At 36.1% G+C, this 255,227-nt stretch overlaps 2 protein-coding genes, 1 long non-coding RNA gene and 2 pseudogenes across 10 annotated transcripts; all 5 read left to right on the forward strand.

Moving 5' to 3' along the window:
- The first annotated feature begins 113,010 nt into the window (after positions 1–113,010).
- Positions 113,011–120,119, forward strand: LOC144376846 (uncharacterized). The gene is made up of 2 exons (XR_013437217.1): positions 113,011–113,248; positions 119,095–120,119. It is a non-coding gene; the product is annotated as an uncharacterized LOC144376846 (long non-coding RNA).
- A 12,842-nt stretch (positions 120,120–132,961) lies between these two features.
- Positions 132,962–133,394, forward strand: LOC101978574 (mitochondrial import receptor subunit TOM20 homolog pseudogene; annotated as a pseudogene).
- Positions 133,395–146,134: 12,740 nt separating this feature from the next.
- On the forward strand, positions 146,135–177,115 carry Eed (embryonic ectoderm development). 6 transcript variants are annotated; one of them, XM_021725160.3, is made up of 13 exons: positions 146,138–146,753; positions 151,573–151,725; positions 153,498–153,590; positions 156,916–156,981; positions 158,378–158,503; positions 159,349–159,430; positions 163,399–163,490; positions 164,604–164,737; positions 166,865–166,970; positions 168,699–168,773; positions 175,422–175,580; positions 176,325–176,398; positions 176,780–177,115. In XM_021725160.3, exons 1-13 carry the CDS (start codon positions 146,640–146,642, stop codon positions 176,904–176,906), a joined length of 1,401 nt encoding a protein of 466 aa, XP_021580835.1. In that variant the 5' UTR covers positions 146,138–146,639; the 3' UTR covers positions 176,907–177,115. The 6 variants fall into 6 exon arrangements, with proteins under 6 accessions (XP_040141004.1, XP_021580835.1, XP_077902945.1 ...); XM_078046819.1 differs by having other exon boundaries at positions 175,422–175,491; XM_040285070.2 differs by lacking the exon at positions 156,916–156,981 and having other exon boundaries at positions 146,135–146,753.
- Positions 177,116–178,650: 1,535 nt separating this feature from the next.
- LOC120890093 (U6 spliceosomal RNA) lies at positions 178,651–178,751 on the forward strand (annotated as a pseudogene).
- A 26,351-nt stretch (positions 178,752–205,102) lies between these two features.
- Positions 205,103–232,649, forward strand: Hikeshi (heat shock protein nuclear import factor hikeshi). Of its 3 annotated transcripts, XR_013437819.1 has the most exons (6): positions 205,103–205,335; positions 209,251–209,488; positions 225,108–225,259; positions 231,503–231,621; positions 232,092–232,196; positions 232,570–232,649. XR_013437819.1 is itself a non-coding variant. In XM_005323290.4 (5 exons), exons 1-5 carry the CDS (start codon positions 205,306–205,308, stop codon positions 232,622–232,624), a joined length of 594 nt encoding a protein of 197 aa, XP_005323347.1. In that variant the 5' UTR covers positions 205,103–205,305; the 3' UTR covers positions 232,625–232,649. The 3 variants fall into 3 exon arrangements, 2 of the variants coding, with proteins under 2 accessions (XP_005323347.1, XP_021580836.1); XM_005323290.4 differs by lacking the exon at positions 232,092–232,196; XM_021725161.3 differs by lacking the exons at positions 205,103–205,335; positions 232,092–232,196 and adding an exon at positions 218,005–218,141 and having other exon boundaries at positions 209,350–209,488.
- The last annotated feature ends 22,578 nt before the right edge of the window (positions 232,650–255,227 follow it).

Raw genomic sequence — 255,227 nt, forward strand, 5'->3', positions numbered from 1 at the left:
AACTGAATGACAGAAATTCCAGTAAATAGCCTTTAGTGAAAGGGTGATAAGGCTTGTGGAGGATGCAAAGCATTCTATATTTCCATGGTCAGATCTCAGTCTTTTGGTGCCTGTGCCCCTCAAATATGATCTTCATTAGTCCATCTTAGCTTTTCCTCTACATTAGCTGTGATAAGCAGCAGGAATTGGGTATTTCCCTTTCCCTGGGTAGGCCAGGTTCTGATAAAACACCAGCAGCCTAAGCTCTTATGGTATAATATAAAAATATATTTGTTTTTTGCCCATGTCTTCTAGCACAGAGCTATTAAAACTCTTGGAATTTTTGAATAATAGAATTGTCCTTTTTTTTTTAATTCAAAATGAGTCCCTTTCAACCAACTTTAGTTCATGCTAATGAAACAACTTAAGGTGGGGCCCCTAAATGGTCTTAGATGGGGCTGGTAACAAGAAGACCAAGGTTGGGGTTGCAGCTCAGTGGTAGAGTGCTTACTTAGAATGTGTGAGGCACTGGATTCGATTCTCATCACTGCATGTAAATAAATAAGTAAAATAAATGTCCATCAACAACTAAATATGAAAAATAAAAACAAAATAAAAGAAAGACCAAGTGACTAAAGGGTTGGAACTTAACCCACTAACCTCTAATTTCAGGGAATAGGGAACCTGGAGCTTGAGCTCTATAAAAACACTTGGAAGTAGGAATGTGACTCAGAGATAGAACATTTGCCAGTCATGTGTGAGGCCCTGTGTTCAATCCCTGATACCACAAAAATAGTTAAAAATTTTAAAAAATGTAAACATTGAAATTTATTAAGCTTCCAAATAGGTGAATGCATTTATGTGCCAGAGGGTGATTGGTGCATCCCAGCTTCATTGGGAAAGAAGCTCTTGAGCTCAGAATCTTCCCAGCCCTTGCCTTATGTACTTCCTCATCTAGTTGATCACTTATATATATTTTAACAAGTAAGCAAGTGAGTAAAATTCATTCTTAAAATCTGTGGGCTATTCTAGCAAAATTTTGAACCTGAAAGGGTTCATGAGAACTCAAAATTTATAATCAGTCAGTTAGAAGTATGAGCGGCCTGGAATTTATGTTTGGCATCTTAGAAGGGGCAGTCTTATGGGACTAACCCCTTAAGCCTGCTTAGTTTGATATATAATATATAAATATTCACATATTGTAATATAATATAAATATTCATATATTTTTATTATATGTATTTTATTGTATATATAAATGTATATTATTTTTAATTGACACATAGTAATGATACATATTTATGGGGTACAGTGGACATTTCAAAACTTGAATACATTGCATAATGATCAGATCGGGAGAACTGGCATATCTGTCACTTCAGATGTGTATCATTTCTTTGTGTTGGGAAAAATTTAAATATTCTAGATATTCTGAAATATTCAATTGATTGTTGACAACTCTAGTTATCCTAGTATTCCAGAGAACATTAGAACTTATTTCTCCTATCCAACTGCACCCCTATACCCATTATCTGTCCCTATAGACGTTTCTAATTATGGGTTTCTGCTCTGGCAAGTTGTGATTCTTCAACTTGGGGGCAGAGTTTTGCCCTGTGACCTCACTTTTGTTTAACCATCTAAGAAGTGTTGTTGAATTTTTTGTTTTTTTAAGTTTTTACATGTTAAGATGAAGTGGTGGGGCTGGGGATATGGCTCAAGCGGTAGCGCGCTCACCTGGCATGCGTGCGGCCCGGGTTCAATCCTCAGCACCACATACAAACAAAGTGTCCGCCGATAACTAAAAAAAATAAATAAATAAATATTAAAAGAAAAGATGAAGTGGTAACATTTAAGTTATTTACATGCTGCAGTGGAAATTGGAGGTCCTGGACATATTGATTTTGTGTTGCTCATAGACACCCAATTGGAGCTGTCCAAGACCACAGGGCATTAATGTGGCTTATAGTAAGCAGAAAATACAGATGCAAACAATATGAATGTACAAGTAGTTGATGAAATCATGGAACGTAAGAAGGTAATTGGAGACAGCTGAAGACATGAGTCCTAGGGAATTCTAACATTAAAGAAGCAACATATAATTCTGAACGAGTATTGATGATATAGTCACTCTCTGATAAAATTAAGTTTTTCCTGATACCTTGAAATTGCTCACATAAGTTTATCAAAGTTCATTACCTTTTACTCTTTTACACCTACACCTCCTACACCCAAATTAACTAAAGCAATTATATTACATAATCTGCTCATCCTGGAGCAATTTTTAGATGTAGACATTTTAATGGTAGAATAAAATATTTCAAACTACCTTTTAGATAAGATTCCACATATTGTTCAGTAAACCATTTGCTCAAACATATCACTTTAAACAAAGATATTGTATTCTAATTGGCAATCCAGAGAAAGTTTTGAGTACTAAATTCTAAACCTCCAAAAATAGAATTAAAATTTTAGACGCTGGAAGATTCCAGGAAACAGTAACATTTCTACATGCTACAGTAAAGTAAAGGCAGGAGAGAAACATCTGCCAAACTTTATAATTAAATCACTTTGTACTGACAAAGCTTTAGTTGAAAGGAGAATGTTTGTGGGGATTTTTAATCAGATAAAAATAGGGCTGCTGTTTTCTCTATAGCAATTAACATAGTTGACATTTAGCCAGATCTGCTCTGGACACAGCAGGGGATGTACAGTTTGTCCTGATTCTGTGGGAAATGAAAAATGCAGAACTTGGCACAAGGAAAAAATGTAAATCCAAAAAAATGTTGTCAAATATAGCAAGTCAAATTAAGTAAATTGATTTACTGAAGGGCAGTCTATGCTTTCTAGAGAACAAAGCAGGAAGGAAGTCTGGAGTACTAATAAACATTAGGGTCCCTGAGTTTAACTACTAATACTGTATGTTAATAAATTAACATATTTAGTTGAAGACATTTTGCTAGAACTCAATTAGATATTCTGATGATTGAACCTATGGCTATTACTGTTTATGGGAACACACATCTGTAATCTCAGTAACTAAGGAGGCTGAGGAGAGGATCACAAGTTCAAGTCCAGCATGTTCAATTTAGTAAGACACTGTCTCAAAAAAAAAAAAAAAAAAAAAGGACTGGGGATGTTGCTCAGCGGTAAATCACCCCTGAGTACAGTTCTCAGTACTACCACCACCACAACAAAATGAACCTAGAGGTGCTGTACTAAGCTATATTCTCAGTCCTTTTTATTTTGGGAGTCTCACTATGTTGCTTATGCTGGCCTTGAACTTGTGATATTCTTGCCTCAGCCTTCAGAGTAGCTAGGATTACAGGCTAATGCTACCATACCCAGCTTAGATATGAATGATTTATCATGATTTTTCTTTAAAAAGGAACTATAGTGGTTCATATACAAGATATAAAGACATATTAAATTTTCTTAGCATAGAAAAACCTCTTGATATCATCTTGTCTAATTATTTCATTTATAGATGAGGAAAGTTGGTCCCAGAGATTTAAAGTCACACTTTTATCAAGTCACACTGATACATTGCTCTCTCAGAACTCCTGTCACATCTCCTTTGGCCCATGAACCCAAACTTTACCAGAACATCAAAGCTATAGAAATATTTCAAATAACCATAGTGATTCTGGCTGACCAATATTTGGGGGAAAATGCATTTTTATATTTATAACTTCTTAAATATTTATCTAAGATGTTTTCATTTAGTCCCACTTTTATAGGTTGAGGACGTGAAATTGCTGATAGTAGATAATTTTTTTTTTTACTAACAAAGATACCAAATATTGTGTGGTTCAACCTAAAGTTATAAATGTAAACAGAATTGAATGTTTGAATAACTTTTAGTAGCATAAGTTTATCACTCCAAAGAGTTTAACATTGTAATTCCAGGTATAGATGATTTGGGGGACTATATAGAAAATATTCTGACTTCAGAATATCCTGAAAATGTTGAGACTTTTACTAGCCAGCCTCCAAGGTGGATCTCAGTGATCTTCACCTCTAGTATTTATGCCTTTATGTTCTCTTTCCATAATGAATAGGAGTGACCTGTGGAACCAACAGAATACTGAGGAATTGATGGTATGTGACTTCTAAGGCTAGCTTCCACATTGTTGTATCTATCTTAGCTTATTTAGTCTGAAAGAAATAAGCCACCATGTTATGAGAACCCTCCAACAGTTCTTTGGAAAGGTCCATGTGGCAAAGAACACAGGCCTCCTGCCAGCAGCCTGCATTAACTTGCCAACTTTGCAAATGAGCCATCTTGGAATTAGATCCTCAGCACCACAGTCAGGCCTTCAGAACCCTGACCAACATCATGATTGCTACCTCTTGAATCCCTGAGCCAGAACCATCCAGCCAAGTTGTTCCCCAATTCCTGACCTACAGAAATTATGTGATACATTGTTGTTTTAGGCAACTAACTTTGGGGATAATAGGTAACTAATGCAGAACTTTTTAAAAACTGAATCTGTCCTCTGTATTAGTTAACTTGGGATTCTGTAGTGAATTATGACAAATTTGGTGGCTTAAAACAATGGCAATTAATTCTCTTATAGTGATAGAAGCCAGAAGTTCAGATTCAAGGTGTTGGTAGGCTTTTGGGGAGAATCCCTCCTTACCTTTTCCAGTTTCTGGCAGGTCCAGGTATTTCTTGGACTGTGGCTATATTAACTCCAGCTGTTGCTTCTGTTTTCCATGAGCTATTTTCACTTTTTTAAAAAATAATTTTATTTTTTAAAAATAATTTTATTTATTTATTTATTTATTTTTATGTGGCATTAAGGATCGAACCCAGGGTCTTGCATGTGCAAGTCAAGCACTCTATTGCTGAGCCACAACCCCCGCCTCCACTTTTCCACTTTGATAACCCAGGATATTCTTATGTCCAGATCCTTAACATACATTTATTTATTTAGCTGTAGATCAAACCCATGATCTCATGCATGTTAGGCAAGTTCTCTACCACTGAACTACATCTTAGCTCTATAAATCCTTAATTAATCTGCAAAGATCCCTTTTCCAAATAAGGTCATATTTACACATACAGCCTAAATGAGTGAATGTCCATATGTGTGTGTATAATTTTCTAAGTCACTTAATATTTTCATGAAGGCAAAATAATAATAATGATAATAAAGATCTGATTAAGAATGATCTAGTGAGTTTAATTACCCCAAGATGCATCTTTTTCTTTTCTTTCTTGTTGTTTTATAGGTTGAACTCAGATGGACTTTACTACTGAGTTATATCCCAAGTTCTTTTTTTTAATTTTTAACTTTTTAAAAATATTTTTTAGTTGTCAATGGACCTTAATTTATTGATACGTGGTCCTGAGAATCAAACTCGGTGCCTCACACATGCTAGACAAGTGCTCTGCCACTGAGCCACAACCTTAGCTCCTTAGTTTTTAATTTTGAGACAGTGTCTCACTAGGTTGCTGAGGGTCTTACTAAGTTCCTTGAATTTGTGTTCCTCCTGCCTCAGTTTTCCAAGTGTTACTGGGATTACAAGTGTGCACTACCATGCCCAACTTTTTTTTTTTTTTTAGACTAGTTTTATTATGTTGCCCAGGTTGGCTTTGAACTCCTTTGTTCAATAGATCCCTCTGTCTCAATCTCACAAGTAGTTGGGACTGCAAGTGTATGCCACCAAGCCCAGCGGTATTATATCTTTTTTATGAATAGTAATCAGGAGTCCTGTCTTATATGATGTTGGCAAGAAACTTTGATCACTTCTGGTGAAAGACCCTTCCTTTTAGTCTCTTTCCACATGCAGAGACATCCAGTAGATTAACACCCCTGGCAGATGTCTCTTTGTTCTCATATTCATCCTCCCTAGGAGAGTTTACCTGATTGGTGAGTTCAGGAAAAAGAAATAGACTTGCTTGACCAGGTATAAGACTAATGTAAAACTGGTGAGGCACCTGGGCACAAAATTTGGGGAGACCCCCGACTGTTCAGGTCATAAGGCAGATACATTCACAAGCCTGAGAATAAGGATCTTCTTGAATTTTGCATCCTGGGTGCTTTACTTACCTTACTCTAATCCCAATCCTGTGTATAACCTAGTTGGATCTGCTTGCAGAGATTCTTATGCCCATCTGCTCTCTGCTGAGTTATGTTAAGGGCCTGTACCTGCCTAGGGAGGTCTGGTGGTGTCCAGGGAACTCATGTCTAGTTGACTTAATCTATCAAATTTTGGGGTAAAATGTGGTCACATATCAAAACCTTAACTTCCTATTTAGCTTTATACCATTAATAAATCTGCTATTTTAATCTCTGGTTATCTGACACTGATGTCTGACTCACAGCTGGTTCCAAAGTCAGGAAGAGGGAATAGGTGCTATTTAATGACATTTACATACACACTTCTCAAGTCACACTTCCTACATTGATGAAAACTAGGCCTAGATAACACTAGTGCATTTATAGCTCTACTATGAGAGAGGAAAGACTGAGGAGGCATTTTTAAAAAAATAGTTTATATTTCATGTGATTTCCTTAGATCTATAATGCCCTTCCTAACTCCATTCCAATTATTATTATTATTGGCCTCACTCCAGTGCTACTCTGTAAAGCTCTTCTGGCATGATGATTCAATATTATACCAATATTTCTCTGTTTTGATCTATAATTTCTTTCAAAATTTTTTTTGGAGTTTCATCTTTATATTTTCCATTCTTCAATTGACTCTCCTTCAGTGTCCTAAAAGAACACTCATTATCAGTGTCCTAAAAGGAAAATCAGCCAGGTGCAGTGGCACATGTCTATAATCCAAGTGGCTTGGGAGGCTAAGGCAGGAGGGTTGCAAGTTTGAGGCCAGCCTCCACAACTTAGTGAGGCACTTAGTAACTCAGTGAGACTCTGTCTCTAAATAAAATATTTTAAAAGGGCTGGGGATGTGGCTCAGTGGTTAACAACCCCTGGGTTCAATCCCTGGTTAAAAAAAAAAAACCCAAAATGTAATATATTAAAAGTGTCCAGTATTTTTCCATCAAAAAATGTAAAATAAATGTCAACAAATTGAAAGAATTATTTTATGTTCAAAAGTGATTTTTCTAAGGTGCTCAAAATTATCTCTCTTAAAATTAAGAGGGGGAAACTAATTGAATATCAACATTTTATATCAAAATTATTCAAAGAAAAAATTTGAAAGTTTATTTGCATATGTTAAATAGTTTAATAAAAATAAGACTATTCTCACTTCTCACATTCAGTGCCCATCCAGTGGCCAATGTAAGAACTTAAATCATACTTTGTGCATACTATATGCAGCCTACATATTTATACATTTAAGGGGAATATAAATAGTTTTATATTACAAAATATTTCTCAGCACCCAAATTCAGATATTGCAAACAAAATACTAGTTCATGAGTACACTCGGGAAACACAAATTGAAATATGAAGAAGAGCAAGAAAATCAATGCATTGTATACTGGAAGATGATACTGCTTTATGAAAAATCTCTTATACTCTTGCTCTCTTAGAGGTAGGATCTGAAAAGTTTGTGTTTTATCCTACCTAAGTGCTTCTCTTATTCAAGTTCTCCCCAATTTCTAGTGTTCATTTCAAAATTTGGCAGTGGTTCATCCACAAATCTCTACATTTAGACATAGTTGTTCTTCCTTTAAGTACATAGGACAAAAGATGTCAAGAAGTATTTCCCTAGGGAGGCAATGCTGTTAAGAAGAAGAGTGGATGCTTAAGAACACTCTTTGTCAATGCTGAAAGCCAGATCTCAAATGCCAGAGGTGCCTATGTATTATTTAGTAAGTTTTATTTTTTTATATTGTGATATATGGAGGCTCATAAGACTGGGTGACCCTACCCTAGGCAGCTGAGTTGTGCTCCTTTACCAAAAGCTAATTACAGAAATTCAGAAAGTTCATTTTATTTCTATGTATGATTCATGGATTAAATAATGAAGTGATTTGTAGGATGTGGTATAATAGGAAGAGTATCAGCTTTGGAGAATAGTACTTTGGTTCTCATCTCAACCTTGCTAATTGGTTGTATAACCTTGAGCAAATTACTTGACCTATTTTTGCCTCAGTGTGCTCACATGTAAAATGGGAATAATAATGATAACTTCCTTGGAGGCTGGTTGTGATACTTAAAAACACTCATGCTAAAAAAACAAAACAAAACAAAACAAAACAAAAAAAAACTGTACATGTATTTTTGCACGGATGGTGTGACTCTACATTGTGTATAACCAGAGAAATGAAAAGTTGTGCTCCATTTGCGTATAATGAATCAAAATGCATCCTGCTGTCATGTATAACTAATTAGAATAAATAAAAATAAAAATAATTAAAAATAAAGAATAAAAAATAAAACCCACCCATGTTACTGAGTAAAGAATAATGTACAGATCATAGCAAGTACATGTGTGTTACTCATGTGCACTCACCAAAACATTATATAAAACATAATCCACCTTTGGAAATAGTAGCATAATGAATAATAATTATAATAATTACAACTAGCTTTTGAAGGCCTTCTATATTTACATTATCTTATTTAATCCTCAGAACAGCCCTGAGAAGTAGGCATTATTCTCAGAGGAAGAAACTGAAATTAAGGAAGGTTAAGTATTCTACTCAAAGGCACAGGTAGTAAGTGACAGAGCTGAGCTTTGAATGGATTTTTTTTGGGTCCTGAGCTGTGTGCTTTTTTTACTTTATTATTGGTGAGCTAACGGCATCTCTCTCTTTTCTTTTCTTTTTTTTTTTTTTTTTGGTACCAGGAATTGAACTCAGGGGCACTCGCCAACTTGACCGCTGAGCCATATCCCTAGCCTTATTTTGAGTTTCATTTAGAAACAGGATCTCACTGAGTTTCTTAGTGCCTTGCCATTGTTGAGGCTGGTTTTGAACTCTCAATCCTCCTGTCTCAGCTCTCGAGCCACTAGGATTACAGGTGTGCACCGCTTCACCCAGCTCCAACCACAACTCTTAATCATATATTCGTAGGTATGGGATCACAGAGTATAATGGTAGTATTATTTGTAAGGATGAAACTTATTAGTAAATAGTAATCACCAAACTTTAGTCCTTGAGGGCAGATATTGCTTCATTCCTTTCTTCACACAATGCCTGAAATGGTGGATACTTAATAAATATTTGTCCAGTATTGATTAATCTAGAGCCAGTAACATGCTAGTGAAATTAACAAATAAATTTTGTGAGCTGATGCTTTAAAATAGATTCATTGAGATAGCTGCAATACTTTCTTTACTTCATCTAAAAACTTTATAGCAATTGATTGCATAGTTCAGTTGCATCCAACATTTTTGTTCTTGCTTTAATATTTTTAAACCATTGCATTTAGATTTGACTCTCCCATGAATCTTTTAAAAATATTTTTATTAGTTGTTAATGAAATGTTTAATTTAATTTATTTATTTGTATGTAGTGCTGAGAATCGAACCCAGTGCTAGGCAAACGCTCTACCACTAAGCCGCGATCCCAGCTCCTTCCATGAATCTTTCTGAAATGAAGACTCAAATTTGTTCATATTTTTCTGGCTTCAACTACAATTCTATGATCCTTGCTAGAAAACAAATTACAGGATGTTTGGAGATGTTTCTTTGTTTACATTTGAACTGCTTGGACAGTTTTATTCCCTCAGAAAAATCTCATGGTACACACAGGTTCATACTAGTTTTGAAATGCTTATTTGGCCAATTTGTCATTTTAAGAAACATTAACATTAAGGTTTATATATTTAGAGATACAGTGGTGATGCTATAGAATTTTAAAAGTTCTACAAGGAGCAATCTGCATACAGTACTGAATAACATCTTTTTTTAAAAAAATTATTCTTAAGTTTTAAGTGGACACAATATCTTTATTTTACATTTATGTGGTGCTGAGGATCGAACCCAGTGTCTCGTGCATGCTAGGTAAGCACTCTACCACTGAGCACAACTCCAGCCCCACTGAATAACATCTTAAAATGTATTTGCCAACAAGCTGTACAGGGAAAAAAATCACCTCTCTTTCACTAGATGGGAAGCAGTAGCTATTTGTTTACATTTGATTTCATACTGGGGAAGGGGATTCAAGCAAACTTGTGCAGTATAAGTTCAAGTGGTTAGTAACTGCTAACCAAAATGATGGTGAAAAAAGGTTGTGTCAGATACAATCTCAAAATATCCATTCCCCTGACTTTACTTAGCAATGGCACCTTAATTTTAGCTGAGCTTATGGCCACTCAAAAAGAAAGGGGGAAAAAAAAGTTCCCTTTCTGTAAGGTATGTCAGCACTAGGTATATGACTAAATTCTAGTCAATGAGAGAGTAACAAAATTGTTTTTTGGGATTTCCTGGAAGACTTCTTTTAGGGAGATAATGCTGCCTTCATCTCTGTCTCCTTCATTTGTGCTGGAAAGAGCCTAATCCTGATGAATTGGGATGAATAACTGATAGACTAAATTGGAGCTTAGCAGATAGCTGAAGCATGAACAATGATTCTGGGATATCAGGTAGAAGGTACTAAGGGTGGAAGAGCAATAGGGTAGAAAGTGTATGTCTTTAATGATTGCAGAACTCTCATCCGAATCCTGGACTGTTTACTTCCTGACTCCATTTTTGTGACAGAGAAATGAATCAGATCTTGTTTAGGGCATAATTATTTGTGGTTTGTCTTTCTCATGTGAACCTCATCCCAAAAGACAGAAGGAACCATTAGAATCTTAATATGTTGTTCTCTTGGGCAGAGTAAATAGAAGGTTATGAACTTATCTCCCTGATCATCTTCCTTTTCTGTTTTTTACCCTGAATATCTTAATTCCATCTAGCCTGTAGAAGCCAGTCATCTAGACAGCTTCTTCAAACTTGTTGATTAATCCTAGTTTACGAATACAGTACAGATTTCTCAAATGATATGTTTATATTCTCCCAAGATGGCCTAACCAGAGATTCTGGGTTTTGTTCTGGGAAGTTTAAATGATTTCTCTGTGTTTTATACAGTTCATTAATTGTATACCTTTAAGGAGCCTATGGCATTTTCTTAGAGTACCAAGAAAGGTCAACCATGTGACTTTCATCTTCAAGCTTTAAATTGGTTTATTCATTACATGGTAAAGTACCATAAAACTGTTCTCCCAGAAAGCCTAGTTTTCAAATATTTCCTCATTTTCATAATCTAATCTCTAATAAAATATTTCAATCTGTTATTGCATATTGAATCTTATGTTGTGAGGTTATAATTTAAAGTCTTTCTTTTCTTTTTTTTTTAGAGAGAGAGGGAGAAGAGAGAGAGAGAGAGAAAGAATATTTTTTAATATTTATTTTTCAGTTTTCGGTGGACAAAACATCTTTATTTTATTTTATGTGGTGCTGAGGATCAAACCCAGCACCCCGCACATGCCAAGCAAGCACATTACCACTTGAGCCACATCCCCAGCCCCAAGTCTTTCTTTTTTTAAAGTGGGGATTGAACCCAAGGGTACCCTACAATTGAGTTAAGTCCCTAGTCCTTTTTATTTTTTATTTTGATACAGGGTCTCACGAAATTGCCTAAGGCCTAACTAATTTGCTAAGGCTGGCCTTGAACTCTCAATTCTCCTGCCTCAGCTGCCTGAGTCACTGGGATTACAGGTTTATGTCATCATACCCAGATAAATCAATCTTTTTAAAGTTTGATTATTACCCTTAAAAGATATTTTATATTTTTAATAATTATTAGGGAGTAAATAAGTGTCAAGAGTGGGAGGACAGAAGAAAATGAAAAAAAAAAAAATAGGCTTTAATACAGTGCCGCAGTCTGGCTGGGCACAAAATCACGAGCCACTCAAGCAGGAACAAACTTTATTTTTGAAACTGCCGCCAGTACCCCGTACACTCCGGGGAGAAGCCGATCCACACACACAGCAGGAACCCCAGAACAAGTTCCTCCCCCGAAATCCCTCCTACTGTACTTCCCCAACCAATGGGAACTCTCCAGGAGTCCCATAGCAGGCTGAGGTGAACAGCAGGAGTCCAATATCCATATGAATGCAAATCTTAACATAATCATATCATCTCAATGGCTAGCTGGCGTCACCTTTCAACCAAAAATGCCATGCATCATATTACTTGGCTGTGGCTCTTAGCAATACAGGATAAAATTTATCTTCAAGCTTTCTTATACATTAAACATTTTGGCTAAGTAAATTCTTATAAGGAGTACCAAAAGATTTTTAACCAGCAGGAACAAAAGCCTGACAAAACCAAAAGGCAGGTTTCCTTATGATCTAATAAGATAATTTGGTCTGCACAATTAGCAAATTGATATTGCTAAAAATAGAAAATGGCAGAGTACAGTTCAAATGTTCTCCCAATGGGAACAATGTGCATGATTCAGACTGTGAGCAATATACAGCAGAAGATGACTTTAGGGAAATGTACATAGTTGCCAAATCATATCCTCAGGCTCCAGAATATGTGTGAATCTTCTACCCACTATCAACTCATGTCTCCAAGATATGTGAACACAGTTATTTGTCATATGTCTGTGGTCTGCACTGTGTTGTAACATAATAAGTATGGGTTCAAGGTCCGAAGATTTGAGTTCTAGTTTAGGCTGTGACAGCTTCAATGCTTAACCTTGCCCAGGGTCAGTTTCCTTGATTTTAATTGGAGTTAATGATATCTACATTGCTTACTTCACAAATCTATTGCGAAGATAAAATAATATGTATATACTAGTCCTTTGTAAATATAAAAAGGTAAGCATTCTATTACTGAAGGTTTTCCATGTAAACCTTAAGCTCTCTCTGTCTGTCCCATTTCTTTTCCTGAAAATCCTTTTTTGAAAATTAAGAGCCAAGCCAAGAGATTTTCCATAAACAAATCACTTAACTTCTTGAGCCTCTATACATGAGGACTTGGAGTATATTGGTTGGTCAAAATTTTATTTAGAAGAAGAAGATTTTTTATAGTAATTCAGAAGATTAGCATGTAAAATGGACAAAAGTAGATTTGCTCATCATTGAAATGGTTTAAGCTGTAATGAGAATTCAGGGTCCTATCTAAATGGAGTTTTTTTCCCACTATACCATTCCAGGCAGCCCCTGAGGCCTCCACAACAAATTTCTTTCCTGTTCTAACATTCTACAGTTGGTATTATAATTCCAGCCCTTATGTTTCTTTCTTTCTTTAAGCAAAACTATCTTTGTCATAAAGGGATAAAGAAAAGCTATCATATATTATAAATGGCCTCCAGATGACTTTAATACCAGGTAGGCCATTAGTCCATCATCTGAATCATAAAATTTGCTGAAATGTAACCAAGTCAGTCTGACTATCCAGATAGGTTCCAAATTCTTTGAGAAGGATATCTTTAAGAAGTTACATGAAATATCTCAGCCCTCATGGAGTAGAGAATTCCACAAGAAACTATAAAAGTAAATATTGAATGGGCAATTATCCAAATTGTTCCCCACTAAATATACAGCAATGCTGAAGGCTCTTTGAAAGTGTTTTCAGTAAGAATGACTCAGAGATGAAGAAACCACTTATAATAAAGCAAGCAATGCAATGCTGTTTCTCAATGGCCCAAATAAGAGAGATTGCTGAGGGAAGTTGACTTCAGGATACACAGATCATATAATCACAGAGTGTCAAAGCTGGAAATCATGTTGGGAAATAACCATTCTATTTTACAAGTTAAAAATATGAAGTCCAGAAAGACTGGGAACTTCCCCAAACTTGGGAAGCTGAGGCAGGAGGATTTCAAGTTCAAAGCCAGCAATTTAGGAAGATCCTGTCTGGAAATAAAAAAGGGCTGAGGATGTAGCTAGTGGTAGAGTACTCCTGGGTTCAATCTCCAGTACTGGGGGAAAAAAAAGCTTGAGGCTTTAGTAGTGGTGGGGAATCGTGGTAGATATATCCAGAGATAGGTTAATGTCAACTAAGTCTAGGTCTTTGGGTTACATGGAGGTACCCACATTTCTTGAGGTTGTATGAATAATAAGATGACTCTATTTTATATGACAGGAAATTCTGATGAAAATATTTCAACATTATTTATAAAGACTTCTTAGAACACTGAGGAAATCATGAATAGAGAAGTTCTATAAAGAAAAATAATCATAGCATAGTCCTTGCTCTAACTTTTAAAGAAGTCACCACCAAGGTCAAAGTCATGAAAAATTCCATTACTTGCTGACATACTTTTCAACCTACTTAAGTAAGAAAAAAAAAAGTTTAATTAGCTGTCTGCTTAGATTTATTTTTTTGTACATAAGATACTGAAGAAATGTACAAATATTTCAATATTTGTACCATCATTTAGAAATAAAAAAATGCAAAAGCTAAACAAAAACCTATGACCACCCCTATGAGAATCTCATTTCTTCATTATAGTCAAGATTATAACATGAATTCTTACCAATTCTTGCCAATTACAGTCCTTCCTAAACTACATTGTGGTTTAAATCTATAATGAAGTAAACCATACAAATGTAATTAACAAGAAACTTTGAGAATCAATAGTCCTTCATTTGACAAAAGTCTAACATTAATAGACCTGAGGTCACACTACTTTATAAGGAATTTATCCACTCACTCATCAAGTAAGCATTTATCAAGTGCCTTCTGCATAAAAACCATGACACCAGGAGCTATATAGAATACTAAAGACACAAAATTGTATTTCTTAAAGGACACACCTATATCAGAATCATTTGGAGAATTAGTGTAAAATGTGGTTTCTTAGACCCTCATGTAGGTCTACTGTATTGGTTATAGTTATGGATTTCAAGCAACATAAGCCAATTTGGGCTGTCTTAGGATTAAAAAGGAACCCACTGGAAGGACATCAAGGATTTACAGAATTAACAAGAGACTGGGTGAAGGAGTCTTTAAAGGGACCACAACAAAAATTATACTGCAGGAATGATATAATCTGCATGCGGGCATTGTCATCATCTAAGTTAAATCTTATCATCGCATCACTGCTTTAGACTGAAAGTTCAGAAAAAGAGCCTCCAAATAATGAAATGTAAGGCCTGACCTAGGTGAGTCTTCCTGGGACTGATTCCTCAAAAGTGAGATCTCATGGAAATGGGAAGTAGAGTTGAAATGAATGCTGATTAGTCAAGGCAAATGCCTGGTTACCTAGGAAATCCAAGTCTCTGAGGTTTAGGCTGGGGATTTTCTACATTTTTAACATAATTCTCAGATTAGAATCCTAAAGTCTGAGAAGTACCGATATATAGGATATTATCTATACTCTGGAGAAGATGTACACCAAAATGTAAAACAGAATCAACTTGCTCTGAAACTGAAGAATAATTCCAAGATCCTGATCAGAAGTTATTTCTTTTAAAACATTGCCCTCCAACTCTATACTTTGTCTTCATCAGCCATGCATGAAATCAAAAGTAACCATCTTTATAAGTTATTATGCTTATAAAGTCAATTACTAAAGAATATAAATGTGCATTCCCATTTTTATGGAAAAATGTATATGTGCTTAAAAGCAAGTTTGAAAGACTATATATCAAAATGTTAACATGAAATGGAAAAAGAATTCCAAGGAAAATAAATTCAAATGCATATCAATTATATAGAATGTATACACAATGAAAGTGTGTATATTCTATATATACACTTATTAATTAGAAAGAAATGCTCTATCACTCAGCTGTATCAGTGTTTCTGTTTTTTAATTTGAGACGAGTTCTTGCTAAATTGCTTAGGCTGGCTTTGAACTTGGGATAGTCCTGCCTCAATCCCTTGAGTTGCTGAGATGATAGGTGTATGCCACTGTGACTGGCCAAATTCTTTATTCCAAACTCTTGTATACTTTCTATGTTGTCTAATTTTTCTAGAATGAGAAAAAAAAACCAAGCAAATCTAAACCATTTGGAATATAATTAATTATTATTAGTGACCATGAATAGATTGTCACATGGCTAGGAGTTTAGAACTTCCAAAAAAACTACATGTCAAATTCTCAATTATAGAAATTTTTATCAGTGTCACACATGTCAAATGAAGGCAAATGGCCACCAACAAGGTCCTATAAGGCAGTAACAAATTTATTTATTCAATACAACCAACATCTGAATAATTTCCAGTTGTATAGTTTTATCTTAGGCACTATGTTATGGGAAAAATAATGTAGAAGTGTAGTGGATAAAGAAAAAAGATAATTTTAGTAGGAAACAAAAAATAATCTGAAAACATCATATAAACAAATACATGATGATACAATCTAGATTCAAGGTAGATTGTATAATATATATGGTTTAACAGCCCTATAACATATTCAATTCAGACTAACTCTAGTGGATGACAGCAAGATAAACAATCTGTTTTTTTGTCATTGTTGTTTTGGTTTTTAATTTGTTTTAGTTGTTGATGGACCTTTATTTTACTCATTTATTTATATGCAGTGCTGAGAATTGAATCCAATGCCTCACACATGTGAGATAAGCACTTTACCACTAAGTCACAACCCCAACCTCAACAACTAGTCTTTTGTGTGTGTTGCATTGATATGAGATAGGCATAAACACAGGAGAATCATGTGCAGTTCTGAAACAGCATCAACCACTGTGTGGTAGTTGTGGCCCAAGGCAACCCAGAACTGCCTGGCTCTTTTTAACAGAAAAGTGTGGACTAGTCACCAACAATTGTCATGTATCTCACTAATCATACAGCTCAGGAACAAAACCAAAACCACGTGAACCAAAAGAAGTTCACTATGTTCAGGACATTAGGACAGTAGATGGTTCCTAGGAGCACAGTAAATGTTCCTTGTTGAATAGTCATTCTTTAAAAAAAAAAAAAAGCCGTAGGTATTAACACTGATTTCTACAATCCTTTTCCTTTCCTTTCCCCTTCATTTTATCACTCCTCTGCACCTCTGCCATATACAACACACAAATAGAATAATCACCATTCACAGTATCATTTTCAAATTAAACATAATATGTCTATTGAATGTCAAATACTTAAAATTACAAAGGTATGTAAACAAACTGCAAAACATAATCTAAAGTGTGCATTTAGCTAGAGGTCCATCTTAAAAGGAAAGAATAGAGAACAATTTGTGTTCAATCAATAAGGGACTTTTGGGACTTTTTTGACATAATACTAAGCATTGTTTCCATAAAGGTTAGAAAGAGTCAGTGTATGAAAATGCAGCTAGCTGGTTAACTCACAACTCAAGTCTTGTAATTATAGACCATTATTATTATAATTATTATAGTTAATAATTATTATAATAAACATTTATGTAGCATGTATATTACCAAAGTGCTTTATAATATTCTTGGCTCTTATTCTTCTAATACTAAATCAGTTAAAGCCAAGAAAAATTCTTTTTTATTCACTGAGAATGAAGTTTGACTGTTTTGTATAATCTACAGGGAAAAAGACAAATGCACTAAAATTTTAAATATTTGGTGTAAATTTCAGTTAAGATATTTAACTGGATAATTTAACTGCGAGCATAACAAAGTTGTACACATTGAAGTTTAAATTATTAAAATAATCATTTTATTTTGAATTTTATTTATAACAAACCCTGATAGTATATATCAGTATTTCCACAATTTCTCTGATGATATGAATCATCAAGAGGTTTGTTAAAAATATAGTTCCTTAGTTCCCAAGTCTTGAACTTTTTTATTTATCAGGTCAGCCACATCTCCAAACCTATTTTATGTTTTATTTTGAGACTGGGTCTCACTGAGTTGCTTATGGCCTTCCTATATTGCTGAGGCTGGCTTTAAACTAGCTATCCTACTGCCTCAGCCTCCAGAGTCATTAAGATTACAGGTGTGTGCCCAGCTTAGATTTAAATTTTTAGTTTATTGTCTACTTAATAATCTTTTGGAAAGCTGCAATGTACTTTCTCAAATTCTCTTTTGTCTCCCCTCTCTCTCCTTTATCAATTGTTCTTTTCTCCTCCTTCTTTATATATATATTTTTACTTTTATCTATTCTCTCCTCTGCCCACCTCCACTCTCACCCCCATTCTCGAAACCAACCATAAAATAGAATTTAAACTCAGCATTTTGGATATTCATATGTACAGAAAATAATGTTTTGCTTGCAGTATTCTTAATTTCAAAAATCATATAATTATAGATTTCTATAAATCTGTCTTTTGTTTTGGAGATAGGGTCTCGCTAAATTGCTTAGAACCTCACTAAGTTGCTGAGGCTACCCTTAAACTTGCAATCCTACTGTGTCAGCTTCCTAAATCACTGGGATTACAGTTGTGCACCATTGCACCTGGCTTCTATAAATCTTTCTATAAAAGAAAATTTCCACAACAAAACAAGTTAAATTACTTTTACTTCAAATAAGATTTTAATTGTTTTCTTTAGGCCTTTTGGCTTTAATAGACAAAAATATTCCCCAACAAAGGCCTCATATAAGATACTCTGTGAATTTAAGGTTTTTAAAATAATAATTTTAAAATAAATTTTTAATATTTCCTTTATGAATAGACTTTCTTCTTTTTAAAAATATTTTTAGTTGCAGAAGGACACAATATCTTTATTATTATTTGGGGTATTGGGGATTGAACTCAGGTACACTCAATCAGTGAGCCACATCCCAGCCCTATTTTGTATTGTATTTGGAGACAGGGTCTCACTGAGTTGCTTAGCATCTCACTTTTTCTGAGGCTGGCTTTGAACATGTGGTCCTCATAAGACGCTGTGATTATAGGCGTGCACCACTGCACCCAGCCAATACCTTTATTTTGTTTATTTAATTTTTTTAATGTGGTGCTGGGGAGGGAACCCAGTGCCTTATGCATGCTAGGCAAGCTCTCTATCACTGAGCCACAACCCCAGCCCTAGACTTTCTTCTAAGTCCTGATATTTGGTGTTTTTGTTCTTTGCTTGCTTGCTTGTTTGTTTGTTTATTTGTTTGTTTGTTTGTTTATTTAATGGTACTGGGATTAAATCCAAGGCCCCATACATGCTAAGCAATCATTCTACCAGAGTTATAACCCCAGCCCTTGTTATTTTATTTTGAGACAAGATTTCACAAAGTTGCCTAGTCTGGCCTATAACTTGCAATTATTCTGCCACAGTCTTCTGAGTAGCTGGGATTACAGGTGTGTGCCACTGTATCCAGCTCCATTTGGTGTTTTGTTTTATAAATACACTGGTCATATTAACATAAATACAATTATCTAGATACATTATAAATTGTTGTAATAAGTTTTGTCTATTAAATTGATTTCATTTATACTTAATTTTTAGCTGAAAAGAGATTTTTGAGGAACCCGAATGCTTAAAGAATGTTTAGGAAAAGGCTAGTTCTCCAAGACCAAAAGCCCTATTAAATGAAAAAGCAGTGTGATTCTTCTAGGCCTTTGTTGCCTTACTGCTTTTTATATTTTGTGTACCTGAGATCAAGGACTAAACCAATTATTCTTTAAGTTACTCTCTATCTACAGTCTATAAATCTATGAACCAGATTCTGAAGTGGAAGGGTCTATATCTAGGAAATATTTCCACCTAGATTGTATTAGTTCTCTATACTGTGCTATATTCTGTCTGTATGTGAAGTAGAAAATGTAGTTGGGAATGTGTTTTGGCCAAATATATAACTCTGTTCATAGAAACTACTTCCATTATTAACCATTGGACAGTATTGATGTCCAAGGAGTGCCCATCATGATTCCATGAGTTCAAGAATCAGCTCCCAGGAAAAGCTGCAAGTAAGTTACAAAGGCACCTAGACTGGCATGCTTGTTTGCTCCTTTTTTTTTTTTTTTTGGTAGATCCTTAACCTACCCAACAAGTTAGACATATGGTATGAGAGAGGAAAATGGAAGTATTCCATAATAGCCAAGCAAGTTGGCCTTTGAGATATCCCACATGACTGTCCCTTAGGTCTACCATATTTAACATGTCCAAACCAAAACTCAACCCCCAAAATATGCTAATCCAGTCATTCCTATCTTCATAAATAGTACCACCATATCCACAGGAGTTCAAGTAAAGAATTAGGACTTATTCTAGATTCCTCTTTACCTTGCTCCCCACAATTCATCATCAAATCCTGGAAGCTGCTACTCCAAAATAAGTCTTGAATTTCATCATCTCCACTGTTTTCATATTACTTCAAGTCACCACTATCATTCACCTGGGCTTCTGTAAAAGACTCCTATTTTCACTGTTGCCCCTCCATGCTCCATTCCCTATCCAGTAATAAAGCCATCTTTTAAAAACATAAATAGTTCATATCTCTCCTTTGCCTAATGCAACCCCATCTATGGTCTCACCTATAACTTAAACATAACCAACAATTTTGCTAGATCCAGAAAGATCCTATATGATCTGTCTCTTACTATCTCTACAATCTCACCCCCTCTCTCTTCATCCTATTGTTAACTTACCTAGACCACATTGCATTTTCCTCCTATTCCAAGCTCCTCTGCACTCAGGGCCTGTGGATTGCAGTTCTCTCTATTTGATATGGTTTTCCCCAGGCCATCTCATATTTCTATCCTCATAATTTGGGTCTCAGCTCCGTAATTATCTTCTCAAATGAGCCTTTATCTATTCTCCTTATTTGCTTGAATTTTTTTAATTAGGTATGGTTTTTAAAATTATACGCATCTATTTTATTTTTACATTAAGGCAAAAATAAAAATACACTCTCTAGTTACTATTAACTAAAATAAGCAAAATACCCTTTCTAGTCACTATATCACTTTGTTTTGTTTTCTTTGATGAAGTCATCGTCTTAAATTACTTCCTTCTTTTTCTAAATTTTGTTTTGAGACAAGGTCTCACGAAGTTGTCTAGGGTGACCTCAAACTTTCAATCTTTTTGCCTCAGTCTCCCAAGTAGTTAGGATTACAGGAATGCATCACAATACCTAATTTAACTTATCTTCTTTATATGTTTACTTGTTTATTACATTTCTCACTGCAATATAAGCTACATAAAAAAGGGGATTTATTTCAATGATCCCATGTCTGCCATGTTAATTAGTGTATCCCAGTACCTACAAGGACTTTTGTACATTGTAGACTCTCAATAAGTATTTGTTAAATGAGTAGATTTCAGTCATCTAAGAAACAAGCAGTATCCTTTGACTGAGAATAATCATATACATTCACTTGTAGAGAGGAATTTAATTAAATGTTTTGCTTAAGTTGGGTTTTGTTTATATATTGATTATTGCCAGTACTCATACACATGATATGGTTGGGAAACTGTCAGCATTCACATAAAGCCTATAAAAATGGAAAAGAGGTTAGTATCTATATCTATTTCAGAATGTTAGTAGTGAAGTTCACAGCAAAGTAAAAATAGAAATACAAAATTAATGTTGATTTAAATATGAAAGCTAATACCTGAGTTCTGCTTTCTAGGCAGTGGGAAACTGGATACTATTTCTGCAAATGAAGCTAAAATATGAGACTCTATAGGTTAGTTTGCAGCATAGTAAGAATGGGAAATAAGAGGTAAGATATTTGCCTAGAAACTCCAGATAGGACACATGATTGTCAAAGAGTGATTAAGGCAAGTGGTTTAGAATTAGAGCTTTGAGAAATAATATCTCATTGATTGAATGCCTACTATGCACCACACCATTGTCTATAATCCTTATAGAAATACCTATGATAGGTATTATTTCCTGATTTTAAAAATTAGTAAACTGAATATTGGGATGTTAAATGACTTGCCAAACCTCTATAGCTATGTAAAAAGTACAGCAATGATTTAAACTAGATTTTTCAAATCCTAACGCTGACATGCCTTCTCCTGTATCAAATGTCTTCCCTTATAATGATGCATTCCATTTATTTCTGTGATTCCTGGCACCAACTTTAGGGTTTGGCACAGCATCCTCGTGAAATCATGCCTAGCTAGACAGCAAATGCCTTTGCTGCCGGTGGAGGGGCTACCTAAGAGAAATGTCCAAGCCAAATTGATTCCCAGGTTTGCTGACTAAGCAGGGTTCAAGCATCATGCTCACACCTCTTCCTCCTCACTACTCCAGTATCCCCCCACAGCTCACCTCTACCTCTGTCCTCTGTGGAAAGCATCTTCCAGATGCTAGTAAAAAAAGTTATATGGTCATGGTGTGAGGGGAAGAGGCGGCTCATCAAAATCACTGCTGAGAGCCTGGACAGGCTTAGGCAATGTGGTCTAAAGAGCTGAGGCATGTGGCCCACAAAGAGAAAGAATTGGATAAAATGCAAAACTAAAGAGGAGGATAAGCATAAGAGGAAAATCTTATTGATGGAGATGAATTAGTTATAGGACTCCCTCCACAAGGGAAGAGATTTGGCTTCATTTTCTGAGACTCTCTGAGTGGAAACCATGCTGTGGAAGACAAGCATGTGGAGGGTGTGTTGTGGTGGTGAGGGCATCTGTGATTAATAGGTACTTTCCACCTCTGAGTTTTATGAAGATGAATGAAGAATTTTTGAATGGAGGAAGAATTATTAAAGGGAGAGATGGGGCTAAGGCATTGCAAAGTAAAAGAGGAATGAGACTTTTTGTTCTCATACTGAGTGAGGAAAATAATTTCTTCCAACTTGTAAATGCAGAACTAATTAGTTCAGAGTTTTGAACTCAGAATTCAGGTTCTTTCATTTACCAACTGTATGCACTCAAATAATTAATACCTACACTTTCTAAGCTACAAAGTAGCACCAATATTCTATTTTATAGTTCATTTGTTACTATAAAATAGAGAAAACATCATTACAGAATGATCCTTGTTTAAATGACATGATTTGTATAAAAAAGTGTCTAGTAAGTTTAGTACTCAATATATAGCAGTAATTATTATTCAGACTTGGCTTTATGCAGAAGGAGAAATGTAGCTGGGTCATTATTATCAAGGTCACAGTTTGGGGACAATTTTTCCCTTTAAACTTAAGGAAGGTCTCTCCTTCGCTCAATTACTTGCTGTGTTAACAGTCTGAATCCTCTGTACTGACTTGACTTTCAGCTCACAGGAAAGATGAAGCCCAAATGTGATAGCTATCATCTCTACTCTTAGGCAAGCTTTCCAAAGAGCAGCTCAACCATATTGTTATTCTGAGTCATTCTAAGGATAAAGTCATCTCCCCACAGAGACGGTGTTTTGCACAGGAGATAATACTAATGACATTCATTGTACATTTATTTAATCTTTTGCAGTTTACAAGGCACTCTTACCTAAGAAGGATTACTACCATCTTTTGGTATATAAGAAAATAGAGTCTTAGAGAGGTGAAGCAACTCAGGGTGACATAAACAATTGATTGGTGGAGCAGGGGTCCACTGCTATCTCTTTTGACTTCAAGATTATGGCTCTTTAATGCTACAGGATACTGTAGAGGACATGAACAGGTAGAAGTCTAGAAAGTTAGTTGCTTCCAATCATAAAACTATTGAAGCTTTCAGATTATTTAATGCTTTGGTTTTTAGACTGTGTCCATGGAGCCCAATAGAAAGTGGAGGGAGCTAAGCAGGAGGTTAGAATTGTATGCAGCTCAGCTTTTATCAATTAAATTTATAATGTTAAGATGTTCTTTGAAGAAATGTGTAGAACATTACAATTTCCTTAAATAAGAAAAAGAAAGTTTGAAAAACCTGATTTAGATCGACAGCCTCATTTTTGCATAAAGGATATTGAGGGGGTTAAGTACCTTGTCTAAATCTAATAACTAGTTAGGGATAGAGTTAAGACCAGCACTCACCCCTTAATCACTTGCATATTTGATAAGCATGTCATAAATGTCCCAATTCTCCCATATATTTTCCTTTGGTTACCTCAAGCAAGGAACTTCCTGTGGTAATCAAACTGTGGAGAAGTGAACTCTTGTGTTAGTGTCTCTTAAAAACTCATTCTGTGATCTTGAATTGGCCAGTCAACTCTCTGAATTCTCAGCTTTTTCCATAGGTAAAATAGGGATGGTTATTCCTGTCTAGGCAATTCTCAGCAAGACTGTTGAGATGAATGTGAAAGAAAGGAATTTAAGAACGTTCTCCTCCGGGCTCTTCCAGGGAAGGAGACATGGCAAGTTCAATGCTTTATCATTTATAAGTATAAATAATAATGACACTCTTCTACCAAGAGTGTCATTGCTTCTAAACTGATCTTTGTAATTTACCATCTTCATTTATTCGTTATTCCTCACTTGGGAGGGCAATGAGGTTTGTAACCATGTCAAATATATGAAATATGAAAAAGTCTCAAAAACATCTTATCATATTGGCATTCTGATAAGACTCTGATTTCTTACTACCTGCATGTAGAAAGTTATCTTTTTAGGTTAAGTGCCTTCTGTTGTAGGTAAGTTATCACTCAGGAGTTCTGGCCAGCCTGGAGAGCTCAGAGACAGGTGAAACCTTGGGAGCTTGTGTTTGGAACTCTCCCACCTAACTAGCAATTTATCCTCCTTCAACATCAAATACTAAGAAAATATTATCACAAACCTACATGCTGATCTTGAAGGTAGACCAATTTCCTAGTGCCTTGGCCAACTTCTTAATCTCTCTGAGTTTCAGTTTTCTGTATTGCATTCCCTTTCTACTTCATGGGGCTGTCAAGGATCAGAAGGGAGAACACAGGGTGACATGTTTTTTAAATTGTGAAATTTTGGGTCAGGGGTACAGCTCATTGGTGGAGCACTTGCCTAGCATACTAGAGGCTATGTGTTTGATCCTCAGTAGCACATATATACAAAAAAATTAAGTGTCTTGTGACTAAAAGGATTTCATTTAAAAAATGTTTTGATTAGCATATTCTAGTTACACATAATATTGGGGAGGAGATTATCATTTTCAAGAATATGTCAGACACTATAATTATTTTCAATGAGCATTTCAATTGAATCTTTTCAATTTGTTAGAATATCCACTTGGAAAGATTAAATATTCAGGTGGAAGAGAGAAAGTATTTGTTTTGTTTCTTTTTTTGGTACTGGGGATTGAACCCAGGGGCATTTAGCCATTGAGCCACATCCCCAGCCCTTTTTTATTTTTCATATTTTTTGAGACAGGATCTCACTGAGTTGCTTAGGGCCTCACTAAGTTGCTAAGATGGCTTTGAACTTATTATCCTCCTGCCTAAGCCTCCTGAGTGGCTGGGTTTACAGGTGTGTGCCTCTGGGCCTGGCTGAGAGATAGTATTTTAATTCGTTCTGGTCTCTATGAAGAAAGTAAAATAACAATACTGAGCAAAGCAGAATTATAGGGAGCCAGTTACCTACTTGGCATTATTGTAGAACAATAAAAACTTATATTTTCAATTAAGGACATTTAAAATTTTCTGAGTAAGAAATTGAAAAGAACTTTACTAAAACTCCACTTTAGCTATCCCAAATTAATAACTATCTCCCTTGGACAACAGCATTTCTATGCTTGCCAATGATGATACTTTTAAAAATCTGGACCTGGTTTCCACTATGCAGACAACCCAGTCACAGAAGCCAACTAGTATTTTAAGACTGCAATGTTTACTAATGGATGTCTGGCTAGAAACAGTGTTGGCAGAAACCTGGCAGAGAGGGCTGGGGTTGTGGTTCAGTGGTAGAGTGCTTTCCTAGCATGCATGAGGCACTGGGTTTGATCCTTGGCACCACATAAAAAAATAAAATAGAGGTATTGTGTCCATCTACAACTTAAAAAAAGAAAAGAAACCTGGCAGAGGCATTTACTCTCACTAATGATGTAGAACAGATTGCATAATTATGTCCACTTATGTCCACTTGCCCAAGACTGTCATGTAGTAGAACTACAAACAAGTGCCCCCTGAAGTCCTGAGGTTTTCCTGCAAGAGGCATTACATCAGAGTTGGTTGAAATATTCCCAAAATCTTTGTTCCAGCTGTTCATTTCCTTTAGGACCTTCTTTACAAAAATTATTTCACAAAGCACAGTTGATATCAGTCTGTTTTACAGAACATTTGGAGACATAAAGACAATATTACCATACATAGACCATTTCAAGCCAGGAAAAAGCCTATCAAACATTTCCTTGGAAATAACACCAAATACTTTTCTTGTATACATATTAACATATCCCTAACTTAGGAGGATACTCAATCTAACCCCTTATCCTTCGCCCCAGAAAAGCTATAGCCAGTTATGCATTATCATTTTCTTTTTTACCTGTATCTGGGAACAGAGGCATCAATAAAGAAGAAGGACAATGGCATTCATTTTGGATTCCTGACATTGTTACAATATTATTATTTTAGAGAAGAGTAATGTCTATGTATTAAGAGATTCCAAACTTAGAATATGTGGGAAATCATTTGGTATTTAATAGAATTCAAGTCATGCACATAGCCCTAGAAAATGGTAATTAATAAGTCACTAAGCAAGGAAAATGAATAAAAGTAAGCCTTTAAAATGGAAATCCTCAGACTAAAGGAATAGTTACTATTATTTTATTAGTATTACTCGTTATTAAAGATATAAACATACTATCATCATATTTCTCTTCCTTCTACCTAGTTTCTGTACCTCCAAGGAGTCTTCATTACATTTTCTGAAATAGGATGTTAATTCAAAGATTTTAGAAGTAAACTATGAATAAGGACACTAAAGAAGCATTAATTTTTGTAGATTACTATTAAATAATATCTTTATCCCATCCTAATAATTTAACCACAATGTTTGGCAAATATTATAAATATTTATCTATTTTAGAAATAGCATTATCTAGAGCCAAATATCATGATTATTTCAAATGGATTGGAACTTGGATCTGGGGTAAGATAAGATCCCACCTCCCTCCTTTCCTCCTTTTCTTCTGTTTATCCTTCCTCTTTTCATTCTTATGACCATTTGGTACTTGTTATCTATATCTATAGCAACGTATCAATGGAAGGGGTTCAGGAAACAATCAGCTGACATGCCTGTATGGTGGCATTCAAACAGAGAGATATAAATGCCAGGCAAGATGCTATTGTTGCTGCTGCTCCCACACACACCCCTATCTAGATGTTTGTGCCTCAATTATTGATGCAGATGAAATCAAAGATTGTCTCTTTAATCTTTAACATATTCAAAGTTAATATATACCCTTTACTTTTCAACATTGTCGATGTTAGTATAAGTCTTTTAATTTTTAACATTTTAAAGTTAATATAAACCCCATTAATGCTTCTCAGCTGATCAAACACAGGAATGATCACTATGAACTAGCTGTATCAGTGGTTTTTCTAGTCAGTAACCAACACATTTTTAATTTAATTTTATTTTTTGGTATGATATTATCAACAGCCATAGTGACAACTACACTTAGTTAAAACAGTTTTTGGTATACAAAGTGGTATCACCCTCAGTACTTCGATTGAGACTCTTTAGATCACTACTCAGCATCCTAGACTTCTTCCCCAATTGCTTCTGCTATTTCATGATCTCTGCTCTGTGCTACTATTCCCTTTTCCCTAGGTTTCATTCCCTGGATGCACATTATATCCTTTCTTCATTCTTCCAAGTATGGTCAACATAGGCTATCAGATATAATAAACTTTACTAAGTGTATTAGTTTCCTAGGCCTGTTACAACAAAATACCATTATGAATGACATAAACAACAAAAATATATCATCTCACAGTGCTGGAGGCTATAAGTCCAAAATCAAGGTGTCAGCAGGGTTGTTTTCTTCTGAGGCTGAGAGAAGGATCTGTTCTAGACCGTTCTCTTTAACATATAGATGTCTATATTCTTCTGTGTCTCTTAATGCCATCTTTCTTCTTTTCATGTTTCTGTGTCTAAGTTGTCCGTTTCATAAGAATAGAGACTATCCTAATGACCTCATTTTAACTTAATTTTGTGAAGACCCTATCTCTAAATAAGGTCACATTCTGAAGGATTAGTTTAAGACTCTTAACATGTATTTTTTTAGGAAGATACAATCTAACTCATAACACTAAGGTTTAAAGATAACAGATGGGAAACACAATATAGAAAAGAACTTAATGAAATTTTAAGTGTCATTATCATGTAATCCAGTGGCCATGCCTAGTATAGGGCCTGACCCTCCTCTTTCTTATATCCAACCTGTTACCATGTTTTTGGGGCCAGTTCATTTCTCTGGATAGAAATCAAGTAGTTCACATCACTTTCTATCTGTGATGGTTAATTTTGTGTCAACTTGATTGGGTCATGGGGTGCCCAGATATTTGGTCAAACATTATTATGGGTATGTCTGTGAAGGTGTTTTTGATGAGATTAACATTTAAATCAATAGAGTACAGCAAATAATCTTCTATTATATGGTTAAGCTTTATCCAATCAACTACAGGCCTGAATGAAACAAAGGCTGACTGTCCCAGAATTATTGTGCCTGACAATTTTCAAATTGAAACATCAGTTCTTTCTGGTTTTATAGCTGCTTCCAGCTTCAGGACTCAAACTGGTATATCAGCTCTTCAGATTTTGGACTTGCCAGTCTTACTAATCACATGAGCCAATTCTTTAAAATCTCTCACTATCTCTCACCTTCCCTAACCCTCTCTCACTCTGGAGAACCCTAACTCTCTAAGACCAGGTTTCCCACCTAATGAAGAACAACCACAAATGTCTTAACAATCTTTCAGGATTAGAAGCTAGCAGCCTCAGAGCCAGCCCTTTACCAAACACTGTGTTCCACCCCCCTAATCTGAAGCCCCTATATCTGGGTTATGCAATCTGAGTTTCAGTTAACTTTATGACTAAAATACCCTCCCCAATAATCTCTCTGAGAATAAGACAAGAAACTTGGCCAAAGGTCAATAGCAGATGCCAAACTTAGTGCAATTATGAATTGAGAAACACTAAGATTCAAACTCAGAACATATTGCACATGCATAAAACTTCTTATACATTTCAAATCATTGAGGACTTTCTCAAATTCTCTTTATCTAATTTCATTTAGGGCTTTTCATGCAACTAGACAATTTCTTTACCAACTTGTTTTTTTATAGCTTAATAATGTGTATGTGTGTCTTTATAAAGAATTAGCTTTGACTGATTAAGACTCATTGTGAAATCCTCCCAAATTTTAACAGATCAGAGCTGAACTAAATAAGTCTTGAGAGTCTCCAAGTTAGAAGAGGCACCCCTATTCCCTCTGACTCTGACTTGTCTTTCATTTCTATCTTGGGCACTTTCCCAGATTCTCTATGTCACTAGTTACCTCTCCTCCAAGGCTGTGTTGTTCTCCTTTAAAATCTTTAGTGACAAAAATGTTTTCTGTTGGCAAACTTGGCATGACTGAGACAGGCTGGCATTTTCAAGAACAGCTTTACCAAATATGAGGGAAAATAGAATAGTTATGGAAAACACACGTAGTATAAAAATAGCCAACTTTCCAACTGCAGGTTTCTGTTTCTAAAAATTCCATTTGAAGCAGGAAAGCTTTACTGGGCACTAAGCTCATTTACCCTTAGTCAACCACATCCCCTAATTTTGTTATATCCTGTCTGGACTCCTCCTTCTCTCCCACCAACACTTCATGTATCAACACTCAGAGAGCCCTATGATTTTGAGTGACTATCTCAATTTTTGAACCCAGACTTTAAAGGAGAAACCATAGAAGAACTTACTTTTGAAATGAACACTCTTCCTAGTAAAATATTGTGGACTTAAAAAGAACAGTCCAAATGTTGGCTTACAAGAGATTTTCAAGTTTTGATGTTTAAAAACACTGGATTTCAAACATCAGCCCTTTAAAATACTAATGTTGGGTTGTGCATGTGACTTAGTGGTAGAGTGCTTGCCTGGCATGCTCATGGCCCTGAGTTTGATCCTCAGCATCACACACACACACACCACAAACAAAACAAACAAACAAACAACAACAAAAACAAAAAAAACTAATTCAGCATGAATCACAGTGTATACTGGGAAATGATTCCCAGGATAACAAAGATTGTTTACAATGGCATGTAGGAGTCTGTGATCAAATAAATTTGAGGAATGTTGAGTTAAACTAAATTTTATAGTTTTCTACACTGCATAATTTCTAAAGGCTTTTCATGAATTCAACAAATGTTTATTGGGCACCTATTATGTGTCAGGCACTACTCTAGGAACTAAGAAAATCACTGCAAAGAGTGAACAGAATAGATAAGATCCTTTTCCCGACCTCAGTAAATTCCTTTTCTAGGTGAGATTCACAAACAAACAAAAACAAAACCCTGAGCAAACAAGCAAGATCATTTCAAATAGTGAGTATGGACTGTGAATACCTTTATAAGTGATAAAAGGAGTAACTGGAAGTGGGAAATTCAGCAAACAGAAGGAATAATAAAAGACCTAGCAGGAAACAGCATGGCATTTTGGAGACAGAAAGGAACCTCAGTGACTAAAGCTGAGTAACTGAGGGGAAATATCCATGAAGAGGTTTGATCTTAGAGACTACAGTAAAGAATAAGATGTTATCATGGCATATTTGGGGGTGACGGAAAGACAGAGACAGAGAAAATCTGGAGCTTAGGAGAAAGGTTGAGATATAAGGTGGGAAAGGCATTAACATACAGATGGCATTTCAAGTCATGGAAGTGGAGATCACCTTGGGAGAGAGGAGAAAGGAGCTAAGGCCCAAAGTCAAGCACTGAGGCACTTCAAATTTTGAAATCTGATGCAGATGAGGAGCCAGCAAAGGAGACTTTTAGCATGCTTGTGTGCATTAGAACTCTGAGAAGCAGATACAGAAGGCAACATCTCCCAAACATATTTGATCTTGGAACCTTCTGTCACATAGCATCTCTCAGACTGTGTTTTCAAGGAAAGAATTTTTGGAAATACTTCTCATACCCTTTTAGCTATACTTCATTGTGACAAAATATGTTAACTTCTAAGATGACATAGACAAATCTTTTCTTCTCTAGATAGGGATTTTTCCAGAAGCCCATCTGTGGCTAACCAAAATGCTGCCCTGATGATTCAGGCCAAGAAATATACCTACAGGAAGCATAATAAACGCCAAATTCAGTGAAAGGGAAAGGAGGGCTGCCCCACCATGGCCTCACTGAGCACAACCTCAAATCTTGGCAGGATTTTGCCTTTTTCACATTCATAATAGTTATTTTGGTGGAAGAGTAAAATTGAAGTCTGGAAAGAGCCCTAGGGAGTAAATGTTCTTTTGTGTGTGGGTGTGGTGGTGGGGGGGGGCGCGGGTGCGGTGGCAGGGGATAAATATGTAACTTTGTTCAGGATACTAGTGTATGTGTGTTTCTATTATATACTATGACAGAACTTCATTTTTCTACTTTAGAAAGTTAATGTAGACGAAAATATTTTCATCATTTTTCTACTTATTTTGTTTATTGGCTTTTGTTTTGGTTATAAGGAACAAAAACTCAGAGGCCCACAAGTAAAATATATATATGAAGGAATTATTGACAGGGAGATAATCTGGTGTTAGGAAGTTATTGGGATCTGAGGCAGCCCTAGGGATAGGTTTCTCTATAGAATCCTCCCACCCCCATCCCTACACACACACACACACACACACACACACACACTCAGAGGCTGTGTGGTCTTTCTCTCAAAGTATCCCTGAGACCTTTCATAGTTTATAGTTATGCACTAAGAAATAATAAATTCTCTATATTTTCATACCACAGTCTAAATGAATAACAATTGTGTTATAGATCTGCTTTATAAATGAGGAGGCCGAGGCCCAGGAAAGAGAGAAGCCCTAGATGGGTTTGTTAAACCTGAATTCTGCTCCTATGTGACTATAGGCAGGGAGCTTCATTTGGGTCCCAAATTCTTTCCCCCCCCCACCCCTGGGTCCCAAATTCTTCTGTGAGGGAAAGAGATTGAGTAGGGATAGGTGATCTTTAAGAAGCATCTTATTTGTGTGATTCCGCTGTGGTCATATAACTAGGCATATCATGGCAGAGTAGGAACCTCATCTTGTATCACCTGGCTCTATGTTTTATTTCATTACACCACACTGCATGTGCATTTTAAATTTTTTTTAATCCCAGCCAGACTTTCTCAACTATTTGGATTGCTATGAAAACACCAAGAAGCAGCATGGCACACTGAAAAATGTATAAGCTTTGAAACCAAAAAGTACTGGGTTTGGATCTAGGTCTACTTTCAATTCTATGATCTTGAAGCAGTTAATGAACTCTTGGCCTCAGTTTTATCATCTGTAAGACAGGTGAATATAATATATAATAGGATTCTGTTCAGATCAAATGAGATTGCATTTATAAAACATCATGGACATAAGTAGATAAAAACTTCCATTTCCCCCCTTTTAATTATTTTGGGAGATAAAAAAATTACAGAAAAGCATTCATGAACCAGGATATAGTGAGGTGTGTGGTGCCTTCATTTTCTATACTGGTACTCTTTATTCAGGAAAACATCTTAGTTCACTCCTTCTAGTTGAAAACCTTTCCAAGTTCCCCCTTTGGAAAGCATGCACTCTGAATATAATTGAATCTTTCTTGATGATTGAAGACCTTGCTGTACCTCAGGCTTATTATTCTAAACTTGAATTCAAATTATTCATCTGCTTGGAAAAACATGCAGGAGGTGCAAAATTTAGTTAGAATGTGTAACACTCAGGAAATCTAGAAGTTTATTGTTGGTTTTGAATTAAAATCCTTGTTAGCAATTTCTTTGTGGTTCAGACTTCTAAACTGTATGTGTCAGGTCGGTGGTGGCGACTTAGAACAAAGCAGCCCACTCGGAAAAGAAACATCAATCAGGCTCCAACAGAAACGCCTGTCAATCAATGGGATTTCCTAACACCTGTCAATCAGCAGGACACCCTGGCCAATCCTGGAGTTCAGCCAACTCCCCTGACCAACTCCAACTGGACAAGGGACTCTAAAAACACCTTTTCCTGTCCCAAGCCCTTCCCTTCCTGCTGTTAAACCCCCTAAAAGTCCAGTCCAGTCAAGCTTCCACGCAGTTTCTCCTCAGACTCTTCTCCTGTCCACTCTGTTGTTCTGATGGAGTTCCGCCCTGGAGTGATCTCAGTAAAGCCTCGTTGGGCGGCCTTTTTAAATCTGCCTCCTTTGGTTGCTACCTGCCTTGCCTGATCTTACAGTATGAACATTCTGTTTATAGTGGAATTATTGAAAGGGAACTCATCTGGTGCTAAGAAATTTGAGTTAAACAAATTGTGAACAGACTTTTTTCTTTTCTTGAATGCCTATTTTGTGGAAGGACTTGAACCAGGCAGGCACCACTTTGGACATTAGTAATTCTAAAGATTAGTTTGCATCATTAAAAAAATTGTATACTATCTTTGATGAGTCAAAACATAAACTTGTAAAAGAGTAATTACAAGAGGCAGACAAATGAGAAAAGTCTTTATAAAGAAGCTACTACTTGAAATGGGCTTGAATGATGGATTTAGACCAGCAGTGCTTGAGAGCAGGAAGAATGTTTGGTGGGGAGAGGTCTTTGAAGCAGAGGGAACAATTGGAATAAATGCTTGGGGATGGGAAAGCTTGGAGTATATCAAATGGACTGTAAGTTGGTTGTTTCAGAGATAAGTAAGCATAACACAAGATATTTACTTGGTACATTCCTAGTTTTGGGTAATATGTACTGAATATCCAGCTATCTCAAAAAGTATTTCTTAGACCCCTGTAATTATGAGAACCTGTGATCCATTGTGCTTTCTTTATAAATTGGTTTATGTCCATAGGCTTATAATATTTAGGTTACAAGAAAAACCACAGGACTTCCAATTTGCCTACTGTTAGAAGCTTAAACCCATCTCCTGGACATCAGAAATGTGGGATACACCAGACAGTCCTACCAAGATCCAATCTCCTTAGAGCCATGGATAGGTCCTGGCTTTGGACAGCCATTGGTCCTCCTTAAATCTCTTGATCCAGAAGTATGGAGAAGGGAGAGAAACAATCTCCTCTCCACTTGCCTTACCTGCCCCTGTTTGTCAGCAAATCCTTATTCCCATTCCCATCCCACACAAGCTTCTTAAAAAAGCAAAGATTACTTTCCTCAGAAGGGAGGACAGCATTTTGCCTAATGGCCAACAATTATTCCCTCCTTTTGGTAGCGGAAAATGAAAGGGGGAAATCTACATAGGACCCTGGTGTTATGGGACATGCTCAGCCTGTTCTTCTGTGGCCAACACTCTCAGCAGAGGTAAAAAGGCACCACATAGCAATGTATGTTCCACATTGAAACATCTGAGCACTGGGATCCTTGTTAAAAATTGCTAGTAGATACTGGCCCAAACATTTTTAAGCATTGATTGATTCTGATAAAAATAGAAAGTTGATGAGATTCTCAAACTTGGCTTTCTAACAAATAAAGCAAATGTGGGCTGTGCCAAGGAATACAGCCTTCTTGGTTCTTAAAGAAGCAGACATTTCATCCAAGATGCCTAATGAGGAAGGCATTTGGTATTTCTCCCTGTCCAGAGCCTAAGTTCCCTTCCAGGTTTGCCCTCCCCCCCCCTCTCTCTCTCTCTCATTGCTGTACCACTCCTGACATCTTTATTCCTGCCCTTCACTTTCAACCATAATACAAAACTGCTCCCCATTTAGTGAAAAATCCCTTTCCTAACATGGCTCATGGTCAGAGTGCTAGAACCAGAAGGGAACTTAGAGGTCATTAAATTCACCTACTGGCCTTTGAGGTAAGGAAAATGAATGTCAGAGAGTTAAAATGGTCTTGCTTCTTGTGGGATGATAGAGATAGAAGTGAGCAATGGAAGTTATAGGATCATTTCTGTATGTATTGTGGCTTACAGAGTGCTAGTCCATATGTAATCTTACTTAAGCCCATGATGTAGGTGATATGTCCCTTTACAAGTGAGGAGACTGAGGCCCAGAGAATTCTGCTATAAGGGGAAAGCATATATACTTTTCTTCCCATGGCAAAGCCTTATAACTGAAATGCCAAACGCAATTTTGAAGAACAAGGCAAACAAAGAGTAATGAGATGCTGCCTAGGCACTCACATCTATTAGGAGAAGGTTGTCAGTCCCTCCCAAGACCACACACAAGGCACCCTAATGTTGTCATAAAACCACCTGAACCCTAGAGGGACTGAGTCCCATATAGCCATTGACTCCCTCTAAGCATGGGTATGTGGAAATTCGGGAAAGAACCAGCTCTTCTACAGAGAAACCTGTTTTAAATTTCACAAAATTGAGAGTGTCTAAATAGGAAAAGTGAATAAATTAAAGTTGGCTTAAAATTACAGAAGCATTTGGGGTTTGACTGAAAATGGAGGCAAAGTGCGGATGACCTTTCTTCAGACCTTTTCTTTTTCTTTTTTATTCTTTGTGAACAGTACTGTCCTCTGTGGTCCTACTTTTTCAAAGTGACACCGAAAAGCATGTACTCTTTTTCTTTTATTCTTTTATTTACCCTTTTTATTCTTGGCAAGAGAATCTGATCAATAAATAGATCATGCCTTCATGGATGGCAAAAAAATTATCTGGAACTTTTGTTTATCCTTAGACCAGGGTCAGCAAATCACTGCCTATGGGCCAAATCTGACCTACTACCTGTTTTTTTAGGTGCATGAGAGTTAAAATTAGTTTTTATATTTTTAAATTGTTGAAAAGAATAAAAAGAGGAATAAGAAAAAAAGAGGAATAATATTTCGGAGTGGGAATGATATTAAGTTAAAATTTCCAAAGCAATAAATAAAGTTGTATTGAATGCAGTTATGTGCACCATTTACATCTTGTTTTTTATATTCACACAAAAACAATGGAGTTGAGTAGTTGCATCAGACTATATGGCCCTCAGAGCCTAAAAATACTTGCTGTCCAGCCCTTTACAGAAAATCTTTGCAAACACCTCTATTGGAGCACTAACCATATTGTGTGAAAATTGGTTTTATTCATAACCATCTCCCCAGCTAACTCTTCTTAAATTGGAGAATTTGGTAAAATTTCTCAAACGGTTCCTTGTTTCATTCTTTTTATTGCTTCCTTTTTTTTTTCTTTTTTAGTACTTAAGATCAAACCCAGAACCTCATATATGCTATACAAGCCCTCTACCACTTAACTACATACATCTCATCCCTTTTTTATTTTACTTTGAGACAAGATTTCAAATATAAGTTGGTTCTCCATGTCTTTCAGTATCATGAAGGGGATGACCTTACTAATTAACCCTACTGGAACATTTACTGTTCATGTGTGTGGTGTGTGTGTATCATGTTGTGCATAACTTCATTCTAAATTACAAATTTCCTTACCTTTCTTTCTGTATTCTTTCTTTCTCTCTCCCTCCCTTCCTTCCTTCCTCCTTCCTTCCTTCCTTTCTCCCAGTTTTTGGGGAGCAAGTTATTGCTGAATTGTCCACGCTGGCCTTAAAATTCTGTCCTCTTGCTTCAGCCTCCCAAATAGCTAAGATTACAGGCCTGTGCTGCCATGTCCAGCTGATAATTTCTTTTCTTCATGTCTGCCTGTCTTGTGTGAATCTAATAACATGATCAGTTTTCTCAGGGCCCGGTCACTATTAAGAATCTGAGCATGTGCAGTCCAGAAATACTCTTTTATCTCCTTGCATCTACATGGTAGCCCCAGAAAACAGTCATCTGTCCTTACTTGAGAAATATTAATACTTAGAAGAACTTACTATTTGGCAAATCATGACATTTTCAAATCAAATGGAAATAAAAGTCCTTGTCTAAGCAAGTTCACAGAGTCATGCTCTTAGATGATATTCTGTGAACAACTTCATGATGCAAACTCGGGGGCCTAGTGTGATATCAGTATGATTTGCTTTATTATCCTGGGCTGAGGTTGTAGGGTGCTTGTCCAGTGATAGAGTGCTTGCCTAGCATGTGCCAGACTCTGGGTTTGATTTCAGCACTCAAAAGAAAAAAATTAAACCATTATCCTGCACTGTTTCTTCCCAGAAATATTATTGCTGCTCCCAAATTCCATCATTGTTAAAAAGTAAATAGAATCTTAGAATTGAGACATGGGTGACATAAGGAAATATGCTTCCTGCAACCATGGCCCTATGTTTTCCTGCTGAAGTTAAGACCAGCCCTCATACAATAAGGTAAAACCTTGTCTTCTGGACTTTCCTGTTCCTTTTAACCCCTATCCCTTGGGTTTCTAACATTGCCCACTGATTGTCCTGAGCCTCTGTTATGATGCACCATGTGTGGGAAACACCAAGCTTTCAGTTCAGTATCTCCTTTCCCTTCCCTTTTTAAATGAAATGTAGTAAGGTATAGTGGGAAAGGGTAAAGTACTTAGATCCAGCTCCTCCACTCATTGGTGGGGCCGCAGTTTCCATTATCTGCCAAATAGATAATATTTATCACCTAACTCTACTAATCATCCTCAAGTCCCTTACCAGCAAGGATCATGCATTATTTATTCCTCTTTTATCTTGCAGACATTTGACACATGACCCCAGAATGAAATTGCACCTACTTTACATATAATCTTTTATGTATTGTGACGTGGAATTTTCAGGCTGAAAGGAACCCAAAGACCTATTTAGTTCAGTGTCAGAAAACGTGAGGCAAATGGACCCACTTCCCACTTCTAGGCTAAGAGGACAGAAATGGCTAAATTGTCACTATATTCTCTCCAGTTGAGTGTCTTCCGTATCCTAAGTTTCCCAATGTTCAATAGAGCTCTCTAGGAAGCCAATACCATTAGACTGAAATGATCACTGAGGAAAACATTTAATGTACCATTCAGAACTGATTATAAGTTGCACTTCATAAATGAATAAAGCCAGACTCATAAAAGTGAGATGATTTGGGCAATGTCATACTACCAAGAAGTAAGCACTGGGGGGAAATTCTAGGACAAATGAATTTTATTTATTTATAAGGATAAATGAGTTTTATTTATTTATTTTTGTTGTTGTTTGTTTATTTTGGAGACAAGAGAGCCTTAAGGTGATGTTTCTGTCTCTGTGGCAACTGAGAAGGCAGGTCAGTGACTCAACATACTTTCTGTGATGTTTTCTTCCAGGCAAAGGCATGAGACTCAAGGATATGATGAGGACTCAGCTCTAGATCTTATAGATCTATAAAAAATGGAAAAATATTAGGATGATAAGTGAGCTAACAGAGATATGCTTAGAGCCTTGCAAGGGCAACAGGACATTGCCCACTCATTGCTCAAACAAGTTATGGGCAATAACTTAATTAAGAAAGTGATTTCTGAGCTGATTCTTCCAAGAAGAGTCATGGTTATTCTGACATAAAGGGGGAGGGCATCTATCAGAAGAAACTGTGTGCATAATGGCTCAGAAACTGTGTAACTGGCCCATAGTGAGACTAGCAAAGACTATATATATGAATAAATACTGGTGATTGAACCCAGGGATGCTTACCACTGAGCTACATCCTCAGCCCTTTTTATTTTTTATTTTGAAACAGCTTCATGCTGAGTTGCCCAGACTGGCCTCAAACTTGCAATCCTCCTGCTTCAGCCTTCTGAGTCACTGCCCTTTTTATTTTTTATTTTGAAACAGCTTCATGCTGAGTTGCCCAGACTGGCCTCAAACTTGCAATCCTCCTGCTTCAGCCTTCTGAGTCACTGGGGTAACAGGTGTGGGCCATTGCGCTAAACAAGGCAAGAATTCTGTATGGAAGGAGCTCCAGGTGTGCGGTGAACCGGGAAGAAAGGAGGAGAATGAGAGCAATGTCAGGAGAGTGCTCTGTAAAGATAAGTAAAATCAGCCTGCTTTGAAGGAATCTATAAAAGCTGATAAGACATGCATAGAAAAATTCTAACACATAACAGAATGATCTAATGCTTTTTAAAGGATCAAAAGAAGTGTAGGGGAGTTCAGAGAAGGGAGAGATGACTTCCCACTGGGAGTTAGGATCACATCACTAACTATAAGTCAGGCAGGGTTCCAATTGGTTCTTTTTTTATTATTAAAAAGAGAAACAAACAACAAAAAACAGAGCTTTTTCTATAGTTTTCTAAATCCAGACTTCAAGTAGAAGTTAAAGATTTGCAATAAAATTACTTGTCCAATTGGAACTCTGAGTCATCCCTTTAACTTAATGTACCTAATATAAAATCCTAACACACTACCTAGAGGGGTGTCTATTCCCAGTATATAACATGTTGCTTGCTTTCTTCATGGTGCTATTCTACTACCAGTGCCTAGAATAGTGCCTGGCATCTAGCAGGTGCTGAATAAATATTTGTGGAACCAGTATTTTTTCCTGTTTTTTCATCCTTATGTGTATTTTTTATTTTTAGATATATATGACAGTAAAGTGTATTTTGACATATTATGCATACATGGAGTATAACTTATTCTAATTAGGATCCCATTTTTGTGTTTGTACTTGATGTGGAATTTCACTGGTTGTGTATTCATATGAACATAGGAAAATTATGTCTGATTCATTCTACTATCTTTTCTATTCCCCATCCCCCTTCCCTTTCCTTCATTCCCTTTGTGTAATCCGCTGAGCGAATCAGTATTTTTTATTGTTTATCTTTTCTTTTTATTCTAATTTGTTGTATATGTCAGCAGAATGAATTACAATTCATGTTACACATATAGAGCACAATTTTTCATATCTCTGGTTGTATACAAAGTATTGAACCCAGGGCCTTGTTCATGTGAGGCAAGCACTCTACCAACTGAGCTTTATCCCCAACTGGAATCAGTATTTTAAGTGATATATTTTGACCATGACTTATAGTCACTCTTGATAATTTTTTTAAAATTGTCTTTAAGATATCTTGTCCCTTGGTTGCTCTGGGTGCAACTGTATTTATGGAATTGGATTTTGGATTTTAAAAATATGGTAACAGAACACACAACCACAATCTAGGAAAGCTTCATTCTAATTTTCAAAAACTCTCCCTGTGCCAGCTTTAGTGTTTGAGAGTGAGGTGGGAAAGAAGTGTGGTCTAGTGAGAGCCCAACATTTCTGGGCTCAGCTACTCCCAGCTGCATAGTTGGCTACCCATGTGATCTCAAATCAGGGCAGCTCCTCTGTCTTGTTCTTTGCCCACTGAACTTAAAGACTGTGAGAGTCTTGGATAAAAGTGAAAAGCATGTAGTGGGGGTGCTTTTGGCTTGTTTGGTTCTTTCCAGAGCTCTGCCTCCTGTACCAGGAGAGGAAACCTTCCATATATGCAGGGATGAAAGAGTATGCTGCCTTATAAACTCTGCATCTGCATCCTGGAATGTGACTTTTAACATGCTTGATGATCACTGTCAAATGGACCATCAATGAAAATCATTATCAACTCTATGTATTCCATTTTTTTTAAAAAAACATTCTACTTTTGTTTAATTTTAGGTTTATATGCCAAAAGTACTGGGTATACATAGATATTATTTTGTATTGAGGAAGAGACTTGTTTTATATTTTGAGCTTTCACAGACTGTTTCCATTGCTCCTTGAAATTTTTGAATCTCCTCTGGATTTAGAAAACTATAGAAAAAGATATCTTTTTTGTTTGTTTGTTTGTTTCTCTTTTTTAATTTATATATGACAGCAGAATGCATTACAATTATTGTTACACAGAGCACAATTTTTCATATCTCCGGTTGTGTACACAGTATATTCATACCAATTTGTGTCTTCATACCTGTACTTTGGATAATAATGATCAACACATTCCACCATCATTAATAACCCCATGCCTCCTCCCTTTCTCTCCAACCCCTCTGCCCTATCTAGAGTTCATCTATTTCTCCCATGCTCCTGCTCCCTACTCCACTATAAATCAGCCTCCTTATATCAAAGAAAACATTCGGCATTTGGATTTAGGGTATTGGCTAACTTCACTTAGCATTATCTTCTCTAACTCTATCCATTTACCTGCAAATGCCATGATTTTATTCTTTTTTATTGCTGAGTAATATTCCATTGTGTATACAGAAAGCTAACTTAATGGTTTTACTGTCTTCTCATCCACCCCAAAGAAGAACCTGTGAGAATTCTCTCCATTTCTCTCACTACTCTTAAGTCCCCTTTGTTCTACCCCCAACTTATTCTCATGTGTTCCCTCTTGTCCAGTACCTTTGTTGAGTCTCCCAGTCTACATTATTCCAACAACCTCTAATCCAGTCTCTTAACTCTAAGATCTGCTTATCAGGCTAGCCTTTGCACTGCTCCATACTAAACTTCCCAAATCACAGATGAGACTATGTGACTCCTCCTCTAAAGCTATGGGGCAACTCCTTTCACACAGGAAATTAAATGCAAAATCCTTAGCATACTATTTAAGGTCATAATAATTCATGACAATGCTCTTCATTTCTAACCTTTGGAAATGAAAAACAAGTAGAAGAAAAATAAATATATAAAATTAACTGGACTTATTACATAAAAGATGTCATCCAGAAATCCACTGCAAAAAAGCGTATGTGGAGCTGGGAGTGTAACTCAATGGTAGAGTGCTTGCCTTGCATTAATGAAACTCTGGGGGCTGGGGATGTGGCTCAAGCCGTAGTGCGCTTGCCTGGCATGCCTGCGGCCCGGGTTCGATCCTCAGCACCACATACCAACAAAGATGTTGTGTTCGCCGAGAACTAAAAAATAAATATTAAAAAAAAATTCTCTCTCTCTCTCTATCTCTCTCCCTCTCTCCTCTCTCTTAAAAAAATTCTTTAGAAAAAAAAAAAAAAGAAAGAAACTCTGGGCTTAATCCCCAGCACTGCAAGAAAAAATAGTTGTGTGTCCATATATAGACACACACACACACATACATAAACATATATGAGTCTATTTATATGTGTGTGTGTATGTATACACACACACACACACACAAAATGTGATAAGTGATTATTAGGTATTAGGGTTTCTAGACAAGACCATACAAGTATACTATATAAAATGTATATAGTTTGTAAGCAAACTACCATGCATGTACAATATAAAATTATTGTTTGATGCCAACAAATAAAAAAAGGAAACCAGTAAGTTTTAAAATAATTTTTAAGAAATAAATCTTGACTCCTGGTCTTTGAAGTGACAGGATAAGTAGACAATTCCATTTGTCTTTGTAGTTAACATTTACTATGTACTTGCAGTAAGCCGGGTCACATTCTAAGATCTTTCTAAGTATTAGTTTTACAAGTATTTAATCTCATAACAACCTCATAAAATAGATATTTCCACATTTTGTAAAGAAGGAAGTTTAGCCCAAAATCACACAAGGAGTGGTAAAGGGAGAATTTGATTGAGGCAGCTTGGTTCCAAAGTTTCAGTCCCAGAGACAACACTGTATTAAGAGCCACTAGAGAGTTATCAGGAAGACTAAGATCGAGTTAATAGTGGAGGAAGTATCTTAAAGCTATCAGCAGAAGATTAGCTGGAGAGCAAAACTGGGTAGTCAGGACTGGTTATTGGGTATGTGATATTTTATTGAGGTGGTTTTAGTGCTAGTAATATAATTCAACATTCATAGTTTATTTGTTACTATAAACCAATAGGGCTGGAGTTGTGGCTCAGTGTAGAGCGCCTGCCTAGCATGTATGAGGCATTGGGTTTGATCCTCAGTACCACATTAAAAAATAAATAAAATTATTATGTCCATCTACAACAAAAATATTTTTAAAATAAACCATTAAATGTTAGCTTTAAAAAATCACCAAGTAATCTGCGCAGAAGAAACTCTAATGAATGTCAGGATGAAGTGAGGGTCAAATGAGGAATTCAAGAATGGTACTAGAATTCAAGAATGGTGCAGAGATTTGGTGAGAGAGAGTAAAATTTAGAAATGGACTAAGATTGTAATATTAAAAGTGGTAGTTTATTAATGTGATTTTTAGGGTCATGGTGTCAAAATGAAAGCCTTTTACTTCAAAAAGGGACATGCTGGAGGAAGAAGCTAAGGGGTAAGTGCTAACCACAGTCTGCCTTGGGCAGTAGCAGAAAGAAGCCTCAGGCCAAGTGATAGAAGGAAGTCCCCTTCTGTTCTGGTTATCAGAAAGGACAAAGAAATCAAAACACCATTTTTGCAATGGATGAGTTTACAAAACTGCAGGAAGTATGAGAAGACTCCAAAGATAGGGCACATTTTTGAAACATCTTCATGTAATATCTTCTTGCTTTGAAGTAGTTTCAATCTGAAAATTGGAATTATTTGATGAAGTGGCATTATCTTTTTTTTTAAAGAGAGAGAGAGAAAATTTTTTAATGTTTATTTTTCAGTTTTCGGTGGACACAACATCTTTATTTTATTTTATGTGGTGCTGAGGATCGAATCCAGTGCCCCGTGCATGCCAGGCGAGCGCGTTACTGCTTGAGCCACATCCCCAGCCTGGCATTATCTTTTGTATCAAGATAAATACCAAGACAAATCTTGGTAAATTAAGACAAGTCATACCATGTTAGTAAGTTTTGCATTGTTGTGATCAAAATATCTGTGGCAAGAACAACTTAAAGCTAGGTGCAGTGGTGCACACCTGTAGTCTCACCTGCTCAGGAGGTCCAGGCAGGAGGATTTGTAAGTTTGAGGCTAGCCTCAGCAGTTTAGGTCCTAAGCAACTTAGTGAGGCCCTGTCTCAAAATAAAATATAAAAAGGGATGGGGATGTGGCTCAGTGGTTAAGTGCCCCTAGGTTCAATATCTGGTACAAAACAAACAAACAAACAAAAAGCCCTCCTTAGAGGAGGAAAAGTTTATTTTGGGCTCATGGTTTCAGAGGTTCAGTTCGTGGCCAGCTAACCCCATTGCTCTGGGCCAGACATAAGGCAGAACATCATGGCAGAAGGGCACATGAGGAAAGCTGCTCAGCCCACAGCAGCCAGAAAATAGACAGAGCAAGAGAGGGGACAGGGACAAGATATAGTCCAAGGTTATGCCTCCAGTGATCTACTTACTCCAGGGATGCCCCACCTGCCTACAGTGATAACTGTCCATTCAAATTATTAATTCATCAAATGAATTAATCCACTTTTGAAGTTATAGCCCTCATGATCTAATCATTGTTTTAACACCCCACCTCTCAACCTTGTTGTCCTGGGAACCATGCTTTCAAAACATGAGCTTTCCAGTGACATCAAAGATCCAAGTCATGCTGGGCACAGTAGTGCATGCCTATAATCCCAGTGGCTTGGGAGGCTGAGGCAAGAGGATCTTGAGGTCAAAGCTAGCCTCAGCAACTTGGCAAGGTCCTGAGCAACTAAGCAAGACCCTGTCTCTAAATAAAAATATAAAAAAATCCTGGGGATGTGGCTCAGTGGTTATAAGGCCCTCTGGAATCAATACCCAGTACCCCCCCCAAAAAAAAATCCAAATCATAATACTTACTGATCTAGACTGAATATTGTAAGGAATTGGGATACAGAATCAAGTTCAAACCTGGGCTCTTCCACTTGCTAGCTATGTACAGTCAGGCAAATCTCAACTTCTCTGAACCTCAGTTCCATCATTGATTAAAGTGGAATAGTACAACTACGTAATTCTTAGGATTATTATGAACCTTAAATTGTGCCTCAGCTGGTCAGCATTCAGTAAATATTTGTCAAAGAGCCAGAGTGTTTAATAGGATTACAACTGATTCTTGTTTGAATTCTCTATAATTCTTAAATTTTCTACCATGAATGTATATTGCTTTTGTATTAGAAACAAAACAATAAAACTTACTCTTTTTAAAAATGAAGGTATAACTTCTCATATTCTCATATTTACTCTCTCCACCTTTGTCTCTTTTGTGTCATTTTCTGCTATATTATAAAGCATGGGTCGTCTCTATGCAGCAATATTCAGAAGATACCATGACAGTTATTCTCTATTCTCCAGTAGGCTGTTACTAGGGTCAGCTCACCATACCCAGGCCTGAGGCACTTAAATGAGGCTGAAAACAGAGTAGTAGCTCAGTGCCCATGGGGAGCTTTGTTCTCTCTATTACATATTGATTCCTGTCCTGCTGTTCCTTCAGTCTGCTACTCATCTGGATGTGACCATCCACCCCCAGTCCTCAGGGAACTCTGTATTTTCCTCTTCTAGTTTCATTTATTTAACACCAAGAAGTAGAAACACTGATATAGGTTGCAGGAGTTGAACCTGCAGTTGATCTTTGGAAACCAGGCAGAGTGTGGGTGAATGCATTAAATGAAGAAAAGATTTGGCAGGAAACAAGCTTCTAATCTTGAGGTATCCCGTGGTTCTCTTCTTTTTCTTTACAATTTTACGCTTGTGGGTTCCAGATCTCCATAATTACTTTCTGGAGCTGCTTTAGTAGAAATGAAAAATAGATGTAGGGATTTAGGACTGAGTTACTATAGTACCAGGAAGTATAACCTGGGGCTCTGTCACATTTGAAACTACCTAGACTGCCCATCCCTCTTGATTAATGGACTTCTGCTCAGGCTCAGGGAGGTAAGGGAAGAACCAAAAGGCAAGGATATTCCTGAGTCTGGGGGCTTTGGGAGCATGAGGTAAATTTCATCAGCTTCTTCTCAATTCCACTCCTACTTGCTTGTTCCCAACTTACCAAACATGGCTGCCATCTACCCAGCTACCTAAGTCATCCCTTATCACTTTCCTTTCTTCAAATCCTATGTCCAATTATATATGAAATCCTACTTAATCTACACCATTAAGATGTGCCTGGGGCTGAGACTGTGGCTCAGTGGTAGCACACTAGCCTTGCATGTGTGAGGCACTGGGTTCAATTCTCAACACCACATACAAATAAATAAAATAAAGATCTATCAACAACTAAGGGAAAAATATTTAAAAAAAAAAAAAGATGTGCCTGAAGCCATCCACTTCTATTTCCACTGCTACCAACTGGTTGAGACTGGTTGAGATACCAAAGAGGTATCTCCCAAATAGAATGGTTTGAATGTCAGATAGCCCCAAATGACAGAGAGAATAAGAAATATTGAAAGGTCACATAGACAGTCAGTGGCAGATCCAGAGGGGAATCCAGCTTCCTGACTCCAAGACCAACACTCATATTGAATAACACCATATTCCAGTTGTTCATTATTCAGTACACTGTATTGAGCCCTAATAGGTACCAGACACAGTACTAGACACAGTCATTTCTCTCTTTGGGTTTCTCTAGGGTCACCAATGGGGGTGGCTTTCCATGTTGAATTATGTGTTTTTCTTTTTGCCTAAGTTATGGTCTTCACTACTATGTATTCTCAACCACAAACAGAATAGGCCATTCCTACTGGTTCTCTCATTCCAGCATTATGCAAGTTGGATTCTGTAGTTAATGGACAAACAGCTTTTGAGCTAGTGAGGCCAAGAGCAGAGACACACTGAATCACTTATCCAGAGGAAAAGCCTAACAAGTCTAACATTTAAACCTCAAATAAATGGAAATATTCTCTCTGGACCAAACTTCTCTATATAGGAAATGAGAACAGGAAGATTGATCTTGTTACAGCTTTTATTTCCGCTGCCCTCTTTGACTTGGCAAGGAGTGCGCAGAGCAGAAGTTCTCAACATATCTCAGATTTTGTGAATTCATTTAACAAATGTTAATAAAGATGTGCTATATGCCAGGCCAGGCCAATGTTTAAATCCCTTTTACAAAATCCTTGTCAGGTTATCATGTGGTTCTTCTTAGAACACTCCCCAAAACAGTGTTAACTACCTCTGAAGTGATTTATTCTATTTCTGAACAATAGCAGGGATTAGAATGATCTTTTCTGTGTCTAACCCCAGTAGTTTCCCTAAAATTCACACTATATTTTGCCTCTTGTATGTTTTCTATTTGCTTTGTTTTGTTTTGTTTGGTACCAGAGATTGAACCCTGTGAGCTAAGCTCTCAGACCTTTTAATTTTTTATTTTGAAACAGGGTCTCACTAAATTGCTTAGGGCCTCACCAAATTGCTAAGCCTGGTGTTGAACTTACAATTTCCTCCTTCCTTAGCCCCTGGAGTCTCTGGGATTACAGGGATATGCCACCATGCCAGGCTATGTTCTGCCTTTTGGACCTACACAGCATAAAACAGTCTCTTTTACTTTGGGTGAGGCCTAGGCTATGTGGGGATAGCTATTATGTTCCTTAAACATTCTCCAAACATTTCCACTTGGTTCTTCCTCCCCTTGTAAACATGTTTTGGAGTTCCTCCTTTAGTCACATGGCCAACAAAGCTACTACCTCCCACACTGTGGAAGCAAAAAAGAATCTTCACATAAACAATAACACTTTGCTTGATTCTCTCATGTTAAGTTTGGGGATCATGTGACTATACAGCAACATTTCCCCATACTGCATTTCATACTTTGTAAATAATGTATTAAGTTGTATGTAGCTTTGAAACAAGCATACCAACCTTATTATTCACAACCAGAGATAATAATATTGGGCTTCAGGGCAGCTGTATTTAAAAGAGTTAATGAATGTTTAACTAAATACTTTACAAGTGTTGATAAACACCTACTATTACTGGACACTGAGCTGGTTCTAGGTAGAATACAACCTGAATAAGTTAGAAAACTTAAAACCAATGGCAATTATAGCCTAAGGCCTAAATATGAGTAGCTTTCTAAGGGGCCTATAGTTTGAAGCCAGAGTGTTTCTTTAAGGACAGAATACCATAGCCTAAGCTAGAAGCTTAAAAATGGTACCCACTATTATGATTACCATCATGACAAACAGATATACCACTGGATCAATGCCAATATAGTCTTTAGGTATTATAATTTCCTTATGAGAATAATATTTTTAGAAACAGAGGAAAGACCATAGTGGTATTTCTCATGAAAAACCACTATTATGTCATCTATTGTTTCATTTTCTCTTATATAAACACCATATTTCTCATAAATAAAGGAGTTTTATAAATGAATTGGGTTAGCTTCCATACAATGATTACTTATTCATATCTGGATCACTTTTCTACTTTGGTCAAACTGAATGTGTGATTCTAGTACAGAGCAGCAGCTTCATTGCAGAAATTGCAATAGCATTTATAGTGAGGTGCTAGGTTCCCTTCCTCTTTTTGGCTGCCTGCTAGAACGATTATGCTGTCCATAAATTGTCTTCAGCCACCATCTTATTCAGCATGCTGTGGACCACAGGATTTGCTCGTAACTTCAAGGTGCTTTCAGCTTTTCCAAAAGCTATGTCTTGGCTTCCCTATGATTTCATATCAAGGCTTTTTCATTGTTTCATCAAGGAACTGATAGAATTAGAAGAGTAGAGTTATTTACTGTAAAATACGTCATTTCTTCTCTCAGTTGAAACCACTGATCTTCCTGTTTCTTTGTTACTGTCAGATAATCCACCATTTTGGGTGGGGAGTGCATGAAACCACGACCTAATGTTTGACTAGGAGAAGGAAGTGACCACAGAATGTCACCATCTGTGTCAGAAGAGTGCACATATTTAACAGGAAGGACTTCACATTTACTGGTAATTCAGGGTTGCTTATCTGGGAAGGTGTTCCACATCCCCCACGCTACTGCAATGAGAATTGAGATGTCTTTAATTAAGCCTCCTCCTTACCCTATGCCCTATAGACTGATGAATATTTTTTTCAGTGCTGGGGATTGAACCCAGTGGTACTGTACTACTGAGCTACATTTCCAGCCCCATTTATTTTTTATTTTGAGACAGGATCTTGCTAAATTGTCCAGGATGACCTCCAACTTACAATTCTCCTGCCTCAGTCTCTTGAGTACTTGGGATTACAGGTTTGATCCATTGCTCTTGACGGTGATGAGATATTTTAGTAATGTCTACATTTTGGGATATTAGTGGCATTTATAGTGGCTAATAGTGTCTACAATTAGCCTGGCATTATACTTTGCACTTATGTATTTTGTCTTGGTTAATTCTCATAATAATTTTCTAGGTAAGCTTATTACTCTGTTTTTCACATGAGAAAACTAGTACAGAGAGGGAAAGTAGCTTGCTCAAAGTAACTTAACAAGATTCAGGCCCAGTCTAGTGATGCACAAAAACTATGATTCTTTTACTCTCTTTCCCTACTACCTCAAGCATGTGAATGCCAATCCAGAAAAGGGAGCCATTCTCATACTGTCCTCCTTCCCCTACTCATCCACCCTCTCCCCTTATTTGTGTCCTGGTTGGTCTCCAACATAGGTTCCCAAATTATATGAGTGGAAGATGATTTATTCATCTTTGTTTTCCTACCCAGGGACTAAAATACCATAGACCAGTAAAATGCTTTTTAGGTAAGCGCGCGCGCACGCACACACACACACACACACACACACACACACACACACACACACACACACTGTTCAATCCCCAGCATCATAACAACAAACAAAACAAAACTTACACACAAACTAGAATGTACTTCTATAGCTGAAATTTTGGGCTCTTCATTTAAAATTATAGAAAGGTCCTCTTTTTTTAAAAAAAAAAAGATAAATAATGAGCTAAATCATTTTATCTATGACAGCAGCCTTGCAATGGCTGAATAGGAAAACACTTTCCACTGTGGCTCCAGATTATGTTTCCTCTTATTGTCCAAAGCTGGAGAGAATAGAATCTCCCATCTCAGATGTTCAAATTAAAGATCTTGACACCTGAAAGTTATCATTCCAATTGGAATGGAACAAATTGATGTATAAGGATCAGCAAGTCAAAAAGTCAAGCAGACTGGGATGGAAATAATGCTGTCTATTTACAGAAGGTTTCCTATGCAGCAGGCACTTACATTCTTTGCTTTAAGCCTTATAACAGCCTAAAGGTATGTATAGGTATATTTTAGGTGTAATAATGAAGTTTAGAGAAGAGAAGAAACTTGCCCAAGTTTTCCTTGTTGGTAAATGTAAAGCTGAGAGAATTTAACTTAAATCTCTCTGACTCCAAAGCCTAAGTTCCAAACCATTAATGCTAATCATTAACTACACTTACCCAACCATTTCATCCATTCTTTGGTGGGTGAGCAAGGGCTAGAGGTAATCACTAGAGTGCCATTGAATATTATTTATTGTCCTTATTCACAATTGCAAAAACCCCTACACATCCTCATTCTGTAAGATGAGTGCTATCATTCTAAATTAATCTTTTTGTTGTCAACTTAAGTCCTGGGCTAACCTCTTCTGTAAGTTATACAGAGACATCTGGACTTACTGTCTCTAACTGACAATTTTTCTCAAGAAACAGATGCCAGAGTGGGCAGACCAGATAAGCAGCAGCTGTTACAGACAAGCCTGATGAAAAACACCAGTAATTCCACTTATACTTGTAGTACAGATTATGATGTACAAGGCATTTCACACTTATTATTTCATTAAATTCTCTGAGGAATTAAATGAAAGGTAGGCAAGACAAGTAATATTATCTTTTATACAGATGAAGTAATTTGTCTAGAAGTATAAAATCAGTAAGTGATCGAACTATGAATTCAGTTAGGTCCTAAGAATCCTAAAGCCAGGGGCTGGGGATGTGGCTCATTGGTAGAGCGCTTGCCTAGTATGTGTGAGGCACTGGGTTTGATCCTCAGCACCACATAAAAATAAATAAATAAATAAATAAAGATCTATCAACAACTAAAAAAAAAATCCTAAAGCCAGATAAATAAACTCTAGCTCTTTAAAAATTCATATGGAAGTGTGCTCAATTTTAACTCTATTAGCCATTCTTTGAACTACAGTTTTCTCATATGTCACCCAATAAGGATGAGGATGTATACTTCACAGGATTGTGAAACTAAATAAAATAACATAGGGTAAATCTTCTTCAGTAAAGTAGTAGCAAAACAGACATGTGTCCTATCCTTCTGGAGGTTATACTCTAGAGTTAGGAGGTAGGCAGTGAGAAGCAAGCAAACAGTACTTACACACTTAACTATCACATTATAATAATTAGGGCTGGGGATGTAGCTAGTGGTAGAGCACTTCCTTCCCTAGCTTGCACCAAAGCCCTTAGCCCACAAGCAAAACAAAACATTTCAATAATTTGTAAAGGGAAAATACAGAGCGCCGTGCAATATGCAGTGGAGTGGCCTAATCTAGCATGAGACTTAGGAAGAGCCAACGACAGCTAAGCTGGAACCTAAGAATGTATGACAGTTAGCCAGGTGACGTGGGGTGAGGACATAGGTGTGGGTTACAGCAGAGAAAGTTCTAGGTATTCTGCTGTCTAACTGATTAGAACAACAACTGATTAGATGTATAACTGATTAGAACAACAATCAAAAAGCTGTCTCTGTTCTTGCCACCTAATGCAGTTGCTTCTCTCTCTAAGGGAGAATTAGCCTCCAAATCCTAAAAGTATATTCAGACCAGTATAACATTTCTGGGAAACTCATTCATCCATTCTTTTTATTGAACAAATGAACAAACATTTATTAAGCATTAACTATGTGTCTAGCAAGTACCATTTTAGCTACTGGGAATGAAAAAGTAGATAAGATAAAGTCCCTGTACTTTAAGAACTCACAGTTTGGGATAGAGTAGGCCATGAAAATGAACAGGTCATTACAACAAAGTAGGATGTATTTTAAGAGAAGAAGTAAAACGGGGTCACAGAACTAAGAGGAAGTTTTTAGAAGAGGTGGTTAGCACATAATATGTGCTCAATAGGTACATGTTGAGGAGATAAAAGTTTGAACCAATTTTGAGGGGAAGTTTAGAAAGCAGGATAAGAGGTGTAGGAAATGAACAAGATTACAAATACCTTTAAAGTGATTTTTGAGATTATTTCATCAGTTGTAAACCAGATGGGTTGAAAGGGAGAAATCATAAGCAAGGAAACCAAGTAAAAACTTGAGACAGTAATCCCAGTGAAAGATGAAGAGATTTGATGTTCACTCAGCAGGAATTTCAACTTTACTCAGTTTTCTTAACATTAAATTGCACCCAGTTGTACAGTGTATGGCTTGTAAGTGTTATTTGCATCTTGCAATGAATGGATGCCTGTTCTCTCTCACTAGGGTGGTGATTGTCATCTGCTGAAATCCTTAAAGCATCTAATTCTGAACTTTGCACTTCATGCACACCCATCAGAAATTAATTTGCTGAGCTAGGTAAGAGTGGGAGAGCTAGAACGAGGGAGAAGGAAGAGAAAGGAGACAAGGCTGGCCATGATAGTCATAAAGGATGTGGTGTTATCTTAATTTTTTTCATAAGTGTTATAATGCATTTGTGTGTTCATGATTTAATTAAATAATTTTTAAGATAAAAAATCATTAAAGATATGCAATATTGTTTTTAATAGAGAAAGGTTTTAATTACCTAAATATTCAGCAATAGAAATATTACTAAATCAGTCGTGGTACAATCCCAGTGGCAGGATTTAATAAAAACAATGATGTTGAGGTATATTCACTGATGTTAAGAAATTAGTAATCTGAAGTTCTATTTAAAAAGAAGATACTAATTGTTATGTTCTGTATGGCCTCATTGTTATTAAAATATATGCATTTCCTAATTTTTCTGTAAGAAAAACAACTAAAAACTTATTTTAAAATATAAATGAAATGAGAAAACGGACTAGAAACAAAGGCAGAAAAAAATGTATACTGGTGGATAGGGATTAAAAAACAAGTAGGGAAAAGATATTGTTGGGATATTTTTGTTTGTTTATTTTTTAAAAGAGATTTTCTGATTTTCTAGAGAATTAAGAAGGAAAATATTTTTGTTCTCAGAGTTGTTTAGTATGCTTTCCAAGCCATCAAATTCCTAAATATAATCAAAGATGAATGATTTTACAAGCCAGCCAATATAAACATAGTAGATGTTTATATTTCAACATTAACAATGTGACATTGGAGCTGCAAAAGATCTTTCAAGTTGGCTAAATTTTATTTTTCTCAAAAGTTTCCATTTTAAGTTATCTTTCCCCCTTTATCATGATTTTAAATTTTCAAGAAAGGACAGAATAACATTAACAAAACAAGTTCAGGAGTAAGTCTATGAAAGAAGGAGCAAGAGAGGTAGTAGGAGGCTAATCATCTAGGTGGGAAGGGGAGGAAGAGGACTTTTTTTAAAAGTAGTGCTGCCCAAACATCAGTATATGTCAGATCACCTAGGCTCTCTTTAAAAATGCAGATTTTGTGCCAGGCGCCATGGCTCTTGCCTGTAATCCTAGTGGTGCTTGGGAAGCTGACAGGAGGATCACAGGTTCAAAGCCAGCCTCAGTAACAGCAAGGTGCTAAGCAACTCAGTGAGACCCCATCTCTAAATAAAATACAAAATAGGACTGGGAGTGTGGCTCAGTGATTGAAATCCCTGAATTCAATCCCCAATACTACCTCTCCACACACAAAAATAAATAAATAAATAAAAATGCAGGTTTTACCACAGCAGGTCTTGGGTGGGACTCTTAGATAATGCCTGATGGATGGACAACTTTGAGCAGCAAGACCTTAGAATCTGAGAATTTGTTCCAGCTAGTCTGATTTCACATTGACTACCTCTAGTTATAATAACCACTTTTAAACTTAGTGGTTTTGTTTTGTTCTTGTTTTTTTTTTTTTTTTTGGTCAAAATAACAAATAGTAGAAACTTTTCAGAAAGCCATTTTGTCAGGAACAAGGTACAGCACAATCCCCTGTGCATGGAAGTGAGTAAAATGAGAAGAGAATATGGAATGGGCAGGAGGCTCTCATATACAAGTGCTATTTGTTATAAAGGGTGTGGTGTTGTGGGAAAAGCTCTGGACTAGTGTCAGAAGACCTGGTTTCAATCCTGGTGAACACTAAGTCTATGCTTTTGTCTCAGTCATTTCTTCCTGGTTCTGTTTCTTTTTTTCTTAAGTAAAATAATTGGCCCACATGCCTTTATAACATCTTTTCTACTCTGATGCTTCAGGAGTCTATAGAGGAGATCCTATATCATCAGCAAGGGAGGAAAAAGGACATCCCACCACTTGCACAGTTGCCAAGGATCCTGTACATGTGATGTTCTAATGGCAGAATTTCTCCATTGTCTGCCCAGATGTGAAAATGTTATTGGAGTGAGAGCTGGGAAGCTTGCCTGGTATGAAATTCTAATACCCTGACATCCTGATTTGGGCAATTTAGAGTCTTGGGAATCTGTCCCAATCCCTGTGGAAGAAGGTAGATCCTGTAAACAGGCCCTCCAAGGCCCTCAATGTAGCTCTGGCAGCTTTCAAATTCTAAGGTCCTCAATCCTCAATTCTAAGGCCACCCTCAGATTTCGCCTCATGCCCATAAACTGATCAGTAGTCAAATTCTGCGCGACCTCTTGAGTTTAGGTCCCGGCCAAATGGCCTTACTGCCCTTCTGCTTGTGAACAAACCCAGATCTCACAGCAACTCAAACCCTTTGCCAAAGCAGACACTGAAGACTCCACTCAGTCCTGTAGCAGTGAAGCCTCCAGGAATTGGGCAGGATGGAAGGTGACACTTTTTGCCCTGTGTTTAAGATAGACCTACTTTCAGAGTATAAAATGAGGTTCAGCCTTTAACTTGATAAGTACAAGGGTGGGAAACAGGCCTGCTGGAATGAGATTACCCAGACTCTAAATCTTGCAGCTCTACTTCATACCTCCACAGACTTGCACTTCTTGACTTTTAAATTTTTTTTTATTTTTTAGATATGTGGACACAGTATCTTTATTTTTTTTCTTTTTATGTTGTGCTGAGGATCGAACCCAGTGCCTCATGCATCCTAGGCAAGCACAACTACTAACTAAGCCTGCTGCAGTTCTAACAAAAGCTTGCTCAGACACCTATAAACGTGGCAGCTTTAGGCAACTTCCTGTCATTTGCCCAAGGCCCCAGTGAGTATAGTCAGACTTGGCATTCCTAAGCCTCCTTCCCCTGCAGACATACCTCCTGAGGTGCCCACTTGGGATCCAGGGATGCTACTGACTCCAGGAGTTGTTATTTTTCCCTCCAGCCCCAGTCTAGGCTAGCCTGAATAATGTGGCTGGTTCATACAAAGGCTGCTTTTTATAAGGTTCTTCCTTGGAATTTTTGGTGTCTGGAGAGGACTTCCTTTCCTCCCACGGTTAATTAGCAGCAACAGAGCATTTCCCTTTCCTCAACAGAAAGTCTGTCCCTGCTTCTGAGGCCAGGCAGAGGGGGCGGCAAGTGTGGCCAAATGCTCCTTGAGGTTAACCTCAAACTTAAGCTTAGGGCCCTATTTGATTAAAAGCAATGTCAAATGCAGGGTTAGCCTCCTTCTGGGCACAGTTGGCAAGTGGGCACACGACCCTGGCAAGCCAGGAAATTGTTTTCTAGCATCTCCATCCAGTGAGGGGACAAGAGAAGAAGGCAGAGAACCACTGTGTGTTTGACACATTTGTGAATTGTTTGTACAACAAAGACTTCTTTAGAATAACAGAGAGAAGCTTTATATATTTGAATGAGAAGCACACAGAAGGACCTATTGTCAGAAGGAAAAATTGCATGAGTAATTGCACATGACTTCAGTCTTTCCAGTTGAAATGTTAGGCGTGTTAAGGATGATTGTGGGCTGATGATTCCAGGTTTCAGTGTGGGGAAAAGGAGGAAGGCATTCCTTGGAGGAAAGGCAGATCTCTAGCAGGACAGGGAAGCAGGACACTAAGGAACTTTATCCCCAACTTTGGCTTGTGGGTTCCCATTTTTCTTCTATTTAATTGAAGAACTGCCTCCTATCAGAAGCCTTCTTGTTCCTACCTCCTCCTCCATTTCCCACTTTAGGTGTTTCTCTTCATACATATTTCCTGTATTTTCATTACTTACTAGACTATAGGAGGCCATAGAGTAGTATACATGGACTCCAGGACCAGACTTTGCCAGTTATTAAATGTGTTATCTTGGGCAAGTTATTTACTCGTCTGAGCCTCAGTTTCCTAATCTATAAAATGAGAATAATACCTACCTTCCAGGATTGTTGAGAGGATAAAATGGGTTCATATATGTAAGGGACTTAGAACAGTGCCTAAAACATAGCACATACTTGATAAATTTAGCAATTATTATTTTTATTTGTATCTCTCCACTTGTTAGCACATGACATAATGCATCATAGCTCAGTGTTTCCCCCCACCCCTCAGGTGCATCATAATTGCTTGAGAGTTTTGAAAACTTATGGGCTTGGGTTCCATTACTCTGAGGGTGAAACCTGGCAGTGGTATTTGGAAGATACCATGTGTGGATTTATGATACAGCCAGGCTGAAAACCAGTATCATAGATACTCAATGAATATTTGTTGAATGAGTGAATGAATAAACCAAATGAGATCAGAAAGAACATATCTGTGTTACCCCATCTTTATGAATATCAAGATATGATTCTGTTTCTTTAGAAACTTGACTCTTCTTGAGTCAAGTGTCAAGAAAAAAAAATAACAGAGTATATAATGGAATACATGAAAGAAAGAATCACAATTCTAGTCATCTCAATATATTAAGATATTGAAGAAATAGAAAAACAACTAGTTAGGGGCTATATTAGAGATCAGTATTTTCTCTTGTTCTCTCTTCTGTTTATACAGACTTATTGCCCAGAGTTGCTATGACAACTTTAGCCAGAAGCTGAACTTTGACCTGCCCTCCAGTTTAATTTTGACTTTTGCAACCCAATCTTTAATTTAATGGACATAATATAGAATTTAAGGGTACCAAGTAAAACCTCTGCACTACTCTAATGTATAATTAGGTGTGTGATAATAACATAATTGTAATTAACTGCCTTACCTGTTGGTCTATAAAATTTTAATGGACTTCTGCTTGTGGAACATTAAGTCAGGTACCTCAAAGAAACTATAGCTAGATCCTTCCCTCAGAAACATTATATATTAATTAGAGAAGTAAGGATAAACACACTGAAAACAAATATCAGGAAAACCTTTAAACATTAGATAGCAGTATAAAGAGGAGTTTGGAGTCAGACTTTGGATCTACTTATAATCTGTGTGACTTCACTTAATTTACTTAGCCCACCTGAACTTCAGCTTCAAAATGTGGATTGGATGCCTGAATCACAGGATTGTTATGAGGATACAAAGCAATAATATATGTAAGTGTCTAGCACATTTTATTTAATGAAATTGTTCTAATGAACAGAGAAGCTATATTCCAACAGAACACTTTATTTCACAAGTTGCATTATGAAAAGCACAAACTAAGCACAAATATTCCTGTCCTCCCACCAGAAATCCCTTAAAAGATTGGAAGATTGCTTTTGAAATCAAGAAGTCCCATGCTGGGTGTGGTAGCCCATGCCTGTAATCCCAGTAGCTCGGGAGGCTGAGACAGGAGGATCACCAGTTCATAAACCAGCCCCAGCAATTTATTGAGGCCCTCAGCAACTTAGCAAGACCCTATCTCTAAATAAAAAATTTTTTAAAAAGGACTAGGGATGTGGCACAGTGGTTAAGCACCCCTGGGTTCAATCCCTGGTACAAAAAAAAAAAAATCAGGAAATCCCTACCATCACAACATACAAGAAAGGAGGGAGAAATTACAATAAAAATATGGATAGAAAGAAGTTGTGATTAGACTAATGGAAGCAGAATATTAACAAATTCTAAAGCACTCTTAAGAGAAAATTACTTTGAAGGTAGGAGCAGAGAATCTCTAAGTTCAAAGGAAACAAAAATATTAGATGATGTGAATCAATCATCAGGGTTATTAGTCTTCAAGCTGCCCCCCCCCAACAGTAGTGCTCTTTCTTCCTTCATTTCAGAGAGCTCTAGTTAGGTGTGGGGAGTCGATAAGCAAGTGAATCATCTATCTAGGGAGGGCACCTGCTAGAGAATAGGAGCCTGAGAGAAAAATGGGCTGGACCCAGCTACTTTTCAGAGAGCAAAAAGGGAAAGCTGTGCCTCCCTAAGTTGTCAGCTACAGCATCATAGAAGTAAAGCCCTTTTCACTTTGGCACTAAGATGAGCAAGTAGGAAGGAAGGTGGTCTCTCCTACCTACCTGCATCCTTACCTGCTCTTCCCTTCCTGCATCTTATAGGGAAATCTGTCAAACTGTCCAACTTACTCACACAACCCAGACCAATCCATCCATTTGGGAAATAGATGCCTCAAAACTCGGTTACATACTTAAGCAACACACCTTCTAATTAACCTGTCTTTCAAATGTATATATGAATGGAAAACTAAGGATCACCAGATACTTGGGGGAAATTCAATAACTCCAAAGAAAAGAACTATGATGAGCAAACTGAAAACTGATTCCATATGAGAGAGACAAAGGAACAGAAAAAAAATTAAAAAATCGTAAATAGCATCATCTTTAGGACGATGCATGAGAATACTGTAGCAGGTTGCTATGGAAAGGGATCAAATAATTGCTATGACAAAGCAAAAACAACCAACCAAAAAAGGAAACTGAAAAATACAATAGTAAAACTAAATAAAGCAATAGATAGGATGTACACTATAATGACATAGTAAAATATAGAGTATAATCTAGAAGCTAAATAAGAGGAAATCTTCTTAAATATACAGAAAAGATCAAGAATGGAAAAATTGAGAGGAAAATTAAGAGAATGCAACAGATTAAATTATGCTCCCCTCCCCCAAATTCATACTTTGAAACGCTTACCCTTGGTGTGACTTTGTTTGGAGATAGGATTTGTGAGGAGGTGATAAAAGTTAAATGAGGTAAAAAGGGTGGGGTTCAATCTGACAGTGGGAGGGCCCAATCCCTCTTGAGGGAGGGATGCCAGAGTTTTCCCTCTGCCAAGTGAGGACATGGCCAGAAAGCAGCCACTTGCAAGCCAGGGATAGAGCCCCTGCCAGAAACTGAATTGGCCTGTATCTTGGTGTTGGGCTTACCAGCCCTCAGAACTATGAGAAAATAAATTTCTATGGTTGAAGCCTCCCAGAATGGTGAGCTGATTTTATAGTATCTTGTTATGACAACCCCAGCAGATAGTATAAAGACACAAAGGACAGATTCAGAAAGCCTCCATTCATTCAGAAGATATACCTAGAGAGAACTGAGAATTGGTAAGAGGAAGATTCACAAAGAAAGGGTAGAAAATCTTCCTAGCCCAAGGAAAGGCTTGAAACTTTAAGTGTCAGGTAAGATAAATTTTTAAAAATCTTGGACAAACATTATGGGTGTTTCAGAGAAATTGTTTCAGAAGACAAGAAAAAATCCTAAAAGTATTCAGAGAAGAGAGATAAGTTATCTAAAAAGAACAAAAATGAGATTGTTTTACAGATTTCTGTAAAGTAACTCTGAACACTGGTCAGCAATGAAGCAATAACCTCGAAATTTGAACGAAAATAATTTTGAACCTAGAATGATACACCATGCTAATCATCATACTAGTGTCCAAAGGAGAATGCAAAATAAAGACATTTTCTTACATTTATCCACTGTATACTCTCTCAAAAGAATTACTGAAGGATACACTGACATGAAAAAAAAAAAACTAATTCAAGTAAAAAAAATGTTGTGACAAGGAGAAAAACTAGCAAACTTACAGTTCTTTAAATAATTTTTAGTGCCCAATAGTGAAAAAAAAGTTAGTAACAATCTAGAATTAAATCCCTAATGAAGAGAACACAGGAAATATTGGAGAAGAATATTATGGGAAAAACAGATTCAACTCATAAAAGCAAGAACCTCTATAACATACTTTTAAGCCTAAGAAAATATGTTCTTTATAATTTTGCTAAAGAATAAAAAATAACTATAGAGATGACCATGTTTCTGGATAGAAAATCAATATTGAGAAGATGTTAATTTTCCTCAAATGGATATTTGAACCTAATAAAATTTTAAAAACTCAGAAACATTTTTTAATGAATTTGGTGAACTGATTCTAAAGCTCATCTAGAAGAGAGATACGGTAATGAAAAGAATGAGAATAGGCTCAATCAGTTCATTCTAAAGTCTAGAAAAGTGTATGTATATATGAGAATTTTTTAGAGATAAAATATGACATTTAAGATTGGACAAAAAATGGATTGTCCCATAAAGTCATACTTTGAAAAGAAAAATTACATTTTTATCTTAGGCCACACAGAAGATAAATTTCATTTTGACTAAAGAGCTAAATGGGAAAAAAGTTAATACTAAGAAAACAAAGAGGGTGGGAGGGAAAGGGAGGGAGAAGGGGAATAGATGGTGAAAGGAGACCCTCATCATTATACAAAATACATGTATGAAGATGTGAAAAAAATAAACAACTATTAATTTAAACTTTCTAAAAAAATTATAATTACTGTTTTATTGTCTCCTTCTGATAATACTGACATCTGTATCAGTTCTGGTTCCATTTTGACTTCACTTTTCTCCTTATTATTAGATATATTTTCCTGCTTCTTTGAATGTCTGGAACTTTTTATTATTTGGCAGGAATTTATTGGATGGCTAAATTTTGCTGTGGTAGAAGATGGATATTCCTGTATTCCTATAAATATCCTTAAATTAAAAAAAAGAAAATAAAGAAAAATATTTCTGTAAATGGAAGTAGGTAAGTCCCTCTTGAGCAAGTCATAAAGCACAGAGAACATCATAAAATATAAGATGAATGGATTTGTCTAGATGTTTTTAACTTTAATTTTTACAAAAAATGGAGAGAATGGTTCAATGAACCCTCTGTACCCATTACTCAACTATACCCATAATCAAATTCATGGCCAATCTCATTTCATTTATTTGCCAATTCTCATATTAAAGCAAATCATCTGGGAGTGGTGCTGGACATCTGTAACTCCAGCAATTTGGATGGCCAAGGGAGGAGGATCACAAGTTCAAAGTCAGCCTAGGCAAGAGACCTAGACTCTAGCGAGACCCTGTCTCTAAATAAAATACAAAAAGGGCTAGAGATGAGGCTCAGTGATTAAATGCCCCTGGGTTCAATCCCTGGTACCAAAGGGAGGAAAAAAAGAAAGAAAGAAAAAGAAAAAGAAGAGGAAATCTCAGACATTATTTCATTCATAAATATAGTTATAATGTCCAAAAATATTAATAATTATTAAATATGGTTAAATATAGTTTGAGTATTTTTTAATTGAATACTTTCATGTAACAAAGATACTCTAATAAAAGGTTAAAAAGCATGAAAAGGACCGATTATTTGTCAACAAAAGATTAGTACCCTTAATATATAAAGCATACTTCAAATGAACATGAAAAGACTAAATAATTTTTAAAAGATGGACCAAGTAGTTAACAGAGGAAAAAATAAATGGTCAGTATGCATATAAAAATGTTCAGTCTCATCAGTACAAAGGGAAGTGCAAGTTAAAATATGAACGGAATATTTTTAACCTTCAGCTTGCAAAAATAAGCAAACTAGATAAAATCCAGGATTTGCAAAAGTTCAGGGGAAATAGCATTCTCAAATTCTTCAGAAGAATTAATCATTACAGAAATTTTTAGACAGTAACTTGAAGTGTATATCAAAATTTTCAATTTCCAGTTACCTAACCTGAAGAAAAGCTTGTATAAGATCATGAGGAGGCTCATGGAGTAAATAGTGTAGACTGAGTGCTATGGTTCAAATCTCAGATCAGCCATTTACTAGTTATGGAAATTGGGATGGTTTACCTTAGGTGTCTCAGTAGTGAAATAGGGATGATAAAATGTAGCACCTGTTTCATAGGATTGTTTTGAGAATTGAACGAGTTACTTCATGCAAAGTGCTTAGAATAGTCATAGATCAAATGTACAAAATTTCAGTTTTGTGCCACTGGAAATAAGTGATAAGTTTGTGTTTGTAGTGGCACAAAATTGGATGATCTAATATTTATTAATAGGAGAATATTACAATCATACTATGGAATGCTATGTAATCATTAATAATAATAAAAAAGGAATAGAACTATATTAATTCCATGTGTTGTTGTGGAAAGATACCAAAGATGAACTGCTAAATGGTGATGAAGGTGGAAAAGAAAATTGAAAAAGAGTACTACAGAATGATTCCAATTTTAAAAAATACCCATATGTTTATACTGGACTTGTGTCCAGTGGCAAACCAAGGTAGAGCAATGAATGGGGGATTGTCTTCCCTGGCAAATAAGGAGATATACCACCTGACAGTGATATAAAATGATAATTTTAAACACCAGCTTAAAAACAATCATAAAAAACAATAAAACCTACTTGGTATACTTTTTTTTTTTTTTAGTTGTGGACGAGCACAATACCTTTATTTTATTTATTTATTTTTTATCTGGTGCTGAGGATTTAACTGAGTGCCTCACACTTGCTAGGCAAGCACTCTACCACTGAGCCACAATCCCAGCCCTTGGTGTAAATAAACAGCAGAATAATTTACAGAGGGAAATAGAGATTTATAAGATTTTTACTCTCTACTAGTTTATTTAAAATATTTTTGCAAAAATATACTTATTTATAATTACTTATAGTGTATAAATAAAATCACTTTCATTTTTTAAAAAAAATAACATTGTAGGCAAAAGGATTTATTCCAAGAAATCAGAATAATGGAGTGCAACGATAGTATATACCATATCTCCAGATACTTTAGATCATGAAGAAAGATGGGTTAGATGTAGTGATTACATTTTGAGAACTAAAAAACAGAACCCAATGTTACCAAAGGATTTTTAATGCAACTTTTGAGCAGGAGAGCCAGTCTGGATGACAACCAAAAAAAAAAAAAAAAAAATCTGTAACAAACTGATTGCCTGACTGTTTATTATTACAAATAGACTGAAACTGGGCCTATCCCAAATCCCCAACCCTGCTTCATTTTTGGATCCTGTTGGAACTGAATTTCTGCTGGCACAATACTTGAACCTGTCCCAGATTCAAGGCCTTGCTGCCTTTGCTCTCTTGAGATCTCTAGGTGTCATGATAAGTGAATACTCCTTACTTCTCAGTTGCTCAGAGGTATCCCCAGGCACACTGTCACCTGCCAGGATAGCTGTTTTCCTAACTCTGTCAGCCCCTCTGATTCCCTTGTAGTCTCTCCAGCCCCAACTTGTTGTGCAACTGAGCCAGTCGGGGCCTGGGCCTCTAATACCAATCCTGCTGAGGTTAGCATAGACAGTCCTAGACACAGGGTAAACCAAGGCCATGCAAATGAAATTGCTGGGGACCAAAAGGAGAAGGGTGATAGGCCCAGAGACGAGAAACAGTCTGCCATGAAAACAGACTAGGTTGTGGTGTGGGTGGGTGGGTATTAAGTGGAAAGAGAAGTTAGATCAGGACTTTGAGAACATCTTGGGGCCAATAAAGGAAGTAGGAGAAAGGTGTAAACTAAATGTCCCCGGCAGATTTAGTCCTTAGTGTGACAAAGTATGAGTGTAATAGAAATATCAAGGTAAATGCATGGACAATTAAATGTTCCAGTAGGCCCCAGAGTGTGGGAAACAGAATAGGGAAAGAATATCACTCAGAGAGACCCACTTCTCACCCTAGCTGTGTGACAAGGAGCAAATAATTCCTTCACCCTCTAAGTTTTACCCACAAGTTGGGGTCTTTCTAAACATTAAATGAGTTCAGATAAACAGTGCTCTTAGTCTAATGTTCAGTAAATCTGAATTTCTTTCTCCTTCCATCAAAATGTTGACAGTGATGAAAATTTACTTGCAGCCACTCACTACCCAGGACAAATTCAGTGTAAGTTGTAGACATATCAAGTGAACATTTAATTTGAATACATGTATTTTATAGCTGTAATCTAAACCCTTTTCAGTATTCAATCCTCATGATAATACTATGAAGTAGTAATATTATTATTCCTAGTTTACAAATGAGAAAATTAAGGCTCAAAGAAATAATTTGCCTAAGACAAATAGCTAATAAGAGGCAGAACCAGAATGAAAATCCATCTCTAACTGCAAAATTCATGTTACCACTGTACTATATTCCTCTCCAGAAGTAAGGCAGAACATTTAAAAAAAAAAAAAAGTAAAACAAGTGAAGGTCCTAGTAAAAGCAATGATAGAGATGTGCAGAGGGGCTCCTTCCCTGTGTAGGTAAAGCTGCTGGAAGAGGCTTTCTAGAAATCTTTCATTTGACAGTGATCAGAGGAAATGCTACTGCCAAGATTTAGTATTAACACCCCCCCACTCTCCACCAAAGATGGGTGATAGCATCTGAGGAAACTAATCACAGATGTAACCGGTACAAATAAAGCTGTAGGCTGGGATATTGCCTCATATTCTGAAAGTATCTTGCAATCAAGGAGGATAATGTGGTAATAAGTCCAAACATAAGGACGATATGTCAGCAGGGGGTCTGAAATAGGCTGAGTCAAAGTTTGCCCATGTGTCTACAGCTCTGCGCATCCTGTTTCCAATATTCTGCCCTGGTCTGTGGACAGAAAGACCTGGGAAAAGAAGGACCTGAAGGAAATGTTGCCCAGGAAAGGTCAAAGCACAAAACAAGTAAAAGAAATTACTACTGTTAATTTAATAACATTGATAAAATTAGAGGTTTTCATTAAGTTTAAAATCATCACCACAACTTCATTTATTCACTCACTCATCTGTCTCTTCAGTAAAACTTATAAAGAACTGGCAATAGTTCAGGTCCTGTGTGAGATACCAAGATACTGTAAGGATCCCCCAGGAGGTTACAGTGTGTTCAGGACATAGCAGAAAATGGGCTATTCCAACACAATCCAGAAAAAAAACTCTACTGTCAATAGGGTTCTGCTACATCCAAACATGTGGTCCCTTCTTGCAAGCAGATGATTGTGCCGGTGGTGAGTCAGGAAATAACTCCTATAATATGCAATACAGAAAGGGCTTTTGAGAAATAGTCCAGCTCTCTCATTATTTAGCTAAGAAAACCATAGACCTGAGTTATAAAAAGGATAAATTGCAAATCTAGACTATTTGCACTAAGTAGCAACTGAAACTCCACCTTCATAAGTGCAGCAGGAGTTTGAGGTAGACAGGCATCCTTGAATGAAGAAAGGGTTCCTGGAAAAAGTAAGACTTGAACTGGGTCTTCCTGGAAAAATAAGCCACGTGTGTGTGTGTGTGTGTGTGTGTGTGTGTGTGTGTGTGTGTAGGGGAGATACTAGCTTTTAGATATTGATCAGATTATTCTTTAAGGCTTTTAATTTTCACTTATCAGGTTTTCAATTACCAAAAGCCCTTCAAATTTGCAAAGTTTTGTTTATTTGGTGGTTTTTTTTTTTTTTTTTTTTTTTTTTTTTTTTTTTTTTTTTTTTTGCTACCAAATGCCATATGCTTAGTTGCACAGTCCTGGAATCAAATGCAGACTCTGCCAGTTTTCTAGCTGTGTGATCTTAGTTTTCTCATCTGTTAAGAGATAGGTATACCTACCCTAGGATTGTTACATGAGTATTAAATGAAATAATATGTGTAAAGCTATAGCATAGGGTCCAACCTCAGGAAATACTTGATGTAACTCCATAAACAAGATACTTACTTCTCTTTATTGACTCTATGACATTTTCAGTGTGCCTTGAAATCACTCAGTTTCCATTAATTCTTCCATTAAGTAGTCATGCATGGTGCTAGGCACTATTCTAAATACTAGAGAGCCACATATCAGAAAGGCACCCTCCTTGCCCACTCAGGGCAGTCTGGAAGGAGGTCAGACATGTAAATACATGATTGCAGTACAGTATGAGGTATGCTGTTATTAAGAGCAGATAGTGGTTATTGATGGTCATCTCCACGTGGTCTATGGACTACACTGGGGCCAGTGGGGCCTGACCTCAAGGTGCAGCTGCTCAGGAGACACACCAGCAAAGTCATTACTGCTTTTTCAAAGTTCTAAGCTTGTTTTGCCTTATCTGAGGTGACTTTTCATTTAATAGCAGAATAATCTATTTTTTTTTTTAGATGTTCTCGCTTACTAGTCTAGTAAAAGTATATCCAAGCTTAAGTTTTAGAAAACTTTTCCTGGCTCCTCCTTTGTTCCAGTGTGTTGGGTTCCTGTAATAGTAAGCATCCAAAGTGATCCTCACTTCCTGGTATTCACACCCTTGTGTCATCCCCTCCCTTGTTGTACCAGGTCTATGTGACCAACAGAAAATGATACAAGTGATGGTGTGTTACTTCTGAGATTAAGAAAATATGTGGCTTCCCTCTTGGGTGCTTGCTTATACTTGCTTTGGGGAAAGCCATGTCTTGAGAAGACCTATGGAGAAGTCCACATAGTGAAGAACTAAAGCCTGCTGACAGCCATGTAGGTTGGAAATGGATTCTCTAGTCAAGTATTTATAGGAACTTGACTTCATGAAAGGCCATGACCAGAACAATCCAGCTAAGTCATCCTCAGATTCCTGACACTCAGAAATAATGAGATAATGAATGTTTGTTTTTTAAGCTGCAAAGTTTGGGAGTAGTTTGTTTTGTAGCAATAGATAACTAATATCATGCCCCCACTTGGTGCTTTGAGCATTCTGTTCTTCTCCTGATAGAGTACTTACCGCATTATGTTGTAATTACCTGTTTGCTTGTCTGTTTCATCAGATTGTGAGCTTAATGGAGATGATGTCTCCATTAATGGAGATTATGAAATCTGGTACATACCTGACCCATACCAGGCTGTCAAAAAAATTTGTTAGATAAATAACTTGCATTAGTATAGTGCATTAGAATTGGCAAAGCATTAATTTATTCATCTTTCATATAATATTCATACAATCCTAGGAGGTAAGTATAAATGTCCTGTCTCCATTCAACAGATGAGGAAACTGATACTTCTTGCTTCACTTAAATATCTCATAGCTAGTAACTAAGAAAATCAGGACTTAAACCCAACGCATTCAATTCCTAGTTTATGCTTCTTCCTCTTTATCAAACTGCTCTTCATTTAGCTTGGTGATGAGTGGGGAAAAAAGACTAACCCAGAGAATGGGGTGTTATCCCATGGATGGAGTTCCATAGAAGGGGCAGGGGACATGAGGTGGTTTATTTATGCGTTGGACCTCCTCACAAATACATTTAAAAATCTTATTTAATGCTTATAAAAAATCTAAAATATCCCAACAAATTGGGCCGTTGAGGCATAAGGATCACAAGTTCAAGATCACTCTCAACAATTTAGTGAGGCCCTAAGCAACTTAATGAAACCCTGTCTCAAAATAAAATATAAAATGGGCTGGGGATGTAGCTCAGTAGTTAAGTGCCTCTGGGTTCTATTTCCAGTACCAAAAACTTTTTTAAAAATTCTAAAATAGGAGATTAATAATTTTTTATTCCACCCTTACAGATGAGAAAACCAAGGCAAGTATTCTCACATTTAAGTAATAGAACTGAGATTGAAGCAAATATAATCTAACTCCTAGTTCAATGCTGTTTTTCTAAAAAATGTCAAACTGCGTCCTTTTCCCAGTACTGGACATCTAGATTTGGGCTCCATATCTAATTCCCAATTCAGTTTTGTTTTTTAAGCTGCAAAGCTTGGGAGTATGGGCACATAGGGCAGGGTTTCAGTCTCAGACAATGAGCACACCTAAGGCAGAGATTCTACCTGTACGTCCATGTCCTACTTACCTTCATGCTGAGCTCCAGTCATTGATTCTTAGGACTACATTCAAAAGTTTCTCAATATTCTTTTTTTTTTTAATGAAAGGAAATATGCTCTTGTGCTTCAAACCAGCTTAAATTTGTACATCTTTAGAAGAATTACAGTGAGAGTTAAATAATAGGTATTCACAAGTATGTAAATACTCTTTTTCTCTTGTGGTTCTCTCCTCTGTTCCTATGGGACATTTTTCAGGGCAAGTACTTATATTCTTTTAAGAGCCTCTCTTCTCCACACAAGCTGAAGGCTTCCTAGCAGCTGTGGAAAACAAAGGGTTGAAAGGAAGCTTCTCAGGGCTCTGTACAGTCTCCAGTCTGCAGACAGCTCTGCAGCGGGATTTCTGCTTTATGTCAGCTGCATAGGGGGACTAGAAGACTTTTGTCCTTGGAGGGCCAGGTATCATGCTGAGAAGTTGGATGTACAGAAGAGGCCCCAACTGTTCTGTGGCCCCTAAAGGAATGTGGCTCAGGACTGCCTGACACCATGCTGGGTTGGGTAAACTTGGCCTAATCACTTCCATCCAAGAGACCTTTCTTTCCCCTGGAGGGCTGAGACTAGAAAAACAATTCAGAAGCCAATGGTTTCTCATTCTTCATAGAGCCAAGAAGCAGACAATTTCTGGGCTGGACATCAGGACAAATCCATAAACTGTGACAGGGCCTTGGTGCTAAGGATTCCATCTGTTCACAGGAAATGGAGTGCTGATTCCAAGTGCTAGAAGAGCAGCTTCCTGCCAAGAGGAAGATCTGGGCTTTGTCTTCACGTGAACTAGTATTTAGATGTGGCTGTCTGAGGTTTCATGTTTGAGCTGTGGTGGTGCCCAGGCTACAGCTACAAATTGGGGTGAGCCTGACTCTTGCAGTTCTATCAGTGTTGTTCAGAGCAAATAAGAACTTACTAGGAACAGGCCTTTGGGGAAGAATTGGTATTATGGAAGTTCATGGGCATTAACATTTGAGATAATTCCATTTAAATTCAACTCTACCACCTACTAATTGTGACCTGGGAAAGTCACTTACCTTCCTTGGGTCTCAGTTTCCTTATCTGTAAAGTAACAGTAATAGTAATGCCTACTATTCAGGGCTGAGACAATAATTAAATAATGATACCAAATGTAAAGGTACAGAATAATGCCTGCTTCCTAATCAGTGTTAAATCAATCAATATTTATTATTAAGCTTCACAGAGAGATAGATGAATAAAAGTAATAGGGAGATAGTACATGTAAAATTCAATTTAACTCATTTGATTTTTTTTTCAACCAGCATATATTGGAGAACCTCCTAAGTGCTATAGGAACTAATCATAGCTTGATCTAGAGGAACTTGAAGGTTTTGAAACTGAAATAAATGGATGAGTTGGCAAATAATTTCCATCACAGCTATTAATGATCTGAGATAAATGAAAATGCTATTGGAGCTGAGTGCAGGAAGTGTTCACTATCTGGAAGAGATAAAGGTGGCCTTGCTGAGGAAGCAGCAATTCACCTTCTTTGGATATTAAAAGGTGCAAACACAAGCTCACTAGGTAGAACAAGTGTGGAAAGTCATTCTGACTATCAGAGACAGTGTGTACAAAAAGCAGAGGCATAAAAACTTGCTTAGGAGATTAAGAAACTTGGAGTAACTGGATATAAGGAACTCAATAAAGGACAATTGACCCAAGAAATACACAAAAGACCTCACATGCCTGCAGAGGACTTGGGACTCTGCTTTGGAGGCAGCAGAGGGTCTTAAAGCAGAAAACAAGATAATTAATTTGTTTTCAAGAAAGATAAATGAGTGGCGGATGGGTACAAAAGGGAAAGATTGGAAGTTGGAGACTGGAGATAAGAGGCTCATCTAGGTTACATAATCAGGATGCTGGAGGGGATCAGGAAGAGAGGCTAGACCTCCTGGCTCCTGGTTTGAACTTTGTCGATTAGATTTCTTCTCCTTCTGCATCTCTGAAACCTGCCTATTCAGTAAATCTTAACCTAAAATTACAGGGTTTATATGAACAGGAACACAAAATTACAAAAGTCCAGCTAGGTTTGAATTGGACTTAGGTACTTGCTTTTTATCCAATAGCTTTCAAATAAGTTCAGCCAATATGGTAGAGCACTCCTGTAATTCCAGTGACTCTGGAGACTGAGGCAGGAAGATAGCAGATTCAAGATCAGCCTCAGCAACTTAGCAAGGTACTAAACAACTTAGATCCTGTCTCAAAATAAAAAGGATTAGGAATGTGACTTGGTGGTAAAGTGTCTCTGGCTTTAATTCTCAGTACCAAAAAAAAAAAAAAAATCAGCATTTTTTCTGAGCACCCACTCCCTGAGGTCTGTATTTGTAAAGAAATTGCAAACTTTGTGATTGGAATCATTCATCCATCCATTTGATCCACCCATCCATCCATTGATACATCCATTCATAAAAATGTATTGGCATTTACAATGTTCTAGTCCTTGCTTAAGTACTGAGATATACAGATGGAAGGCAATTTCTGCCCTCAGAGAGCTCACAGCCTAGAGAAGGGGGAGATAAAAGTAAATAGGGACAATACAGTGAGATGAATGCTAGTCCAAAGAGAGGGATATGCTAATTGCCTTGGGAGGTTGGAGCAGGGATACCCTAAAGTCTAAACCACCAGGAGGAAAGGACATTTTTGCCAAGCCTTAAAAGACAAAGAGGGTACAGAGGTATTCTAAATGAAAGAAAGAGCTTATGCTTTTGGAGTACAGTGCAGTGATGGGAATGATTAGAATTCAGAAACTTAGCAGTCTTCTTAATCCTAAAGCCAAACATAGGCTTTGCCTATTTTAGTTACATAAACCACATTAATTCAGATTTAATTTATGGCTTCCCTCTGGCTTATGAGACTGAAAGCTGGTCAGTTCCTTCTTTTACCCAAATTACCAAATAAGCAACATTCTCTTGGCATTTTCTGACCTCTTCTTTTAGTGTCTGAGAGCACCCTCATCTCTGGCCATGGTACCCTGGGCTGGTCCTCCAATAACCAAGAACCCACTTCAGCCCCTCCTGGGCAGTGACCCAAGATCCCAGGTTCTGTCCCTTCTTTCTCATTTCCTTATCAATTCTGCCTGGAGACTCAGCTTTCAGATGACCTTTAACCATGAAGCAGGAATACTGCACTTTGTTCATAACGACTAACCCTCTTAAAGCATTCACCCCATCAGAGGCATCTGCACTCAATGTTGGTTTTCTTCATCTTACTTGTCCTTAGTGAGGTGCAAACTACCAAAACTTTTACACTGTGCCACTCTCTCCTCATGTTTTCTTGTGGCATTCCATTCTCTGGAGTCACATCCTATCTCTCTGGCAGTTTTATGGATATAGGACAAAAATCTCCTGTGTCCTACTCATTTTGCATGTACCTACTGGCTTTAATAAACATTTGAAGAATTAGTAAAGGAATGGACAAAAGTCTATGGAACAAACTTCTGCCATTGGAATGCTATTGTAGAGGCATCAATACCAAGCACAAGAGGCAGGTTGGAGAACTTACTTCTTTTTTTAAATTATTTTTTACTTGAGAGAACTTATTTTTAAGACTTCCAGCACCCCTCTGTGATAGGCCCATGCCTACTCAGCCTGTGTCTCAGGTTAGTCAAGGGAAGGGAGATACTTTTATTTCTTTGATCCCTATCTGGCCCGATTTTTCCAGGCTCATTTCTGTGGGCATGTACTACTTTATATGGCTCATAATCATGAACTGGGTACTATTAATGACACACCAGGAATGGATATTGTACTTGATCCAAATTACACTTTAACATAAATGCTGTGAAATTCATTGAAGAGGAGAACTAAATCAAAATTAATATTCATTAAAAAGAAAATGACTAGTCCCCAGTTTATTATTAGAACTGACCTTTAATCTAACTTTCTTTGTATTAAGATTTTTAGATTTTTAAAAACACAGCTAGGCATGGTGGCACTTGCCTGTAATCCCAGTGGCTCAAGAGGCTGAGGCAGGAGGATGGCAAGTTCAAAGTCAGCCTCAGTAACTTGGCAAGGCCCTGAGCAACTCAGCAAGACCCTGTCTCTACATAAAATACAAAAAAGGGGATGTGGTTCAATGGTTAAGTGCCCCTGGCTTCAACCCTCAGTACCAAAAAAAAAAAAAAAAAAAAAAAAAAAGATTTAAAAAATACTAAAAAGTCTAACTGACTAGCCTTGTAAAGCATATGTTGAGAATCTTCAGCAAAGACCAAATATGGGAAAAGTCAGTGTATAGAAAACAAATAAATGAATCATGTGTTGGGTAAACTGATTTGGCAAAAATCCTTGAATTCAGACCAAAGAAGTGTCTCTGCAAAGATGTAAAAAAATATCTGTGGAAATATTTCAGAAACAAAACTGAATTTGACCTGGAAATCTAACTGCAACTGAACTTTGTCCTGCAAGGCTAATACAGAATGTTTTCTACTAGTACATGTTTGTTCACCAATTGGCCATGGATCACAGGTGAGGCTCCCTGCAGAGTGAACTGTGCTCCACAGTGGCCATCGTCATCATTGTGCACTGCCAGCCAGAGCTAGGCTGACTCACAGCTGTGGAAAGGAAAGGCAATATAGTTCAGCACTTGGAGCAATGGAAGGGCCCTGGACCAACAAGCATTGGGAGTCCTGGGCTACAGAATTAACTATAGACTATTTGGTCTAATTCCAATTTAATTATAATATCCTGCATGAATCCATGAAATAACACATTTCAAAGTCACGTTGTGAATATTAGGAATGAAAAAGGGGAAAGAACTTGGCTTAGTTTTCTAAAAATCTGTCAAATAACTAATTTGGGGGCTATGTTCTAGGTGCAAAAGAGACTACAAAAAAATAAAAGGGCACAAATCTTACTGTCTCAATGATTGTGGAGACTAGGAAGAACAAACCTTGGCATAGTGGTGCATGCCTGTAATCCCAGCTACTGGGGAGGCTGAGGCAGGACAATTGCAAGTTGGAGGCCAGCCTGGGCAACTTAGCAAGACCCTATTTCAAAATAAAAATTAAAAAGGGCTGGGATGAAGCCCAGCAGTGGAATGCCACTGGGTTCAATCCCTAGCACTGACACAAACAAACAAAAGACACAGATGGGGGAGAAAGAGAGGAAGGGAGGGAGGGAAGGAGAGAGAGAGAGAGAGAGAGTGAGAGAGAGAGAGAGAGAGAGAGAGAGATTAGAGGGATTGTAAGGTAGTGTTGTTATATCATCATGATAGCTAGCATCTATTAAACATTCACCAAGGGCAAGGCACTATTCTTTTTTTAAAATATACTTTTAGTTGTAGATGGACACAATACCTTTATTTATTTATTTATTTATTTTTATGTGGTGCTGAGGATCAAACCCAGTGCCTCACAGATGCTAGGCAAGCACTTTACCACTGAGCCACAACCTCATCCCGAGCAAGCCACTATTCTAAATATTTTATATTTATTGCCTTATTTAAATATAACAAAAATGCTATGACATAGGTAGTACTATCATGTCCATTCTAAAGATAACGAAACTGAGTCATGGAGAGGATTTTGTTTTTGTTTTTTTAACTTGCCCAAATCACAGCTACAGGGCCCTAGAGATCTGACCTCAGGTGGTGTGACTGCAAGTCTTTTGTCCCTAACCACTATGCAATTCTGAGAAGGACCGTTTAGGAGATAGTGCTATGTTTTAGATGTGGTTTGTCCACCAAAAGTTCATGTGCTGAAATCTTGGTCCCAGTGCGGTGCAGTTGAGGTAGTGGAACCTTTAAGAGGCGGGGCCTAGTGGGAGGTAATTAGGTAATGAGGTTTTACTTTCATGAATGGATTAATGCTATTTCTTGGGAATAGAACAGGTCTTGTGGGCATGGATTAGTAGTTTCTAGGAGAATGTGTTGTTATAAGAGAGCCTGTACCTCCCTTGAATCCCTTTCTACATATACCACTCTCTACTCTTGAACACTTTCCCACCATTGTGATACCTTACCACCATGAGGCCCTCATCAGAGCCAAGTAGATACTGGAACCATGCTTTTGAACATTCAGAACTGTGAGCTAAATAAATCTCTTTCTTTTATAAGGTATCCACCTCAGATAATTTTGCTAGAACAACACAAAATGATCTAAGACAAGTACATACAAAAAAGTGTCCTTGAAGCTCAATGGATGGAGACATTCACTCCATCCAAACCTTGAAGGAGAGGGAGGATATGGAGGTACAACTGTTGGTAGTGACAGTGGCAGAAGAATTCAGAGAAAGGGAGAGAAATATTCCTAGAGAGAGAGCAGCATTAGTAAAACATGAAAGCACTGAACACAGAGGATCCAAGGAAACAGCCAAAATTAGTCTGGTTGTATTAAAAGGCTTGAAAGCAAGAAGTGAGAAAGAGAGTTGGGAGAGAGTGAGCTGGAGCCAGACCTGAAAGATTTACTCATAAAGAAGGCCTTTTCTAACCCATCCCCAATACATTGCCAACCTGATAAACTTTCTCTGGAAAACACTGTCAGAGAGAAAATATGAAAATATAAATGAACAAATGAGAAAGTTCAAAGAAAAAAAATCACTTTTCCCAAGGGCCAACAAGTGCAAGGGGACTCAAATTCTGTTTCCAGTTTTCTGCTTGTCAGTAGTAAATACCTTTCCAGAGGCTCCAGGTCAGCTCTATGCCAGCAATGCATTAGGTAGATAAAGCACACACCTCACAATATTGGATGGTAGTCAGATTTTTTGCAATAATTCTTAGTAATCATTAATGAGATGTTTTAAAGCTTCCTTAGAAATAAAAAGGTTGTAACTTAGTATTTGCAGAGGGAGCACAGGAGGCTAAAATGTTAAATGGACTTATTCAAAGTCATGCAGAAATCCATAGTAAAAATCATGTTTTGAACACAGATTTTTGTTTTACTGTTTATAATTAAAATTTTTAAAATTTATTTATTCCAATTTGTTATATACGACAGTAGAATGCGTTTCAAATCATGACTCTGGTGGTACACAAAGTAGAGTCACACCATTTGTGTCTTCATACATGTACTTGGGATAATGATCTCCATCTCATTCCACCGTCTTTCCTACCCCCCCGCCCCCTCCCTTTACTTCCCTCCCCTTTGCCCTTTCTAAAGTTCCTCCATTCCTCCTATGCTTCTCCCCATCCCTCGTCCCCATTATGGATCAGCATCCTCATATAAGAGAAAACATTTGGCATTTTTTTTTACTTAGCATAATATTTTCCAACTCCAACCATTTACCTGAAAATGCCATGATTTTATTCTCTTTTAATGCTGAGTAATATTACATTGTGAACACAGAATTTTTGAAAAATAAAACTTTTATTTTATTACACACTTACACTATCTGCTTACGGATACATAAAATATTCTTCTGTCCAAACACATCCTTGAATCTTTAAAATTTGGTTAAGACACAATATCTAAACAAAAAAACTTTTTAAAAAATCTGACTGTGAAAATTTTTTACACTTAGAAAAGTGATCTTTTATTTATAGTCCATGCCAGAAAATAATTCAGTGGAGATATTAAAATTAACAATAGATGACATGATTGAGTGCTTGCTCTGTGTAAAGCATTATACTGAGCACTTAAAATGCATCATCTCATATCATAGGACAATAGCTCTTATAGAAATACTACTATAGTCCCCTTTTTATATTGAGGAATCTTAAAAGAGATTTAGTAACTTGCCCAAGATTATAGAGACAGTGAGTACCAGTCTGGGACACAAAACCCAGGACCACCTAACATCAAATTCTGTGTTATTGTTATAATACATGACTGAATAGCTAGTAGTAGATGGCACTTACCTTTATACCAGGAAACTTTAGTCAGGCAGACAAGATGTAGAAACTAGCAGGCTAAATCTTATAAGAATTTTACTCTTGTTGAAATCCTCTAAATAATATTTCTAACAAGACTTCCTATTTGTGTGTCACAACTAATCATCTTTGTTGTACTTTGCTGGGGCTTATTGCATAGTCAGAATTTCAATGACTATTAGTAACTATTTGCTACTCATAGAAACCTGTGGTTTGCTCACGACTGTGGCCATCAAACAGATGCCATGTTAGAAGAGAAGCCTGATTGGTTGACCTGGGACTCGAGACTCCTGTTTTGAGAAGTTGTGTTTGGGCTTCCCAACGGCCAATTCTCCAGCCCTATTCAGTCCCACGTGTCTTTCCACTGACAGGTACTCTGTATTCTCTCTGTAATCTTGGGTAAATTACTAAATCTCCACGAGGCCACCAGATCCCATTGACTGCATTTAGGAGTAACCTTTGTCTCTCCCACTTCTTTACATCACTGCCATTCTTTAGACCTCCATCAGTTCTCTCTTGCCAGGACTACCCTAAAAGTTCTCAAGTCCTCAGGCATGTAATGTGATACCTTCCAATCCATTCTTCTCTTAGTTACCAAAAGATTTCTGTAAATGATTTTTCCAAGTCTTTTTTGTTGTTGTTTTGTTTTAGTTATAGTTGGACACAATACCTTTATTTTATTATTTTTTTAACGTGGTGCTGAGCATCAAACCCAGCATCCTGCACACGCCAGACAAGTGCTCTACTGCTGAACCACAACCCTAGCCCCTCTTCCATGTCTTAATGTTATCTGAAAAACCAGCCTCTACCTCAGAGCAAAGCCTGACCAAAGAAGGGACATGATCTTTGTCCTTGGAAAGACCCACAGAGCACCCCTAGGCACATTCCCACCCTGCTAGTGGTTTATCTACAAATAACAGGAGAGATCTGCTGCACCAGGTGTCCCTGACTCAGTCAGGCTAGGTGGGGATCCATAGCAACCCCCTAGCAGCCACCAATCAGCATGAGACAGGGAAATACCTGGGATGCCAGATGACCCTCCCAGTAGTTCATGGTAGTTGATAACGTGTTGAGAAACCATGTAATTCAGCACGAACACCCCTCTTGGCTTAAACCAATCAGTTCAAATGAATACCCCTTTTGTACTGACCAATCACCCTTACCCAAATTGTTCCCGCCAGTGAATGTGCTAATCATGTTTTAGAGTTGTTATTTGATTTTCCCTCGGTGTGTGATGATTTGCTAAAGAGATGCTATGATGTATGTGAAGTCCCTGCCTTCTCCAAAGAATGTATAAAACTGCTGCAAACCCTGGGCTCGGGGCCTCTCAGCGTCACCAGTTGCTGTGTGTGCTCGGAGGACCGAGCTAGCTCGCAATAAACACCTCTTTGCTGTTTACATCGATCTCGGTCTCTGGTGGTCTTTGGGGGTCCCGAATTCAAGCATAACAATCTATAAAATAAAATCTATAATCCTAAGCATGGCATTGACACCATCCACACTTTGACCATTTCCTTCTGGGATACAATAAATATTTATTGAATAAATGAATGTTCTTCTGCTTAGAAATCCTTTTAACAACAATCTCCACACCTATTATTCAACACTCAAATTTAGTGAGTGCCCACAATGTGTTGGTTTCAACAATCACTATCTTATCATAGAATAATGGAAGCAGTTGTAGATGTAGAGTTTTAGAGGCCTGCATTTAGATGAAGTTCTGGCCTTTCCTCTCTATGTGAATCTGGGCAAGTCAATCCCCTCCTCTGGGACTCCTTTCTCTATTTGTGTAATAGAGGGTAGATCTAAATGTTCTCCAAGACCCTTATAGGTCATGTCTATACTGGTCCCTGATTCTAGAATCCCCTTGAAAGAAGAAAAAGGAATATCATCCCTTAGCCAGCCAGATGTAACGTTGTGCAGTTAATTTCTGTGCTCAGCAGCTTGAAGGCATCCTTGATTTATCCCTCTTATCCCTGCGGCATTGCCTCTTAGACTCTTCTGACTGAGTCACGATTTAAATCTTCATGTAAAGAATCCTGGAACTAAGACAATGGGGCTCTTAGAGTCTTCAACTATGATCTCACCTTCTGACCAAGATTTTTCTTGGCCTGTGATTGCTCAGCCCTGACAAGGAGAGAGAGAAAGAGAGAGAGAGAGAGAAAGAGACAGAAAGACAGAGAGACAGAGAGACAGAAAAGGAAAGCCCCTACTCCCAGAAGCACTTGTGCTGACTCAGCATAGTATAGGTCTGGAAGGGAAGCAGTAACTTGTGTGGATCAGCAGGAACTTTGCAAGCTTAAACAGGAAAGAAGGGAAAAAGTCAGGAAAGACCAAGAGAAACAATTTTAAAGTCAAGATTTAAAGAGATGGAAAGCAAGAGGGATGCTGTAGGGGATAATTCCTTTCTGAGAAGCTTTTGTGTAGTAGGCACTTCAATCTGGACTACAACTCTGCAAAGCAGGGATTATTATTCCATGTTACTAATGGAGAATCTGAAGCTCAGAGAGATTAACTTTTCCAGAATCACACAGCTCTGTTTAAATGTGGGTATCTAAGGACCTGAGTTCTTTCTTTCTTACATCCTGAAAAGCATCTGAAAGGAATTTAGGAAACCTTAAGAGTAAAACTAGATGCTCAGGGAAATGGGCAAAATACTAATGGGATAATATTGAATCCTAAATCCCCAGTATAAACCATGAGAAATGGTAGAATTACAATCACCCTGCTAAATAGCTTTAGGTCATAAATAAATGTTGTCCTTTGAAGGGACACAAAATGATGTTGTTAATTCCTTGAGCATGAGTGTGACTAATAAACTGGGTGTGGCGTCAGTCATCTTGTCCACACAGCTGTCTGGGTAGGCTAATCTCTGATAGAGTCTCTAGTTGCTGGCTGTCCAGTGGCATGCTGCAGTCTAATCTCCTGGCTTCACAGTTAGCTTGACATTTTTGCTGAGTCTGACTCACTCCCTCCCAGCCTCAATTGTTCTGTGCCAATGCAGACTTCTTTTACAGTTGGCCTACTTAGAAACACAGGATGTTAGTGTTGGAAGGCAGCTACTTTAGAAGTCAACTAATATAACCCCCTCATGTTACAAATGAGAAAATGAGACCCAGACCAGGTTTGGTGATTTTTTTTTCCTCAATTTGAGTAGGTTTAGGTCTGAGGCATAGTGGGAATTCAGTAATACAGTCTGTAGGATAGAAGGAGGGACCAGGATTGAGCAGGCCTGGAGTTGGCAATGCAAACTCAGCTGCAGGATGACTGAAGCTTGGGTGGAGCATAGGGAGAGAACCCAGCCTCCTAGAAGAATGGGTTGGGTTAGGGAAGCAAAGAATCAGGAACCTAGCCAAGCAGTCTGAAGTTCAGGGTTGGGCATCTGTCCCAGCAGGAAAATGTGGAGCTGAAGAGTGGCATTAGGCTGAAGGTCAGTTGTGAAAACTGAACCAACATAACCAGGAGGGTGAGGGGATGTAGAGAAGAGAAAAGTTATAGCTTGAGGTTATCAGGGTGTGCAGAGTTTACTAGGGGTACAATAAAGTAGCAGAAATCCCCACCCTGATGGGAGTTGTAGCTGAAGCACTTCTCGCCCTTTTTAGAAAGGCTCCAGCCTGCAGTTAGAGGGAACTAATGACTCCAGATCACAGCTGGGGAGCTAGAGAAGACAGCACTAAAGCACTTCATCCATTCTGCTTCTGAAATATTTCTGAGATGTCCCTTCTGCCTGTTTCTATGGTCACCATCTTGATCTGGTCATCACCCACCTGAATTATTGGGAATAGCATTTTAGTTCATCTTTTATCCTCTAACTATACTCTTTCTAAAGCACTGTTCTCATTGACACTATAGCAAATGTTTCTATGACATGTGAGCATGTCACTTGCTGTCTCTATATTAAGTGGTTTTGTCATTGCCTAGCAGTCTTTCTCAACCAGGCTTCCATGTGAGAATCAAGCCCTATAGAAAACTGACTTTTTTTCTCAGTTCTTTCCAGGATGGTACAAAATATCATTCTAGGTATAAAGGAGAAAAATTTATTTGTACAATGGGTCTCTTAAGTTATCAGTGCTTAATTTGTTTTGTTCTTCTGTACATTGGCACAGAACAACAAAACAAATTAAGAAGGGTTGGAAAGAAGAAAGCCTGAATGTTTAAGGTTGGCACACTGGTCCTACATAACTTTAGCCTAATCTTCCAAGGAACTTCATCTTCTATTACCCTGACTAGGTATTCAATGTTCTGGACATTCCAAATTCTTGTCATTTCTTCATCCAGTTATTCCTTTTATGTCTTAATGTTCCTCCTTCAACCTGGTCTCCTTCTTGGACTTATATGATCTTAGTCATCCTTCAGGGCCTAGGTCAGATGTTACAAACTGTTTAAGTTTCCTTCCACTATGTACCCATGTTATTTTGTGCCCTCTATATCACATTGTTCAAATTGGAAGTTTATATATCTATATGATTTTGAGTTTCTGCATAATGGGTGTTATCCTCCCAACCTTCTGACATGAATAGATAGTCCTTGAACTAAAAATGGCCTGAAAGCCCCTGGATAATTAATAACAATGCTAATTCTGGAATACATGTCTCTTGATTCTTCATCCATCATTACCTGGGTTTCTATACATGACTGCAAGTAGATCAAGCATTAAATAAATCTGTCAGATATGCAGCTGTGCAAGTAGTAGTGTGGGCTGGAAGAAGACTTCCTAAAAAATTACTGACAGAATGAGGGATTAAGAGCTGGTGGGCTTGACTGAGAAGGAAGAATGAAGCCAGAAATATATTAAATGTTACAGGAAGAGACTCCATCAGGAGGCATGTATACGACTAACTTCATCATTTCTCCAGGAAACAAGAGAAAGAAAAGAAGGAAAAATAGTTGATGGTGTGTCTAAGTGAAAGACAACTATGTCAAGACCTGATATCTGAAATGACACGTCAAAGCTGTTATCTGATGATAAAGAAACTTACATAGTGCAGAATACTGTCACATTGATGATCTCATTTAATTCTCAGAACAACCCTCTGGCAGAAGGTGGTAGTGGGGAATGTGTGTATGTGTGTGTGTACACTGAAGTTGCAGTCCTCTCTTTATAGAGAAGATGACCAAATCTTGAAAGGAGAAGCAACATGACAAACACCCACTATCCCTAAGTGATGCAGTGGGAACTAGAGGCAGGTCTGCCTTCTCTTGGTCCAGAGCCACATTTAGCTTTTTTTAAAGAACGAAGAGGTGATTCCTCTGATCTAAAGCTGAAAGCCTTTAAAAAATCAAATAGGATGACTTGTAGAGATTTTTCTGAGATATGTGACTCAGAGGGATTCTCCATAAACTCAAAACTTTTCTAGGTTGTTTTATACTGAAGATAGAAAACCATTAGTCAGCTGACTTGCACAGAGTTCGCTGATACAGAGCAATTCTCTGCTTGAACCAAGTAAAAGTGTGACTTGAGTAGAGAATCTGGGGCAGAAAAGAAGAGCAGAGAGCAGGCTATTTCTTACCTGTCTGTAGCTCCACGGGGTAGGCAGGATGGCCAGTGAGGACACTGTTGCTCAGCTCCAGACACATACAGAGAGAAAGCCTCAGTGTGGTAGAGTTGTACTATGAGAGGCTGCTCAGTTGGTCCTCTACCTCAGATCCACCCATAAACTTTGGAACCTGTGATACCTTAGAACATAATAAATACAACATTTTCTGACTCCCTATCAAAATGGTGAGAACCTGAGGGGTACACAGTTAGTTTAAATAACTTTGTACTTCATGAGCAATACTCTGGATGTATAAACAAATCTCAGGAAGTGGCTTGTGAATACAAGAATTTCACGTTTGTTAAAATCGTCTTTGATATACCGATGCAGGATGAGATTCCTTGATTTCTTGTCATTTTCTCATAAAAGTTAGCCATAAAAGTTAAATTAATCCTCATTTATTCATTCAATGTCACTATTATTGAGCACCCATTATTTGCTGGGTGCTATGATGTGATAAGCCCTATGCTAAGTGCTAAGTAGATAAAAAAGAGGCAGCTTACCTTCATGGAGCTTAGAGTTGAGAGTAACATTGACTGGCATGATCAAAAAAGACTGCAGAAACTGTCTAATGCAAATGTCTCCTTTTAACAGTGTAAAAAATGAAGTCCTAGAGAAAGGAAATGCCTTGTGGAAAGTCACTCAGCTATTTTTCTACACTGCCTTTTTAGGGGCTAAGCATGGTTTATTGTAATAAACTGTAGTTCCTACATTTTCTGGAACTCCATTCTCTTGGAGTCCTCTGATAAAAATGTTAATCTCATTGAGAATACTTTCACAGAAACAGCTAGAATAATGTTTGACCAAATTCTGGGCAAGATAGCCCAGCCAAGTTGACACAAAAAGGTAACCACCACAATAGTATAAGCTGAAAATGTTACAACCCCAAGGGTCACACATGACAAAGCCAGATAAAAGAAATAGCTCTACTTTTAAATTAAGATTCTGATCTGAAATTATTCAAGAGGCCAAGAAAGGTATTATTTTCTTTCCCTTCTGTTCCAATTCAGTAAATCTCTTTCTTGGCTTCATGATTATTGGAGAAAGTAACTGTTTTCCTACACTGCCTTTTCTGGGGCTAAGCATGATCTGTTGTAATAAATTGGAGTTCCTTCATTCTCTGGAACTCTCTCTTTTACATCCTTTGCAAACTCCCACTTTCCACAAAGACCCTCAGTTTTACGACTAGAGTCCTAGATCAGTGAAATCATGCTGCCTGGGTTTTGCTCTTCCACAGGAAGCAAAACATATCAACCCTCTGTCAAAAATACCAGGAAGTTCTGCTTCACTGTTGCTTGAAAGAATTAGTTCTGTAAGAAATGCTGGTAACACTTATATTAGTCAGGGTTCTCCAGAGAAATAAAATCAACAGAATATGTGTAATGAGAGAGACAGAGACAGAGAGATTCTTAGGGGATCAACTCATGCAATTATGGAGGTTGACAAGTCCAAAGTCTGTCAAGTTGTAGACCCAGGAAAGAGTTATGTTGAAATTCAAGTCTGAAGGCCTTCTGCTGGGGGAATTCTCTCTTGCCTCAGGAAGGTAAGTCTTTTGTTCTACTTGAGCCTTTAATTGATTGGATGGGATCCTCACATATTATGAAGGACAACCTGCTTTATTTGGTATTATCTTCTTTCTCTTCTGTTCTAACTCAGTAAATTTCTTTCTTGGCTTCATGATTATTGGAGAAAGTAAGTATTTTCCTACACTGCCTTTTCTGGGGCTAAGCATGGTCTGTTGTAATAAACTGGAGTTCCTTCATTCTCTGGAACTCCATTCTCTTGGAGTCCTCTGATAAAAATGTTAACCTCATTGAGAACACTTTCACAGAAACAGCTAGAATAATGTTTGACCAAATTCTGGGCAACATAGCCCAGCCAAGTTGACAAAAAAAGGTAACCACCACAATAGTATAAGCTGAAAATGTTACAACCCCAAGAGTCATTTCAGAATTCCAAAGTATCTTTGTCATTGCCAGATGCTGAGAGAACCACTGGACAAAAAGGCCTTCATGATAACTGGACCTCATGAAGTGAAAGATCAGCATCAAAGGAGAGGGAAGAACTCCTGGAAAGGGTGGAAAAAACAAGTGGACAGAAACATTAAGACTGGAAGTGACCATTTTGACACAGTGACTCCCTGGTCCTAATTTCCCCTCCCCTGTTCTGTTCATAAATGAAAAGGAGAGAGATCCAGAAGCTGAAGATCAGATAAAGGAGACTGCCTTGTTCTTCCTTCAGATACGTTTAGTGGACCAGAGTTGCAACAACCAGACATTTAGGGCTGAGATAAGATTCCTCTCCTAACTCCTCTGTATGGGAAACAGACATTAGGCTCTGTATTTAAGGAGTTAAAACATGTGGTTGTAGAAGAGGGTTTATAGGGGCACTGGTCTTTACAGAACTGCAGAAGTCCTAGAGTTCTGAACACATTCCATGAATAGCTTTGGACATGAAGGTATTCCTTGCACAAGGTTCTGTTCCAAATGCTGGCAATACACAATGAGCAAGTCCACAAAAAAATAAAATAAAATAAAAAATAAAAAAAATAAAATCTCTTCCTTCCTGGAATTTACATTCTTTCAGAAAGACAGACAATAAAAGCAATATAAATAAGTGAAAGACAACATGCAATGTGCTGAGCACAAGTGCAGAGAAGGTGACTAGGAAATGCCAGGGAGTATTGCAATTTCAGATAAGGTGGCTAAGAAAGGCTTCACTGAGAAAGTGACATTTGGGTAAAGACGAGAAGGAAATGAGAAGGTGGATAGTGCAGACACCTGGGAAAAGAGCATTCTATACAGAGTGAACAACTGTAAAAGCCATTGTTGTGGGTAGACTTGTGCCTCCCTAAAAGATATCTTGAAATCCTAATCCCTGGTAGCTGTGAAATGTGACTTTATTTGGAAACAAGGCCTTTGCATATGTAATCAAGTTAGGATGAGGTCATTAGGATGGGCCCTAACCCAATATGATTGGTGTTTTTATAAGAGAACACAGGCAGAGATGCAGGGGGAGAATACTACATGACAACAGAGGAAAGATTAGAATGATGCAGCTGCAACCAAGGAATGCCAAGGATTGACAGCCACACCCAGAGGCTCCTGAGAAGTAAGCTTAGGATTCTTCCCTAAAGGTTTCAGAGGGAACATGGCCCTGAGACACCTTGATTTGTCGAGACACCTTGATTTTGAACTTATAGCCTCCAGAACTGTGAGACAATAAATTTCTGTTAAGTCACTAGTTTATGATACTCTGCTATGGCCTCCCTAGGAAATGAACACAGCCATGAAACAAAAATGTTCCTGGCATGTTGAAGGAATATGGATGCCAATGTAGCAAGAGAGGGAGTAATAGGAGAAGAGATCAGAGAAGTTACATAACAGATGATTAGATCAGGTAGCATCTAATGGGTCAGAAAAGTGACATAGATCTGCCTTACCATTCAACAGGTTCATATGTCATTATAACTGTGTGCTGCATCCATGGCTGAATGGAGATTTACAGAAAAACCCAGATTTATATTAAGTAGACAAGATAATCATAAGATGTAGTGAGAAAGGTACCAAATTACATAAGTACTAATACTTAAATCTCTAATTTTTTTAAAAAAATGTATTTTAGCTATAGGTGGACACAATACCTTTATTTTATTTTTATGTGATGCTGAGGATTGAACCCAGTGCCTTATGCATGCTAGGTGAGCGTTCTACCACTGAGCCACAATCCCAACCCTTTTCATTTGTTTTTTAGTTCCATTTTAATCTGTAATGATGATGCATATGTAATCTAAAAGAGATGAAATTTTATTTTAGATGGTAAAGCATGGGTTTGCTAGTCTCAATTGAACACACTAGTGATAAACTGGCTTGTCCAGACTATAATCATGACATAACCATCTGGTAGTGTCATAGACAAAGAAATGAACCAGATTCTCCTTCTGGGTAGGATATACTCTCCATTCATACAGACATTCTTCAGCTATCAGCTCCTTCTGGCTGTCTCAGCTGTGAAAATTATTCTACTCAAGATTAAACACTTCTGAGGGCAACCTAATGGCTGAATTAAGTACCTGTAAAAAGATCCAGACTTGGGACACTCTGTAAGGCAACGGATGCTCCAAAGCCCTTGCCGGAGTAGAGGGCTCCCTCAGGCCCTCTGTGCAGTTTGACTTCTTCCTCTGCACCATTCTGCCTCCTGCCTCTTCTCTTTCACACATGTTGATTCCTAATAAATACCTGTATCCCAACTCCTCTGCTTCCAGAGAAGCAAATCTGTGACACCTGTTGGCAGATACCTTAATTGCAGGTGGACTTGGGAAATAAGCACATCCTTCCTGTATTGAGAGCATGAAAACGACACTTAGGAAGATGTCAGTAAATGAGTATCACAACCCTATCTAGTTGCAAGACAGAGAAAGTCAACTGAGTTAGCTTAACAGAAACATTTTTATAAATGATTACGAGTATCCTATAGAACTCAATTGTCAGAGTTCATGAAGAGCTACAAATAGAAATGGAAAATTGTCAGGAACTAAAATAGACACACCTCTCTCTCTATCTTTTTCTCTCTTTCCCTCCCCGCCCCCACCCCCATCCCAGTGCCTTGTCTGTGCTTCTCATGATTGATCCACTGTTACTGCTTAATAGATCACATGACCCAAAGCAGAAGCCTCAGAATGTCAGTCTCAGGTGCCCTTATTCTCTGTCAATGTATAGGACCAGAGCCTGTAACCAACTGACCCTGTCATTTAAACTGAAGCCTGTTTCCTCAATTGAAAAAATAGAGATAATACCCCAGCCTCATGTTTTTATTTTTATTTTTTTTAATTTTTATTGTTGGTTGTTCAAAACATTACATAGTTCTTGACATATCATATTTCACACATTTGATTCAAATGGGTTATGAACTCCCATTTTTACCCCATATACAGATTGAAGAATCACATCAGTTACACATCCACTGATTTACATATTGCCATACTAGTGACTGTTGTATTCTGCTGCCTTTCCTATCCTCTACTATCCCCCCTCCCCTTCCCTCCCCTCCCATCTTCTCTCTCTACCCCATCTACTTTAATTCATTTCTCCCCCTTGTTTTTTTCCCTTTCCCCTCATTTCCTCTTGTATGTAATTTTGTATAACAATGAGGGTCTCCTTCCATTTTCATGTAATTACCCTTCTCTCTCCCTTTCCCTCCCACCTCTCATCCCTGTTTAATGTTAATCTTCTTCTCATGCTCTTCCTCCCAAGTCTGTTCTTAGTTGCTCTCCTTATATCAAAGAAGACATTTGGCATTTGTTTTTTAGGGATTGACTAGCTTCACTTAGCATAATCTGCTCTAATGCCATCCATTTCCCTGCAAATTTCATGATTTTGTCATTTTTTAATGCAGAGTAATACTCCATTGTGTATAAATGCCACATTTTTTTATCCATTCATCTATTGAAGGGCATCTAGTTTGGTTCCACATTCTAGCTATTGTGAATTGTGCTGCTATGAACATCCATGTAGCAGTGTCCCTGTAGTATGCTCTTTTTAGGTCTGAGAAGGGGAATAGCTGGGTCAAATGGTGGTTCCATTCCCAGCTTTCCAAGAAATCTCCATACTGCTTTCCAAATTGGCCGCACCAATTTGCAGTCCCACCAGCAATGTACAAGTGTACCCTTTTCCCCACATCCTCGCCAGCACTTGTTGCTGTTTGACTTCATAATTCATTAAAAAATTCATTTTTTAAAAAATACTTTAACAATTTTTAGATGGGCACTAGTGTATGAACAAGAAATGCAGATATAAGATAGTTCCTCCTATAGATACATACTCATAGTCCATGAAGGAGGCAAATAAGAAAGCAAATAATTACAGTTCTAGGTGATATGTGGTAAAAAGAAGAAGCACCTGGGTTAGGTGCTCTTCTTGCATATCTTCAGTGTGTGTGCATGCACATGGCAATGTGGACAGAAGAAAAAGAAGAAGGAAGAAAAATGAGAAAGACTCGTAGAAGAATTAAGCCAGAGTGGAGGCTTGATAGGAGAAAAATGTGGGGAAAAGAAAGTATATGGAGGCAAGAAAAGAGTACCATGTGCTAGTCACAAATGTGTGAAGGAGATTGGTCATTTTAGAGATGTGCAAGTGGGAGCTCAGGGCTGAAGTAAAGAACAGCATCTGGCATGGAGCAAGGCAGGAAGTTTGGTGGGGTGGCCAGAGATGAAGCTCTATGATTGCCAAACAAGAAGTGAAACAACGTGTGGGCGCATGCTCTGAAAACCAGAAGTGTGCACACAGAACAATGCTGGTTCTATGCCACATATCGGGTTAAGCTCTTTCATGAATTTGTCTCTAGAAGGAAGGCGGTATTATTTTCACTTAATAGAATATTATTTTAGTAATTTTTCCAAGGTTACCTGGTGTTCTCCAGTAGCAAACCCTGAGAAAAGCAGGCAAGTGTAAGTAGTGTACTTGGCTAGTGATCTCTGGAAACCTCAGTCAGCAAGTAGGGACATGAGATGGAGAAGAGAAGTGTCCAATAGGGTGTGTGTTTGTCAATCAGGTCACTATTGAGGTAGCTGGAGCTCAATCCTATTGGGGAATTTTGGAGACAGTGAAGAATATGCCTCAGAGTTATTCCCACCATCAGGTAAGAGGACTGGGGCACTTCTTTCCAAATTTCCTCTTGCCACAGTTGGAGGACTCCTTGCCTGTGCAATACTCTGGTGTTCTGGGTTTTGCTTGCACATGGGCCAAGCATGCTCTTCAGGCACTGGGTCACAGGTGTTCTCAGTAAGCAACTCTCAAGATGTGGAGGTGAGGGCTGAGGGAGCACAGTGGAACCAGACAACATGTGCCATGTGCAATTAGCAAGTCAGGGAGCCAGGGATGGTTCCAAGCAGTCTAGCTTAGGTGTTTCATTTTGTTTTATTTTATTTTAGAAGAGGACCCACTATGTTGTCAGGCTTACCTTAAATGTGGGATCCTCCTGAGTATTTGGGATTACAGGCATGTACCACTTACCTGGCTCTAGCTTAGGTTTCAACAATAATATTGTATTGCTTACCTAAGGTATAGTATTTTTTACCTTTATTTCATTTTATTTATTTTTATGTGGTGCTGAGGATCGAACCCAGTGCCTCACTCATGCTAGGCAAATGCTCTACCACTGAGCTACAACCCCACCCCCAGAATAGTATTATCAATAAACATATTTGTGCTGATATTTACAGTACTTTTTAGAAAACATAGTATTAAGCATAGAGAAGAGGGAGCCTATTGTCTTAACCAACGACTGGTACATAATGGATGCTTTTTAAAAGTTAAAACAAGTCACTCATTCACTGTTATTTTGGCATAAAAAAGGCTTTGGCTACAACCAGGAGATTTAGAGGGTTTTGCTACTAGTTTGGAGACCTCAGAGAAGTCATTTAGACTCATTGAGCTTCCCTTTTCTCATCTTGAATCTTGTTTTACTACCTGCTTCACCTGCTATTGCTGAAGTTGTTGTGAACATGAAATGTGAGAATGAATGTGAAAAGTTAGATGTGAAGCAACCAAGAGGCAGTTCTGCATCTTTCTTTGGGTTTGGAAGTTACTTGCTGGCCTTTGATTTCCCAAGATCACGATCAGTAACTGTGGAGTCACCAAGTGTCTCAGTTAGGGCTCTCGGTGCAAATAATAGCAGCTAAATTCTGGCTACCTGAAACAAAACCAGAGTTAATTAGAGGGATAACAAGAGTTGACAGGATGTCTAGGCAGTCAAGTTTGAAAAATGCACAGGAACCAAAAGAGATCCACAGGGAAGACCACTCCACAGAACAACCTGGTAAAAAATATTTCTGCCATGTTCAGTGGATACCCGTGCTGCCACCAGCAGAAATTCTAAACTGTCCCAGTTTCTTGTGTGATTTTGCTTCAAACTCAAGGTCTCAGTCAGGTAAGAATATCAGCTAGGCAAACATTAGGTCATATGCTTGTGTACCAGCTGCCAGGGATGCAGGAGGGCAATGGTCTGGCCTCTTTTCTACCTTCCATAAGGGGAAGATATAATTTGTCTCCCACCATGTCTCATGAAATGGCAGTTTCCCCAGACATAGGAAGGGGCTCAGAGGTTGGGCATCCAATAAGAATGTAAATTCCATCCAAGACAGGATGTAGGGAAAATAGGATAGTGGTTGAAAATTGGAAAACTAAGTCTGAGAGGTCAGGATATACTGTCGCCACACTTACTTGACGTTCTACCAGAAAGCACTCAAGTGTCCAAAGATGACTAAGACACAGCACTAGCCTCAAGGTGCTCTAGAGACAGCTGGGAATATAATACTAAATAAAATTGATGTGCAGGCTCTCACTGAGATACATCACACTACAGGGAGAGCACAGAGCAAGGGATTGGCCTGAGGATCTCCTGGGTTGTCAGGAAAGCTTTCCCAGCAGAGATGGGTCTTGAAGGGCAGAAGGAGAGTGGAAGGGAAGAACATTAGAAACATTGGTATCTGTTAATATTATTCATTAGGCAGAAGCTGGGTTTTCCTGTTCAGACTTTTTTCTTGCCACCAACCACAACACACACATACCAAGATTAAGGTCTAAAATTATAATTTTTAAGGCCTCAGAGTTATTTGGTATTGTTCCAGCCAGTTGTTTTTCCTTTGCTCTCCTCCAAATCTCTGGTGCAGAGTGGTATTGGCAAACGTTTGTGGAGACATCTACTGTTTTTAGCTATTAGATGTAAGCATGTAATTGGTCAGACCTCCGTTTAAATAAGAGCTCAGTCACTGACTAATTATAAGATTTCTCTGACCCTTGATTTCCTCAAGGATTACTCAGAAATCAAAAATACTTGCCTTTGAGGACCTTGGTGGAGATCCAATGAGATAAAGTTTCTCTAGCTTTGAGGCAGTTATCTGAAGTTCTGGGGATGAGGGTGACTCTCTGTCCTTCTCCTTTGATCTGAGGTGTTTCACACAGTAGCTGAGATTACAAGAAGGAAATGTCTCTGAGGAGAGAAGAGACCCAAATTTTGTGCCAAAATGTGAGATTATTAGGGTGAGGAAGGTGGATATCGAGTTTATCTTGAGCTCTGGGACTGAGAGCCTGACTCCATGTAGGACTGAGAGCCAGGCTCCTGGTGTTGAAGGGAGGCTTTCCAACCCACAAAAATGATTTCAAAAACAGACCTCCTGGCTCCAGGGAGGTTTGCCTCTCTGCCCTTTATAAGGAGGAAATAATTTATGCAGATGCAGACCTGGTAGTCAGCCTCCCTTTTCAATCAGGACCAAAACTTGGAAGGGTGGAGGACAGCACATCCATTAAGCAGTGGTTTGCTCATATTGTTCTCCACACTGTATGAAAATATGTGCAGCATAACAGGTTAAATAATACTGGTGGAGCAACATTAGGTCCTTTCAGAATAATAAGCAAGATATTTGAGGGGAATTTGCTGCAGGATGAAGATATTTCCTAAAAGGGCAAAATCCAGATGTGGAAATGCTGTGGGCTTGGAACACACACAGCAAATTGTGTGGCACATGGATTCAGATCTCCTCTTTGAGATGCCTGGTGTGTTACGTAGTCATCTCCTTAGTAATAAGTTGTGATGTTCTATTTTTAGGCTTGGACTTCTAGGTAAATTCTGATCATTCATTCATTATACAATTATATCCTGAGTACTTGCCACATGCCCATGTGATGGGTATACAGGATCTTGATTCTGATCTGAAGAGAGGGGAGGAGATTGCTTCATAAAAAATTCAGAGGGCTTCTTCCTTCAAACATTATTTGTGAGAAAGTATAAATGCCTCACCTGTCTACATATGGAGAAGATGATTTCATGTAGAGTGGCTTAGTTCTGGCGTCTGCTGGGCTCAGCATCCCATCTGGGGGCAGGACTGGGAACCATAGAGCAGCAGAGCATGTCACTATGGTAACTTGGCATTCCACACCTTAGTTCCTTTGTGTCGCCCCCAAATTACCTTTATAGCTAGTGTACATTTTCAGAAAGTGAAAGCTTTCCTTAATTTTCATACAGCCAGTTACAAAGGCATTTTGTTTTTCAAGGAACTTAGGCAAAGGGAAAGTCCTTTCTTTTTGAGGCTGAAGCTATGTTGATGCTGTTTCCTAAGCCTGAAGTATATAACTGGGATCAGAGCTATCTTATTCTTTGAGGAACATTTCACTTTTGAATCCTTTTCACACACATTATCATAGTTTTTATTGCCACATTATCTTAACCTCATGCTTAGGTAATCCTAAAGGGCAAGAAAATGAACCCACTAAGCATTTATGTCTCAAAAAAAAAAAATGTGAGGTGGGGACTAATTTCCCTGTTTTACAAAGGAAGAACTAAGGCTCAGACAAGATCACGTGGTTAGTAAATGGCAGGGTGAGGAATTGAACTAAGGCTTTAAACTCCAAGTCTTATCTTTCTGTTAAATCTCAGCTGACTCCCAGTCTCTTTCAGCCTTCATTATTTTACAAACACACAACCATTCAAAGCAGCAACCAGTTTGTGCGTTGCTTTTTTAAAACACAGCTTTATCAAAGTGATGTGTGTGTATTTTATAAAATCCACTCATTATAAATGATAAGTTCAATGATATAAAAAATTGTATATTGGCTGGGGTTGTGGCTCAGAGGCAGAGTGCTCACCTAGCATGCATGAGGCACTGGGTTCGATCCTCAGCACCACATAAAGTAAAATACAGATATTATGTTCACCTATAACAAAAAAAATTTTTTTAATTTTATATAACAGTTGATATATATATATATATACATATATATGTATATATATATATATATATATATATATCAGAATAGAATTCACATACCATACAATCCACCCATTTAAAGTGTACAATCTTATGGTTTTTCATATATTCATAGAATTATTACCACAATCAATTTTAGAACATTTTATCATCCTCAAAAGAAACCATATACCCTTTAGCTATCATTGCCCTCTTCTATTCCCAAGCCCTAAGCAACCACTAATCTATTTTAGGTTTCTGTAAACTTGCCCATTCTGGACATTTCATGTAAATAATATCATATAATAATTGATTTTTGTGACTGCCTTCTTTTACTCAGTATCATGTCTTCAAGTTTCCTCCATGTTGATGCACAAGTGTGTACAAATAATGTTCCATTGTGTGAATATTACTACATTTTGTTTGTTCATACAACAATCAATGGACATTGGGGGTTGTGTTCACCTTTTTGTTGTTATGAGTCATGCTACTATGAATATTTGTGTATTAGTTTTTGTTGGACTTATGTTTTAATTTCTCTTGGGTGTAAGCTTAGAAGTAACCTTGCTGGGCCAAATGATAAATCCATATATAAGTTTCTGAGGAAATGCCAGGCTGTTTCCCAAAGTGGTTGCACTATTTTATACTTCTACCAACAATGCATGCAGATCCCAGGTTTTCTATTCTTAGTGTACTTTGCTTTTTTCTCTTAACATTATTTCATAGATGCAGTTCCGTGACCACATGGTAGTCATTTTTAATGGGTACAGTGTTCCAAATAAACTAATTTGACATTGTTTAAGCATTAAGCTGAGGTTGTGGATTGTTTCCAGCTTCATGCTGCTGTAAACAGTGGGACTGGGATCTGTACCACTACTACTTCATTCCTTCAGCTTATTTTGTTGAGGTGTGTTCCAAAGTGGAACAAAGGAAACATACAACTCTTGGGATGCTTTTCTTATTACTCTGCAAACAAATTGACTGTAAAATGCCACCAGCAAAGTTTGTGGCTGCCTTCCTTATTACAGCTTCTGCTAACATAAGACTTTGCTGTTTTATTCCTTTGTATAAATAATACAGATACATAATATAAATTCAGGTTGTTTTGATTTGCATTTCTATCACTGTTGGTAAACTCACAGTATTTTAAAGGCCATCAGGTAGTCAGTCTAATTGAGTTGTTGACCCAAATGGGTCAGGCAGTGCAGGAGAGTCTAGGGATCAAAGCAAAGGGTAGATAATTGAACTTAAAGGAATTCCCTGGGTTTGGAGAACACAGGATCAGTTATGTTGAATAAGGTGTTTGTCGCCTCAGCCATAACTGATGAGACCACTGATAGGGATACTGAACTGAAGCTGGATGTGTTGGTACATGCCTGAAATCTCAGTGACATGGGAGGTTGAGACAGGAGGATCTCAAGTCAAAGCCAGCCTCAGAAACATAAATAAAAAGGGCTGGGCATGTAGTTCAGTGGTAGAGCACCTTGGGGTCAGTTCATAAAACTGCACGTGCGCACGTGTGTACACCATTCCTCTCCCCATACACAAGAGAAGAAGAAAGAGGCTTTGGCAGGGAGAAAGTTTTCCTGGACCTTTAGTAGGGAGTCTGCTATGAATATGCAGCCTCCTGGTTTAAAATACCAATTTCTGGGAACACCTGAGGACCAGAATGATTAAGAAAGTGGGGCAGGTAGAGATATTGATGGAAACAGCTCTGGAGAATGACTCCTGTGTATTGGAGGCAATTATCAAGAAAAAATGAGTTGACATGAGATAAATCGTCTTTCTGGAAGTTATCTACTCTATAACCACAATTGTACCTGATTTTCCTGCCTCTAATTTTACTCTCTTCCAACTCACATTCTTCTAAAATTATCTTCTAAAATTAAAGTCTGAGAGAAAAAGAAGTAGTAGAAAAAATATAGGCATGAAATCTTTGTTCAACTCTATGACCTTGAGCAATAGCAACTACCACTATTTGCTAACACTGTAGACTCTTCATAAGTGTTATTTCTGTTCCTCATGATAGCTCTGCAATCAAGATATTGTAATTATTGTACAAAAGAAGAAACTTAGGCTCAGAAGGAATTTGTAAGGTTGTACTAGGACCCATGACTGGTAAGTAGCAAATTTTGCCTCCTGACTCAAGGTATTTATTAGTAGAGATTACCAGTTCATTAATTTGTAAAGTAGGTCCAGCCTTTATTTTTCAGGCTTGATGTTAGAATTAGACAAGACTAGCTACATAATTTGTTGGTCCTGATATAAAATGAAAATGTATTATTGTTAAATAATTATTAAGAATTTCAATGCAGCAACAGCAGGTAGAGGGCACCTCTAAGTATGGCTTGTGTGGTTGCATAGTTTGAACACTTATGATCTTGGCCCTGGGGTTAGGATTTCTGGATATAAGATACTTCATACAGAATAGGTACTTATTAAATTATGGATATGGCTGTATTGGATTCCTACTCCTTTTACAGTGAATTACTACAATCTTAGATTAACTCAAATTTGTTGTTTTGTAGTTCAAAAGATCAGAATCTAAAAGAATGTTAACATTAAAATGTAGCAGGTCTGTGTTCCTTCTGGAGGCTCATGGATCTATTTCCTTGACTTTTCCAGTATCTAGAGGCTGCCTATATGCTTGGCTCATGATTCCTTCCCATATCTTCAAAATCAGCAGCACAGAATGCTCCAATTTCCCTCTCTTTCCCCACCCTATCTCTGATTCCCTGGTACATTTCCTTCTCTGACTACGATTCTCTTGCCTTCGTCTTAGAAGGACACTTGTGATATAATTGGACCCACCAAATAATCTGGGATAACCTCCCCATCTCAAGATCCTTACTTGATCATAAAGTCCCTTTTGCCATGTAATGTAACATATTTACAGTTACCAGGAATTCAGATGTAAACATCTTTGGTGAACCGTTATTCAACTTTCCATAATAATAATAATAATATCACTATTATTTTGTTCTCTTTATTTCATCCTATACAAATACTATCCAGGCTCTACCCTGCTTAGCTTCCCAGATGGGATGAGATTGGGTGCATTCCTGTGGTATGGCTATAAACTTCATTTTATCCTTCAGCAATGTCTGGATAAAGTCCAAACCCTTTTATAGGAAATGTGTTATGATTTGGATATGAAGTATTCCTCAAAAACTCATGCATAGGATAATGCAAGAATGCTCAGACATGAAATGATTAGATTATGAATGCTTCAACCTAATCAGTGGATTAATCCATTTGGTGGATTAATAATTTGAATGGATTAATGGGTGGAAACTGTAGTCAGGTATGGTGTGTAGTTAAAGTAGGTCACTGGGGGCATGCCCTGGGAATTATATTTTGTCCTTGGCTTTTTGCACTCAAGATTTCTCTTGATTTCCTTGTTGTCATGAACTGAGCAGCTTTCCTCTACCATCCCCTTCCACCATAATGTTCTGCCTCATATCAAACCCAGAGCTATGGAATCAGCCAACAATAGAGTGAACCTCTGAATCTGTGAACCAAAATAAAATTTTCTTCCTCTGAGTTGTTTTTGTCAGGACTTCGGTCACTGTAGTGAAAAACTGACTAATACAACACGGCAGGCCCCATTGTGATCTGACCTAGGTCTATTATTCTAACTTCAATACTTTCTGCTCCCCCATATGTAGTGAACAGTATTAAACAACTTATGATTTTTCCATTGCTATCTACTCTCACTTGCCAGCTAACCTCTTTTTTAGTGTTATTTCTGTATAACATACCTTCTCCCATGTCTTTTCTTCACCATCTTTCTTCTTTTCCTTTTTTGTTTTTTAAATGGGGTGTGGGGTAGTGGTGGCTTATTTTTGCTTTTTAACACTTAGCTCAGGTTTTCTCCTTGGGAAACCTTTATTCCACCACTTTGGTGTGATCTTGAATAAGTTACTTCACTTCTGTAAGTTTCAGTTTTTATATCTAAAAAATGAATATAATAGAAATATACTTACATTATTATGAGTATCAAATGACATAATCCACATAAAGCACTTAGCAGACTGCCTGACAGATATAAGTGATCACCAAAAAATTATCTATAATTAGTGTTATAAATATTCCTTGCCTCTCCCACCCCCACAACGTGATTTAAGAGCTTCCCCCTCTGTCCTTTACTAGCAACCAATTCATAAAGCCTTTCCTGTAAATTTTTCTCCTGTATTGACCATTCTTTGATATCAGGAATTCAATCATTCATTTCCATATGCTTAATGTCTAGCAAGGGTTAACACAGGTTAATATATATTGAAGTAAATAGGAAAATAACTCTTAAGAGGCACATGCTAATTTTGTTTTCAAAATGCCTTTTTAAAGCATTCATTTCATTCTTATCTCCCTGAAGTTCTAGTCTAAAAATATTTGTCTACCTTCTATTTAAACAAAAGTGCAGCATTAACAAAAGCTACCCTCTTGTGCTAAATCTCCCTTTGTCTTCCTTTCCTCCAGCTACTTCTTCTTTTTTCTTTCTACTTCCTCCTGGTGAAGGTCATCTCTTTCTGTGTCATGATCCCATTTTTTTTTCAGTAGTGACTGTCTTTTCCTAAAAATTACATTATTGCAGGCTTCCCAGAAATCTGTGTAGTATTACTGTAACAAGGGAAGTCCCACCTTTCCTTTTCCCCTTTGGCTGCAGCCCTTAAGTCACCAGGGTATCTGTAGCCTTAGCATCGAATCCAGATGATCTCCCTCTCCCTGCAGGTTACAGTCATGCTAACACTAGACACAGAGCTACAGCCTCCCAGTCATATATTCAGAATTTATTTTGTTAGTGCTGGGGATTAAACCTAGGGCCATCTGCACTTTAGGCAGGTGCTATAACACTATGCTACATCCCTATCCCTAAGGACTTATAAAAGCATGAAGTAATTCAGGTCTGTCTGTTCCCCAAGCTCAGATATGAGGAAGATGTGGGGCTATTTAGTATATTCATAAACTCATTTACTCAGCAGGCCTCATAGGGATCTGAATCTCATTCTACTCTTTCCTCTGAACTTCAGACTTGGATACTCAAAAATAAGTCACCTCATTTAGTCTCTGCACTGAATCATTATTCCTAAGCTGTTTATAATTTAATCGGGGCTTTGTGATTTAATAAACATTAAACAAAATGCAAGATTGAATAGGATTAAACTCTTATTATAGTGCATAAATAAAAGGCAGTAAGGTGTAGTTGGAAGGAAGCCAAATTCAAGACATCTGGACTCAAATTTCAGCTGTCACTGGCTGATTGCAGGACTAGCCAAGTCTCTCAACCTTAATTATAAAGTGAAAAAATTGTCCTGTATGACATCTAAGAGAACTGTGAACTTTGTGACTAAGTGCTATGTGGGTAGAGAAAGAGAGACTCTTTTGTAGGGATTTGTTGAGTAAGTCTTCTGAGGGGAGAAAAGGGATACAAGTGAGCCTTAAAACATGTGAGATTTTTGACTGGGCAGATGAATATGAGAACACTTATAGAGTAGGAGGAAAAAACATTGGTAAAGTATGGAGGAAGGAATGAGCAGAGTGATTTACTACAACAAGTACTCCAGTCTGAACAAAACAGCTGGGGAGCAGCAGGAGAGGACTGGATGGGCACTTTTTGGAAGGTGGTATTGGACATGAGGCTGAGGGTTATCTCATCTTAGTGGATCCTTAAAGAGGGAAATTCATCTAGAAACTATGGGCAGGTTGGATGGGTCCAGATATGAATCAAGTAAGTTTGGACTAGAGTAACAGATGTAAGTAGAGAAGGTGATAAATCTGGGAGGCATTTTGAAAGAGAGATTGAATAAAGAAGAACATGAAGAGGAAGAAATCTAAGTTGACCAACAAGGATTGAATGGAGATTTTGTTAACAGAAATGGGGAGGTTATTATTATTATTATTATTTTTTTTGATGGAGGAGGAAGTTTGGTCTTTTGGGGAGTTTCAGAGCTTCATTCATGAACATGTCTGAATAATTTTACTGAAGTACTTTAAATTGAGTATATTTTGTAGGTAGTGAGAACTGTGAATTTTATTGTCAGGACCAGAAATGTAGAGTTTTTAATAATTCACAATTCCCAGTTGTTCTATTTTCACTTTACATTTTATTATTTCTAAATTAAATTAATCTGTTAGAGTAATCCTTTGACTTATCCTACAAATCTCTTCCTCTAGTTCTCCCCTTCTCTTCACTTTTTGACTTGCATAAATGTTATTTAACCATCTTTTTCTTTCTTAATAAATATAAGTCAGTTTATACTGAAACCACAAACCTCGGTGGCTGAAAAAGGAGAGATAATAGAAGGAGAGAGGAGGTAAGGGAAAGGAAGGGAGATTTGGGGACTAAAATGAGTAAATCAAATCCCATACATATATAATTTTGTCAAAATGAACCCAGCTATTATGTATAACTCTAATGCACTAATAAAAGACAAAAATGGGGGGGGGGGAAGAGGTGAATATTCAGTCCCCTAGTGTGTTTTAATAGAGAGAGTGGTACTATTTGTGAAAAGTTCTAATGATAACCATGATAAACTTTTTCCTTTAGATTTCTATGTAAGTTATGACTTCTTCGTCTTTTTGTTTGGTTTGGTATCATGAATAAAATGTTTCCAGTATCAATATTTTAGGTAGTACCACAGCATAATTCCTATGTGAATAAGTTGTTTCTGCTTCTTTGCTTTTTTGTTTTCTCCTTATTTTAATGCTAAATCTTGCTTTGGTTCAGGGTAAAATAACTAACTAACTAACTATTCCCCCCGCCTTTTCTTCCTTTCCCTGTTCTTAGAACTGAACAAATGCACAAATGCAAGAAAATACTGTACCTATAATAAAAACAATCTTTCTTTCCCCACTGTGGTTCCACTTCTCTTTCTTTTTTAGCAAGAATTCCCCCCTTCTGGGTCCTGTGCACTTCCTTCTACTTTTTCACTTCCTTGTCACTCAGGGTTTAAGGCTATTGTAGGACAAAATAACCAGCTGACAAATAATAGATATTACTCAATTCATCATTTGTTCTTTCTGACATTAAATACCTGGTGCCCTTAGTTTTCAGTCTGTGCCCATCCCATAAATTGTTAATTTGATCAATTCTAATGAGAAGTAATCTTTTTTTATGTCAGAATTCCCCAGAATGATTTAAATTTTTTTAATATGGTTATCACAGTCTGCCTTGTTTCAGGGTTATTTTTGCTCCCTCAATAAATCATAACATCCTTATAGTTTAAGCAGTGATTTGTATGTAACAAATGCTCAGCAATTGTTAATCCACTGATGAACCTATATTTGAATTGATAACTTTTTGGTAGATCTTGATTCCACAATTGGTAATTATTAGACTTTTTGCTCATATCCAGGAAAACAGAAATATGCCATAAATAGGAAATTTTTAATCTTTCTATTCATGTCCTTTCTATTTCTCACCTCCTATATTAGACTATAGTACTATTGTTTGTTTACCACTCCTGCTTTCTAAAAGACTTTAAGTAGATGAATCAGATAGCACATTCATTTATTCATTTTTTACTGATTCACTCAACATTAACTTAATGAATACTTATCATGAGCTAGGGAGAGGTAGAAAGTTCAATAATGCATAGCAACCTCTTTCAAAATCTTGGAGCAGGTGAGAGACAGATAAATAAAACAACTGCTATCATGTGGTAAGTGATATGGCTTAGAGGAGAAATATCTAAGTCAGACTGGGATTTCTTGGGAGATAGAACCCCTGAAACTAGCTTTGATGTTAACAGGAGATCACTGGGAAAATGGAAGCAAAATGAGGGTTCTGTATGAAAAGAAAGCATGCCGTGTGCAAAAACACTGAGACAGGACAATAAAATTTCTTAATCCAGAAACTGCTCAGGGAATTCAGTAAGATGGGAACATAACATACAAGTTGAAGAATGGCAAGAGATGAACCTAGAGAAAAGAGTAGGTGCTATAATTTAGATCTAAAATGTCCCCTAAAGGCCCATGTATAAAAGACTTAGTCTCCAAGATAGTACTATTTGGAGGTAGTGGAATCTTTAATAGATGGGGCCTAGGGGGAGTCTTCAGGTGCTTGGGGACATACCCTTAAAAAATATTTTAAGCAGAAGAGTGATAGGGCCTGTTGTTGCTCTAGACACACAACATCTTGTCCTGTCTGATGAACTCTCTTCAACATTCATCTGTTCCAGAGAAAGTTCTCAATAAATATTGTTAAGCAAAGAAATGCTTTTGTTTAGTCTATTTATATTGTATGAGTATAATACCTTAAGAAAACTGAATTCCTGCAGGCCCACAAGAACATGCTCTTCTTTTTTTTAAATAAGTGTCAACTAAAATCATGTATTACTGTCATTAAAATATAAAACTAACCTTTTTTTAGAGAGAGAGAGAGAATTTTTTAATATTTATTTTTTATTTTTCGGTGGACACAACATCTTTATTTTATTTTTATGTGGTGCCCAGCGCCCTGCGCATGCCAGGTGAGCGTGCTACCTCTTGAGCCACATCCCCAGCCCCTAAAACTAACCTTTTTTTTTTTTTTAAATATGTTTAGTTGTAAATGGACAAAATGCCTTTATTTTATCTATTTATTTTTATGTGGTGCTGAGGATCAAACCCAGTGCCTCACACATGTGAGGCAAGCACTCCACCACTGAACTACAACCTCAACCCCAAAGTAAGCTTTTTTTTACAGTGTCAATAATGATGTGCATGCAATAGAACTTTTTTTAAATAAGTGTCAACTGAAATCATGTTTTACTGTCATTAAAATATAAAACTAACCTTTTTTAAAAAATATGTTTAAATGTAGATGAACAAAATGCCTTTATTTTATCTATTTATTTTTATGTAATGCTGAGGATCAAACCCAGTGCATCACACATGTGAGGCAAGTGCTCCACCACTGAACTACAACCCCAACCCCAAAATAATCTTTTTTTTTTACAGTGTCTAATATACAAATGTACACACACACACACACACACACACACATATAGCAATAATTAAACCACAAAAAGAAGAACCAATGAAAATATAAGAACAAGGTAACAAGTACTTTAGCAATAATGCAGTAGAAGTTTCCATAAGAACAATAATCCAGAAACCGTTGCCAAGGTGATTATAAAACATTGAGTTAAACAATACAAACTGCCCATTAATCCTGTATATTTGTGTGAGTTGCCAGTTACAACTGAAGTGGAATGGCTAAAAGTAATGGTGTTAATAAGTAAAGTTTGAATTTCCTGTGGATAAGTTACATCATTCGCCTGCCATTTTAAAGTTGGAAGAGAGGGAGTAGGTAAGCTTGGGGTCAAGTCGATCATGAGAGAAGGTTTTAAGCAAACAGTTGAACAGAGTAACTAGCCTGTGCTAATGTCACAATGGTGTCATAATGAGACAAGTCCATGTACTATAAAAATGATGAAGGAAATAAAAATTTCAAGTAAAGACTGAACTACTGATAGCTGCAGAATCTCCCAGACTACACTATATTCACAGTAGAGACATCAAATGTAGCTTGCAAATATACATATATAACATCTGCTGGAAATGCACCAAAAGTTGAAGAATTTTAACTAGTACTGTTTTGGTTATTTACATAAACTTTCTGTCTCAGACTTAAAGAAAACATAAAATCTGGGTATAAAACTACCAGAAGAAAATATATGAAAAAAGCTTTCTGACATTGGTCTGGACAATAATTAGGGAAGGGGGCTTGACCCTAAAAGCACAGGTAACAAAGGCAAAAATAGACAAGATTGTATCAAACTAAAAAGCTTCTACATGGCAAAGGAAACAATTATCTACACAAGACAATCTACAGACAAGAAACAATCTTCAAAAAGGAAGAAAACATTTATAAACTATATACTTGATAAGGCCTTAATATCCAAAATATACAAAGAAAAAAATCAAACAGCTGAGCTGCAAGAAAAAACCTGATTTAAAAATGGAAAAGGACCGCAATAGACATCTCTCCAAAGAAGACATGCAAATGGTCATCAAGGAAATGCAAAGTTAAAACTGCAAGTGAGATATTACCTCATCCCTGTTAGAATGTCTGTTATAAAGAAGACAAAAGAAAGTAAAGTGTGATGGTGTGAAGAAAAGGAAACCCTCACACACTGTTGGTACAGAATATAAATTGATTCAGCCATTAGGGAAAACAGTATGGAGGTGCCTCAAAAATTAAAAATAGAGCACTATCTAATCTAGCAATTCCAGTACTGGGTATATATCCAGAGGAAATGAAGTCAGTATATCAAAGAGATACCTGCACTTCCACGTTCATTGCAATATTATTTACAGCAGCCAAGATATGGAATCAATTTAAGTGCCTATTGACAGATGAATGGCTGTAGAAAATATGAAACACACACACATACACTGGAATATTATTCAACCTTAAAAAATAGAAAATTCTATCATTTGTAACAATGTAGATAAATTTGGAGGATATTCTGCTACATGAAATAAGTCAGGCACAGGAAAACAAATGCTACAAAATCTTGCTTGCCTATGGAAACTTAAAAGATTGAACTCATAGAAGCAAAGAGCAAAATGCTGGTTCCAGGGGCTATAGGTAAGGGAGGACAAGTGTGGAGATATTGGTCAAAACCACAGTTTCAGGTAAACAGGATGAATAAATTCTGGAGTCCTATTATATAGCATGGTGACTACAGTTAATGATACTGTGTTATATATTTGAGAATTTCTAAGAGTAAATCTTAAGTATTGTCATCATACATAAATATGTGTGATAAATGGATATGCTAATTATCTAGATTTAATAATTTGAAAATGTGTACAAATATAAAATCTTTACCTTATATTGTAAATATATACATTTTTTATTTGTCAATTATACCATAATAAAGATAGAGGAGAATGGAGCAATAAAGGTGATCTAATATTGTCATTGGAATCTGAAGCGAAGGTTACCTTGTGGGACTGAGCCTCAAAACCTAAAACGTCTGATCCTAATTATAAATAATTATCTTTAGACTTAAATTGTTAGACACGCAGTTGATGTCCAGAGAGTTAGAGAACTGGTTGGTGTGACAAAAACAAAAAAAAAAAAACAACAAAAACTCACCAATGTATAACTATAGTACACTAATAAAAATATTTTTAAGAACCCATATATTTGATATCAGCATCTGTCTGAGATGCTGATACTGAGAGAACCTGAGACAATGTCTGTCTCCCAGTTCTGACTAGAAGATTATTCAAGTGTCATCCCTTTCCAACAGGGAAGCAGCTATATGTCAAGGGATTAGGCCAAGTTGGTCTTTGACGTCCACTTCTTTCTTTTTAATGCTCTTGAGATCCCAATAGGGTCACTATAGGCTTCCCCGTCTAGACTCATCTCCTTCGTTCAATGCCACCAAGCCATATCATTCATATCCGGCTTACCTAGAATGAGTCACTCATTAAAATTTCCACTGCTACATCATATACTTTTCAGCTCTATCTGCTTGCCAGTTCATTCAGTATATTCAGCCAACTTTTACCAAATGCTTATAAATGCTATGGACTGGAGAAATAAAATGGAAGAGGTATAGTCCTTACACTTGAGTAATTCATATTTTGCTTACACTAAGTTCTAAGAGCAGCGATTTTTATCCCCAGAATTAAAATCACTTGTGAAGTTGACAACCATAGTTGTTTATGTCACATCTAATTTAGTAAATTTGAATAGGACTCAGGTGTACAAAATTTCAAAAATTTCTTCAGTATCTTCCTGGATAGCAAGGTCTGAGAACCATAGGATATGTTGAGAGAATAAAGGAAATAGGACTATGGAGGTGTTGGGCGAGCTTCATGTTTAAATTGTATGCTGAGGGATGAGTAGTTCTCCAGGGGAACAGCATTCCAGGGAAAGAAAAAACATAAAGCCTAAACCTATGGCATTTGCATTTATCAGTACTATTTTTGCCAATGTACAAGTAGAAGATGGTTAGAGGACCTATTTATAAGTAAAATTTATGCATATTCTGCACAACAGACAGAAAAATGGGGGAAATGCTCTTGCTCCCTCAATGAAGTTAACCCACAGAATAGTAACCATTTTGCTTTCATGTTGTTTCGTTTATAAGCCTTCTCAGGAGAGACATATGACTTCGTATTTGTAATCCTACAGAGGATATACATGTGTATTGAGTGAATGAATGATGGTCCTTATATTATGATCTTTTTTTTTAAAAAAAAATATTTATTTCTTAGTTCTCGGCGGACACAACATCTTTGTTGGTATGTGGTGCTGAGGATCGAACCCGGGCCGCAGGCATGCCAGAGGAGCGCGCTACCGCCTGAGCCACATTCCCAGCCCATATTATGATCTTAATAATGGAAATTTCAAGTCACGTAAAAGAGGAGCTATTTGGAGGTAAACTAGCCTTTCAATTTCACTTGCAAATCATGTAAGTAATGACTTGTTCTTTGTGTGTTATAACCCTGTTTTGAAAAATCTCAATTGAGCCTTTTATGTGACAAGAGTTTATTAAGTTTCTACTATAAGCAGGTACTTTATTTATATATTTTTTCTCAAAGTAATATGAAATGATTTCTTTTGTTTTTATTTATATCATTGGTAGATATGGGGATAGGGCTGGAGAATGGGATGGAGACTAAATAGTATACCCATCTCAGGAATGAGAGGGTTATGTGATATATACCCTGTTCTGTATAGTATATGCAAATCCTGAGGCACCACCACACTGAAGCACTGACTGGTCCAAGGTCTCCAATAGGTCTACAGTGCCAGAAGAGTGATGCACACAGACTCAAAATTCTAGAGTCTGTATTTGGAGAGATTTCCTTGGACTCCTTCTCCTTAAAGAATGCTTTTTAACCCCTTCTCTTGGATCTATTTCTTATCAATTGGCATGTTGGAGGTAGGTGCCAGAGTTCTATGTGTAAAAAATCTTGACTGTACCCTTTGGGGAGTTAACGGCAGGATATATGGGAAGCAGGGGATGATGGTACAGAAGAAAGACTATATCCCTAAAGTCCAGAACATGACCTAGGTAGGACTTGAGATGGGAATGGCATTGGATGTGCTCTCTCAGTCCTGGGATGGTTGTTGACCATCAACAAGCAGGAATTCTCTTTAGTCAGACACTGAGGAGCAAAGCAAAACTGTTCTCTAACTCAGGATGGAGGTAAGTTCCCTTGACAATGTCCTTTAAGACACTTAGGGAATAAACTTAATAACAATTTAACTGTAGGAGGGCTATGAAAGCCCAAGAGCAGGATCAGCAAATTTGGGAAAACAGCAGTTATATCTCTACCTATCCAAGACCCCCCCACCCCATCATTTCTGGGTGAGTAGACTCAGCAAGCAGGGCAATGTGTTGAAGAAAGGATTACAAGACCTGGGTGATGTCAAATCCCAAGATCAGTGAGTATCACTGGGAGCAACAGTAGGAAAACAGCAGAGCTTATGAGGCATGAAATTGAGAGATGACACTCCAGGCAATTAATCTAGACCTGGGATGAGTGAGGTCACCCTAAGTTCCTCCTGGGAAGGAAGGACTTAGGGACCAGCATCCTATCTTTGGCCTGGGCGCCATTTTCTTCTTTAAAATAACCTTGCATTCATTTATTCTCATCCATTATGTACTGGCTTGTTATTTTTGTTGCTTTAATCAAATATGATTCTGATGGCATCTGTGTTTTATACACATTTACTTTTATTTAGTGAGGTTAAACATAAATACTTCAGGGTTGAGGATGTAGCTCAGTGGTAGACTACTTACCTAGCCTTCATGAGGCTCTGTGTTGGATCCCCAGCCCTGCAAAACAAACAAACAAATGGATAGATAGATATATAGAAAGAAAGAAAGAAAGAAAGAAAGAAAGAAAGAAAGAAAGAAAGAAAGAAAGAAAGAAGGAAGGAAGGAAGGAAGGAAGGAAGGAAGGAAGGAAGGAAGGAAGGAAAGAAAGAGAGAGAGAGAGAGAGAGAAAAGAAGAGAAGAAAGAAAGAAAGTAGATAATCCAACAGATATTATTTGGCAAGGCACTATAGAAAAATTGTTAATAATTTGGGCTCTGGAGCTAGAAGTGCTCAAATCCTGACTGTAAGCAAGTTCCCTAATCATGATTCCTTAAGCCCCAATTTCCTCATCAGTAAAACAAGAATAATAAAAAATAAGTGACAGAATTGTTATGAGGATTAAATGAGATGGATATAAGTAAAGCATTTATATATAGTAACTCAATGTCTACATTGTGTCAGCAATGTCTACATAATAATATATGTATATGTAGACATATACTAACTCAATAAATGCTGTTCTTTATAATTATTATGCCTTTAAAACTATAAAGCACTGGGCTGGGGCTGTAGCTCAGTGACAGAGCACTTGCCTAGCATGTGTGAGGCACTGGGTTCAATCCTATCACCTCATAAAAATAAACAAATAAAATAAAGTCATTTTGTCCATCTACAACTACAGAACAATTTAAAAAAACTATAAAGCACTGTCATATTTTCTCATTGGAATTATTTAGTATTAACATACAATGCAAGTTAAGAGAGCAAAAGCAGACTGAGAAGGTGAGAGAGAACTGGCAAAGAGGACTCTTCCTTCTCTTTACTCTGGCATCTAATTTTAATCAAGTTTTTAAACTATCCTGAAGCTCTGGTTCTCTGGTTCTGGTTCTCTGGCTCTCCTCCTTTTCCCTCCCACAGGCTTTCAGTTCCCCTATTCTTTTTTTGAGTAGGAGAGTACAGAGGATTGAATCTGAGGACACTCTGCCACTGAGCTACATCCCAGCCCTTTTTATTTGAGACGGGATCTCACTAAATTGTCTAAGGGGTCCTTGAACTTCTGCTTAAGCCTATCCAGTAGCTGGGATTACAGGTGTGTGCCGCCATGCCTGGCTCCTCTCCCCTTACTTCGAGGTTGGAACGTCCCAACGTGAGTTGTATCACTACTCTAGTAGAGCCCCTCTCCACTTCATTTATTCATGGAAGCTTTCTTTGTCTTAATCAGAAATTGGTTGAGCATTTCCTAGGGCATTGAGAGCACAGCCCACAGGGCTCACTCTCTAAGCAGGGCCTCTTTCTGTAGGAAATTCCCAATACACTGGGGAGGGCTGGGTAAAGCCTCAATGTTAGCCACAATGTGTGCCCATTTCCTTTTCCTTGGGGTTTCTCTTGTGGTGTGGCTGGGGAACTCCAGCTTGGTCATCTCTGAAGATCTCTGAACTAAGAACTTGATCTTCCACTCTGCCTACGGGTGGCTGAAGTGACTGTCCCCACCCACATCCAACATTTCATACTCATCAACTCAAACCCCCTTTCCTCCTGGAGGGCCAACCTTATAGTCCTCTAAATTAGACTCAGGCTGCAGAAGGCTGTGCCACATGAGCAGTTACACTTGGCACACTCTTCCCATAGATCTTCTAGCCACTAATCACCTATTAAAATTTATCAGACCTTCTAGCTTACTTCCCCTCCAGCACTCTTGAGAACACATGAAGAGGTAGGCAGGTCTGTCCCAATATTAGAGTTCAATTGGTAGAATATAATCAATGACTAGTACCAACAAACAAATAGACTGTAAAACCTGAAAATTGCCTGTGCCACCAATGCACCTGTCTTTTAATGCTCTTCACCTTGCTCATGCTGAAGAGAAGAAGTTGATATAAAGAGGGAACAAAGAGATTGGAAGACTTTGTACTGAAGATGGGAGGAGTGATGTGGTCACAAGTCCATAAATGTTAAAAGCCACCAGAAGCTGGACAAGGCAAGGAATAGATTCTCCCCTTTGTCCTCTGAAGAATGAGTAGCACTGCTAACACCTTGATTTCAGACAAGTGATGCTGATTTTGTATTTTGGCCATCAGAGCCATAAGAGAATATATTTCTATGATTTTAAGCCACCAGATTGTGGTAATTTGTTACAGTAGACACAGGAAACTAATACAGCAGCCATGATCAAAACATTTTCTACTACCTTTCACTAAGTTTAATTGCAAGTATTAATTCCAAGTGACTCTGATAGTCCTTTCCTCCTTCATCTCTTTTCCAGGAAAGGAAATCATTTTGCTGATGGCAGCATATGACCTATTCCAAAAGTTTTTCATAGTCTTAGACTTTTGGAATATTCTTTCTATTTTCTTTTACTTTGAAGAATTTATAGGAAAGAAAGTACAATAAAAGATAGTATGCTTTATAGTATTTCAATGAACCCTCTCAATAATTAACCAATACTTCTGAAAGCTTAAGTACAATGATGTTCTTCATAAAGATGCCCATAAAACTTTGAAAAACCCTGAAAAGTTTTCCAAGATGCAGAAAGAAAGCTTAAGTTTACCACTTTCTCTATATCCTTAGAAAAAGCCATAGCCATTTAACTTGTTTGGATCATTGGCATATCTTTAGGTGACATTGAGAGAGTTGTGGAGCCAAGAGGCTGATGGATTGAGGAGAAATGGAAGAATTAGGGATTGCCATTCTTAATAAGGTGATAGTGAAAAGTAGAGGAGTAAGAGGGAAGGATGATCAGAGGAGTCTAAGAACTGACATAGTTTAAGAGTTGGCACTATTGTGGGTGCTATCAAAATCCTGAGGGAGGACACAGTAACTTAAGCAAGATGATGACAAAGGGCACTCATTGGTGTTGGAAGGTCATGGAAATGGGAACTCAGGGTATTGAGTCATCTTCCATATGGAAACTGAGTTTGTCTATAATGTATGGCAGGACATTAGGACACAGAGGGGAGAAAGAAGAGAGCAGCACAGTACCTAGGATGAAAAAAATATTATAAAGTTTGTTTTATTTTACTATATTCTTTTAATTCTTCTAATTCTTTTTGTAGTGCTGGGGATCAAACCCAGAGCCATGTTCATATTAGGCGAATGCTGTGCCCAATAAGTTACATCTCAGTCCCATACTGATACACAAAACATAAAAGTTGTACATATTGATATGTGCCATGTAATATTCAATACATGTATGCATTGTATAATGTTGAAATCAAGTTAAACATACTTATTCCCTCAAATATTTATCAATTCTTTTTGGTGAAAACTTGCAAAATCCTTTCTTCTAGCTTTTTGAAATGTACAACATATAATTGTTATCTATAGTCACCTTACCCTGCAATAGCAGTCCAGAACTTCTTGCTCCTAACTGTAACTTAGTAACCACTGATCAAACTTTCCCCATCTCTCCCCCACCCCACTGTCCCCAACCTCTGATAACCACCATTCTGCTCTCAACTTCTATGAGATAAAAAAATTAAATGACATAATATTTGTACTTTTATGGGGTATAATGTTGTAATTCAGTACATGTATAAAGTGTGTAATGTTCAAATCTGGACTTCCATTTCCTCAAACATTATCATTTCTATGTGCTGGAACCTTCTGTTTTCCTGTAGTTGTTTCAAAATGTACAATTAGCACAACTAATTCCCCCCCTAATTGTTTTTTTTTTTAATATTTATTTTTAGGGTTTTTTTTTTGGCGGACACAACATTTGTTTGTATGTGGTGCCGAGGATCTAACCTGGGCCACACGCATGCCAGGTGAACGTGCTACCGCTTAAGCCACATCCCCAGCCCTTTTTTTTTTAAACATTTATTTTTTAAAAAACCTCTAATTGTTTTTGGCATCCATTATCAATGCTTGCACTATACCCTTCCTCATCCCCTTCCTGGTCTTAGGTGATGTCTATCCTACTGTGATCCTCTTTTCTCAGCCTCCTGAGTAGCTGGAACTACAGGCATGCATCACTAACCTGGCTTATTTTTTTTTTTAACTGTTCCAGACTTGTTTTGTTTTTTAATAATGTGGAATGAATTATAGAAGTGAAAACAAGATGATTCAAAAAGAGGCTGCTAAAAATGTGGTATTATTGAACTTAAAAACAACTGTTACCCCAAAAAGAAAAAAGTTAGTGTTGTCAAGGGTTACTCTCTAAATCTTTCCACCTTCCTTTCTACTTCTAAAGTGGTTGAGGCCTCTACTGCCTGTGTGAGGGGAGTTTCCCTGATTGTACCTTCACTCCCTTCCAGTCCTCCTGCATACCACTGCCGTATAAATCTTCCTCAAATTTGTTAGGATCACTGCCTGATCAAAACAATATAACTACACAAAGAAAGTGATCCAAGAACCTTCTCTTTTACCCAGGATTGAGGGGTTTTCACAGATGAAGGACCTTAGGCATTACAATCTAGAATCACAACCCTGGTATCAGTCACAGGATGACCAACTGTTTCAGTTTTAGCAAAAAAAATCACACTATACCGGATCTTATAAGTTTTCTTACTAAGAACAGAAGAGAGCAAAGTAATGGCTTCATTAACTTGACTTTTCCAGATTTTCCACTAATCTGTGGTATTTGTTCAGCTTTCATCTTCTGTGACTCCAAAGAATACGTCTATCAAGAGATTAGTTCTGACAGTATTAGGCAAACAGATTGATGAAGTAGAAAAAAATATCCATAAATTAAATTAAAATTATAAAGTAAATCATCAGCTCCAACATTAAACTCTTTGATATTTACCCAAATGAGTTGAAACCTTATGTCTACTCAAAAATGTGCATGCAGATGTTTACAGCAGCTTTATTCATGCTTGAATAAAACTTGGAAACAACTAAGATGTCTTTCAGTAGGTGAATGGATGATTAAGCTGTGGCACATTCTGACAATGGCATATTATTTATCAATAAAAACAGATGAGTTGGGGCTCAGTGGGAGAGCACTTGCCTAGCATGTGTGAGGCACTGTGTTCAATTCTCAGCACCACATGTAAATAAATAAAATAAAGGTCCATGACAGCTAAAAACTATTTTTTAAAAACAGATGAGTTATTAAACTATAAAAGACATAGAAGAATCTTAAATACATATTATTAAGTAAAAGAAGCTAACTTTAAAGGCTACATATTTATGATTCCTACTATAAGACATTCTCAAAAGGCAAAACTATAAAGATAGTGAAAAGGTTAGTGGTTACCAGAGGGCAGGGAGGAGAGAGGGATGAATAGATAGAGTACAGGATTGTTTCAGGACAGTTAAACTACTATACAAGATACTGTAATTATGGACACTTGTCATTATGCATTTGTCAAAGCTCTTAGAATATATAATGCAAAGAGTGAACCCTAATGTAAATATGGTCCTTAGCTAATAATAACATATAGATATTGGCTTATCAGTTATAACAAAGGTACCATAATGATGAAAAAATGTTAATAGGGGAAATTGGGAGTGAGGATGGAGGTGCTATAGCATACAGGAACTCTTTGTACTGTCTGCTAATTTTTTCTGCAAACCTAAAGCAGTTAAAAAAATAATAAAATTTATTAATAAAAAAGGTATAGTAAACTCTACCCCTTACATATGTAGTCAGTTGCCATTTTTCTTCAACAGAAGGTTATTCATAAAGGGACTCTCACAATTAAATTGTACATAAAATGGTAAAATAGAAATTATGAAAATTTTATGTCAGTGAATTAAAAGTGAAAAATATTGCTTATTATCCCAGCAACTTGAGAAGGATTGCAAATTTGAGGCCAGCCTCAGCAGTTTACTGAGGGCCTAAGCAATTTAGCAAGTCTCTATCTCAAAATCAAAAATCAAAATGGTTGAGAATGTAGTTCAATGGTAAAGTGTCCCTAGGTTCAATCCCCTGTACTAAAAAAAAAAAAAGAAAGAAAGAAAGAAAGAAATATCAATAATACATTCAGTGTTTTTAAAGAAAAAAACAGCAAGAAAATATATTTTTTAAAAATAAGACACTTCAATGGTATCTTTGATGAATATCTAGGCAAATATTCTAATAGAAAAATAGTCAATGTTATGTGAATAAGAGATTCACAAAAGAAGAAATATGAACATTTAAAAATAACACTCAATTCAAATAATAATCAGAGAAATGAAGAAGAATGCCAAGACTTAGTTGTCTAGAGGGTGTATAAATAAATGACTATGACTTTTCACAGGGCAATTTGTCAATATACATCAAAAAACTTAAAACATGCATACTGACATTTAACTGACATTTCTGTATAAAATGGTAAGTAATTAGATTACTAATCTGGATTTCAGAAAACAATCCATATGAATTAGCAGTGTACAGCAATTTTTATTGCACCCTTAATTATAATAGAAAAAACTGAAAATAATATAAACAGGAGATTGATTAAATGGAGGTTAAGACACCATACAATGAAATACCATAAATCTGTTAAAATGGTAATGAAATATTTTATAATTCATGGATCTCTGCAATATATGGTCAAATGGCAAAGAGTTACAAGACAACCTGTATCAAATGAGCTCACATATACAAATGTGAGTGGCTGTATTAAATAATGGGTCAAGACCAGACATTCAGCATCAAACAGTACTCATTCATTGGCTGTGGAAACTTGGGCACATTATGTAACTCACCTAAGCCTTCGTTTCTTATCTGTGAATTCAGATAATAATAGTATCTATCCCTTAGGGATGTTGTGAAAATTAAGTGAAATAACATAAGTAATGACAAGGAAAAATTACTAAAATTTTAGTAAGTATTGCCTTCAAATGTCAGATTTGGCAGTCATTTTTGCCTTCTTTTATACTTTGCTGAATTTAATTTTAAATATATGTGAACATATTAGATTTTTACTCAAAGAAACAACAAAATAATTTGTATTTATCATAAGCAAATAAAAAGAATAAAATATTTCTGTGACAGTCAGAATACATGTATTTACTATGTATGAAAATTTTAAAAACAGACTGTCAGGAAATAGACTGAAATAGCAAACGTAATTAATCTCTGGATGTTAGGATTTTAGATGACTTCTTTCCTTCTGTACAAATTTTCTCCACTTTTAAGCACACACACAAAAATGCACAGGTAATATTTGTATAATAAAATATATCTTAGAGAAAAAATATAAGCCAGGCTTGGTGGCATATGCCTTATATCGTAGCTGCTAAGGAGGCTGAGGCAAGAGGATTTCAAGTTTGCAGCCATTATGAGCAACTTAGCCAGACACCATCTCAAAATTAAAAATAAAATAAAATAAAAAGGACTGGGAGTAGCTCAGTGGCAGAGTACCCCTGCATTCAATTCCTAGTATTGTTAAAAACAAAAATGAGAGAGATAAAGAAAGAAAGAAAACACTGTGCTGTAGTTTATATATTGACATTAAAATAGTTCTATAAATAGATTACTAAGTGGAAAAAAGCTACAAAAGAGAATATAAAGTTTTTATGATTTTTTGTTTAAAAATATACACAAGATGTTAAAAAACAGTAAAAGGGCATATATCAAAATGTTAATATATGGTAGAATTATAGCTAATTTTTGTTTTGCACTGTGTTTTTGTGTTTTTAAAATTCTGCACTAAACATTTATGAATTTATAATGGGATTTAAAAGATAAATATTAAATAAGAAGCACATAAATGATAGAATAAGAAATTATTTGTGTTGAGCATAGGCCTTCATGTTAAAATATCTGATGGTATTTGAGAATAATAATGTGGTTCCTATAACTGGAACATAGAAGCATTTAAAAAATATTTTCCAAATGTATGCAGAGAAAAAAGTAAGACTAATATTGTGACATTCTCATATGCTAGAGTATTTCCAAGATTTGTGCAGGGCTGCCTGCCGTCCCAGAAAGTTGTACCTAAGTACTAGTGAAACTAATAACTTATGATATTGCTGTCTTTCTTCCCTATGTCATTCACAGGTCTCCTTCATTTCTAAAGATTAAATATCTTTCTAGGATCCTAGATTCATGTCATTGATCCTGGCATTCTATTCCTATTCCTAAATCAAGTGAGGATTGATTCTGACCAGCCTTTGCCTTGTGGAGAAGATATCAGTCTCCCCATTTGACTTTGAATCAAATTTCAGACTTCTGCTAGTGGGATTTTTCTAGTTCCAGAAAAGCAGCCAAACCTAGAGTTCACTCTCACACTAAGGAACGGAGCTTCAAAAATGTGCAGGTATGTGCCTTTATAGTTTCAGCCCATTGATGGTACATTTTCTGGTGCTAGAAATAGGTCTCCATCTCTGCCTATTGGTAATCACTAACTAAAGTTTTTACTAAGATCCCCTCTTGGGGCTGGGGTTGTGGCTCAGTGGTGGAGTGCTTGTTTAGCATGTGTGAGGCACTGGGTTTTCTCAGCACCATATGTAAATAAGTAAATAAAATAAAGGTCCATCAGCAACTAATAAAAAATATTTTTTAAAAAGGGGCTGGGATGGTGGTTCAGCAATAGAGCACTCACCTAGCACATGCAAGGCCCTGGGTTTGATCCTCAGCACCACATAAAAATAAATAAATAAAATAAAGATATTGTGTCCAACTACAACTAAGAAACAAATATTTTTAAAAATTTTTTTTTGAAAAAAAAAATAAAAAGATCCCCCATAGACTTCCTGCTTTCTATTTTCTAGTCCCTTATATGACCACATCAGATGCTAATCTCATACAATTATAAACTGGAAATAATCCGGCCAGGATCCTGAATCATGTGTGTGGCTGCACAAGCTTCTCACCCAACAACATACAAAGGACATTGGGCAAATGCCCTTCTTTACTGCCAGTTCTGCATGGCCAAATCCTATTTGGACTCTTGTCCCAGCGCCCAAGCTAGACAAGGAAGACCAACCCACCCTCCCAAAGATACTTCTGTCCTTCTGACTTAACAATGTTCTAGAAACTAATTACAAGACAGAGAAGAAGTGAAAAGATAAAACATGACAAGAGTTAACCAAAGCCAGGAATACTTAGAGTTTATTGACAAGGAAAACATTCTCCCAGCTCAATTCCATTAATCACTTTATTCCTTCAACAGAATCTTGCACAGAATCATTTTTTCCTGTCTAAAATCTCCATTTTGTCTTGGATTCAGAGATCTTTTTTTGGAATGAAGGATGGAAATCTTGAGCTCCCCCTAGAGGTAGGAGTATGCTAATAAGTCTTGGACTGTGATTATTTACTCCTCACAGTTCATCTTAGCATCAGCCTTTGTCAAATAAGTTGCTGAGTTTTGCCCACTTCCAGTGCTCCTAAATGACATTTCTACAACTTCCATGATATCAAACTGGGGCTTCCACACTGTATTTTTTCTAGACTGGTCTTGTTAATAGGAAAGATCCTTACCCTGTGTATTTCTCATCTAATGCATCTCTCCAACTTGCAATGCTCCCCTCCTCTGTGTCCTTATTATTGCCTTTGATTTTGCATGGAATTATTTTCCTATCATTAGCCCTTGTATCTTCATGAAAACCTTTTCCATTCTTTAAAAGTCCAATTCACAGGCCATCTTCCCTCCTCTGAAATCCTATAGACCTGTTTACAAAGGTCTTTTAGTTATCTCTGCATATTATCTTATTGTACCTAACCAAATGCCAAGCACAATATTTAAGGTTTAATATGTAGCTGATAATTGTTTAGATAAATGTTGGATTAAGTTGTTGAAGGGCCTGGAGATATAGCTCAGTTGTAGAGTACTTTCCTAGTGTATGCAAGGCCTTGGGTTCAATTCCTAGTGCCATATACCCCCCAAAATTGTTGAGAGGATGATTTCAAACAGACAAAAAGAGAAGGGGGTAGAGAGAGAAAGACATAAAAAAGTGACCAAAAGACAAATGTCATGGGAATGGCAGTATGAAATAGAAAGAACATGAGACTAAGGGTCAGGAAATTGGGCTCAAGTCTCATTTGGCTGTTAATGAGTTAAATAACTACTAACCTACTCTGAGCTTCAGCTTCTCTAAACTTTTTCACCACACTGCAATTGCATGACCATCTCCTGACTTGGGTATACTGATGACTGATTAATCAAGATAGCATTCAGATTGCATCTGTCACAGAGCCTGACATAGTATGTATGCTAATAAATGTTCTTTTTTCCACATGCAATAGAGACATTCTGCAGCACTCTCAATTTTTAAAAAGGGAAAAGTTTGCCTTTATCCATTAAGGATGGAGGCAGTTAATAATATTTGACTATTCGTATGTTTATAGGAAATTGTTCAGCTTATTTGATCAAAGATATTGTGAATATTTTTCTTTATTGATAATTATTTATGGAAGAATTATTCTATGGGTGAGTCTTTCATTAAACTGAACATTGTTTCCTCCAGGTCTTGCCATATGTTATTTCAAGGGAAAGCTTTCATTCTAATATAAATTACTTTTTAATAACCAATCAAATACAAATTAATAGATGAATGAAAGGAAGTCTAGTAGAGCTGAGAGGAAGGAGAAGGGAGAGAGGGGAGGGAAGATGGGAGGAAAAGTGGGAGAGGAAAAAAATTACTTTTTAAATCAAACAAAGAGGGCTGGGGATGTGGCTCAAGCGGTAGTGCACTCACCTGGCATGGGTGCGGCCTGAGTTCGATCCTCAGCACCACATACAAACAAAGATGCTATGTTTGCCGAAAACTAAAAAAAAAATATTAAAAGAAAATTCTCTCTATATATAAAAAAAATAATAAATCAAACAAAGAACCGACAAAAAGTTATACTTAAATTCTCAGTCACATCATGGTCTGGGAGGATAGGAAAATCACTTGTCAAAAATTGTCATAGATGTTAAGCAAGAAAAGAGAAAGGTATGTGGGGGTGGAAAAACGAGAGGCAACAGTTGGAAGCTAATCGAAAACGGGAAAGAATTTAAATAAGACAAGTTAGGAAATAAGCACATCCCAGGAAATTAAGTTATAGTTTTGAGAACCTCTGACAACTACAGACTTAATATTAGTATGTCCAGTAACAACTCATTTATCAAGGATCTTTTTTTATGAGGGTTTCTACTTATGGGACTTTCTGAATTTACTGAAATTTAGTTCTTTCTATTTCTGAAAAGCTGATTTAAATTCACTTTCTATAGTGTTTTCCTGACTTTCTTTTAGGGAATTCTAAACTACCCACTGGCTTTACAAATATGTAGTGTTCTGTTGCCCCTCTGTGCTTTTATGCATCCTGTTTCCTCCTGCTGGAAATCCTCCCTCCTGTCCCATTCTTTAAAACCTATTTTAAATCTCCGTGAAGACATCTTGTACTCTAATCAGCAAAGTAAATTGCTTTATTGTGGTCTAACAGTCTTGGGTCATAGCTCTGTTATTTTCATAATCACAGGGGCCCAGCTAGGTGAATGCCAGCTGTACCAGTTGGGGAAATTAGGCTTTCTTTATTGTACATTTAATACTTTTATCTGTTCAAAAATCCTCTGAAAGGGCTGAGGATGTGGCTCAAGCAGTAACGCGCCTGCCTGGCATTTGCGGGGTGCTGGGTTTGATCCTCAGCACCATATAAAATAAAATAAAGATGTTGTGTCCACCAAAAACTGAAAAATAAATATTTTAAAAAATCTCTGTCTCTCTCTTTCTCTCTCCTCTCTCTCTTTAAACAAAAATCCTCTGAAGTGTTTTCTTCTGATGTTATTCTAAGTGGCTCTTAATGAAAGTAAAATTGTGGTGGGAAAAAGTGACAGTAAGAAGGTACTGAAATAAGAAGTTGAAGATAAGAACCTTCAATCTCAGAAGTCTTTGAAAGAAGCACTTCCACATCTTCATCTAGTTAACCTCTTATAGTTCTTCTGACTTTGGCATCCTCAGAAAAGTGTTTCGTGATCTTTCTGATAAAAATAATAGTGGCATCTCATACTTCTCATCCATAGGACTTACCATAATTGTAAATGAATCTGGAGATGTGATTCTTTGATGGATGCCTGTTTCCATGTAGACTTGTGAGAGTAGGCATTTGTATCTGGGTTTGCTCACAATGATACCTTAGGATAGAGCTGGACACTTAATAGGATTTCAATATTTGTGGAGTAGATTTAAATGGTTGCATAAAAGGCAATAGAGTAAGAGAAATTGAAAACATGGATTTAAGGAGACTGTTTAAAGTAACTCATCAATATTACTAATGATCAATGACAGAATCATACAGTTATGAGCACTTGGTAAGAAGGCATAAGAGGTTTTTATTTTCTCTTGACACCGACATGTGGTATTTTTTCCAATGCTACTCCTCTAATTCTCTGATACAGATTGGGTATCCAACAATTCAATTCAGTTTTGACACTATCTACCAGGAGTTAGCATCAAATTCCTCAAGTTAAAAGGCCCAGTCCCACAAGACCTACCCCACCTCAAATGCCATTTTGCAAGTCCTGGGCCATGCATACTTTGGAACAACCAGCTATGAACTGGGATTCTTACTACCTCTTCCTTGTGTTCCATTATTTGCTAGAATGACTCACAGAACACAGAAAGGCACTTTACTTATGTTTACCAATTTATTATAAAGGATGAAAGAATAGCTAAACGGAGAGGCGCATAAGTCCTCTTAAGCAGTGCTGAAGTCCAGAGGAGTCCCAAATGCAGGAGCTTCTGTTCCCCTGGAGCTGGAGAACACCACCCTCCTGGTGCCTTGATGTGTTCACTGACCTGGAAGCTCCCAAAACCCCACTGTGGAGGATTTTTTACAGAGGTTTCATTAGGTGTGACTGATTAAATCATTGGCCAGTTTCCAATGTCTCTCCCTTCACTGGAAACTGGGGGTTGGAGCTGTAATTCTAAGCTTCTACTCAAGGCTTAGTCTTTCTGGCTACCAGTGCTTATCCTGAAGCTATTTTGGGGCCAAGAGTTGCTTCATCGGAACAAAAGATACTCCTATCACCTTATCAGTCAGGAAATCCCAAGGGTTTAAGAGTTCTCTACCAGGAACCTGGACAAACACCAAATATCTTTCTATGATATCAAAGAATGGTGATGAATTTAAGAGCATAAATTTAGGGGAATATACAATTAATGAGTAGTTTATAACGATAATGTCAACAATGTTAACCAAAGTTTCAAAGGCAATGATAAATCATGAGGTTGCACTGCATTTCCTTGCAATTTAATTCCCACAAAATTCTTAAATAGACAAATTAATGACATCAGCATGTCTTCATTCAGTAATTAAAATCTTCCCCTCCCTGCTTCAGCTAGCCCCAATACCGTCTTACTCTGAATTATGTGTTTGATAATTAGATGTTACAGATACTCATGAGAATGTACAGCTGAATTAAATATTCTGATGCTGTGATCTTTTTTTTCCTTCTTCTTTTATTTATTTATTTATTTTTTAAATACACGAAGACAATGATGCTGTGTTATTGATAGCTTTTCTAAGAAGGCAGAGGTAAATTCCTTTAATAACCATGGCCTTCACAGGGTTGAGGAGTTTAGATCTGCATTTTCTTTGCTTCTACTCTCTGAAACTTAACGTTTGAAGATATACTTTCCAGTACAAATCATAAATAAATTGATAATTTAGGGAAATAAATCAGGCCATGTCAACCTATATACAGCTGTTTAAAATTGTTTCTAACAAGGTAGTAGAAAGCAAATAAGCTCCTTTTTACATCATGTGACAACAGCAAGAAAATGGCTAGGATTAAACCCCTCACCATGAACTGAACTGACCAGAAAGAACCTTGATCTTAGGCTTGCAGCCTCCAGAACTATCAAATAGCAACAAATAGATAGCAGAGAGAGGCTGGGGTTGTGGCTTAGTGGTAGAGTGCTCACCTAGCATGCACGAGGAACTGGATTCGATCCTCAGCACCACATAAATGTAAAATAAAATATTGTGTCCACCTAAAACTTAAGAATAAATATTAAGAAAAAAAAATAGATAGCTGAGAATCCCCAAACACCCAGAAGAGCTTCTGGTTTTCATGATTATGATATTAATGAGTATGTTAGAGATAATGGACTCCTTATAAAGACCCATGTTTGCCTCTTTGTCTGACTTCTGGCCCCCCCCCCCGTGGCTTTCTCACAGGGGACTGTGTTCAGGACAAGTATATGGAGAGGCTGTCAATAACCCTGACAGTGGTGGGCAATGATTACAAGGATTACGGAGTAACTGTGACAAGATGACATCAGGAATCTACTAGGATCTCAAGAGCATGGGCATGAAGTACTGCCAGCCAAATCAGCAACCCATCTCTGGAAGGCTCATTGGAAAGATGACCGTAGAGGAAATGATCAGTGACAAGCTGAAGGAGTTGAGGAAGGACCCAAGAGGCCATCTCTAAGACTGGCTGCACTGATCTCTTCCAATGCAACAAATGCAAGAACTGCAGTTCTAACCAGGCACAGATATGCAGTGCTGATTAACCCCTGATTACCTTTGTTTTATACAATGAATGTGGCAAGCATTGAAAATTCTGCTATAGAACTACCAACTAGAATTGCAATGCACAAGGTGGGGAAGCAAAAAGAAGAAGCAGAAAACCATCTGAAGTAGGGAAAAAATTAAGATGAAAGTGAAAAAAATTTTTACAGCAAATCATGTATATGATTGAGACATTCCAGTCATTCACCAGCTCTTTCAGACGCATCAGAAGGAGTTAGTGGTCAAGTGAGGTCTTTTAGTCCTGACCACTTTCCCATTATGTTATTCCTTAACTTGTGGCAGGGTGGGAAATTCAAATGCCTACCACGAGTATAGTTAGCAGGGCAAGAACTGAAGCAGACTGGAGTGTGATATGTGAAGTGAACTCTATGTCCTATCTACAGGGGTGAGCATCCTCAGTACCAGCTGATTTTACCTTGTCAGAATATAAGTAATCAGATGAGATAAAGGCACCAGGAAGGGAGCTCCATGATGGGACTGGGGCTTTATAAGAAGAGGAAGACAGACCAGAGCTGATACATGCTTGCTCTGTCTTACCATGTGATGTCCTCCATAATATTATAATACAGCAAGAAGTCCCCCAAGATGCTGACTGAATACCGATGCTATGCTCTGAGACTTCCCAGCCTCCCTGACTATGTATCAAATAAAGTTCTATTTTTCATAAATTACCAAGTTCCAAATAGATTGTTACAACAATGGAAAAAAGACATCCTCCTTTATCATTCATGGACAAAGAGACATTGAATCTGAACAAGGATGTGTGCCCTTAGGATTTTCACAATAAAGTCACAAGAAACTATATAGTATATTTTTCTCTCCCTAGAATCATTAGAGGGAAAACTATGGAGCTTCTTAAGGCCTTCCTCTGCCTCACACAATATTCCTTATTTTATGCAAATGTACTGTCTTTGGATGATGTAGTTATTCATGAGTATGACATTTATGAGTGATAAGTAGTAGACTACTTATAAAGATATTAGCAAAATAAAAATTATGGTCCTCCAAAACCTTAGATGTGTTTTCACTGTAATTCATTTTATGACATTGATACCTGTTTTACTGGAATTTTATTGAGGAAAAAAAAAAGAAATTGGTCATCAAGTTTCAACAAAATTTCTGTTGAAATAATACATTTTTCCTGTTGATGTTTTTTTTCTTTTAAATGATGTGTGCATTGAGTTACACAAGTATGTTGCAATGGTGTAGATTCTAAATGCAGGTTGGAAGAAGATTATTTCAAGGTCTTTTTATTATATGGATTAGTAAACCTGTGGCAGAGATCTCTGCCCAGAAACTCCAACCTATTAAAGTTGTTTCAGTTGGCCAAATTCTGTTCTCATTATAGATAAGTCTTCTAGTCTTTGTGATAACAAATTCCAAGAGCATGCATCTTTTAAATCTCCCAAAGGAGTCAATAGGAAGTAAGCATAAAGATAATGTTGATTTCATTCATTCAGAAAAAAAATTTTGAGTTTGAAGGTATTATGGATATCAAAAAGAAGCCGCCTACAAATACACATCACAAATGGATTCTGCCCACAAATATTAGCCTGGGGTAGGGTGTGACATAGCTAATTAACTGGGTCAAAACTAACATTTCTGTTCAGAACTCAATGTACAGCTATTTTGTGTTGTCAGTCCATGGATTTGGAAGTGTAAACCAGTCAGCATGGCATATGGCAAAGTTGGTGCTCTGATATGAACATTGAAATGCTTGGGACTTTTCCCTTATTGCTTGGAGCCATTACTCTTCCTTCTAGCAGTGGAGAGATTCTGGCAATGCTTTTAGGATTTGGCCCCTAAGGGATTATCAATATTTTAGTCATCAAATGGTAACTTAGCTCCACTGAAAATATTAACTGGTAGGATTCTACCAGAGTGAAATGCAACTTGGAACATTAAGTGATTTAGCTTCTCTCCCACTTCCTGCTCCTGAGGAAATAATCAGAGACAAAGTAAACATGCACATGCAAGCATGTGAATACATATGAAAGATCAGAAACCACTTAAATCCAAACAATAGGGTGGGGTTAAATAATTTATGGTTATATTTATGATGTAATACTATGCAGCTGTGAAAATGATGTTAAAGGAAAACAAAGTATTTACCATGTATGGTTATAAAAATTGCTTATAAATTGTGGCGTTATCAGTTATATTTTTCAAATATGTGTATATCATGACTATGTGTGCACAGAAAAAATGAGAATAGACTATTTATTTATTTTTTTCTTTTTTTATTGGTTGTTCAAAACATTACAAAGCTCTTGACATATCATATTTCATATATTAGATTCAAGTGGGTTATGAACTCCCATTTCTACCCCAAATACAGATTGCAGAATCACATCGGTTACACATCCACATTTTTACATAATGCCCTATTAGTAATTGTTGTATTCTGCTACCTTTCCTATCCTCCCTCACCTCCCCTCCCATCTTCTCTCTCTACCTCATCTACTGAATTTCATTTCTCTCCTTTTTTATTTTCCCATTCCCCTCACAACCTCTTTTATGTAATTTTGTATAACAATGAGGGTCTCCCTTCATTTCCATGTAATTTCCCTTTTCTCTCCCTTTCCCTTCCACCTCATGTCTCTGTTTAATGTTAATCTTTTCTTCCTGCTCTTCCTCCCTGCTCTGTTCTTAGTTGCTCTCATTATTGCTGAGAGCCATTTCCAAGTAGGAATGACGCATCGAAATTTTCTTGTCAGCCTACCCCATGTTGCTTAGAGGAAGGACTCGTGGAAATGGACTTGCCTTGGACATTCGAAGTGACATTGCATGTATGCTTGAGTAAGGTGACCTTGCTCAAGGACCAGGGTGGATCCGGGTTTAGGGCAGATCAGGTTTTAGGGAGTATCCTGCTCCTTGGATTCAGGGCGGCAGAACTTGGATTTCCCCAGAACATGTTTGTAGAGGGCTGATGTGAGTTCGGGAATAAAGAATTGCTGTTTGAATCTACAAGGCTGTGAGTGGCTCGTGATTTTGTGCCCAGCCAGACTGTGGCACATTATATCAAAGAAGACATTTGGTATTTGTTTTTTAGGGATTGGCTAGCTTCACTAAGCATAATCTGCTCGAGTGCCATCCATTTCCCTGCAAATTCCATGATTTTGTCATTTTTTTAATGCAGAGTAATACTCCATGGTGTATAAATGCCACATTTTTTTATCCATTCATCTATTGAAGGGCATCTGGGTTGGTTCCACAGTCTAGCTATTGTGAATTGTGCTGCTATGAACATCAATGTGGCAGTATCCCTGTAGTATGCTCTTTTAAGGTCTTCAGGGAATAGTCCAAGAAGGGCAATAGCTGGGTCAAATGGTGGTTCCATTCCTAGCTTTCCCAGGAATCTCCATACTGCTTTCCAAATTGGCCACACCAGCTTGCAGTCCCACCAGCAATGTACAAGAGTACCCTTTTCCCCACATCCTCACCAGCACTTGTTGTTTGACTTCATAATGGCTGCCAATCTTACTGGAGTGAGATGATATCTTAGGGTGGTTTTGATTTGCATTTTTCTGACTGCTAGAGATGGTGAGCATTTTTTCATGTACTTGTTGATTGATTGTATATCCTCCTCTGAGAAGTGTCTGTTCAGGTCCTTGGCCCATTTGTTGATTGGGTTATTTGTTATCTTATTGTCTAATTTTTTGAGTTCTTTGTATACTCTGGATATTAGGGCTCTATCTGAAGTGTGAGGAGTAAAAATTTGTTCCCATGATGTAGGCTCCCTATTTACCTCTCTTATTATTTCTCTTGCTGAGAAAAAACTTTTTAGTTTAAGTAAGTCCCATTTGTTGATTCTTGTTATTAACTCTTGTGCTATGGGTGTCCTATTAAGGAATTTGGAGCCCGACCCCACAATATGTAGATCAGAGCCAACTTTTTCTTCTATCAGGCGCAGAGTCTCTGATTTGATATCTAGCTCCTTGATCCACTTTGAGTTAACTTTTGTGCATGGCGAGAGGAGGGGATTCAGTTTCATTTTTTTGCATATGGATTTCCAGTTTTCCCAACACCATTTGTTGAAGATGCTATCCTTCCTCCATTGCATGCTTTTAGCCCCTTTATCAAATATAAGATAGTTGTAGCTTTGTGGAATAGTTTCTGTGTCCTCTATTCTGTACCATTGGTCCACCTGCCTGTTTTGGTACCAATACCATGCTATTTTTGTTACTATAGCTCTGTAATATAGTTTGAAATCTGGTATCACTATACCGCCTGATTCACACTTCCTGCTTAGAATTGCTTTTGCTATTCTGGGTCTTTTATTTTTCCATATGAATTTCATGATTGCTTTATCTATTTCTACAAGAAATGTCGTTGGGATTTTGATTGGCATCACATTAAACCTGTAGAGAACTTTTGGTAATATCACCATTTTGATGACGTTAGTTCTGCCTATCCATGAACAGGGTACATTTTTCCATCTTCTAAGATCTTCTTCTATCTCTCTCTTTAGGGTTCTGTAGTTTTCATTGTATAAATCTTTCACCTCTTTTGTTAGGTTGATTCCCAAGTATCTTATTTTCTTTGAAGATATTGTGAATGGAGTGTTTTTCCTCATTTCTGTTTCAGAAGTTTTGTCGCTGATATACAGAAATGCCTTTGATTTATGCGTGTTGATTTTATATCCTGCCACTTTATTGAATTCATTTATTAGTTCTAGTAGTTTTTTTGTAGACCCTTTTGGGTCTGTTAGATATATTATCATATCATCCGCAAATAGTGATAATTTAAGTTCTTCTTTTCCTATTTTTATGCCTTTAATTTCTTTCGTCTGTCTAATTTCTCTGGCCAGTGTTTCGAGAACTATGTTGAACAGAAGTGGTGAGGGCATCCCTGTCTTGTTCCAGATTTTAGAGGGAATGCCTTCAATTTTTCTCCATTCAGAATGATGCTAGCCTGAGGCTTAGCATAGATAGCTTTTACAATGTCGAGGAAAGTTCCTGTTATCCCTAGTTTTTCTAATGTTTTGAACATAAAAGGATGCTGTACTTTGTCGAATGCTTTTTCTGTGTCTATTGAGATGATCATATGGTTCTTATCTTTAAGTCTATTGATGTGGTGAATAACATTTATTGATTTCTGTATATTGAACCATCCTTTCATCCCAGGGATGAATCCTACTTGATCATGGTGCACAATTTTTTTGATGTGCCTTTGTATCCAACTCGCCAGAATTTTATTGAGAATTTTTGCATCTAGGTTCATCAGAGATATTGGTTGTAGTTTTCTTTCTTTGAGGTGTCTTTGTCTGGTTTCGGAATCAGGGTGATGTTGGCCTCATAGAATGAATTTGGAAGAGCTCCCTCTTTTTCTATTTCCTGATATAACTTGAAAAGTATTTGTATTAATTCTTCTTTAAAGGTTTTGTAAAACTCCGCTGTATATCCATCCGGTCCTGGGCTTTTCTTGGTTGGTAGTCTTTTGATTGCTTCTTCTATTTCATCCATTGATATTGGTCTGTTTAAATTGTGTGTATCCTCCTGACTCAGTCTGGGCAAACCATATGACTTAAGAAATTTATCGATGTCTTCACTATCTTCTATTTTATTGGAATATAGGTTTTCAAAATAATTTCTAATTGTCTTCTGTATTTCTGTAGCATCTGTTGTGATATTGCCTTTTTCATCCCGTTTGTTAGTAATTTGAGTTCTCTCTCTTCTTCTCTTCATTAGCATGGCTAAGGGTCTGTCGATCTTATTTATTTTTTCGAAGAACCAACTTTTAGTTTTGTTAATTTTTACAATAGTTTTTTTTTGTTTCAATTTCGTTGATTTCCACTCTGATTTTAATTATTTCTTTCCTTCTGCTACATTTGTTGTTGTTTTGCTCTTCCTTTTCTAGGGCTTTGGGATGAAGTGTGAGCTCATTTATTTGTTGGTTTTTCCTTTTTTTGAGGAATGACCTCCAGGTGATGAATTTCCCTCTTAAAACTGCTTTTATTGTGTCCCATAGATTCCGATATGTTGTGTCTGTATTTTCATTTATCTCTAAGAATTTTTTGATTTCCTTCTTTATGTCTTCTGTAACCCATTGATCATTCAGTAACATGTTGTTCATTTTCCATGTGATGTAGGATTTTTCCTTCCTTCTTTTATCATTGATTTCCAGTTTCATTCTATTATTATCAGATAAAATGCATGGTATTATCTCCACCCCTTTATATTTACTGAGTGTTGCCCTATGGCATAATATATGGTCTATTTTTGAGAAGGATGCATGTGCTGCTGAGAAAAAAGTATATCCACTTGATGATGGTTGATATATATGTCAGTTAAGTCTAGGTTATTGATTGTGATATTGAGTTCTATAGTTTCTTTATTCAACTTTTGTTTGGAGGATCTGTCCAATGGTGAGAGAGGTGTGTTGAAGTCACCCATAATTATTGTGTTGTGGTCTATTTGATTCTTGAACTTGAGGAGAATTTGTTTTATGAATGTCGCAGCACCATTATTTGGTACATAAATATTGATAATTGTTATGTCTTGTTGGTGAATGGTTCCTTTTAACAGTATATAATGTCCTTCCTTATCCCTTTTGATTAACTTAGTCTTGAAGTCGATTTTATTCCATATGAGGATGGCCACCCCTGCTTGCTTATGAGGACCGTGTGCGTGGTATATTTTTTCCCAACCTTTCATCTTCAGCCTGTGTATGTCTTTCCCAATCAGATGTGTCTCCTGGAGGCAACATATTGTTGGATTTGATTTTTTAATCCATGTTACCAGCCTATGTCGCTTTATTGGAGAGTTTAAACCATTAACGTTTAGAGTTACTATTGATATATGGTTTGTACTGCCAGCCATGTTTGATTATTTGTCTTTTTTTTTTAATTTAGTTTGTTTCTCCATGATTAGCTTTTCCCCCCGCCCTCTGTCATTACTGAGGTACTTCCCACTGATGGTTTTGGTTGTTGTTTTTCATTTCTTCCTCGTGTAGTGTTTTGCTCAAGACGCTTTGCAATGCTGGTTTTCTGGCTGCAAATTCTTTTAACTTTTGTTTATCATGAAAAATTTTTATTTTGTTGTCATACCTGAAGCTTAATTTTGCTAGATACAAAATTCTTGGTTGGCATTCATTGTCTTTCAGTGTTGGAAATACGTTGTTCCGGGATCTTCTGGCTTTCAGTGTCTGTGATGAAAAATCCATTGTTAACCTTATTGGTTTATCCCTGAATGTAATCTGCCTCCTTTCTCTTGTAGCTTTTAATATTTTCTCTTTGTTCTATATATTGCCTATCTTCATAACAATGTGTCTTGGCGTTGGTCTACTGTGATTTTGTGTGCTTGGTGTCCTATATGCATCTACAATTTGTATATCTGTTTCCTTTTTTATTTCTGGAAAGTTTTCTGTAATTATTTCATTCAGCAGGTTACTCATTCCCTTGGTTTGAATCTCTATACCTTCCTCTATCCCGATGACTCGTAAGTTTGTTTTTTTTTATGTTATCCTATATCTCTTGGATGTTTTTCTCATGATTTTTTACCAGCCTTTCTGAGTTGGCTAGACTCTTTTCAAGATGATATATTTTGTCTTCATTATCTGACGTTCTGGCTTCTACTTGCTCCACTCTGTTAGTGATACTCTCAATTGAGTTTTTAATTTGGTTTATTGTTTCCTTCATTTCTAGAATTATTGTTTGATTTTTTTTATAATCTCTATCTCTTGATAAAGATGCTTAACTTCTTTTTTATCTGTTTATGTAATTCATTTTCAATGTGTTCTTTCACTGTTTGGATTTGCTGTCTTGTATCCTGTTTAAGGTTCCATTCCATCTGTCTAAGGTATTCCTTGAGTTCTTTATATGACCATTTTTCTGATGACTCTAGGTCCTCCTGAATATTTAGGCTGTCCTTCATTGTTTGTACTCCTTTTTTTCCTTGCTTTTTTATGCTGCTCATGTTACTTCTTGTTCTGTTTGACTGCTGAGTTACTGTTTACTCTTATAAATTTATTTGATGCTTGCGAGGAAAGATATTAGAAGGGAAGGGAAGAAGTCACTAAAGAGAATATGAGTAGGCTGGTAGAATTCAAGGAAGGGGGAATAAGAAAATTGAAAAGACAAAAGAGAAAAAAATAGAAAAGAAAGAAAGAAAGAAAAAATTTTTAAAAAAAAATAATAATGATAATAAAAAAAGAAAATGAAAATTTTAAAAAATAATAATAATAAAATAAAAAATTTTAAAAAATTTAAAGCATTTTAAAAAAGTTAAAGAACAACAACAAAAAAATGAAAATGAAAGAAAAAACCCAAATTAATAATAATAATAATAATAAATGCAGTCATAGAGTTTGATTAACTTCTCTTCCAGTAGGTGGAGCTGTGCCCACTGTGCCATGCTTCTCCTCTCAATAGGTGGGAACCTATCACTGTGCAGCAGCTCTTCCTCCCAGACTGGGAGGGTCTCCAATCCTGAGTGTCTAGGGCCTTCTCTTGTGTTTCCTCAAGCCAGGCCCGGCTCACCTGTGACGCTCACCACAATACTGGCTACACGCCAGGTCTGCTGCTCCTGGGAGCCCTGTTTTCATGAACACCTGGGCACACTCTCCCTGTTTGCCTCCCTCAGACCCTAAGTTTGTAGAGCTTGGGGCTGAGAACCCCCAGTGAATTTGCTTGCCCTCCAGTAGCCACGCCCCCGGTAGCTGGTGCAAGAGACCTCAGTTGTCAGCACTGGTGGGAGCTGTAGCCGGGAGTTCTGTGCCGCGAGTCCCGGGCCACTCCTGATTCACTTGATCTGGCTATCGAGCTCACAGGAGAGCTGGGAGGGGCCCTTAAGGTTTCCCCGCTGTGTGGAGAGGGATGGGTAGGGGATTACACAGCTGTCGCCGCTGGTTTCAATGATGTTATCTCCTCCACCCGTGACGTCAGTTCTCTGCCATGGTGGTATCCCATGCAAATGGTGACCGTTCGTTCCCTTTGCCGGGTGACCAATGCAATGGGTGGGTCCTGACTGTCTCTCCCAAGCCTCGTTTCAATCCTGTGGCCATTGCCTATGAAGGCTCGGTTGGCTTTTACCTCTGTAAGTTCAGAAGGGCCCACCAGTTATTTCAGCGGGATCGTTAGTGCTGAGTCACCAGAAGCAGGCGAACCAGAGCTTGAATGCAGCCGATCCGGGCTTGGTGTGTGTTCTGAGAGGCCCAAACTGTTCACCCAAGATCCACGTCAGCTCAGCATTGCCTAGTGATCCTGAGAAAACAGCATTTAGACAGTTTACGACTTCCTATGCCCACACAGCTGAAGAAGTCAGAGACTTAATTTCTCCGCGCCCACCGCCATGTGGGATTCCAGAATAGACTATTTAAATATTAATAATGGTTATCTCAGTGTAGTAGAATTATAAGAGAATTTTCTTCTTTGTGCTTTCCATTTTTCCAAATTATCTAAAATACACAAGTTGTACTTCAATAATTTGGAACAAATTTAATTTATGTGTAGATATCTTTTTTCTTTTTTTTGTACCAGGGATTGAACCTAGGGGTGCTTAACCTCTAAGACACATCCTCAGCCATTTTTTAATATTTTATTTTGAAACAAAGTCCTGCTAAGTTGCTTAGGGCCTCGCTAAGCTGCTGAGCCTGGCTTTGAACTCGAAATCCTCCTGCCTCAGCTTTCCCAGCCCCTAGAAATACAGGTGTGTACCTCTGCACCTGACACAAAATGTATTTTTAAGAAGAAGAACCAAGAAGTGATTTAGCTCTTCCTATTTCTAGCTCTCATTTACAAAGAAGTTTCACCAAATTCCCCAAGGGTTAAAATGGAAAGCTACTTTAGTGATGTCAGATGTGCTAACTCAAAACATTACTCAAAGAACTTGTACATGGAGGCAAAGTAAAAAGTTACTTCCCACTCTGTCTGGGGCACACTCACCATAAGTTACAAGGAGACTTCAAAGACCTTTCCTTTTTGCTGTTTAAGGGTTTTAAATTCTGCTATCTCTGGGGCCTCACAAGCAATCTTTCCAAGTATACCAGGAAGCAATGTTTTGAGTACCATCTCAGTTTGGGAGAGATGCAAGAAAAATAGGTACTACTATCTGAAGACAAAACAGCAGCATAACTGTTAAGAACACAGACTCTGAAGCCAAATAGATTCAAACAGACCTTAGAATTTTAACTCTGAAATATGGTAATTGTGTGATCTTGGACACATTACTTAATCTCTGTGTTTCAATTTCCTTTTTTAATATTTTTTTTGTAGTTTTAGATAAAGCATGCCTTTATTTTGTTTGTTTATATTTATGTGGTGCTAAGGATAAAACCCAGTGCCTCACACATGCTAGGCAAGTGCTTCACCACTGAGCTACAGCCTCAGCTCTCAATTCCTTTTTTTAACATAAAAATATAAACATTTATTAATCATATGATCATATTATTACAGAAAGCCCCTAACCCTCAGCACTGTTTTAAATCATTTTCCTTTTTTTCTCTTATTTATATATGACAGTTAAATGCATTGCAATTCTTATTACACATATAGAGCACAATGTTTCATATCTCTGGTTGTATACAAAGTATATTCACACCAATTCATGTCTTCATACATGTACTTTGATTAATAATGATCATCACGTTCCATCATCATTTCTAACCCCATACTCCCTCCTTCCCCTTCCAACTCCTCTGCTGTATCTAGAGTTCATCTATTCCTCCCAAGCTCCCTCTCCCTATCCCACAATGAATCAGCCTCCTTATATCAAAGAAAACATTTGGTATTTGGTTATTTGGGATTGGCTAACTTCACTTAGCATTATCTTCTCTAATTCCATCCATTTACCTGCAAATGCCATCATTTTATTCTCTTTTATTTCTGAGTAATATTCCATTGTGTATATATGCCACATTTTTTTTTATCCATTTATCTATTGAAGGGCATCTAGGTTGGTCCCACAGTTTAGCTATTGTGAATTGTTTTGCTATAAACATTTATGTGGCTCTAATCTCTAGGGTATATAAAGAACTTAAAAGTTAAACACCCAAAAAGCAAATAACCCAATCAATAAATGGGCAAAAGACCTGAACAGACACTTCTCAGATGATGATATGCAATCAATCAACAAATATATTTAAAAAATCATTATTAGCAATTAGAGAAAAGCAAATCAAGACCATTCTAAGATTTCATCTCACTCCAGTCAGAATGGCAGCTATTATGAAGACAAACAACAATAAATGTTGGCAAGGATGGGGAAAAAGGTATACTCATACACTGCTGGTGGGACTGCAAACTTATGCAGCCAATATGGAAAGCAATATGGAGATTGCTTGGAAAATTGGGAATGGAACCACATTTGACCCAGCTATCCCTCTCCTTGGTATAAACCCAAAGAACTTAAAACAGCATACTACAGGGACTTAACCCTCAATTTCTTCATCTGTCAATTGGAACAAAATAATATCTACATATATTGTTTCTATGATGACTATAACTGGTAATGCATGTTAAATACTTAGTACACTGTCTTACATAGTAATAATACATGAAAGCTATTATATTACTATAATAAATAAAAACAAAAGAGTATCTTGGGAGATCAAGAAAAGTCACAATAATCCTGATTGAGAAGATGGTAGAAAGCTTCATGGAGAGAGAACATTTATTCCAAAATGAGGGAAACGGCATTTCAGGTAATGGAAACCTCAGAGTACAGAGATGGGGATATTATAGAACATCTGTGTTGTATAGCTTCATAGAGCATCACATATATGAATTCTGTGTGAGACAACAATATCAGGTAAATAAATTTAATTTTTCTGAGTATGGTAGCATACAATTATAATCCTGGCAGTTCAGGAGACTGAGGTAGGATTGCAAATTCAAGGTCAGCCTCAGCATCTTAGTGAAACCTTACTTAAAAAAAAAAAAAAGGATCTGGGGATGTAACTCAGTGGTAGAGTACCCCTAGGTTCAATCCTCAGAACCAAAATTTTAAAAGAAAGAAAAAGGATAAATTGATCATTGGATTAAAAAATCTGAACTTTTGCTATTAAGAGATACCATTAAGAAAAGATATCCACAGACTAGGACAAAACATTTTGTATATATTAGCCAAAGGATTTATATCGAGGATATATAAATAACTCCTATTAGCTGAAGGACTTGTATCTAGAATATATAAAGAACTCCTACAACTCAATAAAACAAAGGTAAAACATCCAATTTTTAAAAAGGGACTGAACTGGGTAGGGTAGCACACGCCAGCAATCCCAGAGGCGCCAGAGGCTGAGGCAGGGGGATTGTGAGTTAAAAGCCAGCCTCAGCAACTTAGTGAGACCCTGTCTTTAAATAAAAATTTAAAAAGGGCTGGGGTATGTGGCTCAGTGGTTAAGTGCCCCTGGATTCAATCCCTGGTACCAAAAAGCAAAAATGGACTGAACACTGGGCAGACACTTCACCAAAGAAGATATATGTGATGTATATATGGAATGTTGAACATGTTAAGTGTTCAACATCATTTTATCAGAGAAATTCATTTTAAAACCATAGATACTGTTATGCCAGATTCGTGGGACCCCAGTAGACCTCCAGGAGATGAATATGATGCAAGCACACAAGAGTCTTTATTGCAAGTTCAAGCCTGGACTCACAACCGTTCCCGATGCAGCAGTCCCAGGGAGTGAGTCCCAGTCCTTTGTTCAGTGAGATTGTATAGGTTTTGGGGGGATATTCTATGCGTCACAACATCAAACAGCAAATCATTCCATACCGCCGCAGGAAAGTCACAACAACTCTTAACATTGATTAGCACATTCAATGGTGGGAACAAGTTGGGTAGGGGTGATTGGTTAGTACAAGAGGGAGATTCCTTTGAACTGATTGGTTTAGGTCATGAGGGTTGTACATGCTAAACTACATGGTTTCCCAACATGTTATCAACCACCATAAACTACTTGGGGTCATCTGGCATCCCAGGTATTTTCCCTGTCTCATGCTGATTGGAGGTTGCTAGGGGTCCTCACCTAGCCTAACTGAGTCAGGGACACCTGGCGCCTCAGACCTCTCCTGTTATTTACAGACAAACAAGTCAGCAGGGTGGGTATGTGCTTAGTACTCTGTGGGTTTTTCCAAGGACAAGGGTCACGCCCCCTTCCTTGGACAGGCTTTGCTCTGAGGTAGAGGCTGGTTCTCAAAAATGGAGTCACATTAGTTTTTCAATACTACTATGTAACCTCCAGTATGGCTAAAATTATAAGAACTGACAATATCATGGATTGAGGAGGGTGTAGATCAACTGGAACTTTTAAACATTACTGGTGGCAATGAAAAATGGCACAACCATCTCGAAAATGGTTTTGACAATTTACTAGCTATATGATGCAGAATTCTGCTCCTGGGTATTTGCCTAAAGAAATGAAAGCACACTTCTACACAAATACTTATCCATGAATCACCATAGCATCTTTAGTCATAATAGCTCAAAACTATAAACAACCCTATTAGTGCGAGGCTGTGAGGCTCATTGGAGTGCTTGCAGTGGCTTGGCCATACTGAGGGAAGATGGTGGGCCCGAACAGCACCATCACTGCCTGTGTGTGGGGGGCGCTCTTCATTGGCTACTGCATCTACTTCTACCTCAAAAGGCCCAGCGACCCCAACTTCAAGAACAGGCTTTGGGAACGAAGAAATAAACAGAAGCTTGCCAAGGAGAGAGCTGGGCTTTCCAAATTATCGGACCTTAAAGATGCTGAAGCTGTTCAGAAGTTTTTCCTTGGAGAAATACAACTGAATGAAGAGCTGCTAGCTCAGGTGAATATGAGAAAGGTGTGGCCCATCTGACAAACGCAATCGCTGTTTGTGGACAGCCACAGCAGTTGCTGCAAGTGTTACAGCAAACTCTTCCACCACCAGTGTTCCAGATGCTTCTGACTAAGCTTCCAACAATTAGAGAATTGTGAGTGCTCAGGGCTTAGCTGAAGATGATGTGGAATGAGAAACAAACATCAACATAATAAAATCTCAGATAAAAAAAATGTTAAAAATTGTTAACTTGGAAGATGAGCAGCTCTGGGGGAATAAGGGCAAATGTTTTTGTTATAGACTGTCCTACACTGAAGTCTACCAAAGTTTTTGTTTGCTTTATGTAGATCCATTCATTTGTTTTATTTATTTTTCCCAGTGAAAAGTGTATTTTGAGAGAGCTTTTCATTTTGTAAATACACTATAAGTTACCGAAATATAACAGATTTTATGTATTCCTAAGACGTGCAGTTAAAGTGTATGCATGGCATAGGTTTCTTGGGCTAAAAAATAGCCAGTTCTCAGTTTTAAAAGTTAGGCAAAAAAGTATGAAGAGTGCACAGTTTTAAAGCTAATACATTTTACTATAAATCAGAAAATTGGATAGAAACTTTATTGTTTGTGAAAATGGAGCATTAAATCTTTGAGAGATCATTTCATCTCTGAAATGTGAAGTGTGCCACTGTGCTGTGTTAACTTTACCTCCTCCCTGTGTATCAGTTCTAAAATCTTTTATTTAAATCAGTGGGCTTCTGTGTTCTGGGTATTATATCCTTATTTTAAGTATATGGGGTTGCAGATGGCACCAGGAGTTAGATCTGTGTGCACCTGGTATCGCCACATGAGCTTCGCCAGTTGGTGTCTGCTCACTTTCCTCATTCATAGAAGGAGAGACTGGCCTGCTGATCCTCAAGTGTCCCTTTCAGTTTGCAATTCACCTGAGTGTATTGTGCAGCCAGGCCTTGCTTTTTTTTTTTTTAATATTCTGAATTTTGCATGCTTGCTTGAATTAGTATTTCTAAATTGATCTTTTCTAAGTGGTATGACTGTCTTCATTTTCACTGAGACTAAATAGTTTTGTCACTACTGTGTAAATTAATCTGAAACTTAACCTTTTAAGTAACTGAGATGATCTGCTTGTAAGATTATTCCTTTTTTGCTTTTATCTTCAGTGTACCTCTTTAATTCTTCAGCTTGATTGTCTTCTGCTGTGAATGAAGTGTGATCTTGTGACTAAAAATATGGAAAGACTGGGGCTGGTGGGACCTTTTATTTTCAAATAGTGGCATATTATCTGAGTTACAGACTCCATTTCAGAACTGAGAATAAATAAAGATCCTTGGTACTTAATGGCAAGAAACAACAACAACAACAACAACAACAACAAAACCCTATTGTCCATTAACAGGTAGATTAGTAAATGCATCACAGTGCATCCATACAATGAAATATCATTCAGCAATATAAAGGAACAAACTAAGTATCTGTGCAGCAATATACATACAACTTAAAAAGTATATACTGTGTTATTCTATTTATATAAAATTCCAGAAAATGCAAACTAATCTCTAGTGTTCATGGGTCTGGGGTGAAGCAGGGAAGATAACTATAAAGGGGAATGAAGAAAATTTTGGATAATGGAAATGTTTTGTATTTCAATTGGCCGTTACTCTGCTGTCAAAACTCATTTGCCTCAAAACTATCAACTGTTCATGTTAAATGAATGCAGTTTATTGCATATAAATCATACCTCAATGAAGTATGAGAACTGTTACGTGTACCAGGTGCAATGCTAAGGACTTAGTAAACACATGAATAATAAAATATGGTTCCTGTGTACCAGGTGCAATGCTAAGGATTTGGTAAACACATGAATAATAAAATATGGTTCCTGTCCTATAGGTGTCATAATTGAAATGATATATGCCTGTGATGGGATGCAGGAAATCCTACTCTAAAATATGACACCTTGGCATACTGACTATTTTAAAGTGAAGGAAATTGAAAAAAAAAATACACAGAAGCTTCTTCCCACATTTCTCCTTTGAAGCAGACCATTAAAAAAAAAAATTCTTTGACCTACCTTTCCTGAAAGTAGGGTATAAGATCCTTATTCTGGAGTGGTCCTGCCCTATACCTGGAGGCCAAAAAGAATCTGAACAAACAGTACTTGCTCAGCTCCCCTCAGTTTATCACCATTACAGTATTCCCTTTTGTTCTCCAATCACACTTCTACAGTGCAGTTTTCTCTGGCCTTTGGGTCTTTATCCATTTTAGATGACTCCCATGTCACATAAAATTTGTATGAAATTAGTGTCTATTCTTTTCTTTTATTTAACTGGTTTTTTGCCAGATTTTCCAAATTTGTCAGGCATGAACTCTGCAATAGGTGAGGAAAAGCAATGACGTTTCTCTCTTATGCATAGTTTCTGTAAAGATAGAATTTGTTTTCTTTATGCTGTTCCCTCCTTATTCCCCTAGCCAACAAATATTTATTGAACTCCTATTATATGCCAGGTATTTGGCTGAATGTTAGGAGTACAAGGCAGACAAACAACACAATGTATCTGACCTCATAAAGCATATAGTTTAATGGGGGAGACAGCAACACCAACTATAAACTAGGATGATGACTTCTGTGAATATCAATGAAATGCATTTGCATGGTTGGGGGAGGCTTCCTGGAGCAAGAGACAATCACACTCTTATCTTAAAGGTGTGAGTTTCAAACCAAAGCTAAATTGCTGTTTCAGAAATGCTCCCTTTCCTTATAGACAATGGTATCCAATGTGTTCATGTTTACTCTTTTGGATTAATGTTTCCCCAACTAATATTTCCTATTTTTCAAAAAGTTTTCAAAATAGGAGGTAATTTATCTATACTTTTGATTTAACACCCCAAATTGCACTTATGTGTTGAACCCTGGTAATTTTATGCCTAAAATCCTTACCAACTTTCTACATTACAATTTTTTATAACATTTGATAACATTCAGAGTTGACATTTTAAATCTTATTTTTGGTAGTGTAATTATAGATTCATTAATACTGCAAAACAGTCTGGTATAAATTAATAATTGCATTGTTAAGTCAGTTAAAAGTTTGTGATTGTCACAATGTTTGAGAGAGCTATTAGCATTTATGGGTTGAGGTCAGAGAGGCTGAGTGACCTGGGATACTCAGAACATTTTCCCTCATCCAAAAACTACTCTACCCCAAATGCTAAAAGCATCTCTTTTGAGAAATACTACTAGAGGGTCTCCAATAGCTTTCTAGCTCTAAAAGTTTGTTAGTGAATTTTATTCATCCTTTTGAATTGGCATTGCTTTAGTATTCTAAATATCAAATTTAACAAATGGTCCATATCAACCAACTAGGCATCTGTGATGGTTAATTTTTATTTCTTTTTTGATATTTATTTTTTAGTTGTAATTGGACAAAATACCTTTATTTTATATAATTTTTTATGTGGTACTGAGGATCAAACCCAGGGCCTCGCATGTGCTAGGTGAGCACTATACTACTGAGCCACAACCACAGCCCCTGTGATGGTTCATTTTTATGAGTCAACTTATAGGGCCACAGTGCTGAGCTATTTGTTCAAATGTTACTCTGGATGTTTCTTTGAGGGTTTTTGGATGAGATTAACATGTAAATGAGTGGGTACTGCGCAAAACACATTGCTCTCCATAATGTGAGTGGACCTCATTCAGTCATCTGCAGGCCTGAATAGAACAAAAGACTGACCTTCCCCTGAGCAAGAGAGCATTCTGCCAGCAGATGGCCTTCAGGCTAAAACTGCAGATTTTGGACTTTATAACCTTCATAATTGCATAAGCCAATTCCTTAAAATGAATCTGTATATGTAAATATACAGGTCTTATTAGTTCTTTTTCTCTGGAGCACCCTGACTAAAATACACATTCTTATTCCTGGGCAGAAGATTTAGGAAAACTGAGGAGAAATGAAGTTAAGGAAAATTGATCTCCAGTATTTACCCCATACAAATAGCCATGGCCTCATTTAGTGAATACCTCAAATGTTGAAATTCAACATTCCAAATATTTGGATTTCAAAGTGTCCCCGAGCATTTTGCTGAGCACGTTTTCCTCTACACTTTGAAATTCATGTGCATTTAGAGGAATATAATCCATATGTTTCTGATTTATTTACACTTGACTCATCAAAATCTGTTCATTGACACTCTGTACCTCATGAATGCTTAAACTAGCTCTATCAAAATTTTGTTTGAAGAACTACAAGTCACCTTTTGCTCCATCAGAGAAATAAAATAAAACCCCATGTTGGAATAAATTCAAAATGTATAATTTTTAATTTAGTTTATTTCCCTCTCTTTTTAAAGTATTCATTTTTATTATCAAATCTTCATTTGAAAAACTCTTATTTTGATCCTATTCAGGGTTCTCTCCCAGGCATATTTTTAAATGTATCTACAAACCAAAAGCAGCAAGTAATTTTTGCATAAAATATATTAACTATATATCTTTTCTTATTTTGGTTATTTGCACTGATGGTGAATTGACATCAAGGTCAGTGAATCTGAATGCAACCTGTTATAGAGAGCAGATGTACTTTTGTTTTTTATTTTTTCTTTAAGTGCCTCATGTTGTTTTGGAGTCTATGTAATTTGATCTATGTAATTACTCTTTCAACACAAAAACTTTCTCTTGTTGACTTATTCCAGCACACACAGCACTATCTGATCCAACAGATTAATTCTCCTGAGACATCACATAATAACAAACCAGAATGAACACAGCAAAAGGGAAGACCAAATCTTCACAAATATATTAGAAATACAGTTTTATACTTCTAAGGGAATAGCCTTACAGTTATAAATTAAATATCAGATCTCAGAACTGTTTGGGCCCTGACTTTAACTGATGGATAATAGTGAATTTCTTATGGTTCATTAACAAAATTTCAGATGATATAAAGATTACAAATGTTTATAAACAGCAACAACAAAACTCCTGTTTATCTAGCTTTTTTTTTTTAAAGAGAGAGAGGTAGAGAGAGAGAAAATTTTTAATATTTATTATTTAGTTATCAGCTGGTACAACATCTTTGTTTGTATGTGGTGCTGAGGATCAAACCCGGGCCACACACATGCCAGGCAAGCGCGCTAAGCGTGCTACCGCTTGAGCCACATCCCCAGCCCCCTGTTTATCTAGCTTTAATTCCTAAAATTTTATTTCAGAATTGGGGATTTACTTGCATACTCCAGATTCTAAAATAATGACAGTTAATTGATCTGGCAGAAATTGTAGTCTTCAGGGAATTAAATGTGATATATATATATATTATATATGTATGTGTGTATATATATATATACACACATACATATATAATGCACCCAGGAAGACTTTGCCTTCAAACAGCAATGCACTTAATACTTAAAATCAAAATTAGGTAGAGAGGAGAACTGGATTATTTAAAATTAATTAATGTATCTGATTGCTTTTTAAATTAAAATAATCCTTTCTCTTAACTCCAAAGTAATATATGCATATTACCAAAAATATAGAAAATCAGAAAGGAATGGGAGATGGGGAGGAAGGAAGGAAAGAGAAAAACCAATATATAAGTCCATTCACATAGAGAACATGTTGACAATTCTGTGGAAAGCTACATAGTGCAGGGTTGAAGAACTCCGTCCCAGAGTTAGGCTATGTGGACTCAAAACTTGCTACCCCACATATCATCTTTTCGACTCTGAGTTAATTTAACTTCTCTGTCTCAGCTTCCTCATCTGTAAAAACAGATGCAAGGATATCATAAAGATTAAATGAGATAAAATGTGCAACGTGCCTGGCATATAACAAGCCTGCAATGAATGTTACTTCTTAGTGCAACTTTCTGAAACCTTTTTGTCTTAGCACTTTAAATGGGAGCATTGCTAGTTTTGATTTACATTTGAAAAGAGTCCTGAGTATCTCAAAAGATAGCTACTTTTAACTAAAATATATTTTCCTGCATCCTTTCTTTATTGTATAAGGGGAAAATTGCAGATAAAATCCTATCATTCTCAAAATCAAAGATGGCAATTTTAAAGCAGGATCAAATTTTGTTTCAAAAACCAAAATTTATTTTTTAACAAATTTTCCTTTAATAAATGTTTTTAGCTCTTCCACACACATTGTCTTATTTAATGCTTACACAAACCTCTCTGACTTGGTGACTCACTCCTATAATTCTAGCAACTTGGGAAGCTGAAGCAGGAGAATCACAAGTTCCAGGCCAGCCTCAGCAATTTAACAATTTAACTTAGTGAGAGCCTGTCTCAAAATTAAAAAAAATAAAAGGGCTTGGGGGATGTAACTCAGTGGTAAAATGCCCCTGGGTTAAACACCCAGTACCCCTCAAAAAAAATTTTTTTTAAAGATTAAGACATTGGAATTATCTCCATTGTTTGAGCTAATTCTTCACTTAAATTAGTGAACAAATCCTTTGCATTTGTTTTTGAGACTATTTGAATTTGAGAAATTAAATAATACTGTACCTGTTTTTTCAACAAAGTTAATAATTCTATGTACTCCTATTTTTTCTATCTTAGTTAGAGATATCACCATTCAGGAAGTCAGCTAAACTATAAATCTGAGTCATTTTTTGCCCCTCTCCTTTTGGTCTTCACATTCCTTGAATTAGGGAATCCTATAGATTGTATTCTTAAACATCTCTGGAAATAATTTCTTGGTTTCCATCTTCATTGTTATTGCCTTAGTTCAGGTCTGCAGTACTAAAATAGTCTCAGAGCTCATCTGCCAGCCTCCAGTTTTTTTCTGCAGAACTCTAAGCAAAAACTCTTCTTTGGCTACCTTTACGTTATTGATCAATAGTCTTAGGCTTTTCTTGATTAGCACCTCCCAAACTAAAAAGAAACCTACTATGAACCATATGCCAAAGTTATGCAGAATATACTTCTCTAGTGACGAGATATGAATAGTCAGTCTTTAGAACCCTTCCTCTTTATTGTAGAGGTAATTAGAAAGCTAAATTAGCAATCATAAGGTCTATACTTGATAAGAAAAAGCATTACGTAATCATGAGAGATTTCATTCAAGCTATATTTGACCCCAATAAATTTTTCCTTATCTGCAATAGAATGCGTTTTTCTAGTACTGCATGTATACCCATTGGATTGTCTTGATCTCTAGGACTATATTAGGGTAACCCAGACAAAAACTTACCTTCTAAACTAATTCCTACATCTTCATTAAGACTCCTCCTATTTCAACCAAGTTAAAATTAGTTACTCTCCTACCCATCCTGTAATAATACAGTATTCTTGTTAAATGTTTCTAATATGAAATATTACTCAGTAATATTTCAGCATGAAAATTAAATAAGGTTGCTTTTTTCCTGAGAGCTAGCATTTAAAAGAACTAGCACCTGGGTCAACCAAATCTGGGTTTGAATTCTGATTCTCCCACTTACTCACTGAGGTCTTTGTCTAGTCTGTTAATCACTCTACTGTTAATCTACAGTTCCCTCATCCATAAAATGTGGATTATGTAGTACCAGCTTCAAAGAGTAATTGAGAAGATTAGATGGTGTGTTGCACAGAAAACACTTTGTGCAGTACCAAACATGTGTAAAACACTCAATCTTTGCAGTCAGCTTGGCAGTGAGGAATCCTACTGCCAAGTGAGGAATCCCATCTAGGATGGGATTCATTATACAGTTTTTATTCTTAATGGTTTTAATATTGTGTCCACTATTTAATGAATAGACTAAGAGATCTAGAAATACTTATTTGGTTTACCCTTGTCTTCTCTTACCAGACTCCAAGTTACTAGAGGACAGGCATGACATTTTAGTTATTTTTAAATCTCATCAACCTAGACAGTTCCTGGCACATAGAAGTTCCTTTAAAATAATTTTTTTTTTAAAGAAATAGGCTCTTAGGAACTATTTTTGTTGTCTAGATCAGAGGTTCTCAAAGAATGATTCTTGAATACTTGAATACTCAGTTTGTTAGAGATATACACTAAAAAACTATACCCCAACCTAGTACATCAGAATCTCTGGAAATGGGGTCCAGACAATTGTCATTTAACAAGCTGTCCAGATGATTCTTATGCTTGTTGAAATGTGAAAGTTGTGACCTAGACAGTATTTTTCTTTATTTGTTAATGTCATTTTATAAATATCAAAAACATTATGTGCAACCAAACAAATCAGACACAAAAGAGCTCATACTGAATTATTCCACTTATGTGAGATTTGAGAATAGGAAAAGCTCATATAAAACAAAAGTAATACACAAATATAGGAAATATAGACAGTGGATTGCTTGGGGAGAAGAAAGGTGTGCCTGGGAAGAGGAGAATTTCTAAAGTGCTAGAAATTCCATCCACATCTTATTGATATGGATTACATGGATGTATATTCATCAAACTGTATGTTTAAGACCTGTGCATTTCACTATATATAAATGAAACATCAACAAAATTAAAATAAAGTAATGCCATTATAATTCCTTCTGTATATGTCCTATCAGTTGGATATACATTTTAACACAACAATCTTAATATGGTCTACAATGTCCTGCATGGTCTGATTTCTTACCTACTTTTCTAGCTTTATATATTATCATATTCTCGCCATTTGTCCAGTCCTTCACCAGCACTGATTGTTTAAGCTTACCAATGACCTTTGTTCCTTTCATTCCTGCCCCCAGGGCCTTTTGTAGATGCTGTTATCACTCCTTAGAATGTTGTCCTTCTTCTCTTTCACCTGGTTAACTCATTCTTCTTGAAGTTCCACTCTTCTTTCTGTTCCTCAGGGAAACTCTGAAGCCTTCCTTTACTATATGAATCTAGAACCTTTTTATAGGTCTGCTACTTACGCTTATGCAGGTTATTTATATAAACCTAGGTTCTTACCTAAGGTGATGAATGGGGGTGAAATCCAGTTTGTGCTCCACTCACAAAGACCTGTTCATGAACAAGGCTGTATCAAACTGGATAAAGGAGCATCTTTTTCTGATTCACCAAAGGCACAGTCTGCTTGCCAAGGTTTACCTTCTCTGGGCTCTTTTTGCCTATGGTAATGCCTTTTTTAAATAAGACACCATATGGGCAAACAACAGCCCTGACTTTCTACTTCTCTTTATACCACTTACTACAGTTGTAATTTTAATCTATTTGGTGATTGTCTGGTTAAGTTTGTTTCTCTTTCTAGACAATAAACTCTGACAGCAAGAATCTATTTTATTTCCTTATTATCAAGTCTCCTCAGCATCTGGAACAGTACTTGACATATAGAGGGTACTCAGTAAATATTTATTAAGTGCATGAGATACTTTTTTAATGCTGGAAGAATATCAGGCTTTTCAAAGGCAGGTCCTGTGTCCTATTTTCCCTTTTATTGAACCTCCATACTTGAAATTATATACTGCTTTGCACATAAATGGCATTCGATAAATTTTTCCTCATTCATTCCTAAATGTTCAAAGAAGCCATATGATGTTCTGTTCATAGAATACTAGATCTGCAAGCATATGAGATTGCATGAATGATGATGAACAGCTGCTATTTATGAAGCAGAAGAGACAAAAATACTGTATGAATGAAAAATAAACTTCAATGGAAATGGGAAGGATTTAATTTAGCTTTTGAAACTCATTTCCTGATATGAAACTTATAACAGAAGACAATGCCAAAGAAGAATGTGAATTTTCTTTTTTATATAACCAAATGATCTTGGAAAGTTTTTCAAGATCAACCAATCATTTATCTGAAGCCAAAGGGTATTTCTTTCTTTTGGGGGGGAAGAGAGGTAACTGGGAATTGAACGTAGGGATGCTTTAGCACTGAGCTACATCCCCAGTCCTTTTAATTTTATTTTGGAACAGGATCTCCCTGAGTTGCTGAGGGTCTTGTTAAGTTTGCTGAAGCTGGCCTTGAATTATCAATTCTTCTGCCTTTTCCAGTCTTCTGAGTGTCTGGAATTACAAGCATGTGACATTGTGTGGACCCAGAGAGTATTTCTTACTGAATTCTCAATAGGCCACTTGAGATAGCATTATTTTAAGTTTTTAAAAAAAATTTTTTTTTGGAATAGTTTTACAGAACAGTGGCAAACATGGTAGTTCCTAGACTCTCCTCATCTAGTTTCTGTCATTGTTAACGTAGTATCATAGTATGCAAGTCAAAATTAAGAAACTAAAATACATGTTACTATTAACTATGTTCCAGACTTGTTTGTATTTTCCCAGGTTTGTCTAGCTATGTCCTCTGTCCTAAGTGAGATAGCTATTTTTTGGGGGGGGGGGATTGAACCTAGGGGTGCTTTGACCAATGAGCTAAGTCTGCAGCCATTTTTCTATTTTGAGACAGGGTCCCACTAAGTTGCTTATAGCCTTGCCAAATTGCTGAGGCTAGTCTTGAACTTGCAATCCTTCTGCCTCAGCATCCAAAGTTACTTGGATTACAGGTGTTCTGTTATTGTGCCGGGCTGAGAAAACTTTTTGATGTTCTTTGATGGTGTGTAAAAGATTGTGTGGTTTAAAGACCAAACAAGCTCTGTGAGGATAATTACATAAGTCTAAAGCTGTTGTTTCTTTGGCTTTTCATTTGATTGAATACAATCTTTAGCTCTGCTACTTGAGCTCTTCATCTTTGGACAAACTTTTAATTACCCTAAGCCTCAGTTTCCTCATTTGTAAAATATAGGAGGTAAGATCTCTCCAACTGTGATGGTTTCTGAAATCCTTCATGGTAGAATTCGGTATTGAGAAACTGGGTAGATGTCTACATATTAATACTACAAAAGTAGTACTTTATATAGAATACCTGTGATATTGACATATAGAGGGTACTCAGTAAATATCCATTAAGTGACAAATAAATAGTGACAAAGGCTCTCTCCTTGGCTTTAGTTAGGAGTCTTTGCACCTTCTTTTCATCTAGGTCTTGTCCTTGGACCTTGTCTTCAGCTTGTCTAATTCAGTTGTACTAGAGTTCTGGTAAGTCAGTTCAGAAAGAATTCCCAATCCTTGATGTCTCATTACTGTGGCTACCTTCAGCAACAATCCTGTTAAGTTGGCTTAGCTAGAATGCTCATGCCTTTGATATCTTCCTTTTCATAATTTTCAACCACATTCCCCCATCTCATCTTCACTTGTCTTTGCTGTATTTAGAGTTGAGCATGATCTCTTTTCTCCATTATATTTTGACATCTATCAAGACAGCCCTGAGTGTATTTTCCTAACCATTTAAACAACTTTCAGAATAAGTTTTTTTTTAACATTGTTAATAAAGAACATGAACTAATTTCTATTTATCAACCCTGATTCATCAGAAAATAAATTTAAAAATAATCCCTCCAAACCTTAATAAGACTCTAAAAATATTTTTGCTTTGTTACAGTAACATGAAATGCTGAAAATGTATTTTCTTCCCATGTGTCCTTTATTCAAATATTCAGCACTTTTCATCTAGAAGTTGACTCCCACTTCCCAGCTCCCACAGTAATTGGTACCTGAAAAGCTTCTGTTGATTATCCTTTATCTGTAGAGCTATATTTCATGAATATCCTTCCCAATAATGGGAGTGCATTTCTGTCCATAAAAGCAATAGCACCAAAGACTTCTTACTTTCTCAGTAACTGGCTCTATACTTGTCTCATTTCTCTTACATACTGAAGAAAGTGCTACATACACTAGAAGTGCTCAACAATAACTGCAATTTTTAAGACCTGAACTTGAATTTTTTCCTGCTTAATTTTCCTGAGACTTCATTGTAAAAATCTTTTTCATTGCTTTATCTCCTTTTTTCTCATTCTCAACCAGTACTCTGCTTATATCTAAAAGAAAGTGTGACTTGCAATCTGCATGCATAAGTAATTTAAGTATGCTAGAATATTAGGATGGGGCATTGTAGACTGGTTATCCACTGGAAGATACATTGAAATCTAAATGAGAAAATATATACACTATCAAGTGGGCGCTCAAGAAATGTTAGGTTCCTTCCTATTTCCTCATTTTACAGATGAGGACACTGACACCCAAAAAGATAAGTAATCACAATTACGTTCTGAAACAGGGGAATGCTGTATTTTATTTTATTGCCATCATTTTCCTCTTCCTGATACTCATTCAGTTATATGGTTTAATTACCCATCCAAGAAATCCACAGGTTCATTGGTGTATTTGGCACGGGTCAAGAGTCCAGATACATGCAACAGGGCCAAATATTTCAGCGACATAAAACAACTCTGTTGCCTTTTTCTAAAATTTTTTATCGTATCTGACGTGCAAAACCAAAAAAAAAAAAAAAAGGATCATTGCCCAAGTCTCACAATCGCATACACAGTTAGCGACGAGCAACGATTTACAGGTCTTGGCGTTTTCCAGGGCCTTGATAATCTTCTAACAGTTAAAGGGGCACTTCGCTTGTAACACACTGGAATCTAGAGTAAGGTAATTTAAAGATATCTCTACTTAAACCTTAACCAATATTGGCACCAACTAGGTGATGATAATCATTAATTCATTGCAACAAATATTCATCAGAATAGGATATTCGTCAAGAATTTAGGGTACATCCAGACTTGAATCTAAGTGCATTTCGAAATCCAGCCCGACTCTGAACACCCGATAGACTACCTGGTGCAGAAAACAAGAATTCGAAAAGAGGAGGGGCTTGGAGGAGGTGGCTCCCGACAACCCAGCGCGAGAATACGCCTGGGCGCATGCGCATCTTCTGGCGAGTGCCTTCCATTTGCTTGATAGGGGTGGCGATTCGGAAACCGTGTACAGTTTTTCGATTTCTATCCTCAAGCGAAAAGTAGGGTGTCCACGCTTCCATGATTTAGGGAAAATATTATCCTCCAAGTTCAATATTTAGGACACTTGGAATACACAGGTAAAGCAATAGGTGACTTATTGTATTCCTTCCCCTTCTCTGGGACATTGGTGGTCTAGTCCATTCCACAGACTTTCGCTCCCTTGCAGCGGGTCGGAGATCGAAGGATTGAGCCAATTGCGGCTGAAACGTCTTTGGAAGGAAGAAAGGGGTGAGGGAGCATCCCTTTGAGTTCCGCCTCTTCTTTTCGAGGCGGTGGTGGGGAAAGGGGACCTACGAAATACTGCCCTCTTAAACCAACGGATCATACGTCTCCGTGCAATCTGCCGGGAGGGCGGCGGGAAAACAGCAAGACGGGAGTGGGTAAAGGGAAGAAGCCAGGAAGCCGCGCAGGAGGGCGCGCGCGCGCGCCCCTTTTTCAGCAGTGTGGCGGGGTCGCACGCACGCCCGCCTCGGCGGCTGGGCGCGATTTGCGACAGTGGGGGGAGCGGTGGAGGTGGCGGCGGCAGTGGCAACTTTGCGGCAAGCTCGGGCCGGGCTTGCTTGACGGCGGTGTGGCGGAGGCCCCGCCCGAGGCGGCAGGAACCTGGAGGGAGGCGGAGGAATATGTCCGAGAGGGAAGTGTCGACAGCGCCGGCGGGAACCGACATGCCTTCGGCAAAGAAACAGAAGCTGAGTAGCGACGAGAACAGCAACCCGGATCTCTCTGGAGATGAGAATGTGAGTGCAGCCCCTAGCAGTCACGCGACTCCGGAGTAGAAGTTTTAAGTTCTTTTAAAACTGTAGGCGCGGGGGCGGGCGGGCGACTGTGGGGGGAGGGAGAGGTGTCACCCTGTACTCGGGAAAACGCGGGCGTGCTGGAGAAAATTGAACTTGTCTGGGGGGATTTTGAGCTGGGGCTGAGAACGGGCAGAAACTTGGTGAAGGAGAGGGATTTAAATGGTTACAGGGGTCTGAGAGGTCTCTTTTGAGTTCCTTTTACATGTGATGCAGAAGTGTTTGAGTCTTTGGGGGATATAGGGAAGATTCCGGATCTGAGATTCATGTAGGTTTAAAAGGCATGTTAGAGATTTTCCTAAGAGTTCCTAAGAAAGGAAGAGGCTGAGTCTGTTAGGCACCCTTTTCAAGGAGTTTAGGGTCTGTGCCACCCTTAGATACCAATAGAAACTCCAGGATGGAAAGTATAGATCTTTGACATAGGGGTTTAGATGACTTTATTAAAGGAGGTCTTGTGGCTGCCTCTGCCCTGTCCGTGGAGGTGGGGTGTGCCCGAGTGTCGCCTTTTCTGTAAAGGCATAATTGAGAGGGTCTTCTTCTGACTAGGAGGGGAAACACGTTTGAGTTAGGTATGGGTGGGGGTAGTTTCTCCTTTGGCAGTTTGTAAAGGGAACGACCTGGAAGATTTTAGGCAACCGTGGTAAAGACAGATTTATTTAGATGAAGGTTAAACGGAGTGTGAGGATTAAATGAGGTAATATAAGTAAAGTTGTTAAGGAGTATATGTCCCATAATAAATAGTACACAAATGTTTGTTAGTTATTTATAATAATTACCGTTACTTATTTTGTGATCATATAGAGTTATATTTCTGGCCATTTCATATGCTTAATAATCGGGCAAAATACAATGAAAATGTGAAACCTACTTAGAGTGAGGAAAAATACAGGGGACAAAATAAAGTGAAAGCTTATTTTCTTTTTTGTAGACCCCTGAGGGGAATATATTCTTTGGTACCTTCTGAAGCAATTCAAAACCAAATGATTGGATTAGTTTTGTTTTGTTTCCTCCAAATAGGGGACAGAGATTTTAAACTTTTTTTGGTGTTAGTGCTTGGACCCCTCAATGAAGCCTGTGGAGTCTTCCCAAAATAACATTTTTGAATGTACGAAATACAGTATATGGGGTTACAAAACATGATCAATTATAAAATTGTATAATATATTTTTAAAGTTTTTTTTAGGACCAGAGGGATAGCTCAGTTGTAGAGCACTTGCCTAGCATGTGGGAGGCTCTGGGTTCCATGGGATTGGGGGGTGTGGAATCAGATTTAATAATATATATTTCTTTTAACAACAGAATCTAGCATTGGATTTGAGGGTAGTGACAGACTTATTTTTCAAGATCCATAGCAACTGTAATACAGGTTGGTATTCCTGATGTGAAAATGCAAAATCTGAAATGCAGAAAAACCAACGAGTAGTAATTTTACTCTAGAGGAAGGGAATAATGATAAGGTCAAAAGCAGGTAGTGGGGGGCTGGGGATGTGGCTCAAGTGGTATCTAGCATGCGCGGCCCAGGTTCGATCCTCAGCACCACATACAAAGATGTTGTATCTGTCGAAAAACTAAGAAATAAAATATTAAAAAAAAAAAAAAGCAGGTAGGGGAAGAATGGGTTTTTTGAGTTGAAATTTGTTGTTGGCACTCAAAATGTTTAGAATTTTGGAGCTTTTAACATTTTTGGGTTAGGAATGTTCAAATAAATGGTAAAGTATATGCAAATATTCTAAAATCTGAAACACTTTTGGTCCTATGCATTTTGGATAAAGGACACTTAACCAGTGTGATATAGAAATATCTAATTTCTGGTCTGGGGTTGTGGCTCAGTGGTGGAGTATTTACTCGCCGACATGGGTGAGGCACTGGATTTGAGCCTCAGCACCATGTAAATGTAAAATAAAGATATTGTGTCCACCTAAAAAAAAACAACTAAAAAATAAATATTAAAAAAAGAAATATCTAATTTCTATTAGTGACAGAGTCATAACTATGCTAACATTGGCATCTACATTACCTTCATTATAACAGAAGGAAGTGTAAAATTTCAAAGTGGTGGAAATTAAGATGTAATTTTTTTCCCCACTTGAATTCACAGACCTTCTGAATTCCATACAACACAGAGTAGAGAACATTTTATAAAAATAAGTTCCAGAAAAACTAACAAGGACAGTGGTTTTACTCTATAGGGAGGGAATAATAACAAGACCAAAAGCAGGTGGGGGAAGAAAGTGTTTTTGAGTTGGAGTTAGGTAACCTGAGCAGCTAACACTCTTTTAATTAGCTACATTGATCTTAATTTTCTTTTTTTTTTTTTAAGAGAGAGAGAGAATTTTAATATTTATTTTTTAGTTTTTCGGCAGACACAACATCTTTGTTTGTATGTGGTGCTGAGGATGGAACCCGGGTCAGGCGAGCATGCTACGGCTTGAGCCACATCCCCAGCCCCAGCTAACACTCTTTAAAAAGTTATTAAAAGAATTGAAGAACATATTTGAGATTTATTGTATATATTTCTGTCATTTTATCAAGCTTTTTAAGATCAGATGACTGTAAAGTAGTTAGTGTCTGAAAGAGTATTAATGGTTATTGTGGTTAACGATACCAGAAGGCCTAATCTGGAGGCTTGCCCTTTGCTAGAGTAATGGGACAAGATTAAGGGACAAATTACTATTCCTGAGTCTGTTTTCTTGGTGGGCATTGTCATTCTGCACTTTGAGGAAGGAGTAGGGTCGGAGTCAACCTGAGTACATATTAAACAAAGATTTTATTTTAATTTAAAGACAAAATGAAAGCATTTTGTTTCCGTTTGATTCCATCTTGCCTTTGGAGGAGATAGATGGGTAAATTAAGTGGTCAAGAGATAAAATATGCAGTGTGACAATGTTTTTGTATGGCCTCTTGACTAATGGCTCAGTGTTTAGCCAAAATAAAAAGAAGTTGTGTTATTTTGTTCTGTGGTGCTGGGTGTTGAACCCAGGGCCTCATGCATGCTAGGCAAGCACTCTACCACTAAGCCACATTCCCAACTCCAGAGTTTGTTCGTTTTCTTTCATTTCTCTTCTGTTAAAAGGTAATTTTTCAGAAAAAAAGTGTGTGAACATTGTTAACATTTTTATTTTACTCACTTGAAGGAATTAGGTAAATGTTATAACTTGAAAACCAAAAAAGTCCAAACAGTACAAATTTATATAAAATAAAGAAATGAAGGGATGAATTGCAAATGGAGAGAAAATATTTTTTACACTAACGGAAAGGGAATTATACTGAATTTATTCTGTGGTGACAAAATTTGCATGTCTAGCAGTTATCTATAATTTTAAAAGAATTGCAAAAATACTTAAAAGACAGTGAGGAAGACTGTAATCTGATAATTTGGAACTACAAGCATGGTTTTTCATTGATACATTTTTCTATCCTGGATTTTAACTATGTAAATACAACTGACAAGTGGGGAGAATAGGGAGACATAAAAAACATTTCAAGCTAGGAACCCAACTTTAAAATTTTACATTTTCTATTTCCATAATGTTTAATTACACTCACATTAAATTACAGTTCAAATATTTGTTGAGCACTTTGTGCCACCTGTCTCCATCTATTTTTTTTTATGCTAGATAATTAGTATTTTCCAGAATAGGGTATTTTTTAAAAATGCATTTCATTTTGGAGTCATATGAAGTTTGAAATCCCCAGGAAATATATTGTTGTTTTCAAGTGAGTTAATATGATTTTTTTTTTACTATGCCTTTTGATACTTCAGTTAATTTTAACCTTCTGTAATATAAACCAGCTTTAGGAAGCAGTAATTTAGAAATAGACCCTAAAGGCAATGTTTTTTAGACTATTCTAGCAGATGTTAGTAGGCACTTGAAGAAAGAAAGATCAAAACAAAACATTCATTCCCTTGAATGAATTTAGGGTCATAGATGTAAATAAATCATCTTATTCCTAAGGAGACATTGGAATCTGTAATCCAAGAAGGTAGTGAAATTCTCTTTGAGATTAAAGGGCCTTTATTATGTCTTCTGTACCAGAGATAAGAAATAAATTAGAAGAATTTTTAAGATTTCTGCATTCATTTCTGTATTTGGAAGGATTTTACTTTTAACTATTGTCTTCAGAGTTTTGATTATGTTAGGACTATGAGGCACATTTTATTTACAAATAGCCATTTGAAGCCATTGAGACTTTAAATTCTGAATAGTTTGTTGTCAATATACAGCATATGAATATCAGGACTTGTAAAAACTACATCAAAGTGGAAGCATTAACACTTTGGCCTCAAATGGCCACCTACCTCTATGCTCCAAATTGAGTAACGGAGCAAAGAAATTATAAAGACATGTAGATCAGTCAGATTTAGTAGTCACAGTTTTAGGGTGGAATCCCAGCAACCCTAACTAATGAGAACAGTTAGGCTTTCTCAACACCTTCTTATCTAACAAGTGCCCTAAAGATTAAATGATCCCATGCATTAAAGTAGCTGGCATAGGTCAGTACCTTATTATGTAAAGGCAATATTACTTTTCCATTATCAATCTGATTAGTATTTTGTTTTCATTTTTGCTGAAATATAAAAATACCTACAAAAATTCTGGTGTTTTGTATCCTTATTTGAAGACAGAAGTGCATTTTTCTTTCTTTCTTTCTTTTTTTTTTTTTTTTTCAGACTTTAGGTCCATTAGATCTTTCCAGTATAAAGTCACTTGGCTGAAAATATCACTGTCTCATGTAATTTTTCTTAATTTACTGCTTATAGGATGATGCTGTCAGTATAGAAAGTGGTACAAACACTGAACGCCCTGATACACCTACAAATACACCAAATGCACCTGGAAGGAAAAGTTGGGGAAAGGGAAAATGGAAGTCGAAGAAATGCAAATATTCTTTCAAATGTGTAAACAGCCTCAAGGTATGTTCAGAAAGACAGGTTTTTTGGGCTGAATGTTAGGCTTTAGAATTATGGCATGCAAGATACTCTTTTAAGTTTAAAATATTTTAATATTAGAGGGTTTTTAAGGTTTTTTTTTTTTTTAATTTGAGGTTCAAATAGCATAATACAATCTATCTCCCACATTCAGCTTTTTGGCTTTGTTTTTTATTTTAATTTAAATGTGTAATACTGAGTATTGCAGGTGGTTTTGTTTTATTGTTTGTTAACTCAAATAAAATATTTTAGGAAATGTAACTCTTTATGTTCTGGTGAACCTTAAAAAACATGAGCTACTTCTGGCACCAGTTATTAAAAAGAGCTGAATGTTACCCATTAACTAAGAAGTATAAATTGAAACAGATGTCTTACTTTGTACAGTTTTTTTAAAAAATCTTTTTGTCCTTTGCTTTATTTATATTTGTCTTAAAAGGAAAAGGTGTGCAATTTTAAAAACTTTTCAGTAGTCAATATTTGGGGAAAATAAGAGATTAGGGTTATTTAAATTACTGCCTCAGTAACATTTACTTTATAAAAAGGATTACTGATGTTTATTTTAAATGTTTTCTGATGTATTTCCACTTTGTGTTTTTTATTTTTTAAGTTTGGAGTTATTTTTCCTGAAGGAAAATAAACATTATGTTACTTCATATATACATGTTTAAATGTAGATAACTAATTATACTTTTAGGTGAAGGCTTAGGAGAGCTTAAGAAGCTGTGGCTACATGATGTTTTCCTGTCTAGCAAAAATTAAGTGCTTAGTGTGTAAAAGAGAAATTAATCTCAGCCTCTCAAAAAAGTGTTTATTAAAATATTACGATAATATTATATTAGCTTAAGAGTTAGTTACTATATCTGGAAGATGTTTTTAACTGCCTTTAAATAATTCAAAAACCTAAAGCTATGGCTTTTCAAATGATAAGAAAATGAAAGTTGTTAAATTTTAAAGTGAAAACAGTACCTTCCAGTAAACTTGAAATTTAATGTTAAAAGCCAGGAGATTGCCAGTGAAGTCCTAAAACTGAAAAATAACTATGTAAACAAAAGTGAGTAATCTTATGATCTATCTGTTTGTATGTCTCTGAAGGTATAGTCCATTTACTCCCACAGCCCTCACTGTTCAGGTATTCTTTTTCATTATAAAATTCCTGGAATGTTTGTCTTTAAAGACCCAAATTCAAGATTATTTAAAATTGTTTATATAGAGTTAATAGAAAGCAGTAATTTAAATAGAGTTTTGATAATATTTCACTTTACAAAGGAGAATTTAAGCCTAGTAAAATTTAGTGATTGCCAAAAAGTTATATTACCTCTATAAAGCCATTTGTTGGTTTCCTCTTTTGGAAAAATAAATTTATCCTCTTGACCCAATATGTTAAATGTCTATCAAAATTTACCCAATGTATTGTGATTCTGGAAAAAACGATTTGAGTTAAAGAAAATGAAAGGTACGTATCAAAGTTTTTTTATAGACAAATAATTGTAACCTAAATAAATGTTACTGAGGCAGTGATCAAAGTCTTTGATTGTTATAAAACTTTATCATATACAGTATATTATAAGAGATATGGTGAAAATTGATGTGAAAATTGGTCTAGTCGAGATTTTTTAATTTTATAGTCAAAAGTCAGCTTATGTATGATTCACAAAAATATCAAATTATATTTTAGAGAAAGGGTAAAGGTTAGTTCACTATCTTTTTTTTATTTCTAAGAGACACTGTTGAATTTTTATTTCATGATTATTTTATAGGAAGATCATAACCAACCATTGTTTGGAGTTCAATTTAACTGGCACAGTAAAGAAGGAGATCCATTAGTCTTTGCAACTGTAGGAAGCAACAGAGTGAGTGTTATGGGATCTTTTTGGCCTTCTGCTTGATTATTGGATTTGTTATTATAGAATGAATGATTTTGAACTAAATTTTGTGTTTAACAATATGATTTAACAATGGTTTAACAATATGATTCTTTTATCTAACAGTAAAACTTTCTAGAAATTGTCAATTTAAAACTAATATTTATTATTGGAAAATACATTTATTACTAAAGTAGGTCATCAAAAAGATTTTATATTTCTTCATAAGTATTTTGGGTGATTGAAAGAACTAACTTCTCTCTTGCTGTGTGTGTGTGTCCATGTGTGCATGTGCATTTGTATGTGTGGTGTGGATATTTGTATGTGTGTGTGATGTGGTGCTGGGGATTGAAACCAGGGCCTCATGCATGTTAGGCAAGTACTCTATTGCTGCTATGTCTTCAGCTCTGTTTTAAAATTTTGAGACAGTGTCTTGCTGAGTTGCCTAGGCAGGCCTCAGACTTTTGGTCCTCCTGCCTCAGCCTGTGGAGTAGGTGGAATTTATAGACCTATGCTACCACATTTGACTACTTTTCTCTTTTTTTAAAGTTATTTTGTTATTTATGAATTGAATTGGATGAGAAATTTGTGATTTTTTTTAAAAAATAAGGTAATTAATGGCTCTATAAATGAAAGCATAAAGCCAGTGGATTTAAATAACAGTTTTGCAAGTGTTTTAATTATTTGCAATAAAAACTGAGTTTGCTATTTATTTTCTTACTAATTTATTTTGTGGTGCTAGGGATCCAGCTCAGAGCGTTGAGCATGCTAGGCAGTACTTTACCATTGAGTTTGCTTTTAAGAAAGCCAGAGTTATCTTAAATTGAGAGAAATGGGTGAAAAGAGCAATGCTGGCACATTTTAACATAAACCATCACTTAACTTTTTTTTTTTTTTTTTTTTTTAAGTACTGTGGATTGAACTCAGGGGCGTTTGACCACTGAGTCACATCCCCAACCCCATTTTGTATTTTATTTAGAGACAGAATCTCACTGAGTTGTTTAGTGCCTCACTTTTGCTGAGGCTGGCTTTGAACTTGCAATCCTCCTGCCTCAGCCTCCCAAGCTGCTGGGATTATAGGCACACACCATGGCATCAACAACTTTTTTTTTTTTTTTAATAGTTGTAGATGGGCAGAATGCCTTTATTTTATGTGGTGTTAAGGATCAAACCCAGACCCTCACATATGCCAAGCATGTGCTTTGCCACTGAGCTACAGCTGCATCCTCTAAGGTTTTAATTAAATAAGGGGCTAAATTAAATAGGTGGGTTGCAAAGATGTACTCATTCTATTCATTTCTAACTAGGAATTCCCTACATAGAATTTCCAGGGAGTCTTCACAGGTTTTCTTTTAAAAATTGAAATCATCTCAAGGAAAAATTTTCCTCTTTAAGTCTATAAGTAGCTAACATTTTGGTTATCCATTAATACTGTGGTGGGAATTAAGATGAATAGCATAGAAATAGATTGATGTGTTCAGAAAAAGAAATAGGAAGAAAATAGACTAATTGGATATGGACTGTTGACAAGTCAACTTTCTCTATCTACCCTTAGCTCAAAAAGGAAAGAAATGAATCTGAGATGTTCATTAGTCATTTAATTGAGTAAAATGACATCTTATGTGTCTTTAGTAATTGTGTTAAAATTCATTGAGAGTTGTAATTTTTAATGTGCACTACTTGTTTTCTATATTTTTGATTTCTTGTATTAATATTTTTTTGTTTTAGTAAGTTAACTTGATAACAGGGAAATTGTCCGTTCAGTATTCTTCAAATATCAGCCATTCTGGGCTGCGTCCTTCCAGTTCTTTTTTTCTAAAAAATAAATTTTGACTTGAGAAAGTTTTAATTACATTAAGACTCTGGTGCTTGGGCTGGGGTTGTGGCTCAGTGGTAAGAGCACTTGCCTTGCATGTGCAAGGCCCTGGGTTCGATTCTCAGCACCACATAAAAATAAATAAAATAAAGGTATTGTGTCCACCTACATCTAAAAAATGTTTTAAAAGTACTTGAAAGTTACTAGTGAAGTTGATAACATGGGATAACAGCTTTTCTTAGTGTTCAGCCAAACATAGGTTGTGTGATATGTAGTCTTCCTGTAGTTGTTTAGTTCTCATATTCTTTGAAAATAGCAATCAGTGGAAAAGTGTAGTTTCAAGAAAGATTTTCTAACTGGCATGAAGCCCATTAATTAAATTTGAATCCATTTTTAAGATATCCCCATAAACCTACCATTATAATTCTTCAACTTGGCCATGATAGTAGTAGAATTGGTATAATTTCTGCTCAAGTATACTAATTGCAGTGTTCTAAGCTTTCTAAGAAAAAGAATCATTTAAAATGACATTGAAGTGTATTACATATAGTTTATTGAATTCTAAAAAGTCCTGCCATTAGGATTTCTTTAAAAGAAGAAAGGGAAAACAATTATCTTTTAAGATATAATTAACAACCACATGAAGATTAGTTTTTAGATTATGATCTAGGGGAGATTATTTTATGAATTTAATAGTGATAAATGATGTATAGGATCTTCATAGTATATGCTACTATTAAATTTTAATAATAGATTTTTGCTAATGTGACTAAGGTATAAGAATAATGGAACAAATTTTATAAAAATTTTAAAGTTGCATATGTTGCTATATTTTAAATTTTGGAATATGAATCAAATGAAAAGGACTACCATACAAGGAAAAGCAATTCATTGTTAGCAAATTGTAGACTTCTTTATGTTAATAACGGCCTATTACTACATAAAGTCTTTTTAAAATTTTTTTAACTGATACAAAAAAGCACAAAAATTATACATATTTATTGGGTATCAGCTGATGTGTTGGTACATGGATACATTGTATACTCTTTAATCATGGTAAATGTATCTGTTTCTGAATATTTGTTATTTCTTTATGGTGCCAAAGACTTTTGTTATGGATTTAAATAAAGGATGATAAACCACAATTACTTTGCGTGTTCAACTTTATTCACTTTGAGAGGTTGGTGCAATTATAAGGATGAAGAATACATTTAAATGATGGGAAATAAAATATTTGTAAAATATTATAAAATCATAAATATAATTTATAAATTAATAAATAGAAACATTACTAGAATATTTAATATACTCTGAATATTATGTAAAACATATTAGGCTTTATAATGATTTTCATAAATTTATAAGTTTAAAGGAGCTATTTTTAGGGCAATAGTTTCTGTAGAGTCTTTAAGATAATATTGTGATTAGAATGTTTAGAAGCTAAAGAGTGTGTTTCTGTATTTGAGATGAAATTTACTTTATTTTTGTTTTCATTAGGTTACATTATATGAATGTCATTCACAAGGTGAAATCCGGTTATTGCAGTCTTATGTGGATGCTGATGTATCCTTTCCTGGGTTTTAGTATCTTTGGTCAAAGACATTTATTTTCAATAAATAAACCAAAACTTTTCTAAATTAATTCCCTTAAAATACTGTCCTTTCTTTTTTTTAATTAAATTTATTTTTTTAGTTGTTGATAGGCCTTTTTAAAAAAATTTGTTTATATGCAGTGCTGAGAATCGAACCCAGTGCCTCACACATGCCTGACAAGTGTGCTACTGCTGAGCCCCAGTCCCAGCCCCAAGTTACTGTCCTTTCTTTAGCCAATGTTATTCCTTCACTGTCATTGTCACCCAATAGAATCTTGGTATCTGATTTTCCTGATCCTCAGAATCAGACTGGAGAAAGGAATGTTAAAAATCTGGTAATAGAAAATACTAGCTGAGACTAGGACTAGCTAAAACTTCTTGTTTCTTTGACTTTGCCTAGAATTTTTAAATTTCAGCATAGTTTTAATAATGAACTTGAGTTGATCAGAAGCTGTAACTGTCAGTCATTCCAAGTATTGGATCAACAAAAACTTAGATGGAAAAAATTAACATGCTCTGCTTAGGAAATAAAATATTACAAAACACGAGTTATCGAATAAAAGGAAAAATTTAAAAGGCAGAGGATTAGGTGGAGCAGTAAAAACTTCTTCCAGATCCATTTGAAAAACCATGCAAACAAGATAAAGACAGTCTTCTCTAGGTGATAATGGAAAGAAGTATTGCTGGTTGGGGAAGATCTCACACAGAAAAAGTGGAAAGTGGAATATTTATTTTTATTTGGAGATGGACAGAACTATCAAGATACAGGGTCAGCAAAGTAAGAGCCTACAGTTTGGCCTAGTTTTGTAAATAAAATTTTATTGGTACACAACCATGCCCACTTGTTAACATTTTGTCTGTAGCTGTTTTGGCACTACAGTGACACTATAAGAACAGAATTATACAAACAGCTAAATAATAAATACAGTTGAGTGAAGGGACTAGTTTTGTTTACTCATTTGGCATGGATTTTAGACCTAAAATTACCATTTTATAAATTTGGTTGTATAATAAAAAACCAGAACTTATATGTCAAAAACTATACCGGTTTTGCCAGGCTCAGTGGCGCATGCCTATAATCCCAGCAGCTCAGGAGGCTGATGCAGGAGGATCACGAGTTCAAAGACAGCCTCAGCGATGGTGAGGCGCTAAGCAACTTGATGAGACCCTGTCTCTCTAAATAAAATACTAAATAGGGCTGGGGATGTGGCTCAGTGGTTGAGTGCCCCTGAGTTCAATCTCTGGTACACCCTCTCCCCACCCCACCCCCCGCAAAAAAAAATACAGCAGTGTTTTGAGAGGATTCTACATATTACAATTATTAACATTTATTTCAAAAATATATTTCTTAACTGTGGCATTTCTTAGGCTGATGAAAACTTTTACACTTGTGCATGGACCTATGATAGCAATACAAGCCATCCTCTGCTGGCGGTAGCTGGATCAAGAGGCATAATAAGGATAATTAATCCTATAACAATGCAATGTATAAAGGTGGGTTTTATGGCTAAATTGCATATTTTGAATGTACATTGGTGAAAACATACTGTTTTCAATGTAAAATTAATCTAATCAGTGACTGCATAATTTACAGTTTGTGCATTTTTATTGTTTTCTTTAGACAAATCTTTTTGAGTCCTTTGTGCAAGTTGTGTAATTAAATTGAGGAATAAGTGGGAAAAATGTTAATATTTGTAATGCTTTCTTTCTTTTCTTCTTTGGCAGAGATTAAACCTAGGGGTGACCTCCCTGAGCTACATCCCATTGCTTTTTATGCTTTATTTTGAGACAGGGTCTTGTCAAATTGCTTAGGGCCTAACAAAGTTGCTGAGTCTGGCCTCTGAACTTGCTATCCTCCTGCCTCCCAAATCACTGTGATTACAGGGGTATGCCACCACCAGGCTTGTAATGCTTTTCTTTTAAAATAATTTCCCTTCTTGCCTTTCTTTTGAGAGGCTTTTAATGGACAAATACCAGGTTTTGCAAGACACCCAAACTGGGAGTTGTAGATTGAAGGACACCTTGTGATTAACTGAATGGTAAAGCCTAGGAAGATGATATGGAGACTGGTTTAATTAACTGTTTTTAACCCTGGGGGCACATTAAATTACCTAAGGATCTTTTAAATGAGTCTTTGCTATCCAGTCCTATCAGAACATCTTCAAGTGAGACTTGAGCATCTTTTTCCCCCTTCAGTCCGCAGGACAATTTTAATTTGTAGCTAAGGTTGAAAACCACTACTTTAATGAGTAAAGTAATGAGTCCATTTTCTTAAGACTTATAAAAAATTTTACTGATTTTCAAGATATGAAATTTGAAATATTTTAAATTTATTGTAGCACTATGTTGGTCATGGAAATGCCATCAATGAGCTGAAATTCCACCCAAGAGATCCAAATCTTCTCCTGTCAGTAAGTAAAGGTAAGAGAAGCAAATGTTTCTTTAGTCTTATTTCTTCGGAAATAACAATTTTAAAGAGTAGGCCACTTCCTTTCTGTGCTTGCACTTGTGGGAGGAGGCAGCTAGTGCGCTTCAACATGCAGGATGATGCTGGTGAGTTCGTGGACCTGTGCATGCCACAGAAATGCTTCACCAGTAGCTGCATTATTGGTGCCACGGACCACGTGTCCATCCAGATGAATGTGGCCAAGGTGGACAGGGTCAGCAGCAGGTTTAATGGCCCGTTTAAAACCTATGCTATCTGCGGGGTCATTCTGTAACAGTGAATTTTTATAAAATCTTAGGCTACATTAGTATTTCACAAACCAAGAATTAAAGAAAGGAACAGTGAAATGTACTTATGGCATTGACATCAGACGTTAGTAAAATAATTGGTACTGACAATGAAGTATATGTTACCCTTCTCATTTAGCATATGGTATTGTTGTAGTTCTAGAACTTTGTCCTCATATGAATAATTATAGTTTTGTCAGGTTTTAAGTGACACAGGCTCAAAGTTATAGCATTTAAAAAAGTTTTTAAAGATAGTTTTAAAAAACATTTTTACCAGTTACCATCACTCTGTCTAATCATGTAATCAAAACAGCATATGACAATTACTGTTTTTTTTAATTTTCGAAGATTGTTGTATAAAGGATTCTTTGTAGAATTCCATAAAATTCTTATTTCTCCAGCATAAACTTTTAAGAATATTTTCTATGAAGATAAAGCTTTGATTTGCTCTTATGCTTATGCTGACATTATAAGTTTATTCTGGGTCTAAACAGGCCACTTAATCATTCTAAATCATTTCTGAGCTTTCCAAAATGAATTAGGTTGTGTTGTTTCTATTTTTCATTGCCTTCTCTTATGCTTCTACTTATTCTAGTCAAGTTTTTTCTTAGGCGTATCAGTCCTCAAATTAAAACTTGGGCTGGGAATGTAGCTCACTGGTAGTGTCATAGGAAAGCAAGGAATTGAAACTCCAAATCTCAGTTCTTGTGTTCTGACATAACAGAATTTAAAATCAGACACCAAAAGCTATTCAAGAGAACTTTAAAGAGAAAGTAAGTAAAATTAAAGTAAATAAGCAAAGTGAAACTTAAAGCAGAGAGCACTCTTACAATGAGACACTAGGGCATCTGAGCAGAGAATGATAAAAGGAGACAATGCTGTCTACAAATTTATTAGTGTTTGATGTTTACCAGAATTAGAGACCACTCTGTACTCTTTGCCAATCAGGTGTTCAACTTCTTTCAGGTAGTGGAGGGGTTTTTGTTTTTGTTTTATGTGTGTGTGTGTGTGTGTGTGTGTGTGTGTGTGTGTGTGTGTTGCTGGGGATTTAACCCAGGGCCTTGTGCATGCAAGGCAAGCACTCTACCAACTAAGCTACATCCCCAGTCCCAAGGCAGTGGAGTTTTTGACCTTAGTTGCTCATCTCTGGAACTGTCATGGTGGCCATCCTATTTAGGGGGGCTTCATCTACAAGTCAACCCCATGTTGATGTGGGCACTGGGGTCAGTAGCTGATCAGAAGTTACCTTAGTGCGCCTGTTTTACTAAAGGAAACTTTCTTCCCAGACAGATGAAGACACCTTATAGCCATAATTCCTAGCTTCACATCACTATCAATGGACCCTGTCAAGTCCCATCCCATTAATCCTTTTCTTTTGACATATTTCCCATTAGCTCCTTTGCTTCTGTTTATTGTCTACAAATTAACTACCACACTTTCTCTTTCTCATCTACTTTGAAGTAGTTTAAAGAAGGACCTAAAGTAATTTAAGGAACACTTGTGACCTTGCCATGCATTTCACTTCTCATTGGTAGCTACTACCTAACATTAGGGCATGCCTAGCATGTTTAATGCTGTGGGTTTGATTCCCCAGAAACAAAAAAACTCCCATATGAAAATTGTGTCAATTTTTCTGTAAATATTGAGGCTGAAGTTAAAATGATTATGACTAGGCCAGGCATGGTGGTGTAAGCTTGTAATCCCAGCAGCTCGAGAGTCTGAGTGAGGCAAGAAGATCATGAGTTCAAAGCCAGCCTCAGCAATTTAGTTGTTTTACAGCAATATTAATATATAAGCAATTCAGCAAGACCCTGTCTTGAAATATAAAAAAGGGATGGGGATTTGTCTCAGTGGTTAACCACCCCTGAATTCAATCCTCTATATTAAAAAAAGAAAGAAAAATTGCCACTAGGAAAAGAAGTTACTTTTGTCCCCTGGTGACAGTAATTGAGCTCAAATATTCCTGTACAGCTGAGTAGACTAATTCTCCTCGTTTAAATATCACAATTTTTAACCCTGGTCTTTCCCTATTGTATGAGCAAGAATGTTTTTTAAAAACATACAGCTTTGGGCTGACGTTGTGGCTCAGTGGTAGAGTGCTTGCATAGCACATGTGAGGCACTGGATTGGATCCTCAGTACCTCATAAAATAAGTAAACAAATAATAGCATCGTGTTCATCTATATAGCTTTTTTAAAAAAAGCATACAACCTTTTCAAGCTGAGTAGAAATTTTACTGTAAATGATGCCATCAAGAAAGTGAAAAGACAACCTATGAATGGGAGAAAATATATGTCATGAGCACATGAGCTCTTACAGCTCAACAATAAATAGACAACCCAGTTAAAAATGGACAAAAGTTCCAAATAAACATGTCTCCAGAAAACACACACAAATGACCAATAAACAGATTAAAAGATGTTCACCATTATTAATCACTAAGGAAATTGAAATCAAAAGCACAATGAGAACCATTTCACAGATAGTTAGGGTAGCTATAATAAAAAAGGCAGATAGGTATTGATTGAGATGTGGAGAAATTATAACATGATCAAACATTGCTGGTTGGAATGTAAAATGTAACCATTTTGTAAAACAAGCTAGCAGGTCCTTAATATTAAACATAAAATTATGAATTGTAGGTAGGGGTGTGGGTTTGCTTGTGCATGTACACATACTTGTACTAGTGAAAAACATTTGTATACTCAAAAACTTGTACATGATTGGAATCAAGAAATCAGTTTTATAGCAATGTTAATTTCTCAATGTACTATTGCCTCCTGGTGGTAATTATATAGTATGTTAATACTCATTTATAATATGAGTATTGTTATATCTCAAGCTCTACGTGGCATTCTTTTGCTATATATTTTTAAAACTTTATATATATACATGACAGTAGAATGTATTTTGACATTATACATACATGGAGTGTAACTTCTCTAATTAGAATCCCATCTTATGGTTGTGCATGATGTGGAGTTTCACTGGTGCTTGCTATACATTCTTTATTGTTTAATAGAATAATTTGGGACGGGACAAGGGGTGGTATATTTCAGTGATAGAAGGCTGGCCTAGTATACGCAAGGCCCTGGGTTTGGTACTCAGGGCTGCAAAAAAAAAAAAGAAATAAAAGAACTTGTTCAAATTACAGTTACATAATTTTCAAAGGAAAACTGTCATACTATACAATCGTGTTATAATGCATATTATTTTCAGTCATTTTTGGCTTTCTGTAGAAATCTTATAAATCTGTTCAATCCCTTTTGATTTGTTAATATGAGTGTGGTGAAGGGAAGAGCTAGTACCTTATTCTGTGGTGTAGTATAAAATTATGTTAAATCTCTGTTTTAATCTCAAAAGTATCTCTCCATCAAATTAGGATATTATTTAAAGAAACTTATTTGACATAAATAAGCTTAAAATATTTAAAAAATATTTTTTAAATTACATAATTTTAAAAAATTGTCTAGTTAATACTATAAATGTTATAAATATTTTAAGTTGCTATATAATATGGATTTCATTATTAGTCTTTACTGTGTGTAACTTAAGTCTAAACTTTTATAGTGTTTGCTTCTCTAAGGAGGTGCTGAAAAAGTTCAGAGTAAATGAATGATAAAAGTTCATCTTAATTTTTTGTATGTTTACACTAGATCATGCTTTACGATTATGGAATATCCAAACGGACACTCTGGTGGCAATATTTGGAGGTGTAGAAGGGCACAGAGATGAAGTCCTAAGTGCTGTAAGTTGAAAGCTACAGGACAGTAAAGTTCAAGTTTATAAGCTGTGAACAATCCCCATGGAACTCTGTTCTTAATAGAAAGCATATGTTTGTTTCATACAGCCTGCCAGGCAGGCATTTTATTTATTGAAAATGTAAGATTTTAATCTTACTGGTGAAGGAATAGAGCAAGAGTTTTTTTGGTGTTTGTTTTTAAAAATTACCTGTAGTTTATCTTACCAGTGCCTAGATTCTCATGTAAGAATAATATGAACTTATTCCTTTCTATCTTTAATCTAAAATCACCCCAAAAAAGGTAAGTTTTTTTCTTTTTCCTGTTTCTTAATTACTGAAGGAACACATTACACTAGTTAAGAAACTAGTGCACACCTATAATCCCAGCAACTAAGGAGGCTGAGATGGGATTGCTGGTTCAAGGCCATCCTCGGCAATTTAGAACCTGTCTCAAAATTAAAAAGTCTGGGTGTATGGCTCAGTGATAGGGGGCTTCTGGGTCCAATCCAGAGTACTGTAGAAAATGAAAAAATATATTTTCTCTTTTTCTTTGAAGTAAGTTATCTACTTTTTAGAAAGCATTTTTTTGTGCTCACACTGAGTTTAAGGTGACTTTTTTCCAACTCGTGTTTTTTCCCCTTTATTCACTTAAAAAGTGAATTCTAACACCAATATAACTTTGAAATATTTTGATTTACTAGTATAAAATAAAATCTGAGTTGTTTAAGGACTCATAGGTTCAAATTCAGATACCAATTGAATTTCTTGATTGGAGTTGGACAAGAAAAGCAATGTAACTTTTCAGCTTTTTGTGTCATAATAATTTTACCTTAGCACTCAATATATACCTTGAAAATCAAGCAAAGGGAATACTTTAATATAATGGAATAGATAAAAGTAAAATTCACATAATTTACTTTCTGGCCTTCCATAACCAAATAAAACTTTAAATCTTGGAAGTAGTAAACTGTGATTTATGAATTACATAGATAAAAAACAAAATGGAGTTAGTATTTTGATTTGAAATACAATTTTCACTGTGTTAGGTGAAAATTGGACAAATATAATTTGTGATAGTAATTTTTATACTTAATTTAAACTTTTCTGTTTTACATATAGGATTATGACCTTTTGGGTGAAAAAATAATGTCCTGTGGTATGGATCACTCCCTTAAACTTTGGAGAATCAATTCAAAGAGAATGATGAATGCAATTAAGGAATCTTATGATTATAACCCCAATAAAACTAACAGGTAACAGTTAATATGCTTTATTGTGCTGTTGAATAGATGTGTTTTACTTTTTCCCTGAATTGTTCAATAAACCCCCAACACTTAAGTTTAGAAGTCTTTTAATAACCTTTAGGTATAATTTATTGCCATAAAATTCACCCCTTTTAAATGGAAACCTTTTATTTTTAATGCTTATGGCTCAGTTTTTACAATCCCTTTAGAACTATTTTTGCCTTCATTTAGTAGCATATTTTACTGATTTTTATTTAGCTATGCATATACTTGACCTTTTAAATTTACACATATAACAGTTTTTTAAAAAATATTTTTTAGATGTTGTTATTTATTTGTACATGGTGCTGAGAATTTAACCCAGTGCCTCATGCATGCTAGTCAAGTGCTGTTCCACTGAGCCACAACCCCAGGCCCACATATTAGCAGTTTTAGTAGACTAAAGTAAAAGACACATCAGTAAATTCTAATTCAAGATAGTAGAACGTATTTAAAAAGAATAATGATAATATTACTTTTTTTTTTAATGAATCTCACTTCATTAAATAGAGAAAATTTAAATTCAGAAGTCTTGTTCCATGATACCGTGTGGTGGGCAATTTTGTAACTTCCTTGTGTTTTTGAAATGTCTCAGTTTTGGAAATGCCTGAATTCTTAATGCAGCTAACTTTTTTAAGCATTACATGAAGCTATCATTAACACTTTCATTTTAAACGTATATTTACATATATTAATTTTGCCTTTTTGTTTAAGCAGAGAGCTAGAGGTTATCTTCTGGTTTGCAAACTATATTAATAATAGTTAAATTTGTAAGCTACATTTAAGTATACTCATCAAACCTTAGTGACCTTTAAGAATAAATACAACTTTTAGAATTCTATTTTAAAGACCATAGAATAATATGGTGTTGAATTTGTATTTTGAAATTATTTTGTTTATTTCTGAAATAAATACAAATTATATTTCTTAATTTACAGATAATAATATTGAGTTGTGTTGGTTTTCTCCTTGAAGAAGTTTAATCATAAGACTTTTAATATGTACTTGACTTAAAGGCATTTAATGTAATTGTGTAACAGTTAAAAATTTATGTTAAATCATCAATAACATTTGAATGTTTTAACAAATTCCCAGAATTTGAATTGGAAGCATTGTACCAGATAATGCAGCCCAACATGCTTTTGAGGGCAAATGTAAGAAGAGAACATGTCAATTGACTAAGACAATTAATTCATGATGTGTAATTCTATAATTATTTCAGTATAAAAACCGGCTCTTGGGGTTGGGGAAGCAGTCACTGGTAAAGTACTTGCCTAGCATATATGAATTCTGGGTTCTATACGTAGCACAACAAAAACACACAAAACTGAATTATTTACTAGATTAGAAATATTAGGTGTAGTATTAAAACCAGTAACTTCAGAATTGGTAGCAGCTTATCTTATTCATTGTCTTCTTGCAAGTGTCTTTAAGGGAAGAAATGGAGTCACATTTTGGTTTCCGAAATATAGAAATTATTTGGAAAGGTCTTTATCAGATTTCTGCAAGGCTTTTTCAGAAATTATTTCTTGAGGCAGGACTGTAAATTTATTTGAAGCTGACTTTGAGATGATGTTTCATTGCTTCCAGATAGATGACTATCTTAAGTATGTTAACTTTCATAGACCATTAATGCTGAATTTTAAAGGATTAAATAAGTAGTTTAGTGTACTTTTGTGGGAAAATTTCACCCCTGCTATCAGATCTCTTTCTTTTTTATTGGTTAGGATACTCAGAATTGAATGATTAATTTGGGGTCATATGTAGTACAATTTTATTTTATAAATATCATTGGACAAAAATAAGATTGAAAATTGATAACGGAAAAAAAATAGAGAAAGAAAAATGGAGACTTAATCTTCAGTAAACAGATTGAAATATAAGTTGTCTGGAAACAGAGGAATTGATAGTCACATTTTATTTTTAAAAGTTTTGTAAGTCAGGCTACAGATGTAGCTCAGTAGTAGAACACTTGGCTAGCATGCAAAAGGCCCCTGGCCATACCACAAAAAAGAGTTTTATAAATTCAAAAATTAAAACTAGTGTCATTTCTAATTTTTTTTTCTTTTAACTTTTTACATTTCTATTTTCCTTCAGGCCATTTATTTCCCAGAAAATCCACTTTCCTGACTTTTCTACCAGAGACATACATAGGAATTATGTTGATTGTGTGCGATGGTTAGGCGATTTGATACTTTCCAAGGTATGAAAAGAAACTGCAGTTAAGCTGTACTTTCAGAGAGAAAGAAAGAGTGTGCGAGTGTGTGAGTGTGTGTGTGTGTGTGTGTGTGTGTGTTTGAAACTTTGCAAATTCATTTGGTTAAAATGAATACTAGAAGGGAAAAATATTAGACTCTCAAAGTCTAATATTTTGGTAGATTTGAAAACTTATTTTAGGAATAATACAATTATTTGTGCTCCAGTAAGAGAAATGTAGCTTATAAAGTGATAGTGTTTTCTGATATTTGATGATGTTGCAAAATAACCAATAATTAAAACCAACAGTGTTTCTTTTTTTATTGATATGTTTGTGTCTATTTCAATAACATGTTATTTATAAAACAGGTGACTGGAGTTGGTTGGTTTATTGGCTATAGCCCCATCCTGCATATCCTGCTCTAACATGTTGATGGATGTAGGTATACCCTTCCATATTCATGGGTTCCACATCCTGCATTCAGCCAACCATTGATTGGAAAAAAAAAAAAAAAACCCTGCACATGTACAGACGTTTTTGTCATGATTCTCTAAGCAATGCAATATAACAGTCATTTACATAGCATTTATATTGCATTAGATGTTATAAGTAATCTAGAGATGATTTTAGGTATATGGGAATGCTGGGTGTAGTGGCATACCCATGTAATCCCAGTCACTTGGGAGGCTAAGGTAGGAGGATGGCAAGTTTGAGGTCAGCCTCAGCACCTTAGTGAGATGTGAGATTGAGTCTTAAATTTAAAAAAAGGAAGGGTATAGTAATGTAGCTCAATGGTAAAGCACCCCTGGGTTCAATCCCCTTTGCCAAAAGATAAATAGAGTCTATGGGAGGATACGTGTAGGGTATATGCAAATACTGTGCCATTTTATATAAAGTACTGGGTATTTGGCGGGGGGGGGGTGGGTGGGTGCTGAAACCATTCTCTTACAGATACTGAGGGCTCAATTTTCACACACACACATTTTAAGATGGCAATTGAGAGAAGTTATTGGTGATGTTATTTGAACATTTGGATTGTCAGATTTGGAAAAAATTGCTATTTGGTTTCTTTTCTTGATGCAGATTTCAGGATATTCATGTATTCTTGGGCCAGAACCTAATTTATTGTTTTTCTTTTCCTGTGGGTATAGTTTTACTGCTGTTGTTTATTTTTCCCCCTTAAACTTTTGATCTTGAAATACTTATATTCAGAGGAAATTTCAAAGATAGTAAGTACAGAAAGGTCCAGTGTGATCAATTCCCAATTTCCCCTAATGGTCATATTTTACATAAGTATAACACAATATCAAACCCAGGATATTGACACTGTTATTATAATGTGTGTGTAGTTTCTTGTTATTTTAATCACATGAATTTTGTCATTTCAAGAATGTAACAGTTTGGAATCTTTTGAGATTGTTTTTTCCCACTCAATGTAATGCCCTGGAGATCCATCCAAGTTGTTGCTTATATCAGTAATTCTCCTTTTTATTGATAAGTAGCATTTCATTGTATGAGTATACCACCACAGTTTATTTTAACCATCTATTGTAGGTTGTTTTGGTTGTTTCCAGTTTGGGGCTATTACAAATAAAGCTGCTAATTAATGATTTTGTACAGGATTTGGTGTGGACTTGTTTTTCATTTCTCTGGGATAAATGCCTAGGAGGGCAATTGCTGGGTCATGGTTAAGTTTGTTTAGTTTTTTAAGAAACTGCCAAAACTATTTTCCAGAGTGGCCGTGCCATTTTACATTCTCACCAGCAATGTATGAGAGATCCAGTGTCTCCGAATCTTCGCCAGCATTTGGTATTGTCATTATTTTTTATTTTAGCTGTTCTGATAGGTGTGTAGTGATATCTCATCGTGGTCTTAATTTGCATTCCCTGATGGCTAGTGTTGTCGAACATCTTTTTCATGTGCTTATTTTTCATCCATATATCCTTTTTGGTGATGTCTCTTCATATCTTTACTCATTTTCTAATTGGATTGGTTTTGTTTTGTTTTTACTGTTGAGTTTTGAGAGTTGTTAATATATTCTAATTATGACTCCTATGTCAGATACATAGTTTGCAAATATTTTCTTCCAGTCTATAGCTTTTCATCCTCTTAACAGGGTCTTTAAAATGTCTTCAATTTTTATGAAATTCAATTTTTGATTTTTTAAAAAAATTTTGTAGGCAATGCTTTTAATGTTGTGTCTAAGAACTCTTCACTAAGTCCTAGGCCTTAAAGATTTTCTCTTTTGTTTTATTTGTTTTCTTGCTATGTTTTCCCTCAAATGTATGATCTTTTGAGTTAATTTCTGTAAAAAGTATGATGTTCAAGTTGAAGTTAGTTTTTTCCCTATACATATCCAGTTACTCCAGTATTATTTTTTCAAAGACTATGCTTCTTCCATTGAATTGCTTTTGTACCTGTCAAAAATTATTTGAACATACTTTGTTCCATTGAACTATATGTCTGTCTCTGTGCCATCATTACATACATGGTCTTTATTATTGTAGCACTATGATAAGTCTTGAAATTGGATAGGTTGATTTCTCGCTTTATTCTTTTTCAAAATTGTTTTTAGCTATTCTAGTTCTTTTGCCTTTACATATAAGTTTTAGAATGAATCTTGTGTACATTTACCAAAAAAAAAAAAAAAAGAAAATCTTAATGGGTTTTCTTTTTGGGATGAAGGAGATTTTGATTGAAATTATGTTTAATTTATATGTAATTTTGAGGGGCACTAATATCTTGAGTCTTATAATCCATAAATACTGTATGTCTTTCATTTATTTAGTTTTTAAATTATATTTATCAGCATTTATACCTTTTAGCATACAAGTCCTTGTTTGTGCTTTGTTGGATTTACATCTAAGTATTCTTTATTCTCTTTTTTAGCTATTATAAATTGTATTTTAAATTTCTATTTCCATGAGTTCATAACTAGTCTATAGAAATACAATTGATTGAATATTAATCTTGAATCCTACAACCTAAATAAATTGCTTTTTCTAAGAAGTTTTTTTGTTCTTGTTGATTCTGTGATTACTTGGGATTTTCTATGTAGACCATCTTGTCATCTATTAATAGGACAATTTTACTTTTTCCTATATGATCTGTATGCCTTTTCTTTCTTTCCTTATTGCACTGATGAACTCACCTGTTGGTACTATTTTGAATAATCATGTTAAGAACAGACATTTTGACTATAGTCTCATAATTATTAGCTGGGTTTTGTTGTTGTTGTTGTTCTGTTTTGTTTTAGGTATTCTCTGTCAAGTTGAGAATTGTATTCTCTTCCTAAATTTTTGAGTTTTTCCACAAATGGGTTTCATTTTTGTCATAAGTTGATAAAATTATGTTTTTTCTTTATTCTGTAGCCTGTTAATTTAGTGGATTGTACTATTTTTTGAGTATTGATCCAGCCTTGTTTCTCTAGAATAAACCCTACTTGCTCATGCTGTATAATTTCTTTTATATGTCGTAAAATTCTATTTTCTAAGTATTTTTGTGGATGATTCATGAAGTATTAAACTTACCTGAATTTTTTTCCTTGTTATTTTAATATGGTTTGGGTATCAGTAATAATGACTTTATATAAATGAATTGGGACTATCTACTGGGTCTCTAATGATAAAACCTGTTTTATTCTTGAAATTTGTATTTTTTTTTGTCATTTTCTAGAGCTTTATCAGTATTGATCTTTTCAAAGAACTTTTTATTTTGTTGCTCTTTATGTTTTAATTTTTATTGGTATCTTTTTTTAAAGAAGTTCTGTGAATTTATTTTAGATATGTTTCATGGGAGTTTGAAAAGAATAAGTATTTTGATATTGAATGGAATGTTCTATAAATGAAAATTAGATACTATTGGTTGATGGTGTTAAATTCTTCTGTATCTTATTGATTTTATGTATACTGTTTCGTCACTTAACTAAGAGACAAGTGATTAAATCTCCAACTATATTGTAGATTTTTCTTTCTCCTGACAATTCTATTACACGTTTTGCAGTTCTGTTATTTGGTACATATATATTTGGTATTGCTGTATCCTGGTGGCCTTACCCTTTTATTGTTATGTAATATTTTACTTTTTAACATCTGTTTGTTATAGTTGTGTAAGTTTCTTATAGATTACATATCATTGAGTCATTTTGTTATTAATCCTCTCTGGTGGCTTATTTTATTTGATTTATTTAGACCATTTATATTTAAGCCTTAACATAGGTAATTATATTAGTCTGCTGGATTGGTTATTTTTGTTTATATGTTTTTATTTTCATTTCTCTCTCTGGGTTTTTTTCACTATTACTTCATATCTTCGAGTATATTTCTTTGTAGTTTTTTTCAGTGGTTGCTTTACTATATATGTGTAACATGTCATCCTTGTATTGGTATTTTATCAATTCAAGTGAAATGTATGACTTTTCATTCCTTTATTCTTCATTTATAACTCTTAAATATTTGCTTTATATTGAGAACCACATCAGAATCTTGCTTCAGTCATCAAATATAATTTAGAAAACCCAAAAGAAAAGGGAGAGAGTATTACTTACTACTCATCTTGCTTTTTCTGTTCAGGAAACTTCTTGTAGGTAGGTCTGCTGTTGATAAAATTCTCTTAGTTTTCCTTCATCTAAGAATGGCTTTATTTCTTCTTCATTCTTGAAGGATGTAGTCACTGAATATAGTTTTCTGGCTTCATAGTTTTTTAGGTTTTGTTTTTTTTAACTATTGAAAAAGTGTTTGTCCCCTCTTTGGTTTGATGAGGAATCTTCTGGAAATTTTTCTCCTCTGTAGATAAGGCATTCTTTTTGTTTCTGCTTTCACCATTTTTCCTTTGTCTTTAGTTTTTAGATTGAACATGAATATATTTGTAGTTTGGGGTTTGAGTATAATTTGAGTGGAGATTTATTTTGTTAGCTTTCACTACCTTCTTGAATCTTTGATAGATTTATTATTACTATTATTATTATTATTATTCTCTTAGTCATAGATGGACACGATACCTTTATTTTATTTATTTATTTATTTTTATGTAGTGCTGAGGATTGAACCCAGACTTACACATGCTTTTACAGGAGCGCTCTACTACTGAGCCACAACCCCAGCCCTAGGTTTATGTTTTGGGGGCATATTTTTGTCTCAGATTGGAAACCTTTCAACCAATATTTGAGTTATTTTTTAACCCTGCACTCTCCCTAGTTTGGAGTCTGATGAAATGTTAGATCTTTAATTTGGTTTCTCGGATTTTTTTTCTTTTTTTAAGTTCTGTTTTCTTTTTTTACTCAGATTGGATAATTACTATTATTCTCTTTTTAAAATTCTTAACTCTCTCCTCTGTCTTCTGCTATTCAGCCCATCCATTGAAGTTTTAATTTTGATTATAATACAATTTTTATTTCAAATTTTTCCATATATATTCTGTTTCTGAAACCTTTTTTAGTTCAAGTGGATATATTTGTACTCATTGAAGCGTTTCTATGATTGCTGCCTTAAAATCCTTATCAGATAATTATGACATCTATTGCTTCAGTATTGGTGTCTTTTTTTTTTTTTTTCAAGTTGAGATTTTTCGGATTCTTAGTATCCCAGTAATTTTTTATTGATTTGTGGATATTTGGGGTATTATGAGACTCTAGATCTTCTTTCAAGCTTCCCTTGTGGTAGGCTTCTTTGATACTTTTCAGCTGGGGAAGGAGAGCACAGCCTTGTGGTTACCAGACTTTCTACTAGGCCTCAGTTAATACAACCATAGTTGGAGAGGTTGGGATGCCTCATTAGTGCTGATCTAATAGTCTCCACTGCTGTGTGGATAGTTAGTTGTGGCCTTACCACTGAGTGGTTGTGACTGTCCTGACTCTCTTAGGCCTTCTCTAGCCCTTCTCTGATACTAGGCCAGCCAGAAAATCACCTTATTGATGCTAAGTATGGGATACCAGTGGATATGTAATCAAGGTACTTAGTTATGACTTAAGAATGGTTCCTTACCAGGATTTTGTAGGTTCAAGTGAAGATGAGTCATGGGTTTTTCTGTGCTGTTTTGAGAGGCTTGTCTTTACTTGTTAGTATTCTTGCTTTGTTGCCTTCTCTAGCATCCAGTCTGGGATATAAAGAAAATCCAGAGAACTCAACACTCTTATGGTTCACATTCCTGGGTTCATAACTTGTCTGCCTTTTCTCACCTTTAAGATTGTTTGCTTTATATATGATATTTAGTCTTTTACGTTACATTCAGGGGAATTAATAGAGAAAAGTGAATCTACTCCTTTTTTTTTTTTTTTTTGGTAGCAGCAATAGACAGCCAGTAGCTTTAAATTTCTACTCTTAGAACTTGTTCAGTAGTGCACACTTATAATCCCAGCAACACAAGAGACTGAGGCAGGAACAACACAAGTTTGAGTCCCTTAGCAACTTAGTGAGACACTGTCTCAAAAAAATAAAAAGGACCAGTGATATAATTCAGTGGTTCATGAACCCATACTCCTGGGTTCATTTCCCCATACTGGGAATGTAATCAAACTTAAGGGCAGGATTTCTGAATTTAGGTGGGAGGTTGGACTAAATATTAATGGTCATCTCAAATCTGGCTCTGTGTTAAAAATCCCTGGAAGAACATGGTAAAAATAGATTCCTATACTTTATCCCCCAAACATTCTAAATTTGGCACAAGAACCCTAGAAATCTGTGATTCCAAAACGCTCCCTAGATGATTTCGAAGGTAATGAATCAGCTCTGATAAATTCTTTTTATCTTCCCTTACTTTAGTTTTCCATGAGGCAAGACTCTAATAATTAAAATTCTTTTTTTATTATTATTTTTGAGAGAGAGAGAGAGAATTTTTTTTTAATATTTATTTTTCAGTACTTGGCAGACACAACATCTTTGTTTGTATATGGTGCTGAGGATCGAACCCAGGTCGCACGCATGCCAGGCGAGCACGCTACCGCTTGAGCCACATCCCCAGCCCTCTAATAATTAAAATTCTTGACTGGGGATGTAGCTCAATGGTAGAGTGCTTGGCTGGCATGCCTTACGCCTTGGGTTTGATCTCCCACCACAGGGGGGAAAATATTCTTTATCAGCACAGTAAGAAGTTCATGAAGAACAATTTTATAATTCTTATGCTTCTGCCTTCCCCTTAGAGGTTCTGATTCATTGGGGTTCCTGAGAAAATTCCACAAGTTATTATTGATCTAGTTGTACACTTGTTCAAGAGTCATCAAGCTAAGGTGATCCCTGAGGGTGCTTTGTAGTTAAGAACTTGTGTAACAGATACCATATAGCATTATGTTTGAAAAATTTGAAAAAGAATTTTAAAAAGTGTTGTACTGCCAGGTATGGTGGTGCATGCCTGTAATCCCAGTGGCTCTGGAGGATTGCTAGTTCAAAGCCAGCCTCAGCAACTTAGCAAGGCCCTACACGACTCAGTGACACCCTGTCTCTAAATAAAATATAAAAAAGGGCTGGGGATGTGGCTCAGTTGTTAAGCCTCTCTAGGTTCAATCCGTGGTATTAAAAAAAAAGAAAAAAGAAAAAGTGTTGTCCCATTCTGATCTTCTTATGACCGTGTGGTTAAACTGTTTAAATGCCAGTGACCCTTGCTGCAGGGTTGCCACCTTTGATAGTGTAAGCTGCACAGCAAAATCCAGGGAGCACTGTTTACTTAAACCAGGGTTTCTTAATCTGGTGTTATTGAGGTTGTGCTGTATAATGTAATTTGGTGAGGAACTATCCAATTCATCAGAAGATTTTTGTCAGCATGTCTGGATTCTATCAATTAATATTATGAAAGACACCCACAGTTTTGAAATTTTCTTTTCATTGTATTCTTTACCAGTTCCTGCCTAAGTAGGAATGTGTGCACAAAGAGTCAGTGTTACATGATAAGAGAAGTATAACTTCATACCATTCGAGCCCATCCACATGTCGGTGTCTTGATGTTAAACTACTGCTTTGATTGCCTCCTTTTGCCCCACTTCAAACCTGATCTTCAAGGCACATTGAATGAATTCATTATATCTGTTACCTGTCAGGTGGTACAGACATTGTGGTTGAAGAATCCAATAAAGGATTAGAAATAAGTTGGAAAATTAGGGAAACTGGTGATAAAAAGAAGGACCAGATATTGAAAAGCTATGTACAGTGTTTTTATAATTATACCTTTGAAATGTAATTTCAAAGTATCTCTGGGTACCAAAGTATCTAGAGCTGAATGTGGTTTGATTATGAAGAGAAATTGTGACTTCCAACATGAATATTCCAAACAACATAATTTTTTTGTATTGTCTAATTTTGTTGATCAGATTTCTTATACTCAAATGTGGACGTTGACTTATAGAAATGAATGTGTATCACTGGATTAACCACATTCTTTGACTTGTCATTCTAAAATAATAGTCTTATTTTAAATTTTTAAAATTCAGTTCTAAAATTAATACTTGTTTTTCTCATTTTTCTCTTTTAGTCTTGTGAAAATGCCATTGTATGCTGGAAACCTGGCAAAATGGAAGATGATATAGATAAAATTAAACCTAGTGAGTCTAATGTGACTATTCTTGGGCGATTTGATTACAGCCAGTGTGACATTTGGTACATGAGGTTTTCTATGGATTTCTGGCAAAAGGTAGCAGCATATTTTTACATTTTGAAATTATTTGGCTTATAAAACACCATTGTAATTCTAGCTTTTTCTGTTATATCCATGTTCTTTTTTCTCTTAAGAATCTATCTTGATGTTTTGTATTGATTAAAATATTCTGCCATTGTGGGCTCTGTATACCATCTGCAATATCTGTTATAAATAAAATTGGCAGTTTGGTATCAGTAGTTAAATTTGGGTTACATTCCATAATAACTGTTACTAACATTTAATATTTTAGTGATTGGAGTGTTAAATTACTTCTGTAGCTTTTTCCTAGGAAAATCAGCATGGAAGACAGGTTAAATACTAGTTACTAGTTAAAGAAATCTGTTGTTAGGATTCTGTGGTAACAAATTAACTGGGTATTCATTTCTTTAAAAAAAAAAAGAAAGAAAAAGAAAAACATGTTTTGAAAGAGCTTTCCACAGCTGTTGCTATAATTCTTTAAGGCAGGGCAGAAAAAAGAGTACCACATTACAATGTAAATGTAAAGCCCTTCATAAAATTGTGAAGTGCCTTCTTATTTTACTCAGGACACCTGTGAAATATTAATTGCTCTTATTCCTATTTACAAATCAGGAATATAAGATCCAAAGAAATAGTCAAGAGCGCAGTCAGAGGCTGGAGCCGAGGTTTTTCTGAAGTAAGAAAGTTGTCTTAGGATTGTTGAATGCCTTGGAGCATGGTGATTTTATTAATTTGATGTTTTTAAAAATGTTTACACAGATGCTTGCATTGGGCAATCAGGTTGGCAAACTTTATGTTTGGGATTTAGAAGTAGAAGATCCTCATAAAGCCAAGTAAGTATTGAGAAATTTCTATAATATTAAAGACTTCTGCCTTATTCCCCCCAAAGTTTTATGCAAATATAGAAGAAATATTGACATTTGCAATATCATCCTTAAATAACATTTTAACATTTACAAATTTCAGAGTTACAAGTATTTTTTTATTTTAATAATGAGCACCTTGGTGATACTTGTACAAATTACATGGTGCCTCTTGAGTTTAAAATATACCCAAATTTTATGAGATTTGAGATTGAACTTTTAATGAAGATAGTCTGGTTTTAAATGCTTTTTAAAGAGACTTGGTATCTGTTTATTTTCTTATTCATTCTAAAGGTAGATATTGGTAGTATAGTGTAAAATATTTAACCTCTTGTCATGTTTTTTCCCTAGATGTACAACACTGACTCATCATAAATGTGGTGCTGCTATTCGACAAACCAGTTTTAGCAGGGATAGCAGCATTCTTATAGCAGTTTGTGATGATGCCAGTATTTGGCGTTGGGATCGACTTCGATAAAATATTTTTTCCTACTCAAAATTAGATTGTGTTGTCTGTGTAAAATAGAATTAATGTATCTTGCTAGCAAGAGCACATAGAGCATTTAGACTTGTTTTTCAGCGTTCAATCAGGCTGAGCTGAATGTAGTGATGTTTACATTGTTTACATTCTTTGTACTGTCTTCCTGCTCAGACTCTACTGCTTTTAATAAAAATTTATTTTTGTAAGCTGTGTGTTATTTTATTTTCACTATGATGAAAGCAAGTTGAAAGTTATAAAATTATAGCTTATCTATTTGTGATGATCTTTTTTTCTTAACTGGAAAAAGAAATTTAATGTAGAGATTAAGTGTAGGCTCTACAACTAAGCTGAAATTAAATATTGACTCTGCCACTGTGTAACTTTAGGTAAGTAACATCTCTGTGCTTTAGTTTGCTCATGTGTAAAATGAATAAAACTACCACAAAAATGAGAAGCAAATTATTTTAATGTATTTGGGGCATTTAGAATATTATTTGCCAAATAATAAGCCCTAAGTATATTTTATGATTAATGGCTATTATATGTTTTATGGTTTTATAGTTTTAGTGATTTTTTTCTGTGATGATTCCACAAGTAATTATATTTAAAGTTCAGTAGTATTAGAACATATGTTTTCTTGTCAGTAGATTTGTAATTGGACCATTAGTAAATTTAGTGGAAATGTTATTATTAGAACAAAGGAGAGGACATACTGTTTAAATGCACAGTCTAACAATGAAAGATACAGGGAGTATGTCCATGTAGTGAGTTATTGCCTCATTTCTAAAATGGTAGCCAATAGGCTAAGTGAGATTAAGTAGCTCTCATAGGGTGGAAGGTAGTTGGGTTTTGGTCTCAGACATAGAGCATGTTGCATTTATTTGTGAACAACAACAGCAACAAAATCTCCAAAGAGGACCACAATCACATGTCGAATGTTAACCAACCTGAAGCAGAGTAAAGAAAGCCTGAGTAGTCATGAAACTATGGTAGAGATAAGGTGAGGTGAGCCAGGCCAGGGTAAAATATGGAAGACGGAATTTTGTCAAGTTTTTAAAAGGATTAATAAAATTTTCTTTTTTGTATTTTTAAAATTTGGTTTTGATATTGTATACTTGTATGGTATTGGACAGTGTCCTGTCTCTGAAGCAAGGTCTACCTCCCTGAAATAATACAGTGCTTTAACTCTTAGTAAACAGGAAAACTTCATCAACATTTATCATCTTTGCATCCAGTGGATCCTTCTTAAGTCGAAAACCAAAAGCAAATAAATTTTGATGCATAAACATTAAAGATAGTACTGTGACATCCTTTTAGCAAAGCAAGGTGGTCCAGTTTATTATGGCAAAATACTGCATGGTGTAATCCTTCCTGTTACAATCTAACTGGGTGAGAGTATGTCCCCTTCATAGAAACATATTATTCACTACTTGAATGGGAAAATTCTGCAATGTAGGTCATCTGAAGACGCTGAAATTTCACTTACACAATCAGCTTTGTCATTATCTCTAGAGTGTAGTGCTATGTCTGCCTCTCGTGATCTTCTGATTCATCTAATAATTTAGAAATATCTTTCTTTGTAATTTTTTTCCTGCATGAGCAGAAAATGAAATATTTTGAATTCTCAGCTTTGTTCCATGAAAACTGAAAGCAAACCACAAAGATGGCATCTCCTCTTAGACCTTGAAAAACGATCAAATATTTTGAGTGATCAAGAAGACTGAAGAATGACAAATTGAGCTTGCTTTGGCAGCACATACACTAAAATTGAAAAGATAAACGGAAGATTAGCATGGTTCCTGGACAAGGATGACACATTTTTTTTAAATGTTCCATATTTTTCAAGAGAAAAAACATCAGGTCATATTAAGAGGCAAGCCAATCACAATTGCTTCTGATTTCTCAGTACAAACTCTACAAGCCCTAAAGGCTTGGAACAATGTGTTCCAAGTCCTGAAAGCAAATAACTGTCAACCAAGACTACTGTATCAAGCAAAGATCATTCAAGACTCAGGATGAAATAAAAACCTTTCAAGATAAGCAGAAACTAATAAAAGAACTCATGACTAGTAAACTGGCACTACAGAACTTAAATATTAAACAAATTGAAAAAGCTTAGAGCTCACAGAAAAAAAACTCATTTGAAAAGTAGCTAAGCAAATGAGAAAATAGACTAAATAAAATGACAGAATAAACATCTCAACATTGAAGGTATCTTGTCTCAACTCTCCAATTAACAGATGTTAGTTGGCAGAGTGGATTAAAAAACAGGTCCCAACTATATGTCTGTAAGAGACATATCAAAGACAGCCACAACCTGAAAGTGAAAGGATGGAAATTGATCATGTGAATGTGGAGTCTGAAAACAAACAGAAGTAGCTACTCCCATATGACAAAAATTATATCAGAAAAAGGTCACTTTGCATTGGTAAAGGGAGCAATCCAACAAGAAGATATAACAATAATAAATGTTTATGCCCCAAGTATGAGCGTAACTGATTACATAAAAGGCACTACTCAAATTGGAGCCCCAGATAACCCCTAGTAAATAATACTGGGTGATTTCTCTGACCATTAGATAGCTCAATTGGACAAAAACTCAGTATTACTAAGACTGTGGATGTTAAAAATATAAATCAAATGGACCTAACAGGCATCTATAGAATATTTCATACAATAACAATATACTTCTCAGAATCTCATGGAACCTTTTCCAAGATAGACCATATTTTAGGCCATACAGCAACTCTTACCGAACCAAAAAAAAAAAATTGATATAATTCCTTGCATCTTATCAGATCATGATGGAATGAAATTAAAAGTCAGTACAACCAAACCCTATGAAAGCTATATAAACAGCATGGGGATTGAACAATATTCTGAAGGATGAATGGGTGATAGAAGAAATTGAGTGAGAAATTTAAAAATTCTTAAATTAGAGTAGTGATGCAACATACCAGAACATCTGGGACATTTCGAAGGTAGTTCTGAAAGGAAAGTTTATGGCTGAAGAGAATTAGAAAGATCCCAAATAAATGACCTAATGATGCATTTCAAGGCCCTTTGAAAGGAAGAACAAACCAATTCCAAAACCGGTAAAAGGAAGGAAAGACTTAAGATCACAGCTGAAAATCCATGAACTTGAGAATAAAAAAACAATCCAAAGGATGGATGAAATAGAGTTCTTTTTAAATAGATTGATAAATCCTTAGCCAAACTAAAAAAGGGAGAAAAGTAAGATTAATGAAAATCAGAAATAAAAAGGAGAACTCATCACAGATGTTAGAAATCCAGCATATCATTAGGACTTATTTTGAAAACTGGGAAACCTACAAGAAATGGATACATTTCTAGATGAATACATGCCAAAGCTGAATCAGGACGTAGGAAACCTAAACAGGTCAATAACTTGTATTGAAATACAAGCAGTAATAAAAAGACTTTAATGAAAGTTACAGAACATTAAAAGACATTGAAGAGCTTTGAAGATGGAAAGACCTCCATGTTCCAGGACCAGATGGGTTCTCAGTCAAATTCTACCAAACCTTTGCAGAAGAACTAATGTCAGTAATTCTGAAATAATTCCATGAAATAAGGACGTAACCTTCCAAACTCATTTTATGAAACCAGTATCACACACCAAAACCAGATAATGATACATCAAGGAAAGAAAACTATAGACCTATCCCTAATGAAATTAGATGCAAAAATACCTAATAAAATTTAGCAAATTGTGTCCAACAACATTTCAAGGAGATTGTACACCATGACCAAGTTGGGTTTATTTCAGAGATGCAAGGATAGTTTCATATATATAAATAAATAATTCATCACATTAAAAGAATTAAGGTCAAAAATCACTTAGTTATCTCAGTAGATGCAGACAAGTCCGAAAAATTCAGCACCCATTCATAACAAAAACACTGAAGAAACTATTAATAGAAGGACCTACCTCAACATCATAAAACTATATGTTAAAAATTCAAAGCCAACCTCATAGTAAATGGAGAAGAATTGAAAGCATTTACTTTAGAATCTACAAGACAAAGATGTCTACTCTCACCACTCCTATTTAATGCAGTTTAGAAATTCTAGACATTAGGCAAGAGAAGCAAATAAAAAGGATAAAACTAGGAAAGGAAATTATCACTGTGGATGATTTGATTCTATACCTAGAAGATTAAAAACAACAACAAAAAACCACCAAAAGACTAGAGGTAATAAACAAATTTGGCAAAGTAGCGGGTTATAAAACAATATATAACAACAATGAATCTTCTTAGAAGTCAGGAAAACAGTTTTACAATAGCCCAAACAAAAGTAAAATACCTAGGAATATATCTAACTGAAGAGGTGAAAGAGTTCTACAATGAAAGTTACAGAACATTAAAAGAAATTGAAGAGCTTTGAAGATGAAAAGACCTCCTTGTTCCTGGATAAACAGAATTAATATTAGAATGCCCATACTACCACAGGCAACGTACAATGCAATCCTTATCAAAATAACAATGATATTCTTCACAAAACCAGGAAAAAACAGTCCTAAAATTCATTAGGAAGAATAAAAGACCCAGAATAGCCAAAGCAATATTAAGCCAAAAAAGCAATGTTGGAGGCATCACAATACTACAGAGCTATGGTAACAAAAACTTCATGATATTAGCATAAAAACAGACACATAGACCAATGGCACAGAGTAGAAGACACAAGAGACAAATCCACACATTAAAATCACCTAATCCTTGAAAAAGTTGCCAAAAAAATACTTTGGAGATGCAAGGATAGACAGGCTTTTTAACAAATGGTTCTGGGACAACTGGTTATCACATGTGGAAGAATGAAACTAGACCCTTGGGGGGGGGAACAAGGGGGAGAAATGAATTACAGTAGATGGGGTAGAGAGAGAAGATGGGAGGGGAGGGGATGGGGGATAGTAGAGGATAGGAAAGGCAGCAGAATACAACAGACACTAGTATGGCAATATGTAAATCAGTGGATATGTAACCGATGTGATTCTGCAATCTGTATATGGGGTAAAAATGGGAGTTCATAACCCATTTGAATCAAAGTGTGAAAAATGATATGTCAAGAACTATGTAATGTTTTGAACAACCAACAATAAAAATTAAAGGGAAAAAAAAAAAAGAAACTAGACCCTTATCTCTTAACCCTGCACAAAAGTCAACTCAAAATGGATCAAATACCTATGAATTAGACCAGAAATTGCAACCTGCAGAAGAAAATGTAGGGTTAACACTCCAGATTTTAGGCACAGGCAACAACATTCTCAGTAAGATTCCTAAAGCTCAGGTAATAGGTCAAGAATTAATAAATGGGATGGCATTAAGTTAAAAAGCTTCTGTGCCACAAAGGAAACAATTAAGAATGTGAAGAGTGAACCCAGAGAATGGGAAAAATCCTTGTTAGCAACTCTTGCAGAGGATTAATATCTAGAAAATATAAAGAGCTAAAAAACATTTCACCAAAAATACCCAGTTAATAAAGGGGCAAAAGAATTAAACAGACTCTTCTCAAGAAATACAAGTGGCTAATAAATACATCAAAAAATGTTCAGCATCATTAGCAATTAGGGAAATGCAAATCTACACTTGAGATTTCATCTTATACCAGTCAGAATGGCAATCATCAAGAATAGAAATGCTAGAGTGGGTGTGGAAAAAAGAACACGTTTACACTATTGGTTGGACTAAATTAGTACAACTACTATGGAAATCAATATGGAGTCTCCTCAAAAGACTAGGTATGGAACCACCATATGACCCACCTATACCACTTGGTATTTACTCTGAAGAATTAAAGTCATACAACAGTGATATATGCATAACCATTTTTATAGCAGCACAATTTACAATAGCCAAACTATTTTCAACAGTTCTAATGCCAAATGTGTGAGTGCTTTCCACACTACCAACCAGTCTGGACATCAACTGGTTTCTAGTAATTCAATTCAGTTCTAACACTATCTAAAGTAAGCATCAGACCCCACAGGTTAGGGATTTAGTCCCACCAGACTGCACATATTTTAGATGCCCATCCTTAAGTCTAGATCTCCCATACTTCTGACTGACTGTAAGGCCCTCAGCTTTAATAGTTTGCTAGAATGGCTCAAAGAACTCCAGAAAACAGTTTGCTTAGTATTACCAGCTAAGGCTACAGATCAACAGCCTCATGAAGGAGGTACATTGGGGGAGGTCTAAAGGGGAGATTATATCCCAGGGAGTAGAATGCACCACTCTTTGGGCATGTAGGTACATTCACCAAGCCAGAATCTTTCTGAAACATATTGCTTAGAGGTTTTTGTTTTTGTTTTTGTTTTGTGTGTGTGTGTGTGTGTGTGTGAGAGAGAGAGAGAGAGAGAGAGAGAGAGAGTAGGTTCCATTAGTAGCCATGTTAAATTACTGGCCATCTTCTGCCCCTCTCTGTCTCAAGGTAGAGCTGAAACCTTCTAATCATGCCTTGGTTTTCTGATGGTCAGCTCCCATCATGAAGCTATCCCCAAATTCATAATTGCCAGTTATCTCAATATACAAAATGATTCTAGAACCTTGTGTCAGGAACTGGGGATCAAGACCAAAAATGATCATTTGCCTCATAAAAACTTTGCCAACATCAACAGACTATGTATATAATGGTGGTCCCCTATGATAAAGCCTGGTGACATTATAGCTGTCTGTAAGCACACTCTATGATGTTTGCACAATGACAAAATCAATGACATTCTTTAGAATGTGGCCCTTTGTTGAGCTACATATGGCTGTGTATGTGTGTCCCCATAGTGGGGATTGAATCAAGAGGCTCTCGACCACTGACCACACTTCCAGCCCATTTTCTTTCTTTCTTTCTCTTTCTCTTTCTCTTTCTCTTTCTCTCTCTCTCTCTCTCTTTCTCTTTCTTTCTCTTTCTCTCTCTCTCTCTCTCTCTCTCTCTCTCTCTCTCTCTCTCTCTCTCTCTCTCTCTCTCTCTCTCTCCCCTCTCTCTTTCTCCCCTCCCCCTTTGGGTACTGGTGACTGAACTCGGAATTTGACAACTGAACCACATCCCGATCCCTATTTTGTATTTTATTTATAGACAGGATCTCACTGAGTTTCTTAGCCCTTTTCATCCTTCTGTCTCAGCCTCCTGAGTCACTGGGATTACAGGTGTGCACCCAGCCCATTTTCATTTTTGATTAGAAAATCACTGAGTTGCTGAGGCTGACCTCAAACTAGAAATCCTCCTTCCTCAAGCCTCCCAAACCCTTGGAATTACACCTGTGTGATACTGTCACTTATTTTTAATTGACAATTGCTTATGATATTTTAAATGTTCTGTTGAATATGGTTTGCTAGTCTTGTTGAGGATATTTGTATCTATGTTCATGAGGAATATTAGCTTTTTATTTTGTCTTGTCTGGCTTTGATGTTAGAGTTAATGCTAGTCTTGTAAATCGAGGTTGCAAGTAGTCCCTCCTCATGTTTTTGGAAGAGTTTGAGAATTGGTGTTAGTTCTTTAAATGTCTGGTAGAATTCAGGTGTGAAGCCATTCAATTCTGGGCTTTTCTTTGATGGGAGACTTTCTGTTACTGAGTAAATCTTACTTATTACTGGTCTGTTCAGATTTTTGATTTCTTCATAATTTAGTCTTGGTACATTATAGGTTTCTAGTAATTCATTTGTTTGAGGTTATCTAATTCTTTGGCATATTATTGTTCATAGCGTTCTCATAATGCTCAGCATTCTGTGTTTCAGGTGTAATGTCTCTTGTTTCTGATTTTATTTATGAGTATTCTGTCTTTTGTCTTAGTCTAGCTCAGGGATTTTTTATTTTATTTAGCTTTTTACTTTTATTTATTTATTGTTTTCAGTACTGGGGATTGAATTCAGGGACTCTCTACCACTATATCCCCAGTTCTTCTTATTTTTTTATTTTGAGGCAGGGTCTTAAGTTGTGGAGGCTGGCCTAGAACTTGAAAGTTTCCTGCTGGGCTTCCTGAGTTGTTGGGATTGTAGGTATGTATCACCACACCTGGCTTTTTAAACGTTTTAAAAAACAAACTCTTGTTTTTATTGACCTTCGCCATTTTTCTTGTTCTTTGAGGTATAATGTTAGGTTGATTGAGATCTCTTTTGAAGTAAACATTTAATGCTATAAACTTCCCTCTTAAAACTACCTTTATTGCATCTGATAAGTTTTGGTATGTTATGTTTCAATTTTTATTTGATTCAAGATATCTTTTTTTTAATTCCCTATTTCTTCTTTGACTTGATAATTGTTCAGCATATTTCTTATACAATGTCATAATATTAAGATTTTTTAGGGCTGGGTTATGTCTCAGTTTAAAGCACTTGCCCAGCATATGTGAGGCACTGAGTTCAATTTTCAGCACCACATATAAATAAATGAATAAAATAAAGCTCATCAACAACTATAAATAAATAAATAAAGAAGATTTTTTTATGCATAGCTAACCTTGTTTTGCCCATACATCTACCCCAGATTATTTTGAAGCACACCATTTTATTTCATCTATAAACATTTTGTTAAGATAAAAAAAATCAATACCATTCTCACTTTTTTTTTAATAGTGCCTGGGGATTGAATCCAAGGCTAGGCAAGCACTGTACTACTGAGCTATATCCCCAGCTCCAATTTAATAATTTCTGAATCACATGTGCTGTTTATATAGAAGCATAAAGAATAGCCTATTATGCAAAGGGTCTAAGTTTCAATCCTCAGCATCACAAAAAGAAAAAAAAGAAAAGGTAAAATCCACCTTTAATTTACTTCCCAGAAATGATTGCTTTTATTTATAAGATGTTTTTTGTGTGCATAATTTTAAACAAATGATATTACTAAAAATGTCGTTTATATGCTTTATTTTCAGGTTGCTTCTGATTTTTCAAATATTAGATTATTTTGTTATTTGTTTGCATGTTTTGATACATTTCCATTAATACAGTTTTATCTGTTGACTGCCTTGTTATACATGTTCATTACTTCCATTTTTTTTTTGCTTTTATAATGTTTTATTAACTGCCCAGCATGCAAATCTTTGTGTGCCTCTGTGATTCCTCAGATTCATTCATCAGAATCAATTATTGAATGAAAGGGCATTTTTCTCTACTGTTGCAAATTATATTTGCCCCAACAGTATATATTAGAGCTTATGTCAGTTTTTTTTTTTTTTTTGTTGTTGTTGTTGTTGTTGTTGTTTATTAGTCTATATCTCTGTAGATCAGGGGTCAACAAATTTGTTCTACAGAGACCTGGATAGGAAATATAGATCTTATAGTCTCCGTTATAACTATTTGAGTCTGCTCCTATAGCATGAAAGCAGCCTTAGTGTTATGGCAAAATTTCAATAAATCACCAAGTCAACTTGAAGCAGGAGATGGAACCATTTTTATTCACCAGCTGACAGGCCAAAGGGCAGGCTACAAGTCTATACCCTTCAATCTTCTCCAAGGGTTACAGCACACCTTTATAGTCTAAAACCACATTAAACATAAGTGGCTGTAGCTATGAATCAAAACCATACACAAACATCATGAGATCTAAAATCATAGGCAGAAGGGGAAGTGGGTCATTTTGAGTACAAGTTGAAGAACGGTAACTAACATCTAGATAATCATTCTCTGACAGGGTACATTGTCCAAGAAAAATGGGAACTAAAAAGAGGACAATTTACATTATATAAGAAGAACAGAAACAATTTTGTTTCTAAACAGACTATGCTAAGCAGGACCAACACAATGGCAGGGGGTGGAGTTTTCCCATAGGAGAAGCATTTCTTTCTTTTCTTTTTTAAAAATATTTTTTAGTTGTAGGTGGACACAATGCCTTTATTTTTATTTACTTATTTTTGTGTGGTGCTGAGAATCTGACCCAGTGCCTCACCTGCACTAGGGGAGTACTCTACCACAGAGCCACAACCCCATCCACGAGAAGCATTTCTTGTACGACATGGAGTCTCAGTAAAATGAAGTCTGTTTGGTCATTTCCCATATAGCATGGCCCATAACAATAGACAACATATAATGACAGGGCATGGCTATGTACCAAGAAAACAATGATAAAAACAGACAGTGGGCCTATTTCCTGTCCACCAGCCATTTTTTTGATAACCCCTTTGGTGGTTACTAGTTATTAAAACAAGAGAACTCTTAACAAGGTTAAGAGTTGAAGGTCAACCAGATGGTTCACAGCCAAATTCTTAGCATGCTCAAGAGTCTAGGTTTAATTACTAGCACACACATGCATTACAAAAAAAGGTACCAGTGCTGTGAAACCCTTCAGCTCTCCATGTATTTCTACATCATGCAGCCTGTTTCCTTCCTGGATTACAAATGTACCTTGGATAATGAGGACACCTGAAAGTGTATACCTAGTTCACCTGGACTTCAACTTAAAAGTGAAAAAGAGGGCTGGGGATGTGGCTCAAGCAGTAGCGCGCTCGCCTGGCATGCGTGAGTCCCGGGTTCGATCCTCAGCAGCACCTCATACAAAAAAAAAAAAAAAAACAAAGATGTTGTGTCCGCCAAAAACTAAAAAATAAATATTAAAATTCTCTCTCTCTCTTTAAAAAAGAAAAAAGTGAAAAAGACCCTGTTCAACAAAAGTGTTAAGGACCCTACACTGTCAATATCCTTTCAGGGAAAGAGCATGTTCTTTGCCCCCAAATGAGCCAAAGCCTGGATAGGGAACACAGTGAGACTCTTGTCAGTTGATTTCAGAAAGCAGTCATCCTAGAGCCCCCGAACTTCATCTGTGAAAGAATAATTCAATTCAAGAGAAACAGAGGATGCTGCTGGTCATGTTTTTAGTCCTGAAGACAGCTGGCTACATAATTTGCATGTTACAAAGTGAAAGTGCAAGTCCCATGTTTAAAAACAAAAAAAATGAGATGATCATTTTTCCTCCTACAATTTCTTTCTCAACTTGTGGTGTCTTATAATTTGATATTTAAGGGCTGGGGTTGCGGCACAGTTGGTAGAATGCTTGCCTAGCACGTGTGCAGTCCTGGGTTCAATTCTCAGCACCACGTGTAAGTAAATAAATAAAGGCCAACCAACAATTTAAGACATTTTTTAAAAATTTGTTATTTAATGCCATTCTAAGTAAAGTTAAGCTGGGTGTGGTGGTGCTCATCTGTAATCCCAGTGGCTCAGGAAGCTGAGGCAGGAGAATCATGAGTTCAAAGCCAGCCTCAGCAAAAGCAAGGTGCTAAGCAACTCAGTAAGACTTTGTCTCTAAATAAAATATAAAATAGGGCTGGGGATGTGGCTCGGTGGTCGAGTACCCCTGAGTTCAATCCCTGGTACCACTGCCCCCCGCCAAAAAAAAAGATCTTCACTAAATAAAGTTAAATTTTAAATTATTAGCACACAGTTTACTATCTTCACATTCTGTTATGACAGTTTTAAAGAGAAACACAAGAGCATCTAACTCCTATGTAAAAATTATAGAAATCACACAGTTATTGTTTTGTGTTTGTACATATATATATATATATATATATTTTGTTCATACCAGTGCAGTAGAAGTGTTGCACAAAAATAGCTCAACTGTTTTTATTTTACTTTATACCATATATTCTAGTAGTACTAAAATGCTATATCTTTTTTCTACATTCAAATTAAGATCTGGTTCAAACTGAAAGCATGGCCTCTTGAAACTGTCAACACCACTTCTTGCTTAGTTGTAGATAATTGCTTATCTTGCACTTGTTTTTAGCCTCACTGAATTCTACACATTGTGAGTCCATTGAAAGTCTGTGCTCATGACGAATTATGAGTGCTGTATATTTATGGGGGGAGCAAGAAACCTTCATATTGCATGTATCCCCTGTATGTAAACAAATGCCACACTGTTCCATTAGATTTCACTTATGATGTGAGTGCAAAGATAAAATCATTAAGAATTTCTAGATGGGGACAGCAGAACAATAAACCAAGCATAGGGACTTTCTGAGCTCAGTGCCCTGTATTGCCTAGATCACATGTGTGCCTACAAAAGCTACCCTGCCTGCCCCCAGGTCCCATGCCTCCCTTTTCCCAACAGCACCATCTAGAACGAACATCTGTTCATAGGTTCTTGGAACTGTCAACACTTCTTTTTCATTCTGGATTTCCTTGTTCAGTTTAAGTGAAATGAATAAAAAAAAATATCCTACACCAGCAACACACACACAAACCCATATTTCCTCCTTTTTTCAGCTATAGGAAATAGGGGAGAATCCAGGAGCCATATTGTGCTCTGTGGGAATAACCTGGACCTGGAGAATCTGTAAGGCAGAGCTGATGGTTGCTATTTTATTTTATTTTTAAAATTAATTTATTTTTTATTCCAATTTTATGATATATAACAGTAGAATGCATTACAATTCATTTTACACATGTAGAGCACAATTTTCATATCTCTGGTTGTATACAAAGTATATTCACAACATTCATATCTTCATGCATGTACTTAGGGTAATGATGTCCATTTCATTCCACCATCTTTTCTACCCCCATGTCCCTCCCTTCCTCTCTCACCCCTCTGCCCTATATAGAGTTCATCTAATCCTCCAATGCTCCCCCTCCCAACCCCACTATGAATCAGCCTCCTTAGAGAAAACATTCGGCTTTTAGTTTTTGGGGATTGGCTAACTTCACTTAGCATTATATTCTTTAACTCCATTCATTTACCTGCAAATGCCATGATTTTATTCTCTTTTATTGCTGATTAATATTACATTGTGTATATGTACCACAGTTTCTTTTTCCATTCATCCACTGAAGGGCATCTAGGTTGGTTCTACAGTTTAGCTATTGTGAATTGTGCTGCTATAAACATTGATGTGGCTGTGTCTCTGTAGTATGCTGTTTTAAGTCCTTTGGGTATAGACCGAGGAGTGGGATAGCTGGGTCAAATGGTGATTCCATTCCAAGTTTTCCAAGGAATCCCCATACTGCTTTCCAGATTGGCTATATCAACTTGCAGTCCCACCAGCAAGGTATGAGTGTGCCTTTTTCCCCACATTCTCAACAACACTTATTGTTGTTTGTATTCTTAATAGCTGCCATTCTGACTGGAGTGAGATGAAATCTTAGAGTAGTTTTGATTTGCATTTCTCTAATTGCTAGAGATGTTGAATATTTTTTCATACATTTCTTGATTGTATATCCTCTTCTGAGAAGTGTCTATTAAGCTCATTAATTGATTGGGTCATTTGTTTTTTTGATGTTTAGCTTTTTGAGTGCTTTATATATCCTAGACATTAGTGCTCTATCTGATGTGCAAGTGGTAAAAATTTGCTCCCATTCTGTAGGCTCTCTCTCCACCTCAATGATTGTTTCTTTTCTTGAGAAGAAGCTTTTTAGTTTGAATCCATCCCATTTATTGATTCTTGGTTTTAATTCTTATGCTATAGGAGTCTTATTAAGGAAGTTGTGGCCTAATCTGACATGATGGAGATTTGGGCCTACTTTTTCTTCCATTAGGCGCAAGGTCTCTGGTTTAATTCCCAGGTCCTTGATCCACTTTGAGTTGAGTTCTGAACATGGTGAGAGATAGAGGTTTAATTTCATTTTGATACATGTAGATTTCCAGTTTCCCCAGTACCATGTGTGGAAGAGGCTATCTATCTGTTCTCCAATATATGTTTTTGGCACCTTTGTCTAATATTAGATAGCTATAATTATGTGGGTTTGACTCTGTGTCCTGTATTCATTCTGTACCGTTGGTCTACAGGTCTATTTTGGTGTCAATACCATGCTGTTTTTGTTACTATGGCTCTGTAGTATACTTTAAGGTCTGGAATAGTGATGCCACCAGCTTCATTCTTGCTAAGGATTACTTTGGCTATTCTCGGTCTCTTATTTTTCCAGATGAACATTATGATTGCTTTGCTTTTTCTATTTCTATGAAAAATGCCATTGGGATTTTTGAATGGGATTACATTAATCTGTATAGTGCTTTTGGTAGTATAGTCATTTTGACAATATTAATTCTGCCTATCCAAGAGCAAGGTAGATATTTCCATCTTCTAAGGTCTTCTTTAATTTCTTTCTTTAGCGTTCTGTAGTTTTCATTGTAGAAGTCTTTCACCTCTTTGATTAAGTTGATTCCCAAGGTTTTTTTTTTTTTTCTTTTTGAGGCTATTGTAAATGGTGTGGTTTTCCTAGTTTCTGTTTCCAAGGATTTGTCACTGATGTACAGAAATGACTTTGATTTATGGGTGTTGATTTTATATCCTGCTACTTTGCTGAAATCATTTACTAGGTCTGGAAGATTTCTGGTGGAATTCCTTGGGTCTTCTGGGTATAGAATCATATTGTTGGCAAATAGTGATAATTTGAGTTCTTTTCCTATCTGTATCCCTTTAATTTCTTTTGTCTATCTAATTGCTCTGGCTAAAGTTTCAAGAACTATGTTGAATAGAAGTAATGAAAGAGGGCATCCCTGTCTTGGTCCAGTTTTTAGAGGGAGTGATTTCAATTTTTCTCCATTTAGAATGATGTTGGCCTGGAGTTTAGAATAGATAGCTTTTACAGTGTTGAGATATGTTTCTGATATCCCTAGTTTTTCTACTGTTTTGAACATGAAGAGGTGCTATATTTTTAAAATATTTTTTATTGGTTGTTCAAGACATTACAAAGCTCATGATATATCATCTTTCATACATTTGACTCAATTGGGTTATGAACTCCCATTTTTACCCCAAATACAAATTGCAGAATCACATCAGTTACACACTCATATTTTTACATAAAGACATATTAGTGACTGTTGTATTCTGCTACCTTTCCTATCCCCTACTATCCCCCCTCCCCTCCCCTCCCATCATCCCTCTCTATCTCATCTGCTGTTGTTCAATTCTCTCCCTTGTTTCCCCCCCCTTTCCCCTCACATCCTCTTCTATGTAATTTTGTGTAACATTGAGGGTCTCCTACCATTTCCATATGCTTTTCCTTCTCTCTCCCTTTCTCTCCCCCCACTCGTCTTTGTTTAATGTTAATCTTTTCCTCATGCTCTTCCTCCCTGTTCTGTTCTTAGTTGCTCTCTTTATATCAAAGAAGAATTTGGCATTTGTTTTTTAAGGATTGGCTAGCTTCGTTTAGCATAATCTGCTCTAATGCCATCCATTTCCCTGCAAATTCTATGATTTTGTCATTTTTTATTGCTGCGTAGTACTCCATTGTGTATAGATGCCACATTTTTTTATACATTCATCTATTGAAGGGCATCTAGGTTGGTTCCACAGTCTAGCTATTGTGAATTGTGCTGCTATGAACATTGATGTGGCAGTATCCCTATAGTACGCTCTTTTAAGATCCTCAGGGAATAGTCTGAGGAGGGCGATAGCTGGGTCAAATGGTGGATCCATTCCCAGCTTTTCCGGGTAGCTCCATACTGCTTTCCAAATTGGCCTCACCAGTTTGCAGTCCCACCAGCAGTGTACAAGTGTACCCTTTTCCCCACATCCTCGTCAACACTTATTGTTGTTTGACTTCATAATCGCTGCCAATCTTACTGGAGTGAGATGGTATCTTAGGGTGGTTTTGATTTGCATTTCTCTGACTGCTAGAGATGGTGAGTCATGTACTTGTTGATTGATTGTATGTCCTCCTCTGTGAAGTGTCTGTTCAGGTCCTTGGCCCATTTGTTGATTGGGTTATTTGTTATCTTATTGTTTAATTTTTTGAGTTCTTTGTATATTATGGATATTAGGGCTCTATCTGAAGTGTGAGGGGTAAAAATTTGTTCCCAGGATGTACCTCTCTTATTGTTTCTCTTGCTGAGAAAAAACTTTTTAGTTTAAGTAACTCCCATTTATTTATTCTTATTATTAACTCTTGGGCTATGGGTGTCCTATTAAGGAATTTGGAGCCCGACCCCACAGTATGTAGATCAGAGCCAACTTTTTCTTCTATCAGATGCAGTGGAGGTGCTATATTTGGTCAAATATTTTCTTTGCATCTATTGAGATGATAATATGATTTTCATCTCTGAGTCTATTGATGTGATAAATTACATTTATTGATTTCTGTGTGTTGAGATGTTTACTATTTTAAGGATGACAAACAGAATGAAATCTCAGGCCTTTACAAAAAAAAAAGGCACTTTGGTGGTATCCTACTACAGAATGTTGAAAAATGGTTGCATAGAAATTAAATGATATTAAAGGTGACTTTAAGCAAATGCCTGAGAAGGATAAAAGTCTAAAAAACTGATGGTTTCCTTGTCCAGAAATGCTTAAAAGATTTAAATGCTTACCTGAGGCAAAGGGGGTAGTCAGTCATTCTGCTTAATTGCATCTTCAGGCTTGCATTAGGTATCATCAGGATAATAATTTCAAAATTTTTCTTTTTAAATGCAACCCACAGTAAGACAGACATAATAGTCCAATCATACATACACAGATGCACAAAAGAAACAAAAAGTTCCATGAAACAAACATACATACTTCCCATGTATGATACATTCTGAATTTTTTCTTTTTCATAATGCTGATTATGACTCAAAAAAGTGATTTCACAACCTCTAATGGACCTCTACCAAGCAGTTTGAAACACACTGATCTGGGGGGAATTGGTCTAGATGGCTTCTAACAAGGGGGTTGGGAGCAGAACCCATGCTGTCAGAAATATAAGTATAAATAAAAAATACCGCATGGTCTCTTTAACCAGATACCAAGAGAGCTGACACTGTAAAGTTTGTACCTTGCCCTACTTTCATTTATTACCTCTGTGTTTCCCCTGTAGTGATTTGTAGAAACTATCATTTTGGAATTGAGCTGGTGGATTTCTACAAAGATTTTTGGTATTTTGTTGCTGTTTTTCTAAATGTAGAGGAATTCTAGCAGTGAATGAAAGCAGACTCATTTCACCTTTCTATCTTTAGTTACCCCAGGCTAATGTGGAACAAAAATGTTGGGTGATTTCTGCCACAGTATGGTTGGGCACAAATCACGAGCCACTCAAGCAGGAACAAACTTTATTTTTGAAACTGCCGCCAATGCCCTGTAGGCTCCCGGGAAGATTTCCGACCGACCCACTTGGTGTTCTCTTGGACCCCAACAGGAAGTCCCTCCTCCGGAATTCCCTCCTACCACACTTCCCCAACCAATGGGAACTCTCCAGGAGTCCAATATCCATATGAATGCAGATCTTATATATATATAAGATCTTATATATATATATATATATATATATATATATATATATATCTTTTTAAAAATATTTCTTTTTTAGTTATAGATGGACACAATATCTTTATTTTATTTATTTATTTATTTTTGTGATGCTGAGGATTGGACCCAGTGCCACACACATGCTAGATGAGCACTCTACTGCTGAGCCACATCCCCAGCCCTGGCAAAATCACTTTTTAAATGTAAAATTTAGTATAAAAGTGTTTGGTGTATTTTTTTCTCAATCTGCTTATAAAGTTAGGCTTAAGTACTGCAATTCTGAGTAGCATCCTCTGTAAGAGTTCTCATATTTCCCTCATTCCTGGAGTAAATATGGTTGAAATAAGAAGTTTGTGACTTTTGGAGGTTAAAACCCTCTATTGAAGTCCCTCCAAAATACTTTCTTACCTTTGCCTTAACATTTAAGCATCTAGTGCAAAGCAGCATATATCTGATTTGCGAGGTGTGCAAAACATTTCATTACCAGGCCCCTGTTGTGCAGTGGTTCTCAAATGTGCAAAGAGCTGCGTTTGTGGGCACGCACCTGTGATCCCAGCAACTTGTGTGGTTGAGGCAGGAGGATCTCAAGTTCAAGGCCAGCCTTGGCAATTTAGACCCTGTATCAAAATTGAAAACATAGCAAGGATTAGGGATAAAGCATATGTGGGTTCAATTCTTATGTACAAAGAAAAAAAAGTGAATGTATCAGAATCATTTAGGGAAGATACATGACATATTTAAATCCCAACCTGAGAGATTAGAATTAAGAATTTTTAAAAAACTTGTCCAGGTGATTCTGATACACAGATTTTGAAACTGTTACTTAATTACAAATGTCATAATTTAAAAATCATTTGATATATATCAAAAGTAATCTCATTTTTTTCTAAGCTATAAGACTGTACAACAAAATCATCCAAAGTAGATCTAATGATATAAAGTTTCTCTTGGTCAGGTTCAGCCCAGCCCATTTTCACAGTCAAGTTGAAACTCTCTCCCTGTTACAAACTGGTGTCCCAAACCCATGTCAGAGGCTTCTGATGGGAGTGGTGGAGAATTAATAGCTATTACTTGTTGGGTCACTTCTATTGAGACTTACAGTTTCTGTCCCAGATTGGGTCCTAACTCAGCTTCTTATCAGGACTCTTCTCTTTTAATGATTTTTACACTCTAGTCTTCAGGTCCATGACCAAAAACCAGTTTAGCCAACAAGCCAGCTGTGAAAACATTTTGGGACTTGATAGGGCCCCTCACTAGCTGATCCTTCTGTTCTTCTGCTGGCCTTGCCATGTTCAGAACTTTAGTTCCTGCCAGCCTGCCTTTCTGGTAAGGTTACTGGAGATTGGTTTCAAGTACCAAACAACCAAGTTTTGAAATCACACATAGGCAAGGCTTTAATTGGGATTTCAACTGAAGGGAGACAGCAGTGAACAAGGAACCAAGCTGCTGCTTGAACAAAGGTAGATGTAAGTTTATTACTGATATGCTGGTGTGGGCTCAAGTCCAGTGATTTTCCACTGGCCAGGGACACAGTTCCAAAAGATACTTATTGCATTAGATTTGGACCACTGGGAGGGAATTGTCAACTTGTCCCAGGAACTGCTGAGTTATTTCTTGCAGCTGACACTATCATATTATGAAAATATCCTGGCCTTGTGGTTCCACCTGGACCTTATGATAGGTGAAGAACTTTGGGTGCTTGGGCTGCTCTAGCTAAGGAAATAACACAAGCGATCAGTAGAAGAAAGCACATACTGTGCAAAGTAGAATTTGACCCCAAAATTAAGGTAACAAAGGGGACAAACATAATGAAGACAGAGCTGCCACACTTTTCATCTCATCAAACTCATCCATCAATATCTGCAAGTTCAAGTAAAGAGTCAGTGTTTTCAGCAAAAGTAGCCCTCAAATCCCTGAAAAGAAAGCTAGTCCACCCTTACTATCATAACCCACATGTCAGGGGCATTATTTACAGTAAAGCTAGTGGGAGACTAATAATATCCAGCTGTGTGACTTCCAAAATTAGTGAGTTTTAAGTTGACTAAGAACAAGTAAAGCTAGAGATTTTATTTGGTTTTTTCACCAGTAATGATTTCATTTTGTGCAATTCTGTTTCTGTCATTTTATCTAGTTTTTTTTTAAATTTCAATATTTATTTTTCAGTTTTCAGTGGACACAACATCTTTGTTTGTATGTGGTGCTGAGGATCGAACCTGAGCCACACGCATGCCAGGCGAGCGAGCGTGCTACCGCTTGAGCCACATCCCCAGTTCTTATCTAGTTCTTATGACAGGTCCTGTTGAAAAGAGCACAAGGGTAGCAAATCAACATGACAACATTACAAGAATAATAGTTTATTGTGCCCAGGAGTTTTTTTCCCCTCTATTGTCCCAGCCTTTTGTTCCATCATGCTAGTTCTTGTCCCAATAGTAGAAACTTTCCATATAGTCGGATTGCTTGCTTGCATGACATTCATGGGACTTAGTTAATATTTGTTAAATAAATACACGTTTGTCTTCTGGAAAGGGCTCTGTTTTTCTGAATTATTGTCTTTCTTCCATTTTTCCTTAAGCCATATCCCTGATTGAACCTGCTCATTTTAGCATATCACTGAAATGGATGTACCTTGTAGTTTCCTGTGCTCTAAAATCAGTGCAGATAGCTCTAGAAACAGGTACCTTTCCTTATTTTTTGAATCCCCAATGCTTATCATACATGGTAGGTACTCAAGGAAATGTTAGATGAATAAAGAATGGCTAAGAAATCTTTGCTTAAAGAGATTTCTAATGAGTTTCAGGCAGTATGGAATAGAGTCTAGAGAGGTGAAGGCATGCTAAACACAGCTAGACCTATTCTCTTATGAAAAGGTATCCTGGGAAAAGGGAGGATTCATGCCATATTGGCTCCAAAATATTCTTAGCCCTAGCAGGTACAGAGCCTTGCTTCTTATATTTTGTTTAGCAATGTTTTTTTAAATTTTAGCATGCATTAGAATCACCTGTTAAATTACAGATTGTTCTGTCCTGTTCCAGAGTTTTTGATTGAATAAGTTGGGGAGGAGCCAGCAATTTTCATTTTAAATAACTTCCTACATCTATTGATGCTGCTGGCCAGGGACCACACTGTGAGGACTACTGTATTTTCAAAGGAAAATATACGCAAAGAATAGGCTGAAGGAGGGTAAGATGAGAGGAGGTGGGAAAAGGGTCCAGGAGATCAGAACATCTGATTTTGGGCACCCTCTACTGGAGAGATGGCAAAATTCTGTGACACAGGACATTTAGTTAAATGTGTAGAGAAGTTTTACTGTATAACAGGCAAAGTTGGAGTCCTGTTCTTAAAGGGCTTTCAGTCAAGAGTAGTCAGGCTGTCTAGTTATATTTTTATGCTGTCTGGTCACATATAAATGGCAGATGTACTTGAAAGGATTGCAACTGGGATAATTCATTCCATAAATAACCATTAAATGCTTACTAGGGGGTAGATGCTGGACTATGTACTGGAGATACAGTGGTAAACAAAATGACATATTCTCTGCTCCCTTGGGGGTTGTGTTTATTATAACATCATTTGGAAGTAGCAACAAACCAACTAAAATCCCCCTAAGCAATAAAAAAATATTATTTCACATAATCATTGGTACAGAGTTAGGATAAGCTCTAGTGCTGATTGAATCAACTGCACAAGGAATTGATAAGACGAAGTTATTTTCATCTTCTTTCTCTGCCTTCCTGATTGTACTGGCTTTCTTCTCAGGGTGTTCCCTTTGATGTTTCAAGATGGTTGCTACAACTTCATGTGTCACCTCCAGGTATGGAAAAGTACGGAAGGAGAAAATGATCATCTCTCCTCTCTTTTAGGGGAGGGGAAGTGCTGACATTTGAACCCAGGACCTAATACAAGCTAGGCAAGTACTCCACCATTAAGCTACACCTCTGGCTCCTCCATGTGACTTTTTTCAGAACAAGAAAATTCCAAGAAACTCTCAGCTAGCTTCCTCTCAGGTTATGGGACTGATCTCAAACCAATCACTGCAAAAGGATAGAAAATTGCTAATTAAACAGGGTCTTCCCCTGGGGCTCCATGTCACATAGAGGAGGAGGGGTTTCCTGATCAAAATTTGGCTTCTGTTAAAAAACAAGAATGGAGAAATAGGTGCCAAATAGATGATTATCAGTATTTGGTATAGGGGAGAAAAATTAATAAAATTACAGATTGTGAAGGAACTATGTAGAATTAGCTCTTTTGCTTAACAAGACACATCAAAACTTAATACAACGATTTAACTCGTGATTCTATTTGGGCTGAGCTCAGTTAGGTGGCTCTTCTGGTCTTGACTGGGCTCACTCAGGTGTCTATGATCAGCTGCAAGTCAGATCTCAGGTTTGACTGGTTGTTGGCTGAGGAATGGGACCAGCTGTCTTCCATTTTCCAGCAGGCTCTCCTTGTCTTATTATTATAGTAGACTGGTAAAGTTCCAAAAATTAGAGCAGAAGCTTGCCAACAGTTTTCAGGCTGAAACTTGGAGCTGGTACAGCATCACTTCTGGTTAAATCAAACAAAGCCAAGAAGCTGATGAGATAGAATCTGTCTTTTGATGGGAGGAGCTACTAAGTCACATTGTATGGGCAAGGATGTGAAGAAGAATTTATGACATTTTTGCATCTACTACTGGTGGCAAGATACAGGAACAGAAGTAGCCACTTGGATCTTCTTTCAAAAGAGAACTGGCATTTTAAAGTTTCAAATCTACAGTGTGACTAAACTGAAATTTGTTTACTAGTATGCTTGTTATTATTTCATGACATGCTTATTCTAGGCAGAAAAAGTTCAGAAGTTGTAATTCTGTGATTTAAAACAATAATACTAAAGAAACATAAATATGGAATATTTATTGCAGGGAAATATAGTCAAATACTGTAAGAAATGTAGTCAAATTTCTTCATTTTCAAACTTTTATAAAATTAAAATTTATTATTAATATAACACAGTTACATAGTTTAAAAAGCCAAATAGTGCAAAACAAACAAACAAACAAACAAAAAGAACAGCAGTTTTCTGTTCATGTTGTAGTCCTCAGAAGCATCTTTTAAGAATTTTAGCTCTCTCTTTTGTTTACCTCATAATTCTAAGTACTTCACAAGTAACATATAATTGCTGCTCTTTTTTTTTGCTGCTCTTTTTAATTCATTAGTTTCAACATATATTGACTATGTTCAAAGATTTTAACTATTTACACCTCCTCTTATTCTATCTTTTTAAAAAATATTTATTTTTTAGTTTTAGGTGGACACAACATCTTAATTATATTTTTATATGGTGCTGAGAATCAAATCCAATGCCTCACGCATGCTAGGCAAGCGCGCTACCACTTGAGCCACATCCTCAGCCCCTTACTCTGTCTTCTTAATGTAGCTAAATAACAATTTTTACTTATTTCACATTTGAAATATTTTTTAAATGGCCATTCTATTTTTTTAAATATATATATATATATATATATATATATATATATATATATATTAGTTGTAGTTGGACACAATACCTTTATTTTATTTATTCATTTTTATGTGGTCCAGAGGATCGAACCAAGCACGCCACATGTACCAGGCAAGCGCTCTACCACTGAGCCCCAGCCCGAGCCCTGACATTTGGAATTTTTATTAAGATTGTTATGGTAAACTGAATAATGGGGGCTGGGGATGTGGCTCAAGCGGTAGTGCGCTCACCTGGTATGCATGCGGCCCGGGTTCGATCCTCAGCACCACATACCAACAAAGATGTTGTGTCCGCCGAGAACTAAAAAATATATATTAAAAATTCTCTCTCTCTCTCTCTCTCTCTCTCTCTCTCTCTCTCTCTCTCTCTCTCTCTCTCTCTCTCCTGTCTCACTCTCTCTTTAAAAAACAAAAACAAAACAAAACAAAAAAAACCTGAATAAGGGCTCTCTCTGCCCTGCAAATGATCATGTCCTAACTCTGTAACCTTTGAATATTATTTTACATGGCAAAGAGAATGTGCAGATGTGATTAAGGACCTCAAGATTGTTCTTATTCGGAATTATCTTAATTTTTTTTTAAATGGATAAAATACCTTTATTTTATTTATTTTTATGTGATGCTGAGGATCAAACCTAATGCCTCATACATGCTAGGCAAGTGCTCTACCGCTGAGCCACAACCCCAACCCATTCTGGATTTCTTGATGGTGCCTAAATACAATTACAAATATCTTTATAAGAGAATGGCAGAAGCTGGGCATAGTGTTGGACACCTGCAATCTCAGCTACTCTGGAAGCTGAGGCAGGAGGATCACAAGTTTGAGGTCAACCTGGACAGGTTAGCTAGATCCTGTCTCAAAATAAAAAATAAAAAGACCTGGGGATGTAGCTCAGTCATAGAATATCCTATGGTTCAATTCCTAATACCAGGAGAAAAAAAAAGAGCGAGGTGTGGGGAGGCAGAGGGATGTCTGAAAAAGAAAAGGAGGCATTGTGAGGACTGAAGCAGGATGCTACACCATTGACTATGAAGATGGTAGAAAGGGACATTTATAGGATACCATGTGATGTTTCAATACATGAATATGTTGTATAATGTTCAGGTCAGGGTAAACTTATCTGTTTCTTCAAACATTTACCCTTAATGGTAAAAACATTCAAAATTATTTCTTCTAACTTTTATTTTTATTTTTAATATTCAGCACATCATAATTATCTGTAGTCATCCTGCTGTGCAACAGAACATCAGAACTTATCTCTCCTATTTAATGATAGCTTAATTCCCATTGTCCAACCTTTCCCCATCTTAAGTTAAACTTTACATATAGTCTGAGGTAAGGGTTCAAGTTCATTCTTTTGCTTGTGACTATCCAGCTGTCTCAACATCATTTCTAGAAGAGAATATTTTTTATTCTTTTCTGCATTGAATGATCTTGGCACTCTTTTTAGAAATCAGTTGACCATAGAAACATGATTTTATTCCTGGACTCTCAATTCTGTTCCATTTATTTATATGTCTACACTTATGCTAATACCATACTGGCATGATTACTGTTGCTTTTTTTGTTTTGAAATTGGGAAGCGTGAAACTTACTTTTTTTTTTTTTCAAAATGGTTTTGACTATTCTTTCAATTGCTTATAAATTTTAGAATCAAGTTTTCAATTTGTTCCTTCCTTCTTTTTTCTTTTTTCTTTTCTTGCAGTATTGGGGATTAAGCCCAGAGCAAGTGCTCTACCACTGAACTACAGCCCTTTTTATTTTATTTTGAGACAGGGTCTTGGTAAATTTCCCTTACTGATCTTGAACTTGCAATCCTCCTGCTTCACCCTCCTGAGAAGCTGAGATGACAGGTGCATACCACTGTTACCGCTGTTCTTGCTTTCCTGAATGCTGAAGTATAACACCAGAGAAGCACACGGAGGCTAGTGGAGAGTGGAAAGTGGAAGGCTTTATTAAGGGACAGCAGAAAAGACTTCTCCTGGAGGAAGAAGGGGACCCGAAAAGTGGAATCCGTGAAAGGGGGAGTGTAATGCCAGGTTCGTGGGACCTCAATAGACCTCCAGGAGCCGAATCCGATGCAAGCACAATAGTCTTTATTGCAAGCTCGAGCCTGGACTCACAACCATTTCCGATGCGGCAGTCCTGAGGAGTGAGTCCCTGTCCTTTGTTCAGTGAGATTTTATAAGTTTTTTGTTTTGTTTTGTTTTGGATACAACAACTCTTAACATTGATTAGCACATTCACTGGGGGGAACAAGTTGGGTAGGGGTGAGTGGTTAGTACAAGAGGGGGGGGTTCCTTTGAACTGATTGGTTTAAACCATGAGGGATGTATGTGCTAAACTGCATGGTTTTCCAACATGTTATCAACCACCATAAACTACTGGAGAGGGTTGTCTGGCATCCCAGGTATTTTCCCTGTCTCATGCTGATTGGTGGTTGCTAGCGGGTTGCTATGGGTCCTCACCTAGCCTAACTGAGTCAGGGACACCTGGCACCGAAGATCTCTCCTGTTACTTGCAGACAAACAACTCAGCAGGGTGGGTATGTGCCTAGGAGTGCTCTGTGGGTTTTTCCAAGGACAAAGTTTACCCCCGTTCCTTGGACAGGCTTTGCTCTGAGGTAGAGGCTGGTTTCTCAAAAATGGAGTCACATCAGTTTCTCTGGAGGTCTTCCCTTTTTTTTATAGCTAAGGTCTTCTTTTAGTCTTCCCACATTCCTGTCCTTTGTTTCCCTTTACCCTGCAGTGATAGAATGCAGTTGGGAAGGCCAAAAGGTGAGAGATAGGTGGACTGAAGGAATAATCTGGGCTGGAAGGGCCTGGGGTGGTTGATTAATACTTCATTGTTTCCTGGAAGCTGTTTCATTAACAGTTCCTTAGGAAGGGTTCTGGCCTTGGGGACACTCACATTTCAATTTCCCCAAGCTCTGGCTTCCTGGACTCCATTTTCATAATGGTCTCCATTTTCTTTATCATACTCCATATTAGACCCTACTTATCTAACTACACTAACTACCTACCTTTAAATCTGGCTTCACCACCACAAAATCTGCCAGTTTGTAAATTTCTATAAAGAAGTATTGTAGGAAAACAAAAGAAGTTAGGTGAGATTCTGATAGAGATTGCATTGAATCTGTAAACCAATAGAGAGAGTATTGCCATCTTAATATTGTCTCCTGCCCATGAACATGAGGTGTTTTCCCATTTATTTAGATCTTTTATAATTTCTTATGTGGGCGGGGACAGGGGGAGGCAGAGAAAGAGAAAGACAGAAACAACTGATTGGGGTTTAAAACCAGGTATCTGCACAAAACAATTTTTTTGTAGTTTTCAGAGTATATATTTTACACTTTTTTGTTGCTGTTGTTGTAAAATTTATTCTTAACTTTATGATACTACCATAAGTGGAATCATTTTCATTATTTTTTTCAGGAGGAGGGTACTCCATTTTTGAGAAACCAGCTTCTACCTCAAGACCTGCCCAGAGGGTGGGGGCATGACCCTTGTCGTTGGAAAAACCCACAGAGCACTCCTAAGCACATACCCATCCTGCTGAGTTGTTTGTAAATAACAGGAGAGATTTGCAGCCCTAGGTGTTCCTGACTCACTTATGCTAGGTGAGCAAACCCCTAGCAACCACCAATCAGTATGACAAAGGGAAAATATCTGAAATGTCAGGTGACCCTCCCAGTGATTGATAACAGTTAGGAAACCAAGTAGCTTAGCGATTACACCCCTCACAGCCTAAACCTATCAGTTCAAATTTATCCACCTCTTGAACTCACCAATCACCCTTACCCAACTTGTTCCAGCCGACTAATGTGCTAATCAATGTTAAGAGCTGTTGTTTGAATTTCCCGAGGTGTAAAATGATTTGCTGTGTGATGTTGTGATGCATAGAGTATCCCCCCCAAACTTATAAATCCTCACTGAACTAAGGGCCAGGACTCACTCCTGGGGACCTCTGCCTCTGAAATAGTTGTGAGTCCAGGTTCGAGCTTGCATTGGATTGGGCTCCTGGAGGTCTATTGGGGTCCCACGAATCTGGCATTACAAACCCAGGGCCACGTTACCACTGAGATACACTGCAGCCCTTTTCATTTTGAGACAAGTTTTTACTAAGTTGCTTAGGGTCTACCTAAGTTGCTGAGGCTGACCTCAAACTTGTGATCCTTCTGCCTCATCCTTCAGAATCACTGGGATTATCAGTATATGCCACTGCACCAGCATGGATTGGTTTTCTTAATTTCATTTTTTGATCATTTTTACAAGTGCATAAAAATATTAGATTTTTGTATACTGATCTCATATTCTGAAACTTTGCTGAAATTACTAGTTTTTCTTGCCTAATTACCTTGGTTAGAACTTTCAATACAGTATTTAGTAGCAGTGACTGGAGAAGATATTTTTGTCTTCTTCCTGATCTTGGGAAGAAAGAATCCCATCGTTCATGCTTAAGTGTATGGTAGCTGTGGGTTTCTGTGGATGCCATTTATTAGGTTGAAGAAGTTCTTATTGATCTTCTTTTCCTTATTTATTTATTACATCACTGGGGATTGAGACCCAGGTCGTGCATTTGCAGGGTGAACATTCTAGTACTAAGCTACATCCCCAGCCACTGTTGATAATTTTTATTGTGAAAGGGTACCAGATTTTTACATTAATCCTTAAAAAATGATCCTTCTTCTCTATAGATGAAGGATGTAAACAGATCTCTTCATGGATGATATAGAAAAAGGTATCCCCAGGCTGGAGTTGTGGCTCAGTTAAAGAGTGTTCGCCTGGCAAGCATGAGGCACTGGGTTTCATCCTCAGCACCACATAAAAATATTGTGTCCACCTAAAACTAAAACATAAATATTAAAAAAAAAAGGTATCCCCATGTTCCAGGTGGATATTTTACAATAAAACAAAGTACTGCAAGGATCTATTTTAAGTATTTTGTATATATTAATCAATCATCACAGCAACCCCAGGAGAAAGATACAATCATTTTGCGACTGGACCACTGAAACACACACTTATATGACTTGCCCAGTTTTACAAGTATATTAATGGGAATTTGAGAAGATCTAAAATAAAATTGTAAATAAGCACAAGCAACTTCTTAAAAATTATTTCCGAACTCCGTGTAGCTGTAAGAATTCCTGATTTAGATCAGAACTCCAGTTCAGGCTCCAATATTTACTGCTGTGTAAATACTTGGGGCTGGCCACTTTGAACCTCTTCCTCTTGAGTTAGTGATACTTATAGAACTTTTCTAAGAATGTAGTGAAGCGATTATTGTAGAACCACACTGTTCGCTCTAAACTGTTAACAAAAACGTTTTAAACGTTTCCTCCCGGGATCTTACTTTGGAAAGTTGGATCCAGAGTGCGTGAGGACCCAAAATGCGACCAATCCCAACCTTCCAGTCTACCTGGCTCTCTCTTCCCGGAAGCGGCTCAGGGCCCTATGGGACTTGTAGTCTTAGACTGACGCCCTTCTCTTTCAGTAGCAGGAAGTGGACATAAGACCCGGAAGTGCTTTTCGCGCTGGGAAGCAGGGTCAAAGGTCGTGGGGACAGAAGGCGTTCTTGCCGCTGGTCCTGCAGCTATGTAGTGGAGGGACAAGTTCCCTTCCGTAAAGTCTGGAAGGTTCTTGGGCTCCTCTAGGGCGCTAGCCACAGGACTGCTAGTCGCCAGCTTCGGGTCCCTGCTGGCTGAGCGGAGCCGCCGCCATGTTTGGCTGCTTGGTGGCGGGGAGGCTGGTGAGGATGGGGCCGGGTGGTATCAGGAAGGGGTCTGGATGCAGAAAGCGAACCTGTCGGAGCTGGGTGGGACCTCGGTGCTGGAGACGCTGTGAAACCGCCTCTATAAAATTTTTGCCTGGATGTGTGGGTTGGGGATTGGGACGCTGGGGTGCTCTCTGTTCAGGTTTACTTGTACATTAGTCACAAAATTAGTTGTCATTTATTGAGGGTGCAATTTGTACCAAGTATTGGGCCTAGTGCTATGCACCCTTTTTGTCAGTTTCTTTTTGCGTAACGTTTATTTGGTATTTCAGATTTAACCTTCATAATCCGTAAAATGATCATTGCTCCCATTTTGCAGTTGAGAAACTTAAGCTCTGTTGGCAGTATAAATGCTTGCCTAAACTCATAAATTTGAGATTTTAATCCAGCTTCTCACCGGACTATCAGAGATTAAGGCATTGTATAGTTGTTAGGTCTCTTTGGAAGGTCCCTAGTAAAAATGTGTTTATTGGAAATTGGCTGATAAAAACGCCTGAAATTTATGTGTGAGCCATATCTTAGATAATCAGAGAAAGATGCGAACAAAATGTTTCCTTTATTGGTCAGAAGAAACTGCTTTGCCAGATCATATAATTTAATGAGATCGGCGTCTAGAATTGTTTAAGAATAATTTGGAGAGTGAATTTTGTTTGCTTCTGTAGAAACCATCCATATATCCTTTTCAGACTGACACATTTTACTTAGAGTTCTTTTTCTTTTTTTCTCCCCCCACCCTCCTTCCCTGCCTTGTTAAATATTGCAGCCTCTTTGATTTTTAAGTCAACTCTTGGTGTTACATTTGTATTCTATGCGTTATTCTAAGAAACTACGAAGACTACTGGCCTCAGAAAGTTTGTCCCTCCAATGACTTGGAGGTCCCTGTGGGATGGTGGTAGTTGGTCATCCTGGTGAGATAATTTTGGTTTTACCCTGCTCTTGTTAGGGAAATTGGTTCAGTTTGGGAGGAGTGTGGCACTCAGATGAGTGAATTTCATTAACGAATGACATTTAAAATGTGTTTTTAAAGAATAAAAGAGCTATATGGAATCCCACATATCATGTTGTCAACTAATTTGGAAGGAAATTAATTATAGTAATATCTGTGTCTATTTACCCAATACCTAACCTCTATTGTGGATATTCAGTAGGGATTTCTTCACAACCACTGGGGGCTTTTTTTGGGGGTAGGGTGGGGAGGTGGATGGGTACTGGGGATTGAATCCAGGGGTGTTTTACCTCTGAGCTACATCCCCAGTCCTTTTTGGTTTTTGTTTAGGGTCTTGCTAAGTTGCTGAGAACAAACTGGAACTTGCCATCCTCCTGCCTGATCTTCCAGGAGTTCCTGGGATGACAGACATGCACTACCACTCTTGGTCAAGACAAGATTTTTTTTTTTTTGATGGGAGAGGGTGTTTGGGAGTGGATGTTTGGCTTTTAAATTCTATATTATATTGAATGTAATTATATAATATATAATAGAATATATATGTAGACTATATATTCTAAATATATGTATTAAAATATATAAATAAAATGAAGGGCATACAGACCTTGCAACATCCCAAAACTTACCTATATAATTCTATTATCAGAAAAAGGAAACCACTCATCTCAAGTTATGAACCTAATTTTCATTCCTTGAATGTTTTTTCTTGGAAGAAAGGTAACTTTTTTTTCTTAAAGTCAGTGATTTAGAGTGTCAATGCAAATTTCTAGAATGTCTGGTGTCTTGTACAGGGTTGACACTTAAAAAGTATTTATTTTTCCTGATAGTTATTCAAGACTAAAACCACAGTTTTCCATCTCCCTAATATTATATGCATGCTAAAAATCTGTGAAACTGAATTTAATACTCATGCTGGCAGTTTGGTTTATATTTTTGTTCTTCCTTTGTTTCTTTCTTTATGTTTAAAGTGGAGAATTTAAATTGAGTCAGAAAATTTCAGAAGAGTGAATCAGAATTTGAGTTTAAAAACACAGCTTTGCAGGGGAGGTGGGGGCTGGGGTTGTGGCTCAGTGATAGAATGCTTTCCTCAGGTGTGAGGCACTGGGTTTTATCTTCAGCACCACATAACAAATAAAATAACAAATGAAATAAAGTCATTGTATCCATCTATAGCTAAAAAAAATATTTAAAGAAACACAGGTTTGACATCTTGGGAATTTAATTTTAGAGCAATTTATATTACTTTGTAACTAATAGATGGAATTATATAGCAATATATTTTTGATTCTTTTTTGTTATTAGATAGGATACTACAGAGGGGGAAGTATTTTGGTAACAATTAGCAAATACTGTTAACAGAAAATAAATTGTATATAGTTAAATAATAATTGACCATTTAGTCCTCAAAGGTAATAGTAATAATTCAGATTTGGAGTTTTGGTGTATAATAATTGTCAAGCAAAAACCAGACAAACTGTATTTAAATTCTTGACAGCCTGTCTATCTTGAGTGCTCTCAAAATTAATGTTTCTCTTTGCTAATGGATATAAAGTAGCATTATCAGTACTTTTATTCTAAAAGTATAACATTTTTTTTTCTCTGACAGTGCTGTATTTCACTGGATAATCATTGCAGATCTTATGCCAGCTTTTTTTTTTCTTTCTCCAAAATATAGGGTTGTAACCACTATGTGAAGCATTTTCCTTTTTAAATTTGTGCAGGTATTACTTAAAAATCATTTATTACTAAACTGTCTTTGGTGCAAGATTAGGATTCACTGAATTGTGAATATAAATGCAGTGACAATGATTATGTAGTGAAATATGAATAGATTTCTCAAATTTTAATATATTAGTTTATAAATTAATGTTCAGTTCTAAAACAATTAGATTATGAATTAACTGAAGAGGAAACTTTTATAAGTTCCCACATACTGAATTTAAGGAAGAATTTTTATATTTTGTATACAAGTCTGCATGACTATTGAAATGAAAAAATACTGGACTATTGCTCCTAGTGGAACTATAGGGGTACATTCCTGAGAGCCTCTAGTTTCAGCCTTTGTTGTCAACTATCACAATTTTTTTTGTTTCTTTTTATAAACATCAAAAAGACATTTAATATGCATGGTTGATTCATTAACATTCAATTCGTGGTCTAACAGCATAACTCATGCCTGAACAAAACTTAATCTAACACATGGGTTTTCTCTGTAAGATATTTCATAGTTCTGTTATAGTTAGAAACACTAACCAGCACTTTATAAATCTTGGCCATTTTAAATAGCAAAATCACTGACAAAAAGTACAAAAATGCAAACAAACATGGCACCAAATAGGCTATGAAAAATATTTGTTTACAGTATTCAGGCTGAAATGTGGTACTGCATAGGCTAGTTTTACCTCAGCTGGGAATATGTAAGTCAGGCAACTCAAATTTTTGTTTTACCGATGACAGTGTCCATGAATGACTGCAGAAGTAATAGTAAGCATTTATTTTTGGGTTATATCTGAGTTTGCAAATACAGAATCTTCAAATAATTGCTACTTCTGGATTGCTTAACCACTTTAATGATTTGAAGTTCTGTACTCTCAAGTTGGGTGATATGAGCTTGATAATGTTATTTGAAGAACCTTTCATTTTTACAACATTGTGAAGTTGTAGTTATTAAAATCCTTTCAGGGAACTTCTGAAAGAATATAGTTGTATTTTGAAAAGATTACATACATATTAAGGCTAAATATGTATTTTTGGACTCTATTATATAATAAAGTTAACACTTTGTGGCATATTTGGTAGTTTCATAATTAAGAGTACCAGATTAGTCAAACACACTTCATGTAATCGTGATAATTGACTATGCTGATGTCATAATTTATAGCAATAGCATAAGTATCACAGAAACTCATCAAACATTGAACTAAGAGGAATTTCTTATTTTCTAGGTACAAACAGCTGCACAGCAAGTGGCAGAGGATAAATTTGTTTTTGACTTGCCTGATTATGAAAATATCAACCATGTTGTGGTTTTTATGCTCGGAACGATTCCATTTCCTGAGGGAATGGGAGGATCTGTCTACTTTTCCTATCCTGATTCAAATGGAATGCCAGTATGGCAACTCCTAGGATTTGTCACGAATGGTAAACCAAGTGCCATCTTCAAAATTTCAGGTCTTAAATCTGGTAAGAATAATATTAAAATAGTTCTGTAATTAAACTTTTTCTTAACTATTCTAACATAAGATGATAGCTTTTTAAACTGTTACTTTTTTTTTCTTTTGATTGCTAGTAATATGTACCATTTTTTTTTTTTTTTTAAAGCAGATGATACAGAAACATTTGAAATAAGTAAAAGCCTTTCTTGGTCCTTACTCCTATTCTCTGCCCCTTGAGAACTATTGAAAGTAACTCTCTTTGGATTTTTCTGTGTGGGTGTTTTATTAAGGAGAGGGGTCTTATGATTTGTAATAAACTAAGATTATAGGAAATAGAATGGGAGTGTCTTTTTTCTTCCATTAAGATTTTTGAACTCTTAGATTTGATTTCCAAATTGTTCTTACTTTGGTTCTTTTGATATTGCAAGGAAGTAATTCTCACTTTTACACTTTGAGGTATTTTGTGAAGAAATTTGAGACTGGAACTAGATTAGCTATCACTTCCATTGACTCTTGGGTTCCCTTAAGTCTGGATGAACATATTTGAAAACTCTTAAAATATAAGTATAAACTTTTGTACACAGTGTCAATGGAGTCCAAGGAAAAACTATATTTAGGGAACGTGTAGATAACACGTTTATATATTTAACAAAAACCTTTGAGTATCTACTGTAGGAATTAAAATATAGTGATTATGCTTTTGCCTGAAATATATTCTTACAGAAGACATTTCTATAGTCCAGTAATTGGAAGAATAAAAACTAATAGTGCTGAGGAAGAATAGAGAAGGAAGTGTGCAGTTAACTCAAATAGGTTTGGGCAGGTTTCTTGAAGGAAGTGATACTGGAGCTTTTAAACAAGTAGGAATTTTTCAGACCTGTGAGAGATTTATTGGGCATTGTTTTTTAGCTGTGGGTAATAATCAGCATAAGACAAAAGTTGGAAAGCACAGTATGCTCAGAATGGTACAAGGTAGAGTCTGCCTGGGAAAAATTGGTATGAATTACGAAAAGTTGTGTGTTACACGAACTGATTTGAAATTACATGGGTCAGCAATTTTTTATATGCTTAGGTCACAGACCTGTTTGAATGCTATAATGTAAAAACTTGAAATTACCAAAAAAAAAAAAAAAGGCTCAAGAATAAATTGAAGTCCTGAAGAGACGTAGTATCAATAAAGAAATTAAAATTGGTAATTGAAATCTTTATATCTATGTACAGAAAGTAGTTACAAAGTAAATTTAACTGAGAAGTTTAAAAAACTTCATTGTAGAAAATTCAAGCATATGCAGAATCAGATCAAACAGAATATTATATCCATCACTTGGCTTCAGAAATGACCAACTCATGGATAATGTTATTTCATATTGTTTGGAAGCAGATTCTTAAATCACAGCATGCAACCTATAAATAAATTGTGTGTATTTAAGAGATTAAAGTCTTAAAAAAACTGTAATACATTGGTATTACAGTTAATATTAAACAATAATTCTTTAATATCAAATTAAATATACGTGATCAGTGTTCAGATTTCCAATGGTCTCAAAAGTTTTATGAGTATATAAAGTTTTAAAATAATTTCAATTAACATCCACGAAAGATCCTCATAGTTCATTTGATTGTTAAAAGTCTCAAAAATCTTTTATGAAAATTAAAGGTTTAATGTGTTCTTTTGTCTTTGTTTCCAGTAAACTAGTTGGATTTAGAGGTTTTACCATATTTCATTTGAATTGATTTTTAACGTTTTTTGACAGAATTATTATTAGTGGTTACATGTTCTTTCATCACATGTGGTTAGCTCTCTTTGTGTGTGTAATTAGTAGACATTCATATACAGATCTAAATTGACTAACTCAATAGAGATTCAGAATGATGATTCTATCCCCTCCACCCTGAACCCAGGGGCACTTAATTGAGCCACATCCCCAGCACCTTCCTCCTTTTTTTTCTTTTTAATTTGAGACAGGGTCTCCCTAAGTTGCTGAGGCTGGCTTTGAACTTGTGAGCCTCCTTGTGAGCCTTAGCCTCCTGAGTTTCTGGGTTTAAAGGAATGTGTCACCATGCCTGGATAGAATGATGATATTCTATTTTGCCATTTTGTTTATTAACTGTAAAGAGAAATGTGATATGCTACTCTCTATCTACCTGAATTTCAGAGATAGAATGCTTATAAGAAAAACAGAATAAATGCTTGATGTTTTTCTCTTTACATATGAATGGCCAAAAAATGAGTTGATTTTTTTATGGCATAAGGAATATTCTCTGGCATCTTCAAAGGTAATAAAGTTAGGCTGGGGATATATCCCAGTTGGTAAAGTGCTTGCCTCACATGCACAAGGTCCTAGATTTAATCCCAGGAAAAAAAAAAAGTAATTAAGTTACTTTTAAAAGAATTGTGAAATCATGGATGTGTGTGTGCATTTGATTTATATCTGATATATTCTAAGCATTGATATAACATCAGAATCTATGAAACCATAAGTTTAAATTTCTCAGTTCTTTTTTTTTGTATTGGAGGTTGAACCCAGGAGCACTTAACCACTGAGTCACATCTCCAGCCCTTTTTATTTTTTAAATTTTGAGACAGGGTCTCACTAAATTACTTAGGGTCTCGCTTTTTTTTTTTTTTTTTAGACTGGCTTTGAACTTGCTATACTCTTATGTCAGCCCTCACAAATTGCTGGGATTATGGCCATGAGCCACCATTCCTGGCTTTAGTTTTCTTTTTCAGCAGAGACTAATATCTCATGGCTTTTAATCTTTCATAAGAGATCTTCCAAAGAACAAAGAAAGTTTGCCTTGTTAACAGATTTTAATAGGTTTATTGAGATTAGTTGATATACAATAAATTTCACATATTTAACGTATATAGTTTGATAACTTTTGACATATCATAATGCCCGTGAAACTATCATCACAGTCAAGATAATGAACTTATTACCTGCTGTAGGCAACTCCTGACCTATTTTCTGTCATTATAAAATAGTTTGTATTTTCTATAGTTTTATATAAATGAAATTATACAGTATATAGTTTTTTTTACCTGACTTCTTTTATTTGTTATAATTATTTTCAGAGTGTCTTATGTTGCAAGGTGTATGAATAGCTCATTCTTCTTTATTGCTAGTAGTCTGCCATTGTATGTATATTGATACATTTGTTTATTCACTCACCTGTTAATAAGCATTTGGATTATTTCTAGATTTGGGCTCATAAAAATAAGCCACTTTGAATGTTTGTATACAGATCTTTGCATGGAAATATGCCCTTTACTGAACAGTGGCTAGATCATATAGTACTTGGATATTTTGCTTTTTAGGAAACTATCAAACTATTTTCCAGTATAATTGTTCTGTTTTATGTTTTACCTAGCAATGTTCCTCTACATTGTGTTACAGCTTAAGCTGTTCTAGTGTTATTTTACTGGAGTGGTGTCTGATTGTGGTTTTAATCTCTAATGATAGTGACTATTTTTATGTGTTCTTTTTGCTGTCTATATATCTTTTTTTTTTTTTTTTAAGAGAGAGTGAGAGAAGAGAGAGAGAGATAGAGAGAATTTTTAGTATTTATTTTTTTTTTTAGTTCTCGGCAGACACAACATCTTTGTTGGTATGTGGTGCTGAGGATCGAACCCGGGCCACACGCATGCCAGGCGAGCGCGCTACCACTTGAGCCACATCCCCAGCCCCCTGTCTATATATCTTTCTTGATGAATGTCTGTTCAAATTTTTTACCTCTTTTTAAAAATTGGGTGTTTTTGAGTTTTGAGATTATGTATATATATGTGTGTGTGTGTGTGTGTGTATATATATATAAAGTTATTGATATAAGTTCTTTATCAGATATATGATTTTGAAAATATTTTTTTCCCAGTCATTGGTTGGTCTTTTCTCCTTATGGTGTCTTTTATAGAACAGAAATTTTTAAATTTTGAGATAGTCCAAGTTTTTAATTTGTTATTTTCTGGATTGTGCTCTTGCTATTGTGACTTAGGAAATCTTTGAGGAAATTTTATTGTAGATTTTGCTTTTATATCTGGGATTCAGTTTGAATTGAATTTTATATTTAGTGCAAGATATCTATTGAAATTCTTTTTCTCCCCTTGCCAAATGTATATACAGTGAGTCTAGATTGTTTGTTTAAAAGAAAGTCATGAATAATTTTTTGTGCATTCATCATTGAAAATTTCATTTGATGCTCACTTGAGTGCTCCCAAACTTCTTTTTAAAAAAGTGAGGTATAATATTTATGAATATTTATGTATTGATTTAAAAAGGAAAGAAATAAATAGAAATAGATACTTTTCTAATTTTTTTAATAATAAAATACCAGTTAGGAAATGGTAGAAATATTGCATGGATACTGGTATATATTATAGTAATAAGCAGTACAGAAGAAGGAGCAACTAATTAGGAAAGAGAGAGAGACTGTTTGGTTTGACAAGCCTTTGGGACCTGATTATAGTGCCTTAAATATAAAGTGATAGGTTTGGTTTATATAACAATTGAAAGTAGAGAATTTTAGTGGTTTATTTAATCATATGCATTGATTAAGTTGAATATTGGAATCTTAGTCACTGGCTAGTAGACCAGGGCATATGATTGTTTTTAGAGACATACTTACTAAGTTATTCACTTAACTGTCCAAACCTATTTTCTCTCCTCTTTCCCACAGCTTTGCCAACATTTTGAGTTTGGAAGGGGCCACAACATTCCTTTTTCTTTTGTGATCAACATTCCCTGCAGGAGATGCTTTTTCATGCCATTTTTTTGCATTGCCTTTGGCTGCCTTTCTCTTGTTTCCCTTAGAAGGTTGGAGAGGCACTCTAGGGTCATATGAATCCTAACATTTCCTTATTGTGTTATCTCATTCAATCTGGAGAAAATTTTGCAGTAAAAAAATAAATTAATCCTGCCAGGTATGGTGGCACATGTCTGTAATCCCAGCAACTCAGGAAGCTAAGGCAGGAGGATCACAAGTTCAAGGCCAGCCTCAGCAATTTAGTGAGGCCCTAAGTGACATTGGGAACCCTGTTTCAAAAATAGAAATAAAAAAGGATGGGGATGTGTTTCAGTGGTTAAGCACCGCTGGGTTCAGTCCCTGTTACCAATAAATGAATGAGTAAATAAATAAATAAATAAAATTAACCTAATTAATATTACTGAAATTTTAGGAATAATATCAAAGAGAGATGTGTGTGTGTGTGTGTGTGTGTGTGTGTGTGTGTGTGTAGTTACATAACACAGTCTAAAACCCAATCTCAGAGTAATTCTTGATCCTTGATCCATTATGAGAAAATGGGTTTACATGATAATAATATATATTTATTTATTTTATGGTCCTGGGGATTAAACCCAAAGCTTCTGACAAGTTCTTTTATTCTGATTTTAAAAAAATAGTTTCATTTTATTTTAAAAAATCATTTCCATTAGAAAATGGCTATTGATAGTTTAATCTATGAAAATAACTTTTTTTTGACACTGGGACTTGAACCTAGGAGTGCTTTACTACTGACCCACATCCCCAGTCTTTTTTTTTTTAACTTTGTTTGTTTGTTTATTATTTGGTGCTAAGGATCGAGTCCAGTGCCTCACAAATGGGAGGCGCTCTACCACGGAGGTACAACCCCAGTCCCCCCCTTCCTTTGTCCGTTTTTAAATTCTAATTAGTTATACATGATGGCAGAATACATTTTGATTCATTGTACACAAATTTTTGTACACAAAAAAAGCACAATTTTTCATTTCCCTGGTTGTACACGATGTAGAGTCGCACCATTCATGCAATCATAGACGTACCTAGGGTAATGATGTCCATCCATCCCCAATCCTTTTTGAGACAGGTCTTGGTAAGTTGTTCAAGGTATTGCTGAGTTGCTGAGGCCATCCTGGAGCTTGAGATTCTCTTGCCTCATCCTCCTTAGTTGCAGTTTTTAGAGGTGTGTGTGTGTTTCTTAATGAAAAAAAATTTTCAAGCAATATTTATCATGTTAAAGCACAATGTTTATTTATAGAGAATATTAAATCAGCATAAATTAGAGACATTTACATTAAATGGTAAAATGCTATTAAAGAAATTTTTTTTCACTTAGCATTATCTTCTCTAACTCCATCCATTTACCTGCAAATACCATGATTTTATTCTTTTATTGCTGAGTAATATTACATTGTGTATATATGCCACATTTTTTTAATCCATTCATCTACTGAGGGGCATCTAGGTTTGTTCCACAGTTTAGCTATTGTGAATTGTGCTGCTATAAACATTGATGTGGCTATGTCCCTGTAGTCCTTTGGGTATAGACCGAGGAGTGGGATAGCTGGGTCAAATGGTGGTTCCCTTCCAAGTTTTTCAAGGAATCTTCATACTGCTTTCCATATTGGCTGCACCAATTTGCAATCCCACCAGCAGTGTATGAGTGTACCTTTTCCCCCACGTCCTCGCCAACACTTATTGTTGTTTGACTTCATAATAGCTGCCATTCTGACTAGAGTGGGATGAAATCTTAGAGTGGTTAAAAAAAATTTTTTTTTTGTGATCCTCCTGCCTGGGTTAAAAAAAAAATTGTTTTTTTAACCAATAAGTTGTTCTGAAAAGAGCCTTTTGAATGTTGAAAGTATGAGAATTCTTAATCTATATATAAAAATTAAAGTATTCTTACTAGGAAATGGTATTTTTAAAATAACAAAATTAGATGAACTTGTAATAGATTCCTCAACTTTTGAGGTACCCTTTCAAGCCTCGGGGTTTGAGTATTTTGAATAAACCTAGCTAACTAGCACATCAGGGTAGAGAAGAGCCTTGCTGAAATAGCTTCAGGCAATTGTGATTGAACCAATTCTTAACCCTCATTTTTCAAAAGAAGTATTTAGTCCATCACCCCCACCCAGTACTGGAGATTGAACCCAGGGCCTTACACATGCTGGGCACGTACTCCACATTCAGCTGTAAACCAGACCCAGCTTTGGTTAACATTTTTATTTTGCTGTTTATTTTATTTCTTTTTTCCTCTTCCCCTTTTTTGGGCATTCATTTGGATTGTGTGCTTTTTCTTTTTTTTAGGATTGTGTATTTTTTATTCTATGTAGCTTCTGATTTTTAGTATATTCCTTTGTGTTAGTATTTTTTTTTTGTGTGTGTGTGTGTGTGTGTGTGTGTAAGTGTAAAGGCACATGCACGCTGCGCCAGGGATTGAATACAGGAGCACTTAACCACTGAGCCACATCCCCAACCCTTTTTCTATTTTTTTTTTTCTCTTAATTTTGAAATAGGGTCTTGCTAAGTTGCTTAGGTCCTTGCTGAGTTGCTGAGGCTGGCCTGGAACTTGTGATCCTCCTGCCTCAGCTTCCTGAGCTGCTAGGCTTATAGGTGATGCCACCACACCTGACTGCCTTAGTTTTTTTAAATGTTCCTCTAAAGATTATAATATTCATTGTTAACTTTTTTCAGTGTTCCATGAGTTAATGTTACAGAAGTAATGTGATAATAGTAATAATAATAATAATAATAGAATAATAAATAATAGAAATAAATAATCTATAATAAGTAATCTGTATTTTCAACAATGAAACTGAATTTGGTTATTTTTATAGGGTCTTACCTTCAGTTTTCCTTGCTTATTGGTTCATGTAGTGAAATTCTGAATATAATGACAAAAATTTTTATATTTTATTTTGAGACAGGGTCTTGCCAAGTTGCATAGGGCCTTGCTAGGTTTCTGAGGCTAGCTTTGAATTGTAATCCTTTTGCCTCAGCTTCCCAAGCCTCTGGTGTTACAGGTGTGTGCCATTGTACCAGCTTCACTTTTGTTTTGATTTCATTAGGTCCACAGAAACATGTAAACACGTGCAGGTTGTCCCGAGAATTTACTCAATAGATACATCTTTAATTTTCTCAATGAAATATGCCTGGTGATAGCCTGCATATCTCAACTTATGTAAAAGGTACCCTTAATTAGAATTAGAAATTCATTTTCTGCATATACATAAATATTTTTGTCTAGTTTTATACTGAGATTGTTCCAGTGCTTTTTGAAGTTTTTCCTTAAAATGTCTTACCTGTATACTGAAAGTGGTATCTAGCCTTAGTAACATTAAATTATTATCTAGTCTTAGTAACATTAAATTATAAAAATCTTAAGAAAGCTTAACATTGTTTTCAGCACTCAGATACAGGTTCTACTGATTTCTGGTTATTATAACTCATACATCTACTAAAAGCTGTAACATTTAAGAATAAGAAAATGCTATGTAATGTTAACTTTAAGAAGTTTTGGTTCATGATATATCAGGAACACGAGTACAGTATCTGTTAAATTGTGGTTTAAAACTTTGATCTGAATTTGAAAGGAGAAAATAGTTTCTCTTACCAAAAACAAGTAACTGAAAATACTTATATTATGTATCTTTATGCATATTTATATGCATTTGTTTGTCAAAGATAAATATTGGTTGAGTTCATATACTATTTGAAGAGTTTATTTAAGCCCCATGCACATACATCATACACACAAAGTTCAACTTAAAACCTTCCTTTTCTCTGTAGGTTAACTATTTGTAAAGTGTTTCAAGAGACAAGGAGGATATGGCTCAATGCCTCAGTCAGGGAGAATTCCAGTGACATCTACAGTGGAGAATTATATGGAGAATGGGAAACAGAAGAGTCCAAGATTGGAAGAGCAGGTGGGGGAGTAGGACATTAGGTCAGATATAAAAACACTTATGTAGAGCTTTACAAATATATTTTATTATGTCTGTAGCACTTTAATATGTAATTATACTTAGCAGAATAAGAAGAAATAGTTTCTCAATTCACCTGTGGTATAAGAAAGAGAGAATTATATGTGTTTATATGAATGAGTACTGTAGTAGAGTTTTGTAGAATATTCTTATTATGAGAAAAGACTAATGTTTTATGTTTTAGGCCTGTAGAGTAAATTGGGCACCATATAGTGGGTTTTACCTTATTTTATTTTGGTTACATCCCTATTGTGAGGTACTGTTAATTTGGAATCAAAATTTAAAAATATCAATTCTGGTCTTTTTTTTTTTGCATTGGGGATTAAAGAAAACTTTATTTTGAAAAATTTTAAATTAGAGGAGAATTTTAAGTATTGCACAAAGAATTTTTTATACTTTCTTCACATACGTTTTTGCTATATTTTATTTATCTTTGTATTTATGTATTTTTTCTTCTGAAACTGGCAAATATGTCATCGACATCATTTCCCTTTTTCTAAGTACATTTGTAGATATTTCCTAGATAAACAGTGTTCTCTTTCTTATATAAGCATAGTATAGTGATTACATTCAGCAAATTTAATGTGAATTATACTACTATTATCTAATATACAGTTCACTTTAAAGGCTTGCCAGTTGTCCCAATATCTTTTAGTAAATCCCTCTACCCTGCACTTCCATCTAGGATCCAGTCAGGAACATGCAGTTGCTCTTGTTACACCTTAATCTTTGATCTGGCATAATTGCTTAGCTTTGTTTTTTGTAACAGTGACATTAAAAAAAAGATTTTTTTTTTTTTTGCAAATGTTAAAATTAGAGTTATAAGTCATTGTCTGAATTTCTTCTTCATGATTCTTCTCTTTTTGGTCTTGATGCCATATTTTAATGTCATTGCTTTTAGCTTTCTCTACATTAGGCATTTATGGTCTTTCACTTCTTCAGCTCAGTTACTAGAAAGAAACAGTTAAGCTAATTCAGTTTTTGTTTTAAAATAGAGTTGAGGTTGTCAAGGGGATTAGAAAAGACAACAAAAGCTCTAAGATGCTTTAGTGTATTTATATGAAGTGGAATTAGTGAGTCAGAGTGGTTCAGAACCTCTTACTTTGTGACATTTCTTGACTGGCTTCATTGTAAAGTAAGTAATGAATAAAAATTCAGACTTTAGAATTTAATATAAAAAGAATAATGAACTGAACTGGAATAAGTTTTGACTCTGGAGTTTGACAAATCTGTTTTGAACCCTGGAGATACTCATTATTGGTGGTATACTCTTTTTTTCTTTTTGAGATGGTGTTTTCCTTTGTTTCCAGGTTGGTCTCAAATTCCTAGCTCAATTGATCCTTCTGCCTTAGCCTCCCAGAGTAGCTGGTACTATTAAGTGTGTACCACCACACCCAGTTAGGGGTGTGTACTTGACCAAGATCTTTAACCTTAAAGGAAAATTCAGTAAAATGTAGTTAATAAAAGTATTTATGTGTGCAGAATGAAAAATAGTGCTTGGCACACAGTTGATGTTTAATAGGTGTTTTTTTAAAAAATATTTTTAGTTGTAGATGGACACAATACCTTTGTTTTTTAATTTATTTTATGTGGTGCTAAGCATTGAACCCAGTGCCTTCATGTGCTAGGCAAGTACTCTACCACTGAGCTACAACCCCAACCCTGATAATAAGTGGTTCTTTTTATGTTTATATAAAATCATATAATGTCAATGCTCTTAGAAATCATCCAGATAACAAAACCAGTTCAGAACAGTTAAGTGACTTTTACTCCTTCTTGTTAGAGTGTAAGCTCCTTGAAAATAGGGATTGTTTATGGCTTTGACTTTGTGCTCTGTATGATACAGTGGTGGATGCTCCTTTAATAACACTTCAGATATCCAAAATGGACAAAATTTTTTATCCATTTTTTTAACCATTTTTTTAATATGACTGAGATATTTATTGGTAACAAAGTTTTGAGAGTCACACAGTGCATAGAATATGCATTAGTGAAAAATGAATTTCAGTCCTGTCAAGCTGTCAATAAAAATGAAGCCAAGAGATTTTAGAAATATACGATTTCTAGATTTTTACATTCAGTACACTGTTAAGCAGACATAATTAAGATGTTTTTATATTACTTATAGCATATGTCAATCTCATTGAAATGCTACTATTTATTAAATTACCTTCCTTTGCCATAACTTGTCTTTAGCCTTCATTTCTTTGCTGTTACTTTATCTCTGCCAGTGAACTTTTAGTTCCTCTTTTGAGCACTTTAATCATCAGAAGGATTGTTATTTCTTCAGTTTTATTCTTTTGTAGTGTTCTTCCAAAGAATACAGAGAACATTTATTTATATTTTTTTAATAGGAAAAAACCTCATTTTATCTTGCAATTACTCTGTAGGTCCACTGGATCATTTTATAAACCTAAGATGCATTTGGAAATATTAGTGATCTTATTTCTTCTTTATCTTGAAGTACCTTGTTTCAACCAGGAAATTATTTCATCATTACTCACCAATTCTCAACTATACTAAAAGGAAAAGGGCTAAAATAATAAAAATGGAAGAATGATGGAACTGCCTTAGAGCAGATAGTAAGCATTTTAGGTTTTACAGCCCCTGAATTATCTCAGTGGCTTATGATTCCACTTTAAACAACTCTTTAAAAATTTAAGAACCACTCTTAGCTCCCAGGTCATACACAGAAATTGGTTGTGGGCCAGATTTGGTCTGGGCATCTTTATTATTCATTTCATTAACTATAATTTCATATTGCATTGGTCAAAAGATTATGTTAACATTAAAGAAATGTAAAAGGAGACAAGGCCATCATTATGGTCAGGTTTTAACTTTTATTAAATAGAATATGAAGTTAATACTGTTTGTATTTCATTCACAATGGCAAAGAGAAAAAACTGACGGAATACATTTTACATTTATTAGACAAATTAGAAAACAAATCCAAAGAGCTAAATGTAGTCTAGACTAATGATGGCAAAGTTACAAAATTTCAGATTATGAATCTTCAGATAATGATCTCATCTGAATTTACTCAAATAATTGATTATTGAACAAAGGACCAAAAGAAAAGATAGGTACTTTGGCATTTAAGAAGAAGAAATTATCATGCAGTATTTTCTAACAATATCTTGAACATGTATTAAAAGATGTATGTTGATATTCTTTCATCTTGTATATTTGTGCTCTAAATTTGACTGGATAGCATTTGTAAGTAGAAAAATGCTAAAAGTGGGTGTATATACAAAGGTGATTGAAAGGAAATAATGTTTATAAACTAAAAATAAGAGTATTTTGTAAATTATGATCAGAGATTGGTCATCCTTACTTGAACAAATTATGAGCCATTACAGTTTTTAAAATTTCGGTCTTTTAAGTATTTCATTTTGACAATGTATAGGCCATACAATGAACAAGATGTAACCATAAGTTAGAACTTACTAGATGTCTAACTTATAAGATGGATATTTCATGTTCATTTCTGATTTAGAAGACATGCCCATTTCACCTATATAAATTAAAAATAAGGAAGAAAAATGAAATGGATATCTAGTTTTGCTGTATTTAAATACTTAATAAAATTCAAATAAAGTTTTTTTCCAACATGTATTCTGAACATTATTTTTTTGTGGGGTAGGGGCAGTTGGGGATTGAACCCAAGTTCATAGCCAGTCCTGGTAACTTTATGAGTCCTTGCTTTACCACTGAATTGTACACTTACTCCCTTTCTAACCATTCTTTGTTAAAAGGTTCCATTAGACCCAAATAGCAAATGATGATGACTACTTTTCTTTGTATACTGAGATTAAAAAACTAGCTTTCTGTAAGATTTCTTCTCTTGCATTATGTTTTGCCTTAGGCTCTTACAAGAAGGAGGGATACCCTGAGAAACAGTCTTTAAAAATTAGCTGCTGCAGCTGGGTGTGATAGCACTTGCCTGTAATCCCTGCAGCTTGATACACTGAAGCAAAAGGATCACAAGTTCATAGCCAGTCCTGGTAACTTTATGAGTCCCCAAGCAACTTAGTGAGACCCTGTTTCAAAATAAAAAATAAAAAGGGCCCAGGACATGGCACAATGATTATGTGCCCCTGGGTTCAGTCGCCAACACAAAAAAAGAAGAAAGCTGCTGCATTTACTCTTAGAATGTTGTTGAGAACTTGATATAATATGTGTTTTGTTTTCTAACAATATGCTGAATGTTTTACTTGCTCTGCTGTTTTTGTTGTTATCCTTTTTTTTTTTGGCGGGGATGCTGGGGTTCTGGGGATTTAACCCAGGGACTACTAACTACTGAGCAATTTTGTAGTCCTTTTTATTTTTATTTTTGAGACAGGGTCTTGCTGAGTTGCTTAGGGCCTGGCTAAATTGCTGAAGCTGGCCTTGAACTTGTGATCCTCCTACTGCAGTCTCCCAAGTTGCTGAGGTTTAATTTTTTGACAGTAATTCTTAATGTAATTTATCGTCTTTGCTCTGGCTATTCTGATTTAAGATCCAGTTGTAAGTTGGATGATACTAACTGTAAGTCTGTAAATTGTTTCATAATATTTCTTCCTAGTATTTTACTTCATAATTTGTAAATAGGGACCTTTCTGCTTGGAGTGTATTAACTACTGTGTCAAGCCCATTTAAGAGTAAGATTGACTAAGGAATAATTTTATCACATAGTGGATATCTTTGAAAATGTAGATTAAAGATCACCAAAGATCATTGAGTGTAGTAGGTATTTTTGAAAATGTAAAGATCATTGAAGACCCTTGAGTCTTTTTCCCTCTGTAAGTTGTCCTAGTGCCAGAAAGCTTTAAAGATGAAGAAAAAGGATGTTTCCTTAATCCCATCTCTATAATGGGTCTTGGCCCTTTTTACTTGTGTGTGATAAAAGATGCAATCACAGATGACACACCTTTCTGCCTAGCGGGTCACTTCCTACATGGTGATAATGAAGGCAACAGAAGTTTGTGTTGAACTTCTTTGATTATTTGGGATCATTGGAGTCTGTTAGATAGATAAATAGGAGTTTTCTGTACTTAATATAATTCTAGGTTTAAAACAAAGAAGTGGGAGAGTAAGGGACTCCAAAATCCTTCCATAAAATCAACAGAATAACTGGTAAAATCTGTGAGATTTGGCTTTTTCAGAATTCTAGCAATTAACCAAAAGCTTGTAGCAATAAGGGGTGCTGAAGTTAAGTAAAACAACTTGCAGTCAAAACAGTGAGCTTTTTGGCATTTTAACTTACCCTGGTTCCATACCCTGGTCCTCAACTTATGGGTAACCTTAAAAATAAGCCTCCATTTTTGGTATGGGTACAGGGAGCAAATGGACCTCATTTACAAAGAATTGTAATCAAAATTTTTTTTTTTTTTTTTTTTTTTTTTGTATCTGGTGGTTTTCTGCCTTGCCTTTAACTTACCTAGCAGGAATTTTTCTAGTGCTAAGGTGACCACCCTGGGATGTTTGCCAAAAAACATTTACCGACATAAATCAATCACTGCTGCTCGAGGCATGGGACAGGAGTTGGAGTAAGCTTGGGATGAAAGCCAGAATGAGAAGCATTGGAGAATAAGGGCTTTGAAATTTTTTGATACACGCTTGGGAATCTGGAAGGGCACATACATGCCCTGACCTATATACATACTCCATACAAAACCAGGAAGATTCAAAGCTTGCACCTCAGCCTGGCTTTTAGGCTCTGCACAGCTGGAAGTGGAGACTAGGGCAGAGTTGTAGACTGCCTGGATGAGTATTGAGTCTTGATGAAAATCACACAAAGACACAATTAAACCATTATAGTAAAGATAGAATCTTGAAAGCCTTGAAAGAAACAACTCATCACATACAAGGATCCTTTTAGCTGTTTTGAGATGATAAAGTCTAGACAGTAATAGAATGACAAAATTTTGAAAGGAAAAGAGTTGTCAACCATGAATTCAGTGTCCAGCAAAACTATCAGAAATGTAAGGAGAGCTGGGCACGGTGGCACACACCTGTAATCCCAGTGGCTTTGGAGGCTGAGGCAGGAGGATTGTTGGTTCAAAGCCAGCCTTAGCAACTTAGTGAGGCATTTAGCAACTAAGAAAGACTCTGTCTCTAAATAAAATATAAAAAAAAGGGCTGGGGGATATGGCTCAGTGGTTGAGCACCCCTGCATTCAGTCCTCAGTACCAAAAAAAAAAAAAAAAAATGTAAGGAGAAATGGAGACATTCCCAGATAAACAAAAACTGAGTAGTTGCTTGCATACCAGCCATTTAAAAAAAAATGTTTTTAAGTTCTTAAAGCTGAAATGAGAGGACATAAGATAATAATATAAAATCACTTAAAGAGATTGGCTGGCACTTGGAGGTGGTGTCTTAGGTGTATACTTAATGATATAGTTTTGAACAAAGGGGAAAAGTTATTAAATATTTTTCATGAGTAAACTGCAAATTTCACTATTGTCTGTTTGATAGCAGCATCAGCTTTTGAATGAGTAGATCCATGGCAGTTAGTAAAACATGCTATATTGTTTATTGGAGGTTAATGGCAATCTAAGATCTTTCTGTAATAGAATAATCAGAATGCTAAAATTAGTTCTAAAGATGTTTAAAAGCATACTTCCTACATAATTATACAGAATTGAGTCTTTAATCCTCATTTTTCTCATTCTGTTATTGTGTGTAGCTATAATAGTTTTGGGCAAGTTTTAGAAAAGAAATATTTTTCTGGGGCAAAACTTTTATCTTTTATACTTTATTAGTATGCTAAAAAAATTAAGTAGCCTTTTGCATTTATATTAAAAGAGACAAACTTGGATATAAGAGAACTTTTTGCTTTATACAGACCAGAGATTTTTCAAATTATTTCCAGAGGAATTTGAATATAAGTTAAATTTGGAATATGTGGCACACATTAATTTCTTTCAGGAGAAGGAAGCCAACATCCGTTTGGAGCCATGAATATTGTCCGAACTCCAACTGTTGCTCAGATAGGAATTTCAGTGGAATCACTGGACAGTATGGCTCAGCAGACTCCTGTAGGCAATGCTGCTGTATCATCAGTTGACTCTTTCACTCAGGTAATACACATTTCATCCTTTTCCCCACTTTATTAAGGTTATAATTGATGTTTTGATATATGTTTACATTGTAAAATGATTAAATCCAGCTAGGTTAATCTGCCTAGTTAACATGTCTATAAGCCCACATACTTACCAAGTTTTTTTGTGGTGACATTTAAGATCTAACCACTTAATAATTTTCAATTATAGAGTACATAAACTTTGTACCCTTTGAACAATGTATCCTTGTTTCCCTTCCTCTACAACTCAACCCCTGACAACCATCATTCTACTCTCTGCTTCCACAATTTCAGTTATTTTACATTTCACATATAAGTGGGATCATACAGTTGTTCTGTCAGTGTGCTTGGTTTATTTCAGCTTAATGTCTAGAGGGGAAAATCTGAGATTTAGGAGAGAGTGGAGAATTGCAAAGAGTGGAGTATCTTTTTTTTTTTGGTGGAGTTGCTTGGGATGGAACCAGGGTCTTGTGCATGCTAGGCAAGCACTTTACAACTAAGGTGCATTCCCAGCCCATGAAGTACTTATTTGAGTAGAAAAAGGAGCACAGGTGGAGGTGTTCACCTTAGCAAGGGTAATGGATTATGGGAACAGGTGCAGGAGATTGGTGGATGTTGTGATGATAACTTATGCAGGTTCTCTCCTGATTCCTTCTCTTTTCCTCAGTGATATAAGAAGGAAGATCACTAGCTAAAATTGAGAGAAAGGAAGAGATACTGGAAATTTAAATTAAAAGGGCTTTAAATCCTTTAGGAAAGAAAGAGGATGAATGGACTAGGGAAAGTTTTAGGGTTTATTGTATAGAACCAAAGGCACATTTTTGACAATTGTGGTCATCATGAATTTAAAGGCAAATTTGTCACATAATCTTTTGAGAATGGACTGAATTAAGAATGACAGAATCTTTGTCTTAAAAGAACTTTTTTTTTTTTTTAAAGGGGCCAGCAATATAGCTTAGTGTCAAAGTGTCTGCTTAGAATGCATGAGGTCCTAGGTTCAATCTTCACGAAAATAATTTTTTTCTAGTAAATTATTTAAAAAATAAACTGTACCATACCAAAGAAAGCAAGCTCTAAAACAATACTTATAGTATCCCACATAAATGGTATTTAGAAGCACGTCTGGAAAATACACCCCCAAAGTGTTAAGTTTCCCTGGAGAAAAGTAAACTTTTTGCTGTATTTAAATTATTTAAGCTTTTTTATAAAGCATATTTATTTCTAGTAAACATTTTATTATGAAGAATTTTAAATACACAAAGTACAGAGAATAACTTACGTATTCCACCAATATTTATTGTGTACTGGCACTGTGTGCCAGGCATTTTCTGAAAGAGTTACAAAGAGATAGATGAAATAAAGTAGCCCCTGTTTTTATAGATTCTTTTTATAGTGGATTGTATTTTCCCCTTAAATTTAACTTACATTCTGTCATTCTTACTACTGATATTTTTTTAAATGCTGGAAATTGAACCCAGAGCCTTGTGCATGCTAAGCAGGCATTGTGTTATTCAGTCATACCTCCAGTACCTGCTACTGCTACTCATTTTTTAAAAATTGGTTCTTTTTAGTTATCCATGACAGTAGAATTCATTTTGATATAATTGTACAAGCATGGAATGTATCTTATTCTAGTGAGGACCCCATGCTTAATGGATTTACATGATGGTGGGATTCACTGTGGTATATTCTTGTAAGTACATAGGAAGATTATTTTTGATTATACAATTATTTTTGATTATTCCACTGTCTTTCCTTCTATTCATCCCCTTCTCTTCATTCCCCCTTGTCTAATCTACTGAATATCTATTCTTCCCATGTGCTGCCCCCTCGTGGTGGGTTAGCTTTTACATATCAGCAAAAACATTCAACGTCTGGTTTTTTGGGGTCTGGCTTATTTCACTTCGAATGATAGTCTCCAGGTTCATCCATTTACTTGCAAATGTCATAAAGTAATTTTTTATTATGGCTGAATAATACTCTATTGTGTATATATACCATAATTTCCTTTTCTATTCATTTCTTGAAGCACATCTAGGTTGGCTGTCTGGCTTAGCTATTTTTGTGTATTGAGCTGCTATAAACATTGATGTGGCTGCATTTTAAACCCTTTGGGTATAAACTGAGGAGTGGGATAATTGGGTCAAATAGTGGTTCTATTCCAAGTTTTTTAAGGAATTTCCATAGTGGTTTTACCAGTTTGTAGTTCCACCAGCAATATATGAGTGAACCTTTTCCCCTACTTCCTTGCCACAATTTATTGTTACTTGTATTCTTGGTAATTGCCATTCTGACTGGAGTGAGATGGAATCTTAGTGCACCTTTAAAATTTGCATTTGTTAGAGATGTTGAGCATTTTTTCATATATTTGTTGGCCATTTTTATTTCTTCTGTGAAGTGTTTGTTTAGTTCCTTTGCCCATTTATTGATTGGGTTATTTGATTTTTTTTTTTTTTTTGGTGCTAAGTTTTTTGAGTTGTTTATATATCCTGGAAATTAATGATCTGTCAGAGGTGCAGGTAACAATGTTTTTCTCCCATTTGTAGGCTTTCTCTTCACGTTATTGATTATTTCCTTTCCTGTGAAGAAGCTTTTTTAGTTTGGTGTCATCCCATTTATTGATTATTGATTTTACTTCTTGTGCTTTAGGAGTCTTGTTAAGGAACTAAGTTTCTGAGCCAATATGATAGAGTGTGAGGCCTACATTTCCTTCTAGTATGTGCAGAGTTTCTGGTCTAATTTCTTGGTCTTTGATCCACTTTGAGTTGAGTTTTTTTGCAGGGATAGGGATTAAATTTCATCCTACTACATATGGATTTTCAGTTTTCCCACCTGCTACTACTTTTTTTTAAAGAAATAAAGCATTTAAAGGTGCAGCCCCTACTCCCTGCTTCTCTTCTTCCTTTAACCTTCTAGGTATCTACCTAGTCTTCTAACCTCGTAGTTATCCATATTTTAGTACCTGTATAGTACCATTTAAGTGTGTGCTTAAATATGTTCCTAGTTTAATTACTTTTACTCTCATTTCATTTAAATTTTTATTAGAGTGGCACATGTATTTGGTTTGGAAAGTCAATAGTTTTATATGAAAAACAGCTGTTCTCTGTTATATCTTCTATTCTGTTCCTCAGAAGCAATCACTTTCAGCACTCTCCTTTTTTATCTATCTCTTCTGGTGTTTTATTACTTCCATTTGTCAGATTAAACTTGCTAATCTGTTATTGATTAATTTTTTTTTGTTACAGATTTTTTTCCATTGCCTTACCAGTATGAAACATGCTTATTTTACTTCCCTCACTTTTGTGCCTCTGTATGCAAATATGAATGTGCATGCGTATACACACACACACACACACACACACACACACACACACACACACATATTTTCATCCCACCTTCCCAGTATAGATTTTTGTTAAAGTTCAAAGTTTTCAGTATTATGACAGGTAAATATTTTTCAGAACTAAACCATGTGTAGTATGATAATTACATTTGTTTTCTTACATGATTTTTCATTTTTCTTTTTTTTTAAATCTTTTTTTTAATTGATTTTATTTTTTTAAATATACGACAGCGGAATGCATTACAATTGATTTTTCTACATTGACAGATACCTCTTTTTTCTTTTGCATAGATTTCTGTGTTCCTAGTTCTAACTAGGAACACTTTATATTATTGAGACACTTTATATTTAGTAGGGTTTGAAGCATATCAGTTTCAAATTTGTCTTGGAATCATCCATCTTAGAATGTTCCCCCTTTTTTGTTTACTTGTTTTTATTGTATGGATTGATTGTTTTTTTGGGCCTGTTGTAGAGTTGTATTTAGTATTATCTTCTTTCACCATTACTATAGAAATTATAGAGTATTGACTCTACCATTTGCTGTTGCTTACCTAACATTATTTTTAGCGTTTGTTTATGTTGATGCTTGGAATAGATCTAATTTAATTGTTGTATAGTATACTATTGTATGACTGAACCATTTAAAAAAAATTTCCATATTGATTAATGCTTATACATTTTCACTAATACTTATTAAACTTCCAAAATTTGATAAGTGGGTAAAAATATTAATATCATATTTGTATTTGATAAGTTGCTGGGATTAAGATGTGCATTGCTGTATCCAGCTGCTTTTGGTACTTTTTAATTTTGTTTTTTGGAATAAGACTTTTATGTGTACATACATTTTATGTGAACATACATTGCAATTTTTTCCTAGCATGTTACTTGTATTTTACTATTGCTCATGGTATCTTTTGCATACAGATATATTTTCATGTAGAAAAGTTTAGTAATTTCCTTTATGATTTATGGGGTTTTCTCCCTATTCTGATATGTGAAGATATCTTAGTTTAAAGCTTTAGGTTTTACTTTTTGAATTGTGTTTATCTATTGAAGGGATTAAGTTCACTTTTTTGTCCTATGGAGAACTAATTAGCCCCGGCTACCACCACCCTCCACCCCCAGTGAATAATAATAGTACCTTTATATATCATGTTGTCATGTTTGTTTAGGTTTTTTTCCTGGGCTTTCTCTTCTATTATTCCAGTTTGATTATTTTCCAGTAAGTCTTAATATCTGGTAGGCCAAGTTCTTCCTCCTACTCCTCAAAAAAAGATTAGGTATTCTATGTAGTAATTCAAAAAGCTTTGAGTTCATCAAATAGTATCACCTTGTCAAGTTCCATGAAAAACCTTGTTGGAATTATTGTTGAATGATTGGTTTGATTTGGGGAGAATTGGCTACCTTTCTTTACACATTAACTCTTTCCATCTGTGACATATGGTGTATCTTTCCATTGAACATAGTACATAAGTCCTTTTGTTTTCTTTTCTGCCTTATATTATAGTCTCATATTTTCCACAAAGGTTTACCAGCTTTACTATTTTTTGTAGATATTGGACAGACTTTGTTTATATTCTAAAGTGAATCTTTAAAAATTACATTTTAAAATCTTTGTCACTGGTGTGGTGGTGTGCTGTTATATTTTTCCTGATAGTGACCTTTCCACTAATGACATTACTGAACTCTAATATTAATTCAAGTACCTTAATAGTAGAGTCTTTAGTGTTACCTTCATATTCAACAAATTTTAAAGCCCTAGTAAGACAATTCTTGTGTAGAGAAGAGATAGAAGCAGGAGCTTTCATAGCTGGTTTTGTGTATTTGAGAAAGTGATGCAGGGAAGATTATTTTGGAGTGAATAGAAAGTGGTACTATTTTTAGTTCTTTTTTTTTTAGAGAGAGAGAGAGAGAGAGAGAGAATTTTAATATTTCTTTGTTAGTTATCGGCAGACACAACATCTTTGTTTGTATGTGGTGCTGAGGATCGAACCCGGGCCGCACACATGCCAGGCGAGCGCGCTACCGCTTGAGCCACATCCCCAGCCCTATTTTTAGTTCTTTACTATTAGGTTTAGTGCTTAAGCCCATTTGATTCTCAGAAAATATGAATGAATTTACTTTTATCTTTTACTAAAGGAGTCTTGGAGATATTAGTAGATTTGGCCATTTAGGAGACAGTTAAAAAAAACAGGGGAAGCTGGGCACAATGGCACATGGCTTTAATCCCAGAAGCTTGGGGGGCTGAGGCAGGAGGATCATGAGTTCAAAACGAGCCTCAGCAACTTAGGCCCTAAGCAACTCAGTGAGACCCTGTCTGTAAATAAAATATTAAAAATGGCTGGGGATATGGCTCAGTGGTTAAGAGCCTCTGAGTTCAGTCTCTGGTATCTGCCCCTCTGCCCGCCTCTGAGTTCAGTCTCTGGTATCTGCCCCTCTGCCCGCCCCCCCCACCAAAAAAACCCAGGGGAAATAGAATAATGCTACCTTTCTTTTCTTTATGATAATGGTAACCTGTAGCTCCTTTATTAATATTTAAGTTCTTTCTGTCAAAAAAAAAAAGAACTTCTTAGAGATGGTTAGTATTTTATGAGAAATAAATGTAGCTATGTGACTTTGAGCACATTTTTGATTTAGGAGAGTAATGTTTGGGGAATGGGATACAGTTGTGGAGATAAGAAATTTTGAAGGAAAAAATTTTCCTTTTTTCTTTCAAAATGAATAATATATGCCCCGGTGTCATTTTGTGACTACACATAATTTTCAGCATTTGACTGTCTTAAAACTTGCAGTTTTTAAAGGCAAGTTAATGCAGAAATATTTTAATTTAAATTCTTGAAGGCTGAATAGAATATTTAATATAACCCATTAATCTATTAATGATTAACTTTTCAGTTCACACAAAAGATGTTGGACAACTTCTACAATTTTGCTTCATCATTTGCTATCTCTCAGGCCCAGATGACACCGAGTCCATCTGAAATGTTCATTCCAGCAAATGTGGTTCTGAAATGGTATGAGGCATTTTGATCCCTAATATTAAAGCTTTGGTAACTATATATTGTTTGCCTGTGAATGTATTTGTTCTTTAATATTTTAAAAGTGTTTTCTCTTGTGGACATCAACACACATTAATGTTTTTGTATGCCAATAATGTATGTACTGTAGCATTCAGATCAAGATGGTCTGTACCCTCAATATTCTGTTATATATTGGCCATTATGAATTTTTAAAGGTAAGAAGATATAATTGCTTATGTTTTAGGGAGGTCCTAAAACATACATATATATATTTGTGTATTTTGCATTTGCATTTGAATTTTGAATTTAAAGTACCCTATACGAGGTTTGAAATATCAATCAAAACTTTTTCCCCTTTGTTTAGAAAGTCTTCATGTGTAGGGCATCAGGGTAGTTTATTGCATTCTGAGTATGAATGACTAATAAATCTGTTTCCCCCTTTTCCCCATGTTTTTGTTTTGTAGGTATTTCTTTTCACTTTTAATATCTGAATAGTAGGGGTATGTTTAGGAAGTTTTTTGTTGAGAAGTGATACCTGGTGTGGCATGGAGAGCACTGGAATATACTAGGTTTGAGTTTTGTCACAATGTAGCTATGTGACTTTGAGCACATTATTCTCATCTATTCTTGAAATGAGGGAGGATTTGTCTTGATTTGTTTATTTTTTTTTCCTTAGGTGCTTTCTAGCACTTGAATTTGCAGAAGATGAATAGTTATTAAATCTATATGATTTGGGCTCTGATAAAAGTTAATCATAACTGTTCTTATTCTTTAATCATTGCTTGCTCTCTCTTTGCAAGAATAATAAATTTCTAGATTAGCTTATTTCTTAGCTTTATAGAAATGACATAAAATTGTTTCTGATAAGTTATTTTGTAGATTATGAAAGATCCTAGTTCAGTTTTTTTTAATTATAAAAATATTATATTTTTTCTTTTCTAGGTATGAAAACTTTCAAAGACGACTAGCACAGAACCCTCTCTTTTGGAAAACATAATTTGAATAAAATGATTTTTAATGGATTTTGAAATTTGTCATGATTTGAAGATACACAACAATAGACAATTTAAAAGCATGAAGTCAAAAGGATCATGGAGCCTAAGTTTAAAAACTGCTTAGTAACTGTGAATCTAATTAAAATCTTCATAAAAAAATTTAAAACAATGAAAAATGGAAATGTTTATTATTAGTGACTTTCTCCCTTTTAAAAGCATAAAATACTACTCAGGCAAACATTTTGTTTTGGCTATTATTCATTTTTTTTCCTTAAAGCCTATTCACAATAGTAGTGTGCCAGATGATATTGCATGTATAATCTTTCATTTGTTTTCACAGTGGTTTGCTAGAGTAATTAACTTTAAATTAACTATCTCAAAATTGGGGAACTTTTGAAAACAGCAGATATATGCATTTTTAGATATGGAAAATTATTTTCAGGCAGTATTTCTATGATTAACAAAATTTTTCAAGTAAGACAGGTTGGCTGTCAATTTTTATATATGCAGATTCACACAATGTTATTTGCTTAATAAAATTGCCATGATTAATACTGATTAATATTGGTAATGTTACTAGGCAATATGTATAGAATATAGGATTCATTATCTTTGCATATGAATGTGGAGCTTTTGTGTCTAGAATATAGGATTCGTTATCTTTGCATATCTTTGCATATGGATGCAGAGCTTTTGTGTCTTGTTTAGAAAGGAACCCTTTGACCAAAGACCACCAAGATCTCACCTATAATCAAAGTTAGATTTATTAGCTTGCTGTACCTTGAGAGTATGTATACTAGAGGAACCCTGAGGTATTTCAGAAGTGGGAAACATAGAGGAGTTTGGAGCCTGGAGTTAGCAAGTAATGCTGAAAATTTGGAAACTAGGGAGTTGCTGGTACAATGTTTTTAGAATGTGTGAGTCTGTATAGCTATTTGTTAAAAATCTGTTGATCTGACACTGAGCTTGGATACTTTCCTGCATTGTCAAAGTTTGGTAGACTTACGTGTTTTCCAAGTTGTACTTTTTTTTTTTTTTTTTAAGTTGTTCTCAGTTCTCCTTTTACAAGCCAGAGTTGAAGGTTAGACCTTTATCTTCTGAAGTTTTGATCAATTTTGTATTGCTATTTACTGGGTTATAATTGTGTATCAGATTTTTCAATGGTAGTGAATACCCTCAGATCTTCTTGTTAATGAGTGGTCATTGTTGAATCATGTGACTTGACTCTGCACAGAAGGCATCAGCCAATTACAATACAATCAGAAGAAGCAAAATGATTATTGTCCTATAAGCTTGGATTACAAAACTTAAGCTACAGAAACATCCCAAGTGCACCTAGGCCTATTTCAGAGTCAGGTAGAGATCAGGATGGTAGAGATCAGCCACTTATTTTAACCTAGTCAAAATCTAGGTATTTGCTGTCCAGTGATTTTTATAGAAGTACAATAGGAAGCATTAATTAAACACAAACTGTAACTTGACTGGCTCAGAGTAAATTAAAGACTATGTGATTATTCATGACAATTTAGGGTAGTGAATTTAAACCAGTTTGTTGGTCTTCTAGAGAAGATGATGAGGGTGAAATATTTGATCATCTTTTGTAGTTGTATTATTTTTCCTCTTAGAGTAGTATTTTACACAGAATAAATAAGAGGTACTACTTCTGGATGCTCTTTTAAGTAGTATATATACTTGCCTTATTTTGGAAATGTCTGGTTATCTTTCTGAAGGAAGCATGGTATACTAGAGAGAAGGAAGTTTTAAATATGTGAAAATCCTCTTAACAAGTATATTCTATATATACAAGATAGGTTTTTTTATAGGATGTAAGTGAAAGCCTGGTGTTGAGATAAGTAATTCCTAGTGGGTTACAGGAAATATAAATATTGTTTATCTTTGGTACTCTAATCCATGTACTTTGATAGTAGCCCAAACTGATTAAGGTAATAGGAGAAATGCAAACAATCATACAAAAACTGGTACATGAATATTAATAGCATTATTCATAGTAGCCCACAAGTGGAAACAGTTCAGGAGACCACCAATTTGGTGTGTAAATAAACTGGTATATATATATATATATTTTTTTTTCTTTTAGAGAGTGAGAGAGGAGAGAGAGAGAGAGAGAGAGAATTTTTTTTTTTAATATTTATTTTTCAGTTCTCCGTGGACACAACATCTTTGTTGGTATGTGTTGCTGAGGATCGAACCCGGGTCGCACGCATGCCAGGCAAGCGCGCTACCGCTTGAGCCACATCCCCAGCCCGATAAACTGGTATATTTGCATAATATTAATAGTATGACAAGAAATAGAATATCAAACATGCTGTGACATGGGAGAATCTTGAAAACATGCAAAGTGAAGGAAGCCAGTCATGAGAAACCACTAACACTGATTCTGTATATAAAATATCCAGAAAAGGCAAATCTAGAGACAAGATTAGTGATTGCTTTAGGGATGTTGAGGTTTTGGGTAGGGAATTAACTACTACTAATGAGTATGGTGCAGCTTATATGAGGGATGAAGATGTTCTAAAATTAGATTGTGAGTGTGTACTTTAAATGGGTGAATTGTATGTGAATTATCTTTTTTTTTTTTTTTTAGAGAGAGAGAGAGAGAATTTTAATATTTATTTTTTAGTTTTCGGTGGACACAACATCTTTATTTGTATGTGGTACTGAGGATCGAACCCGGGCCGCATGCATGCCAGGCGAGCGTGCTACCGCTTGAGCCACATCCCCAGCCCTGTGAATTATCTTAAAGCTTTTTTAAAAGTTAAAAGTAGCAAATGCTGAAAGCAGGTATGTATAAGTGATGGGCAAATGTAGAAGATGCAGAAATTAATTATTTGTGGTTCTAAATCTAAAATGAAAATGCTTTATAACTAAGGATATAAAAAGATAGCTCTATTCTCTTCAACAAAATTCTGTGTGATCAGTCTTTAATTCTTAATGTATTGCATTTTGATGGTGCAAGTATGAGATAAACCAGTAAATAATGATAAAGGAGAACCTATTAGAGATGTTGAAATCTAGAACCAGCATTTCCAAGATTTATTATGGTTTGCATCTTAACTGTCTCCCAAGGGCCCATGTGCTGAATGAAGGCTTGGTCACCAGCTTGTAGCACTGTTGGAAGAAAGAAGGCGGAGAGATAGGGCCTAGTGAAAGGAAGTTGAGTCATTGAGACCATTCTCCTGAGGAGGTGTTTGGACTCTGGCCCATTCCTCTCTTTTCTTTCCAGCCACCAAGAGGTGAACATACTTCCTCTGCCACTTGTTCCACTAAAATGTACTGCACCATGATGGGCTGAAACCTCTGAAACTGTTAGCTTAAATATGCTTTTCCTTCTTTAAAGCTGATTATTTTAGGTATTTTGTCCCAGTAACAAGATAACAGATATGTTCTAGGTTGTGTATGATAGTTGATGAGTAGTTACAATAAGACATTGTCAGCCAGGTGCAGTGGCACATGCATGTAGATTTCAATGACTGAGGAGGCTGAGACATGGAGAATCAAGAGTTCAGGGCCTGCCTCAGCAACTTTGCCCTTGTCTCCAAAAATAAAAAGGGTGAGTGGGGGGGTGCTGAGGCTATAACTCCATAGAGCTCCTGCCTTGCACCTGGGAGGCACTGGGTTTGATCCTCAGCACCACATAAAAATAGATATTGTGTCCATCTACAACTAAAAACATTAAAAAGAAAAAAGAAGAAAAGAAATGCCAATGTTGGGTACATACATCATCAAAGCTGTGAAATATCTGATTCTCGTTACTTAAAATTGCTAATAAAATTTCTTAATTCACTTTATTTTTTCAGCAAATGATTTAAAAGGTGGCTTAGAACCATTTAAAAATGGATATATTGGACATAGATGGTAAATGGATAGTGATTATGTTTTCTCAGATAGTGAATGCAGATATATTCTGTTTCTTACCTTTGGATATTTTGACTTATGTTCATGTTTTCTCAGACAGTTCTTTATAAATTTGCCTTTCTCAGATATAATAAAACTGTAAAGATGTTTTAACTGTGTGAACTTTCAGATTTCTTTCATTTATGGAAAAAAGAAAAGATAATAGGAAAAAAAACAAGTTTTTTGGCATTCTTTAGATTTTAGGCATCTAAACAATTTTAAGAGGGTTTTTGTTTTTAATCCAACCTTAAAGGAATAAATCTGGTTAATCAAAGTTCAGCCTTCTTAGGGTAAATTATACATAAGTAAAATTTTAATAAAAATATTTTAGTGACTACATTTCAGGAAAAAAAGAAACATACTCGTGTTCATCCAAAGAATGGTACAGTAACTGTAAGAGGATAAACTTTATGGGAGTAAATTACAGGCCTAGCAAATGTCACTGTCCATAAGTTGTACTCAATCAGTGATTAAGGTTTTTTTGTTTTGTTTTGGTTTTTTAAATCTGTGGATTTAACCCAGGGGGCCTTTACCACTGAGCCACATCCCCAGCCTTTTTAATGTTTTATTTTTGAGACAGGTCTTGCTAAGTTGTGTAGGGCCTTGCTAGGTTGCTGAGGCTGGCTTTGAACTTGCGATCCTCCTACTTCAGCCTCCCAAGTATTATTATAGGCATGCACCACTGTGCCTAGCTAGTGACTAAATTCTTATATTCTGTTGTACATCCGTAGTGGATTCTGCTTTGCTGCAAAAACATTATTGTCTATAAAATCCTCAAGCATCATTATGTTTATTCTTCTGGACGAGACATCAGAGAAAAACTGCCCTCTATGAAAATCAGTTTAGCAGATAATGTTCAATAACTAGTATGGTAATAAAGTTCCAAGATGATGATTCTTGGATTTATATTCATAGCTAAATAATAAGTATCTTCTCTTGATGGCTGTACGCCACTCCATTAGTAGACTTAAAACTAATAATTCTTAGGAATCTTCCAGAAGGCAGCATCTTTGGAAGAAGACTAATTAAGACCCTCAAATTAAACAAAATGCAACAAAAGTGGACAGCTTCTTCCTAAGGCAATAAATAAGAAAGATAAATTTTCTGGTACCTTTGCTCCTTTTCCCTTTTGCTTATGGTTTGTTTGTCCCCTAGAGATTCCCTAAAGGTTTCTGTATATGCTGTCATACATCTTTATCATTTTTTTAAATCCTGTATTGTCTTTTTTTGACCATCTTTCAAAAGTGCAAAAACATTTTGAGCCATTTTCTCAGAACATAGCTGCTTTCTGAATCTTCCAAATTCCATTGCCAAAAACAAAACAAAACCTTAACGGCTGTTAAATTCATGGGGAAGTCAGTTTCCTTCCATTAATCCCTTTTGATATTTGATTTTTCTTTTCATTAACCCCAATTTTCATTTCATTCTTATAAAAACAATCTTTCATCCAACAAAATGGTTCTGCTACAATCATTGTAGCACTCTTAGCAGAACCAAGATCACCAGGGAAGGGGAAAATGTTGGAGTTAATTCTCACTGCAATAGTCATCTTTCTTCAAAGATATACCAGACTTATCTGCAGAAACTATTTAATATTCTCCCCTGAGTATATGCCCATATCAAGGAAATATTGACTCACTCCAGCTGTGACAAATGATTTTTATATTTCTAATCTTTTCTGTAATGCACTAGGGATTACATTTATTCTGAAATTTCTTGGATTCTATTTTTAAATTTATGTGAGTATTTAACATAAACCAATTAGCACTAGAACTGTAGGGTTTTTTTTAATGTTTAGTTTTTAGTTGTAGTTGGACACAAAAACTTTATTTCACTTATTTATTTTTATGTGGTGCTGAGACCCTAACCCAGGATGTCACATGTGCGAGGCGAGCGCTGTACCACTGATCCACAACCCCAGCCCCAAGAACTGTAGGTTGTAAGAACCCTTATCTGACTAATTTTGACTTAAGGTATCTTTAGGACAATTTTGTTCATGTCCCAGGTTTCCTTAATGGTCACTTATAATTCCAGGTTACTTTTGGTAAAGTGAAAGGTAATGCTAGAATGAGAAAACAAGTCAGAGTCCCATCTTAAGATAGCCCAAGTTCATTTGCAGGTGAACTCATGAGAGAAACAGGCTGGCTCAGCACCACATACAAATAAAGATGTCTGCCGAAAACTAAAAAATAAATATTAAAAATTCTCTCTCTCTTTGAAAAAAAAAAAAGGAAAGTATTGCTTGTGTGAATCTGATCATGAATTTGCAGATTCCTGGCATGTGGGTAAAAAGACTACTATTTCTCACAGATAAGACAGGGAAATTTTTGTATGGTCTCAAAAAAAGGTGGCGGAAAGCAAAGTGCCCAAATCAGATTGTGAGACCTTCTGTGAACTTGTTAATTCTTAGCAACTTGGAGGACAGATTCAATAGGTCTATAACTATCTTCTATCCTATAAACTTTTTTCTGCATGCAGCAGTACCATAGGCAATGGGGCAGGATTGCTAATGGTATAATATTTGGCAGACTCTTTACCAAGGAAAATGAGTAGCTGTCTGGTCAGATAACGAAACTCCCAGGGATCTTTATTCCTAGGACAAAAAAATAAGCCCAATCCTGAAGGACATGTTGAAATAATTGGCTTTGAGCAGATGAAAACTAAAGGAATTATACATATGCACACGATTATTGAGTTGAGGGTCCATACTGGGGTAGCAAGGATCTAGCTAAATCTAGCAGACCTAAACCTTTTAAAGTCTGCGATATAAGACCTCCAGGAACACCTCCATTCAAAGTTAGCTTTATTGGAGTGCTGCAACAAGCAAGAATGCACACTAAGGGAGACTTGTCATATGGGAGGAGTTGGGGAGAGGTTTAGGGGGCTGGAGTTAGTCTTGGATCATTTTAGCAGGGGTTAGTCAGGATGTGTAAACAATGATTGTCGAAACATCTTTGGAACACATGTACCTCAGTACACTTCACTTTTTACCAGTTTGGGGTCTGTATATGGGTCTGTTATTAGTTGGTGTTCAACCTTTGAACTTAGATGGTTCTTCTTGATGTTAAGGTGGTACGCTTTGTGTCTTTTTTGAGTTTTGTATGTGTATTTTGCAAGTTAGAGTTTGTTTCTTTCCTCAGTACTTTAATGTCAACTATTCTACCATCTCTGTCTCTCTTCTAGGACTTGTTTATCCATGGAATGTTGTCCAAGTTCTTCTATATGTTTCTCACTATGTACTTCCAAAACAGTGCTTTCTAATATAAATAGAATGTGAGCCATGCAGGTGAACTCACGGGAGAAACAGGTTGGCTGTATGTTAAAAGGGAAAGTATTGCTTGTGTGAATCTGGACAGTGTTTAGCAAGGATCTCAGCTAAATCTCAGCAGACCTAAACCTTTTAAGGTCTGTGATATAAGACTCCGGGAAAACACCTCCATTCAAAGTGAGCTTTATTGGGGTGCTGCAACAAGGGAGAATACACACTAAGGGAGAAGTGGAACTTAACATATGGGAGAAGTTGGGGAGAGGTTTAGGGGGCTGTGATATGGGTCTCAGTACATAGTTATATGTACTGAGTATACTGTTTAGAAGTACATAGTTAATGTAAATTAACATTCTCTAGTAGCTGCGTTAAAAAAGTAAAACAGGTGAAGTTAATTTTAATAAGTATTTCAATCTAACGTAAAATATTATTGCAACAAGTAATCAATAAAAATTAATGAAACATACTTTTGCATAAAAAGTCTTCAAAATCTGGTGTATATTTTATAGTATATCTCAAATTTAGATGCCAGGTTTTCAAAAGTTAAAGTAATGTAGCACTACCAAGACAAGTTGTGCTTATTGGGAAAATAAATTAGTTAAAATGAAATAAAACAAGAAATTCCACTCTTTAGTCTTACTAGTCCTATTCATGTGCTCAATAGTCACATGAAAACAGAGGCTTCCATACTGGGAAGTGCAGTTCTAGGTGCTGTAATCTATCCTTGCATTTTGAGGACTCCAGATCTCTTTACTCCAGAATCTCATTTCTGTTTCCTGAAATGCCTCATAATCTATAGGAACTTCAAAATCAATATGTACAAATTGGAACTCATCTCTGAAATCTGCATTCCTGTTACCTATCTTCCTTATCTTAGGAAATTGCATTAATTTCTGTCAGGTTAGTATCCAAAATTTGAATACTGTTATTGATTTTTCCTTCCTTCTCAGCCTTACCCAATCAATGATTATGCTAAGTACTATCAGATCTTCAAATATTTAAAAATCCACTCACTTCTTTATTTCTGCATTTACTATGAAGTTGAGGCTAATGTTTCTCAAACTCTGATGTAGTAATATATCCTTTGGGGACCTTGTAAATAAAGATTCTGATTCAGTTGGTCTGGAGAGGAGCCTAAGTCTGCATTTCCAACAAGCTTCTAGGTGCTGCTGCTGTTCTGTCAACCACACTTGGAATAAAAAGGAATTAGGTCCATCCTTACCAAGGTCTCTTAAAGAGCCTCCCTGCTATTTTACCCTTTCCTCTAATCCATTTGTTACACTGCAACAAGAGTGATTTTTATAATATATAAATTGGATCATCTCAATATCTTGCTTAATATCCTTTGGTAATTTCTCAAGTGAGAACGAAGCAGGGAATCATTACAGATCCTTCTTTGCTCTCAAACTTTTATCTCCTACACTCATTTCCCCTACCTCAACTTGTTCATATTCTACCATGTGTGTATGACTTGAAGGGCCTTTGTATATATTTTTCTGCTGAACTCAGCATCATCTTCCATTTCCTTGACTTTGTTAATTCTCTTTTATGTCTCAGCTTAGATTTCACTTCCTGTGCAGAGTTTATTCAGATTCCCCCCCAAAAGGATAGTCTCCTGGTCCTGCCTCTCATCCTGAAGCATTGTGCAGCACTCAATCAACTGTATATTATTGCCTTTTTATTTGTCTGCTTTTCCCCTGAAAGACTTTAGATTTCCTGAGATTAGGAACTCTCTTTTTAATTGTTGCAAATAGTGGATGTGCAAAACATATTTTTGAAAAACTGAACAAGATGTGAGAATACAATGCTTTGCCAAGAAGTTAGTGCTCCCCTGATTAAAATGTCTAATATCACTGTTTGCTTTCAATATGTGACATTCAGAAGGATCTACAAAAGAATAAGTTGAAGTAAGAGAGGTGTTTGAGGTTTTGTTTTTCATTAGGGAATCATATTTTCTAGGAACTTTTATTTTCAATTTCTCAAATATCAATGTATATCCATAAAATACATAGTATATATTTTGAAACATGTTTTATAAAACATTAGTTCTGCTAGACATTTTGTGAAGAAATCTTCCATGTTGTTTAAGAAACAGCACAATATTCCTTTTACTAAAATTTATGTTTCAAATCTATACAATATTCTTGCAAACTCAAGATAGCAAAATCCTCAGTAATATCTTTAAGCATGTTTAACTTGTTATCCTAGCTTATTTGACTTTAGAACTCATTTTAATTTCTTTAGAAAATGCAGTGAAATAAGAGCAAACTAATTGCCCCTTTGTATGACAAAAGTCTAAATACGGAATAAGAGTCATTTGTATACATGATCTGGCTTCAACATCCATTGAGGCTGTTTCATGACCTGCTATTTCTTTTTCTTTTTTCATTTAAAATGTACTAATATTTATCAGATATGAAGCATCACTACATAATAACTTTTTAAAAAAATTTAATTGCTCAAAACTTAGCATTTTCTAATTCAGAACCACAGAGTTTTATTTAGATATGAACTCACTAGCATTTGGCTTTATTTTTTCAAAAGAGAAAAAAATGTGAAACTCTGTAAGTTGTTGTCTTTTGCAATGATGGATAGAGAACTATAAAGCTGTGGTACAATAGTTACGATTATAAGCTCTAGAGTCATGGGCCTTGGATTTTAAACCTGCCTCTACCATTTATTTACTGCTACAATCTTATTTAATTACTTTGTCTCTCTGTCCTGTTTTGCTCATCTGTAAAATGAAATGACCACAGTACCTGCCTTAGAGGCTTATTATCAAGTATAAACTTACATGAAGTTTTAGCCTGATGCATCCCATGTGCTAAGTATAGACATCTAATTTTAAAATTGATCAAGGGTAACTCATTGATCAAGTGACCTATGGTCACTATCAGTTTCAAAGAACAAATCAAAGTGTTATATCATTGGATATATATATATATTTTTTTCCTTCCTTCTCAGCCTTACCCAATCAATGATTATGCTAAGTACTATCAGATCTTCAAATATTTAAAAATCCATTCACTTCTTTATTTCTGCATTTACTATGCAGTTGAGGCTAATGTTTCTGAAACTCTGATGTAGTAATATATCCTTTGGGGACCTTGTAAATAAAGATTCTGATTCAGTTGGTCTGGTGTGTATACACACACACACACACACACACACACACACACACACACATATATAGGAATAGACAATTTGAATAGATTTATATCTACTAAAAATTAAATTGATAATATATATGTGCATATATATATATATTTAACTATATTTTAGTTTTAGGTCAACACAATATCTTTATTTTATATTTATGTGGTGCTGAGGATCGAACCCAGTGCCTCATGCATGCTAGGTGAACACTCTACCACTGAGCCACAACCCCAGCCCCCTGGGCTTCCTTTTTAAAGATGAGATGACTGATAACTATTTGTATACTACCTGTATTTGTATGTGTGTGTTGGTACTGGGGATCAAACCCAAGGGGCACTTCATCACTGTGCTACATCTCCAGCTCTTTTTAAAAGTGTAGGGAGAATTACAGAAATAATATTGTTATTTTGGATAACAAAAACGTGTTTCTTGCTTGTAATTTTATTTTCTTACTTTGGTTTATTTACTTGAGGCTTGAAAAAAATGGAAGAGATAGTGGTAAGTAAAAGTCCTTCAAAGGTTGGTAGTCAGCTGGGGACATGCCTTTAATCCCAGTGGTTTGGGAGGCTGAGGCAGGATCTTGAGTTCAAAGCCCACCTCAGTAACAGAGAGGCACCAAGCAACTCAGTGAGACCCTTTCTCTAAATAAAATAATATTTGGCTCAGTGCTCAAGTGCCCCTGAGTTCGATCCCTGGTACCCCACCTCCAAAAATAAAAAATAAAAAAGGTTGGTGGTCACAAGGGAGAAAAATAAAAATAGGACTAGACAATTTGAATAGGTTTATATCTACTAAACATATTAAATTGATAATTTAATATGTGATTTTCCAAAACAGCAGATGGGTTCACTGGTGAATTTTAAGAAGTTATACCAATTCTTTGCAATATCTTAAGAAAATAAGGAAAGGAGTACTTCCTAACTCATTTTATGAGGCCAACATTACTCTAACACCTTAACCAGATAACATTGTAAGAAAAGAAACTACAGACCAATATATCTCGTGAATATAGATGCAAAAGCCTCAACAAAATATTAGATCAAATCTAAAAAACAGAATTACATGCCATGACTGAGATTTATTTCAGGTATATAAGGCATTTGTCATGAAAACTCCCAGAAACAGTAATATGAAGGATTTTTGTAAGTTTATAAAAAAAATCTATAAAACCCCTAAAAGTTGTACTTGATGGAAGTTTGAATCTTTCCCACTAAGATCAGAAAAGACAAGGACATCCCTTTACCATAACTTCCCAGCATCACAATGGAAGTTCTAACTAATGCAGTGAGATAAATAAAGAAAATAAAATGTATGAAGATGGAGAAAGAAGAAGCCAAATTGTCTTTGTGAGATGTCATAATCACTTGTGTAAAAATCTAAGAATTAGGGGGAAAAAAAAAAAACCTCTTGGAACTAGTAAATGGTTATAGTAATTTTGCTGGATACAAGGTGCTCGAAGTCTGGCTGGGCATGAGCCACTTGTCAAGCAGAAACAAACTTTATTTTTAGAACACACGCAGCACCACAGGAGCTCTTCAGGAATTCCCTCATAGCCCAACTGCCACCACCAGCTTCCAGGGAGCCTCTCAACCCCCTACTCCTCCTGCTCTTGAGGCCAACTGGCTGGGTCGCATGGGTGGAGCCAAAAGAGTCCCCCAATGAGCAGCTCCGTGGTCTGAAAGGGCGGGAAACAGCCCAATGAGCATCACCGTAGAGGAGCCAATCAGCTGGCAGCTGGAAGTTTGCTGGGGCCTCTGTGAGCCAATCAGCTGGAAGTTTGCTGGGGCCCCTTCGGCTGTGGCTCTCAACAACAAGGTTAATATATAATTGGCACTCAAGAAAGTGACATATTTAGGTATAAATTTAACAAATTCTGTATAAAACCTCACAAGCTCTGATGAAAGAAATCAGGAAGAAATAATAAAGGGAAATATGTTCTATGTTCAAGGAGAGGAAGACTCAGTATTGTCAAGCTATCAGTTCTTCCCAACTTGTCTAGAGATTCATTGTGATTCCAGTTAAAATCCCAGCAAGCTGTGTGATGGATACAAACAAACCGATTCTACAGTTTTATGACCAGGCAGAATAGCCAATACAATATTGAAGGAAAATAAGAAAGTTGGAAGATTGACACTACTCAACTAAACAATTACTATTAAACTATACTGGTCAAGACAATGTAGTATTGTCTACAGAATAGTAAAATTAATGGAACAGGTCAGAGAGTCCAAAAATAGACCCACATAAATATGGTCAACAGGTCTTTGATAACAGAACAAAGGCAAAGCAATGCAACAAAGATAGTCCTTTAACAAATCATGCTGTCAACGGAACAGCTACATTCAAAAAGGTCAGTGTAGACACAGGTCTTATACCCTAAACAAAAATGAACTAATATGTATCATAGACCTAAATGCAAAACACAAAACTTGAAACTCCTAGAAGATAACATATGTGAAAACCTGGACTACCTTTGGAATGCTAAAGATTTTTAGATACAAAACAAAGGTACAATCCATGAAAGGAAAAATTGAAAAAAAAAAGAACTAAAATTAAAAACTTCTGTTCTATGAAAAACAACATGAAGGGAATGAGAGGACAAACCACAGACTGGGAAAAAATATTTGCAAAAGAGACATCTAATAAAGGACTGCTTTATAAAATATACAAGAAACTTTTAAAACTCAATGCAAAAAAAAGAAAAACAAAGACACACCTCTCCAAAAGATACATGAATGCAAAATAAGCATATGAAAATGTACTTCATATCATATAGAATAGAAAAAACTAAAATGAGATACCACTATAAACAGCTATAGAATTGCTAAGATCTAGAATACTGACACTACCCAAGCTGATGATGTGTAATTGCTGATGGGAATGCAGAACAGTACATACACATCTTTTGGAAGACAATTTGGCATTTTCTCACAAAATTAAATATTTATTTATTGCAGTGCTGGGGATTGAACTCAAATGTGATCTACCACCAAGCTACACCTCCCAGCTCTTTTTTTATGTTTTGTTTTGAGACAGAGTCTTACTAAAAGATTGGCCTTGAACTTGTAATCTTCCTGCTTCAGCCTGCTGAGTAGCTGGTATTATAAGCATGGTCACCATGCTTGGCCCCAAACATAGTTATAATAGAATGTTATTCAGCACTAGAAAGAAAAAAGCTATAAAGCCATGAAAAGACAGAAAAGAACTATCAATATATGTTAGTAAGTGGAAAAAAGCCAATCTGAAAAGGCTACATACTAGATGACATTCTGGAAAGGGAAAAACTATAAACGGAATAAAAGATTAATGATTTCTGGGAATTGAGAGGAGGACAAATAGGCAGAGAACAGATTTTTTTACAGCAGCAAAATTCTTCTATATATTATTGCAGGTTGAATACTCCTTATCTGAAATTCTTGGGGTCAGAGTGTTTTAGATTTTGAATTTTTTCAGATTTTTGAATTTTTGACAACATGGTACAACATGTGTAAATTTTGAGGACATTATGCTAAATAAAATAAGTGAGTTACAAAAGACTAATACTATAAGATTCCACTTATGTGAGTGAGGTGTTCAGAGTAGCCCAACTCACAGAAAGTAGAATAGTGGTTGTTACGGTTTTGGGGGGGTGAGGAGAAGAGCAAATGGGGAGTTGTTTAATGGGTATAGAGTCTCAATATTGTAATATAAAAAGTTCTAGAGATTGACTGCACAATAATGAGAATATAATTAACACTATTGAATTGTACCCTTAAAGATGAATAATAAAGCTAAATTTTATATTGTGTATTTTCTGATTAAAAAATTTAAAAATAGTTTGCAACAAAAATTACATATTTTCAAAAGCTTAGTTTTATATTCTTGCCTTATCTGTTGTTGACCTTGTATTAGTTTTCCCCCTACATTGGATTCATTCTTTTGATTTTAACAGTGACAGAGGACAGTAAGTGGCTGTTCATAGTTAGGTTGTACTTGGAGACCTCTGATAATTGGGAAAGAGGCCAAGTTGGAAATAATACTAGCTCCTTCAAATGGTAGCTTTTCCATATGTAGTATGAAAGGGCCTGACAATAAAATTTTGGTGAGGAGTGTGCCAAACCGCAGGAGTGATGGCCTTCTTCATGAATGGAAAATCAGTGATCCTTATTTATACCTCTGCATAGTAGGACATATCATGCAAATCTGTTCTTACAACTTATGAAGAGAGAGGGAAAGGGTGGGGGAGAAAGAGAGAGACAGAGACATAGACACATCAGTTCTGGAAAAGGACAGAATTCCTAATGTAAAATTCTCCTTTAGAGAAAGTCAGATATAGAGAATCATTTTAAAGAAATCCTGTCAATATTGTAAAAAAGACATTGAATTTGTGGTAGCAGTAAAAGAGATATTTATAAATGATCTAAGAAGAAAGTTACCATTTAAACTGCATGTTGATGGCTCTAAAATAAACCCTGCAAATTAGATTAGTAACCTCCAATGATAGAACTTTTGATAGGATAATAGCCAAGATTTCAGATCTGTAGGTGGTACTTACATTTATATAACATGAAAGAACTTCTGTCAAATTTCATTAAGGAAAGTTCTGTAAGCCAACAAACATTTAATTATGTTTTATATACCAGACACTGTGGTAAGGGGATGTGGATACAAAGATGAAGAAGACACAGTTCCCTTCAAGAAGCTTCTAGTCTGGTGTGGAAAGCAGCTGCAATGAGAATAATGTGGTAAGAGTAGTGAAGGAGGTATGAACAGGTCCTTTGGGATCACAGGAAAACATTATTCAAAACCAAGACCTGGCATTTAGTAATCTCACCAGAGCAGACATTATTTTTTGAAGTGTTTTTCTAGAGACTGTCAAAAACATGTTACACAAGGTAACATTTGACCTGATCTAGGAGGATGGTCGAAGTTTCACTAGATAAGGAAAAAAGATATTCAGAAGAGTCAGCAGAAATAGGAACTTAATTTGAGAAGATATTGAATTCAGTTTTAAGTACGTTGAATTTTGGGGTTCATATGTACCAATCTTATAATATTTTACATGTGAAATTTGAAAAAAATCATTGTTTTATGTAGTAAGATACACAGATGAAATGAAAAGAATGACTTTACATAGGGCATTAAACTATTTTCAGTTTATGTTTTTCCTAGAGAACTTGGAAGGTTTTCATTTTTATTGGCTTTTATGTTAAATTCACAAAAGTTCAAAATTCTTTGTAGCATTTGCATTGTGAAATACAATTGTGTGTATATTTAAAAGTAAAATAGGATTTTATACTTTTATAATATTACTTTGCTTTATACCTGTTCTTTTTTCACTTTCTAGATGGTTTGCTTATCTGATGATGTTTACTATTAATAATGACATATTTAAGCACAACTGAACAGGTGGTCATAACTGGTCATTTTGTCAGAGCCTAACCTAGAAAATCTACAAGTTTCAGGTTTTCTTTTTCCTTTTCTTTTTGGTAGTTGTTGTTATTTTTACTTCCTATCTTCATGAACTTTATCACATACCTAAGTGAGCAATGAAGTTCATTCTGATCAAACATTTGATGCTTTCAAGACTCAGATAACAAGAGCATTTGGATAAAGCCTTAAGACAGAGAATGAGTGGTGGCAGGCCCTTGGGTATGCTCTTCTTATTTTCTAGTGTCATCTTTCTCATGGGCAGTGTGTCTTCTGAGAAACGGATTGCCCAGGGAATCAGAAAGGAATCAGCTGCACAATCCCACCTCAAGTGCTCTACAGTGGAGGGAGGCCAGCCAGCAACCAAGGAGTGGAGTTTTGCCTCCCTTTTCCAGGTAGATTCTTTCCTCTTGAGTACAGCCAGACTTTACTAGAACCTCAAGCTATTCTCTAATAATGGCTCAAGCAAGTGCTTCCAATTCATTTGGAGACCACAGATGAAGCAGGTACTTGGCTTTTGGTCTGGTTTCTCCCTTGCCATATGTGAGAGCTGAGGACCTCACTGCATAAGCCACTAAATGACAGGGTACCTCAGAAGTGATTCTCCATGCCTTCTTCTCTTTTAAGCAAGTCACCCTCAGCCCCAGCATGATGTTTCAGCCCCTAATTTCTTGTGTTTCTCATAAACTCTCCTGCCTGATATACCTACCCACTGGGTGTAGACATTTGTTCCCTCTGCTTCATCTCCATTTGTCTCTGCAGGGAGAGCTTCTCCAAAGTTGGGGGAGAGCAGGCTTGTCTGTTGTGTGCTTCCCAGCTGCAGCTGCTTTCCTAACGGAACCAAATCAGTGTGCCATTATGAGGATTAATTTCCATTCCAGGACTACGTGAGCTCATCTACATTAGAAATGTCTAATCTTCCTGTTAACATTTGTTCTTTTTCTGGTTTTCATTTCAAAGTATCCTCACATTAACTGCTTGAGTCCACTGATAACTAAAGCTAGGATTTAAATGTTTCTTTTAATCCTTATTTTTTGATAATGATTATAGGAAGTTATGATAGTCTCCTTTTATTCGATTACACTAGTCTGAAGTTCAGTTGTTTTGTAAACATATAAGCAGGCAAGAACATAGATGCTGACTTGGTCTAAATTAAGAAGAAGGGAGTTATCAGAAGATTATTGGGAAACCCAGAGAGTGATGGGGGCCAGGGAAATCAGACTTGGAAATGGGCAGGAATCAAGGGGGCTGATGAGGGCCAGACATTAAGAACCTTGACAATCTCTTGGGCTGGGGTGTGGCTCAAGCGGTAGCGTGCTCGCCTGGCATGTGTGCGGCCCAGGTTCGATCCTCAGCACCACATACAAACAAAGATGTTGTATCTGCCAAAAACTAAAAAATAAATATTAAAAAATTCTCTCTCACTCTCTCTTTAAAAAAAAAAAAAGAAAATTGGCAATTTCTTTTTTTTTTTCCTGTTGTAGTGGCACACACCTATAATTCTAGCGACTTGGGAGGCTGAGGCAGGAGAATTGCAAATTCAAAGCCAGTCTCAGCAATACCTGTCTCAAAATGGAAGGAAGGAAGGGAGGGAGGGAGGAAGGGAGGGAGGAAGGGAGGGAGGAAGAAAGGGAGGGAGAAAGGAGACAAAACAGCAAAACAGGCTGGGGGTGTGGCTCAGTTAATGTTTTATATATATATATATATATATATATATATATATACAAAATGGGAAGCCTTTTTAAAAATGCCTTTATATTTTATTTATTTATTTTATATGGTACTAAGGATTGAACCCGGTGTTTTACACATGCTAGGCAAGTACTTTTACCACTGTGCTACAACTCCAGCCCCAATTTTCTTAAAATGGGGTTGTGAGGAGTACCTGCCATCCTTCATCCTTGCATGAATATCTTCCAGATTTTCTTGTTGTCTATATGTCACCAATTCAATGGCCTGAGTCCCAGGATGAGCTTCTGACAACTGAGCTTGGGTTGTATGCCTGGCACCTGGTGGGGCTAAGTCAAGAAGGGCAAGAATCTGTTTCCTTCACCTTTGGGAATGGCATGTGGTCATCAGGAATAACTGTCCTGTCTAGATCACACAGAACGTGGATGTGTGAATTCCAAAAGGAAATCTGGATGCTGTTAGGGCAGCCAAAACAGAATGAACACCAGCCACAACTGTGTTTTCAAAAGCACTGTTGAAATGCAGGAGAAAGGGATTGAGAAATAAGGAAAGAGTGAATGTGGTTGGGTGAAAAAAAGTGGGAGTGAGTAAAAGCAGGAAGCATTCTCTCAATAAGAGTTATTTTTAACTGTATGTATAACTGTGTATAAGTCATCACAGTTTCTTTCTCTAACAATCTCATCATAATCTTTTTTCTCTAATACAGTCTTAAAAGCTCTCTGAAGGCTCAGATAGCACATCTTGGGGATCTAGAACAGTCACCCTCTTTACCACCAGATGGTGCTTTCCATTAGATAGGGTGGCATGAATCCTGGGGAATTTCCAAACACTGCATGTCCGCAAAGCTTAGTTAACTATCATCTGAGAAGTGTTAAGAAATGTGAGCCTAGATAAATTAGCTATACAGATAAGCAGAAGAAGGTTTCCTAATAACAGCTGAGGCTTGGGCACAAGGGCAGGTTAGAGATTGGGAGGGGAATTCAAGTTTAAGAAAGAATCACTACAGGCAGATCAGCTTGGGAAAGCACAGCCTTGCAAGTAGTGAATTGGGAATGGAGAGAAGGAGAGTATTCCATGTGGAGGAAAGAGTATTAAAAAGGTATGAAATGTATATTTATAGATTTAAACTATGGTTATTTGTTTTATTATTTACTTTGTTATTGGAATCATCTCAATTCTGCATCCATGACTTGACCTTGGAAGCCTGGGCCCTCTGTTTGGAATAAGTACTTTGGTTATATCTCTAGAAATTCTCACTACTTTCCTTAACCAATCCTTGTTCTCCAAGTTTCCCTTTTTTTTTTTTCTGTGCATCTGGTTTTTTAATTCCCTTTGTTCTTTTCTGCCTTATTTTGGATTTTTAAAAATAAGTTTTTATCTTCTTTGTTGGCTTATTTGCCATAAGTATTGAGACAAAAAGCTTCTATGTTCTGGATGTATGTTTGCATTCTTTACAACAAACCAGTAATACAGAAAAAGATGAAAAATTGAGGCCCAGAAATATTAATATTTCACTTATTCATATACACTTATTTATGTTAATTTTAGGCTTAAATTTAAAAAAATTTTTTAATTGTAACTAGACACAACATCTTTATTTTATTTATTTTTATGTGGTGCTGAGGATCGAACCCAGGTCCTCGCATGAGCTAGGTGAGCTTTCTACTTCTGAGCTACAGCCTCAGCCCCAAATTCAAGTTTTTTAATACCAAATTCCTCACTTCAGCTTGTGTGAAATGGAAGAAATGTGCAAAATGTCAGAGGGGCAGGTCAGGTGAATATGACTTAAATATCAACTTTGTCTTCTATTCCTAGATGCCTAATGTTTTATATATAGGTATCCATATCATATGTATTATTCATTGAGACCACATCTATTAAACATGGGAAAGTTCCATTGCAAGACTTTTATCCTGCAGAGTCCAGGCAGAATGGTGACAGTGTGCTATCTCTTACTTGACATGACCTATTTTTAAATAGTCTAACTTCAAGAGTATTCTTTTATTTCTTCTTTGGGAGATAATTCCACAGCTTAGTTTCAACGTCATTTTATTTGTCACATTAGTTACATTTACCTTTCTTTAATGCATTGCAAGGAAAACAAATGTAGTTTTGTAGTTTCATTTGTCAAAAGTTTTTGAACAGCTATCACTCAACTACATTAATCATATTGTGATAGTCAAACTCTTTAATATAAGACTAGAGAATAAAATGATAATTAGGACAGCCTCTTATTTAAGGCCTTTGGGAATTATTCCACACTTTCCAAATAAAGTCCAAACTCCTTTGTTTAGCATTCAAATCAATCATCCCAGTCAGAAGTCATTTCTCTCCTCTGGGACCCTTCTTGAGACACTGTTTTCTTATCTTGAACATAACACTTAACACATATTTACCATAAGGTTGCAGTGCATAGCAGTTACTTATGCTGATTCAAATCCAAATAAAATCAAAAGAGAATAATTTAAATATTTTAGTTTTAACCACCACTCCTATATAAGAGTTCAGTCAAAGAAGCAGGTCCCATATGAGTGATAGAAAACATGAAATTTATTACTGGCATTAGCTCCTTACACAGCTATAGAAGCTGGTTAAGTCATTTGTGTCTGGTGATGGCCCTTGTGTCTGATTTGGGGCCATAAGTCAGCAGAACCAACATCCAGGAAGAAAGATGGTTGTAGTAGGGGGAGAGCAAGGAAAGATCAGAATTGGTGAGAATAACCTAGAACTGACAAGGGAAATAAGATCTTGTGAGGATAAATTGCAAGCTGTCTCTGTTTCTCTGTACATCCAAACTTAGTGATATGAGTGACCTGCAGGATAAGGCAGTATCCTTGGCAACACTGCTGCTCACCTATCTGATCCAGGAATTAGAGAATCAGATTGAGATCAGGCCAGCTGTAGGCCCATGCCCATACAGCAAGCCAGCAGGTCAGTGACTACTCAGGGATTTTCAGAGCACAAGAATGGCTGCTGCTTTACTTCTGCCTTCCAAATGTCACACATTTCTCTTTGCCTAGAATGATACAGGGAAGGGAAATGCAGTTTCCTTCCACCTTATTTGACAGCACAAAGCCACCACAAGTCCATTTCTGTATGCGTCCTTGAATAAGGAAGGGACTAAGGATATGCATCAGGTTTATTTTCAATCTGCCTCAGTTCTTAAGTATAAGCATCTCACAGTGCTGAGTGCAAATCTACCATTTGAATTTTTCAAACAAGATTGCTTTCCTAAATACAACTCAACTGCTTCACTGAGTTTGACCTGAAAAAAGTGATCTTCTCCAATATTGGAAAGAAAGGCTGATTGTATTGAATTTATGAATGGAGAGATGTTATATATGGGTATTCAACATTGCATATTCCTGAGAAGAATTTTTAGAGTAGTTTTGTTTTTCACCAATTTTCAATATGTATTTTGATTTTGGAACCCAACCCTGATTTTAGAAACTTATAAATATTTGTTAGGTGGTGAAAAGTGAACTGTGTACTTTTCATGTGTAAGAATTAAGTATATGTCTATATTCCTTTTAGCGACTAGCAAAATAGTTCAGATTAGGAACTCAATGGATATGTGTTAAATTGTTTATTGCAAAATTTTAGTTTGGTGCTGTGTAATGAATGTTATCATTTGAAATTTTTTTAAATTAATTAATTCATTTGCAGTACTAGGGGTTGAACCCAGGTGTGCTTTTTCCTCTGAGCTACATCCCTATCCCTTTTTATTTATTTTAAGGCAAAGTCTTGCTAAATTGCCAAGGTTGACTTCAAAATTGTGGGCCTCCTACCTTATCTTCCCTAAGTTGGGGAAGGCATGAGCCATGGCACCCGGGTTAAATGTTTTATTTTCAGTCGTTTTCCAACTTTCTTTAAATATAAGCCACTAAATATTGTGTGCACCTTGGGGCTTGGGTAAAAGTGACTGCCCATTCATTGTGGGTTTGCAAGGAAAGTTGAAGCTTTCAGAAAAGTACAAGTACAGTACTTTGGAAAACTTTGGCCTTGTTTGCTTCTTTCAGTACTGCCATAAATTCCTGCACTCTGCCTATACCTCTATCTCTTACTCTCTTTAGTAAATTATCTTAAATATTATTAAAGTGATTCATGTTCTTGATAAATAATAAATAAAGGAGAAAAGTGAAAATCAAAGTTCTTGGATCTCCTTTCCCTCTGTCCACAATTTCTCATTACTTGAAAATACCATGGTTAACATTTTGTGTGTGTGTGTGTGTGTATCTTTCCTCAAATATTACATGTATTCACAAGTATATATTGACTATGTGTACATATTATATGTAGTCTTTATTTGAAGTAAATCAAATACATATATAAATACTATTCTGCAACTGGTTTTCACTTAGCACATCTTGAAACTTTTTCATTATCACCAGGTAAATGTATAGCTTTCTTTTGAGCAGACTTTTTTTTTTTTTTTTTGGTACTGGGATTGAACCCAAGGATGCTTAACAACTGAGCCACATCCTCAACCCTTTTTTTTGGTATTTATTTAGAGGCAGGGTTTCGCTGAGTCCCTCAAGGCCTTACTAAATTGCTGAGGCTGCCTTTCAACTTGGAATCCTCCTGTCCTAGCCTCCTAAGCTGCTGGGAGTATAGGCATGTGCCACCATGCCTGGTTTGAGCAAACTTTTAATCTTTAATTGACTTATTTATGGATTAGAATTTGATAATTCAACACAAGTATATAATGTGTAATGATTAATTCAGGGTAATTAGCATTTCCGTTTCTTCAAACATTTATCATTTCTTTGTATTGGGAAACTCTGAACTCCTGTCTTCCAGTTCTTTATATGGTATATGATAAAATGTTAACTAGTCATTCTTTTATGCTCTAGGCCACTGAAACTTATTCTTCCTATTGAACTATATTTTCGTAGTCATTATCCAACCTCCTTCTAGCCTCCTTTGCTCTCTCCTTCTTTCCTCTATAACCACTATTCTATTCTCTACTTCAATGAAATCAACTTTTTTAAGCTTCCAAATATAAATGAGGACAAGTGGTTTTCTCTTTCTGTACCTGTCTTATTTCCTTGTTCTCCAGTTCCATCCATGTTGTTGTAAATTATAGGATTTCATTGTTTTTTAAGGTTGAATTTTGTTCCATTGTGTATATACACCACATTTTCTTTGTCCATTCATCCATTGATGGATAC

This window comes from Ictidomys tridecemlineatus, chromosome 4, assembly GCF_052094955.1.
Source record: "Ictidomys tridecemlineatus isolate mIctTri1 chromosome 4, mIctTri1.hap1, whole genome shotgun sequence".
Classification (NCBI taxonomy): Eukaryota; Metazoa; Chordata; class Mammalia; order Rodentia; family Sciuridae; genus Ictidomys; species Ictidomys tridecemlineatus.

What these genes read in the sequence shown, in the direction of transcription:
- Eed (XM_021725160.3), top strand. Translation starts at nt 146,640, where the DNA reads ATGTCCGAGAGGGAAGTGTCGACAGCGCCGGCGGGAACCGACATGCCT. An exon ending in AACCCCAATAAAACTAACAG is followed by an intron (nt 164,738 to 166,864) that starts GTAACAGTTAAT and finishes ATTTTCCTTCAG; the next exon opens with GCCATTTATTTCCCAGAAAA. An exon ending in CGAATCTTCGCCAGCATTTG is followed by an intron (nt 168,774 to 175,421) that starts GTATTGTCATTA and finishes TTTCTCTTTTAG; the next exon opens with TCTTGTGAAAATGCCATTGT.
- Hikeshi (XM_005323290.4), top strand. Translation starts at nt 205,306, where the DNA reads ATGTTTGGCTGCTTGGTGGCGGGGAGGCTG. An exon ending in AATTTCAGGTCTTAAATCTG is followed by an intron (nt 209,489 to 225,107) that starts GTAAGAATAATA and finishes AATTTCTTTCAG; the next exon opens with GAGAAGGAAGCCAACATCCG. An exon ending in GCAAATGTGGTTCTGAAATG is followed by an intron (nt 231,622 to 232,569) that starts GTATGAGGCATT and finishes TTTCTTTTCTAG; the next exon opens with GTATGAAAACTTTCAAAGAC.